Consider the following 284,020-nt stretch of genomic DNA (forward strand, 5'->3'; position numbering starts at 1 on the left):
TGTCAAAACTCGTGTAACAACTACAAGTGTGTTGTTCAACTGGAATATGCTGGTTCATGATTTTTCTATAGGAATTTTCCATAAAAACATTTCTTATATATTTAAAAATAAAGAACGAGTTTATGAATGGACTGATCTGAGACCTGCAACGTTGCACACATTTTCTCTTCAATTTAAGCAACTTGACTTAGAATTTATTAATGTATATCAGATACTGGATTTTGAAATTGAAACAGGTCAGTATTATAATTAATGCATTATTGTCACTTTTCTCAATGAATATCAATATAGTTCTGCATTTAACCATGACCATTGTCTGATTAAGAACATGTAAGCTTTGTTTTTGTTTTTTAAAAAAGTTCCTTTAAAGAAATGTAGGGAGTAAATATAACTAGTGAACATAGTAGCGAAATGTTCCCAATTCATTGTATAATTAAAAGCCTTTGCTAAATGTACATTTCCAGATGTAAATTCGTATTGAAATAGGAGGCAAGTCTTGTGCTATTTAGTGAGAATAACAATATATAACTTTACTGAATTATGAATTATAATGAAAATATACTACTTATTGCAGTTTGCTTCAATTAAAGAAGTTATACATAATTGTATTTAAATTTTCCTGAAATTATTTTTGGAACAATGGTGATAAATATATGCATTACCTTACTGAAATCTGAACCCTAATAGTTTATTTACTGAAAGATTTGATTGTTTCGAAAATGGCAGAATTACACTGAAATATATATTTAAAAATAGATGGAAAAGAAACATACATATACACAATTTTACATTAATTATTTATATCTATAGCATCAACTGTGGACTAAGTATAGGAAATAACATGTGGATACAACATTGATTATTACATAGCAAGCAATGCAGTCATTTTGGACAAACCTGTAGGAAATCATACAAATACCTGGTGCTCATGTTGTTTTTATGAATTTAATGGATGCAAAAAAGTGTACCTCATTCCCATTTTTATCTTATTTGAAATATGATTTTTCTTAAATTTTGAAAGTTTTATTTTATCATTCATGTGCTTATTGGAAAAAGCATGGAATTAAATATTCCTTATTAGGTTTGTGTTCAGATGGTTGGACAGCTTTCAAACAGAGTTGCTATAAAGTTAATACAGACAGCAAACCTTGGAATATGGCACAACATCAGTGTGGATTGTTTTCAACTGGGGCACATCTTGTTGATATTAGAAACAAAGAAGAATATGCCTTTATAACTTCTTATCTTCAGTCATTCAACCAGCTAAACCTGGTATGGACAGGACTTAATGATGTTAAGGTCAGTATATTAATTCTTACTAAACTGTAGATCTGATATTGATTCTTTTGTCTTATTTGAATAATACACACACACAAACACACACACATCTTAATTTTCAGTAATACTATTATAAAAGCATTATTTACACATATATGAACAATTATAACAAAATAATGATTAATTTAAATTACTTATTATTTAAAATGTATGAAATATATTGAAGAAAACAATTTAGTAATTTAAGAAAACAGTAATCTTGTTTCTTTTAGGAAGAAGGACATCTCGCATGGACTGATGACTCCCCATATCTTGGAGAATCTGAATTTTCTTCTCTGTCACTGATACCAGAAAATGAAACTGATTGTTATGCTTTCCAGAGAAATCCATTTGTCCCAGATTATCTCTTTATAGGATTTTTCTGCTATATCTCTTTGCCATATATTTGTGAATATGAATGTAATTATTTTTTCAAGTTTAGATTTTTTAAATTAAAATTTATTCTTTAAAGCAAAAAAAAATTGCTTATTGAGAATTGGCATTTTTAATTTAAAATTTGAGGGTTGTGTTTTTTTTTGTTTTTTTTTTGCAGTATCTTCAGTTCCTGAAAACTTCACATTTAAAATACAAGATGTTGGTACAAATGAAGCAGCCTTTTTGTGGAACAATTTGAATGGTTGGCTGAATTCAAATTTTCAACTTAACATTAAGTACTATTCTGAACACTCAGAACAGTATTCCAAATTTTTTACTCTAAATTCAACGCGCACAAAAATTTTCAATCTGGACCCAGGTCACTCTTACAAATTTTTATTGTCAGCCCAGACCCCTGGAGGAGACCAAATTAATTTGCATCCTGTTATGACGGTAGAGACAAGTAAGTTACAATAAAATACAAATTGTGTTGTGTGTCGTTGTTTAATACACTGCTCAAAAAAATAAAGGGAACACAAGCAGAAGAAATCCGAGATCTGAATGAATGAAATAGCCTTATTAAATACTTTGTTCATTACATACAGTAGTTTTGTGTTCCCTTTAGTTGTTTGAGCAGTGTATAAACTACTGTATGTAACGAACAAAGTATTTAATAAGGCTATTTCATTCATTCAGATCTTGGATGTCTTCTGCTTGTGTTCCCTTTATTTTTTTGAGCAGTATATATATGCTCCTTTAAAACAAAAACTTGCTTTGTGTTTAATGTCTTCTGAGTAAACAATCAGATTCAAATTCTGTATGGCTCAGAATATATGGCAAGTTAATTTTAACCCCTGATGCACTACCACAGTATATAATAAATATTGTTATAAAAATGGCAATATAGGGGAGGGAATTATTTTTTGATTTCGTGAAATAGTGTTTTCAAATCATATATTTAATGAAGCATATACTATGTACAGTAGCATCTGTACTAAAGATATTTAGCTTACTATCTCAAATGATAAGATTTGAAGTTCTAGTAGGGGTTTGCTGCTGTGTGTGGTGTATGCACACAAACACTTTCTTTGATGTATCAAATCTGAATATGCAAAACCCCGCAAATAGCTTTTGAAACATCTTTGAAGGTCTTGGAAAGATGTGGTTGCTTTAATACCTTAAGAATGGTAATGTGTTTGCCTTAAAATTATTTTCTCACTGGGGTTTTATAGTATCTTTTAAGTCTATTTCCTCACGTAATGCCACATTAATGTGCCCATTTGCCTCTCTTTGATGTGGCAGAAAAGTGTGTTAACCCAAATTGTGTTATCCTTACAGCCTAGAAACAATTGTAACTATTTTTACAATTTCAGAGTGGAGCTCCTCTTTTCCTTTTCTATTCTATCTAGTTTCATCTCCTGGCAGACAATAATAATTGAATTTTCTGTATACTATGGGTAGGGCAGGATGAGGAAACTGGAGTTTCATCCATGAATCCTCCAGTTTCATCCATGAATCTTGTTTCACCAACCTGGTTCTTTTACTTTTTTGCTATAAGATTAATGTTAAACTATAGCTTGCTCAATACAAACTGAGTTGTCCATACATGACTCTCCTCCTTACTTAAGTCTCCTACAAAGTCTACTTCATCTTAAGTCTTCTACAAATAAGCTAACTATGCAGAAATGAAAACTCTTATAGCACTATTGCTATTCCGAGATTGATGTTTTTTTGGGGGGAAATGTTGGGAAAGTAAACGAATGAAATGTCTGAAAGCTGTAGAAGTGTTCTTTTGGGATCTTATCACCTAAGAATATGTTTATTGTCCTTTTGTTATTTTTGCTCCATCTATCCACCGGAAAATTGATTTGATGTCATTCCAATAGAGAAGCTAATGCATTAATGTCAACGCTTCATGAGATCAGTACTCCCTAAAATCAATCTTCTTTTAGACTGATGTTTCATTATGTTTATTTGTTTATTAATCACATTTATATAGTCTCCCATCTCCCCAAAAGTGACTCTGGGTAAAACGCAACCAATATATGGCAGATAAAAATATAAAAAATCCACAGTTTTCAAATGACTGAACTGGCAATGAGTGTATGTATCTTTGAGTGTATGTATCTCTGCTGTAATGCACCAATATCCAAGCAGGTTTGGCATTCCCATATAAAAGAAAGAGGCTATGAAAGCCAGTTTGGTTTCCTTCACAGACAATAGCAATCAAAAATGTAAGTCAGGGCCCAGAGACTGGATGGGAAGGGTTCAGCAGTGGGTTGCTACTGGTTCGCTCTGGATCGGATGAACCGGTAGCAATGGAGGCGGAAGGCTCTGCCCACCCTCCTGGACGCTTCTGCGCATGTGCAGAAGTGTCACGAGCACGTGTGAGTGCCCACATGCTCACGAGCAAACCAGTAGCAATGGGTTTTGAAACCCGCCCCTGGAAGGGTTACTCCTGCAGCAGACCTATGCTAAACAGATCAGCACCCTGATCACATCATCCCCAGTCTGTAACTAGGGAACTTAAATTTATTTTAGTTTAAGGCTTGAGTCAGAATACTGCTGCTGTTTCTTCTGCAAAATACTGTTTTCTACTTTCTGAAAAGAATCAGGGGACTTTCAGAAATAGGGGAAGACTTCAAATACAAAACCAGCTCCAAATTAGTTGAAGGCAGTTTATATAAATAAATGTCTGCTTGTATAATTTACTTCTGCTTAATTTTCTGCCTCTGCTTTTTATTATTGCATCTTTTATTATTTGCTTATTTGTCCCATTTTTTTACTCTCACCTTAGAACTGTTTTTTCAATTTCCAATCATTAGGACCATTACATCTGCACAATGTAAAGGTAGCAAGAGTAACATCATCAGAGATATTTTTACAGTGGGATTCTCCAGCAAGTTCATTCAATGCAAGTTTCCATCATTACCTAGTGAACATTTTTGATAGCAAAACAATCAAGTGGAAAACTTTTTCATTTGGAAAAACTAACACTTCTGCTGTAATCAGAAATGTCAAATCATATAATCAATATTGGACATATGTTCAAAGTGTTGCTGAAAAGGGAACTCCCAGCTGCTATGAGGATCCTATAGAAATAATAACAGGTAAAGTTAACTATTGGTACTCCTGATAATAATGCCTTGAATGCTAAATGCTGTCTGGTAGGTATAAAATGTCCATATCTGCTTTCATATAAGATATTATTATAAAATTGTATTCTCATTTTAATTTTCAAATAAGCATAGGAGCTTCCGTGTTGCAGAGCAGTGTTCTTATCAGGAAGCTAAACTTTTGAGTAAATTTAGAAAACATTATTTCTTCTTTTAGAGGAACTAAATATACTTTTTGTCCTGATTAAAATTTAAGTTGCTAAAAACACCCTCAAGTGTTTTATAAAATGTATATTTACACATAATAATTTTCTCTTTAAATCTTAGAAACAAGGAATCCGTTTCAAAATACTTTTTGCATAATTAAACCACTGTGTGTTCTCTTCATGACTGTATCTTTCACAACTGAGAAACCAATTTTTAAAAATAGTGTTATGACAAAGAAAGAAATTTTAATGTCCCAGATACAAAGGGATATATTATTTTTGTTGCTTAGGTGTGACGCCACCTATTGGTCTGTTAATCCATCCAGAGGATGTAGGCGAAGACCATGTGATTATCTCTTGGAAACTCCCAGAAGAAGGCCAGGAATCCTATATTCAAGTAAAACCAACTGCATTCAAGGATAAAAGCATGATGTTTTTAATAAACAACACAGAGACATTTAAAATTGAACCATTAATTCCTGGAATGACTTATGATATAGGAGTGGCTACAGTAATATCTGGAAATAAGAGTGATTTGACTACCATTCAGTGTACTCTTAGTAAGATTTATATACATTTCAAACTTATTATTCAGATTTAAACACAACATTGCTCAGGTTATTATTAAGAACTAAAACTAGAGCATTTGTTGTAAAATAAATGCATGAAACAAAAAACAATCTTATTAGTAATTTTTTAAAAGTGTCAAAGGTGATGAAGATTGTAATATTAGTAGATAATGGAATCAGAATTAAAATTAAGTGGATCCAGATATTTAATAAGCAGTTTAATGTATTGCTTTGTCAATAGAATATTGTGAAATTTTGTAGAGCAGAATATAAATGTAATTTTTTGTCAATCCTATTTTAACTTTCCATGTAATATGTGAGATGAAGGACACTATCCTTTATTAGAAAAACAAAACCCTGTGCAATATTTATTATTATAATTGGCAGTTATTTGTAAATAATACGTTGATCATATTTTTCTGTTTATTGCCATTCTAGAACCCAAACCAGTACAGATGGTTATTCCTTATGAAATCCATAGTACTTTCGTGATTTTATTTGTTAAAATACCTGCTATGGGAATAATTGATGGCATTCACATCATAAGTAAAGAAGGCCCAAATGCAACATTTACTTTATTGAATGATGGAAAAGTAACTATAGAAAAACTAACTCCAGGAACAGAATATGATTTTTTTGTTTTTACATCTAGCAGACATATGTTAAGTTCTGTACATCAGCTGCCAGCTATAAAAACATGTAAGTTATTTGAATTTAGAGATGATTTAATTTTTTTAAAAAAATAGATAACAGTAGATGCATATTTTGTGCATTCTCATATAACCATATAATTTTTGTTAAAAAAATTAAAATAGGCAAATAGGCATCACATTTGCACCTGTTTTTGTGAGTTGCTGAACAACACAAAAATTTACTTCTTCAAGATTAGAAGAATATAGTCCAAATCAAGAAGTAGCATACAGAGATGGGCAAATTTATTTTTCTTTCTTCAAATTTATTTATTTATTGTTTATTGTTTATTCAGTACCTGATTTCTGCATTCTTCTGAGAATTTTTTCTTATTTTCTTATTTTTTCCAAAACATTTGCCCCCGAATCTGTAAATATATGCATTTATATATAATTTTCGCCAACATGCACATTTTTGCAAGCATTTTATTATTTATTTGCATACATTATTTTCACTAGCATGCATTGGTGCACATTTTGTCCAAAACAAAAAAAATATATTCATTTCAATTCTAAAGTTATCACCAAATTAGGAAACTGTATATTTCAAAATTCCTAAATTTAACTTTAGGTATTGAGTTCTCTGCTAAACATAATGTAACAGTGAATTATTGGATTGAGTTGGGGGTGGGAGACACCGTATTATGGTGGTTCTCCTCCTTTCTCTCCGACCGGTCGCAGTCTATGTTGACAGGGGGGCAGAGGTCGACCCCGAGGCCCCTTATATGTGGGGTGCCACAAGGATCGGTCCTCTCGCCCCTTCTGTTCAACATTTATGTGAAGCTGCTGGGCGAGATCATCTGTGGTTTCGGGGTGGAGTACCATCAGTACGCTGACAACACCCAGCTGTACATCTCCATCCCAGACCACCCCAACAATGCCCTTGAAGTGATGTCCCGGTGCCTGGAGGCTGTATGGATCTGGATGGGGAGAAACAGGCTCAGGCTCAACCCATCCAAGACCGAGTGGCTGTGGTTTCCGACGTCCCAATATAGTCAGCTGGTGCCATCGCTGACTATTGGGGGCGAAGCATTGGCCCCCACGGAGAGGGTTCGCAACTTGGGTGTCCTCCTGGATTCATGGCTGTCTTTAGAAGAACACTTGACGGCCGTGACCGGGAGGATTTTTCATCAGGTCCGCCTGATTCGCCAGTTGCGTCCCTTTCTGGATCGGGACTCGTTACGCACGGTCACTCATGCCCTCATCACCTCCCGTCTGGACTATTGTAACGCTCTCTACATGGGGCTCCCCTTGAGGAGCACTCGGAGGCTCCAACTGGCGCAGAGTGCGGCCGCGCGGGTGGTGATGGGAGCGACGTGGCGCTCCCATGTAACGCCTCTCCTGCGCGAGCTGCACTGGCTCCCAGTGGTCTTCTGAGTGCGCTTCAAGGTTTTGGTTATCACCTTCAGAGTGCTCCATGGCTTAGGACCTGGCTATTTACGGGACTGCCTGCTGCCACCAATAGCCTCCCACCGACCAGTACGCTCCCATAGAGAGGGGCTCCTCCGGGTGCCGTCGGCCAAACAATGTCGACTGGCGGCCCCCAGGGGGAGAGCCTTCTCTGTGGGGGCACCTACGATCTGGAACGAGCTCCCCCCGGAGATACGGAGGATTCCGGATCTGCGTACCTTCCGTCGCGCGCTTAAGACGTTCTTATTCCATCAAGCTGGCCTGACCTAAACTTTTCCTCTTTTTAAATGGAATTTTAAATTTGGTTTTAATTTATTGGGGTTTTAAAATGGTTCAGCCAAATTTATTTAATTAGTTTTATCTCTATTTTAAATTTTGTATCTATATGTTTTATTTTATGGCTGTTCACCGCCCTGAGTCCTTCGGGAGTAGGGCGGTATACAAATTTAATAAAATGAAATGAAAAAAATGAAATGGATCCTACCATTCATTCAGGGCACTTTTTGGTGTGTTTGATGAGTATTTTTCATATTGCTTCTTATAGGTCTTTCAGTTCCACTAAATATATATGAAGGCAGAATCACCAATATTTCAATACAGATTATTTGGGATCAGGCAGAAGGAAACTTTCAGCAATGTGAAGTCACATGTACAAACTGTGCAGATACTTATAGGGTATGTTGCCAAATAAATTCTTTCAAAAGCAAATCTGAATATTTACTCTTATATTGCTTTTCTTGTTCATTTTTAGTCCAAGTGACAATATATGGAAGCATCTATATGGTAAAGCAAAGACGAGTCAAGCTACATGAATCCTGTAGTGTATTTTGGAAAGGAATGCACGCAGAATGTCATAGGTAGCTGTTAGCTACCTATCTCATAAAACTACCAAGTGATTACTATATAGAAAAGCCTGAAAAAAGGATGCATGATCCTAGGGACACATAGCCACTAATCACAAATATGGAAATATCTGGAGAGTGAGACAGGCAGCATATACATTTAATAAATAAAATAAAGAATACATTTTTTAAAATCTTGAGCTACAGGTCCAAAAGGTGATACAAGAAGTGGCAGAATTTTCCAACTTGATTCCTGGCTTCTTATATAACTTTATGGTTAAAACAGAAAAAGAAGGATACAAGGACAGCCCTCCTGTAAGCATACAAATAGAAACAGGTATGACAATGTAATTTTTCTGTTAGTTGTAACATTTATGATTGTTTCAAGCATAACAAAGATCTAATACAGAAACAGTTGCTTCTTTACCACACTGTAGAATGCTAACCCTTGAGAAAATAATACCTGCTGGATCAGTTCTAAGCCTAACTATTTAGCGGTCTATCTCATACACCAGATATATCTAGGAAGTTCACTAACAAGAAGTCAAAGCAACCTTCCTCTTCTACCATTATGGCTTTCAGATGGTCAGAAGACCTTTAGTCATAAGCTTCTATTTTAACATACTTGATTGTGCAACTTGTTTTTCTTTTCTCATTATACATCACTTACTTGTATACTAAGGTATAAATCCAACTGCCTTTTTCTGCCTTTTCATCTTGTGAATTTTCATATTTATAATAAATTACTCGTAATTACATTGAGCAACATGCATTATTATAAACTTCAAAGGAAGTACTGTATATTGATTACAAGAATTCCAATGCATATCTACTGTAAGTCCTATTGAATTCAACAGGGAATATTTCTAGATAGGTGTCTTGGATTACTAATCTAAGATTTTCATCCAACCTTACATTATTGGTTTCCAGCATTTCCTATGGTGGGAGAGCATCCTCCATGACATTTAAAACAGTTCCAGGGGGGATGCTTAAGCTTCTAAAGCATATTTGTGAGTTGCCCAGAATCCAGAAGGGACAATTTCTGGACTGCTGTAGTGCTGGTAATTCCTATTTTACCAATGGACAAATAGCTGATAAGCTGAAAGTTCAGTGTGCTGGTAATGCCTATTTTACCGATGGACAAATAGCTGATAAAACCCAATTTAATTTTCTCAGAATAGAAAAAAGTATATTGTCTTTCTTAATTAACTTAATACATAAAAATATGTAGGTATTTTCTTAAACTTAGTACATGAATTAATATGCTGATAGAAGCAATGCCTTTTTATTTCAGGTAGAAAGGAACCCTTACTGGTTACTGTATCAATACAATATAAGCAATTTCTGATTCATCTCCATGCAATACATAAAACTTCTCCCAATGTGGATATCAAAGTTTTACTGACTGATAGTGAGAGGCACTGTAAAGATTGAGTCACTTAGACAGTGAGATGGGCAGTGCCTACATTTGATAAACAAATATTGAAGAATTATGTCTCAAAACCTAGACATAAAACTATGAAAAAGCATATCATAGTTCAGAAGAATTAGTTTGAACTTTAGCAGTTATTCATCTATCAAAGAGTCATTTCAATAACTAATGTAGAAATATCTAAGAAATAGATAACAGTTAAAGTCACAAAAATTGGACAACTGGGTTATACCATAAAAAGAACTATAACAATGTTAGATTGGCTAAGCTAACACAATACTTAACTTCAAAATATAGATGCTACCTAAGGCATTAATAACATTTGTGTTTCTTGAATGGAAATTTGTTTATTTAAAACATTTATATAGCCAAGTCATCTTATATTGAACTCTGTTGTAATCAAATTTTAAAAATTGATCTATAGGTTTATATGAACTGATCATTTTACTCTTCCCTTTCATTAATAGAGCCCAGCTCAGTTAAATATATGAATTTGAGTAAAGATTCTGGATCAATAACTATTACCTGGCCACCAGCATTTGGTATAGTTGATGGATATATTACTACTTTGGTTGGCAAAAACTGTAGCAAGGAAGAAAGATTATCATCAGATAAAAGGTACCTTTTGAAGACGACATGACTGTGGCTGAGTCAATACACATTACTACTGTTCATCCTCTTCTTTTTCTTTCTACCTTTTCCAGCATTTGAAGATGATGTACTATATTGATGTTGTATATGGGTGGAGCCAAGCAGTTCTGCCTTTTCTGATTGACAGAAATCAATCAGAATTTTGTAAATCAATGGGAATTTTGTAAATGTGCATATTTTCTAAGTACCGTCTTAAGATTTTTTTGTATGACACCCAGCGTGCCTGTAAACACTGGGACTATAGCTGGTTTATGCCATAATCATTCAATTTTGATTTTCACAATCTGATACTTTGTGACCTTCTCCAATTCTTTATCTTCTATTCTATTATCACCTGGTATTGCCACCTTAATTATTCCACTCTTTCATCAGTTTAAATCTGAGGTGTTATGGTCCAAGACTTTATCAGTTTGTATTCAGAAATTTCACAATCTTTTAGTCTAGTTTGTCACATGATAATTTTTACAGATATTCCAGTGAATCATTTTTGCAACTGTGTTATGTCATTGTTTATAATCAGCTTGTGCAATCTTTTTGCATGAGTTGAGTATATGATAAACTGTTTTTTCTGTCTCTTTGCATACCCTGCAATTTGAATCATTTGACAATTTTTCAGTTTTGGTTTTGATTGCTTTAGTTTGAGTAGGTTGCTTTGAGAAGTCAAAATCAAACCTTCAGTTACTTTTTTAAATGTTCCATTTGTAAGCCATTGCCAGGTTTTACCTTTATCCACTTCCCCATATATCTTTTGTAGAAATTAACCATGTTATACTTTTCCTTGCCAGAATTCTGTTCAGGCTTTTATTACATTATTTCAATTTTCACGTTTTGTTTCCTTCACATTCAGTAAGTTTCAATTTTTAAGTATATCAATGCTTGTTCTTGGCTGTCTTTTATGTAATATAATACATGCAACTCTTCTTCAATAGTTTGATTTACAGTAAACCTCTGGCTACATTTCTGAAAGGCAGGAATAATCTATCAATATCGCTACAGAGATTTAATGCATAGTGAATAGTCATTAGCTTTCTTGGTTTTTTTCTTACTCAAACTGTGCAGTTAATTATTTCAGCAATGTATCATATTTTTAATTTGTCCCTGTTTGATGTCATCCAACTTTAAAATGCTTCATCCTAATATCAATAATAATGTTATTTTCCTTAATTGTAGAAAGTTCAAATTTGATGGCCTTTCCTCAGGAACAGAATACTTTGTTCAAATTGTGACTACTAACAGGTTGAAGAACAGTTTCCCTACTTTTCTGAGAGTTACAACTGGTAAGTTAATTATATGCCTTATAAATACAAATCTTAAGCTATGTTTTACAGAGTTACCTGAGGGCATAGTCACATTGTAAAATCCATATACAGTACGAATCTCCTTGATTATACAAATAATCTAGTCACAAACTATTTTATTTTGTTCCACTCATTGTTTTATCAAAAGTAATGTAATGATTCTAATCAAAATATCTATTTAACCACAACAAAAGTTACTCTTATTTCAGAGCAGAGGTAATGACTGGAAAGCAATTATTGCATAGATGAAGAGGCATGTAACTTTCCATTCATGCTAATCATTAATTTGCACTGCTTGAACAATTGATTTTGGGCCATCAACATATTTAATAATGTTTTGATCTTATATTGTTCCTTTAAAAAAATTTGAGCCAATCTGGTATTTCTTAGTACACTGTATCCCCAATTAAAATTCCAGTGTTCGTTATGTTTCAGGATTGAAAAGACAACATTTTTGTATTGTTGCCTTTTTGATGTTCTCTGATATTGTTTCTTTTCTGGCAGATGTTTAACTACCAAGCTAGGTAAGATCATCAGTGCATGGAGGAGTGGAGTTTGCTAGCTGTTTATATGTGGTAGCTTTTCTTACTAGCCTTGATTGGGGGATTGTTTTGTTTTATTGTATTGCATTTTGAGTGTATTGTTTCTTCCTTGATTGTTATTTTTTTGTCTGGTACTGGTTCCTTCTTGTCTGGGTATTGATTAACAGATGTGTGATGAAATTGAATTATATCTTGATCTAAGATGTCTCCAGTTTTCCAACTGAACGTGCGACTGAATTTATCAGTGTGTTGTGAAATTAAGGGATTTTCATCATGCCTTCTGCCTGCCAGCTGATGTTCATGGATGTTTTCTCTTAATAGTCTCTCTGGTTGCTTCACATACTGGTTTTTTTTTTTTTTAGTTCTTGTAATACACACTATAAATGACTCCTGTGTCTTCGGTTTGTTTAGGATTCTTTGGATACTTTTGTTATCATGATGCCTAGGGGTTATAATACTCTGTTGCTAATTTCAAAGATATTTTTGAGATATATGGTACCATGTTTTCCCGAAAATAAGACATCCCCTGATAATAAGCCCAATTGGGTTTTTGAGCGCATGCGCTAAAATAAGCCTCCTCCCCCAAAAATAAGCCGTCCCCGAAAATATTTAAACACAGAGCTGGAAATCAGGTAAGATGGCAAGAGGAGCCCCATCTTGCTCCATGTACCCAAAATAATAAGACCTCCCCAAAAATAAGGCCAAGCACTTATTTTGGGGTTCAAAAAAAATATAAGACAGGGTCTTATTTTCGGGGAAACACGGTATAGTTACTGTTTTCATGGATAGAAATCTCATTTGAACTATTTTTACTTCATTGATATCTACATTTGCCTATTTAATTCTATTTCAGACCCAGATCCACCTTTAGCTTTACATGCCTTGGGAATAGAAGAGAATACAGTTTACTTGTTTTGGGAACTGCCTAATGGAGGTTTTGATAATTTTGAGGTAAGAAAAATAGAATGGAAAAAATTATGACTGATTTATCATTAAAGATGTTTGCTTTTTCAGTAGTATATGCTGAAAGCAACCCCATGTGTTACACAGTTCGGCAAAATAGAATATAGACAGTTGTTCTAAGTGGGGACATGGGAAAAATTGTAAATGGAAAATTTTTAAAAAAACCTGTATTAAAAAAACATTTCTTCAAATTATAGCTTTAGTGACTTTATTTATAAAACCATGCAACTATATTTAACAGAATTGTAGGATTTCTAATTGTTTTGTTCATTTGACTTAGCTAAACCTGAAAAATACCCATTACAAATTTATTTTGTTGTTCATCTTAGAACAATTCAGAAACAAGTATTTGTAATGTATCTGCGTATGTATGTATTTTTGCCAATGTTTTTAAATGGTACTCTGAAAGGATGTTTTAATATTTTATTGAAGGAAACCACCGTTTCATATTAATCCCAGCGATGTCATATTATTGCATGACATAATACAGAGCAAGAAACCATGCAAGAGAGTAATTCTTCTGAATAAATTAGATTAAATGTAAAATATTAATGAACAAAGCTTTGAAATAGTGGTTGCTTAGCGAAGTTCAGGTGCACAAATAGGATTGTGTAGCCAATCATTTAAAATTAATCATTTCCACTCATCCAATTTTCATTACAAGCTCAGACATTGATTGTGTAAAGATAATATCGGTGTTTTAATATCCTATTTTTGGCTCATCTAGTTCATTCATTTGTTTTTAATAGTTTTGGATTTAGATAATGCTAACCAAATCTAAATAACATGAATACTAAACTGTATTTATAACAGATTCTTAACAGATTCTTAACATAGATTTAGGTTTTTGTTTTTTTCATTTTGGTCAATCTTTGTTTCTGAGACAATCACTCTGGAGTATACTTTACAGTCCTCTGTCTCATATAACATGTTCTTTGTGAAATTAGTTCTGCCACGTACAGACTTTTCCTCTTTTTACCTGTCTAGTTAAGACCACTGATGGAATGAGGAGTTCATCTCAGTAATCAATGCCTCCTTAAAAGGAAAGGTTCTAAAGTTGGTTTGTCCACTTAAGAGGCCATTCCTGCTATCTTTTTTCTAATTTTGTTTTGAGGAAGGGTATTGAAAAAGTGGTGAATGACAATTACTAAAGCTCCATAAGACATTCAACGAGATCTGTGGAAACTGGATTCAGACCTAGACATAGTACAGAAATTGCATTTGTTGTTCTCATGGATGCCTTGTGAGAAAACCTTAATGGATAAAAAGTTCTTCATTGCTATGCCATCAAGTAGTCCAGTTGATGGTTGCAGGGACAATATTTTAGACCCTTGGATGCATTGGTTATGCATCAGTCACGTGTTCCTAGATTTCTACTATCTTGTTAATACCTTCAGGAAGCAAATGGAAAAGTTATTCCATTGTTTTGGAGTGGAGTGTTGGAAACATACAGATAATAATCCATTATGAAGCTTCACTCAGATCCAGTGGAAGACATGGTTGAAAACATGGATGAAATTATGATCAGGTGTTTCATCAGTGTCAAATTCTGGATGGAAATAAACAAACTCAGACTCCACCCATAATACAGAGTGAAGAGGTGATTCAGGAAATGACTGATTCCAAAGCAATTTCATTTTTTATAATTAATGAGGTTGTGCTAACCCAGATAGAATATACTTGCAAAGTGCATTTAGGGAGCAGATCATTTGCATAAATAAAAGCAATTCTTGTATAGGCCTTAAAATTTCAAATATTCCAAATATAATTCTTGGTACTTTTATAAAAGTGAAACAACAGAAAAAACAACAACAAAAATTGACTAAAAATTGATTGGCAAGAATGTTCCCGGCATGCCATCAACATGTTGGAAATGCAACCACCACAAAGGCACCTATTACCATATGTTGTGGACCTGCCCAATGGCGAAACAATATTGGCAAAGGATCAAAATACAAATAGAGGAAATAACACACCAAAAGATAGAACTAAGACCAGAAAGCTTCTTATTAGGCATAGTGAATGGATACTATGAAAAAGAAACAACCTATTTAATTATACATATGATAACAGCAGCACGAATACTATACGCGCAACACTGGAAGAGTAGTGATATACCAACACCAGATAAAGTAATCAGTAAAATTATGGAATGTGCGGAATTAGATAGACTCACAAAGGAATTACAAAATAGGGAAGAATATGACTTTTACTTAGTATGGGAAAAGTGGTATAGTTGGTTGAAAGATAGGAAAGAGATGAAGCAATAGGAAGTAAATAAAATGACCAAATATAATATGATGGAAACAAAGAACAGACATAGGTAAACAAAGATCAATATTAGATAGATAAAAGGAAATGACCAAATAAGGAAGACTCAAAATACAAAGAGAAATGTATATTATAGTTGCGACAAACTGGACATGTATTGAAATTGATGTTTATATGTTTTTATGTTTTGTACGTTTCATTGTTCTGTTTAGTTTATAGTTATAAATAAAAAAAAATGACTAAAGATGAGAGAATGGACACCAGAACAAAAATTAATTTAAAAAAGAAAAGAAATTTGAAATTTATGTATAAATATGACCCACAGAGGATTCATTATTGCAGACTGTTATTTCCCCACACTATAAGCTGTACATAAACTGAAAGATAGGTATAGTGAATGTTTGTATAGTTTATATGGAAACACTCATGAAACATTGAGATAGAGAGAATAATTCTGGCATTTTGCTGTTTGATACTCTTAGATTTACACAAAGCCTTACATTCAGGTTAATAAACATGCTATTGTATAATCAACCCTACAGTTTTATTGCCTGAATGTACAATGTAGCAAAGGGATGTCAAATTGGATTTTTTTGCCCTTGTAGGGTTGGGGTGGGCGTGGCCTGTGTGGGCCGGATCCGACCTGCAGGTCGCGTGTTTGACATGTCTGATCTAGCAGCATAGTTATAAGCTGCCTAGAGTAGCCCCACAGAGAAATAGGTAGCAAATAAATGTAACAAATAAATAAATAAAATAAAACAGAGCCGACTTGTTTCCATAATACATCTGGCAGGAATGGGCTTTGGAATAGAACTCTAGACTCCTAAAATAGCAATAGCACTTAGACTTATATACCACGTCATAGTGCTTTACAGTCCTCTCTAAGTGGTTTACAGAGTCAGCATATTGTCTCCAACAACCTGGGTCCTCATTTTACCAGCCTTGGAAGGATGGAAGACTGAGTCAACCTTGAGCAGGAGAGAATCAAACTTCTGGCAGTATAGAGTTAGCCTGCAGTTCTGAATTCTAACCACTGTGCCACCACAGCTCTCTATGCTGCCAGAAAAGACAGGAATATCATATGATGGGATAAACTTATGATCAGAAATGTATCATTGATTCCTACTTCACAGATATAAAATAGATTGCTGGCTGTTGCTGTATATATCATCCTTTGATTTTTAAAAAAATAAGCAAGCAAAACGCATATATACGTAGGCTTTGTTTACTTTTAACATCTTGATTAGAAAGCCATAGGAAAGTGGATTTATCTAAATGATTTACCTGTGTAAATTTTTAAAATAAAAAACAAAAAGCAGCGATGCCAGCATATAAAGCAAGGGCAAGATTGCAGAATCATTGTTTCATAGTAATTTCCCACTGCTTAATGAATTTAGTAATGTCAGTATAGACATATTTTCTAATATCTCTTGTTTGACAATAACATTGTTATAGAATTTATTCTTTGTAGTAATTTCTGAACTTTTATATGACTACTAGCTTACATCCATTAAATTTTTTGGTTCTAATCTGCAGTGCATTCTCTTTGCTGTGCTACCTTTAAAATTGTATTTAAATATTACTAGAATATGATGTGAAAGTATTTTCTTTTTCCTAGCTTTCTTATTGCTTGATAATCAGCAACAAAACTCTTCAAACAACAATAATGTCTGATAACAGGGCTGTAGTAAAAAACCTCATGCCTGGAGTTGAATACATTTTTCAAGTAAAGACAATAAGAGGACAAGCTGTCAGCATTCCTGCGAAGATAAAAATTACTACAAGTAATTGTTTGATACATTATTTTAATTTTATGTTAACAAATTATTTCTGTTTTACATTAACTGTTATTAGTTTTATGCTGGTCTACGACTGAAATTACAATTAAAATTTTATAAATATATATGTATGTATTTCATATATAATACTTCAATCATAGACCACATAAAATACATACCACTACCAGTAATCACTCCAAAACAGAAATAGCAATAGCACTTAGACTTATATACCGCTTCATAATGCTTTACAGCCCTCTCTAAGCAGTTTACAGAGTCAGCATATTACCCCCAACAATCTGGGTCCTCATTTTATCCACCTCGGAAGGATGGAAGGCTGAGTCAACCTTGAGCCTGGTGAGATTCGATCTGCCAAACTGCTGGCAGCTGGTGATCAGCAGAAGTACTAACCACTGGGCCACAGAAATAAAATGATTTTACTAGAATTTACTTTCATTTATAATTTTACCAGAATTATAATAGTTTAGCTAAAAAGGGCTGCATTCCTGAGCCATATTATTTTACAGAGTTGAACAATTTATGATTAAGCCCACTATACGTATGTATTACCATGTTAGAAATTGCAATCCCATACCAAAGTTTCTCAAGAAACGTGGATTATGTGCCTCCCTCCCCAAATGGATAAAAAGGCTGAGAGTTGGTGTTGAGAAGCTAGTAGATTTCATGGGAGCCTGAATATTTAAAGCAGATACTTTTGTGTGAAGGACATGTTTTATAACCCTGGAAATTTATTGGTATTTATTTATTGGTTCGATTTATATGCCGCCCTTCTCCAGAGACTCAGGGTGGCTTACAATGTGTTAAGCAATAGCCTTCATACTTTTGTATATACCTGCTTAGTAGGGCTTTCGGCCCCCCCAAGCGGTGTTCTTTTTATACAAAGTCAGCTTATTGCCCCCATAATCTGGGTCCTCATTTTACCTACCTCGGAAGGATGGAAGGCTGAGTCAACCTTGAGCCTGGTGAGATTTGAATTTGCAGTAATTGCAGGCAGCTGGCAGCTAAGTGCTACTTAACAGCACTTTAGTCCGCTGCACCACCAAGGCTCTTGGAAATGGTGTTTAGTCTGCTGAATAGCAATGGCCATTCAGTTGAGTGAGACCATCGAAAGCAAGCAGAAGGGGCGGAATTTTAGGCATTTTGTTATGTTGGACTTGTGGGGACTGCAAAGTATCTTCTTAGGATTGCACATAACATGGTTGACTTGCTGCTTCAAATGCCTTGAGGGATGGCATAATTCCAGAAAATAAGAGCTGGAAAGAGGTCAACATAGTGCGTCTTTGTCTGTACTGGCAAATGTAACTAGACAACATCCAGAAATAATACAAAGATAAAATACATAATTTTGATCACACATACTAAACCAAAAGTAAGCTAAGTTTTTTTTTTCCTGTACGTACACACACACACACACACACACACACCAGGCAATACATGGAGTGCAAAAACTACTTTTTGCTAAATTGCAAAATCTTAATTGCAGAGAAGAAATTAAGATTGACTCCAAATAGTGACCAATTATTTTATCCAATGACATTTTTAAAAAACGGCTGAGAAACAAGAATGATATCAGCCTTCTACGTTCATTGCATTGGAATTGTCATCTGACAATAATTAACTATTATCAGATTGCATTTGAAAGAGTTAATTTCATTCTCATAGCAATGTCAAAGTGTTGTAAGAAAGTTTCTATTTGTTTTACTCAAGAGAAATGTATTTATTCAATATTTGGTTGCTTTTCCACATATATTGCCTCTTTTTTTCAAATTTTGTTCAGAACCAATGAGGATATGTGGTCTAACCTTAACACTGAGAAATACAACCTCTGCTAAATTAACATGGAATCCAAGTGAGACTGACTTCAGCCATTACAAAGCATCTGTATCAAACAAGACATTCACAAAGGAATATGCTATTTTCGATCCTGAGACTCATCACACCATTACAAATCTGACTCCTGGTAGCATTTATAACTTCACTTTGCAGAGAGTAAAAGGCAGTGTTGAAAGTGCAGTTTCCTTTACAGAATTTGTGACAGGTTTGTGAATTTCTATGTTGGGAATTGTTGACAAATATGCTACTAGAATCAGTTTCAAAACATCTTACACTAGGGTTTTGTGGAAAAGTATAAATTGTTTTATCATTTGATGGACTAAGAAAATAGACAACTATCTTGGAAATGGTGCAAATGTTCAAAAGATTGTTTGGCAAATAATTATGTAATGATGTGCCTTCTTGCATGAAATAGCAATAGCATATACCGCTTTACAGTGCTTTTCAGCCCTCTCTAAGCGGTTTACAGAATCGGCATATTGCCCCCAACAATTTTGATCCTCATATTACCCACCTCAGAAGGATAGAAGGCTGTGTCAACCATGAGCCTGATGAGATTTGAACTGCCAAATTGCAGGCAGTCAGCAGAAGTAGCTTGCAGTACTGCAGTCTAGCCAGTGTCACCGCGGCTCATAATACTTCTGTGGAAAGTTGCAAAATTGTAAATAGAGGGACTAAAAGAGAAGCACATTTTAGGAATAAGATTACACAAGTACAAGAAGAGATATCTCAAGTTCAAAATCATTCATGATTTGTTTTCCATTGACCAGGTTCTAATCTTGATTTAAGAATGAGTACTGTGAATATTTTCTACTGTAACAGTTATTCTCATGCAAAATGGTATGTTTTGATAATAAAAATAGGGATTAAATTATTTATAATATTTAATATGTTCCATTTATGAACAGATAATGGGAATTTAAGAGAATTGGTTTGGCATAGTAGTTAAGCATCAGACTACTGGAAGATCATGAGTTCTAATCTGGTTATGGTAAACGTATGATACGTGTGTCACAGGTTGTCCTGCAATGTCATTTTTGATTGCATGCCAGTAGCCCCTTTTTTGCTCAATTTTGAGGCTGCAGAGGTTGCATGCGAATGTGGTGTGCTGTTATACAGCCCCTGGAGCCTCTGGAAATCACATGAGAAGGCCGTGCTCTTACTCTGCCTCTAGAGCAGGGGTGTCAAACTAATGTTGTCACGTTATCACGTGACGTATTGTGACTTTTCCCCCCTTTGCTAAACCAGGGTGGGAATGGCCAGTGCATGACGCATCTGGCCCACAGGCCACAAGTTTGACATCCCTGCTCTAGAGCCTCTGAAAATTACAAAAGAACGGAACCTGTTCTTGCATGATTTTCAGAGGCGCGACAGGCCATGCAAGAGTATTTCTCTCTTATGCAACTTTCAGAAGGTCTATGGGTGAGTCCTACAAGAGCATTCATATTCTTTTTTTTTAATTGAAAAGTTTTAGAGAATTTTACAAATATTTTCCCATCCCACATCCCACCTCCCTCCCCAACCCTGCCCTCCCCCGACTTCCCAGAGCAAAATACAGGGTATAGCATTCAACAAACATATACTAACATAAACTAACCATCTATAGACTCCTATCTTCCTTTTGTGCTTTAACTCCCCTTTTACTTGACTAAATATAAGTACTTTTCTATTTGAAACTTTTTAGTCCGATATTTGTTTTGAATATAATGAATCCATCTTCTCCATTTCAAAATATATCTTTCATTTGAATAGTCCTTCAAATATGCTGAAATTTTGGCCATCTCTGCTAAATTTGCTACTTTTAGTGTTCATTCTTCAATCGTAGGCAAATCTTCCTTCTTCCAATACTGCGCCACCAAAAGTCTTGCTGCAGTTATTAAATTTAAAATCAAATTAGTCTCTATAACCGTACAATCTGTAATTATACCCAGCAAAAACAGCTGTGGGGTAAACTTTATCTTCTTTAAGAGCATTCATATTCTTATGTGCAGGGAGAGATAATATTCCAGGAGAGTCAGGTTAAGCATTTTCTGAATTTTTGATACACTGAATCGAAAAGATTTGCCATCACTGCTCTAGTCCCACCTTGGGCACAATGCCAGCTGGGTGACTTCTTCTTGATGACCACTTCCCTGTAACTTCAGGGATTTGTCCAAACAATTGCCTAGAGTCAAGACTAACTTAAAGGCAAATAGAAAAAAAAAGTTGGGATTTAAACATCTTAATAGTATATAGCAGTGACCGCTAACCTTTTTGGCACCAAGTGCCGGAGCACTGGAACCCAGAAGAGAGCAGCTGGTTAGTGCACATGCGTACACTGAAACCCGGAAGAGAGCAGCTGGCTAGTACGCAGTGGACCAGTGTCCAGAACGCATGCACTCAATGGAACCCAGAATAGCAGCTGGCGATGGTGCACGTGCCCACAGAGAGGGCTTTGTGTGCCACCTCTGGCACACGTACCATAGGTTCACCATCATGGGTATATAGCTTATGACATATTGATGCATGCAAAGATCTATGCATGCAAAGAGCTAATTTATTTAGAACTTAATGTTTTGATAATAATCTTTCTTAATGGAAAGATCAATGTATATATATTTTTTATTTTAAGACCCTGAAAAGCCACAGAAACTGACAGTTTTCAATGTGTCCTCACATTCCTTTTCTTTGCACTGGAGGCTGCCGAATGGATATGTAGAACAGTTTCATGTGCAGCTTGCACCTCCTCATGGCTTTGTTTCTCTCCAAGATATGGGAAGTGGAGAGTATCAGGTATGTGAGGGCTTTTGTTTATAGTATTGTAGTTCAAATTTGTTTATAAGCTGCACAAACAGCACAATTGGCATAGCGTGACATTCTATCTTGTGGCTTTTAAACTGGGTTGGGAATGCGAAAGTACATGTACCAAATTTATGAGAGCAGATTTCAACATCTATTCTTTGTTGCCTTAACAACAGTCATGATACTTTTACAAAGTCTACCTTAGACCTCTAGCTAGTCATTTAAGTGTTCATGAATATTTTAACAAAGGCAGGGCTGAGCTATTGAGTAATACAAGTTCATTAATTGTGTACTTGCCAGGGAGATCTAGACTTAAATCATTAATGCAGGCAACATTTCTCTCATAAGCCATCACAAAGTTTTAAGAGCACTGTTTGATTGCAGTATTTGGATATATATATAAATGCATACATACATACAAACCATGATTTTTCATGTTTTCTTGCTTCTGTTTTTTATTGGACCTACAAAGGCACAGGTATTTCATATGAGTGTTGAGTGTTGATTAATGTAGATTATATTTCAATGACAATGATAGTATATTTCCTTAGGTCACCTCAGGATATCTCAGTTGATATGAACAGTCTAATTAGTTTTGTTACTTAAAACTGCAGAATCCTACAAATAAACAGGGCCATTAAAATGAACTATTAACTACTGCTTTTAAAAATTTTTGAATTGACAGCTTATACCTAAGAGTAATGTATGTTTTTTTAAATGTTATGAATACTAGCGATGTGAATGTATTATTGATTTATTCAATGCTTTATTTGCTTTTGTTAAATTGAGAGATTTAAAGCTCTAAATCTTAATTTCACATTCTAGGCTGAAATTTCGAATACCACTCCTGGGACAATATATAATGTGACTGTTTCTTCGGTTTCCTCTTCAGTGTATAGTTTACCTGTCAGCAGAACAGTGACAACTAATGTAACTAGTGAGTTTATGGCAAAATTGCACTTGAGTGTTTTATCAAAATGTCTCAAAAATATGTATCTAATTTTCTGCTTTGCAAACTGAAATTGTTCACAGTGCTTGCTCTAAAGTAATTGAAAAAAGATTTATTTTAAAGAAGTAATTCCAGAGGTGCATAGTTGAAGAGAAAATTACCCTTTGAAAAATATCATGATTTAAAACACACTTGCCAAAATATGAGTATTCAAAAATGTCTTGGCAAACTCTTCCATACAATTTTAGGCAGAGAACCCAAATGCATACAGATGCTTTAATAATGAGCTTAAAAAAGTGAACTGGCATCAGAAGCTGTTTGTCTGTGAATATTACAGCATTCCATTAAAATTCTTAGAGAAAGAATGTACTTGATGTTCTAAAAGGCAATTTATTATCTTTCATGAAGTTTAAAAAAAGCCAACTTCATATTTGCTGCTCTTTGATGCTTAAAAACTGGCAAACTCTGTCCTTATTCTCCAGTAGCTAAAGAATATCTAGGTTTAATGTAAAAACGTGTAATTTATACAGATCCAGGACCTCCTGTTTTCCTTGCCGGGGAAAAAGTTGGATCTGCAGGAATTCTCCTTTCGTGGAATACACCACATTTCCCAAACGGGAGAATTATATCCTACATAGTTAAATATAAAGAAGTTTGTCCGTGGATGCAAAATATTTACACCCAAGTTACAACAAAACCAGATAGTTTGGAAGTTCTACTAACCAACCTTAATCCTGGAACAACTTATGAAATTCAGGTAAATTTATATTTTACTATTTCTAAAATATAATTTAAAATGAAGTATTTTACTTTTTGAAATTTGTAAGCATCAAAGCATTTATATATATATATATATATATATATATATATATATATATATATATATATATATATATATATGTTTTTCTTCTAGCCAGGTTTTCCCTACGTAGGGAACCTGGCTAGAAGAAAAACACACATAAACCCTACGAAGAAGTAAGAAAATTGATATATATATATATATATATATATATATATATATATATATATATGCCACATATTCAAATTATAATGAATGTAAATCTAACTGCAGGCACGTAATTTCACCTCAGTTTCACTTCAGTTGTGCTCTCTAATGGAAGGCTTTGCATTTAGTCATTTAATACAGTGAGAAAGTATTTTAATTTCCAGAACTGGTGGTGTTCTTATGGATTTTAATAAACTGCTCCTTCCCTTCCCTCCCCTCCCCTCCCCTTCCCTTCCTTTCTCTGTTTTTGTCCCAGTGCATTTTATTTGATAAGAATAATATATTTCTTATTCTACTGTACACATTTCTTATACATCTGTTCATTTTTTATATAATGCAAAAGTTTAAAAAGACAAGAGTAATAGCTTTCCTGAAAGTTCCAGTCTAACACGGTCTAACAAGATGCCAACTTTCAAAAGTCCGATAAGTTGTTCAAGACAAAGATAAAGATTAGTTTGAGAAGAATCTCATAATCAGGACAATTTCAGGATAGTTCGGGTGATATTTCAGTATATTCATATTGCAATTCTGCATCAAACATCTCTATGTATAAAATGTACCGGATAAGTTATATTTAAGTGTAATTTGTTAAATACGTCATAACTGTTGAATATGTCATAACTGTTCAAGCAATATCTCAAATCGAGCAATTCCCATAATGGCAATGTATGGATCCAGTGGTACCTTTATCAAACACATTTTAATTTCATTGAGAAAAAAAGGAATCATTCATACCATGCATATCACTTAGTAAAGAACATGTGGAGAACATTCAAATGATTTCCATCTTCTGTTTTTATTGGGTACTTTTTCCTCACAGAAGCATACATTAATTTGATAGTTTGCATGAAAATTGTTTGTTTGTTTCACTTAAAATGCAATCATAGTTCTCACTGATTTTGTCTTCTTGCAGGTTGCTGCTGAAAATAGTGCTGGCATTGGAATATTTAGTGAGCCATTTCTCTTTCAAACTGCAGAAAGTGGTAACTTGGTTTATGACATCTCTTAATAATTTTGTCAGGCTACATAATATGCTTGGACCTGAAGAGCCAAATTGTGCTGAATCACATGTTATTAGGAGAACATTATTTTTGTTTTCAAATTAAATGTTAAGTTTCTTACATATACAATATGTGGATAGAAACTTGTGTTACATAAATTCAGTCAAATACACTTAAAGGTCAATCTTTTTCATTTATACACTGTTGAAAACTTAATACAATTTAATAATACAATGCTAAATTTATCTTCAGATTTAAGCTTATTCTGTAAACTTAGATTTTGTTATTTGTTGACGTTCAGTATGACAGATTCACTGAAATGACAAATTTTCAACAAATATCCTGAAGAAATTGCATAAAATTTTGACAATTTAACAGCTGATTTAAAAAAACCCACAAATATTTTATTCATATTTAAGCAAATATATCCAAATATATACCATTTTTTACATTCAAATAGTTTTATATAGTCAATGATGTCCTTTGATATCTTTTCAATTCTAATTCTAAAATATATAATAATTATATATTACATAGTTTGCTGTAGATAAAATTTTCGCAGAACCTGAAAATCTTGTTCTGTCCAGGGACTAAGGAAATCTGTCATTTATGTTTGGCATCCTAGAATACAACAGTGTATGAGCTCACTTTGCTCTTCCTGTAATGCAGCAGTAGTAACAGAATACTGTTTTTAATAGAGTCTATTTAAAATAAGTCAAATACATTCTTTCTTTTTTATTTTGCTGCTCCTTTCCAAGCACCTGGTAAAGTGGTAAATCTCACAGTTGAAGCTTTCAACCACTCAGCTGTAAATCTGATTTGGTTCTTGCCACAACAGCCAAATGGAAAAATAACTAGTTTCAAAATTAGTGTAAAGCATGCAAGAAGTGGAATAATAGTGAAGGATGTCTCTGTTAAAGTGGAAGATCTTTTGTCTGGCAGGTTACCAGAATGCAATGTGAGTATGTAAAACATGCTAGTTATAGATAAAAATAAAAGTTGATTCTTCAGGACTGCCCATGTTTCAGTTCAAAATTCACAGTAAAAAAAAATCAGAGTGATGGTTGCAAAGTATAAGAGATCCTAAGAGCAAAACTGATGGGAGATCTCTAAAGCATGAATGGAAGAATAAAATAACTTACTTTATTGTCCTTTTAATTAAAGGCAAACATTTTATTTCTTTGGTATTTTAGATTGAATTTTAATGTTTTTTATTTGAATTGTTTTCTTTTTAAATTCTTCTTTTAGGTTTTTGGTTTGGATTTTCTTTCTTGTTTTGCTTTTAGCTTTTTTATCCTTTTTATGTTTACATTTTGATTGTTTTCTTGTAAACCATTTCAAAGTTATAAATAAATGAAAATATTGTCATCTTAGTCATCAATTAATATTGATTGCATTTGATAGAGTAAATGAAATTATAGTATCCACCTATAAAGTCTGATCCAGATTTCAGATGATCTGGAATGCAGCATTTTTTAACATTCAAATTTTCCTTGTTGCAAAAACATACAATTTCAAAGTGCCTCCTTGAATTTGTATACATCAATGGCAAAATCTTATGCTCATCAAATTTAGATGGTAAAATCCAAAAGGTCAGTTTCTCTATTTCAACAGTTATGAAAACAAAGGCATTTTAATTTATCACATATGAATACTACTCTTGAAGGTGCATATGTCCTGTTTTGTTTAACTTTGAAGCATTCTACAGAAAAGCTTAATCCAATGATGATGATGATGATGATGATGATGATGATGATGATGATGATGATGTATTCAACACTGATGTATTTTGGTTCTCATAAGCATGTGCAATTCCAAATAGTAAATTAATATATAGATAAAGTACTTCACAATGTGAGCTGTATAATTTGACAGACATTTATATAACAACATATTTTTTGAAATAATCAAATAAGAAAATATGTGCATTGACCAATTGTTTGGCATTATCAAGTTAAGTTTATCCTATAGTTTTTGAATTTTTATCCATCTGCATCAGTGTCTAGTGCATTTTTCCCCTCCTTTACAATATGTATATATTGAAAAACTTTTTCAACATTGGCATACTAAAAACATGAAAACAGTTTTTACTCCTATGTTTCATTGGAATAAAATAAATCTGAAAAGCAATTTACAAATGCTTACAATTCTAAAATTTTAAAACAATTAAAATATCAAAACAATAAAAATAGCCACAAAAGTAATTGTTTTTATTTCAATGTTTGTCTTTACAGGATAACAGTGAATCATTTTTATGGAGTACTACCACTCCTTCAACTACGTCTAGTAAAACCACTACGTTTACCTCAAGTACAATTGCTCCCAAGGCAATGAGTTCAGTCTGGAATGAACCTGTCAGTTTTGTCGTGACTAATCTTAGGCCATACACAACTTACCTTTTTGAAGTTTCAGCAGTAACCACTGAAGCAGGTTATATTGACAGTGCAATTGTCAGAACACCAGAATCAGGTACATATTCTTCAGCTAACAAAGTTAAGAAGGGAAATCAATATGGACAGCATTTGCAACTGGCAAATCTTGAATGAATATATTTCAGAATTTATTGTAGGACAATTTATCTTCCAGAAATATATTTTTGGGTTTGTTGCTTTCCGTCCTTATATAAGGAATGGATCAAGTTTTATTCTTCTGTTGTCCCTGGGATTTAAGAGAATAAAGGATCTGTCCTACAGACAAATGCAGGAAAGAGAAGGTATGGCTGTCAGTGAGAAATCTGAATGAAAATTGTAGTTGGTTCAGTGTAGGTATTTGCATTTTATTTAATCATATAAGACACATGTGGTGAATCATTTGAAGCACATTAAAATAAAAAAACCTTTTTTGCAATAAAAATTCAATTATATTGAAGTTTTTAAAACTGCATGATATACATTATTGTATAGACCAATGAGTAGATATCTTATCTCCCTCTGAGTCTTTACATGCAATTTCTCAAGCTCATACATGAAAGGGAAAGGGACATATGAAGTAAAATTAGTATTTGAAATTATTAATGTCCAAAACTAATCAATTAAAGGGAGTTGTAGCAGCATATTTTTCCATGCTGCTTATTATACTTTGATTGAGACAAACAATGGAGAGAAAAGTAATTTGTAATGAGAAAAGTGTAACAGTATTCCATCTTAATTTCAGATCCAATTTCAAATCCAATCCGATTAGGATTTGAATTGTGGTACATTTCCCTAATCTCCACTGTCTTTTCAGTTCATATTGCCCATATTTTCAGAAAGATCCATTTCTTTAAAACAGATGGAAAGATATGCTTTACAATGCTACTAAAACACACATTTTTGTCTAGTTCAGGGGTGACAAACTGGTGGCCACGTGTCAGATACATCATGTGCAGGCCAAGCCCACCCCAGCTCCACAAAGGCAAAACACATCATGATACATCACATGATGTCACCTGACACGATTGAGTTTGACACCTGTGCTCTAGTTTAAGCTTAATATTGGCTTAGTTTCCATAATTGAAAAAAGAAATAATGAAATCCTTCATAAATATGGGACAACTCAGGATACTTTTATAACAAAGTAACCAATTTTACTTTCCATCTATTCAAGTCAAAATGCTTAGTAACCCAATCACAAATAAAAAATACAGCAACTGTATGTTAAATAAGTGAGTGCTCGCCATTTTTATATCCAGTTACTTCACTAAAGATAGCACTGGACTTGCAAATTAGTTGATAATGTTCCTTAGGTAAGTTCAGTGGTGGGTTTCAAAATTTTTTACTTCCGGTGCTGTGGGTGTGGCTTGGTGGGCGTGACATGGCTTGGTGGGCATGGCTTGGTGGGCATGGCAGGGGAAGGATACTGTAAAATCTCTATTCCCTCCCCAATCCAGGGGAAAGATACTGCAAAATCCCCATTTCCTTCTGATCAGCTGGAACTTGGGAAGCAGAGAATAGATGGGGGTAGGGCCAGTCAGAATTTTTACTACCGGTTCTCCGAACTACTCAAAATTTCCACTACCGGTTCTCCAGAACTGGTCAGAACCTCCTGAAACCCACCTCTGGGTAAGATGTATTTCTTGATAGAACTGCTGGACTTAATTCTCCATTCCAAGAGTAACTGTTTTTATAACAATATAGTTGATGCCCTTATATTTGGCAAGATTTATAAAGAATGATAAATAATCTTTAGAAAGCAGAGATCAGACTTTGCATGGACAAGATTTATTACTATCCACTAACAGCTGTTCTCATTTTGGCAGCTAGTAGAATACAAAATATTTGTCCTTTTTATGACCACCAGTGCCTTTGAATAATGTCATGTTTGACCTAATCTTCATTACAGTTCGAGCAGCTGAAGCATTTTGTCAGCTGTGTAGAAATAGCATTAGGTTAGGGATATCACTAACAAAGTTAAATGTTGAAGGAAATATTCAAGGCAGTTTAAATACATAACCAAGATTATTTTTAGAAAGTGATGTCTAAAGTTTGGCTTTCAGATTTTTTTGAGGCTTCTAATAATATATTTTATACTTAAACATATATTGGCCATTAAAAATAGGAAGATAATGTAATTTTGTCTGTCTTATTTCAACAGAGCGCCTAAAATTTGGCTTGAAGGCTTAAAGTTCATGAATTTGAGAAAAAATGTTAATATTAACAATGAAACATGGACATGCATACAAATTATGGACAAATCTACACAAGCTTTTTATTTAGAATGAAATAAAATTGTATGGCACTTGCCTCATTATTAAACATATTTGATTGATTTTTTTAAAAAAATCATGATGTGCTGTCAAGTCATTTTTGACTCTTAGTGACCACGTTGATAAATTTTTCTCCAAGACAAATAATTATTTATTAATTTGTATGCCATCCAACTCCCAGCGTCTCTAGGCAACTCACAACAAACAAATTACAATAAAATAAAAAAGAGTGCAACAGATAGAAGGAAATGAATCCAAGAATGGGCACTCTGGGCAGATGGAAGAAGAATGCTTGATCCAGCCCATTGCCTTTTTCAACTTACTGCCTCAGTAAAGTATTTTGCAAAAAAAAAAAAAAAAAGTGTCTCCTTTTCATACCCATAAAACCTCAGAAATTGCTTTCTTTATATCAATTCCTTAACTAGGTAAACAAAAACCTGCCATTTTATATGTTGGCATATTAGGAATGCTCCTTTTAATCTGAGTTCCACATGTATTATCTCTCTTGATGTGGATTGGCCACTGCATTGATTTGCTAGTAGTTTTACTATCAGGATGATTTTAAAAAATAATTACGGTAGTGTAAAGAAAATTGGAGGGCACAATTCAGATTTTATGAAATAAACACTCCAATATGTGTGGAATTTTGTTTTTTTTTTAAATTTAGTTCCAGAAGATCCTCCTCAGAATCTTGTCATGGGAAATGTTACAGGAAAATCCTTCTCAATTTCATGGGACCCACCAAATATTGTTACTGGAAAGTTTACTTACAGAGTGGAATTATATGGGCAAACTGGTAAATCAGTTAATTTGATTTTGTATTATTGTGTTCACATGTTTCATAATCTACTGTGTTTAGTCATTAATTGATTCATAAAACTAGTAGAGCTATACAGTTGTAACATTTCTTTATATAACATCATACTATTTCCTTTCGAAATAACTAACATTATCCAGAACTCAGACTAAGAAATAATGAGCAAAGGCAGAAAAGCAAACATACCTAAATTTACTTTATACCAACACCATTACCCCTTCATATCTTTCTAACCTTGCTAACCAGTTTTATGTCCACCATATCATTTGTTCTTTAAACTTATGATTTTTTTCAGGATTTCATTAACTCCATCCAACCATTATCTTCTGCATTTTCATCTTCTTCTTGGTGTATTCCTTCCTTCCTTCCTTCCTTCCTTCCTTCCTTCCTTCCTTCCTTCCTTCCTTCCTTCCTTCCTCATTTTTAACTCATAGTTTAAGGCAGGGCTGTCAAACTCCTGGCCCGCAGGCCAGATGCGTCATGCATTGGCCACACCCACACCCAGTTTAGTGAAGGGGAAAAAAGTCCTGATACATCATGTGATGCCGCTGTGACGACGTGAGTTTGACACCTCTGGTTTAAGGCAACAAAAATGGCTCCCTCAAAAATTTAACATCTGTAGATTCCATGTGATCCTCAGGCCTAGTCACATAACCAGGTTTTATGAGCCTTTTGGAATATCAAAAGGTGAGGAAGTGAGGAAAGGTGATCCCTCAAACAGCATGGTCCCATGCCATGAAGGGCTTATTGTTTTAATCTTACAGGCCGTGATAATCACCAGATGAGTCATAAGTATATGCTACTCATTGTTATTTTGATCTATCAATGTGCTCACCTAACATTTTTAATAAGGTAGAGAAACTGTAAATTTACTGTCTTTAATCTATTTGATTTAATATATGGTCAATGTCCTGTTAACTGAAAGGGTAGTACTGATCCATTTTGCCAGTATACCAAAATTTCAGGTAAAACCCAGATTTACCCTAAACTTGCTTACTCTAGTCAGATCTTTAATCTAATAATTAACCTGCAAGCCAACATAGTATTGTCAGTTAAATTATATGCATAATTATATGTATACTGACATAATTAAGTATGTAGTAACATTTAATTGAGTATTAAATACCTGGAAGTATAGGCATTTTCCAAAACCTGGATTAAAACAGGGGTGAAATGTAAAATTTGTTACTACCGGTTCTGTGGGTGTGGTTTGGTGGGTGGATGGGGTAATGTGACTGGGTGGGCGTGGCCAACTTTTTTTTTTTTAATTTTTCAAAGCATTTTTTCTAATGTTTTGAAAAGCATCTGCCGATCAGGCAACTCAGCTGGGATCATCAGAGGCTTTTTAATGCATTTTTTTTATCACCTCTTCGATCAAGAGGTTGCAGAAAAAAATGCTTTGAAAAGCCTCTGACGATCCCAGCTGAGCCGCGCGATCATCAGAGGCTTTTTTTTTTACTTTTAAAAGCATTTTTTCGTCGGAAGAGGTTGTAGAAAAAATGCTTTTAAAAGTAAAAAAAAAACCTCTAATGATCATGCGGCTCAGCTGGGCATGGTGGGAGGGGGGGCGCAGGGATTTTTGCTACCGGTTCTCCAAATCACCCACCGCCATCGCTACCAGATCAGGCGATCCGGTCCAAACCAGGAGCATTTCACCCCTGGATTAAACTAATAGGATATACCTGTACTGTTATTGTCTTTTACCTTTTTACCAAGTGTCATAAAAATATTCATTAACATGAAGTTGACATACCTGATCAGTTTATAATACTTGCTTGTTTCAGTTTTCTTTAACATAATCAAGAACAAAATTCTTTTAAAATAATTTCAAAGAGCTTAACTGTCTGGCATTTTGTTTTAAATGATTATTTCAGTTCGTATTTTGGAGAACAACACAAAAGATCTCAAATTTACATTTAATAATCTGATACCATTTACATTATATGATGTGTTTGTTGCTGCTGAAACAAGTGCTGGAGTGGGCCCAAAGTCTAATATAACAGTTTTCACACCTGCAGGAGGTAAGCTGTATATGTCATAAATATATATATAATTTTAATATATTGTATTCATATTTTAATATGGACAGATAGTGTTGGCAAATGCAGCCCATGGAAGATGTGGGTGTGTATTTGTGTGCAGCTCTAAATATTGAGTAACACTGACTGATTGCTTGCTTCCAAGAACAATGGAATAAATGATAACGGTATAAATAAAAATGAGTCTTCCATTAGTTTCATGGCATTCTTTAGCCATTAAATAGTGTGAAAAATTCAGCAGGTTCTCTGACAATATTGTGAAGAGTATATTATTGTTGTTATTGTTGTTGAAAGATGAATTAAACACTTAGTTTTATTCGCTCCCAATTGTTAGGACAGCACAACTATTTGGCCACTAGATGGCAGTAAGTGATTACAAGAAAAGTTTGTTTAGTAAAGAAGCTGATTATGTTAGATTCCTTTAACTGAAATCAGTTCAATTTTCGCATGATGCATTAATGTGTGCAGTTTTCATTTCAAAAGCAAGATGTGTATTAATTGTTTCTAGGCTGTTCTTTCCATACACTTTCCCCCAACTCCAGTTCTTTTACAATAAATGGAAAGTAATCATGAAGATAGTCTCTGCTACCCAACCTCCAGAGCAGGGGTCTCCAACCTTGGCAACTTTAAGACTTGTGGACTTTAACTCCCAGAGCTCCTCAGCGAGCAAAGCAAAGCTCCAGAGCATATATCTCAATTACAAAATTGTACCTGCAGGTGCACAGCTAGAGTGCTCTCAAGAGCAGTTCTCACTAGGGAGAGGGCTCTAGGGAGATGTGGCATTTCACTCAATATCCCTTGGGCAGAATGGGTTGTTATGAGAGAATGAATGAGGTCAACTGATTGGAAGTTCATCAGTCCTAACTAGATTTTTTTAAAAAAAAGAAAGAATAATGGGAACAGTAATCAGTATATTTGCAACACTAGAAGCTAAGCTTGGAGAATGTCAGCACTGTAGGCTAGAAGACAATAACTAATTCCTATAGTGTTCTTGACAACACTACAGACATTTGCAGTATTCATCAGAATTATGTAACTTCAAATAAATGTTACTTTTTTAGATAGTATTAATTTTAAGATTAATCTTAAAATCCGGCCCTCTCAATTCCTGGCAAATAGATGGGGAAGAAATGGAGGTAGTGACAGTTTTTATTTTCCTGGGCTCCAAAATCACCACAGATGGGGACTGCAGCCAAGAAATTAAAAGACGCTTGTTCCTGAGGAGGAAAGCTACGGCAAATCTAGATAACTTACTAAAAAACAGAGACATCACCCTCCCAACAAAAGTGCATATAGTCAAGACTATGGTTTTCCCAGTTGCAATGTATGCAGTGGTGAAATGCAAAATTTGTTACTACCAGTTCTGTGGGCATGGCTTGATGGGGGAAGGGGGGGTAATGTGATTGAATGGGCGTGACCAACTTTTTTTGAAAAAAACTTTTAAAACCATTTTTTCTACAAGCTCTTCAGCTGAAGAGATTGTTTAAAAATGCTTTTAAAAGCCTCTGACGATCAGGCAACTCAGCTGGGATCGTCAGACCCTTTTAAAAGCATTTTTTCTACAACCTCTTTGAGGTTGTAAAAAAAATGCTTTTAAAAGCCTCTGACGATCCCAGCTGAGTTGCCTGATGATCAGAGCCTTTTTTTTTTTTTACTTTTAAAAGCATTTTTTCAGCCGAAGAGGTTGTAGAAAAAATGCTTTTAAAAATAATTTTAAAAAAGCCTCTGATGATCGTGTGGTTCAGCTGGGCATGGGGGGGGGGCAAGGGATTTTTGCTACTGGTTCTCCGAGCCACCCACTGCCATTGCTACCGGATCAGGTGATCCGGTCCAAACTGGGAGCATTTCACCCCTGAATGTATGGCTGTGAAAGTTGGACCATAAGAAAGGCTGAGCGCCAAAGGATTGAGGCGTTTGAACTATGGTGCCGGAGAAGACTCCTGCGAGTCCCTTGGACTGCAAGGTGATCAAACCGATCAGTCCTAAAGGAGATCACCCCTGACTGCTCTTTAGAAGGCCAGATCCTGAAGATGAAACTCAAATACTTTGGCCACCTAATGAGGAGGAAGAACTCACTGGAGAAGAGCCTAATGCTGAGAAAGATTGAGGGCAAAAGTAGAAGAGGACGACAGAGAACCAGGTGGCTGGATGGAATCACTGAAGCAGTCAGCGTGAGCTTAAATGGACTCCAGAGGATGGTAGAGGACAGGAAGGCCTGGAGGAATGTTGTCCATGGGTCGCAATGGGTCAGACACGATTTCATAACTAACAACAACAATTTTAAGATTAAACATTTTCTAATGCTTGCTGTTCTGCAATTTTACTATATACATTACATTTCAGTTCCAGGACCTGTATTTTATTTGCATGTAGTAGAGGAAGCAGCAAGCTTTATAAGAATTGCTTGGAAAAAACCACAGCAACCAAATGGAGTCATCACTCAGTACCGAGTAAAAGTTTTCCATGACGAAACAGAGGAGATCCTTGAAGATACAATTCTGACAGAAAAAATCAAGGTACTTTAATCCCAATTCATGCTTACCTATATTTAATATTTTCACATTATTCCTTTGTCTACATTCCTATCGCTAAGGTTAAAAAAATGGAAAGTTAATTCTTTCTTCTCTTTCTATGTTAGCATTTTACTGAATCTGGGGATCCAGATATGATAGAAGAATATGCATTATCTTCCTCACTGAATAAAATAAAAACAGTGACCAGTTTATATGAAGGTTCAGCTGAAATGTTCCCAAGAGTACATGAATTTTCTCCAGTAAAATATACTAGTATTCCTGTTGATAATTTCCTAACTTTAAATGATGATGCAGAACTATATTTAAATTCTGGTAAGTAGGAAAAAGCTGTTTTCTATAGCTACTTCATTGTTCAGATCATGGCTATTACACAAAGTATCTTTAGCAAAGAGTTAAACCGTATTGTTAGTGGGCATTTGCTGATGTCACATTCTGCAAATGGGGAAATGCCACACAAGCAGAGCTTAGTAGCCCCTTGTCACCCAGTTGACCTCTCTCCCAGAGAAAGAAGATGCCAGACCCATTGCACAAGCTGCATAGACAATCAGTTATTACAGTTGCCAAAGCAGGTGTGATTGGAAGAGATTAACATATCTCCATGTCCCATGCAGACCTTTAATTTTTTTCCCCAACAGTTTTTGACTAATAGGCTTCTAAATGTCACTGAAGGTAAATAGGTCAAAAAGTTACAGCTCAGCAACATGGGGCAACCAACAGGTGGAGATGACCCTTTGACACAGTGATGCCATTAGTATATTCACTTACACAGCATTATCAAATGAGCATTTTTGTGACTAAACACAGATATTTACGACCCATTAAATAAAGTTTGGCTGACAGATACAGGTTTAAAAATGTTCTGAAAATTTGAAAGGGAGCCATTAAATGTAACAGAAAGATAATGCTGGTGTTATTTTCATTACTTTGAATGTCAGTTGTAAATAAAATAGTAGTGGAAAGTTATTTCCACGATTCTTAGCTATTATTTTTGTCTTTCAGTGACTGTTCAAAAACATATTTTTCATTTCCAATATGCCAAGATTTCTTTTCTTTTTTGCACTGATGCAAACATGCTTCAGAAATCAAAGCAATCTATGTTTGTAAATCTAGTATGCAAGTTTATTTTTGAATAGCATCCATTGAATCCAGTACAATTTCTTCTTCATTAAACATGCATAGAAACAGCATTCCTGTTTCTTATTCTTTGCTGTGCAATGAATATCTTCGTGATGATCAATTTTGCAATTGTTTTGATAGGGACCATTTAATATAAACACACAAAAACTGCAATCTTATACCATTTTTGTAGAAATAATATCCTCCGGACTAGTCCTGAGTTAGAAATGCGTATGACTGATTTTAGTTTTTTAAAAATATAAAACATTTGATACCATCCATCTTTCAGTTGAGCAGCTGTCATATCGTGTAAATGCACTCCAGCCTTTCACTAAATATGCAATTGCTGTGTCTGCTTTTACCATCATTGGAGAAGGACCACCAGCTATTCTCATTTCTAAGACAAGTGAACAAGGTAATTTTTTTTATAACAGAAATATTATCATGTTGGCAGTATTTAATTTCTTTCAATTTTTTCTAAATTTAAATTTCTAAATGAATTATTCTTTTTTGCAGTTCCAAGTTCTGTGGAAAATATAGATTATAAAAATATTAGTTCATCTTCAATTTTGCTCTTTTGGGATAAACCATTAAATCCCAATGGAAAAATCACACATTACACAATTTATGCAATGGAGGTGGATACAAGCAAAGCGTTTCAACTGACTACATCAGAAAAACACATACTGATTACAGGTGGGATGGTTTTTTTATATATAGATAAAGAGAGACAGAGAGAAGGAAGGAAGAAGGGAGAGTGTGTGAGTGAGTGAATATAGAGAAATATAAGTTTAAAATAGAATTCTGTAGAAGTTACTTATGTCAAGTTGTGCCATGATTGTTGTACTTTATTCTTAAAAACAGATTATTTTTCTCTCTATTTGCATCTTTCTCCACATTTATTCTTGTTTTTCAATTAAAATAGATGGCTAAAAAGAATTTAATGAAATAAAATCATAGTGAATACATTCATTATTATCATTATATTATTATTGTTCTCCTTATTTAACAAATTAAATAAAAAAAGCATGAATGCAATTCAAAGTATGAATTTTTTTAAAAAAGCTAATATGAATAGAGAGAAAGAAGAAAAAGAAATGATACAATGCTTTGTACATACTACATTATTACAATGATTACATAATAAAAGAAGTGCCACTTCAAAGTTGACAATTTTTGTTAAGCCACACTTTGCATCTGGTAGTTCAGATATTGACATGGCCAAATTTAGGTAAGGTAAAGGTTCCCCTTGCACATATGTGCTAGTCGTTCCCGACTTTAGGGGGCGGTGCTCATCTCCATTTCAAATCTGAAGAGCCAGCACTGTCCGAATACATCTCCGTGGTCATGTGGCCGGCATGACTAAATGCCATGACTAAAGGCACACAGAGCGCTGTTATCTTCCCACCTATTTTACTACTTGCCTTTTTTACGTGCTTCCGAACTGCTAGGTTGGCAGAAGCTGGGACAAGTAATGGGAACTCACCCCATTACGCGGCACTAGGGATTCGAATGCTGAACTGCCAAACTTTCGATCGACAAGCTCAGCATCTTAGCCACTGAGCCACCGTGTCCCTTCCAAATTTAGATAAATGGAGCCAAATATATAAATTTCAAACATATATAATATCATTTAATAGCACATCACTGAATCTTACTTCAATGAAATAAGAATGTACAACAAAGAAGGAGCTATCAATGGAAATGACCATGGTTCTCGTTCCTCCAAGAGTGGTTCTGGTCAGCATTGATGGCAGGAGAGGAGAACAGCTAAGGGCTCATTACTCTTTCCATTCTTTTAAACATCTACATGAAACTGCTGGGTGTAACAATTCAGTGGCAATGGAGTCGACCATCATGGTGCTGATTGGCCCTAATTTGGCCAATGTATGCTGTCAAGGTTGTGCCTTGATATCTGAAGGCTATGGGGCCTTGGATAGGGAAGAACAGGCTTCAGTTCAACTTGAGCAAGAGAGAGTGGCTCTTGGATGTGGTGATTTTCCACCTTTACCAGAATGCAATTTGTGGATCCTCATGGCTTTTGTTCAAAGAGCAGGTGATAGCCATGGCTAGGAGGGCTTTTGCCCAAATCTTTGTTGGATAACAATTGGGCCCTTTCCTGGACCAGACATTTTTCAGTCACTTATGCTTTTTTATTCTTTTGGGTTTTAAAATATATTTTATTTATTACGTCTTGTTAATATTTGGGTTTTTTTTTATTATGTTAGGGTCACTTATATGAGATGGGTAGCTATATAAATCTAATAAATATATTATACATTCAAAATAAAGACAATAACCAACTTTTAAAAATTTATTGAGAAGTCCAATAAATTAAAAAAAAACATTTGAAGTATAAAATATTTTTTTTCCAATTTTTATTTATAAGTATAAACTAAACAGAACAATGAAACGTACAAAACATAAAAACATATAAACATCCATTTCAATACATGTCTAGTTTGTCGCAACTATAATATACATTTCTCTTTGTATTTTGAGTCTTCCTTATTTGGCCATTCCCTTTTATCTATCTAATATTGATCTTTGTTTACCTATGTCTGTTCTTTGTTTCCATCATATTATATTTGGTCATTTTATTTACTTCCTATTGCTTCATCTCTTTCCTATCTTTCAACCAACTATACCACTTTTCCCATACTAAGTAAAAGTCATGTTCTTCCCTATTTTGTAATTCCTTTGTGAGTCTATCTAATTCCGCACATTCCTAATTTTATTGATTACTTTATCTGCTGTTGGTATATCACTACTCTTCCAGTGTTGCGCGTATAGTATGAAGTATAAAATATTTTTAAAAAACAAATTTTGTACATATTTCAATATAATACAAACTAGAAAATATTTCATGTATTTCAGCTTACCGTATATTTGGACTAGTTAATATAGATATTGTTATACTGACAATATCCTTGATAATTTCACAGCATCGTTATCTTATAACTCCCTGCCACTGAATATCCTGACTATCATTATTTATTGTTTATTTATTTATTGGTTTGATTTATATGCCGCCCTTCTCCGGAGACTCAGGGCGGCTTACAATGTGTTAAGCAATAGCCTTCATACTTTTTTATATACCTGCTTAGTAAGGCTTTCAGTTTCCCCTAAGCGGTGTTCTTTTTTATACAAAGTCAGTTTATTGCCTCCACAATCCGGGTCCTCATTTTACCTATCTCGAAAGGATGGAAGGCTGAGTCAACCTTGAGCCTGGTGAGATTTGAACTTGCAGTAATTTTTTTTTTTTTTTAATTTGATTTATATGCCGCCCTTCTCCGGAGACTCAGGGCGGCTTACAGTGCGTTAAGCAATAGCCTTCATACTTTTGTATATTTATACAAAGTCAGCTTATTGCCCCCACAAACTGGGTCCTCATTTAACCTACCTTAGAAAGGATGGAAGGCTGAGTCAACCTTGAGCCTTGGAGAGATTCGAACCAGCAGTAAATTGCAGGCAGCTGTGTTAATAACAGGGTGCTTTAAACCACTGTAGTACCAAGGCTCTTGGTACTTGCAGTAATTGCAGGCAGCTGGTACTACTTAACAGCACTTTAGTCTGCTGCGCCACCAAGGCTCTTCAATTAGATTGTTATACTAAATAGGACAAAGTTCCTAACATCAAAATAAAGTACAGCTTAATTGCAGGTGAAATAAAGCTGTTATAAATAAATGTATAATAGCATAATTAGAACAGCAATATTTTAATCATAAAATAAGTTTAATCCATTTTAATTAACTCATTACAAAGCTTAATTTGCACATATGAAAGATAAGAAATAAAAAAGGAAAATGTTAAAATACTAAAATAGCCTTTTTAAAAATTTCAGACCATTAAAAATTAAAATTAAATCTAAAATGTAAAATTAAGAAAACATTTTAAAGGAAGTTTTATCAATCAAGATCACATGCTAAATGTTTGTCCATATAGCACTTTTATATAATAGTTAATAATTTTTCTAAAGTCCTTATATTTGCAATGTGCTAGAATTGAAAACAGCTTCTCAGTATCTATGAGAGTAAACAAGATATCTGTAAAAGTGCCCAAATGAATGCACAGTAAATTTCATTTTACAGATTTTGTTCATCTTTGTTTTAGACTTAAAAAAGTACACAGATTATAAAATGAGGGTAACAGCTTCTACAACTGTTGGAGAAAGTGCAGTTTCTGAAGACAATGATATTTTTATAAGAACACTTGAAGATGGTAAGTACATTATTTTCATATTAATTTTATAATTTCAATTTGATCAATTATAATGGATTTATCTACAATGCCCATTAAGCAATAAATTTGCAATAAATAATAAAAACCATGTAAGCCGTGTGTGTGTGTGTGTGTGTGTGTGTGTGTGTGTGTGTGTGTGTGTGTGTGTTAGAGAGAGAGAAAGTGGGGGAGGGGGGGAGAGAGAGAGATTTTTTTTCTGGGCATATTCCCACCTTTCCTGATGTTTAGTATGACTAATTGAGGCTTAATGTGACAATTTTAAAAGGTGTTTTGCAAACCACAGTGTAAGCAATTTCTACTTCTTGAAGTTCTTTGGAAAACTTTAGAAACCCACTAAGATGAGAGACAGCACTAATACTATAAATAAATAAATAAATAAATAAATAAATAAATAAATAAATAAATAAATAAATTTCTATACCGCCCTTCTCCCGAAGAGCTCAGGGCGGTGTACAGCCTATTAAAAACACAAAGACAAATATCAGTTAAAAATAATTAAAATTATTACATAATTTCGGCTCAGATTTAAAACCCCAAAAATTTAAAACACCCAATTTAAAAATCATTACATTGATAGCCCGGCTTGGTGGAACAGCAGGGTCTTGAGGGCACAGCGAAATACACGGAGGTCGGAGATCTTACGCATTTCCGGGGGCAGTTCATTCCACAGGGCAGGGGCTCCCACAGAGAAGGCCCTTCCCCTGGGTGTCACCAGCCGACATAACTTGGCTGATTGCACCCTGAGGAGACCCTCTCTCTGGGAGTGAACTGGCCGGTGGGAGGCTGTTGGTGGCAGAAGTCGGTCTCGAAGGTACCCAGGTCCTATGCCATGGAGCAATTTAAAGGTGGTAACCAACACCTTGAATCGCACCCGGAAGACCACTGGGAGCCAGTGCAGCTCGCGCAGGAGGGGTGTCACGTGGGCACAACGGGTTGTGCCCATAACCATCCGCGCAGCCGCATTCTGGACCAGCTGGAGCCTCCGAGTGCTCTTCAAGGGGAGCCCCATGTAGAGAGCATTACAATAGTCCAGCCGGGAGGTGACAAGGGCGTGAGTGACCATGCGCAAGGCATCCCGGTCCAGAAAGGGCTGCAACTGGTGAATCAGGCCATGGCCATGATATGCTCTTCTAAAGACAGCCATGCGTCCAGGAGGACGCCCAGATTGCGAGCCCTCTCTGTGGGGAGCAGAGATTCACCCCCAATAGTCAGCGATGGCACCAGCTGACTATATCGGGACGCCGGAAGCCACAGCCACTCGGTCTTGGAAGGGTTGAGTCTGAGCCTGTTTCTCCCCATACAGACCCGCACGGCCTCCAGGCAGCGAGACATCACATCAAGGGCATCGTTGGAGTGGTCTGTGGTGGAGATGTACAGCTGAGTGTCATCAGCGTACTGATGGCCTCTCACCCCAAAACCATGGATGATCTCACCCAGCGGCTTCACATAAATGTTGAACAGAAGGGGCAAGAGAACCGACCCTTGCTGCACTCCCCATGCGAAGCGCCTCGAGGTTGACCTCTGCCCCCCTGCCAACACAAACTGCAAACAGTCGGAGAGGAAGGAGGAGAACCACCGCAGTACGATGCCCCCTATTCCTAACCCTCTCAACCGCTGCAGCATGATACCATGGTTGTGGTATCAAAAGCCGCTGAGAGATCTAATAGGACCAGGACAGAGAAGCAACCCCTGTCCCGAGCCCTCCAGAGATCATCCACCAACGCGACCAATGCCGTTTCCATGCTGTACCCCTGCCTGAAGCCCGACTGGTACGGGTCCAGATAGATAGCTTCATCCAGGTGCCGGGGAAGCTGTCGTGCCACCACACTCTCAACAACCTTCGCCACAAAACGAAGGTTGGAGACCGGACGGTAGTTAGCTAATTCAGCTGGGTCCAGGGAAGGTTTCTTGAGGAGGGGACTCACCACCGCCTCTTTCAAGGCGGCGGGAAAGGCACCCTCACTCAAGGAAGCACTTATAATCCCCTGGAGCCAGCCTCGTGTAACCTCCCGGGAGGCCAGTACCAACCAGGAGGGACATGGGTCCAATAAACACGTGGCGGCACTAATCTTACCCAGAACCCTGTCCACATCATACCATATTTAATACTGTTACCATATTAAAATATATTAACTAGCTTCAGGCTGGATGAGTTAGTTGCTGCCATTAACTTGGGAAATTTTAATTCTTAACTTTAATTTATAAATGTAGCTGCAGAGTAACCAACTAAATAGCACAGTTTTATCTGTGCGAGAACAGGTAGAAAGTTACCACTGAAGGCAAGTATGGTATTAGAGGAGGTATCAGCATGAGCAGTGATATGAAGGACTTTGTGATGATTAAGTAAAGGAAATTGATAATGAGGATGAGAATCACTGAGTTTCTGCTACTTTTAACAATTCTGAATTATGGCTTGCAATTTCCACTTATGCAAAATTTTTGCATTTTGCTGCCAGTAATGGTAAAAACTAGAGTGTTTTGCATGAGACAAGTAGGAAAGAATGTGATGTGTTTATAGGACACAGTTATATACTGTGTAGGAGCATATGGGTGTGTATGAATGTATGTATATTAGTTTGTTTGAGAAAAATATGTACATGCATATGCTGAGATTGGATATACTTCCACATGTCTAGAGGAGAGGTTGTTTAAAGACAACCTCTCCTCTAGACATGTGCATTTCCAGACATTTGCATGTCCAAAAATTGTTTTACATTTGCTCAAATATACAGTGGCAAATTTGTTCCAAAAGGTCTCATCTGGCAACTAATATGTCTTTAGCAGTGGTGGGTTTCAAAATTTTTTACTACCGGTTCTGTGGTTGTGGCTTGGTGGGTGTGGCATGGCTTGATGGGCATGGCTTGGTGGGCTTGGCAGGGGAAGGATACTGTAAAATCTCCATTCCCTCCCCAATTCAGGGGAAGGTTACTAGAAAATCCTCATTTCCTCCTGATCAGCTGGGACTTGGGAGGCAGAAAATAGATGGAGACGGGGCTAGTCAGCATTTTTACTACCGGTTCTCTGAACTACTCAAAATTTCTGCTACCGGTTCTCCAGAACTGGTCAGAACCTGCTGAAACCAACCTCTGGTCTTTAGTTCATAAAAGGCTACCTAATCTTGGTCTATATATTATAAAAATACAAAGAACACAATTTTGCTGTAATTGATAAATTCTGTATTCTAAAATAATTATGAACAAATACACCCTAATACTCAATCACTTTTTTCTGTTTTCTGAATGAAAGAACCCAGTTCACCACCTCAGAATGTTGAGGCATTAGAAGTGACTGCCTCAGAAGTCAACTTACGGTGGTTACCACCTGAAATGCCTAATGGGATCATAACTCATTATGAAATCATGTCTGATAATGGCAGTATTTTAATAACTAAAAATGCTACAACAACACATCTTATTTTAAATGAGTTGAAACCATACACTTTGTATAACATTTCTGTAAGAGCATTCACTCGCCTTGGTTATGGGAATCAGTCATCTGACCCATTATCTGTAAGAACAGCTGAAACTGGTAAGTGGAAATACTAGAATATTCTTTTGTCTCTATGGATTCAATTTTAAATATATTGAAAAGGACATTTGAAAGAATGCAAATGCAAAGAGATTAATAGGTACCACTTCAGTGGGAAGGTTTTGTCCACCTTTGGAGTATAGCCATGCTGGTCACATGACCATGGAAAATGTCTTCAGAAAATGCTGGCTCCCTTGGCCAAGAAACGGAGATGAGCATCGTGCCCTAGAGTCGGACATGACTGGCAAGAAACCTTTGCTTTTTAAAACATGATTAGGTTACAAATTACATATATCTATATTTGAATGAGACAAATGATGCCATGAAGCATTTATCAAAATATCTGATGACCATAGCAAAGTATCTTGCTTGATGATCAGAGGTGAGTCTCTTTCAATTAATATTTTGATTGCATCAGTATCAAACATCAGAATATCAAAAAAGTTCAATGCATGCTATTTTTTGTTCTTAGTTGTTTTACCATTTGGTATTATTAACAATTATAACATATATATAATCCCATGTTATCATGTTTAGTTTTATATTTGGAATCATGAAACCAAGGGCCCAAATGAATAACAAGGCAATAATGTTAAACAATAGCGGCCACAATAGAGAAATGAAATTCCTAAATAAAAAATTCCTGATTGTACATTAAATTAATATGTAATTTAATATGTAAATTACCTGGGGGGAGGTGGATAGGTAACTAGGGTAGGGTTGGGATTATTGTACAAGCATTTTGTTCTCCTTTTTTGTATTTTTACCACTTTTTGCTGAAAAGCACTTTATGTGTTTTTTTCTTTCTTTTTGACAAAGTATGTATTTTTCTGATAATTATGTACTTTTTATCTTTTTTGTCACTATTTTAAAAGCAGTAAAATAAAGAAATCAGGATTTTATACAAGCGATAAATGTAGGTTAGCTGAATTTGAAATTAAAGAAAATATCTATCAGAACAAAGGAAAATTGTACCTTTGTTTTTATTTACTAAAGGCAAATCAAATCTTTGATAGTTTACTGCTTGCTAATTCATTGTTGGATCATAGACTTCAGACTATATATTGGTAATATGTATTGGTAATCTGTATTGTTGCTTTGTGTTTAATTAGCTTCTGTATGTAATAGCATTTGATGAAAACTCAAAATAGCATTTGAGTTATCAGTTATAACTCAAATTATTATCAGTTATCATATTTTTAATTTTTTTTGTATGTAGTATATCTGTAGTACACTATTATTTAAAATTTGGATGTAATATTTTTCTCTGAATTTTTTCATTTCAGTACCTGACTTTCCACCCCAAAATATAACTTACAGGAACATGTCTTCTTCAGCAATAGAGTTATCATACTTTCCTCCATCTGTCCCCAATGGCATTATAAAGACATACACCATATATCTCAGAGAGATTAATGGAAGTGAAGTAAGAGTCATCAACACAACACATCTGTCACTAATTATTACAGGTAATAATTATTTTGCCATATTATTTTACATGGCAGTAATCTAGCTGTGTTATGATGGGTTTCTATCAAATGCTATGTATGTATTTTTCATTATCAAATTAACAAATACAATCATATACCTTGCATTAAACATACATAGGTGAATAATGCAAAGTAATTATGTAATTGTATTTTCTTCTGTTTTTAAGTAGAATTAAGAAATTAAGCAAATGTGCACTGATATGATCAGTGCTATATTTTATGTGCCAGATTTAATTACTATATTAAATAGAAGACTCTCAAACTAAATTGTGACATGAAATCTGAATTTCATGTCTATTTCTGATCATTTTGAATACTTAAGAGAGTTAGTTATAGCTGTGGCTTAAAAAAATAACATTGATATATATAAAATAAATACTGTATATCAAATGCTTTAACTGTCTTTTGTTTGAGGGATTTTTATCTTGTTTATTAGTATACCTTAAAAAAGATATCTCTGAAAAGTGAAAGAATAAAAGTCAGGACAATATTACAAATATATGTTTTCATTTTTTTGTAGTCAATTTATACTGTAAAACACTTAATTTAATTTAATTTAAAATTTAAAATATTATAGGACTTTCATATATGTGTATATATTTATATAAATATAAAATTAACTTGGGGGATAAAGATATAAACATTAGTGCCCAATCTAAATATTAATATTATTAATATTTTAAATATTAAATTATTCTAAAACATTACTAACACCTAAATACCATTTAGATAAACTTAGCATTTGTGTCAATAATGTGATTTCCATGTCTGTAAATTAAAGTCTTTATGTTGTGTTTTTATAATTCAAGTCTTTTCTCTACATAGATTAATATGAAATTATCAAAATAGCATAAATAGCACCACACAAAAGGCATATAAGTCTCACTATATACATGTAACATGTATATTCTTTATTTAGGCTTAAAGAAATATACAAAATATCTGGCTGAAGTATCTTCAAGCACTGTAAAAGGTGAAGGACCTCGGAGTGCACCATTGGATATAATAACTGATGAAGATGGTAAGGTCTACCTTGCTGACTATTGTGTTCTTTTCATATCAGTTGGTTAAGCTGGAGTGATAGAAGGATATTAGTTACAAATTCCTATCTGTAAGCTTAAGGAAGCTCAAAATGGTCTTAGTATTACAGGTGGAAAACTTTTTGAACATGGGAGCTTCACTTAATATTTTTTTGGAGCAGGGTGAAACTAATAGGATAAGATTTTTTTCTGCTTCAAAATAATAGAAAATTGAAATACAACTGTTCAATAGATAGGGAATAAGGTGCTTACGCTCATCATTTTATTACAAGCAGACTTTTCATAAGGTATAAGCCCTTCTAAATAACAAGATCTACTTGTAGTAAAAATTTAAGAGGCAATGCAATGCAAGCAAAAAAAAAAAAGGTTTAGAACGTAATTTCTTGGAAGTACATACTGTTCTGACTGTTAGTCAAAATATTTTACAAATTCCTTCATAGCTGAGCACTTGTTTTCATTTCACACATAACTTAAGTGATGATCTGCTTTAGGAATATGATGATAATTCATGTGATTTAAAATAAACTTGAATGGCATGATAAAATGCCTACATTTATCAAGAAAATGCTAAAACATCTGATCATCTGATGCAAATGGCTATATTTGTTATTATTTATAACAATATACATAATGAATATCCAATAATATGAATCCTAATAACATTTTTTACATATTCTAATAATTAAAGTACTAATAAAATTAAAATATTCTATAGTTTATAACTTTGGTCAATTGAATCTAATTGGTTTTTTTAAAAAAAATCTGGAATTAAAGCCCCAGCAGGTATTTTATAGAAATGCACAGTGACTTATTATTAACACTTGTATATGTCATATAATGAATATGTATTGTATCATAACAGGACACATAAAAGTAAAATGGTGCATACAGGATTGCAATAAGTAAATAAACATTTCTGACAATGTGTTAGATTCTCCTTATTTTTTTTAATGCAGCTCATTGATTTTGGACCAATCCAGGTTCTCAGGTTAGACTTGATTGTGGGAATTTATAGTCTTGGGCTTTCTGTGGGCATCAGCCTATATGAATTTCTCTTTCAGGAACTCAAAGGAGGTAAGAAAGGTATAGCAGAAATATTGAATTACAGAATAACAGAGTTGGAAGAGACCTTGGAGGTCTTCTAGTCCAACCCCCTGCTGAAGCAGGAGACCCTATACCATTTTGGACAAATAGTTATCCAATCTCTTTTCAAAAACCTCCAGTGAGGTTTCTGAAGGCAAGCCATTCCACTGATTAATTGTTCTCGCTATCAGGAAATTTCTTTTTAGTTTTAGGTTGATTATCTCTTTGATTAGTTTCCATTCATTGCTTTTTGTTCTACCTTGAACAAAATGAGCCACAGAGGCACAGTGATTAGAGTGCAGTACTGTAGGCTACTTCTGCTGCCTGCCAGCTGCCTGCAATTTGACAGTTCAAATCTCACCAGGCTCAAGATTGACTCAGCCTTCCATCCTTCCGAGGTGGATAAAATGAGGATCCAATTATTGGGGGCAATATGCTGACTTTGTAAATATCTTAGAGAGGGCTGTAAAGCACTATAAAGCAGTATATGTCTAAGTGCTATTGCTATCTTTGGGTGCTTTGGACAACAGGTTAACCTCCCTCTTCTTTGTGGCAGTCCCTTAGGTATTGGAACACGGTTATCATGTCACCCGTAGTCCTTCTTTTCATTAAATTAGATATACTAATTCTCGCACCCATTTTTATTTATTTTAATCTATAGTCTTCTAATCATCTTTGTTGCTCTTCTAGAGTTTGCTCTTCATTTTTGCACTCTTTCTAGAGTTTCAACATCTTTTTATATCGTGGCAACTAAAACTGGATGCAATATTCCAACAGTGGCCTTACCAAGGCATTATAAAGTAGTACTAACACTTCACGTGATCTTGATTCTATCCCTCTGTTAATGCAGCCTAGGACTATGTTGGCTTTTTTGGCAGTTGCAGTACACTGATGGCTTATATTTAAGTGTCCACTAGGACTCCAAGATCCTTCTCACAGTTACTATTATTGAGCAAGGTACCACCTACTGTATACCTCTGCATTTAGTTTTTCTTGCCTAAATATGGAACACTACTTTTCTTATCAAAGAATTTTCATTTTGCTAGATAGGACCATTGTTCAAGTCTGTCAAGAATCTTCTGTATCATCTGCAAATTTGATGAGTTACCCTTCTATCCCCTTATCTAAATCATGTACGAAGATATTGAAGAGTACTAGGCTTAAGACAGAGGTGTGAGATACCCCACTACAGCACCCCATTGAGAAAGAAATATACTTCCTTTGACTGACTTATTTTAATCAATATAAGAAAACGGGGAATATTTGATTGAAATTTATATTTAGACATAATCTTTATGGCATTTTTTTATCAACTTCCATTGTAATGCTAATTGGTTCCCACCCTTATCAGGGGAATTTATTTATTTAATGTATATTGATTTGTATTGATTAAATTCATATTTTATTACTAGGAAACAAATTACAATAACCTTGGACTGAAGGTAAATTACTATGATATTTCTGTTGCTCTATTTTCTCATAAAATATTATTTCTTCTCAGAATCAAAGAAACAGATGGTTTACACCACCATGTAAAATTATTCTTTCTTAAGTGCCATTTTAAAACAAACAGCTTCAAATATAATAACTGTAACTAGTGATACTGTAAACATTCAAATTTAATGTAGCAATAATTAATCAACAATATATTGTATATTTACTTTGCAGCTCCTAGTTCCCCTCCAAGATTGCTCACAGTAAAACAGTTATATGATGCCATTGTGATATTGTCATGGCAACCACCACTTGAGCCAAATGGAATTATCCTTTATTATACAGTTTATATTTGGTAAGATTTTCCTAAATGTTGAAATGTTTTCCTTTAACCTTGTAATTCATGTTTTATTCCACATACAGGAATATTAGTGAATAATTAGAAACAATTTATTCTTAACTGAGCTTAAATATAGACAACTAATGTTTTTAGAAATTAATGCTTGCTGGATTCTTCAAACATTTTGAAACCATCATTTCAAAACCAAAATGTTGCTGCACCAAATAGAATTTTAGTGGTTCTCTAGCAGACTACCATCTACTGTTATTGATTGTCACTGAAAGGAGTGGATCCTGTCTTACACTAGTAGCAAATGGCCAATTCATTTCTACTTAATAATGTGAGGGTGAACAAATTGTAGCATTTGGTATCTGTAATTAGTTTGTGTCCATATTCTGGTCCTTGATTCATATACCATGATGTTCTATATACTAAACAGCTATGCATTGTTGAGATGCTGAACTAGTAATGTAATATAAGAAGCTTTACCAGTCCTTTATGTTGCTTTCTAAGAAGAGTTCCAATCTTATAATTCAAATTAAATGTTATCCTAATTTCATGCATGATCACCACTCCTTCTAACCTTCCAAGTCCTACTGTTCTGCGTCATTGTGATGGTGGTGGGGATGTCCTTGGAATAGATGTTGCAACGAAAAAGCTATTTCTCACGAGAGCAAAAAAACATTTTTTTTACCCAGTATGATACAAATATGTCTGAATGCCTTTAGTAGTGGAAAGACTACTAATTGTTACTGCAGGTGGAGTGAAGAACTAACAAAAACACAATGGTGTTAAATTGAAACACTATAGTTTAGCACACGTAGTAACATATAGAACTATTTAGTTTTTGTTTTGTTAATCAGCTGTTTAATTCTCTTTTATATGTTTGCTTAGGGATATTATGTCAAGAAATATTAATGCATCTGAACTATCACTAGAATTAACAGATTTAGAATATAACAAGAAATATAGTGTTTATGTAACAGCAAGTACCAGATTTGGTGATGGAAATATAAAAAGTGACACAACAAGTTTCAGAACCTCTGAAGGAGGTAAATGATTAATGATTAAATGATTAATAGAATAAATAATATGATATATACTATTGAGAATGTTCTTAGTAGTGATTTAAAAGTATTTATTATATTATAATATTATATATGTATATATGTACCGGTATATATGTATAAATATATTATGTATAAAATAGGATGGGTTACCTTTTAGTATTCAGAGATTAAGTTTTATGTATTTGTAGAAGTCAAAAGCTTTTGTAGTTGGGGATGTTGCCAGCACAAACTTTTTGTGTCCTTTATCCTTGGACTATTATGAGCATTAGTAACAAGTGAGGAACCCTCTGTTTTAGCCCCTCTGAATTTCCGCTCTAAGGCTTTTTCCTCCGGATTGTTTTTTAATAGAAAGAATAGAATGTTATTGTCCCTTGTTTGTTCTCCAGAATAAGGATACGGAGCTCACATGCTGCAAGATACGTTCCTTATCCTTTTTGAATGTTGAGCTGATCTCTTAAATATTCTTAATAGTCCTGATTCTATTCATATACATACATTCTGCTACGTTTGGTACTCGAGTGATAAACTGGATAATTCTGGCATAATTTATAAGTATTTTCCTATATTTGATGTAGAATTGGCAATTTCTTTTCTTAATAATGTCTACTTTACACTAAACAGTACAGTTTTTGTGCTTCCTAATTCAAAATAATAGGAAACTACATGTTGTCACTGATTAGTCATATGATCAGAGGAAGCTCTAGAGCAGGGGTGTCAAATTCAAAGATGTGGCCTGTGGGGTGCTTAAATCTGGCCCACAGGACTGGCCCGGGATACCTCTAGCAGCCAAAGCAGGGTGAGGCAGCGGCCCATGTGTGGGCCCCATGTCCCGTTTTGGCCAGCAGTGTGCTGCAGGAGGCATCCATCCTGTCTTCTGCCCTCCCCCAGGCCAGCACACAGAGAAGTACAATGCTGATCCAGCCCTCGAAGAAATCCAGTTTGACAGCCCTGCTCTAGAGGCTACAAGAAAAGGGATTGGGAGCCACATGGAATCTTGTGGTTGTAAATTTCTATAAAGCATGTTACTTCAAAAAAATGACCTTTGTACACTCAGGTCAAAGGATAGTTATTTTAATATATTACTTTTTTCATATGAATTTTGAAACTTACCCTTTCATAAAAGGTAGATACTCTGCATACTGAATGAACAATATTTTTATATTCTTTAAATCTTGCAATTGACAGGGTGTGTGTGTATGCACCATTTGCTACTCTTATTTCATTCATATTTTGGGTTTATTTTGAAAAGCTGCTACTTAAGAAGCTTAACATGAATGTGGATACACAGGACTGACATACAACATTATTGATGGTAGTCAAGCTGCTTTTGAAACTACAGAAAAGTTAAACACTGCTGACCCAAGACTACTGTAATGAAATGCCAAAACTCAAAATTGACAGCTATAACTTCCTTCCCACTTCCAGATTTTCCTTTTCTGGAGAGCTCATAAGACTCATGGCGGTTTCATTCATTTGCTGTGGGACAATACACTTCATTCTGGTATTTGGCTGAATGCCTTGTAAGCAGCTCATGTCAATTTGGACTTGTGCTTTGTCCAGTGTAATGCAAACAAAGAACTATGCAATTATTTATTGCATATTAATATACGTCTTTGTAAATAAATAATAAATTATTGAACAGTTTCTTTTCATTAATTTTTACCAGAATTATGGTAAAATTATGGTAAAATAATGTTGGCTTGGTTTGTTCTTTAATGATACATTATTGTGCTCCTTTCCATATCATATCAGATTCCATATTAGAATGGAAAGCAAAGAGTGTCAGGACCAGGGGTGAAATGCTCCGGTAGTGATGGAGGCGGGTGGTTCGGAGAACCAGTAGCAAAAATCCCTGCCCCACCCCCATGCCCAGCTGAGCCACGCAATCATCAGAGGCTTTTTAAAAATTATTTTTAAGAGCATTTTTTCTACAACCTCTTCAGCTTAAAAAATGCTTTTAAAAGTTAAAAAAAAGCCTCGCACGGCTCAGCTGGGATTGTCAGACGCTTTTAAAAGCATTTTTTCTACAACCTCTTCGACTGAAGAAGTTGTAGAAAAAAATGCTTTTAAAAGCCTCTGACGAGCCCAACTGAGTTGCCTGATCGTCACAGGTTTTTTTTTTTTTTACTTTTAAAAGCATTTTTTCGGCCGAAGAGGATGTAGAAAAAATGTTTTTAAAAGAAAAAATAGCCTCTGACGATCAGGCAGCTCAGCTAGGTTTGTCAGAGGCTTTTAAAAGCATTTTTTTTACAACCTCTTCGGCCGAAGAGGTTGTAGAAAAAATGGTTTTAAAAGTTAAAAAAAAAAGTTGGCCACACCCACCCAGTCACATTACCACCACCCCACCAAGCCACACCCACAGAACCGGTAGTAACAAATTTTACATTTCACCACTGGTCAGGACATATATTATTATAGCAGCCTTTTGTATTTTCAAGAGCTAAGACTAAGTTCCATTAAGGTTCAGCAGAAAGAAAGGATTTTTGCCATAAAATCCCTTCCTGAAACATTTGTAGAGCAGAAACAAAATAGCCTCTCTTTTTTTGTACTGTTGGTAAATGTTTACATTTTTCAGCTCCAGGTGATCCACCTAAAAACTTGTGGTATAAAAATCTCACTTCATCATCAGTAAGAGTATTCTGGAATCCTCCTCAAAAACCTAATGGTGTCATTCAGTTTTATTCAATTTACTACAAAAATGGTTCTGACACTTATGTACAGGTATATCCGCTTTTTAATGTTTTCTGAAAGTGTTTGACAATGTTAAAATCTCTCTCTCTCTCTCTCTCTCTCTTTACATTAGTAATAAGTGAAAGAAATAATTTTATGTGCTCAAACATAGAAAGTTAGAGTAATGCATGTTCTGAAGATAATTCATAAGATGTGGCTAGAAGTTACACGAATGTAGCCTCTTGTGGCTATTCCTTATTGTGACCTGTTTTTTTCTCATTTCTTGCACAAGCATGGAAAAAATGGTTTTGTTGCATGCTGTTATTTGTCAAGGGTGTCCTTAGCCTTATTAGTTTGGTTATCACTTGTACTTTTATTATATTTAATTGTTAACAATCTTTAGCATATTTTTAATCAAGTAAGAATAAAGAGCCATTTTGATGTGGCGGTTAAGACAGCAGACTAGAAACCAGGAGTCATAAATTCTAGTTACACCACCTCAGGCACAAAGGCAGTGGGTTAAACTTGGGCCAGTCACTATCTCTCAGCCCTAGAAAGGAGCCAGTGGCAAACTACTTCTGAAAATTCTTGTCGAGAAAACAGCAGAGGCTTATCCAGGTAATCTCTATGAATTGGACTTGACTGAAAAAAAGGAAAACAAATATATATATATATATATACAAAAAACAAAAGTAAATAAGGAATAATATGAATTTAATGTTATATTTGAAGCTAAAAGTGTTCACAGCTTGCATGACCAAAGTCAGACTCTCTCCACTTTCAAACAGAACGTATATAAATCAAGCAATTCAAGCTTTGCAAAAAATAAATAAATAAGTGAAATTACTTAAGTCAGATAAAGCGAATATAATTATTTCTTCTTCACCAACATCCACATGACTGGTTGCCTAATAATAATAATAATAATAATACTGTTGCATCTAAAAGTTAATTTTCTCTTTGTGCTATCATGATTTACTTTTTGTTTAGGTATCATAAATGTTTGCAATACATAATGTTCGTTTAGTTATAGGAGAGAGGACATAAGTTATAGAGAAATACTAATTTTAATTCAATAAATTTTCCTAACATCTTCTGTCTAGAATTTTACCACTCCCACAATTGACAGCAGTGCTGATAATTCAACTTTATCGATAGTATTGAACAATTTAGCAAAATGGAGATACTACACACTTTGGTTAACTGCAAACACAGCTCTTGGGAATGGAAACCAAACCAGTGAAATAATGCAACTATATACAGACCAAGACTGTATGTAAAAAAAGTTTATATTGTTTGTAGAAACTCTATATGTAATTCTTTACAGACTCATTTATTTAAGTTATCTTAAGGTTCATTATGATCTAAGCCATCTGATTATCATAATCATATAGTATATATTTTTTTTACTTTTTGCCACTATGCATTTTATGTGAGAGATTAGATATAATTTGTATAAATCATGTTTTTTTTTTACAAACCATGGCTTGAGATTCTAAACATGCTATTAAATGCAGGTGGGTGATTTTGGGCCAGTCACTGTTTCTCTGCCCAGCTTACCTCACAGGATTGTTATTGTGGAGAAAATAGGAGAAAGAACTATTGTGCATGTTTACTATCTTGAATAAAGGATAAAAATCTAAAAAATTAAACAAATAAAAATAAATTATGTGAATGCCCCATGAACATGGATTTATTTTTATTAATGCTTCTCATCAGTTGCATATATTGATATCAGGGATAAAGATATTGGACACACAGATAACATTTTTTAAATTTCCTTCAGTACCGGATGGACCTGTTAATCAGCTGGCCTATCAGAACATTTCTTCCACAGTAATAAACGTAAGCTGGATCCCACCAATGCAGTCCAATGGACTCATCTTCTATAATATTTCACTAACAATGAAGGATACTCAAACAAATCATGGGATTTTGTCGCTTCTTCTATATGAAACAAATATAATTTTTAATAAGTTGGAAAAATATGCAAACTATCTTCTAAACATTACTCCAGCAACAGAAAAAGGATCATCAGAAATGTATACTTTAAGTTTATACATCAGAACTGAAGAAGATGGTATGTTATCTATGTTGCTAAATATAGGTTTTTAAGACATAAGCTTGTATATGACTTATATAACTTAGACTATATTTGTGTAGTTTATGGCATGAGCTAGTTCATTTCTTTTTCTAATACAGTATATCCATGTGTATCAGTATTTTTTAAAAAATTGGATTGAAGTCATAGACAAACATCCTTTTTACTCTTCATCATAATAACTGTACTAGCCAAAAGATCATACCGTGAAATAATACTATATTATTCCAGAAAAATATAGTGTTATACTACAATAATATAGTAGTATTATACTACTATAATATAGTAGTATAATATAGTATTATGTATTATAATATAATAATACTATATTATTCCTGAATAATCCCAGCAGTTGATATGTATTTCAAAAACACAATTACATTTAACTCATATTACTCTTCCGAAAACTATAATAAGAAGCTCATGGGTATTAGATGTGTGTGCCTGTTTGTGTATAGATGGGTAATTTGCTATAAATGTTACACAAAGACACACTTATACTGAGCTTCCTGTATATTTCAGATTAATGTTTGCTTCTCCCCTTTTATGTTTCCTCTCTGATTAATTGGCAGTTCCAGACTCTGCACCTATTTTGAAAACTTACAGAAACCTTTCATCTACCTCAGTGATGTTATCTTGGGATCCTCCATATCGGCCAAATGGCATTATAAGAGGCTATGATTTAAAGCTACAAGGATCAGAAAAAAATATTTCTTTCACTACCTCCAATAATTCAATTATTTTAGAAGACCTTTTGCCATTTACCCTATACAGCTTTTTTGCATCAGCTCGAACTGTAAAAGGGCCTGGTCCATATTCTGTTCTTATGTTCTCTACAGATGAGTCCGGTGAGTAATTTGCAAGATGCAGATTTCTCAATGAATCCAATGTTTACAAGGCTTCAAGATAATACCTTGGTCATGTTTTAGTATCTTATTTGTCATTAGTTGAACTAGAGTTATGTGGAATAATTGGGATCAAACTTGTTTTCATTGTTATTTGCAATTGCTCTCCTTGCCTCTGTTATTTTTATTTTGTGAATTGCATAGGATGGAACCTTTGACCATCTTTGGGGGGAGAACGGTGGAGGGGTTGGGATGGGGGACCCCGGGGCCCTAAGGGAAAGGGTGGAAGGTCATATTCCGGTTGTGATTGGGAATGGAGGCAGGTGGATGAACGGAGGGCCGTATCAAAACTTGGGAGCTCGCCCCTGCTGTCTTCGAGTGGTGGTGTGCTCGGACCCACCTGGTTCTATCTGACTTCCTGGGGGTTTGAGAGATGGGGACATTGGGCTACGGTTGGTCTATTTTAATGCCAGGTCTGTGGTTCACAAAGCTCCCCTCATTCGGGATTTGATTGAGGAGGAAAACGCAGACCTGGCTTGCATTATGGAAACCTGGTTGGGCTCAGAGGGAGGTGTCCCTCTGATTGAACTTTGTCCACCAGGTTTCCGGATGCTGCACCAACCGAGGGCCCAGGGAAAGGGAGGTGGAGTGGCGGTTGTTATAAGGAAAGCCCTTAGTCCGGGGGAGGTCACTATTCCGCAGATAGACGGATGTGAAACCCTCCTCATGAGACGGGGTCCATAGGGTCAGTTGGGCCTGCTGATCACATACCTGTCTCCCAGCTGCGTGGCAGTGGCCCTGCCTGGCCTACTCGACGCCCTGTTGGGGTTGGTGGTGGAGCTCCTCAGACTTATGGTGCTGGGTGACTTCAACCTGCCTTCCCTGGGCAGGGGGGGTGGCTCGGGAGTTCATGGCATCCATGGCGGCCATGGACCTGACTCAGATTCAGGGACCGGCTCATGAGGGGAGGCACACACCCAATCTTGTTTTTATCTAGGAGCAGTGGCGTGTTATGCTCTGTGGGGGGATATCTGTTATTTCCCCCCTGTCATGGACCGACCATAATCTCCTCTGGTTGGACTTTCAGAATGCCATCCCACCTTGCTGGGATGCAGAACCGACTATCTGGTTCTGCCCCAGGCACCTGATGGACCCGGAGAGGTTCCAGACGGAGCTTGGGATGATCCCTCTCTCTCCCATGTCCCGGTCGAGACCCTGATGGAGGCCTGGGATAGGCCTGCTGGGGCACTCGACCGTGTCGTGCCTTTGAGGCCTCTGACCCGGTGCAGACCCCGGCTTGCCCCTTGGTACACTGAGGAGCTGCGGGGGATGAAGCGCAGGAGAAGAGGCCTAGAGAGCTGTTGGAGGACTAGTCGTTCCAAATCTGACCAAGCCCAGCTAAGATCGTTCACACGGTCTTCCCTGGAGGTGATGGCGGCGGCGAAGTGTACATACTTCTCCGCCCTCATCACATCCACAGATAATCGCCTGGCTGCCCTGTTTAGGGTATCCCGCTCCCTCCTATATCAGAGGGTGGGGGAGGACCCTTTGTGGGGGCGAGCCGAGGAATTTAGCCATCATTTGCGAGACAAGATCACTCAGATTCAGGACGGCTTGGACTCTGACTGGGCAGGGTTGGACGGGGAGGAGGAGGCGGGTCTTGTTGTCTGGGAAGAGTTGGATCCTGTTACCCTGGAGGAAGTGGACAGGATCATGAGGAAGCTGAGTGCGACCACTTGCATACTGGACCCATGTCCCTCCTGGCTGGTTTATGCAGCTCGGGAGGTGACACGCAGTTGGATCCAGGCAGTGATAATGGCATCCTTGGATGGAGGGAGTTTTCCTGCCGCCTTGAAGGAAGCGGTGGTTAGGCCCCTCCTTAAGAAACCTGCCTTGGATCCAACCATTTTGGGCAACTTTCGTCCAGTCTCCCACCTTCGTTTTTTGGTGAAGGTTGTTGAGAGCGTGGTGGCATGTCAGTTTCCGGTGGCCCTGGATGAAGCAGATTACCTAGATCCGTGCCAATCAGGTTACAAGCCCGGTTACAGCACGGAGACAGCATTGGTCACACTGGTGGATGCTCTCTGGAGGGCTGGGGACGGGTCATTCCTTGGCCCTGGTGCTATTAGATCTCTCGGCGGCTTTTGATGGTATCTTGCTGCGACGCCTCGAGGGGTTGGGAATGGAGGCACTGTTTTACAGTGATTCGCCTCCTACCTCTTGGGTCGTACGCAAGTGGTGTTGGCAGGGGGCAGAGGTCGGCCATGAGGCCCCTCACTTGTGGAGTGCCCCAGGAGTTGGTCCTCTCACCCCTTCTGTTCAACATTTACATGAAGCCGCTGGGAGAGATCATCTGTGGTTTTGGGGTGGGGTATCATCAGTACGCTGATGATACTCAGCTTTTTATATCCATCCCGAACCAGCCCAGTGATGTCCTCAATGTGATGTCCCGGTGCCTGGAAGCGGTACGGATCTGGATGGGGAGTAACAGGCTTCGACTCAACCTGTCCAAAACCAAGTGGCTGTGCATACCGGCATCTCGGGCTGAGCAAGAAGTTCCAACGCTGTCTATTGGGGGCAAGGTGTTGCCCCCCATAGACAGGGCGCACAACTTGGGTGTCCTCCTGGATTCACGGCTGAGTTTGGAGGGTCATATCAGTTTGCCCAGGTTCACCTGGTGTGCCAGTTGCGCCCATACTTGGACCGAGATGCCCTACACACAGTCACTCATGCGCTAGTCACCTCTCGGATCGACTACTGCAATGCTCCCTACCTGGGGCTGCTCTTGAAGACCACCCAGAGGCTTCAGCTGGTACAGAATGCGGCCGTGCGGATTGTTGCGGGAGGGTCCCGATACTCCCATATTACACCTCTCCTGCACGGCTTGCATTGGTTGCCGGTTGCCCTCCGGGTGAGATTCAAGGTGCTGGTGTTAACCTATAAAGCCCTTCATGGCTTAGGCCCAGGCTTTTTTTCGGACCACCTGCAACCAGCGTCAACTTCCCATCTCCCGGTGCGCTCTCACAGAGAGGGCCTACTCAGGGTGCCGTCAGCTAGACAATGTCAGCTGGTGACCCCTAGGAGTAGAGCTTTCTCTGTGAGCACCCCCACCCTTTGGAATCAACTTCCCTTGGGGCTCCGGTTGGCCCCTGACCTTCGCACCTTCCGCCGTGAATTGAAAACCTGGCTATTTATGTCCCCCACTTGGACTGATGGGGTAGTATATTTTAAATTTTTTTTTTAAAAAAATTAAATCTTTTTATATTTTTTTTTGTGCATATTTGTTGATTTTAACAGTTGTTGGTCAATTGTTGTGTGAGCCACCCTGAGTCCTTGGAGATAGGGCGGCATACAAATTTTATAAATAAAATAAATAAATAAATCTTATGATTTCTTTATAACTGCCCAGTAACTCAGCCATAGCCACAGAACATTGAAAAATGCAGTTACAATGAATGTGATTTTGTAATCTGTCATTCACTTTAGTTTCTCTGTATTTGCTAGCTGCTGCTCATCTAGGGACTTATATTGCTACCAAGGCATGTATAGCTCATCTGGCTTTATACAGACTAGCAGAATAGATGTTTAGATCTCTGAAAAATGTGGCTTCATATGATTTAAAATAAAAAATATATATTTATAAGGAGAATATGTCAAAAATGTTAATGTATAACAAGTACTGGGTTTTTGTTGTGTGTAAAAGTACTGCCATATTGCCTTAATCTGAGTAATGTTTTTTTCACAGTCCCATTGGCACCTCCAGAGAATCTGACAGTTATTAATTACACATACAACTCTGCATGGCTGAAGTGGGATCCAAGTCCTAGGCCAAATGGTGTCATTAGAAGATACGTTTTAAATATTTCTGAAAACAATAGTCAAGCTACTTTTTACCAGGTACAATGAACACAATTAATATTATACGTAAACATTAAACTTATAAATATATATATTTAAAAACCATCAGTTCTGTAGAGGGTAATAATCAGAAGATAATTTGTTTGTCCAGGGAAAAATCAAAGAACGTTTTTCTCGTCCTGAATGAAGCAACTCTGAAATAGGTAGAACAGGAGAGGCACTACATTAGCTGAATCCAATTAGGATTTTTGAGAGACAAACTTAAACTGTTTTTCATGAAGAACATTTTTCTTGGCATAAAGTATGAATAATGGAAATATTATGAATAAAAAAAAATGTACAAAAAATATATACTTGTGGATAAGCTAATATTTTTAGGTGTCAAAATGCACCCCAAAAATTGTGATTTGCTTATCCATGGATGGGCTTATCCAAGCATATGTACAGTAATAGTGTTTTTTTTAAGTACTCATATATCCCATATATACTTATGAATATAGCTATCCATAGAAATGCTGATCCTCATTTTTTAAAACCAAAATACCTTAAAAAATAAGCCACTCACAAATAAGCTAATTTTGAAAATTAAAACACAACATTTCAAAAGTCAGCTTATCCATGGGTAGTACAGTTTTCATGGCATTTTGGTTACATATTTTTGTGGGTTGACTTATCTATGAGTTTATACATGTTTATACCACAAGTACCTATGCCACCCAAACCTCAGGCCATGTCCTTCTAACTCAAAGAACATTCTATTTCTTAACAGCACTCATTTTTGAATCCAAACATCTTTCTTTTTTTTACAAGTCTTTGATCCATTACTTCACTTTAATATCCAATTATTTAATCAATGTAATCAAGTGATTTGGCTAACCTATTGCCCAATTCCTCAGATATTTTTGTGAAGTAAATCTGATGTAATTCCTTTCTGTGCATATTGCTCTAGCAATCCTCTCTTCCCTGCTATTTTTGCCCCTTTTTTCTGATTGCTATTGTATCCAAAACTGGAAGTGTCACAATTGCAAGGGAAAGCGTGAAAGACAAGCTGTTCCTTTTATTTATTTTTTCCTATTTTGTCTTCCTGTGCCCTTAATACTTTTGTCTAAAATGCTCCCTGTACTGTAGTTACAATCAGCAACTGAGTCTGGCTTACATTACCTTTATCTTTGGTTTCATAAAATCCAAAGATAAAAGTACAAATCCTGTACTTTTTAACAGCAAACAAAAAACATTTCCACAAAAGTCCAGTTAGATTATCTGTTTTAATTCCCCCCCTTTATAGTCTAAAAGGAACATTGACTCAACAGGTGGAATTGTCTTATCCTGCTACGCAGAAAATATATCTTTAGCTGTAAACTAATTCCATCCAAAAGTGTTTTAAAAAGTGAGACTTTTCACTTGGAAACACCCCCCCCCACTATTTTACTCATGAGTCAAAACCTCTGTTCTGGACAATTACTCACAAGGAGCAGCTATCCAGAGTACAAGCGGGCGATCTTGTGATCTTTCCTATATCCAGAAAGACAAAGCTAACCAGAGTTTGCTCTGTGGTCACTGATCTCCAACATAATGCTCCAACTCTTTCAAGGACATCTAGTCTGCCATAGATACTCACCTGGAAGCTTTAGTAGTCCTGAATGCATGTAATTTTTCCTCTCTAAAGTCATATAACTATTTTATATGAGTTGTATATAACACTGGAAATGCAGTCTAATATCAGAAAATTATATATTTCACAATAGATTGATTTCCTATTAATTGATTATTGTATGATTCTGAAGAATTTATTACAGCAATAAAATATTATTGTAATTAACTATTTTCTTAACCTAAGAACATTTCAGGCTCACACAATGAAGCTAATATATTTGGACTAGAACCATTCTCCGTGTATTCCATCAGTGTTTCTGCATTTACAAAAGTTGGAAATGGCAATCAATTTAGTAACCTTGTACAATTCACAACAATGGAATCAGGTTAGATTCTTTAAGATCAAGTATTTTAATATGTACTGGTTTTACAGAAGAAGCATTTTAGCTATTCCAAATTTAATCCAAATAACCCTATGGATTTCTCATCTCATTTGGTCATAAAAACCAAAAGTTTATCTTAATTCCAGGATCTGGATAATTATTATAAACCCAATTGGACAGTTATTAAGATTATTAATATTACATCAATGCTGATTTTCTTCTCCCAATTCCATCCATCTTTCTATTGCCAAAATGCTACTTCAGTTAGCTCAAGAAGCATGATATATTATCTCCTGTAAAGAGAAATTATAAAAATCATAATTAATGAAGTAGAGGTACATCAAAATATAGTTCATTCTATTGTATTTTTACTGTTGTGGAAAAAGCCAATAACTTCCTTTGGTAGATCCACTAAAGTGCTTTTATTATGATATAATATGAAATGCTGAAATGCTTTCTTGCATTTGCATATTGAAGTTGCAACTGCCTTTCAGTTTTATCTGAATATAATCTGTACTTTTCTTTGAAGCACCTGGTATTGTCCAGAATACCCAGTGTATTGCAACCAGTTGGCAGTCAATCCTGCTCCAATGGGACCCTCCTTTGAAAACAAATGGAATCATTACAAATTACATCATAACGTTTAGAGAGAATTCAACCATCTCATCATCTCATAATGAAACAGTGTGTATTTTGAGAAACTTACTATCCAATACAACTTACCAATTTAAAATAAAAGCTGCAACAGCTGCAGGAGAAGGGAAAGAACAGTTATGCAATTCTAGCACATTTCCTGAAACAGGTACCAATTCCCTACATGTCAAGCTATAATTAATAATTTCAGAAATTTCTTTCATAATGTCTTTTCAACTAAGTTTTCAGAGCTGGGTGGAACAGCATACTATTGAGATATATTAAAACTTACGTTGTGTTAATTTTGTAAAATATATTAGAAGAGCAACAGTTCCAAGTAATTGTGCTTAGGAATTCATGCAAGCAACTATAACAACAATAAAGTTTTTATTATTGGGTTAACATTCTCTTAGCTGTGTGTTCTCATGCATTTTTTTGTGTTGAGTAGCAGCCACTTGAAATTGGAGACGTGTAATTAGGAATGGAAACAGTTTTAAAGTTATTCTCAGCTTCTTATTTATGGTGGACAGAGTTAGTCACAGACACATAGCCAACTCAGAGTCACTGCCAAGGCATTTATTTCTGACGCTAAGTGAAATCAAATTAGGTTCACCATCTCATCCCAAAATCTCTGAACAAGAGCCTTCAAAGTATAACTTGATTGTTTATTGTTAGGTTTATTAGAACTGGGTGTAACTATACATTATCATAAAAAGAATTACATATGATAACCTATGATACAGTGACATTCTCAAGTGGATGTTACATCTTTTATCATAGTCTATACTGTAGGATAATTTGCTTCAATTTATAGAATCAAAATATACAAAGTTGTGAGAATAAATGCTACCAGTGTGTAGAAACTGAATGGAAGTGTAACTTCTTCTGAGAACTGTAAAAAAAAAAGAATGTGATGGTTGAATTTTTATTTTTAAAAAATGTTTAATATTTAGATTCTGTTGTTTAAAAAAATCTGCAATGGCAGCTTATAAAAATAGTGGTAAAGGTGATCACAATAATAAAACACAAGTAATCTTATCCGATTATCAAATTCTCAACAATGCTCCAATTTTTATATATGTTTTGCATTTCTGGACCATGTATCTCCCTCAAAAAAGCCTCTGGGTAGTGTACAATAGAATACCAAAATATAAAGCATTATATGAGAATTAAAATGTTAAAGTTAAAATTTAAATTTGAAAAGATTATAAAATTATAATAATAAAATTATATTATTCAAAGAGACAAGAAAATATTCGAGGAAGCAATTTAACCCTGTTAAAAATTGGTTGTTGAAGACCAAAGGCCAGCTCTTATGACACCAGCCAGCCCCATGATTGCATATTCCTTTCAAAGAAAAGTATTTTTTAAAATAAATAAATAATTAGGTAATCAGGCTACATAAGGGATTTAAACTGTGAGAATTCAAGAGGTGATTCTGAATTTCAGGGGATCTGTTATTTCCTAGACATCAAGTTCTGATCTTAATATAAGTTGCATAGATGAAACATTTCTAGGGTAGATTGATATGAATATTCCCAATGACCTGAAACCATTTATAAATCTTCAGAGGGAAATGTTCTATATTATGATAGCATCAAGATGGGCTAGATAGTGCCATTTGAAAAAAATCAAGGTATTAAATATGTAGAATTTCCTTTACATTTAAAACTCTTTACCAAAAGTTTTTCAAATGAATCATTCTCAGTTATGAAGTTATTTATTTCTGTGTATTCTCAATGTATATTAGCATACTTCATGTTTGTGTGAAATAATAGTTTAGACGTATAGTGTCTAAATTAGAATTTGTAGCTTGCATAGAATAGTATGTATGTATGTATAAATGTGGCTTTAGTTACATGTGTGACTTACTTGCTATACTAAAATATGATAAAGCACACATGATAATAAATCAACAATGAGAACTAAAACAAAGAGATATAAGATGTGAATATTTGCGGAAGAATATATAAAGGTTGCTTGAAAATGTAATTTATGTATTCTTTTATATGCAGATGATGTCCTGTTGAACAGTTGAAAACCCAAATGATTTGCCATACATATAAAATAGATTTTATGATGCAACAAGGAGTATGAGTCTTAAAATAAATATATCAAGGAGCAAGGTTGTTGTGTTTAACAGGGAAAACTGAGTGAATGAACCTCCATAGATTGTTAGTCAAAGATGGGGAAATGAGTGGAGAAACACTAGTAGAAGGGTCTGTAGTAAGTAGTATACAGTCTGTTGTAATAATGAAAATTTATCAAAAGAAACAAAAAATGGTTGTGCATAAGTGTGTGCTACAGTCTACTTTGTTATATGGAAATAAGAATTTGTAAAGGATAGAAATACATTGAATGCAGTGCTTGTGACTTACTTAAGAAACATGTTTAAAGCGAGAGGTAAAATCAAGAACAAGCTCTGGATTAATGAGAATAATAATGCTAAATTGGTTTTGTCAGGAATGAGAAAAATGAACAAATAAAGGATTTCATTAGTATTACTTTATTTTAGAAAAAATAAATGGCTATCTGTTTCCTTCTGTTAATGTAAATTTTCAACCTTGGAATCTGTAATCTAATAGTAACTTTTTTATATAAAGGAAACATTGAGAGATGCTGGAAGCAGTCATTAGAGATAAAAAAAGCAGAGGACTGCCAAATAGCCAAAAGAATGGAATTTATTTAAGAATTTGACTCATTTAAGAACACATAATTAAGCTAAGAAATACTTTTCAGTTCTTTTCAGCTTTTCACCTTTTATAATGTTATGTATTCTTTGACATTTGTATTTGACAAGCTAAATGTTCAAAACATTTTTAAAATAGTGTAATATCTCAGATGTAAATATAGATCTTTACTTTAGCAGATGCAGGCAAAGAAAAGAATTCTAATACACAGAGGAATATAGGAGTAGATATGCTTTTTCATTGGAACTAATGAGAAAAGTTCTTAAATTACAAATAAATCTTCATGCACATTATAGTCCCTTCATCCATAATAAATCTTGATGTGTGTGTGTGTGTGTGTGTGTATTTGTGCCAAATTTCTCAATTTTAAAGAGGTACCAAAATAATTCTATATAGCAATGGTATCAAAAGATGATGTAGCCAAAGTAACAATAACTGTCCTAGCATTCCTTCTTCAAACTGAAGTCTAAACCAGATTGTAATAACAATGAATATGTGTTTCCAATGGTTTATCCTAAAACTCTAAGGGTATACAACATTTGCATAAAGTATGTAGACTTCATAAAGTATACTTGTATTCTCAGTTGTCTATATTTTCAATGTTATGCCTGTGACGATGGGAAATATCCATCCTTTAATCTAGTGCATGGAATAAAGACTTTCAGACCAAGAAAGAATGTATGTATAAATGTATCTGGATAAACAATATGAAGTGTATCTTAGCTTTAATGCAAAATAATATAGTGATATTATAATTATAATTTTATTATTACTATTTTTAGCTCCAAGCGCTCCAAGAGATATAATATTTTCAAAGATACAATCAACAAATGTGACCTTGAGATGGATAATGCCAGTTACTATTTTGGGCTACTTTCAAAACTACAAGATTACTACACAGTTACAATCCATCCATTGCAATAGTTGGGATTCTTCTGAATGTATTGAATATGAGAAGGATCAATACTCATATCTTGTTGATAATGTTGTAGAAGAAACAGTATATGACCTGAAAAAATTTAGATGGTATCGATTTAGAGTTTCTGCTTGTACAAATGCTGGTTATGGCAATTCCACACCTTGGATTGTTGCACAAACTCTTCCTGGCTGTAAGTAAGACTATAATAATCCTTAATTTTATACAGAACTCAACTTTATAAAACTCATGAAAAATTAACAATAGGCACAATTAATTACAAAGTTATTACTATGTGTTTCTCCAGGCATATTCATTTAGTTTAAATCTCTCTCCCTCCCTCCCTCCCTCCCTCTCTCTCATATATATTAGGAATTGAATGTATAACATATCTGGTCATGAAATTGGAGACTGACAGCAATTAAATAAGTTTGCATTTAACCATTCATTTCCATAATTACTTCTTATATTTTTATATTACATTTTTTGCACAACATAAATATATAATAGAGACTTACACTGAATATATAAATATAACATAGAGTTTGGATTAATATTTTCTTCATTCACCAATAGCTGTATTTTAACTAAGATTTTCAAAGGCTAAACATTTAAAACAACAATTTTTAATAAAATTAAAACAACTTATTTGCTTAGAATAAATTTGGCATTACTGGAAAATTTGTTCTTTTAAAATAAATTTACCATTTCTAATGGTGCAAAGAAAGCATAGCAAAACATATTGATGGTTACACTTTTTAGATAGATTTTTTTACTAGTACAGTTGAGCAGCTGTTAAACACCTGCTAAATTTAATAAATTTTCAAATTATAAAAAATATTTAAAGTAGGGTAAAAATATTTTCTCATTCTCCCTCCAAAGAGCATCAATGCTTAAGTTCAACCTTATCTTTTGTCTTTTTGAGTCAAGCATCAAGTCACCACTTCCCCTAATAACAGTTTTGTTTGAACATTTTGTGTGAAACACAGTGACATGAAATGATTAGGGTACTGAAGTTTCTTCATGTCCCTAGATTATGAAGAGGAAGTAAAGGTTCATGTCCTTCAGTTCAATCAACTCACAGGATTGCTGAAAAGGAAAAATAATTGAATGATAAGTATATCACCAAATCTTCTTGTGAGAGAGTCTAGCATGTAAATTTAACAAACAAGTCAATAAATAAGAGAAAGATATCATTGACATACACAAATACTAGAATATTTTCTCTTTACAAGCTCACACTAAATTTATGGATATAAGATATTTTAAAGAATAATTGATGGCATTTTTTAACTTGCCAAATTATATTTTGAATTCATTGTGTAATAAGGAAACAAACACCAGGAAATCATCTCATGTATTATGTAGCCATGACAGTTTTCATAATCATGCATTTAAATTTATTATATTTTAAGACTTTCATCAACATTTTTCCATATTGATAATTATAAGAATAAAAACCTTAACTTCGTATATTCGTACTATTTCTTGTTCCATAATTTAGATAGAATACTCTGTCTTCTGTTTTACAAATTGTTCTCTTGGGAGCTGTCTTTCTGTCTCATAAAATAGGCCAATGGGACTATTATTGCACTGATGATAAATTATATAATTCTGCTTTACAATATTTTCTAAAGTATCTGAATTAAACCATATGCTTCTGTCATAATAAAAGAATTATTGACAATTGTTTTTATAAAGTAGTGAAAAAGCTATATATCCAAATTTCCTCTTTCTGACACATATGTAGGAGGTAAAAGGCCTGTCCTTCTTCTCATAAAATTTCTATGCTGCTCGGACATTTGGCTAAGATCAAGTATTCGATCCTCTTTTCTAGATGGATATTCAAAGTACTATGACCCAGGATAGAGTAGGAAAAAGAAATTCAATAAGAAAATAATTTCCTGGTCTGCAGTTTCTGTATGTGCAAAATTTTTGTTTTACTGTATTTTGGATCACTGAGGTCCATCCAGTCCTTGAAAAGTTAATAATAACAGAAACAATGGCAACCTTTTGCAATTTCCATTGAGCCTATACTGAACTTAATCTTGGTTTTGTTTCTGCTTGCCCACATGAAAATCAGTAGTTTAATAGAATATAATGAATCCATCTGAAAAGATAAATTTAATTTGCTGTTCCTGTTTTCCTACCAATTTTATGTGGGCTTCTAAATCTGCACATTGTGTTTAGGCATGTTGAAGTTGGTTCCTTTGTTATGGGAATATCAGAGTGCTGTTTCCATCTATTCCCAATGATAATCACTGTGGTATATTTCCTCATTTGGTATAATAAATATACAGTAGTAAGATAAGGATAATGACCAGCAAAACACAACAACAAAGAATCGCAGCAGTGGCATGTCCGGATACCAATCTGATTCCTACTGTACTTGCTCTTTCCTCATCATATGGTTATATATAAGATTATATTCCAGAATATTGAAATACAGAGTAAGAACATTGGTATAATCCATAGAGCTCCTGTGGAAGTTTGCTCTAAGAAAAAAAAGATCTTGTTCAACTTACCCTTTTTTTAACCATCAGATTTCCAAGGAATCTAGAGGGAGCATTATGTGTTTTTTTTTCTATACCCCTAATTCTTTACTGATTGTGCAATAGTGGAAGAGAAATTAGGATTTCCTTGCATTGCAATTGTTTCAAATAAAATTCAGACCAGAAGACATTTATAAAAATAATAAATTTAAATTTATTTGATTAAATATGCTTATCTTATTTAAGGATTCCATATTGGTAAAAAAATCAGGTAGAAGTTGAGAGTTAAAAGAATATTTCCTAAACTACTCTTTTAAAGCTACTTTGCTAGTACAGGCCTTGCTAAAACGAATAGAGCTTGAATCAAAAGATTCTTTTGAGTATCAGAAGATCAGCTTGTAAAATGATAAGCTATCCAAATGTACCATCCAGCTAACAAACTTAACTGCTGCCTTTGCATCAGGACACAGATGGATGGGAAAAAATGACCCTGACCTCCATAAGACCTACATTCCTGTGGAAGCATAGAAGCATGATAATCAGGAAATGATGGGTATTAGTTACAGAAAATGCATTATTGTGAAGACCAGGAGAAAAGTGCTCATGAGAGGAAGTGATTGGATTATATGGGAATGAGTGAATAAGACTGGGTCATTCCTACTGAGTAAATTGCTGTGATTTATAAGAGAAAGGCTATAGTGATATCTTACCCATTTCTGGCTAGACTTGTTTCACAAACAGTCTTAAATCAATATGTGACAGTTGCCATTGGCACAAAGTTTGTTTATGTAAGATGTTTGTTGTAAAGGTTCTAGACAGAAGCTAATAGATTTCCAATTTCCAGTCATATTTTAGTTATACCAATTTATCTGACGTGTAATTCTCCTTTTGGGTGAAAATTCTTCAACTATGACAAAAGCCAATAAAGAGATAAATTGGTGCTTTAGACTAAGAATTTGAAAGGCATTGACATCCTGATCCTAAATACATTTATATGGAAGTGTCTAAATGTTCATCCTTTTGAGTTTTTTGCAGCTGTGGTTTTCAGTCATGATGTGTTGTTTCCCAGACATGTTGCCATTGGGAGAGGTGGCCACATATACAGTTAGTTGACTGCCACTTTCAGAATTATCCAATTCTTTGATACTTGCAATCCCTCAAAACTAAGAGGTTGATTCAGTGCAAAGTATAATTCTGTATAGAGGCCAGCTCAGCCTATGTCAGCATAGCTAACAGCAGAACTAAATAAAAAGGCTGTCAGAGCTTAAATGTTCATGTGAACAATCTCTAATTTCATTGGTATCAGAGGAATTTGCTTTCAAATAAATGCTTGGGGCAGAAGCTGCATTACAGAAAGGGATTTACTTTCTGTAGAGCAAGCATCAAATTCAGACAGGGACAATATTTTTGGTTGGAGAGTTTTACATAATCATGTATATGAATCATCTTTCTGTTTTTGAAAATCTATTAAATTATTAGTAAATGATTAAATTTATCCATTAAATAATTAAGATTTAATTTACCTCAACTAAATCAACTATTATTTCATTTCCCTCTCTTTCTTACCCCAAGGAGTAGTACAATCATCCCAATTTTCATTTTGGTGACATCATTATAAACAAGATACAAGCCTTTCCCAGTATCTGATTAACACAATCAGTGCTTCATTGAGAAGGCTTCAACACCCCTTGTCTGCAGACCTTGTTGTCCACATATCTCAAAAGGAGATTTGGCTCTGTCCTTGTAGTGTTGGTCAAGTGGAGGACATTATCCATTATGTCCCTCACTGCCCCATTTACAATGAGATCAAGGCCAAATTATTAATGGCAGATAAACTCAAAGAGTCTAATCTTGAAAAATTGAATTTCCGTAGCTGAGGATGGCCATCTTGGTGCTAATGCAAAATTAGCAAAATTTAATCATATAGCCCCCCTTCCCATAGTATTGATCTCTGGAAGACAAATAATAGTGTTTTCCCCCGAACAGGTGCTCTTGCAGTCAGAGAACTTGCCTAGTACCCTTTGGTAAAAGCAATGACTGGTAAAGAAAGTTTACCAGTTTACCAAAGTTTACCAAAGAAATTGTATTTTAGCATTATAAATAAGTATTTTCATGTCCACCTATAATCTGCTCTTTTAGGCAGTTGGCACTTAATTGTATTAATTAATATTATTGCATAATAATAAAGACTTCACCGTTCAGAATGACAGTTTCGATATAAATCTTTTTTAATATAATCTTTTGATGTACTTTTCTTCCTGTAGCTCCAGATGCTCCTCCAGCAAATGTAACTGCAGTAGCTACATCTCCTTACAGTATTAATATTAGTTGGAATGAACCTACCATAATTAGTGGACCAACATTCTACCTCATTGGTATTTCCTCAGTAAGTCATTTCAAGTCTTCTATTCTTTGATTCTTATTATTCATATAATAAGTAAAAACAGAGTTTTACTTAGGAATCAGATATTAAATAATATTTTATTGATTGTTAGTATGCAATAGGAACACGGAATCTGCAGCTTCTGCATCTCTTTCTACACCTTTAGTATTCCCCTGGCAACACAGCAGAAAATCAATAGTGGTGTATCTTGATATTTGGGAATAAATAGAAAATATGCAGAATCTCACCAACTAGAGCCATTCGTTTCCCCAAAGCCTTTGACAAGTCTTCTGAATACAAGATACTGTTTGCTGGACCAAAGAAGCTGCATCTGATAAGCCAATAATCTAATCAGCTGTACCAGGATTGGGTGACCTTTTATCTTTTTAAAACTATTTTCTCTCAGGAATATCTGTTTGGAAGATTCCTAGCAGGCAAGATTAAAAGCAAAGAGTGGATTGCACCATAATAAAAAGTTAGTGGTGATACCATTTTGCTTCTAATAGCATTCTTTTTATCTTTTCTAATTCACTTCTCTCCCAAAATACAAGGTAGGCAGTTCTCATTTAGTGACCACAATTGGGTCTGGCAAAAGTGAAATGGTCACTAGGTGACACCAAACTGTCCTTACTTCAGCTTTCCTTTCCTTTACAGACCTGTGAAGGTCAGAAATGTGAGAATTGGTTGCTAAACTACAAGTGGTCACAGTTACTTTTTCATTACTGTCATTTACAATCACTCTATGAGCTAAAAGAGGACTACTTGTCAATTGTATGAACAATCTGAACATCTGAAAACTTGATAAACCAAAAAGAACTAGCACAGAAAATAAAAATGGCCAAACAGAATTACTTTGAGTTTGCAAACAAAACTGGTAGATGGCTGGCCTACAGACTGAAAAAAGATAAAGATAAAAGGATGATACACCAACTTAGAGATGGAAATGGAGAGATCCATTACAGCAGGAAAGCGAAAAAAGAAATTATCCAGACATTTTATGCAAATTTATATAAACAAGAAGAAGTAGAAGATGAAAAGATAAAACAATATATAAAAAGATCAGATATTCCAGTAATTACAGACAAACAAAGAGAAATGTTAAATAGGCCAATAACTAAGATGGAATTGGATGCTGCACTGAAAAAACAAAAAAATAATAAAACTCCGGGACCAGACTGCTTACCGGTGAAATTATATAAAATTGTACAAGAAACAATAGGAGAGATTATGCTGGAGCTATATAATGAGGCTTTAGAGAAGACAAAAATCCCGCTAACCTGGACGGAAGCAATAATTACAATCATACCCAAAGATGATACTGATCACCAATTAATTCAAAATTATAGACCAATATCTCTATTGAATACAGATTATAAAGTATTTGCAATAATTATAGCGGAAAGAATAAAAAAAGTACTGAATAATTATATTCATATGGACCAAAATGGATTTCTGCTGGGCCACCAAATTAAGAACAATATAAGAGTAGTGATAAATGCACTTGAATACTATGAAGCACATCCGGAAAAACAAGCTTCACTGATTTTCCTTGATGCCCAAAAAGCATTCAACAACTTAAATTGGAAATTTTTAAAAGGGCAATTAGAGAGTATGCAATTCGGAACAAACTTCGAAAAAATTATAGGAGAAATATACACTAAACAAACAGCAAAAGTAATTTTGAAGGATGACACGACCGATCAAGTTCATATAACAAAAGGGGTTAGACCACTGTCCACTTTCTCCACTATTGTATATTTTAACATTGGAGATTTTGCTAAAAAAATTAGAGAAGACCAAGAAATCAAAGGGTTAAAAATAAGACGAGAGTAGTACAAGGCTCAGGCTTTTGCTGATGACCTTGTATTTATAGCAGAAGAGCCATTAGAAGTAGTACCAAAACTGTTTAAGAAAATAGAAGAATTTGGAGAGGTGGCTGGCCTAAAAATAAATCGAAATTAATACTAAAAAATCTTACGAAGATCCAAGAGACAGAACTGGAAAACAGGATACAAATCCAAGCAACGAAGAAAATAAAATATTTAGGGATCTGGCTGTCACCAAGAACCTCATCAATAAGAGAAAACAATTATGATAAATTAATGATACTGATAAAAAAAGATTTGGATAATTGGAAAAACCTACAGATTTCATTAATGGGAAGAATTTCCAGTATTAAAATGACCAAAGCTGCTATACCTGTTCCAGGTTGTGCCAATAAAATTAGAGAAAAAATTCTTTGAAATTTTAAATAAGGTGATTTCTAAATTCATATGGCAGGGGAAACGACCACGAATAAAATTGAAGTTACTCCAGGATACCAAGGACAGAGGAGGAACAGCACTCCCGGATTGGGAACTCTACTATCAAGTGGCAGTGTTATCATGGGTTAAAGATTGGATGGAACTGAAAAATAGCAGAACATTAACAATCGAAGGTCATGATTACAAGCGGGCTGGCACTCCTTTCTATGGGACGAAAAATATAAAACACATACTTATTTTAAAAGACACACAATTAGAAACGCATTACTATTAATTTGGCTCAAAATTAAAAAACAACAGTATACAAAAATCCCGATTTGGCTTTCACCATCAGAAGCATTAAGGCATCCAAACTTAACAGAACCTAAAAATATAATTAAACACAAAGACTTAACTGATTATCAAGGGAAATTGAAAACTAAACAACAATTGGAAACAGATTTAAATAGAGAAATCGATTGGTGGACCTTCTCACAGATTCAATTGAAACATAAGGAATATATAAAAACATACGAAATTTACAAAAAAAACCCCAAGAATTAGATAAAATTATACTAGACTCAGAAGAGAAATTAATTACTAAAATTTATAAATTCCTGTTGCGATATAAGATGGAGGAGGAAACAGTTAAGAATATGATGATTAAATGGATGCAAAACTTCAAATATACAAGAGATCTGGAGAAATGGGAAGAACTTTGGCAATTGAATACAAAAGCAACATTAGCGGTGGCATACAAGGAAAACCAGCTGAAGATGTTTTATAGGTGGCATATGTCACCCACAAGATTGGCTAAAATTCATCCGAAAAACAGCTCACTATGTTGGAAATGTAAAAACTCACAAGGTACCTTTTACCATCTATGGTGGACGTGCCCGGTAGCAAAGAAATTTTGGTCCAATATTAAGAAATGGCTGGAACAAATTACTAAACTACAAATAGAGAAGAAACCAGAAACTTTCCTGTTAGGAATCTTCACCAAAACATATCCTAAAGAAATAAAATATTTGTTGATACATATTCTAACGGCAGCGCGGATAACATATGCCAAAAACTGGAAACAGGAAAAAATCCCAACGAAAGAAGAAGTAATGGACAAAATTATACAGTGCGCCGAAATGGATATGTTAACAAAAGAGCTAAAGGAAAAGGAAGAGACAGACTACTACAAAATATGGAATAAGTGGTACCAATGGTATAACGCCACTATCAAAGAAATACAATTAGAAGAAGGATAGAATAAAAATGTAAATATGTATTTAAATAACTTCCTACGGGCAGATAAATCTGTAGAGGGAAATTTAAAAAGAAAGGGATAATCCAAATATATAGTATATAGATTACTAAGGGGGGAATTCTTAGGGGAGGAAAAGAGTGGGGAGGGGGAAATGGAAAAAGGAAATTATTAGGTTAAGATTAAGGAGAATAAGTATAACTGTACTAATTGAAGGACCAATACGAAACAAATGCTTCAAAAGATTAATTTATTTATATGTTGTTTGTTGTGTAAATGTTTTTATATGTTTTTATATGTGTTTTATATGTGTTTTAATAAAGTTTATAAATTTAAAAAAAAAGAAAAGAAGAAAAATCTGAACAAATTCTCCCAGACTGCATGGCCTTGAAATCCTATGAAGGAACACACAGAATGAGTGTGAAGACTCTGGGTTCCTAAGGTCTTAGATAGTATCACCATTCTAAGATATCTCTAAATATAATCACAGATAGTCCTTAACTTATCATCATTCATTTAACAACAATTGAAAGTTGCAATGACCTCAGAAAAAAAAATGACTTGTGACCTGTACTTACACTTACAGGTAAGTATACCGTAGATAAGAATACCGTCATATCGTCACCGCTACCAGCTTGGCAGAACCGGGCGGAACCGGGCAGAACCCACCACTGCATTGCCGCCTCCGCCTATCGCCGCCTCCGCGCCTCCCATTTTCAGCCTCCCCATGCCCCATTTTCGGCCCATTCCAGGCAGCAGGGATAGGCAGCAGCGATCTCCGCCACATGGAACAGCTGATCGGTGGTATTCTGGGAGGCTGATCCAACCACCAATCATCTGCTTATGCTAAATCAGGCTGTGCTGAAGCTGACCAGGCTGTTTGCTGTTTGCTGCAAGGAGGCAAATTGCTGGGAGGCAGAAGCTGAAGGGTGGGGGCTGGTGGGTGGGTGGGGCTTTGGCAACATTTGCTCTATAAGACGCACAGACTTTTCCACCCACTTTTTTGGGGGAGAGTGCATCTTATAGTTCGAATAATACAGTACTTTCTTTGAGGAAGTTTCCAATTACTTTCCATTTAAGCTTCTGAAGATGTGACTCAAATAGGGTCAGTGCTCTAAGCACTATTTGTACAGCTGGTCATGTCATAAGTATTATACAAAAAATTAGATCTAAATTAATTTAATTATCTAATTTAATGTTATTTACTGCATATACTGATTTCTCCTTTTTTTAAAAAAAAAACAATATTAAGAAATATTTCTTTTTAATGGAATTTGCTATGGCATATATCAATTTTGCAAAGCAGAGATATTTGATGGTTTCCTCTATTGTAATATTATTCTGAATTTTTAACTTTGGTCATAATAATTGATTAAACTATAAAATCAATGTTTGTATAATGTTCTACTGAGTGAACTCCAATGTATTATAAATAGTCTTTCATTCCCATAATAAGAATATCTCCTCTTCTCCCTTCAGGCCTTTACATATACTAAAACCTTGAGCAATCCTCTAGCAATTATTTTTGTTTATTGTTAGTTTTAGCTGTTTCAGTTATATATATTGTCTTTTCTTTCTTTCTTTCTTTCTTTCTTTCTTTCTTTCTTTCTTTCTTTCTTTCTTTCTTTCTCTCTCTCTCTCTCTCTCTCCACCTCCCTTCCTTCCTTCCTTTCTTCCTTTCACTTACTTCTTTTCATTTTCTTGTTTGTTTAAGGATCAAGTATTTCTTGCTTTTCAGTGATAGCCAACCCTATATCATTTTTATTGCATTTTTCAGCCCCCTTTAACACATATGATTTACTTCAACTTTTTTGAGGCTAGCCTTTGGCCACCCAGTGTGGTATTTTACTAAGTAAGGATTTAAAACCAAGCTTTTTATTCACTGCATCATATTGTCCCCAGTATTATTCTTAAGCTGAATATATGCGTGTAAACACATACATGCTAAGAAAAAATTAATGATAATGAAATGAGTTTAGCTAATCTTCCATGGGAAATAGTCTGTGGACCAGACAAACAGAACACAAAGCTTAGCATTGTGAAAATGGAAGAAGTCTTATTATGTTCCTATGTTGTTATAATGAGCAATGATATATGAAGAAATACTTTGTCCCTTGATAGTCATCCCAGGAAATCACTATCTGTTTAGTACATCAGAATCTTTATTTAAGGTTAACTCTCAGTGGAGACACTAAAGCACATCTGTCAAATAAAATATATGCTTAAACTATCTTAGTCTCTTAGCAGCTGCATCTTCAGTAGAGATGACCCTATGGCACTGCTACTGTAGACATTTGTTTTCTTTTTTTCCTGTTTCATAATAGAAAAAAAAACTGGAATACGGAAAACGTGAAAATGTTTTGGTGTTCATTTCTATTAAATGTTTTTCTTTGTTCTATTTCTGGGACCTTTTCTAATTCCGTCATTGATTGATCCACTTGAAATGGAGATCCTGTGTGGATTCTTCTGAAACAGGATCCCATCTTATAAAAATAATCATGCCTCTGGTGAACGTTTTGACTTTATGCATGTACAACTGGATTCCAATATTAAGATAAGCAAAGCCTTCTACTTCAGATGTCCAAAAACCAGGCTTGCTCAATATCTCAGATGCCGCATTGAAAATCTATTATGTGTACACAGATCCTTTATCAATTCCACAGGTTTATCTGACTACATTTTATCATTTAGTCTTTAAACTATTATATTTCATCTACTTATACTTTAGGAATCAGTCCTGCAATATTATCAGTTTTTATCTTCAGACATTACATACATCACATATAAATAGAGGAGCCTGAGTGGCGTAGGAGGCTAATGTCTCCTACTAAGGCAGCATTTAACATCCAGCTGCCTGCAATTACTGCGAGTTCAATTCTCACCAGGCTCAAGGTCGACTCAGCCTTCCATCCTTTCTAAGGTGGGTAAAATGAGGACCCGGTTTGTGGGGGCAATAAGCTGACTTTGTATAAAATATACAAAAGTATGAAGGCTATTGCTTAACGCATTGTAAGCCACCCTGAGTCTCCAGAGAAGGGCGGCATATAAAAATAAATTTAAAAAAAATATCTGCAGGTGTATTTAAATATTCAGTTGAGGCCTGATGATTTATAGGGTTGTGGTCCTTTAGAAGCAATCAAGTATAGCAATTGTGTATAGTCTGTACTTATTCTATTTACTGTTTAATGGAACAATGATGAAATAGAGTATTTTCTGATTTTGGGTCCTAAGACTGTTAGATGTAAAAATCAAGAGAGCAAAAAGCATGATCAATCTCCAATTTTATGCATTACCAATGCATAAAATTACAAAGTATTTTCACAAAAAAAATCTGGAAAATTATGCCAGTGATTTCTGGATTAAAGGTACCCCAAAGGTTCCCCACTATATAGTCATACACAAGATCTAAAGAAAATTTATTGCATTAGTACTGGGATAAAAAAGCGTGACAAAGTCATTATGCATGCTGTGTCTGTTTGTGTTATTCCTTAAATTTACCCACCCCCCACATGCTCTGCACTTTTTTTTTCTTGCACAGGTAGATGACAATTCAGTCCTGTTAACTCAGTTTTCTCTTGATGATATATCACCCATAGTTTCTTACGAATAATCTAATAAACATTATGCTTTTGTACCTGCTTGTTAAAGGTGGATACAGATTACTATCAAGCTTCATTTGTCAAAGCAAACTATGAAGATAAAGCCCTTAGTATTTCAGGATTGAGAGCATTTACAAGGTATTCCATAGTAGTCACTGCTTTTGTAGAAGATGTTCAGACTGCACATACAGAAGGCAAGTCTAGCTCTTCCATTATTGTTTCCACTTTTGAAGCAGGTAAGTCGCTAATTCTGTTTGTACATTTTATTAACTACCTGAGTACATAAATATTACAAAGTAAATTACAACCAAAGTCATAAAAAAAATTTAAAAGCATAAATAATTCTTAAATGTTTCTCTAAAACAGCAAAGTATCCCATGCAGTGTCATATCATATATAGAGAAAAAAATCTAAATACAACTCCCTCACTGCCACTAAAACTTTCAGCTTCTCTGTTTTTCTTTTGAAAAGAAAGGTGAACCATGTAATTTTTATCTGATTTACCTGGAACTTAATATCACAGGGGAGCTTAAATTATCAGCTATTATCTTCAACTTTAATCCGTGGTCAATCTGTTGAATATAAAAAACCCAATATATTTATATTTTCCCCCAAATGCAATACAGTACAGGCAAATTCACTATAGATTTTGCTTCTTAAGGTCTTTTTAAAAACCTATGGCATAATTTTTTTTTCACTAAGAAATTAGGATACTATTTAATTGCTTTTTCAAAGAAAGAAAAAAGAAAAAAATCAAAGAAAAAGCAAGATGAAGAAAAAAGCAAAAAAAGAAAAAAGTTAAGAAAAGTAGAAAAAAGTATAAATGGCTTCTGATGCTTCGTAGCATTTATATTTTATATTTTATAATTTATAATATATATTTAACCTCTCTCTCTAAAGTTACATCATGATTCTCTTCTTTCTGTAATCTATCCTGTCGCATTGCCAAAACCATGTCACATTTTTAAAATAATTTTTATGCAAAAAGTCCATAAGACCTAATCTTTTAGACTCTAGATGTGCTTAGTAATTTTTAATTAACTGTTTCATCAGCTATTAATTTTTTTCAGTGCCTAGGGACCCACTTAACAATGTAACTTTTCAGAAGATACCAGATGAAGTAACAAAATTTCAAGTGATGTTTGTACCGCCCTCTGAACTCAATGGGAATATTCAAGTATATCAAGCTATGGTATATAAAGATGATGACATAGACATCTTTCAGGTTTATAATTTAAGCATTATAGACAGAACAAACAAGTCAATCACTGCCGTGCTAGAGGGATTAAAAGGAGGACACACATATAATATCAGTGTAAGTTGAACTCTTTTTCTCCAAAATCAATACGTCTAAATTAAATATAAAAAACTGAATAGGCTTTATTTATTCATTTTAATTTATATATTTAAATTTATTGGATGTTCAGTCAATTAGTATGTCATTAATGACAATAGACCCTTGTTGTTTAGAGATCTATAAAACGAATGAATGCAATTGGATTTCCTGTTTTAATTTTATTTCAATAATCTTGAAGTTGTCAAAATATATAATAAAAAATGATTAGCAAAAAGAAAAATCACTGTTCCATACATAGAAATAAGACCCCTAGCTTCAATAAAGTTATTGATATGTTCAGAATAAAATATTATTTTTCCATGTACTTTTTATGTAATATATGTATCCCTTTAGATATATGTAGTGAAATATAATTAATTGATGAATTAATTAGTGTTAGACTAAACATGTTGAAAACTGTTTTATTTGTTTAGGTATATGCAATCAATAGTGCTGGTGCAGGACCAAAGATTCAGCTTAAAATAACAACAGATATTAAAGGTAAACTATTATAAATAGTAAAGCCAGTAACTGCAGAAATATAACATCAGCTTGCTTTCATTTGGGTTTTTATACACTAGTTACTAGAATTTAATAAGCATACTTTTCATTTTCTATCTGGCCATAATCAAAATAAAGTTAGATCTTTCATAAATGGCATAATACTGAATTGAGTAATTTATTAAAGTGTACAAAGACCGAAATCCTGAACAAATTTATTAAAACACATGTTCCATTAATCCAGTATAAATTGAATTCAAATAATAATGGGGATTAAAATAACTTGAAACCTGTTTTGGCAATAACACTATGGGTAGCCCTATAAATTTTGTACATAAATAGTGTTGTGAATGAGATTCATATTTTCCAGTTACTTGTGAAACATAACTCAGTTTTATTGCACAATCTCTACCATAGTAATATAATTCAATAATAATTTCAGTTATTCAAAGATAAATAAGCACAATTCCCTCTTAAAAAAGAAAGGACTAAAAGTGCTTGGATAGCAAAACAGAGACCTACTGATTTACAATTTGAGAATTATCTCTGTTGGTAGGATCATAAAATGGCTATGATTCAATTCAATAGTACTTATTTGTTTGTTTATTAAATTTATTTGCCACTTATCTCACTGTGGGGCTACCGTAGGCAGCTTACAACAATAAAAATGGAGAAATGAAAAGAACTGTAAACATAACAGTACTAAAGTAATGGAATAGAATAAACAATTAAAAAAAATGAGAATACAGCATTGTGAGAATCTAAGATCGGAGGGTGTGAAGGGGAAGCGAGGTGGGGAGATGAGATTTGCTATAAATCTAAAAGCTTCCTCTAGTGGGATAGTTATCTGAATGGTAAATTTAAAATATTTGTTGTGTGCACATTTAACTGTAAAGCATTGTAGCATTTATTGTCTCAAAACAGAACCACCAAGACCTAGTAAAAAGCCAGCGCCAGTTTATGATACTAGTGGAACATTACTTGTCACAGCCACTACAATTACTATTCACATGCCAGTTTGCTACTATAATGATAATCATGGGCCTATTAAGAAAATACAAATTCTTGTTGCAGAAGCAGGAGGTACGGATTGTTCTCCTCTTAAAAGGCATTTATGAATCTTCTTTCTATTTCTACCTTTTCTTAACCTCTATTTGTCTTACTTACTCATGGAAATTTCTGAATTTTGGAGTTCTTCATGAGCTACATATGAATTATGAATGGCAATTATGAATGAAAATGAATGGTAAAAAGAATGTGATTCACAGAAGATATCCTATTTGAAGGAGGAGAAGAATTGAGTGGAAAAACTAGCAACAGAGAAAACAGAAATCTTCCTGCCATTGGTTTTACTCCATTTTAAAAAGCTCAATATATAAATATATAAATTTTACAGCACTTTGTGATATTAGGTTCTCTGAAACATGGGATCTTATATTTAATCAAATAGTATCCCTGTCCTCATTTACTAATGAATAATCTTCTTTTCAAATTAATTGTCTGAGTAGATACATTTAGTATTGCACTATAAATAAATGAAATGAGGACATCGTGGTATGAGAATCATATCAAGTTATTCAAACTTGTGATAAGCGCTTTCAATATTTGGGTTTTTTAAAATCACAATTCTTGGTGTTATTTGGAGTCATATGCTATCCTTTTTATTTAAGAATGGAGATAAAGTATTTAAAGGTAGTTATACGTACATAAAATTACAATTCTTTTTGATGCTTTAACAGAATATTGTATACCTTAAAGCAGGGCTGTCAAATTCCTGGCCCACGGGCCGGATGCATCATGCGTTGGCCACGGCCATGCCCGTTTTAGCAGAAGGGGGGGGAATCCCAATACATCATGTGACAATGCCATGACAATGTGAGTTTGACACCCCTGCCTTAAAGACTAATATATTTGTAACTCTTTATGCTTTTGAATGCTGCACTTAATTTATCAGAAGCATTACCTTAAAAAAGAAATATAGTAAATGCACAAATAGAGCTGATAAATAATAAAAAAAGAAAATAAACAAGAATTATTATCTATATATCACTATATCACTTCTCTTTTTTGGGAATTCAGTTCAGAATGATGACAATATCACCAAGTGGTATGATGCATATTTTAATAAAGCAAGACCTTACTTGGTAAATGAAGGCTTTCCAAATCCTCCATGTATAAAAGGGAATGGAGGAGTGAGCACCAAAGAAGATATTTATGTAATAGGGGCTGATAGCACATGTATGATACCAGGAAGTGAAGAAAAAATTTGCAATGGACCACTGAAACCCAAAAACCAATATGTGTAAGTATTATTTATTTTATACCATCCATCCCACCTGAGTGACTCTGGGCAATTTACAATAAAATATGATTTGCATTTTTGGAAGAATTTGCAGAGGTAAGAAAATTGACTTGTTTAATTAAGGAAAAGACCATATCTATATTTATTAGGAATTGGAAACTCTTTAGAACTTTTTGCTGAAAATGCAAAAAACTCCAAAACAAATTAAGTAGTGATATGGATATGATTAAAAAGGTAGAATACGGAAAGATGTCAGCCCAAATGTAACCTTTGAGAGAGAATATAAACTATAAATGTATTTAGAACTGCTGTAAATATCGGAAACCACTTCTTTATATCTTTCTCTTTCTCTTTTTTGTATTTTTTCTTCCATTTCATTTCTTTTCTATTTACTTATCACTTTACTTTTTTATTTATTTAAATTTGTGCTGTTTTTACTTTGTAAAATATTATTTAAAGAAAATTAATTTGAAAATATGCAGGATTTTGCAGCAGCTTTGAATGGTTTGGAGCATGTGCGGCAGAGGTGGGTTTCAACAGGTTCTGACCAGGGGTGGGTTCTAATTTTTAATCTGTGGGCGTGGCTTATTTTGTGGGCGTGGCTTGATGGTCATGTGACAGTGGGCATGGCTTGATGGTCATGTGACTGGGTAGGCATGGCCAACTCAATGTCACGTCAAGAAGTGCCTCGCCTGGCCCCTCCCCTCCCAGCCATTCCTTGTCACACCCAGCCTCAACATAGCTATAGTTCTGTAAAAATGTTGTTCACCTTTTTTCAACTTTATTAACTACATACTATAGATGCACTTTCATGGACCACTGAAAGGAGGAAATGGCTCACATGCTTTGCCCAAGAGTGTGATAGGCAACAGGATTTTAAGGGGCTGCCAGAAAGAAGGGGGGGGGCAATGTAGTTTCCAAAGCACCAGAAGGCAAAACAAGAAGCAATGGATGGAAACTGAACAAAGAGAGAAGCGACCTAAAACTAAGGAAAAACTTCCTGACAGTGTGAACCAATATAGGTGCAGAAATATTTCAGTCATAATTTCACATACATATAAAATAGCCATTCATGTAATACAACCTGCATATTGTTCAAAAGAGTCATTAGTATTATGGCTGATGTTTGACAGCAAGCCTAAAAGTCAAAGATTACAAGAGTGCTTCTTTCTCTGTATGCATACAAAACATCACATACCAGGAATAGCATATTAAGATGGATTTATGCAGTGGTGGGTTTCAATTTTTTTTACTACTGGTTCTGTGGGTGTGGCTTGGTGGGCGTGGTGTGGGTGACAGGGGAAGGATACTGCAAAATTCCCATTCCCTCCTCACTCCAGGGGAAGGTTACTTCAAAATCCCCATTACCTCCCCACACCACTAACTTGCTCTGGGAAGGAATCAAACTCCCCCCTCTTCATTTCCCCAAATAAAATATTACTCATAAGAAAAGCAAGGAAAAATCAAGCTATTAACAAGGAACCTGCCTGATACTCATTCCACATTCCTGCCAGCTGCATAAAGGAAACTTTGTAAGAAGAAAACAGCTACCGGTGCTTAGAGTTAATAGAAAGTGGAAGCCGGAAGTTCGGCTCCATTTACAAGCAGGCAGAAAACTCATTCAAGACAGGATATTTTACAATGGAAATCGGCCAAACCTTTTTAGAAACACAAAGCCCATGTTGCACAAACCCCAAAACTTCAAAAACATAGAACCATATAAGAATCCCTCCTCTTATCCAGTTTGTTGTTCAGCTGACCCAGAAATGAACTGCTGAATGTCACTTTGCTTCTGCAAGCAAAAACCTCCTTCGAGCAGCTGCTTCTTGGCTTGTCAATTTAAAGCGATGGCGTCTGGTTTTTTTTTTTCCCCTGGCTGAGAAGGAGTCCTGATTTTTTCCTTCTAGTCGATCAGTTGGGAGGCTTCTTGGTTTCTCAATTTAAAGCAACGGTGTCTTATTTATTTTTTTCCTCTTCTTTGTCAAGTGAGCCCTGATCTTTTCCTTCTAGTCGATCAGCTGGGAGGCAGCGAATAGATTGTGGGCAGGGCCAGGCAGAGGTGGTATTTACCGGTTCTTTGAACTACTCAAAATTTCCACTACCGGTTCTCAAGAGCCGGGGAGAATCGGTAGCAACCCACCACTGGTTTTGACCAGTTCTGGAGAACCGGTAGCAGAAATTTTGAGTAGTTCAGAGAACTGGTAGTAAAAATTCTGGCTGGCCCCGCCCACATCCATTCTCTGCCTCCCGAGTCCCAGCTGATCGGGAGGAAATGGGGATTTTGCAGTAACCTTCCTCTGGATTGGGGTGGGAATGGATATTTTACAGTATCCTTCCCCTGCCACACCCACCAAGCCATGCCCACCAAGCCATGCATGCCACGCCCACTAAGCCACGCCCACAGAACTGGTAGTAAAAAATTTAAAACCCACCATTGATGTGTGGATATTCATACAGGAATGGTTGGTATCTTCTTAAAGCAGACAACATTTTCCTGGAATTTCATACTTGCCCTTTATAGCTGCAATGCAATTTGAGAAAAAGACACACATGAATTGCCAGCAATTGCCAGTATGGATCTACAATGTCCAATCATGCTGCAAAGCACCATTTTCCTTTGAATCCAAAGAGCTGCAAAGCGTGTCACACGCTACAAGGATGGTGTCTTTAATTTATATATACAATTTATATGCTGTATACTTATAAAGTAAGCTTGTGTGTGTATGTGTGTAAAATGTTGTGTGTTTGCTGTTTATAGATTTAAGTTCAGAGCAACAAATATCAGAGGTCAATATACGGATTCAGACTATTCAGATCCCATCAAAACTTTAGGTAATGAATGTTTCATCACAAATGTCTATTTATTAGAAATGTACAAATCATTTTTAAAACTTCCTAGTGAACCTGTATCCCTGTTGTTATAAAGATAACTCCTTTGCATCAAAGGTACAAGGCTGCATTGACCATTGACTTTCACATCTCCTGTTTCTCTTGATCACTGCCTACTGTATATATGTAATCTCATTTAAATTCCTCTAGGGCAGGGGTGTCAAATTCAAGGCCCGGGGGCCAGATCTGGCCTGTGGGGTGCTAAGATCTGGACCGCTGGGCCACCCTAGAAACAGCAAAGGACCAGCCAGCGGTGCCTCTGCCAGTGAAAACAGAGCTCAGGAGGGCTGCTCTGTTTTTGGCTGTGATGGCCTCCTGCTGCCCTCTGCCAGTGAAAACGGGCTCCCGAGCTCTGTTTTCAGCCATGATGGCTTCCTGCTGCCCTCTACCAGTGAAAATGGAGCTTGGGGGAGCCCCCGACATGAGTGAATCAGGCTGGCCATGCCCACCCTGGCCCCCAAGGTCAAACACAACTGTGGTGCAGCCCTCAATGAAATCAAGTTTGACACTCCTGCTCTAGGGTGATGACCCCCAACTTTTTGGGCACAAGGGACCGGTTCCATGGAGAAAGGTTTTTCCATGGACCGGAGGGGACATCTCATGGATGAAGCTTCATTTGTTTGTGTGGCCAATTGCTGCTATGCTATGGACCAGTGCCAGTCAACAGATCAGGGATTGGGGACCCTGCTCTAGGGGTCACTTGCATTTTTTTGGAAATGTTCATGCCATTTAATAAGTTACTCCATTTTTAGGCTGTAAAAATTATTGGTTAGTATTTCTCGGAAAGGCTAGCAAATTTACTGGTGCACTTATTAGTACTGATCATTGCCCTAAGACCATGTGCAGCAATGGTCAGGAAGCAATTGTAATAACCAGTGTATGATTTCTAATAATAGTTCAGAGTTTAAATCCTAATATACCACTGACTTTACATTACAGGTGATGGGCTGTCTGAAAGAGCTGTAGAAATAATACTTGCAGTTACTTTATGTATACTCTCTATTGTTCTCCTTGTGGCTGTAATTTACGCATTTGCAAGGTAAGTACTTATCTAGGTACAATAGATATTTTTTAAGTTTTAGAGGTAGAATTTCTTATTAATTGAAATGAATTATATTTTTAAATTCATTGACAAATAAACATGTATTGTTATAACTTTCTATCCAGCAAGGAATACATTATAACCAGGGATCATAAACTTTATTCAACAATTTATAAGCATTGTATAACTACCTAATCAGCAAACAGAATGAGATCTAGTGTATGAGCTTTCAAAGGCAGAAGACAAGAAGGTTAATGCCACTTCTCCTGCAAAAATGTCTTCCCTTGCAGGTCTTGCTACACTCTGTTATTCTTTCTAACACACATTCTTTAGGGAAAGAAGTGAAGTGACGATCTCTTTGTTCTCTGTTCCTAATTCAACCCAAACCAATTTTTGGTGGTGTCAAGAGTAGATCTTGGGGGTGGGGGAATGAAAGAAAACAAGAGTGAAAGCATATTGATTGCTGGAAGAAACAGTAAAAATCTTGTATGAAAAAAATGCAAAAATTACTTCGAATTGAATAGTTTGCAAAGAATATTAAATAGTGTAGGATGCAACAAGGAGCATGTGTCTGGAACTTAATCAAAATTAAGTTGTCTTTGACAGGAAAACCACAAATACATAAATGACTAAAAATTAGAGCAACAAGGTTAATTTTTGAAATTTGGTAGTTTACTAAAGAGAAAATGGATGGAGAAATTTAAAGATATGAATATGCTGGTAGAAAGGCTGTGGGTTGTACTGTCTGGGGTCTATTGATAGAAATATATATTGCTGAAGGACAGTAAAATGTGATGCATAACAGCACATTTATGTATGTGTTACTGTATAAAAGTAAGAATGGTGTTTGTCAAGAGGAACATAAAACAAATGGAATGCACTGGAAATAGGGTACTTTTAATAAGTGTTTATGGAAAAATAAGAGACAAACTTAAGAATAAATAGATGCTAGTGGATGTGGACTGAACACAAAAGTGAGTAACCAGTAAAAAAACAAGTACGTTGAAGTACTTTGGTCATATAGAAGAAACAAAATACCGTACACATTGAACTGCAAACAACTGAAGAAGAGTGAATTAGTGGAGTGGAAGGATAAAATAAAGTTGTATTAGTTTAGAAAGTTAGGTCCAATTGATGCAATTCTTTAAAAAAGGAGATTTTTAAAGAAGTCAGATAATGAACAAAGCAATATACAGATGTGGTATAATCAAGGATAATTTGCATCATTTGCAAGAACAGCAGTCAGTGGACAACTGCAGTAAATTATATAGGTGAAAAGCAGTTTTATCCTTTCCTTTTTTAAATTCCTTATTCCTTTTCTGTGCTCTGTATAATGATGCCCATGTCAAAAAGTGTATGCAATGCATGTACATATATACACTTGTATACATGTAAATCTACGTGTATACATGTAAATATGTGTATACATGTAAATCTACATGGTCGCTAAGAGTCAGCACCAACTTTATGGTGCATAATCAATTGTGTATCTATATATCATATAGGTTTATTTAAAAATCCTAGTGTAGAGATCACTGTTTTCTTTATGTTACTGGAAAACTGAAAATTCTTTCTAATTAAAGTGCAACCAATTTTGGACAGCTAGAAGGCTGTTTTTATATTTTTATTTTTCCTTTTATTAAATAGCTATAGCATAGATTCCATATTTCAAGGACCTTGTAAATTGAAGTGTGATACTCTGCTAAATCACCTGAAATGAGTTACATTAAAATCCATTCTTTATAGTTATGTATTGGAGAACATGTTTCAGAAATGCTCCAGTGAGGTTGAGGTTTATGAATAATATTAAATATTGTATCTTATTCAATATCCTTTGTCTTTGGTTTAGAATTCGTCAAAAGCAAAAAGAAGGGGGTACATATTCTCCACGGGATGCAGAAATTATTGACACTAAATTTAAACTGGACCAGTTGATCACAGTGGCAGACCTGGATATGAAGGATGAAAGATTTACACGGTAAGCAAACTCTTTAGGCAAAACAGTAGTTCTGGAGGTCTGAAGCCATGACCCTATTGTGACCTTTTACTTGTTTAGAAGTATTTGTGGTATTCTTATTTGCACAGGTCACAAAGATCCTCTTTCAAAGAGTGACCTCCAGACACTTCTCTCAGGAATTTAGATAATCATTTGGTCTTCCCCATGTTGGGATAAGAGAGAAGGGTGCCTTTATGTATCATGCCCTGCTATTACACATTATATTCCTAAAATGAAGTGTTTTTGATATAGAAATGTGAAGGCACTAATAATGCTCTGTTATAGTGTTGGTCTCAAAGTAATGCAATAACATATTGCTCTCTGCTATTGATAGTATCTCTGAAATCGGTCAGCAATCAAGTTCAAGCTATAGCATGATACACATATTCTGGATTTGTTTCAGGAGATCAGAATTCATGAATAATTTTGACCGTATGGATTATTTCAATCTAACCTTCTTTACCAGATTGTTCTGAGATTTAAGTAAAAGAATGAAGGAAGAAAGAAAATTAAAAGGCTAGATTATAACAAAATATTTTATATTACTCTTCAAAAGTGTTTCTGCAGCATCTTCTACTGAAGATTTTTTTGCCACTAATTCTAATGAATCTACTTAGAAGTAAAATATATGTTAATCTATTTTTACTTAACTTAGCAAGATATTGCTGCTATCATTTGCAAGATCTGTGACAGAACACAAAAGACCTCATATGATTAGGTGATCCGCCAAGATTTTGGCAACTTAAACTTTATGAATTTACTCTTATATAATTTGGGGGTTTTATATATATCTGAGAAAGAAGACACAGGAAGTTATGCCAGGATGACTAGTGATGCTACATTGCCATGCTTTATGTGATGGCTCCCAAAACCTTTCCTACTGGTATAGTTCTCCATGTAAAGAGATTGGGAACTACTAATTGCAAATTACATTGTAGGTCAGCAAATATTTTGACTATGTTTTTAATATGACCATGTTATATGTTGCAGTATTAAAGAAGATTAATGTGGAAATTTCATTAAATATATTTATTGATTTATTTCAGAAATTTACATGGGTGCCCATTCTGGGCAAAATGGTGATACCCGTCTTTCCCTGAAAATAAGACCCGGTCTTGTTTTCTTTTGGGCTACAAAATAAGCACTAGGGCTTATTTTCGGGGGATATTTTTTCCCCTTTGTTCTTTAAGAGTACATGGGAGGTCCATTTCTTCTGTTTGGTTGTTGTGGGACAGGAGGCCACATGGCACACCAGTGCCACTGCTGTGAGTCAGGGAGTAGAGCTGCCCCATAAACCCCATACCGGCTTACCTCAGGGCCCCCGCAGCCAGGCCATCCATGCCCCAACATCTGCTTCACCTCACAGCCACGACACCAACACATCGCTCAGCCTCCTACGTTGTGGTCGTGTGAGCCGGTGCCCACATATGGGGCTGATGGATGGGGCTGATGGAGCTCCTGCGAGGCAAGGCAGGTGTCAGGGTGTGGATGGTCTGACTGCGGGGGCCCTGAGGTAAGCCGGTGTGGGACAGGCGGGCAGTTCCACCCACAAGCCTCACCTCATGGCCCTAGCACCACAACCACCCAGGCCGAATGGGAGGCCAGCCAGTTCTGCAGGCGTTTAATTAGGGCTTATTTTGGGGGGTAGGGCTTATATTACGTGCACGGGCAAAAACGTGGTACAGCTTTTTTGAATAGGTCTTATTTTTGGGAAAACACAGTAACTCCTATTAAAATGAAGGAATGTAAATTCACAACTCTAACTTGTAAATTAGCAGTCTTCATGTTACCATTCCTGAAAAAATACATCAATTTAGCAGTTGAATTAGCAGGAAAAACTGATGATTTAGCTATCCTTCCTCAATAAATGTCATTACTTCAAATAATAGAACAGAGACCTCAGTATTGAATTGAACTTAATACTATTGACAGGTTTTGTTTTTTTTTAATTTGATTTATATGCTGCCCTTCTCCGGAGACTCAGGGCGGCTTACAATGTGCTCAGCAATAGCCTTCATACTTTTGTATATTTATACAAAGTCAGCTTATTGCCCCCACAACTGGGTCCTCAATTTACCTACCTTAGAAAGGATGGAAGGCTGAGTCAACCTTGAGCCTGGCGAGATTCGAACCTGCAGTAATTGCAGGCAGCTGGTCTTAATAACCAGCTTAATAACAGGGTGCCTTAGACCACTGTACTACCAAGGCTCTTTTAAGTGAAGGAGCAACATTTTGGAATTTGAAAATGAAGAAATATTTTTTTGGAATACATGAATGTGCCCCATCATGCAAAGGAATCAGTAAAATGCTTGACATTTTAACTAATGCATTAATGACCAGGATCTTCCCCCAGGTCAGGGGTCGGCAACCTTAAACACTCAAAGAGCCACAAAAGTCCTAACCGGAAGTCCGGTTCCCCCATCATATTCTCCTCCTAGCACAGCATCCTTTTTCCTCTGCTGACTGGAAGTCCGGTTTCCCCATCATAGTCTCCTCCTAGCATGGCATCTTTTTCCTCTGCCAACTGGACGTTGATTCCTCACCAAAGAGTCTCCTCCTAGTGCGGTATCCTTTTTCCTCTACCTGTCCTAACCGAAAGCCCTATTAATTGTGGAGCTGACCAGCAACAGGGAGCTGCAGCAGAGGGATGAAAGAGCCACATACGGCTCCAGAGCCACGGGTTGCTGACCCCTACCCCAGGTAATAGGAACAGGAAATTAAATCAGACCTGTTGCTGGATTGTTGTGTAATCTGTATAGATTAATATCATATATTTAGACATGAACATATGTTAAGTTACATATTATCATTTTTGCATCATACTTTGATGGTTTTAATCCTTTGTGCACTGCCCAGTCACCCATTGTAAAATCGATGGATATAAATAAACCAATAGATGGCTTGTTTATAAACAAATAGTCAACAACAGAAAACTTTCATTTTGGTAGGCAGTCAGAAAGCCCTTTTAGCCCTGTCAGTTTTACACTTAATTTCTATCTCAATGGTGCATATTATCATGAACAACTGTTCATTTGAATAAAAAAGCTGATTTCTATCTGAGTACTTAATTACAAGTGGCTTTTGTTTCCAGATATTCCTCTTTTTTCTTCAGACGCAAGGAGATATTTATCATCCAGTAAGTTACTGCATGGCTGAAGATTCAATGTGTGGTTTCCAGTGTGATGTGTTCCCTTGTGTGATCCTGGGTTATGCTGATTTTTATTTGAAATAATACTTTTTTTAGCACTTCAGATGAACTTTGTATCAGTTCACTAGTGATGACATTGGTTTTGGTATCTTGCAGAGACAATGCAGGGTTTTTCCTGATGACATTAAAAAATCAATTTAATCATTATTAGTGCTATAGTAGTACATGCATGATTCAGCATAATATTCTATATCTAGCCTGACCACCCTCCCCTCCCCCAAGATACGGTGTTTGGTACCCTGGCTTGGATAAATCAATTTGCTGTTTTATAAATACAACAACAATTGAAAGCATATAATGCAACAAAAAGAGCCTTCAGGAAATAAATAATATATAAGTCAAAGGCCCACACTATGACCAAAAATAAGTATGAGAGAAAAGGAAGCATTGTTTGTATGTATTTTTGTTATTGTTGTTGTTGTTGTTAAAGCACTATAAACAAAATTACATTGTGGAGACCCAGGCAAATCCTGAAGCAATAATTAATTTGTTGTGATATGTGAAAATATCATCTAAAAAGGCCTTCTAGGTAGAACCCAAATACTTTATTTCTATTGAAGTTATAGAAAAGTTGGATTCAAATTTCATATATAGTATATTTCAAGTTTAGCAAACTTGGATTGACCATTGACCAAAACATCTTTTAGTTTAATTCTCATTTACTCCAATTTTCCTACTAGAAATAAAAGACAAATTCTAGATGATATTGTGAATAATGATAATCAAGATTCAGAATTTCACAGTGCAATTTTCCTAATTTGCAATTTTAGATTTCCCAGAATCTAAAATTCTAATCTTCTTTACAGAAATACTTACAGGAGTATCCAGGAGAATCCTGGCTAACCAGATAACCACAAATCCATAGGGTTGGAAAACAAATATCATACAGACTTATGCTCAAATGTCATTTAGAATATGTTAGAAGAAAGGAGACAGGGACTGCCATTTTCATGTAGACATAATTTAATTCATAATGGAGAAATTTTTAGGAGCTTTTAGGAGACAAATAATTTATTTAATATAATGTATAACATTACAGAATTTCATGACTTGATTTCAAGACAGAGACAGGCAATCCAGAGTGAAAGATTAGGCTAAATGTTTATATTTTTGTTTGCTTTGGTCTTTTCTTGTTTTGAATTTGTCAGCAACTAATGACAGTAATAAATTGAAGTTACAAAATTACAAACGAACAAATTCAGGATTATTCTAATAGCATTACTTTACATTATTAACACACGTGTTTTCAAAATTATTCTTTTGAATTGTAAAAAGCTTGTAAAGTGCTGAGATCATTCACAAATGATCTATGGAACCTATTCATTTAAATATCTTAGATTGCTATGAAATAGTTTAAAGTCTAAACGGTGGGAATGAAAAAAAATTATAAAGACTTTCAGTAAGGAACAATTATTCTATATTGTTCTTAAAGAGACAGACCAATGAAGATCTTAATTAACTTGTTAATAACATTTCCATTGCTATTCCTAGCAAATACTCATGTTGCTTATGAGTTAAGCCTTTAGTCTACATATTCATTTCTGTGGGGTCTTTTGAACAAGATATAATTCCCAACAGTTTTTAAGTGATTGACCCAGAGCGTAGTGCCGGTCACCATTGCCAACATAAATAAATGGCTTCTGTTGATTTTATATCTAGACAAATAACTTGAATCTGGGCAGGGAAGAAAATCATACTAGAAGTGAAACTGAGCCTAGGCTCCAAGGCTCCATCTATCTTTCAAGATGTGATTAATATTGCAAGCTCTGATAAACTGTTGTTGTATATAGAATAGATTTGATGATCCAAATGTTCTCCCAAAATTTGATGGGAGGCTTGTGGGCTAAAGTAGTTTGATTTCCTGCACAAAGCTGAAACATCTTGCAGTTTTGTTGTTTGCAGTTATGTTACAATATCAGCATTGGGTGAATTGGATGGTTGAAAATAAATCATCTACACAATATTTTCCTTGATTCTGTAACTCAAGCTTTTCTAAGATAAAGTATACCAGATAAGTCCTAACCATTAAAGCTAGAAGAATCAGGTTGAACAAAGCTTCTGTAAATCTTATTACTGAGTGCTTAGCAAATTAGCATTTCTTTTAGTCAGTGTGTCTGTAATCATTACATAATATATTTACTCAATATAACTTAATCCCATTCTAACCTCCTATAGAACCTGATAGTCTTAATCATATATCGTTTATTGTTATATATTAAAGTTTTTAGTGTTTGGGTGCCAATCCAGCTCTGTTTAAGCAAGAGCTTCCTCTTTTAGTAGTTGGTAGGCACTGATTGTCTATTGAAAAGCAGAATGAGAAGTCAGTGATTAGTATTTTTAAAGTAAATAGCTTTTATGCAAAGGTTCATGCTCTTATCCTTGATGAAACTTGATCCAGAAATGAGATGGAAGCTTATTCCCATGCAAGTGGTTCATGGTTATATTAAATTTCATTTGTCATAATTTGATATTTTATTATACCATGGTGAAATTGTACATACATTTCCAAGGAATGAAACCCCATCTTAATACAGTAGCACATATTGTCCAGATCAGGTGGCTAGTAAAGCAGGGTGATATAGGAATAAATCCAAGTCTCCTTCATAAGACTGTCTAATAGAAAGAAATGTTCTTTATATATCAAAAATCTTAGTCTACAAATCTTTCAGTAATTCAAACTGTAATCCTATACATACTTGCCTGTGAATAAGCTCTACTTAATACAATTCAAGTGAAACCCCCATATAATGCAATTCTTGAAACATTTAATTTTCATAACCCAGAATACCTATATTTATAATGCCTAAGCATTGTATTGCATCAAACAAGAATAAAAGATCTAGGTTTACATAAGATACAACTGTGTATCTGACTCATCAATAAGTAGTAAATAGGCTCACAGTCATGCCCTCAGCAGTTCCTGGTTGGATTACTGCTCTACTGCTCTATGCAGGGCAGTCCTTGAATACTATCCAGAAACTACATCCAATCCAGAACATAGCAGCATGTATAGTTCTGGCCAGGGATGGGTTCTACTTACCTTTACTACTGGTTTGCAATGGGGCTGCGCACACACTCTCGCTTCGGGTCAGTGGGCAGAGTCTCCCGCCGATTTTACTACCGGTTCTTGCGAACTGGTACGAACCGGGGCAACCCACCACTTGTTCTGGCCCACCACACTAGTACTGGACAAGCTGCACTGGGCTTCCAATTTATTTCTAGGTGCAATTTAAAACGCTCATTATCACCTTCAAATTTCCTAAGTGACATGGAACTTGCAGGAATGACTGTCCCTGAGAGTTATCAGTGGCTCATTATGCTCCATTCTAAGTCCTATGCCATTCATCCTCTGATCACATGATCCAAAGTGAAATATATGCAGCTCACTTTATACTTTAGAGCAGGGGTGTCAAACTCAATTTCATTGAGGGCCGTATCAGGGTTGTGTTTGATTGGGGGGGGGGGCTGGGTGTGTGGCCAGGATTGGCATGGCCACCTCAACATCACTCATCGAGATTCTGTTTTTGACTGCAACGGCTTTCTGCAGCCCTCTGCCAGTGAAAATGGAGCATGCGGCTTCCCCGGGCCTCCATTTTTGCTGGCAGAGGGCTGCAGGAGGCCATCGCAGCTGAAAACACAGCCTGGGTGGGCCTTGCATGGCCTCCCTGAGCTCCATTTTTGCGGGCCGGTCCTTCACTGTTTCCAGGGCGGCCCTGTAGGCCATATCTAAGCACCCAAACCTTGAGTTTGACACCCCTGCTTTAGAGAAACAACCTAAGAGAAAAACAGAAAAAAATAGCATGCATGATACACATTCATGCATAATACTTTAGTCATTCCATGTGCACACTTAGGAAAAAAATACAGGCCGCCTCCTGAAATTCTTAAAATCATCTACTGAAATCAGGTTATGTCATTAGAAAATTCTCAAGCATTACCATTTGTGAATATAATTTTTAGCAAAATGGCCACTATTACATTGCTACTATGTTTTTTATGCTTTCCCTTTTCAATCTACATGCTGTTTACACTGGTACCTTGGTACTCTTCATTAATTGGTTCCCAATTAACGGTTCCCAATTAACGAATGCCAAACATAGTTTTCCCATATGGAATAATGTAGTGAGCTGACACCGACAAGGCAGCTGACACCGACAAGTTCTAGCATGTGCATTGAGCACTAAATTTTATAAGTTTCAAAGCAGTTGAAATACCATTGTATGTGTTTAAAATGTTAACAAACATCAATGTAACTGACACCAAGCTAGTGCTCTCAAGATGTGTTGGAATCTGTGAGTTGCAATCCCACACATCAGGAGATCACCAAATCAGGAAAGGTCTACCAACATACTATCACATACCTAAATAGTACAAGAAAGTACCTTAACCTAGTTTAAATATAGTAAACATTGACCCTTTAAAAACTGAGACATCATACTGAAGCATAGAGATTAAGAAAGTATAAAACTTAGAAACTTTCTCTGAATGACATATAACTTGGTTAGAGAGGAGTAACTAAATTGTGAAAAATTTACCCCACCTGCAATAGGGATAGTGTTAGTTTGGGGCTGATTGAGGCTAAATAACCTCACATACCACACTATATCATTCACAAAAGCCAAGACAGTTAACATTAACTGCCTCTTCCACCTATAGTGGTCTTGCTATATTTCTTAAGGCAGTCTATCCTTTTTGTCTTGCAAAAAGAATTTAAAATAATTTATATTGGCACCGTTCTCATAAAAATGAAATTTAAAGAACTTCTAAAAAGTGAACCATTCAAAAATATTTAATGTTGTTTGACTCCTTACTTCCAACTTTGGTGAGTCCACAATCAATTTAGACTGCAAAAAGTTGCCTAACTCACAATTTGCAGCTTCTTATTTAACACAATCTCTGTTACAGGTTACTTAGTTATAGAAAATCCATCAGGTAAGTTGAGTTTTATACTGTGTCTAGTCTGATGAATTGAAATGTGTGATATATATTGGTATACTTATTAGAAAAAGTTCCAAGCTGTGTATAAATCATAAAAGCATAACCAATTGCATGGTAACTGGAGAAATGCTTTCTCTCTCTCTGGGGTGAAGCCTGCATGTCTGTGTTTTAGCTTGGCAAGTAATATAGGGATATTTAACTCCTAGGGGTTTAAAAACCATGTCATTATGGGAATGAAGTCACTGCTATATTTTATGTATCTAAAGCCCTGCATTGTATAAAATGGTTTCTGTGTGACAAAAGAAGCATTATCTGCTGGATTTGAACTGAAGGGTGATTTTACAAATGTGCATAAATATCAAAAGATTGCCTTTGGGAATAATCACATTTGTAAAACAGTTTGTAGACAACAGTTGCAGGCTGTCAAATAAATAATATAAAATTTAAGATGGAATTCTGTTATTTCAAAAATGTTCCAGATGTAAACTAAGTCTTTTCTTTTTAATTGTTTTATGTGCATAAAAATGATAGGTTAACTTTCCAATAGAAATGTCTTTATTTTAAGCCCCAAATGATCAATTTTCCCCTTTTATTTCAAGGCCAATAGGCAAGAAATGTTTTCTGCAACATGTTGAAGATCTGTGCACAAATAACAACATCAAGTTTCAGGAAGAATTTTTGGTATGTTACCAACAGTTATCATAACATGCAAAGTCTCCACTTGTTTCATGTGTCACATTTGATGTATTTTGATCATTAGTATTCAATAAATAGTTTGGTCACATTTAATATTTTCATATGGAAAGCAGGGTTATATACATATTACTTCTCATTCCATTTGATCAGAAGAGTTCATACACTCATCCTCCTTATTCCTACTAGAGAAAACTTTCCCTCATTGCTACTTGCATTCAAACAAAAAAATTAAAGCTATTCATTCTATATTCGCATAGGAAATACAATCTATTCATTCTATATTCTTTTAATATTTTCCATTTTAGCTGACTTCCTAACTTCTCTGAATATATTCACAGTATGCAGCATAAATGATTCAAGTAAAAACTTTAGTATATTGTACTCCAGTATAAGCATAAATGAAGTCTTGTGGATCAAAGTCTGTTGTCTTTGAAAGCAGTGGGATTCCTTCTAAAAATCTGTTGGGAGACTAAAGCCTTGTAGCAATTGGTTGACCACTGCTGAGCTAGATTGGCAGGACATTGATTATATTGCAAGAAGTGTTGTGCTGAAAATTTCTTCCAAATCCCATTCAGTTTATTAAAAAAAAATCCATCCTTCCTTCCTTCCTTCCTTCCTTCCTTACTTACTTACTTACTTACTTACTTACTTACTTACTTACTTAAGTTTTATGGTTCTTAACACATATTTTATGAGGCTGTTCCATCACCCGCATCTATCCATAATTTTCCCTCGAACAGCCTACAGATTCCTTGACTTTGTGCTTCAATTAAATATCAGAGGAACTGAAATTTGAAAATTGATTTAGATCAAGAAATGTGTGCAGCTTGAAAACTGCAGAGGGAAATATAATAAGAAACTACAACTACCTCCTCCACTATCACTTAATAAAGGAATTGCTAATTCTAAGGCAACCTAAAAATAAGGTGAAAGGTCAGGAGTCTCTTGATACAAATGAAAATCATTGTGAAAAAGGAAAACATATTTTGGTACAGTATTAATTAGAAGTGTTGATGCTACTATACTTCCTGCGGAGTGGTGGGTTTCAACTGGTGTTACCACTGGTTTGCTTCATGCACGCGCTTCACGCACGCATGCTAAACTTGAATTCCACGCAAGTGCAGTGTATTAAGGAACAGCTGAGACGCGGCAATCTGCTCTGCTGCGCCTTTCAGCTGGGCTAAAACGACCGAATATAAGGTATGTATAATGCAGGGGCGGGCAGAGGGCCAAGCTAACCATCAGAACTAGTTCGCTCTCACCTCACCATCTCTGCTACCGGCTCGCCCGAACCGGGGAGAACCGGTAGCAACTCACCACTGTTCCTGTGTGCTTTTTTTTGCTGAAAACATGAGTAACCTAAAAGTCATAGCAACATATATATTATTTTATAGGAACTCCCCAAGTTTCTTCCAGATCTTGCGTTAACTGATGCTGATCTTCCTTGGAACAAATCTAAAAATCGTTTTCCAAACATCAAACCATGTACGTAATTGTTTTACTGATTATATTTTTCTGAAATTAATTTTTAAATACTGCCAGGTCAAAATTGCTTGTATCTTTTTTGATTATACAATCTGATGGATAAAGCCATTTCTTTACTTATTTCCTAAAGAAAAATATTTCATGTGGAAATTCCAGAATTTTAATTTTGTTATGAAGTAGATGAGAGATGTGTAAATATATTGTGTCTTCCATTGTACTATCATCTCTGCAACAGTCTATTATATCTCAAGTAAAGGGAGGATATCATAAAAGAAGTCCTCCCTTGGGACTTTCTCAGATTAGGCAGGCAGAGAGTCGGTGGATTAGTAGAGAGATCTGAAGCAGCAGATTGTACACTGCAGTTGCAGGACAGGAAATAATACAGCCTCATGGTTTCTTGGCTTTGTAATATAATCTATCCTAATTATTCTTCTTGGGCTGTGTACTCTGGAGTAAAATAAAGTTATCTAAAAGTGCTGGATCCATCTCTGGGTATGCTCACTTTTTCTTTGGAACATGATGATGCTTTCTTAAGATGCTTGTAAATGTGGTATGTAGCTGATCGAGGAAAGATCAGAGTAAATATATAGCAATTTAGAAATCGAGGATAGATTTTATCACAGGAGTCAGGAGTCTGTCTCCCTCTGTAGTCAACACTGCTTCATTTTTCACTTATTAAGAAAAGAAATGCTATTATTATTTTAAGCATTAGCTGTGATGTGAGATGGGGACAATGCATTCTTTGGTTAATGTAGCCACATTCTGTGCTATTAAGTGTTGAGAACAGCTGCTCCTACTATCTGCTACTAGTTCAGGAAATATTCTGTGCTCAAGTTGACCTGAGCTAATATGCCTAAAGCAGTATCAGAATGCATACTCAGAATTTATCTCTTTTTGGACATATACTCAAAATTCTGCGCTTCTATTGCATTATTTATTAACATATGCATTCAGCCAAGATTCAGTTTGATTTTGCAATTTAGTTTATTCAAAATCAGTTTGAATTAATTTTGTTCAATGATTACATTAAATAAAAGTATCTGTATCCAAGCAGATCAGCTCAATGAATCATGAGTTAGATACCTGCTTTAATCCAATAATTGAATAGATTCAAATAGGTTATTTGATTGAATCTTCTTCTAATTGAAGCTTTGTATAATTCTGTTTTTTCTGCCATTCTAGGATGCTTCATAGTAATATTCGTTAATATTCAGTTGGAAACAAATAACATACTCAATTTTGAATGTGTTCAGGAGAACCACATAGAAACATAGAGAAATATATAGATTTAACTTTAGATGGGAAAACCAGCACAGAATTCAATTTTCCTTCCCACAGGCCCATGTCTGCGTGCGGGGAGAGAGAGAGAGAGAGAGAGAGGGAGGGAAAGGGTGAGAAAGAGAGATCTTTTTCTTTCTTACAACTTTCTTACAAAAGTTGTAAATTAAAATGTTTATCTAAAAGTCTTCTTTGTTAATGGGTATTTGCTTGATTCTGTTAAACCCAGCAATGGTTTTAATGGTTAAAAATAAAACTGAAAGAAAAAAATAAAATTTAATATATATTATATATGCATGTATGTAAAGAGATGGCAAGTTGTTTCAAGTATGATGTTAGCATATCATTAAATGTCATATTTCCTAAAATTGTTTATCTGTATGTGCGTGTACATATATGTACATAGATACACTGACTATTATCTGCCTATCTACCCATATATTCATCCATTGAAACTTTGGAAAGATGCTTTGATTTAATTTCTTTTGCACAGATAATAATAATCGAGTGAAGTTAATGCCTGATGCTTGTGTACCAGGATCTGATTATATTAATGCCAGCTATGTATCTGTAAGTTTATAACCATTATAAATTTTAACTACATTCTTTTCCATGCCACTTGGTGATTTAGAAAGAAACATATTTTTATGGGGAAAATGCATGAATTTTCTTTTACTCCAATACAGTTACAGACTAACTTCAATCATCATCATCAGATTTTTATTTTATTCATTCGGTTCATATGGAAAACAAAATAGATTATTGAATATCTTGAATTATACTATAATTGTATATTTCAGTTTTCAAGAAAATGTTCCATGATTGCCTGTTCCATCCGTTCATAGAATATTTTACTTTCTTCAGCTTTTAAGCTCTAGTATGATTTTCATATTTCAGCTAATCACCTAGACTAGTTTTGGGCTTTTGAGTACATGGCAGTAAGACCAAGCGCTTATTTCAGGGTTCAAAAAAATATAAGACAGCGTCTTATTTTTGGGAAAATACAGTATATTTCATTTTTTACCCAAAGTTCAGTTACCCCATTGATTTTTCCCCATTGTTATAAAATTTCAAGAAGTGTTACATCTCTAATATTTTATCATGGTGATTTTATATGCAAACTTTGTAGAAATGTAGTTTTGAAAAATCCCATTAAGGAAAGAAGGCAAATCTATAATAGAACATAACATTTGAAAAGAGACAGATGTTTTGCAATATGTTACAGATTTCAGGGGGCGGGGTTGTGTTGGAAGCATCAATGTGCTTCTGTGGAAAAGGATTTACCAGTGTCATCATCGTTGCCTGAGGAATGCCCAGGTAGAGATGTGAAGTTGCCCACTGAAATGGCAGATGGAGATGGAACGTGTGATGAGACCTTACCCCACCCCACGCAGCAACAGGTTTTGAACATAAGCCTGCTGATTGGCAGTGCAGCATTCTAACCTCATGAGCCACTGCGGTCCTTAGATTTTAGATGTTTAATGTCTAATCATCACCATTTTCTAAACTACATATATAGAAATCCAAGGAATGTAGACCAGTTAATTAATAGCTATTAGAAATATGTATTGTATTCAGGGAATATTCAGGAAGGGTAACGTTGAATTACATGCAAGAAGACATGTTAAATATTTTACTAAATATATAGCTGAATATGATCTTTCCTCTTTTTTTTCTTTAGTAATATGTACTAAGTTTCATTTTTACCTTAGGGCTATTTATGTCCAAATGAATTTATTGCTACTCAAGGACCATTACCAGGCACAGTGGGAGATTTCTGGAGAATGGTATGGGAAACAAGAGCAAAAACTGTTGTTATGCTAACTCAGTGTTATGAAAAAGGGCGGGTAAGTTACCAATATATAGATTATGAATGTATTTGAAGACTCACTATTATTATACATTCATTAAAATAATGGTATGATTTTATAAAACATCATATTGCACTTTGACTGCAGATAAGATGCCATCAATATTGGCCTGAAGATAACATTCCAGTTACCGTCTTTGGAGATATAGTGATTACTAAATTAGTGGAAGATACTCAAATAGACTGGACTATCAGGAATCTAAAAATTGAAAAGGTAAGAATAGATTTTATTTAAACTTCCCTATATTCTGTGAAAATTGTAATCTGTCTACAGCTGTAAAGTCTGACAACACATCTTACTCTTGGGATAATTGTTTAAATTTCTTGATTAATATATCATGGCTTTTATGATTCCCAATATTGTGATGTAATCAGATTATTTTCTGTAAAGTTAGAAAAGAATATTTAGGTATTCTTTTGCCTTTCCTACTGTTGTACTATTTTATTTATTTATTTATTTATTTATTTATTTATTTATTTATTTATTTATTTATTTATTTATTTATTATTGTGATTTATATGCCGCCTTTCTCCCTAGGGACTTAAGGCGGCTTACAAAATGACAAATTCCAATACAAATCACAATAAATAAATTAAAATCAACAACCCTATTAAAAACAGTATAGTATAAAAATGATAATTACAGAAAAAATATTATGAGTATTTATTTTCTGGGAAATTGAAATCCAAAGAGCAAGTTATGAAAGTATATTCATCACTATAATATTTTAATTTGTTGGCATGAAAGAGTTATAAATCAAAAACAGATAAAATGTTCACTACCATTACCCAGACACAGAGGGTCATAATGAAGAGAAAAAATGTCCAGTAAATTAAAATATCACTTAGTTAATATGATGCAAATTATGCTGAATTATATTGGCTGTGGCTTTTACAGATGCTTTACAATGCGCAAAATGTCAGTTTGGTTGACAATAACTTATGAAAAATATTCAGAAATTTGATATTTAAGAATCAGTAAACTAGGTGGTTTCATTTCTGTAATATTCCCAGTGATTCTATGATGTCATTGATTCTTGAATTCTGTATCAAGAGTCAACTGTAGTATGTCCTATTAACAAAATCAAAACAATGAGTACAAAATGAGGAACTTTCTGACAGTGAGAACAATCAACCAATGGAACAGCTTGCCTTTGGAAGTTGTGGGAGCTTCATCACTTGAGACTTTCAAAAAGAGATTGGATTGCCATTTGTCAGAAATGGTGTAGGGCAGGGGTGAAATGTAAAATGTGTTACTACCGGTTCTGTGGGCATGGCTTGGGGGTGGTGGTGGTAATGTGACTGGGTGGGTGTGGCCAACTTTTTTTTTTTAACTTTTCAAAGCATTTTTTCTAATGCTTTGAAAAGCCTCTGGCGATCAGGCAACTCAGCTTGGATCATCAGAAAGGCTTTTTAAAAAATGCTTTGAAAAGTCTCTGCCGATTAGGCAACTCAGCTGGGATCGTTAGAGAGGCATTTTAAAAAATGCCTCTCTGCCGATCAGGCAACTTCGGCCAAGAGGTTGCAGAAAAAAATGCTTTGAAAAGCCTCTGAGGATCCCAGCTGAGCTGCGCAATCATCAGAGGCTTTTTTTTTTTTACTTTTAAAAGCATTTTTTCGTCGGAAGAGGTTGTAGAAAAAATGCTTTTAAAAGTAATAAAAAAAAGCCTCTGATGATCGTGTGACTCAGCTGAGTATGGTGGGGGGTGCAGGGATTTTTGCTACCGGTTCTCTGAACCACCCGCCGCCATCGCTACCGGATCGGGTGATCCGGTCCGAACTGGGAGCATTTCACCCCTGGTGTAGGGTTTCCAGTGGTGAAATGTAAAATTTGTTACTACTGGTTCTGTGGGTGTGGCTTGGTGGGAGGTAATGTGACTGGGTGGGTGTGGCCAACTTTTTTTTTACTTTTTTAAAGCATTTTTTTACAACCTATTCAGCCAAATAGATTGTTAAAAATGCTTTTAAAATTAAAAAACAAGGCTCTGAAATCACAGCTGTGCCTCGCGATCGTCAGAACCTTTTTTTACCTTTTAAAAGCATTTTTTTTACAACCTATTCGGCTGAATAGATTGTAAAAAATGCTTTTAAAAGGTAAAAAAAGAGGCTCTAACAATCACAGCTGTGGCTCATGATCGTCAGAGCCTTTTTTTACCTTTAAAAGCAGGAAGTAATGACACCCGGGCAGGTGGGTGGAGCCTCGCGCCATCATTGCTACCGGTTCTCTGAACCACATGCCACAATCGCTACCGGATCGCCCGATCAGGTCCGAACCAGGAGCATTTCATCCCTGAGGGTCTCCTGCTTGAGCCGGGGGGTGGGGGGTGGGATTGGACTAGATGACCTATAAGGTCCCTTCCAACTCTGTTAATCTGTTAAATTCCTGTTAAAATTAATGTTCCATTCCAAGGAATAATTACTGGTTGAACTGCTTATCAGGCTGCTGTAAACAATTTAGGCATTTAAGTGTACAAGACTTAGACGCCTATCTTTTTAGATTAAAAAATATCTTAATTGAGTGCCACTAAAAAAATCCAATTGTAGTTTATCCCAGTATGAATGGCCTCTCAGAGGGTAACTAAATACTCCTCTAACTCTAAAAAAAAGTACGTTTCTTTACGTATCTTAACAGCATGGGGATTGTATGATGGTACGTCAGTGTAATTTTACTGCCTGGCCTGAACATGGAGTACCTGAAACAAGTGCATCATTAGTCCACTTTGCAAAGCTGGTCCGAGGCAGCCGATCACATGACAACACACCCATAATTGTTCACTGCAGGTAAGCAGATTTTTAATAGATCTCATCATGTTAAATCATGGGATTAGTTTATTAGAACAGAAGCCAGAAGTAGTATTCAGCAGGTTCTGACCAGTTCTGGAGAACTAGTAGCAGAAATTTTGAGTAGTTCAGAGAACCGATAAATGCCACCTCTGACTGGCCCCGCCCTCATCTGTTCTCTGCCTCCTGAGTACCAGATGATCAGGAAGAAATAGGGATTTTGCAGTATCTTTCCCCTGGCACACCCACCAAGCCATGCCACGCCCACCAAGACACACTCACAGAACCGGTAGTAAAAAAATTTGAATCCTACCACTGACAGAAGCAATGGATTGGATTCCAGTATGAAGCACAAAATCTATGTATAGATTAAGAACATTGAAATTTGTGGTGAAACCTATTTAATATACAGCAGACATATTCAAGAGTTCAAAGTTTCAAGGTTTATATAAATCACAGATTGGTAATAGGTATATAATGAATTAGGTATAATATTGTAGCTACCATTATAGTAAAAATCTTAATCTAGAATATAACATTTACCATAAATCTAGAATTGTAATTAGGTTTTAAAAAAAAGTCCCTTCTGCTTTGACGATATATTATAGATAATACGAAGAATTTACATGATGAAAAGTGATGTATCTTCAATATTATACTTACCTAAGAATAACCTGTTTCCCCAAAAATAAGACATCCCCCGATAATAAGCCCAATTGGGCTTTTGAGCGCATGCGCTAAAATAAGCCTCCCCCTGAAAATAAGCCCTCCTTGAAAATATTTAAACGCAGAACTGGAAATCAGATAAGATGGCAAGAGGAGCCCCATCTTGCTCCATGCACCCCAAAATAATGAGACCTTTCCAGTGATGAAATCCAATTTTTTTACTACCGGTTCTGTGGGCGTGGCTTGGTGGGTGTGGTGTGGCTTGGTGGGCATGGCAGGGGAAGGATACTACAAAATCCCCATTCCATCCTCACTCCTGGGGGAAGGATATTGCAAAATCTCCATTCCCACCCCACTCTTGGGCCAGCCAGAGGTGATATTTGCCGGTTCTCCGAACTACTCAAAATGTCTGCTACCGGTTCTCCAGAACCTGTCAGAACCTGCTGGATTTCACCCCGGGACCTTCCCAAAAATAAGGTCAAGTGCTTATTTCAGGGTTCAAAAAAATATAAAACAGGATCTTATTTTGGGGAAAACATGGTGATCATTTTGCAGTAATATTTAGTCAAACTGTAATCTGATTGATTGTCATTATAATTTTTCCATTAAAAGTGCCAGATGTTTCCATGTGTGTTTCACCTCTATTTCTTATAGTGCTGGAGTTGGAAGAACAGGAGTTTACATTGCCCTTGACCATTTAATACAGCATATAAATGACCATGATTTTGTGGACGTCTATGGACTTGTAGCTGAACTAAGAAGTGAAAGGATGTGCATGGTACAGAATCTGGTAAGATGTTTAAGATACATGTAGTGGCTCAGTTCTTAGATTGCAGATGATTTCTCAGAGTATAAGTAACTGTTGTTTTTCTCCTCCTTCTCTCTCTCCCTTACTCCTTTAGCATGGGGGAGAAATATTATGAGGTTGTTGTATCAATTTTATTTGGAATCCACAATGTCACTGAGGTATGAAATAGAAATTTGTTTCAATTTGTATCCATCTTTGATACAAAGAAAGTTGTTATGGTAGGGGAAGGAGCACAGTAGCTCATATGGTTAGAACACTGGATTGACAATTAGCAAGTTTGTATTCAAGACCCAAGTGCTGTTGTGGGACGGGGTGAGCTTCCGTCAGTCTCTCCAGCTCCTGCTTACCTGGCAGTTTTAAAGTGTGCAAACATGAATAGATGAAATAGGTGCCATTTTGGTGAGCACATTAACAGGGACATGAAAGGAAACCCCAATTGGGCATCCCCTGGGTAATGGTGATGTAATCAGCTAATCCTTTCAATCTGGAAGCACCTTAGGGGCTTCCGACACAAATGTGTGCAATGGTAGGAGAGCACTGAAAATAAAAGGAACCATTTATTGTTAAAACCAGCACTTAATATACCCTGTTTCCCCTAAAATAAGACATCCCCTGATAATAATCAGGCTTTTGAGCACCTGCGCTAAAATAAGACACACACCCCAAAAATAAGCCCTCCTGAAAATATTTAAATGAATGCACAGCCGGTCCCTGCCATTTCGTCTGGTTAGGGTTAGGGAGACAGAGCTGGAAATCAGGTAAGACAGCAAGAGGTCTTGCTCCACACGCCCCAAATTAATAAGACATCTCTGAAAATAAGGCCAAGCATTTATTTCGGGGTTCAAAAAAATATAAGACAGGGTCTTATTTTCGGGGAAGCATGGTAGATAGAGGCAGGAATGATTGACTGAAATATATATAAACTTTCCTCCCAACTTGCTAATGTCAGAAACAGCACTCAAAATAATCCTTTGTCAAAGTTGTATGTTCTTTGCATTCAGCATATCATAGAAGTAATGAATATGTTGCTTGAGGATTGTTCCTCATGTAAAGTGCATTACCTTTAGAAAATATATCTCTGGAGCAAACATATATTAACTAGAAAGATGAGAAACTTTGCTTCAGCCCTAAAATAATAAACATTGGATCTTCTGAACCTGTAAGCCAATCAGAAGCCACCACTTTGACTTTTTTCCCCTTGTTTTAAGCATACTGGGGGTGGGGGGAAACTGAGGACCTTTCCAGTCTGAGGAATGTTCCAGTCAATAAAGGTGCCTTGATTTAACTAAAGTCTCGTTTTTTGCTTGGTGGTGCTTGTTTGGTGAATCCAGGAAAATCTTCTTCCTGGATTCATAGATCGTATTATGCCAAATCATGCTAAATCCATGTTGCAAGTGGATTGGACCTGATTTGGGATCCAAAAGGATGTGCTATGTTAAAATATATTAAAATGTAGCACTGCTTCTTGGATCTCGAATCAGGTCCAATCATCTTGCAACAGCTCTTCAAAGCAAAATGTCCTTTCTCTTTTAGATTAACCCTACTATTGACAGCATATAGGAATCTTGCCATGAGTACTTCCTTAAGGTTTAATGGGTTTGGCATAGTTTTATTTTTATTCACCTGGAAATTCAAATTGGGAGGACACTGTTCGTATACCTAGAGGAATGGTCCTCAGAATTTCAAAAACCAAAATAAAAATTTATCCAAGATTAATTTCTGTGAGACTCTGAGACATTATTCACATGTGAATTTACCATTGTGATAAAAACATGGTTTCCTCATCCTGTCCCATCCTCATCCTGTATCCATCTTCATTATATATTCCTTTGAAGCAGTTGCAATAAGTGTGATAGAATCTTATCTAACTAGAATGGCTCTAGAAGAGCCCCAAAATATAAATTAGTTGTAAGATTGTTGTTTTTTCTAAAAGTATCCTGAGTATTAAATTCAAAAATTGCCTCAAAACAAGTTCAGGTTAGCGCCAAAATATCTCTGAATAAAGGTTAACCATTTTTAAATTTCACACTTTCTAGGCACAGTACATATTTTTACACCAGTGTGTTCTGGATTTGCTGACAATCAAGAACAACCAGCCTATATGTTTTGTTAACTATTCAGTTTTGCAAAAGATGGATTCTTTGGATGCAATGGAAGGTATGTAAATGTATTTATATCAATCAAAATTATTTTTTTTAAAAAAATGGTAGTTCATTTATTTGTGGCATATTTAAAAATTATGAGAAGCTTTATTTATATTATTTTATTTGATGTTTTTGTTTTTAACTTTTTGGATAAAGTCAAAGGCGCCATCTTTGTACACATGAGTAAACTCATGAAATTCTATCGTTTTCTTCCTAACCTAATTGTTGATGTTAGCCAGAAGTACTTTCTTATTCAGAACTTTCTTAACTTTCAGCCTAGTTGTTAAGGATATTCTTGGCTCATAACCGATGTTATGGGTTATTGAGCAGAGTACCCCTTGAGTATGCACATGAAAGCGGCTGAGAGTGAATAACCACAGTTAATATACTGACACACTGAGTTGTGGTAGCTTTTTACTTTTTAGAAAAAAGTAAAGCAAAGTCCAATAACAATCCAAGTCATACATAGATAAGGCAATAGTTAAAATATCAATTCAGGGATATTCCAAGTACAAAGTCTTCTTACCAGTTGTTGTCATTACACAATAAAATAGTTCTTCTTGAGTTTCAAACAGGAACAAGTTCAGTATTAAAACATTCAATAAATAGTAGAAAGCAACAAGTAGCAATGATCAAACAGTGATCATACAGAGAGAACAGGTAGAGAGTAACAGCAAATAAGCAGATAAAATGGTGTAGTGTCCAGAAGCCATGATTCAGGCTTCCCCTTAAGTACATTGGCTACAGAGCTTAGCCAATCAAGATACAGGATGATGCAATACAGTCTTAAAGCAATATAATACCTTTTGACAAACATGTATTGAAAGTTTATATATTGCCTGACCAACTAGTTAGACAATAGCCATTTCCTAACACTAGTCCTCTTTTTATTCATTAATAATGGTATTCCCTGGCTTTATATTTTTATTCAGTCACATGCTTTTGTTCTTGCTCTCTGTATCTTTTCCACAATATACAGTCTATTACCTTATCGTATCATTTTTTCTTCCTTTACAAAACTGGGAGCAAAAGCCCTTCTAGTAAATTTCTTGAAGTGACAACTTTATGAGTTGATAATTTTGGGCCATGTTATAATTCATCAGTATCCAGATTTCTACTGTTAAGATAATAAATTATTTCATTGCTCTGTTCATGGAATTGTCTCCAGATGTATCCTGTCAATTCCCAGATCCATTAAAAATACTTTGCTATTGGGGTCCATGATTTTGCCCTTTTATCTTATTGGTGATCTATTGGATACAATTCTTGCCTTAGTTCTGCCAACCTCATTTTTCAGATTATCACCCTATTTTCCCTCTTTGCTTTATTTCTTGTATTTTTACTCAAAACACAAAATGTTTCTTACATGCCCTTTGATATCTTTTTATCACTAAGTACTTACACATACTTTTGTTTTAATACAATATAGTGTATATTATGTAGAGAGAGTATAGAATGTGTGTGTGTGTGTGTTTGTGTTAGTATGTAATTTACAAGTTTAAAATAACAATTAACAAAATTATGGTGGTTGTTTAAAACAACAACAAGTAGCTTATTCTTCCATTGATAATGGAAGCATAAGAAATCCATGTAATATATTTTAAATACTTACTAAACCTGTATGCGTAATTTATGATTAATATGTAGAAGGTTCAACCAGTATTCTCTTTCTTTTTCAGGTGATGTAGAACTAGAGTGGGAAGAAACTACTATGTAAATACACAGATGAAAATGCATTCCATTTCAGGAAACATACACTTGTGTTCATGTTGCTGTTGTTTCACAATAGGGGCCAAAATATATCCCCATCATACAAATTATTATAAACAAAAATATTTTTGTAGCAAAATAAAATTATAATAGTTGTTTTATATTCCATGTGCCTTCACAAATAATATAAATTATTAAATTATAATTTTATACTGAGTAAAATCTGATTAGTATAATAAAACTGTACACAATAAGAACAATCCAGCAATATACATTACAATAAAATACACATTGCAAGAGATTCTCAGTGGTTATTCATTTATATTATTTCTCCACTTTTTTCTAACAATAACTAATATAATATTGTAATCCATGATAAACTGCCATCATAATTATATTTTTCAATGCTAATAAGTAATGCAAGCAAAGATATACTATACATTACATACATTTCATAAAAAAGAGGTACCAGTTATACTTTATACCAGTATTACCATATCATATGGATCAACTCTGGTTAGACAAGAAAATCTGTAAATAACTAGGCACCAAGTCATAAAGCATTTAAAAAGATAAAACTAGCCACTTTAAATTGCTTCTGAAAATCTATTGGATAGGCAAGGCAGACTATTAATGTCAGTGGTGGAATTCAAATTTTTTTACTACCTGTTCTGTGGGCGTGACTTGGTGGGTGTGTGGTGTGGCTTGATGGGCGTGGCTTGGTGGGTGTGGCAGGGGAAGGATACTGCAAAATCTCCATTCCCTCCCCACTCTTGGGGGGAGGATATTGCAAAATCTCCATTCCCACCCCACTCTGGTTCAGCCAGAGGTGGTATTTGCCAGTTCTCCAAACTACTCAAAATTTCCACTACCAGTTCTCCAGAACCTGCTAAATAGCACCCCTGATGGGCATTAAGAAGTACAATATGCTTTTGAGAATAACTGCCAACCTATGTTCTGAGCCTGAGTGATCTTGGAAAGCCTTATCTATGTAGACCACATCGCAATAATCCAAACAAATAGTAATAACAGTAATAGAAAACAAAGAAACTAAGATGCTCTGGAACTTTAGAATTCAAACAGACATTCACCTGCCACATAAAATCCCAGACTTAACAATTGTCGATAAAGACCAAAAACCCTGGATAGTGGACATGGCAATACCTGACAGCAAAAGAGAAGAAAAAGGAATGCAGAAAATCACAAAATACAAAGACCTGCAAATAGAAGTAGAATAACTGTGGTAAAAGGAAGCAAAGAGTACCAATACTCTCAATCCCAAAAACATCTGAAACACCATTTGAAGACCATTGGCATTGACAAAATCACTATCGGTCAATTGCAAAAAGCAACTTTACTTGGAACAGCTTACATCCTGCAATGCTCATTTAATATCAAACAACGTCTGCCTAGTCCAGGTCCTAAGGAAGGACTCAATAAGTGGGCAAAAATGCCAAATCCAGTCTAAACATCTGGATGATTGTGTGACCATCCATAGCAATAATAATTCTACATGGTTTCAAAATTATAGCCAGATTCCTCAAATTCCCATGTATTCACAGAGAGAAACTTCAAACAGATGTCATTCAGTTCTAGAAAAGGGATGATAAGTTTAATTCAGGAGTATGCTTTACTCCCCTGCAATAGCGTCCTTGAATGGCAGTTGGCCTCCTTCCTCATGGTCTTCCAGAAACGGGGAACCATGCAGGGGTGGGTTCTAAAATTTTTTACTACCGGTTCTGTGGGCGTGGCTTATTGTGTGGGCATGGCTTGATGGTCATGTGACAATTATTTAGGATTTAGCAGAGGTACTGGTCTACCAGGCTTTTAACTGCTTGCAGAGCTGTACCGATCTACCCATTTATTTTTTGCAGGCACTGGTCTACCCATTTATTTTTGCAGGCACTGATCTATTCATGTATTTTTGCAGGCACTGATCTACTCATGTATTTTTGCAGGCACTGATCTACTCATGTATTTGTGCAGGCACTGGTCTACGCTTTTGTTTTCTTTTAACACTGATCACTGTAGGGCGGCCCTTTGAAGCCCCATGGCAAGAGTTTAAACAGTTTTTTCCCCTCTAGCCATCAGCTGGGACTCAGAGGCAGCAATAGATTGGGGGTGGGGCCAAATAAAAGGTAAGGATAACGCGGGCGTGGGAGGGGCAGGGGGGAGAACCGTTTTGGTGACATCATATCATCACTGCTACCGGCTCAGGAGAACAAGGCCGAACCGGGAGGAACCCACCACTGGATCCATGGCTATTCTGGAAAACTTTGGGGTACAAATTGTTTCCACTTAGCTTTATATTTTATTACTATTTTAATCATTTTATAGATTGTCTTCAAGTTACAATGACTTCTTCAGAAATCATACAAACTTATGATGGAGCAAAACAAGGGGGATTTATGACCAGTCTGCAAAATTTGGTGGTGTTGCACCAAAAACATGTGATTGTGATGTGGACACTTGGTGCCCAGCCTGTAATTATATTACAGCAATTTCCAATGTTCCCTTCCGGCTTCCCATCAGCAAAATCAATGGAAAGTTGGCACAAAGTCAGAAATCACTTCTACTCCTGTCAGTTTTTCACCTGCCTGCACTGTATAGTACCTTCCCATGCATTCCTGGCCCTTATGGCACCTGCATATCCCTATGTTCTGGGCTTCTGCATACCAACCTGCACCATGCCACCCCTCACACTCCCTAATGCCTGCACATAGTACCTGGCCACTTCTCCATAACACCCCTATATGTCTTGATCTGCTTGCCTGTGACCCAGGGGTGAAATCCAGCAGGTTCTGACAGGTTCTGGAGAACCAGTAGCGTAAATTTTGAGCAGTTCAGAGAACCAGTAGTGTAAATTTTGAGTAGTTCGGAGAACCGGCAAATACCACCTCTGGCTGGTGAGTGGGGTGAAAATGGAGATTTCGCAGTATCCTTCCCGTACCTTGCCCACCAAGCCACACCCACCAAGCCACACCACACCCACCAAGCCATGCCCACAGAACTGGTAGCAAAAAAAATTGAATTTCACCACTGCTGTGACCCCCCCCACACTCTTCGTTAGTAACCCATGCTGTCCTGGGGTTACAGCAGTAACAGAGGCTGCAGGATTGCCATTCCTATGGGATATGGTCATGTGACATCATGCTTTACAACCTCATTGCTTATCAATGGAAATCCCAGTCCCAATTGTTGCTGTAACCCCAAGGGTACCTGTATTCTGATTTTATATCCTAATACATACTTTCTATAAACTGCCTAGAACTTGGCAATTTTGAAGCAGTGAGTTAAAATCAATCAGTCAATCATTTAGCTAATTAATTTCAGATATACCTACATATGAAGATAACAACTGTATGCTATGAAATTACATATTGTTCAACTGAAAAGTTCCTATCTTCATTCTCTCATAAGATTACATGGACCCAGTCGCTGCATTTCAACTCAAGTTATCACTTCTGGTGGTTATAAAAGCAAAATTGGAGTGCAACTATTAGGCTCATTCACTTGACCTTCTAAAACAGCGGTCCCCAACCTTGGCAGCTTGGCAGCCCAGCTGAGGGGATGGAGAGGGGAACAGGGTCGTGTGAGTGGCAGCCCAGGGCACGTATGTGTGCACAGCTGAACTTGCATGAGGAATGGGCCGGCACAAATGTGCACAAGCTGGACCTGTGCAGTTCATGTGCATGTGAAGATAGGTAGTATTTTATTCCTCCCCCTCTGTTGAGGGAGAGGTGTTTAATTCTAACATAGATGGATTCTTTTACCCCTCTTTCAAACCAATGGTCCTCTCTGTCCAAAATGTGGACTTTTCTGTCTTCAAATTTTTCTTTGTCTTTCAAACTTTAGCACATAGCACACAGATCCTGTCACAAAGAACTCTGAATCCATTCTCTTGTAACAGCTTTCTCCAACTGATTTCTTCCAAAATCTTCAACTTCCATTACTTCCATTTGTCATACATACTGGAATTTATGAAAATTAAGGTCTATAACATCTGGAAAGTGCCATACTGTGGAAAACTAATTTATTTCCAAATAAACCAAATGCCATATAAAGCATTTATACATCCCAGGAATATACAATTTAAATATAAATTTGTGTCCTTACGGCCCTGAGTTGTGAGTGAAGGCTATTATCTGTAGATGCAACAAATATATTTTGATACAGGAAATGTGAATCACTGGAGTTGATGGTATCTAGGAAACTAGCATTTCTTTAAATATTTGCTCTTTATTATTATTTTTTTTATGGGAATTGAAATATTATCTCATAATCCTGAACAGCTGAAAACTCACCCTGTGATGCTATGAATATTCTTCAGCTTTTATGCAGCACACGATAACTTCTCAGGAACAGTTGGGTTTTTGAAGCAATATATGACGATCTGAGATAGTTGGGTTTGTTTTATGCTTCTAAATTCTTGTCATAACACAGGCTTCATATTACTTTTTTCAAAATCATTATATTATGTTGTTTTTTATATATGCTACTGTTAGGCAGTTTTGTAAACCATTAAGACACATTCACTATGAAATATATGACATTATCCAGCCAAAAATAAATTCATCTTCTCTGTGCTTATTTCTGAATTGCTGGAGTGTACTATTAGTAATGGGGGATGTGATGGCTCAGTGGCTAAGATGCTGAGCTTGTCGATCAAAAAGGGCAGTTCGGGGGTTCGAATCCCTAGTGCCGCGTAATGGGTGAGCTCCCATTACTTGCCACAGCTTCTGCCAACCTAGCAGTTCGAAAGCAGGTAAAAATGCAAGTAGAAAAATAGGGACCACCTTTGGTGGGAAGGTAACAGCGTTCCATGCGCCTTGACAAATATGATGCTTTACAATTTCCCCATATCTCCTGAGCTGTCTGAGGGGAAGGGGAAAACTCCCAAAATCTGTTGAAGGCAGCCTTGGTGGATAGGAGCCTGCTTCTTCTCTGTCTGTGGCAATTGTTGGTTTCCTTCTTCCCCTGACCCACTCCTGTTAACAGGGAAGAAAGTAAGCAGTTTTTCTTTCCCTTTCCCACCTCATAATACACATTATTACAGGTAATCCAAAATGTTGCTCAGTTCTTATTCAACTAATCTTAAGAAAGAAATTATATTGCGGGTGTGGGGGGAAATTATTGCCATTGCTGTTTGCAAGCTATTATTAAATTTTAACATGTCTTATAGGAAAGTGAGAAAATGAAACCTTTCTCAATATGAGAGATAATCACTCAGGTTTACTGTAATGTACATTTTAAATTTATTTATTTTTAAAGGCAGCCTTCTCAAAGTGCTGCTTGGGAAACCACATTTCATATGGCCCTATAAAATGTTTATTGCAGGACAAAGTTATCTACTGTCTAACAAAAACATAACAATATATTTGGCTTTCTGGTTATTTGTAGAAAAAAGAGGACTTATCTAGATATGCTTCAAATTAAAAATGATGTCCATTATCACAGCATGTGGAAAAAAGGAAGATCTCCTGAAGCAATAATGCACGAAGAACTTTTTCATGGAGGCTAACTCAATTTTAAATTCACCTGTCAGTTTAACGGTATAAATTCTTTTTAATACAGAATATGAGGAAGAGGTGATGTCCACAGCTGTTCATATCCTTGGTAAGTCATTTTATGCAGCTCCTGTTTCATTGTGCTCATCGAAAACACGTGTTCTTCATTTATTATGCATCTACATTCAAGTATCTGATAAATTTCTTAGGGAGATTTTTTTTTTACATATGTGATATATCACATTAGTTGCAATTGATACAGATTTTCAGAATCAAATATTACTAACCTTGTGGTTCCAGGAAATGTGTTTTACTTTGATAAGCCTTGTCAAATTTCCTGATACTTGACCAATTTGACTAAGAATGATTGATTTTGTGTTTGCATATGAATGGATAGAAACATATATCATTAAAAAGCTGTTAGCACATGTTTAATCTTCCTCTCGGTCCCTTCAGAATCCAATGTTTAATAATGTGAGGCATTCTTAATGTTCTCTGGGTGGTAATCAAATGTTTGTGAATGTTCATATAGGTACTATTGAAAATTCTGTGGCCTTCCCCTGCCCAATTCAGATTAATGTCTCAAGGAGCAATTGAACTTTCTTAGTTTTTTTTCCTTTAGCTTCTCATCCAAGAAGTGACCTGGATGTTTGAGAATCTCCATGGATATTTACCTCACATTAACCTATTATAGGTAGATATCAGAAGACATATGCCTGATTTATTTTTAAAAACACACACACACAATTTGATGTCCATTAGACAACAGCATTTAATCTTTGTCCTTGATAAAGATTAAATGCTATTATTAAAAATAATTACAATAATTGTTCAAATTCTTGTGAAAATGACTTAGTTTACTTTACATCATATCCAGGCCTTATACACAGTGATAATAACTGACAGTGACAACTGACTAATGGCAAGAACAATTAATCAATGAAATGGCTTACCTCTGGAAGGTAAGTGGGTGCTCCATCACTGAAGATTTTCAAGAAGAGACTGAGCAGCCATTCAGAATAAGATAAGGTCTCCTATCTTAGGAGAGTGCGGCCGCGTGGGTGGTGACGGGAGTGACGTGGCGCTCCCATGTAACACCTCTCCTGTGTGAGCTGCACTGGCTCCCGGTGGTCTTCCGAGTGCGCTTCAAGGTTTTGGTTATCACCTTTAGAGCGCTCCATGGCTTAGGACCTGGTTATTTACGGGACCGCCTGCTACCACCAATAGCCTCCCACCGACCAATACGCTCCCATAGAGCATCGGCCAAACAATGTCGACTGGCAGCCCCCAGGGGGAGAGCCTTCTCTGTGGGGGCACCTACTATCTGGAACGAGCTCCCCCCGGAGATACGGAGGATCCCGGATCTGCGTACCTTCCGTCGCGCGTTCAAGACTTTCCTATTTCATCAAGCCAGCCTGACCTAAGTCTTTCCCCTTTTAAATGGAAATTTTAAATTTGGTTTTAAATTATTGGGGTTTTAAATTTGTTCAGCCAAATTATTTAATTCGTTTTAGTCTATTTTAAATTTTGTATTGATATGTTTTATTCTATGGCTGTTCACCGCCCTGAGTCCTTTGGGAGTAGGGCGGTATACAAATTCAATAAAATAAAATAAATAAAATAAATATTTGAGCAGAGGGTTGGACTAGAAGACCTCCAAGGACCTTTCCAATCCTATTATTCTACTTTCTATGTTCTATACCTTAAAATGCTTGTATTCTTGTTATATGTCCCACTGGCCATAACTTTATATAGAAGATATTCAATTATTTTGTTTTTGTTTTATACATTTATTAAGAGTTTTTCCATACAATAAAAACAGAAAAAAAAGAAAAAAGTACAACAAATAAAAATAGAAAAGAACTAAAGTTAAGAAATATTATAACTTCTGACCTTCTTTTAAATGTATAGTTACAATGTTATAATCACTCCTCGCTCTTAGATATTTTACAATAAGTCAATCAGCCCATCAATTAGTCCAAGTCTCTCTTAATCTTCTAAATGATAAATCATTTCATTTCTTTCTCTTTCAGCAAAAAGTCCATAAAACTTTCATAAAACTTTTGATCTTTCAAAAAAAGTTTTTGTTGTTGTTTTCTGACCAAACAAGTTAATGTTGGAATTTCTGCATATTCTAATATTTTCATAATCCATCCCACTGGATTTCATCGTTCTTCCATCATTGTGCATATAGTAATCTTGCTGCAGTTACCATATATAGTATGGTACCTTAACCCACTGAGTTTGATTTCAAATCCTATATTTGGATTTATTTTATTTTATCTAAAAAAGTTTCCTTGTAAAGTAAATACTGAACTCTGACAACTATTTTATTTAGCATCCTTCTTCCGAACCGAACCGAACATTGATATAACATTGGATTTATTTCTTCTACTGGACTAAAAATACCTTGTAAAAAAGCATTTTCTTGCAAGACATGTCATAAATACAGTAACTCTGAATTAGTCCCTGTTAAATTTTCTAGGAAAAAAATATTTTTTGAGCAAGATTTTATGAACAAAAGAATTTTTTACAAATAGTAAAGTCACAGACAGTAAGTTTCTTCCCTCCCACCATCTCTCATCCCCATATAAGATGGGTTTTGTCCTTCAAGATGATCACCCTATTCACATAGCACACTATTTAAAAAGGTTAACATGAATGTGTTTGTTGCCATGCTACCTCCGAAGTGGCTCTCTAATTACAGTGGTGGTTTTCAAAGGCTGAGTATATTGTCTGAACCTGGAATAATTTCTTTTCCCATTTATCAGTGACCAACATGTGAAACTAAACACTTTTTAATGTTTTAAAGTTTTTGTTTTAATATTTTAATGTTTAAAGTTTTAAACTAAAAACCTGAATTTGAATTTGTCCAATCTGAATTGTGACTGCTACTTATCCACTAGCACAAATGCTTTTAACCTAAAATATTTGCCCCATGTTTTATTAAAAACTGTGTGTTTACTTTGTCATGGTATTGTGAGTTAAGAGTGTACTGGAAAAAAAATGATCGATGCATTTTAAATATTCTTCAGGTGTTTCTGTCCAGTCTTTTTACCTTTCATAATATTTTATAAGTTATTATTATAGATATAACCCTATTAGGTTACAGTACGTGTTGTATGGTCATGCCCAATTATTAGGGAAAGGCTGCAGTCATATTTCACTGGGACAAATTTCATATCAAAGTCACACATAATAGGAAGCTTGTCCTTACTAGTTACATGCTGGCATGCAAAAAGACAGTATAGATTTGGCAGAGATTCAAACATTTCTGAATAATCTGAAGGAAGAAGCACCATCCTACAATTTGCAATAGAAAGTTATTTTTTATATATATAAACATGAAACTTATGGCATGTTTCAGGTATTTTGTGGGTGCAGAGGTACGTATGTGTGTATGAAAATACAGTATACCTACTTAAAGAAAATGGTATCCATGTTAACTAGAAAAATAGGTAGGTTCATTTAATAATAACCAAAATAGTTATTTCTAATAACATTGTTAGGTACATTTAATATAATTCTGTGAGGCAATGAAGCTGGGGTTGCTGTCCCCATTTGGGAAAAGCAGCTGTAGCCAGATGGAAATGCTTCCAACCCATTCACCCACCCATTCCCCAAGGTTCATGCTTTTTCTCAAAAAGCCATAAATGTTTACAGCTCCAGAAACTAGTGAGAAGATGAATTCATGGATTAGTGAATTCATTCGTTTGTTTGTTTGTTTGTTTGTTCATTCGTTCATTCCCCACTCACAGTTTGCTACCAACCATCCACGCTGGTGTCACAGGTGTCTAGCTAATTGAGTCACACCCCAGCATTTTTAGGAATAGGTCAACATCCATAGGTGGCCTCACTTGAGTCAGGCTGTTAGTCTATAAAAGTGTGTGTGAGTTGGAGAGAAAAGCAAGAAGACAACACTTAGCAGCCAAGGAAGCAGGAAGCCACATCTGGATTGTACAACTATTACAAAAATCTAATAGCTATTATCAAGCTATGGTAAGCAGCATATCCTGATGGGATTCCTGCTTAGACCTTAGCAAAGAGCTTGGCCTGGAACAAGGTAGCAACCAAAAAATGGAGCAAACTCACTGAGACAACACCTCATCCCAATCAGAGCAACACATTTTGGAAGAAGACAAAGGCTGCAGCCATTTTATAGACTTTGAGATGTTTATTTGTTATAAAGACTAACCATCAAAGATTTATTTATGTGGTTACATCAGCTTGCAAAGTTTAGGAAGGTTGGGTTAATCCAGAACATCAGGAAAGGTATTTGTTACAACAAAGTACTTTGTGGAGAAAATAGGAAGAGAAAGGAGTATTGATACTTCTCTCTGTATACGTGTATATGTATGTATACTGTATGTATATGTACATGTAGGATCATAATAAACAATTATCAATACAAAAAAAGTCTGGATAGTGGCAGTACCTGGAGACAGCAGAAGAAAAAAAACTTATTTATTTATTATTAATCAAATTTCTATACCGCCCTACTCCCGAAGGACTCAGGAGATAATCCCAAAATACAAAGTTCTGCAAATAGGTGTAGAATGATTACTGCAAAAGAAAGCAGATGTTACCAGTAATAATAGGTGCCTTGGGTATAATCCCAAAACATCTGGATCACCGGTTGAACACTATTGGCTTTTGCAATTGCAGTCAATTGCAAAAGGCAGCTTTACTTGGAACAGCTTACATCCTGTGACAATACTTTTAACACCGTCGAACAACATCTGCCTATCCCAGATCCTTGGAAAGAATATGTGGATAAAAATGCCAGTCTAAATATTTGGTTGACAGTGCAACCAAATATAACAATAATGCAATGCTTTAATTCCATTATCTTTAAATAATGCCAATCTCTAGATACTGGTAAGCATTTTCAGCTTAATATCTGTGGTTCAGTCATCCAAGTTATCCTTGTCTCAAAAGTTCTTTTTTCAAAAGGCAACAGGACTGTTTTTTCCTTGAGAAAGAAGACATTTTTTTGCTTCTCATGCTAGAAGCTTTATCAGTTCTGATAGCGGGTGGATAGAAGGATACGAAAAATAGGAAGGATAAGTAATTCCTTTACATCTCATATGCAAATTTTATCATTTTCAGATATAAAATATTACAGTATTGTCAAAAACAAATTACCAAATTCCTTAAAATCCCAATATGGAGGTCTTCTAATCCAATCTCCTGCCCAAGGCAGGAGTCCTTATACCATCCCAGACAAACGATTATCCAAAGTTTTCTGGAAAATCTCCAGTGATGATGCATGATTGAAGTATGAAAATGTTGAAGAGCACCGAGCCCAACACAGAACCTAAAGTTTCCCACTGCATGCTTCCTCCATGTAGATGGAGATCCATTGAGGACTACACACTAAGACTGACCAACTGCAAATTCATCTGGTGCGGTAACTATCTATTCCACATTGCACTAAGAAATAGGCTGCAGTGTAGTTTATCAAATGCCTTACTAAAATCCAAGCATACAATATCCAGAGCATTTCCCTGATCCACTAATTCTTTATCAAAGAATGCAATAAAGTTTGTCTAGTATGTTCCATTTTAATAAACCCATACTGGCTTCCAGTAATCACCTTGTTCATTTCTAGATGCTCACAAATCCATTTGCTTATCTTTTCCAGGATTTTCCCAGGTATTGATTGGTCTTTAGTTTCCTGGAACCACTTTTTAAAATCCTTTTTGAAGACTGGAACTACATCAGCATTTTTCAATACTGTGGTGGTTCCCCGTACTCCAAGAGCTCTGAAAGATACGGCAGCTTTCTATATCTGCTGTAGTTACATGGTTTTTAATAAGCTTAACAGTCTGGGATAGAGGTTAGGGTGCTGGCCTAGAAATCAAAAGACTATGAGTTCTAGTCTTACCTTAGGCATGAAAGGTGGCTGGGTGTCATACTCTCTCAGCCAATCCACCTCACAGGGTTATTTTGTGAGGGAAAAGAGGGAGAGAAAGAGAAAGAAATATTAAGTATGTTCACTGCCCCATCAGTTATTTATAAAGTAATAAAGTTGGGATAAAAATCTAATAATTGAAGAAATAAACTTATTTTGCACCGACTATATGTCAAAACTCAATTTTATTTGTTTTTTCATTGAATTCACTTTTTAATAACTGACTGAATCAATTAAGAAAATTAAAATAAGCTTCATAGGTCCAAACATATTTATTAGGATTACAAAATTATATTCAAGTTTTAAACTTTTCAAGAATTCATCAGAAAAACTGTACAAAAGTAAGGCAATGGAGAAAATAGCAGGAACAATGCAAACAATGGCTTTTATATGATGGCCATTAAACCAGGGGTGAAATCCAGCAGGTTCTGACAGGTTCTGGAGAACCGGTAGCGGAAATTTTGAGTAGATCGGAGAACCAGTAAATACCACCTCTGGTTGGCCCCAGAGTGGGGTGGGAATGGAGATTTTGCAATATCCTTCCCCCAGGAGTGGGGAGGGAATGGGGATTTTGCAGTATCCTTCCCCCAGGAGTGGGGAGGGAATGGGGATTTTGCAGTAATCTTCCTCTGGAGTGGGGTGGGAATGGAGATTTTGCAGTATCCTTCCCCTGCCATGCCCACCAAGCCACGCCTACCAAGCCACACCACGTCCACCAAGCCACGCCCACAGAACTGGTAGTTAATTAAATTTCACCTCTGCATTAAACCTGTGAGAAAAAAGGAAAAATTTGAATAACTCATTTGATTTGAAAAATTAATCCAATATAATTCAGATGTTCTAATCAAACTGAATGAGATCAATTCAGTTCACTATTTCTGAATTTCTTTGGAAAATTTATTTCACTGTAAATGCAGGAGCATCAATTCAGTTATTTGATTCAATCTAATAGTAGTTTTGACATTCAAGTTCAATCAGTAATCACTTTATTGCATTGCCTTTAGATCAAAATTCCAACTTTTTTGCACAACCTTAGCGATTGTGTGTGTGTGTAAATATTGGCTTTGGGACTAAACATATTAGTCACCAACAGGCACTGTAAATATATTATACCTGGGGTCTTAAGACTGATAACACTACACCACCACTCTAACACCAGTTCAAAAAAAATAAATAAATAAAAATAAATAGGGTTCCTTGTCTGTTTAAAGAAAGTTGTGTGTATAGAATCTGATTAAGTGAGGAACAAAAATGAAGTGAAATGTCTATTTTTTTCCACTGAATTCCAAAACATTTTGGCCTTTCAAATCCCATAGGATTCTTGATTTGTAGTAGGGTTGGCTGTGAAGTTACTGAACTCTTTAACTCAATGTGTTGGATACTTCCTTGTGAAATTTAATTTTTAGAATCTGTGCCAGGATAGGTCAACTTACTGAAAAGTAATCTACTATCCCATACTGGAAATGTCATCACTCAGTAGTGATGAAAATATAACCTGATCTAATAACCCTTCTCAGATTTCTCCTATCAGACAACAGTATAGTATTTTTTTTTCAAAAGAAACATCTCTTAATTAAACGTATTGGATGGCATATGTGTAATACACAAAACAACCTCAGGTATTATTGGTCCTTCCTTGAACAAGTAATGTGTCCTCTTCTGTTTTAAGAGCTGAGATACAGTTAGCAGTTAAATAATTGTATACAAGTAATAAAACAATGTTCCTATTTAGCCCTTCCTAAACTCTTCTCCAGATATGTTGGATATTAACATCAACAATTCCATGCTAGCAGAAATATTTGTCTGGTTGAAGCAATAGTTCAACATGTATTAAATTCATGCTTATAATTATATAAATTACCTAATATGTTCTTAATAAGTAAGTAAGTAAATAAATAAATAAATAAACAAACAAACAACTTGAAGAAGATTGCACTCAAAGGTAGAACTGGATGCCAATGTCTCAAGTATATGTTTACATTAGTTGTTCTTCTAAATAAATACTGGTGTCAATTTGACATTGATTGATGTGCTCCATCTGCTCAATGAGAGCAGTCTTCATGATTATCATTCTGAAGGATAATTTTTTCTTCCACCTCTGAACTTTTGCTTTCCACGCTGAATTAAATGTTATGTTAGTACATAATAATGTGTGGAGGAAATCAGACCTAAAACTTGTGGGGACCCCAGGGGCAGGAACTGGAGCACAATGTATTTTGGGGGGTGGGGTGAGGGAGGCCCTGGGAGGGCCAGGGCAGGTATTTTTCACATTTCTGAACCACCCATTTCCCTCAAAGAGTGACTCTGGGCAATGCACAATAAAATATTATTATTGGGTTTGAAATTTTTCATATGGCTTATGTACTCAGATGGACTTGATTTAAGGGTTTGATGTTGATTGAAAAGATCCACTTGCATGAGAGGAACATTACTCTGTTTATATTCTGAATTGATAAAAAGACTTCAAGATTAGACATTAGAGGGCACCAGATGCCTACTTTAAAAGAAACTTAAGTGACAGAAAGTTTTTGAATTATTTTAACATTTTACTAGCATCTGCTGGTATAACTACAGAAGATTAGGCTCCATTGAATAAAATTGAAATTGATTTATGGGTGAAATTTTAAAAAATTAGCTTACAAGGAGATGGAAATAATGAATTTACAAATGAAGGATGATTCTTATTAATTCCAAAATCTTATTCCAACATGCTATAGCACGTTGGGGGAAAAAAATTATTTTTTTCCTTACTATTGATTTTTTGTATTGATTTTTTTTCCTTTTTGTTATTCTTTAACAATAAAAATATAATAAAAAATTTTAAAAAAAACAAAATCTTATTCCAAATCCATCTAGTCCCTTAGTTTACTTGTAATTTTTCAAAATCAACATTCTAATTGCTCTTTTGCTGTTTATTAAAAAGATTTTTTAAAGTTAAAGTTAAACTTGCATTTAAAACATCTTAGTGAAAGAAAGGAAACCTACTCAGTGCTATAAAACATATTGTTCCAAAATTTCCTAATAACTAAAAAGGAAGTAAAAACCAGTTTCTGAAAGTGACTAACAAATGAGATTCAGGGACTCCTCCCTAAGATGGCTGCTGGACAGTAAGAGTTTTTTTTCTCTTTCTCTTACCAATGATCTGCTAATATTGCTGCCAAAGCTGATTCTCTGGCAGTGCTGCTCCCTGAATTTGAGTACTTAGGAGACAGCTTTTGGATAGTCATGGATCCATCTGGGAAGGAGAGTCTTGAAGATTCCAGTTCCATTTGGGAGTGATCAGAAAGTCATTGGTCATCCATCTTCCTTTCAGCAGTTTATCTTCTTAAGCATACCTGAGTTTTAACTTCAGTTTTTGAATTTTCTGTTTTAATCTACTTTTTATCTTTTAAAGTTGACCATGTGGCTGAATACTGATTTATTTTAACCCCTTGCTGGACTCTACCTGTTCTCTTTTTTCCTTTGATTTATGCTGTTTTGAATAACTTTCATTTTCTGTAAGAAAACACGGCATATACTTGGATGGTGAAAGTGCTTTCATTTGATTTACATTAATCTTGGACTCTCACCACAGGGCTTTTTCATTTTTTAAACTTGCCAAATACTTACGAGTTGTTTTTCTTTTCATTTAACCTTGGATCAAAATATCCAGAAAACATCTTTCCTGTTTTTTTCCTGCATCAGTGTCCTTTGTTTCCTGGCTAAATTACACAGAAAAACAGTGTATCAGATTACAGACAAGCAAGGGCAGCTGATATCCAGAAAAAGTCCTTTAGGTAACATGCAATTTTTAGTTGAAAGCTTTTTTAAAAAAAAGTTTGATGAAATGATAATGGCTGTAGAAAATCTTCAGATGCATGTAGTTCTGGATAAATTAGATTCACAAAAGGAATGTGATTAAAAAGCTGCAAACCATTGGAAGGGTGTCAGCAACCCGCGCTCCTGAGCTGGATGCGGCTCTTTGGGCCCTCTTCTGCGACTCCCTGTCCCATCACTGGCTTGTCCTGCCCTTTGCCCTCCCCTCCCAGTCACTCCTCACCTGGCCCAAACACTTCACCAGGTTTTGTGGCTCCTGGTGGTTTTTTTTCTGTGGGAAATGGGTCCAAATGGCTCTTTGAGTGTTGAAGATTGCAGACCCCTGCATTGGAAAGTCTGGAAAAAGATATGGACTATTCAGACATAGAACCTACTGAGCAAGTTGCATACCCCTCTCTAAAGTTCAAGCCTGCATTCTTTTACAATAGCAGAAGCCTGTGTGAATGGAGATGTGATAAATTGGATTTTTGGAGAAGGACTGAAGAATTTTGGGGAATGGATGTGTTATATTTAATCAGAAACCACTTTCATCTGGATTTTGTTGGGAAGATAAACCAATTGTGGAGACTGCATTTGATATTTAATTGGTCAACAATTGATAAGAGATGTTATTAAAAAGCAAACATGGATGTGTATATGTGTATGTATGTATGTATATATATATATGTATGTGTGTATAGTTAATATTTCGGGTTTCTTCCCGTGTAATTGTGGATATATCCCTAAAAGGGTAGACGTGACGTTTCGACAGAATCCCATCTGCCATCATCAGGCTTATGTCAGCAGTCTTTTGCAGTAACTGCCATTGCTATTTCAAATCTGGTGCTGGTATTCTGGGATGGCTCCACCTTTTCATTCTGATTGGTTGGGAGTCCCAGTATGTGTTTATTGGCTTGGCTTCGGGTGTATGGTCAGTTTTTCTCCACTAGGTGGCAGGGCTTCATCTTTGTGGCTGGTTTGAATATGATTTGGTTGGGATTTGTTTTTTGATTAATGTTTGGTCTATGTTTTATATTTGGTGTTAAAATTCGTCTATCTATGAGAGCAGGTTTCCAAATAGTAGGCAGACGTGAAGTGTCATCCCGTTTATTCATGCAATATGGTCTTTTTTCTATTTCAATTGCTTCTCTGATTATCCTGCCATTGAGATGTTCTATGTTTGCAACTGTTTTTGTTTTATTAAAATTAATATTGTGTCCTGTTGTATTTATGTGTTGAACTAATGATGATGTGTGTTCTTGCTTTTGTATTGAGTTTTTGTGTTCCTCGATGCACACACTCATTCTTCTGTTGGTCTGTCCAATGTATGTTGATGGGCAGGAAGCACACGGGATTTCGTATATGCCTTGATCTTCTAATTCTATTTTGTCTTTGGGGTTTCTCAGAATGGACGATATCTTTCTATCTGGGCAAAATATGGTTTTGATGTTTTTGACAACATAGACCAAACATTAATCAAAAAACAAATCCCAACCAAATCATATTCAAACCAGCCACAAAGATGAAGCCCTGCCACCTAGTGGAGAAAAACTGACCATACACCCGAAGCCAAGCCAATAAACACATACTGGGACTCCCAACCAATCAGAATGAAAAGGTGGAGCCATCCCAGAATACCAGCACCAGATTTGAAATAGCAACGGCAGTTACTGCAAAAGACTGCTGACATAAGCCTGATGATGGCAGATGGGATTCTGTCGAAACATCGCTTCTACCCTTTTAGGGATATATCCACAATTACACGGGAAGAAACCCGAAATATTAACTATACACACATACATACCCGTGAAAACTTACATAAACATATATATGTATACATATATGTATATATATGTGTATATATATATATATATATATATGTATGTATGTATGTATGTATGTATGTATGTATGTATTGGGGGGGTGTTAGTGCACCTTTTTTCAATGTCGTGTTTATGTTTTTTCTTTTTTATATGCTTATTGAAGTTTTGTATTTTAATTTCTCTCAAAATGAGTTAAGAAAACAAATGAGGCTCAGCAAACCTTACCCCCTTATAGGTTGCATTAGGGCTGGGATCCTGATTGAAATCCTTCCACTGTCAATGTTTAACTCATGAGCTGACAACAAAAACCTCAGTTTTTATAATCCAGTGATGGTGAACCTATGGCACATGTGCTGGAAGTGGAACGCAGAACCATCTCTCTGGGCACGCTAGCTGTCGCCCGTTGTTCTTCTGGGTTCCGGCACTAACATGCACACAGGCTAGCTGATCTTTGCACACATGGGAGTGCAGGAAACCAGCAGAGCAGCTCCCTGTGCACATGTGTGCACCGGGAAGCTGAGGTTCACCAACACTGCTATAATCTGTCCATGGGGGAGGGGGAAGCTGTCTGGAGTTCAAATGGACAATCTCATGATCTTTCCTTATTCTGAAGAGTCTTTGCCATCCAGTATTAGCTATCTAGTCATCAATATCCATTGCAATGCTGTCCTCATTCCTTCAGGGACATTTAGTTCATCATGAAATCTCACTAAAAAGTCTTCAGTGTAATGTTTTTCAAGCATTTGTTGCTGAAAAAGGCTATATCATTTTAAATAGCTTTGAATTTTTAATCATTCAGGTAGGAAAAAATATATTTGTATCATATTGAATTAATTTCCATATATGTACACATTTGAAGATAAATATGTATTAATTATAAGATTAATGTGTGTATTACAATCAGTTGATCATAATACCAGACTTCAGGTATATTTCAGCAAGGCTTCTAATTTAGATCTAAGAACCATAAGCAACATTTTGAAAACCAAATTGAGTCCCCAACTTTTTGGGTGTGATTAGTATTTCTATGTGGCAGAACAAATTTTCTCTATAACACATACTGCTTTTATGTTTGTTCTTTGCTAGCTTAACATGACTTTTCAACTAGTAGTCTGAATCAGATTTCAAAATACATTTAACAATAAATTTATCTTATCTGTGACCATTCATAATCCAGGAAACTTTAACCTTCTTTTCTAAGAAAAAAACCCATTACTTTTGACTTAATACAATCAATATTGTTATAATTCAGAAGCTGAAAATCCAGGGCCACCTGCATCTCCTAAAACTTTTTGGATTACTGGAGTTGTCCTTGACTGTACCGCCATTATTCAGCATTCAGATGGGCTTAAAAGAAGAAAAGCTAGAGCCCTGTGCATAATAAATAATACGAGGAGGAAAATACTTCTACCGTTTTGTTGTCTTCCGCAACAAGATAATAGAAAAAGTTCAGCCCCCAGTTGCCAACTACAAATTATTAGTTTTCTGGTTGCAAGGGCACTGCTGTAAAAGCTAGTTACTTCTGCAGGGACATTTTCTGAAGTGTCTTGATCACTTGATCCCTCCCTGATCAAAGAAACCAGACAGACTGTTTGGATTCCAAGCTCTTTCACTGGAATTAATGTTTCTATCTCTATGCAGTAGAGTTATTTGTAACATGTACTTGCAACTCCTTGAAACCAAGTTTATACATTTATCTAAGGAGACCTTTTTTTCATGAAGGTGAACAACAAGGTTATCTTTTACAATGTTTGGTATGTTATAGGCGCTTAATAGGCAAAGTACAGAAATTGGTCATGCAGATTTTGGCTTTAAACCATTGCTTTCACCATTCCATCTTCCTATTCCTAAATTGTTAGGGAAAAAAACGTGGCCATCAGAAACCAATCCAACTAGATGTGTCACTAAGCATATGCATTATGTATATCAAAAACAGGAAGCAGTAATTTTTATTTGGTCTGAATCGGAGTCCAACTGTATTGTTAAAAACTACACGTGCAAACAAGTAATTGCTACTGGCTTCAAACCCGGGGTCTGATTGAAAATCGGGCAATCTGGCATATATGGCACACATATATCTACTGAATGCACATTCATTGTATGCTAACAGAGTCTTATGAATTAGCCCATGGATGGATGGATGGATGGATGGATGGATGGATGGACTGATGGATTGATGGATGGATAGTAGATACTCTTGGACCACACCTAATTGATGTGGGTCATAGGAATGCTATGCTGAAAGAAAAAGCCAACAATAATGCTCAGCCCAACAAAGATACTAATTTGCTCCTTTGCTGATATAATCTTCAGGCCTACTTTGGGAATCTATACTTAGCCCTGGGCCCATAAGGATTCATCCGTGTTTGGGATTGAAATTGATTACAGGTAGTCCTTGATTTACAATAGTTTGTTTGAAGTTATAAGGGCACTGAAAAAAGTGAGATGGCCATTTTTCACCCTTACGATCATTGCAACATGATCAAAATTCAGAAGCTCAGCAGCTGACTGATACTTATGACGATTGCAGTGTCCTGAGGTCATGTTATCACCTTTTGCAACTTTCTGACAGTCAATAGGGAAGCCCGACTCACTTAACCACCATGTCACCAACTTCTCAACTTCCGTGAATCACTTAACAAATGGGGCACAAAGGTTGCAAAATGGTGCAACCAATGTCTCACTTAGCGACAGAAATTTGGGGCTCAACTGTGGTCGTAAGGCAAGGATTACCTGTACTCCTTTTTTCCTTCACACCCCACCCCACACTCTTACACCCAGAAACAAGCAACTCAGCTTTGTCATTCATTCTGTCCCCACCACCTGGTTTTTGTTTTAATGGCTCTTGAGTTTATAATTTTGGGGAGTGGGGGGTGGGGGAGGGGAGATGTGTCCTTTCTGCTCCTCCTTTCCTCCTGGCCCATCACAGTCTCCGGCTGGCACCTCGAGCTGGCTTTCTGCTCGGCTCCTAGGAGGGTGATGTGTGGCGACAGCTAAAAGTTGGATAGAGTTTCACGGGCTACTATATATAAAGCAGCCCAGGGCTCTTATGTCACCGCGCTAATTAAATTCCGTCGGGCCGCTTCGCCGGCGCGCCTTCGGCCAGCCCCGCCCCCACCCCCGGGAGGCCCAGAGGCGACCCGCGAGCCCATCATGATGGACCTTTTCGAATCCGGCTCCTACTTCTTCTACCTGGACGGCGAGAATGGAGCCCTGCAGAGCCTGGACATGGCCGAGGGGTCGCCGCTCTACCCGGGCAGCGACAGCACCCTGTCGCCCTCGTCGTGCCAGGACCAGCTGGCCCCGGAGCCCTGCGGCGGAGGCGGCGGCGGCGGCGGCGACAGCAGCGGCGAGGAGCAGCACGTGTTGGCGCCGCCGGGCTTCCAGCCGCTGCACTGCCCGGGCCAGTGCCTGATCTGGGCCTGCAAGACGTGCAAGAAGAAAGCGGCGCCCACCGACCGGCGCAAGGCGGCCACGCTGCGCGAGAGGAGGCGCCTCAAGAAGATCAACGAGGCCTTCGAGGCCCTCAAGAGGCGGACGGTGGCCAACCCCAACCAGCGGCTGCCCAAGGTGGAGATCCTGCGCAGCGCCATCAGCTACATCGAGAGGCTGCAGGAGCTGCTCCAGCGCCTCGACCAGCAGGACAAAGGCCACGACCTGCTCCTGCCCGTTGGCGATGGAAGCGCCGGGGACAACGGCGCTTTCGGCTTCGGCGGCCCCAAGCGCGGAAACGTAAGCGCGGCTCGGCCACAGAGACTGCCCGGACACCCTTCTCTCCACTTGGCCTTGGCCAGCCGGGGAAGAGGGCTGGGCGCGGCAGTGGGGCGGGGCGGGGTGCTTGGAAGTGGCTGGTGATCGCCTTCCCCTCTCCCCCACCTTCCTTCCTTCCTTCCTTCCTTCCTTCTTTCTTTCTTTCTTTCTTTCGTTTCTTTTCCTTCCTTCCTTCCTTCCTTCCTTCCTTCCTTCCTTCCTTCTTCCTTTCTTTCTTTCGTTTCTTTTCCTTCCTTCCTTCCTTCCTTCCTTCCTTCCTTCCTTCCTTCTCCTTCTCCTTCTCCTTCTCCTTCTCCTTCTCCTTTTCAGATGGCCACCCTCGACTACTTGAGCACCTGCAGCTCCGCCTGGCCGAGCGGCTCTAACCATTCCCGGACGCTGCCGATCAGCACCAAGGAAGGTAAAGCGCGCTTCAATGCTGGGCTGGCGGGTTGTTCGGAGCGCACTTCTCAGCCTCTGAGTTAGCTGGGGAATCAGGGCCCCGGCCAGACATCTGTCCTTCGCAGCTTTGGCCCGAATTGGCTCCCAGGGCAGCCCAAATCCTTACAAATCCTTCGATGGCCACAATTAATAAAATGGAGTGGCTGTCAGATGACGGAAAGAGACTCAGCCAAACGGGATTTTCTGTCGCGTCTGAGAGTTGCAATGAGCCATCAGGGAGTAAGTGCTGATTTCATCAGGATAACTAAGTAGCCTAAAATTGTGACCGGGGTTTTATATCTAGAATACCGAAAGCCGCATCTGTTTTCCGTGTAGTTCAGGTCCAGAATCAAAACAAGCGTTTTGTACAGCCGGGTCTTCCTTTTTTTAAAGACTCAAGGCAACCGGCATGTTAAAAGCTGATTTCGAAGTTTAGAACTCTTAGGTAAAATGCCTGTGGGAACATTTTCCTTCCGAAACAGCTGAGCTTTAGGATCCAGTTTTATCGGTGGAGGTTTACAGACGATTCGGAGATAATAAATTCCACTGAATGAACTGGAAAAACTTGGTTTCAAAGCATAAATTTAAGCCGCCTAACTGGCCCTAAATTTGATTGAATTAAAATAATCGAAACGTCTCGGACCACTTGCTGCGGCACAAGTTTTCCTAGACTCCCGGGGTTTTGTAATTCAACGCAGCGAGTTGCTGGGCCAGCTGCATGTGAGTCACATCGTCACATTGTGCACGTAGACTCACATTGTGCGCTTGCCTTCTTCCTTGAAAGAAAGCAAAAACGTTCAGAATTATTAAGGTCAAACTACCTTGGAATCGAACTTGAGCCCCCCGAGGATTTCATAAGGACCTTGAGAACTGCATGAAGGTCATAGAAGCAGCAACCGTTTCTTCTTCTTCTTCTTCTTCTTCTTCTTCTTCTTCTTTTTGACAACGGCCATTCAGTTCTTGTATCACACCCGACTGGAGGTGCAAATGATGGTGAGATTTTTAGATCCCGAAAGCCGGTGCCGTCATAAAAGTCTGGAAGGTGCTAACCAGCAGAATGAGGGTGATTAAAATATAGGGGGGGGGATAGCTCTTGGGTGACGCGTTACGGTGGAAAGTTGGCTTCCTTGCTGTTGAGTCTCACTGGGTCCTGGATCTTAAACGTTTTTCCCTTCTTTCCAAAACAGGAGGAACTCCCGTGGATTCTTCAGCCTCCAGCAGCCTCCGCTGCCTTTCCTCGATCGTGAACAGTATCTCTTCCGAAGATCGCAAAGTACCCAACGGGGAAGAAGTGGTGGAAAAATAGTGGCCCGGTAGTGTTTTTGAAAACGGGGCAGTGGAAGGAACTGCTTGAGTTCGCACTTTGAAGCGAAACCTCGAATTAATTTAATCTTCTGGAAATTCTAGAGGGGAGAAAGGGGGCAGCGCAGCTGAATAAATTAATGTGCACCTTCTTCAGAGGAAGCTTTTCCCATCCGATAAAGGGAACCGCCCCTCTCTGATTTAAATTCTATTTTTTATTTATCTCTTAACTGTTTTATAATTAATATATTACTTTGTGTTTGGAGAACAACCTCCTTGAAACGCTCGTTCCTGTTGGAAGGACGCTTATGATCTCGAGATCTTGGTTTGTGTGTATGTGGGTGTGACTGTGTACGTGTGTCTCTGTGTGTGTTATAAAATGACAAGTATATAATTTTAGTACTCTCCCCCCTTTTTTAAAACAGAATATCTATTTAAAATGTGGGATGTGATCTTGTATATAAGAAAATGTAGGTAACATTCCCAAGGCTGTAAAATAAATCTCTTTGTGTACAAAACTCTTGACGGGAATATTTTCATCTTCCTGTGGGATTCAGTTAAAAACTGGAAGGAAAAGAATAAATGAAGGAAAATCCGGAAATCCCTCCTCCTCTCCCTTCCATCAAGATCGACATCTATTTTTTCCTTCAAGTGTTTTCTGTTACTAGTAAATGAATAAAAGGAGCCGGAATTCGTAACTCTTGTTGTTCCTCAGCTCAAAGGAATTCCGTCTTTGGAAGTTTCTGAGGCGGCCCTCTCTTCTCTTGGTAGGTACCCGGCTAGTGTTGGATCAGTTGAAATAAATCAGTGTTTCTCAATGGACCCTGGGCGTTAAACTGGCTGGTTTGATTGCCTTTGGGACCCCTCTTGACAGTCGACCTCTCGCTTTCCCGCCCCTCCCCCCCCCAACGCGACCTTTGTTCGAGACTTCATCTCGTGCGTGTGCCGGAACCGTTTCCAGCAAAACTAAAATATGAACGGCTGGATGAGAGTAACGCCCTATCTATCGCGCGTTGCTGCAGAGTTCCCAAAGACCCCTTAGGGTTATTTGACTGGGATCGGGTATCAGCGCATATGTGCCAAGGTTGAATCACAGCTTTCATTGTCCCACCAGCGCTCAACCTTGTCAAAATGTTTACAGGCGTGCCGCGCCCCACCCCTTTCTTTTTAAGGTGGGGGGAGGCTTTGGAACGGACTTCCCGTCAGCAAACTTTCTAGCCGGGGATTCCGGAGTGCGACAAAAGTTGGCCAAGTTCCTGGTGATGGGCCCCCGCGGCAGAGGTTAAGGGGCAGCGGTGGGGGGGAGGAGGAGGAGGAGAGAGAGACCGGGACAAACAAGACTCCCCAATTAAAGCTCGTAGAAAAGGCAGCGACTTCTGAGGCTGTGCAAGACGGCGCTCCAAGTTGTCCCAGTTTGTTTATCAAAGGGGGGGGGGCAGGGAGGGACGACCACCAAGGAACAATGGCATGGCCGGCGCCTTCCGTCCCCTGGCGCCCCCACCTCCAAGACGGGATTTCCATGTTGCAGTTACTGGCGACGCTGCTTCGCTCCGGACCCTCAGAGGAACCCCTGGCCCACTTTTCTCCCTCGGGAGTAGCCCCCTTGGAAGGATTCCTTACTTCGGAGATTTTTTTTTTCAAAAAGGAAAAAGTTATTTTCTTCTCACGACTTATTCAGAGTTAACCAGGGAGAGGGAGGGAAATCCACAGTTGGCAATTTCCTCTACAATAATTCAGATCTGGTTTATTGGTAATGCAGAATAAATCATAATTGTAAAAGGAATGATGACTTATATCAAAGGATTGCACTTGTAGGCTTCTTAGGTGGGGAGAAAGTTCAGGGAATACTTCCTAGGAAACGCGTCCTTAACTTCAATGTTCGAGTACCCGCACAAGAGTCCCAAAAGGTTTGCAAAAGTGTCCTGGTCTTTATCTAATATTGTCTCTCTTGGGCGTCCACTTGAGTTGGCCACTTCTCCTCGGAAGAGTTACAAAGAGTTGCGATTTTTTTTTTTTTTAGCCCGCCATTCACACAGACTTCTTGGCGATGGTTATTTTGAGGGCGATGCAAAAGCCTTCAATTTATGCACACCCCAAACATCAAAGACGTTTTGGGTGAAGCCACGGTGCCACCGATTTTGTGGCCTCTCCGTGGCTTGCTCTGCAGTCTCCTACATACATCCGCTTTGCTCCTAAGCCTTTTGAGTTGTATACGCTGTTTTGCCCCGTTAGTAAGCGTGCTTAGCATTCAACTGTAAACGTGTATATACAGAAACGTCTGGTTCTTATCCATTAGCGTTGCTCCTTACAATCCCAAATGTAAAAAATTGAACAACTTTGCAATTTGTGCGTTAGAATAAACATACTTGAGGAGGATCGAATATTTGTATCCTTATGGTGTACTATTTGCTTAAGACTAGTTTTAGGTGATCAAGATTTTTTTCCCCAATAATAAAATACGCATTCAGCAGAAGGCAGAAGCATTCTTTATAAATATTTTTCCTAGGTGAAGGGCCGTAGCGGCAGGTCTAGGTGTGAACTAAGAACGCTTAGAAGAAAGAGCTGCCATATTGAACGGCTCCTCCTAAGGCAGCTTTCTCTCCCCCGCCCCTCCTCCCAGTCTCCCTCTGTGTGATACGGTCTCCCTCCCCCGCCCTCGTTAGCAAAGCAGGGTAACGTGAGAAAATGTTTGGAATAAGGGGGATTTCAAGGTTTCTCATTAAGGAGGAAAAATAATTTTTGTTCATTTCTCTCTCCCCCTTATACACCATTGCCCTGAGAAAGGGCTGTAAAGCACTATAAAGCAGTGTATAAGACTAAGTGCTATTGCTGCACCATCATCACCCAAGCCCCCCCCAACCAGTGGTAAAATTCAATTTTGTTTTTACTACCGGTTCTGTGGGTGTGGCTTGGTGGGCGTGGCAGGGGAAGAATACTGCAAAATCTCCATTTCCACCTCACTCCAGGGAAAGGATATTGCAAAACCTACATTCCCTCCCCACTCCTGGGAGAAGGATATTGCAAAATCTCCATTTCCACCTCACTCCAGGGGAAGGATATTGCAAAATCCGCATTCCCTCCCCACTCCTGGGGGAAGGATATTGCAAAATCTCCATTCCCTCCCCACTCCTGGGGGAAGGATATTGCAAAATCCCCATTCCCTCCCCACTCTGGGACCAGTCAGAGGTGATATTTACTGGTTCTCCGAACTACTGTAGGAAGTTAGCACCCACCCCTTTCCTGGAAGAGTGAAATATTTTAGGAAATATGAAAAAGGCAGAATATTATATTTCCCTGGGATAAGCATGTTTTGAAGCAGCTCCCATCTTCCTGCCCCCCACCCTTTGTCAATGGGCCATTAAGGCCTGGGCCAGTCTATTCTACATAACAAAGATCTGCCTCCTTCAGGCAGAGCCATAGTAGGAATTGCCAAAGATGGGATTAGCCCTCTACACAATAGCAGCAGAAACTCACCACATGTGACCTGGGAAGCACATGTGACCATCAGCCAGCAAGGCCCCCACCCCCTGGGAGTCTGACAACCAATCAGGATACTCTTTCGGGGCCCCAAGAAATGCAGAGCCAGAGAGAGCATAAAAACCCAAGGATTTACTGTATCTGCCCTTTTTCTGTTCAGGAACTCAAGCTATGTGATCCTGTCCACCATTAAACCATCTTTCCAAGCAGTCTCCATGTTTCCAGTGTCTGTTTCCCCACTTGGAGCAGAACCCAGAAGGATGTTTCTTCCAACAATTGGCGAGCCAGTGGGACTCCAAGCTAACCTAACCAATGGACCAGGCCCAGGTAAGCCTCCCTTGCTAGCAGCAGACCCATTGAGTCTGTGGGTATGTTTTCCTGGACCTTGGCCATTTGGAACTAGGTTTTAAAGGGGTTTTGAGTTTGAGCTCAAAGGCTGCTTGGAAAGAAGGTGAGTACCTCTAAATTTTAATTTTAAAGTATGGAAAAGCATGGGAAATTTGTGTATGCCTGCATGTGTGTGAGTGAAGGCCCTTCTCCCAAGTACAGCTGGATCTTGCTTTCTCTGTGCATTTCCTAGCCGCAGAAAGACTAACAGTCTGGAGAGCATGGGGGTTTTGCCAGAGCACAGGACCTTCTGTAAGGGAAGGAGGAAGTGTGTGTGTGGGATTCCACCTGGAAAACAGTCTGATTTCACCTCTTTGAGTGACCTCTAGCCGCACCTCTGCCTACTGCTAGCTCCACCGAGCCATGACCGGTAGGATAGAGAAAGCAAGGGGGGGTTGCCAAATGTGGAACTTTGTGTTTAAAAGGAATGGAAGCCGAGTGAAAGCCAAGCGTGTGAAGGGGGGAAATAAATTGTGAAAGGGAAACCCGGTTTTGTCCAGCCCAGACACGGGGCGAGCGTGTGTGTGTGTAAGAGGAGGTGCCCACACCTGGCTGCAGGGGTCAGCAGGTCCTCACGGATCCCCTTTTTGGATCCGAAAAGTTGTGGTGATTCCCTAGAGGAAGGGGCCCATACTTCGCAAGGGAATCGAAGTCCTTCCCAGAGCTTTTTCCTCTGAAAACTGAGAGCGTGCCACCCGGCTAAGTCGAAGTGATCCTTCCGGAGAAAAGGAAAGGGTCATGGGTAGCGATAGTTCGCGGGTGGCGGGGACCCCAGTAGATGAAGTGCTCGCGGCCTGGGACGCCAGGCGGGTGCCCATATTGAGAGGCATGGATAAAAGGAAATTAGGAAAATTGTGTCAAAAATGGGCTTTGCTAAGAGATAACACCGGGAAGACAAATTTGGCTAAATAAAGGTACTTAAAAGAAAAGGGAAATATATAAATAGGAATGTTGGGTTTTTGTTTGTTTGTTTTGTTTGTTTGTCTCTCTGTCTTCTATGCAACCACGTGGTATGTTTAAGATTTGTGCCTTCCCTAATTTAACTGAGATTTATGGCGGGAATGATCAGTGTGTGTGAAATCTCAGAGTTCTGTTTTCTTCTCTTCATCTTCTTTGTTTTATGTGTGTGTGTCTTTGGGTGCCCTTGAGGTAATTGTAACTGTAAAATGTATCTGATCTCTAGAGACAAGAATTTTAAATTGTTAGAAAAGAAAAAAAAAAGGTTGAAGCAATGAAAATGGGGGAGAGAGAGAAAAAAGAAAGAAAGAGCCTTTGCCCTGTGTTTGTCTGGCCAACAAACACAGATTAAAGAGAGCATTTCATTTCATTTCTGTTTTTTTTCTCCTTCCCTCTCTGTATCTTAAAGTAACAACTCAAGTGTATGAGGAAACGTTTTAAGTTTGTTTACAAGAAAAAAAATCAGTCTTGCATTTACTGTATGTGTTTAAATGGGTTTTACCTGTTCATCTCTTTCCTGAAGCATGTGAATCCAGTTTTTTTCCTTATCTGTTGTGTCTTCATTTTGTTGAAACTGTATCATCTGTTTAGTAACTGCAATACTGTTGTGTTCTTTCTTTTCAAACTCTGCAAGCTATCTACACCCCCCCATCTGTAATCCTGTTACAATGCCTTTCCTGGGAAGATTACCCACAAAAAGGGGGAGGGGACCCTGTTCTAATGTCTTTCAGCCCTGCACAAAGGACTCTGCAACCTGTGGAAGCAGAGCACATGGATCCAGATGCTGCCTCCAAAGGAGACCTTCCATCAGTTTGAACCAGAAATTGGGTTTGAATCCATCCTCCACTGAAAGTCATCACAGCAACCAGAGTGGAGCAGATCTTCCCAAACCTGACTGACCAGCCCTACCACCAAGCATGCTATCCAGCAGACATGAAAGAAAAGACCCTGAGATGTACAAGTAAAGACCAAAAGACTCTTTTCAATTCCCAGAAGACAGCTGGAAAGACTATGGGGGGAGGGTGGAAATTCATTGTAAGGTTTTCTTTCTTGTCTCATTTATATTGTAATCAGTTTATTGTAAGAATTGTATTTGGGAGTGATTGCCACAGCAAGTTATGTACACTCTAGATTTCTGTCTGGTGGAGAGGAGAAATATGTCCAAAATGTTTGTATTGTCTGTATTGTAAAAGTAGCTGCATACACATGCACACACAGAGAGACACACTATTCAGAATTAGATTGAAACTATCCCTTCCCTTACCTCCACACAAAGCTTCTCCTAGGTTGGTTTTTGCTCTGTAGCACTAAAAGCCCAAGTAGTCATATCTCCCTGCTAATTCCATGGGGAAGGAAGCAATCCCCCTCAGGCAATTCCCTCACTTGAAGTGATAGCAGAAAAGTGATCTCCAAAACCCAAGCCCTGACTGTGACTCACAAATGATGCTGCCCAGTTGCCCAGTAAAGGAAGATATATTGCACTGGTGGTTTCATGAGTAGAAATCCCAGGGCTCATTATGTGTAACACCCAAAAAAAAAAAAAAAAGGAATGGATGTTGTACACTGGCTAACCTCAATTTGGACTCACAAATCCTGGATGCACCACAGTAAGAGCTAGGGCAGGTTTAGTAACCAACCCATGAAATGGGCAGCCTGTAATTTAAAGGAAAATCATGGCTGTGAAAAATTTTGGGACATGTGTTTGCTTGAAACCTGACTGGAAGCTCACGGAAAGTAATATCTGAAGTCTGAAATTAATTGGCATGGAAAATTGGATACTGTAAAATTCTTACCAGAAATTTTTTCCTGGCTGCTAGACCTTCATGGTTGAAAGCTTTTGGAAGCCACTGAAGGAATCCTTTTCTGTTGCCTCTATCAATGCCTTCCCCTTTGCATTAGAAAATTAAAAGCACCCATTAAGCCTCCCTGATGTGATCAATTTTAATCTTTTGCCAAGAACTTGTTTCAAAACTCACGTTTTGAAAAAAAAAAGAGTAGGGATTGTAGGAAGTTAGCACCCACCCCTTTCCTGGAAGAGTGAAATATTTTAGGAAATATGAAAAAGGCAGAATATTATATTTCCCTGGGATAAGCATGTTTTGAAGCAGCTCCCATCTTCCTGCCCCCCACCCTTTGTCAATGGGCCATTAAGGCCTGGGCCAGTCTATTCTACATAACAAAGATCTGCCTCCTTCAGGCAGAGCCATAGTAGGAATTGCCAAAGATGGGATTAGCCCTCTACACAATAGCAGCAGAAACTCACCACATGTGACCTGGGAAGCACATGTGACCATCAGCCAGCAAGGCCCCCACCCCCTGGGAGTCTGACAACCAATCAGGATACTCTTTCGGGGCCCCAAGAAATGCAGAGCCAGAGAGAGCATAAAAACCCAAGGATTTACTGTATCTGCCCTTTTTCTGTTCAGGAACTCAAGCTATGTGATCCTGTCCACCATTAAACCATCTTTCCAAGCAGTCTCCATGTTTCCAGTGTCTGTTTCCCCACTTGGAGCAGAACCCAGAAGGATGTTTCTTCCAACACTACTTAAAATTTCCGCTACTGGTTCTCAGAACTTGCTGGATTTCACCCTTGCCCGCAACCATCAGCTCCCCCTCCCCTCCCCCGCTTGCAGCCGAAGGGTTTGGAATGAAAGTGTTTGCGTTCAATGTCAATTTTTATTCGAGTCTAAAGCCAAAGACCTCACAATGGTGGTGGAAGCACAAAATCCTAGAGGCTGGGGCTGGAGACAGTTAAGTCTGACTTTCACTCGGGTTTTTTTTCCCTGCACTTCCTTCAGGAAGAGGGCGGGTGCGGAGGTCTTGCAAAGGGATCCGGGACTTTCTCTGTTGCACTTTCCTCGAAGTGCTCCTGAATCTTCTTTTGGGCAACGGGGGACGGAGAGAACAACTGAAGCATAACAGCATCAGGACAGAGGAATCCTGGGCCTTGTAGTTCCGCTGGGGTGGGGGACCGAGGAAGGCAGGTTCCTCATCCCTGGAAGGCTTCTATTAAATTAAAAGTATTCCGTTAAATTTTTCGGGACCTATACCATTCACTCTGTGTAATGGTTAATTTAATGAATTTATTAAACTATGAAGTGTGCCTCAGTATCAGTACATACCATTAATTAATGATTTAATTAATTAATTAGTCCCCTCAGAGTCGCCCTATTAATGAGATGGGTGGCATAAAAATTCAATAAAATTAATTGCTTTTGTTTAATCTCTTTAAAATTTCATTGATTGGCATTTGCCCTAGTCCCACCCCTGCCTTCTTTGCCTCAAAGGAAGCGCTGTTGTGAGGTACCATGAAGAAACCTTTGATTTGGCAGGTGAGCTCACCGGTGGCCCAGTCTTTGGATCCAGAGGTATCGGACAACCTTTCTCCCCAGAAACGCACGGCAGGAGAGAAAGTTGAACACCTTTCATATGCGCTGTCTGACGAATTCTTGGCATCACCTGGCAGGACAAAGTTCCAAATAGCGCAGTCTTGGAACCTGCTGAAATTTCTAGCATGTATACGCTATTGAAACAGTGAAGTCTAAGCTGGCTGGGGCATGTCGTGAGAATGGCTGATGTTCGGATTCCAAAAGATCTCCTGTAACTAGTGCAAGGAAAGCACCTCAGAGGGAGACTACAGCTGCATATAAGGATAGCTGCAAGAGGGACCTGAAGGCCCTGGGAATGGACATTAACAACTGGGAAACCTTGACCTTCAATCATTCAGCTTGGAGGCTAAGGACGCAGCATGGCCTTCTCCAATTGTTCGGCAGGCTGAGGCAAAGAGGCAGTCCCGGAACCAGCGAAATCTGGGGGCTGGGCAGGGGACAGAATGTATCTGCCCTCAGTGTGGAAGGGATTGCCACTCTTGAATTGGCCTTTTTAGACACACTAGATGCTGTTTTAGGACCTCTTTCCAGAACACGATACCATATAGTCTCTTGAGACTGAAGGATGCCAACGCTTCTTTCCCCCAGATGAGTATGGCTGAGAGGGGTGGGAAACCCAGTTGATTGGGATACCAGAGAAAAAGAGTCAGAGCAGAGCAAAGGTCTCTGTTCCTATTAGGAAACTCACAAGCACCCACCTTTGTGGATCCGCCCAGCAGGTTCCCATAATTTTCGGCTACCTTCCAAATCTTTTATACTGCAGGTCCGTCGTGAGAGGCGTTCCAGCCCTTAAAACAGCAAGAGAACGCGGAGAAGGAACTCAAGGTCATCAGCTCCGTCCGGCTTTTCCACAAACTGGGGGCCTTTTTTTGGCTGCAAAGTGGCGTTCCTCGCCGGAGGACTAAGCCCCGGGCCGCTTGACCTCTTCCAGCCGACCGCTTTTGATCTCGCCAGCCGGAGCCTAAGGCGATGGCTTCTGCAGCTGGTGGCCCAGCCTGAGCCCGAGCCCTGGAGCAGGTAGGGCTGTGTTGACTTAGGTGCGCGAGTTTGGGGAAGGGAGGACCTGGGCACGCGGGGGGGGGGATGCCAAGAAGCTGCGGCCCCTCCCCCGCTTCGCTCATTTGGGTGGCTGAAAACTGAGCTCTGGTGGCAAATGTCCCAGAGGAGAAGGAAACGCAGCTGGAGGTTTCCTTGGCTGCTGGGGAATAGCTTTAGAACCAACCCGCCTCTCATTTTTCTAAACCTCGCTTTCTCCACTCTTGTCATACTACAATGCCCATCAGGACTGAGTGACGGAAGCTGAGGGCTCCGATCATAGCTTCACACGGGTACACAAGTCGAGACGTACGCATTTGGTCTACCACACTTGAATTTCACTTCTCAATTTGACTTTTTTAAAAAACAAACAAACACCACCTCCCCTTCTAATTGCACCCAACAACTGACAGTCTTCAAAGAGCCACCTGAAACTCACGCTCGCTTCGATTCTGCAAGCTGCGCCACCGAGACAGCCGCGGAATCCTCAAGACATGGACTTTTCTTTTCATCTGACCCATGTTTAGAAACAGGGCGAGTTCGTACCACTCACTTAACTTTATAGGAAATCAACCCGTTCTCCGGTTCCGTGCATTTGTTTGTAACCCTACACTGACTTAAGGCATACAATAGATTCGCACAACGAACTTAAAACCACCACCGATCTATCCAAACTTAGGACGTCGTGCGAATACGACCACTAGGCATCCTTTGACCGAGTTAAGTGTGGTTCCGGGGGAACTGCACGTGAAATATTTATGGGAAGGGAGTTTCAATTAACACGTAGTTTAGGAACTACGATGTGCTCAGTGAAATTGCAAAATCCCCATTCCCTCCCCACTCTAGGGGGAAGGAAATTGCAAAATCTCCAGTGAAACAAGGCGAAGAACTCGCCGCCGGGCGGGAAAGCTCGCTAAGCCCTTCAGTCTTCCAGCCGCCGCCGCGATCAAAAGCTTTCCCTTCCCTGCCCCTCCGCTTGCCCGAAGATCACTTGCCCTCCTTGGCTGGCCCAAGACATTTCTGGCAGCTGGGTCGAAAACCCCCGGCAAGAGAAGCGGCCTTCCTGTCCCGCAGATGCATCCGCCAAAACAGGATCTGGCGAGGATCCTCTATTAGCATGGGAACACGAAGTGGAGGCCCCGCTGGTTGGGGACGATGGGAAATGTACTCAAAGGACTTGTCTATGGAGATTCTCAATCATCCAGTTCATGGTTGTCCCAAAGGGGCTTTTTCCAAAAGGCAAGTGGACTTTCTTGGTTCTTTTCTTTTTCTTTGAAAACGTTTCTTCTCATCCAGGAAGCTTCTTCAGTTCTGACTCAGAATATTCTATATTTAGTTATAACTGAAGACGTTTTATTGGATGAGAAGCGACCCGTTTTCAAAGGGAAAGAAAAAAGAAAATCCTATTGCCTCTTGGAAGAAGCACCTTTACGACTTATTCGAAGGACAAGTGGACGCCACCGGGGCAGGGAAAGCTGCGATAAGCAAGCAAAGGTTAAGGCATTGAAGGGGCTTTCTGTTGCATCCAGGGTGTCCCTAGGGTGTGGGCAAAAAAAGTTAAGGTGGCGGCCATTTGTGTGTGTGTGTGTGCCGTGCCACCTTGACTTTTTTGACCACCCCATGCTGAAACGCCTGGATGCAACCGATTCCCATCCCTATGGTTTAAGTGGCGGAAGATGCCAAGTGCCAGAGCAATGCCGGAGTCTCCACTGCCTGGGACGACTTCGGGATTTCCGGCCTCTCTTGGTTGAAATCTAGCAGGTTCTGACAGATTCTGGAGAACCAGTAGCAGAAATTTTGAGTAGTTCGGAGAACCGGCAAATACCACCTCTGGCTGGCCCCAGAGTGGGGTGGGAATGGAGATTTTGCAATATCCTTCCCCCAAGAGTGGGGAGGGAATGGAGATTTTGCAATATCCTTCCCCCAAGAGTGGGGAGGGAATGGGGATTTTGCAATATCCTTCCCCCAAGAGTGGGGAGGGAATGGAGATTTTGCAATATCCTTCCCCCAAGAGTGGGGAGGGAATGGGGATTTTGCAATATCCTTCCCCCAAGAGTGGGGAGGGAATGGGGATTTTACAATATCCTTCCCCCAGCAGTGGGGAGGGAATGGGGATTTTGCAGTATCCTTTCCCTGCCACGCCCACTAAGCCACGCCTACCACGCAACACCATGCCCACAGAACCGGTAGTAAAAAAAATTAAATTCCACCACTGGTAAGGACCCCAAAACGTTTTCACCCATACACTTTCAGCCTATTCGTGGGGCAAAACACAGCACAAATCTTTACAATGAGCCGGGCTAAAAGTAAAGATACAATGAAAGCATAAACTTTTGGGCGGAATGTGCACAGATAGAGGAAGGCGCAGGTCGGCCATTCAACTCACTCCCTTGTTCAACGCTCTCCCCATCTTGAAAATGCTCCCCGGCTTCTTCAGTTTGGAGATCCCGACAAAAGCAGGAGAGCGAGCACCTTCGAAGTCCCATCCAGTCCCGGTCAGCGTTGCTTTGGAGTTTGCGTCCGGCAGGACCTGAGAACCAGAGGCTCTTCTTGGCCTGTCATCAGGCCATCCAGTGAGGTCACCTAGAACCAAAACGGAATGAAATCGTTTGAGCTCGAAGACGAATTAATTAGCCGGAGAATGAACTGTCAGATCGGAATGCTTGCGAGGCAGAGGATTGGCTTGGCTTAACTTTATTTTATTTTATTTTATTTTATTTTATTTTATTATTTTATTTTATTTTATTTTATTTTATTTTATTTTATTTTATTTTATTTTATTTTATTTTTATTTTATTTATTTTTATATGCCGCCCTTCTCCGGAGACTCAGGCTGGCTTACAATGCGTTAAGCAATAGCCTTCATACTTTTGTATATTTTATACAAAGTCAGCTTATTGCCCCCACAAACCTGGCCTTCATTTTACCCACCTTAGAAAGGATGGAAGGCTGAGTCGACCTTGAGCCTGGTGAGAATTGAACTCGCAGTAATTGCAGGCAGCTGGATGTTAAATGCTGCCTTAGTAGGAGGCATTAGCCTCCTACGCCACTCAGGCTCCTCTGGTTTAACCCTGGTTTAAGGGGAAAATGGCAACTGCAAAGGCAGAGGCAACTATCTGAACGTGGGGACTCGCGAATAGCCCTAGCCAACAGGGGTGATGCACCTGATGGGCGGTTGACTTTCAAAAGCAAAGGCGGTTCCTTGGAAGCAAGTTCAGAATAGCGCGATGGTAGATTGACTCAGTGGGTCCCTTTGAATTTAAGGCCGCTTGTTCTTGAGTGGACTTCCCTAGCCAGAGTTACGTTTCAATAACCTGCATAAGAAGCAGACGGTGAGCAAGGAAGCGAGCTTTTATGCCAACTTAGGACAGGGGTCCCCAAACTTGGCAGCTTTAAGACTTGTGGACTTCAACTCCCAGAATTCTCCAGCCAGCATAGCTGGGAGTTGAAGTCCACAAGTCTTAAAGCTGCCAAGTTTGAAGATTTCTGCCTTAGGAAAAAGCCCCACTATACGACGAGGAACTTGGGGGTGGTGGTGGTCGTGCGAACTAGGATTGTTTGGGAATTGGGTATTGTGGGAAGAGAGCTGTGATAAGTGTCTGGTAGCCCCAAATTAGAAGGAGCCTGAAAGACGCATTTCAGTTTCATTACAGAGGATAAACTGGGAAGTGGGAGAGGCCAGAAGAAAAGGCAATGCCGGAAAATGTTTTATGAAAGGCCCTCATGTGTAACTGAACTGCCACTGAGGAAGCCCCTCCCCAGGGCCGGATTTTCCTATAGGCTAACTAGGCTTCAGCCTAGGGCCTCAAGATCAAGAGGGGCCTACATTCAAATTGTTAGCAAAATTAAAATTACACTTTCACTATAGGTGAAAGGGCCTCATAAGTGGAATAGCCTAGGGCCTCTTTTCATCTAAATCCGGCCCTGCCCCTCCCCCTGCATTTTCTTTCGCTTTCTCTCTTTTCAGTGCCCCCCCCTCCGCCTCTGTCGCCCAGGCACCCACTCCCCGGATTAAGCGACGCAGACCCACCGTTCAGCACACCAATTTTCCTATTGGGCGCAGTGGACGCTTGCCCCCTCTCCCCAACCCAAGGCTGTGTGCCATTGGTCAGTCTCGAAGGTGCCCCAAGGCTCCTGGCGGTTGGCAACTGTAGAGAAACAAAAGCAGGTTGACTTGCGGGGCGACGCGATGTGCAATAAATTCACATGGTGTGGTAGGGTTGTGTTTGTTAGTAGGATTCATTGGGTTAGGGATTTTTCCCCTGTCTTTCACTGTGAGTTGTATTGAGTTGGGGGCAGGGGTGAAATGCTCCCGATTCGAGGCAGGTGGTTCGGAGAACCAGTAGCAAAAATCCCTGCCCTTCCACCCATGCCCCCCCCACCCCGCTGAGCCGTAGGATCATCAGAGGCTTTTTTTTTCTTTTAAAATCCTCTGCCAATGAGGCAGCTCAGCTTGGATTGTCAGAGGCATTTAAAAGAAAAAAAAGCCTCTGCCTATCAGACAACTCAGCTGGGATGGTCAGAGCCTTTTGAAAGCATTTTTTACAACCTCTTCACTAAAGAGGTAGAAAAAATGGTTTTAAAAGTTTAAAAAAAATTGGCCACGCCTACCCAGTCATATTACCACCAAACCTCCCCCCCCACACACACACACAGAATGGATAGTAACAAATTTTAGATTTCACCACTGGTTGGGGGTGGGGTGGGGTGGGGCGTGAACGAAAGAGGCTCAGCCAATCTCATTGTCCACATGTTGTACTCTGACTTTGCACTGAATTTTTTTTTTTAATTTTGATTTATATGCCACCCTTCTCTGGAGACTCAGGGCGGCTTACAAAGTGTTAAGCAATAGCCTTCATACTTTTGTATATTTTATACAAAGTCAGCTTATTGCCCCCACAAACCGGTCCTCATTTTACCTACTTTAGAAAGGATGGAAGGCTGAGTGGATCTTGAGTCTGGTGAGAATTGAACTCGCAGTAATTGCAGGCAGCTGGAAGCTAAATAGTAGCATTAGTCTGCTGCGCCACTCAGGCTCTTTGAATTTGAGGGGGAGCCGCTTGTTTTCTTAGGAGGATCCCACGTGACCTTAAGGGCTAAAGGGTCCCGGGATTTTGGCAAGCGCTGCCTGCTAAATGTCTTATCATTACCCACTAATGGCCCCCCAACGCCCCCTCCCTCTTCCCTTAATTGCCTGGGCCTCCGGGAAGCTTCTGTAATGTTCCTTAGAGGTTGCGGGACTAGAAATTGCACACCGGGGGCGGAGGCCGCGCCAGCAGCTGGAACACATCGGTAACGGTGCAAATTCAGAGTTTGCGCCTTTTCACAGAATTGCCTCTTGGCAAACTGCGACGGCACAAGAAACGGAGAGCGGACTGTGGGCCGGGGGTGGGAGCGCAGGAGAAGCTTTGGGGTTCCAACGCCTTGTCTCGGAACTAAAGGACCGGGCAGCCCTGTCACTTCCCAGGACTCCGGGGCAGCATGAACTCCATCCTAGCCTGCTCAGGCTCTGAAAGTCACTTTAGGGCTGAGCAAGTCAGAATGGAAGTTCTCGGAAGTCCTTTTGGGCTGCGCCACCCACGAACTCTGGTTTATTAAGCCAGCTTTGAATTTGCACCCCAGCCTCTGTTCGACTGCGAGAGGAGCTTCCAGGGATTCGTTTCACTCGCCCGCTATCCTTAACCTTTCGTTTCGCTCCGCCTCCAGAAAGAAGAAAACGTAATTTCCCTCCCCCCCTGCTTGGAAAATTGCTAAATGGATCCAGCAATAGAAAGTTAAACGCCACGTCAACTTCTATAATAACCTCTATATTAGTCGGGATAATAGTTCTGTCTTTTTTATGGAAGGACCCTGTTCAATTACTAATCAATAGTAATAGAAGGAAAAGAGGAGGGGGGGGGAATCATTTGCTATGGATTAGCCTTTTTTGTTTTTTTTAATTTTTTTAAATAAATTTTATTTCTTTAAAGAAGTACAAACAGATGATTTGTCGACAAACAGATCACGGTGAGAACATTACACAATAAATAACATTCAATCTAAATAAACAGATAAAAAATAAAAGTCTAATCTAGCATTGTCCTCTTTTTATTCTGTTATCTAAGCAAACATACCATAGGTCCCAGCATTGGAAATATGCAATATTTTGATATTGCAAATCAAAAATATTTTTGATCTCTTAAAATTTTAGTTAGCCTATCGGCTTCTGCACATTCCATGATTTTCCCTATAATCATATTTTCAGAGGGTAGATCTTTACCCTTCCAGTTTTGGGTGAGGCATATTCTAGCCGCAGTTGTGATATAGACAATTAGATACCATTTGTTAGTGCCTATATTATCTGGCCTGATGTTTAATAAGTAAAAATTCAGGTTTCAGTTGTAGTTTGTAACCAGTAATTTCTAACAACCACCTCTGAATGAGTTTCCAAAATTCAGTTGCTGTGGGACAGGTCCACCATACATGGAAATAAGTACCTAGCTCCCCACACTTCCAACAATTTGGGGAGAGTCCAGGAAACATTTTGGACAGTCGGGCGGGAGGAAGGTGCCACCTGTATACCATCTTGGATTAGTCTTTTTTGGATAAAATTCCTTTATTTTTAACGGACCGAGGCGATCGCTTGGCTTTGCTCACGGCCGCCAACCAGTTTCTTACTTTTACCGCAGAGTAGTATAGCCGGACGCCAGGGAGGAGTTTTCGGCTACTCTTCGGATCGCCTGGCTTTTTTTTTTTTTTGAAGGGGGGGCGGTGGAGTCGCTTCAGCACGTCGAGCTGCCAGAGTGCGGCCTCGCCTCTCGGTTGCGCTTTTGTGTTTTTCTTGCTGCTGCTGTTGCTTGTGATCTTTAAAGTGTTACTAATTGCACCTCCTGGATCCGCGCCTTGGCAAAAGGCAGCGGCCAATCCGCGCCAGAGGAGCGCAGGGCCCCTTGAGAGAGAAGCGGGGGGGGGGAGAGAGAGAGAGAGGAGGGTCGGGGGACTCCCCTCGAGCAGAGGTCGTGACGGTGCTGCTAGCGAGGCTGCCCACCCGGGATATAAAGAGTGGCGAGCCGCTCGGCCGGTTCCAGAGCGCCGATGCCCCAGCCCAGCGTCGAGGATGGAAGAGAGGATGGACGGCTGTCAGTTTTCGCCCCCCTCGGGCGGCTTCTTCTACGGCAGTTCGCCCTTCGCCCCTTCCCCCGACGAGGAGGAGGAGGAAGAAGAAGAGGAGGATTTCGCCCAGAGGATGCTCCGAGAGCCCTCGGCGGAGCCTCCCGGGAGCTCGGACGGCGAGGAGCACGTCCGCGCCCCGACAGGCCACTCGCAGGCCGGCCCCTGCCTGCTCTGGGCTTGCAAAGCCTGCAAGAAGAAAGCGAGCCCGGGCGACCGGCGCAAGGCGGCCACGCTGCGGGAAAGGCGGCGGCTGAAAAAGGTCAACCAGGCTTTCGAGGCGCTCAAGCGCTGCACCTCCTCGGCCAACGCCGCCCAGCGCCTGCCCAAAGTGGAGATCCTGCGCAATGCCATCAGCTACATCGAGAGCCTGCAGGAGCTGCTGCGGGAGCAGGTCCAGCAGTTTTACGGGCTGCCCGCGCCCGGCTCCTCCGAGCCCCCCAGTCCCAACTCCAGCTGCTCCGACGGCCTGGTAAGTAAGGTCGGAATCCCGGCCCTCCGGAATGAGAGCAGGAGCGACCAGGAGCAGGTGAGGCTGCAGCGAACGGCCCGGGGTTCTCTCGGAGCCCCCTCCGCCCCGTTCGCTGCAGCCTCACCTGTTCCTGGTCGCTCTTTTTTTTCAATAGTAGTGATTGTTTTCCGTCCGATCCCGGGGCCCATTCCCAATCGCGGGGTATTTAGCGAAGCTTTCCCGGGATTGAGGCAGGATTTGACATTCCCATAATGCAACGCAGGGCTGCCTGGTAGGTTGAGGCCGGAGCCCAGAGGCAGATTTGTTTCTGATTCTGGAAGCAGTTCCGAATGTTTGGAGGTTGCAAGCAGGAGTAACCGTGGAGGATGGGGATGGCCCCTACAGGAGCTCCCATGGGAAGCCGAGCCCTTAGAATTCTGAGTCCAGTGGAAATCGGTGGTTCTGAGTTGCTTTTCTCTGGCTCTGCATCCACCTTGGCTCATTCCACGAGGTATGAAAAGCTTTAGTGAGTAGCCTATATGGTAACTTTGATTCTAGTAAGTGGGAATAAAATTGTGCTATTTGTGTAGTAGATGGGCAAGACCAGCGTGGTGGATCACAATCTTTTTATTTCGATGACTCTCTGAAGGGGGATTTTTTGGGGAAAAAAACATTCTGATATTTCCTTTTGACAATTCTCTGAAATGAATTGTTAGCTGCTGGTCCATGTTCTGCAAATGGAAAATGGAGACAAATTTCCAGAGGAGTCTCTTTGTTCTGTGGCTTAGCATGTTAATTGTCCCATTAAATGTCCCATGACATAATATCTCCATATGCTGCATGTTACTACTGCAGTGTAAGATTATTCATTCGAAATTTATGGTACAGCAACATTTTGTTTTCCTATTCTGTTTGCTGGATATATGATCAAAACGTAATTTAGGCATCCTTCCACAATTTAAGACAGCCTTCCTGGATACAAAAAGAAGGAAGAGAACAATTATGAGGTTAACCCGTTACTTTTTTTTTTTTGAATAGATTGAGTTGTGCACTTGAGTTACAAGTGTACCTTCTGAACATTTATCTAATGCAGGACTTCTCAAGCTCATCGATTGTAGGATGTGTAGACTCCAACCCCAAAGCTGGCAGGGGAATTCTTGGAGTTGGAGGCCACAAATCTTAAAGTTCCTGAAGTTAAGAAACACTATATACGGTAGTCTAGTCTAGCTCATACACCTGAGGAAGAGCTGTAAGGCTGCAGTGTAAAAAATAATGGTTGGGAGGGCAAGCTGTTATCCTTCAAATTTCCTTGTGAGCAATCTTATCAAATGGCAAAGTCTTCAAGTGACTCTGGGAAATTCTTGTACTAATTTCTCTGGGAGTGAACTGCACTGCACCTCACTGCATACATCAGTTTCCTGTAATTCTGCACTAGATTTCCCTGTTTTCCCAGGGGAGTTAACTGGATGGGGGTAGCTTAGTGATCCAGCCAGATCCATCAAGGATTAGAGTCAGATCTCTTGATTTAATATTCAGGGCCATTGACCATAAACTTGTTTATTTAAATCTCAGAGGTGTTCTGATTCAAAGATGTGTAGGTAGTGATTATTCTAGGCATATTGAGGTTGCAACTGACAGGCTGTGGTGGGATTTTCCTTGGTGGGATTTATTCAGATTGTCCATTGGTAGGATTGTGTTGTTTGCTAAAGTTATAGATCCCTGACGGCAAGAGCTTGACCCTGAGTCTGTTAAAGTGTTTGCTTTGAAGTTCATGACATCACCAGGTTTTCCTGTTTGAGCTTGAGTGAAACAACAGTTGTGTTTCAGTGTAAGTGCTAAGAAGCCGTCTGCTTCAGTTCTAAAGTGCCTCTGATGGGTCTTGCTCTTAACTGTTTCAAAACTCTTCTTCAGAAAACTCATTAGGCCAGGATGAAGCATGTGAAAAATGCAGAGAGCACAAACAAGCCATAGTAAAGTTTACTTGGTGTTCAACCATGAACACCTAATCTGAAGGCAGTTCCCTCACTCCTTTGTAACACCACTTTGGGAAAGTGTCACTTTCTGATCTTAAATGTTTACCCATGTGTATGACCTTTGAGTAGTCCTAGTAACAATATTTTCTTCACATGCATTATTTTCGTGGATGTTTTAGTTATACAGTTGTACGTACGTGTTGATACATCTGTACATTATTATTTTTCAGAAAATGCAGAAATTACCTTAATAGGAATTCAACATCAGATTATTATAGTCCCAATTTTAGATTTAGACCCTGCCCAAAATTAAGATGATTCTGGTTAGATAATTTAATTTAAAACAAAACAGCAATGCTATATAGAAAATACATGATACAAAATAATGCATATAAGATCAGATAGTCTGAACTCTCATATACCGTGTTTTCCCGAAAATAAGACCCTGTTTTATATTTTTTTGAACCCTGAAATAAGTGCTTAGCCTTATTTGGGGGGGGGGTCTTATTATTTTGGGGTGCTTGGAGCAAGACGGAGCTCCTCTTGCCATCTTAACCTGATTTCCAGCTCTGTCTGCCTACCCCTAACCAGAGGAAATGGCAAGGACTGGCTGCGCATGCGGTTAAATCCTTTTCAGGGAGGACTTATTTTCAGGGAAACGCGGTATCTGTATCTAACTATTATCATCTATTTGTCATCTTATCAACTATCATTTTCGCACTCCCTAGCGAAATGCAATGCATGCAACAGTTTAAAGAGTGAAAGACTAGGCTTGTCCCAACTTTGATGGACAAAATGTGCATGTAAAAAACAAGATATGGTCTCTATGCCATGTTGTTTTCAATTTTCTCTGGAGATGCCAAGCATTGACATGCTTGCATTTAGCAAAAACCCATTTTTTCTTGCTATGCTCCTTTTCTTGCCCCAACTCTTGCCAGCCCAGCAGTTTGAAAGCATGCAAATGTGAATAGATAAATAGGTACCACAGTATAGATAAGCTTGGTTAGTTATCTTATTACACAAAGGAGTTTTCTTGGCATGGCTAGGGTAGCTAAATCTTGGGAAGTGGGCACATAAATATATGGGCTCAGATTCCACTCAGTACAGTTCCTAGCATGTTATTATATCTGAAATGTAATCATGCAATAGTAATAAGGCTACTACTATTAGTAGTAATTCTTAAGAGGTCTGAGTTCCAGACCTAATCCAGCATTAACAACTCCACTCGTGTGGTTGATAACTGGGTTTATTAAGCTGGACTCAGGCACACAAATGAGTTCCAAAAAGCAATAAGCATGAAACAGATGCAATCCGGAAATAAAGTCAGCGCTGGGAGCATCCACCTCCCAGCGCAGTTATGTCGGTGCAGGCCTTTTCCAGAAGACAGCTGTGTCTCAGATCAGCCATTTGGATCCTCACCTGTCTGATCCATGAGGCTTCACAGCTGATTGTTGGGCCGACACCTTTGCCTCCTCTCACAGCTGATCATCAGGCATTCCAGTTGCCTCGTGCTGCACCGCCACCCAACTACGCAGCTGATTGGCGCTCCAGTGGAGGTTCTCTATAACGCCGCTGCAGCCACTGGCTTCATAAACCCCCCATACATCAGGAGCTTCCCTCCCCCCTCCGATAAGGCAAACCCCGAGGGAAAACTGGGGTTTGACAAGTGGCTCCCCTCTTACCAGGGCCGCACCTGGAAGATAATAAGCAAACTTAGTGAGGATACATAGCAAAAGAGTACTACACCCGACCTCCCGTATTCCCCCCCCCACGGTTTGTGGAGCTGTTCCCCATGGAACTTCCTGAGCAGATGGGCTGCCCGTATGTCTCCGCTTGCTACCCAGGAGGCTTCTGTATCGGGATATCCCTTCCATCAAACCAGGAACTGCAGTGGACCCCAGTTCGGGAGTCAGGAGTCCAATATCAGTCAATCTCGTAATGGGTCCCCCCTCCCACCTCCATGGGACCAGGTAATGGGAATGGGTGTGGTTGAATGGAGGCCTCACCTACTGGTTTTAGCAGATTACTGTGAAATACAGGGTGCACCTTTCCTAACAGTTGGGTAGTGTCAGTTGTTTGATGGGTATTATTAAAAAAAACATACAATTGGTAGAAATTCAATGCAACTGTGAAATGCAATGAACGTATTTTACACAGCGAATCATATCTGATCTGTGATATGAAGCTGTACTCATATAATGATAGCAAAAATAAGAAGCAAAGCATAAGGTATTGAAACTGAACCCTATTATAAGATTTTAGTTGTTCGAATAACACGGCATAGTAGTTAGAATGCAGTACTGCAGGCTCCTTTTGCTGACTGACGGCTGCCTGCAATTTGGCAGTTCAACTCTCACCAGGCTCAAGGTGGACTCAGCCTTCCATCCTTTTGAGGTCAGTAAAATGAGGACCCAGATTGTTGGGGGCAATATGCTGACTCTGTAAACTGCTTAGAGAGAGCTGTGAAGCACTTATATAAGTGATATATAAGTCTAGATGCTATTGCTTTGAGCCACAGTACATAAAACAACTGCACAACCAGAAAGCATCCTCTGTGAGACTACATTGGACTACATTCAGCCCTGTACTTAGATCCATCCAGATATTCCTGATATCTGTCCAAGTTCTTTCCAGATATTCTGGCAAGTGAAATCCAATTGACAGTGCCTTTAATGTATAGAAAGCCCCAACCTCATGACTTCTTGTTTATTTCAGACTGAATGCAGCAGTCCCTTGTGGTCCAGAAGGAACAGCACTTATAGCAGGAGTTACTGCTCTGATCTCCAAAATGGTAAGGCTCACAGATCTTCACTCTCCAAGGATGGCATTAAGAGTGTAAAAACGGAGGTACTCAACTAGATAGAATAATCCAGTAGCTGCTCTGGTAATATCTGGTAGCACATGGTAGACTTTGAAAAGAGAAATTCAGTTACCTTAGATTCGAATATCTGTTAGCTATCTTTCTCTTTAAAAGTATACCGAGTGGAATGCATAAATAATATACAATATTTTATGCAGCTATTTTATGTAATTTCTTGATTACATGCAGCTTGATTTATGCAGCTACAGTATTTTATGTAATTTCTTGATCCAAGTCCCATAAACAAAAATGGAAAGAACTGTGTATGCTTAGGTGGGAGAAGAAATAATTAAAAGACAGAATGATGGCAGGTTTCAAATATATGAAATGTTGACACATTCGGGTTAGGTTTTTCTTTCTAAAGGGTATCTTACAGAATCCCTAATCAGTTGCTGACTCTTCTGACTAATTGTTCCTAGAACTGTAATACAAAACTTTGGAGGATGTTGGAAGAACTGCTCCAGAGGATAGGCCTAACCAATGGCTTCACATAACAAACAGAACATTGTTTCCTAAACATTAGTCAAATTTGCTCCAATAATCATTGGGTGTTGTAATGTCACCTCAATCATCAGCGTAAATCTAGGCAGTTGAATTGAAATGATCGGAAAGGACATGTTTCCATGCATTAGCAAAAGCTGACAAATAGCTTGAAGGAGAGAAATAATGGATTCTCCCAGTGGTGATATTCAAATTATTTTACTACCGGTTCTGTGGGTGTGGCTTGGTAGGCATGGTGTGGCCTGGTGGGTGTGGCGTGGTGGGCATGGCAGGGGAAGGATACTGCAAAATCTCCATTCCCACCTCACTCCAGGGGAAGGATATTGCAAAATCTCCATTCCTTCCCCACTCTGGGGCCAGCCAGAGGTGGTATTTGCCAGTTCTCCAAACTACTCAAAATTTCCGCTACCGGTTCTCCAGAACCTCTCAGAACCTGCTGGATTTCACCCCTGGATTCTCCTTTATTAATGGAGATGGCAGGCTTGAAGGAACACATGTGACATCTGCAGTGGCTGGTTTAGACCAACTCAGGAAGTAGCATCAAACTTTGACACTGTATCTCTTTCCACTAAGTGCTGTTTTGTCTTTCCCTCTCAGCCTACCCCTCAGAAGCAGCAAGCACTACCCTCTCCAGCCTGGACTGCTTATCCAGCATAGTGGATAGAATCTCTTCTTCAGATCAGGAAGGATTCTCTCCCCAGGACGCTGTTCCCCTTTCTCCTATTGCCAGCCCTGAATCCCAGCCAGCCTCTCCTGAGGTGCCTCATTCCAACCTCATCTATCATGTACTTTGAACTGCCTGAGATTTGACACCAGCTGGGCCAACGATTGGGTGCTTCTGAGAATTCCCAACATCAACAAGGAGATGCTCTCTTGAAATATGAAGCTCTTGGAATTCTGGTGGACCAAAAGTATGCATACAAAGAAAAAAAAAGTCACTTTATATTGTCCTAGCTTCCCTTTTTAGAAAGCAAATGACATATTTAATCAAACTGCTTTTTAATACTATGTACTATAATTATATGCTGACCTTTAAATTGTATGACATCACTATCTTAATTATTATAAAGAATAGAAGTCAAATGTGTGGATGTAGATCCATGTTTTGAATTGCTATACAAAAACACAGGATTAGTTAAATTATATTTCACAAAAGTACTTTTAATTAAAAAAAATACATTAGCTACATGATCTCTTGTTTTTATCTATAATATTATAATATGATAGTATCTAAAAATAATAACCTAGGATCTACAACTAGCTAGGACAAAGCTCAAAAGGCAGGTGTTTGGCTTAGGCCACTGTGTATTGCTCTCTGTTTATTTTAATGTTTATTTTACCACTAGGGGGAGACATTTATATTTTCTTAAATAAACCTTGATTCAGGTTTCCAATTGCTACTACCGCTTTAGACCTACAGTATTGACAAAGACCTGTGGAATGCAATAACATCTTATCATGTTTCTGTTACTCTCTTTTTCTCCTGCAGCCAGGGTCTCTCAGCCAGTATTAAGCATTGAGGTGCTTTGGTGAGCCTCTTGTCATTTTAAATTTAGGAAATCAAAGGGGAAGGCAATAAAGTTCTGGTTTTATTTTTTTATAGTTATGCTTTTGATAATAACAATAAAAAGCTTTACTGATTATTTTTATGTGAATTTCTATTCAAAGTATGTAAACCGATCCTTGGCGTAGGATTTGAATGATAAGTAGTTCTTTAATGTGATATTTCCATTCTTTAAATTCAAAAGACTTGTAGCCTAATGTTTGAAAACACTTTTGATCTCTATGCAGCTCAATGTCTGGAGTTTGCTTTCATGTTTTGTGATGGACAGCTGTTCCTCAGAGGCCAACTGAGCTAGCCTGTGCCAAAAACTGGATGTTATACATACAAACACACATAAACTATGTAGTGCTTAGTTGTTCTAAGTCAGGGGTCCCCAAACTTGGCAGCTTTAAGACTTGTGGACTTCAACTCCCAGAATTCTCCAGCCAGCATAGCTGGGAGTTGAAGTCCACAAGTCTTAAAGCTGCCAAGTTTGAAGACCTGTTCTAAGTTATATTGAGCTATTGATCCTATGTAACACAATAATAATGTTACCTAGGTAACATTTTAATTAAATCTAGTGTTTGATAGAAGAAAAAATAGTTCACATTTCAGCCTGATATATCTGTAGCTCTAGGATTTCCACACTCAAATCCCCTTATTTTGCAGCTGGCTCACTCAGTAGTGAATTTAAGGCATTACTTGACGGTGCGGATTCTTTACTGCAGACAAAAATGAAGTCAACCAAAACTGAACACCTGCCTACTACAAATATGTGTGAGTGTGTGTGAGAGAGGGAGAAAGAGAGAGAAAGAGGGAGGGAGGGAGGGAGGGAGAGGGAGAGAATTCCAGATACCAAATTTTGATCTTTTCCATCCTACCTTTGTGGAATAACAAATATTTGACTCTCTCTTCAAGATCATGGAAGGCAGCTGGGATTTGTTAATATAATAGTTTTCATCAGGTTAAAACAGCAACACATTAGAAAAAAAATAGGTATTTTCTCAAAACATTCATTATGTAGACCCTTGACAACTTGTTATTTGTAAGCAGTGATAGGAAATCCAGATAGTCAACAAATTTTTTGCAGGATTTAACCAGAAGAACTTATTCTAACTAGAATTTCTCAAACTTGGCATCTTTAAGAAGTGTGAACCAACTTTCAGGATGGCTGGCTGGGGAATTCTGGGGATTGAAGTTCACATATCCAAAAGTTGCCAAGTTTGAGAAACACCACCCTAGCCTCTAATGTATCCACTGTGATTTTATTTTACCTACTATGCTGTGATTGCAGATATATTAATGGATTTATGACCTAGTTCCCCAACATCATTTATTATCCCTTTCTTAATTTTTCTTCCTACCACTCAAACAATATATATTTTCCTTCAATCCCCTCACCATATAGCATTCAACTATTTAAAAGGACATTCCCAATTTGTACAGATTTCTTGAGTTTATCCTTATCAATTGTTTGAAATACAGTACATGAAATAATGTCACATAGATATTATGTGTCTCTGTGACACATAATGTGTCACATTATGTATCACATAGACACATTCCAGAATGCAGAATATGGAATTTGAGATTTAACTTACAGGAAGACAGGCATGAAACTGAAATGAGACAAAAAACTTGCTAATATTAAGAGCAGTTTGACGTACAAAGGATTAGAGCTGTCAAACTTGCGGTCCGCGGGCCAGATGCGTCATGCACTGGCCACGCCCACACCCAATTTAGTGAAGGGAAAGTCTCGATACATCACGATGCCGCTGTGACAACGCGAGTTTGACACCCCTGGATTAGAGAGAAGACAGGCTGTCTCTATTTCAGACTGCACAGCTATTTATTGTATTGTTTTAATTTGGATTGTTACTCTGAGTAGGACATAATGATCCAAATAATCTCTTCTGGTATTACAATTCTAAGGTAGTGGCATGTTGAAATTGCCACTAAGTCTGTGGAAGGGCCTGTTTAATGAAAGATGGATGCAAATGATTAAGCATTGCAAGAAAGGCATATAAAAGCTTGGGATTTATCTATGCTAACCCTGAACAATCAGAAAAATTGTGAGTAGAACTCCAGCTGGATTCTTTCAAAGCCTGATATGTGCACTTTTGGCAATGCAGGAATTTTTTGCATATATTTTTTTAGAACAATTATAAAAGCGTTTAACATTTGAAATTTGAAACTATGATAACAGTATTTTAATGAGTAGTTTTAGCTGTGTGACCAAAGCCTACGCACCTGGAGATTCTAAAGCAAAGCAAAACACAAGCGTGAAGAAATATTGGACAACTCACAATGGTGGTGAATTAACTGATTAATAACAACTTAGTATGACAGTCATTAAAATTAATGTTTTCAATTTGTTCTTTTCTGTTTTTTTCAAGTTTTAGGAGCAGTTGTATTTCATAAGACTGGATGCAACACTGAAAACATTTTTAATAGCCTCCTATTACCTTGTTTAGGTATCATAATGCATGTTTGATGTAATCATGACTCTAAAATATCACTGAAATGAACATAGTAGCATTTCAAAAATAAATTCAAAAAAGCTCTAATTTATTTTTAAATGTTGCAATGATTTATAAATATCATTAACTTAATATATAGACTCTCAAGAGCACGGGTGTCAAGCTCACTGCCTGTGGGCCAGATCTGTCATGCGCTGGCCACGGCCACACCCAGTTTAGCGAAGGGGAAAAAAGTCATGATAGTCACATGATGTTGCCGTGACATTTGACACTCCTCAAACACACCCTTCCAGGAAGAGACAAAACTAATTTGGTGTTAAAGGCTTGATAACGAAGCTCTAGTCGAGAAAACGACTACAGACTCTATGAAGTATGATCTTCTGTAGCCAAAGCACATATTTAATAATTTTACTAGGGTTGCCAGGTGTCCACTATTTGAGCGGACAGTCCACTTTTTTCACATTATGTTCACTATTTTTTTTTCACAAAATAGTGGACATTTTTTTTTTATTCAAAAGCTTTATGATGAAATGGTACGTAATCTAAAGCTGTAAAGTCTAAGAGAATAAGGATAGGAGAATCGCGTTTTGTCTTTTTTTTCATAAGTTAGAATGAGACAAAGATCGAATGCTCATTGCAATAATCACATTTTACACAACAGCGCAAAAATGCATTAAAGCAGTTATCTTTTGATATCGAAAATGTAGTGCTGAAGGTTTTTGCCGAATTTTCGAATTCTGTGAAGAAACGAGAAGAGTTGAAATCATTTTTTGAGTTTTGCGAGTCAGAATTCCATGAAGTTTTGCGCCATGTTCCAACACGTTGGTTAAGTTTGTTTAAAGCGGTCGAAAGACTTCTTTTAAACTGGATACCTCTAAAATCGTATTTTATTTCTCTTGGATCTGATGAGTGCCATAAGGTTATCTGGAACCTTATTTCGGATCAGGAAAATGAACTCGCAAAGGACGATGAACCAACAATTTCAGAATTGTATTTATATTTCACGCACTTCTTCATGTCAATAATGCAAGACACTCTACTGAAGCTGGAAAGCAAGAAAATTCCTGCATGTGATCTTCACATTATCATGTGTAAGATGCGTGATTCTTTGCAAAAAAAAATACGATGAGCAGTTTTTTGGAATGAAAATTTTATTTGCCTTATGTAAAAAACATTTGCCTGAGAATCCCGTGCAAAAGTTCAAGAAAGAAGCCATCAACGTGTATCAAAGAGCCATTGCGTACCTAGAAAAGTGGTATAATTTCATCAATTCAGTATATGAGACTCTAAATTGTTTCAATCTAATTGATCGCAATAATCCTCCAACTTTAGAAGAAATGAGGAACATCTGGTTATTATCACCATGGCGAGAAGAACTTCCACCCAACACTCTCTTCGATGAAATTTCTGCCTTAGAAGAAGTTTATGTTCATCTGCAGGGCAATTCATCCCTTGATAAGTGGACGTACTTTTTCAAGAAAGAGCCGGCTCCGAGTTTACTGAAACTGTTCCAGTATTGTGCATCAATTCCGGTATCAAATGCAAACGTTGAACGAATTTTTACCGTCATGGGAAATTTGTGGACTGACGAACGTAACCGACTGCTTGTATCAGTTCGAAGTGAACTTTGTATATTTTTTAATATTTCTCAACGTTGTACTGAAATTAAAGAATTATTCCTTAAACACAAAGAATTGATCAAAGCTGCGCAGTCAAATAAAAAATACACACGACAGCAAAGTAAAATGTAATTTAATATTTTACATATTATTATATTTGATGTTTTGAATTTTAAGTAAAGTTTTGAAGTGATTATTTTAATACGTGTTAAAATGTTTGTAAGAAAATATATAATTGTAATTTTTTTTTATTTTTTTACAACTTAACCCCCCCCCCACTTGTCCACTATTTTTTGGAAGCAGACCTGGCAACCCTAAATTTTACAAATATTTATATACCCCTCTGCTGCATCCCAAGGGGCTTGTATGACTTACAAAAAATTCTGATCAGCAACAATAAAATTCAGTCTATCAATGGCATCTTAAACACTAGCAATATAGACAATATCACACAAAGGCTTGGATAGCAAGATAACAAATTCATGTTTATTGTTTTGTTTTCTCTTACTTTGCTTTTGATTAAGTGTTCTGCATAATCCAGAAGCTTGTTCAATATTTATGTCATTTTGGTTTGTGCTAATAATATATTTCTCCTAACAGGATTTTACTGGTTCAATTGTTTGGAAGTTACATGATACATTAGGTTAAAAGTTCACTAAAAGTCTTAATGTAAACCCAGCCATTTTCTGGGTGATAGTAAGTAGTTACCAGCAATGTTTAAGACTGCGGATCCCTGTCTTGAAACACCTGGAGAATATTACATTGAAGACTAACATATTTATAGAATGAAAGAAATACAGAAAAGAAGTTAGCAATTTTCAGGCAACGCTGGAATTACTTGGCAGATATTTGTCTCTGCCTTTAAAAAAAAAAGATTTCAATCATTAAATTTATACAGGAGGACATCTGCTGGAAAAATCTGGTACTACATTTTATTGCCAAAGAAAAGGCAAAAGATAAATGTAGAATCTATTAACTCTTTGGGTTAATAAGCATTAACCCAGCCTGGAACACATTCTAAATTTTCATTTCTGTAATTTCAAATAGAAACAGAAATGTTTAAACGGAGTTCTGAAGACCACAATTTAAGTTTTATTAATCAAATACTGTCTTCCAATTTCCCCCAACTTTTTCTCCTTTTGTAAAAAAAAAAGGCTTTTGTTTTCTATATTATTTTCAGGGCATTTTCTAATGTCTTTCATCTATTAACAATTTTGGGGTTTTACACTCATTTGAATTTTATGAGAGGATAGAGGAACTATTGTTTTCTCTCAAGCACTCTGAAGCCCTCCCCCAATGCCTGTCAGAGGCGTCCACAAAGAGAGGGTCAAAAAAGTCAAGATGGCCTATGCAACACATTTTAAAAGAAGAGAGCTTGTGTCATGTCGTTGTGGCTACCATACTGACTTTTTTGAATTCTGCCCTCTGGTGGCTGTTCTTGCTACTCATCTGCCCTGATTTAAACAAAAACCAACCAACAAATTTATATGCCGCCCATGTCACTGTCAAAGTGACTCTCAGCAGGTTACCAAATGATAAAAAGGCAATATAAAAACTGTTAAAATTAATAAGGATTAAATAGAAATTAAAAACAAAAAAAATACTGTGTGCTTTTACAGGGAACCAGGAAGGCTCTAGATCAGCAGAGAGTTGGCTGAGACAAAATGAAGAACACAATATCCACGTACCCCTTGTAAATATATTTTGTTTAGGAATTTTATTTTACTTTTTTTTTTAAATGAAGCATGGAACCAAGTAAGAACTCTAAAATGAATAAGGACTTGTTATAATTTATATTATAAATATAAATTATATAGACATTATTAAATTATAATGTCTATAATTTAAAAAGCAACAAGTGCCATGTAAAAAATACAATGTCATTTTAATGTATTAATTGTATGCAAAAATGCAGATGAGCATGGTTATCTTGAAGAGGTAAGAGAATTTCCAGTGACCAAATAAGGCTTGTTTTTAAATTAATAACAGCTGAATTGATGGAAGAACTAACCTCTCTTTTACTTTTAAGGAATAAGTTCGTCTTTATCTCTTCTGGCACACATCATGATAAATTAACATGCTTTAATTATGCATTTCCCTACAAGCTCTATGTTCTTAAAAGATTGATAGAGCTCAAATCTCTCCACAGGTGTGTGTGCTGTGGGCTTTCAACATTTGGAAGCCTTTGTCTCTTAATTTGGGCAATTCCACTGAGCATCCCTCCCAAGTCATGCAGCAATAGGAAGGAAAGCAAAAGTCAGAAGATTTGTGACTTCCAGATAAGAGTTAATTTTTTTTGAGAGAGAGAGGGAGGGAAGGGGTGGGAGCATTCCTTCAAGTTACGATTAGCAGTATTTTTAAGAAATAAACTTCAGTTCTCAGTTGAAAAATAGATCTGCACATGATAGAAAAGCAAAAATGCTTTATAATTTATAATTCAATAATCTTTCAAGAGCCATCCAGCAACTCATCAATAAACAAAATACCTCAATTATCAATATTGAGGTGACAGACATACAGTATAAGCAGGGTTGATTGCACAAATTTTAGAGTGCTATTTTCTTTTGGAACACTAGATGGCTTTCCTAGTTTTAAATCAGGTGATAACATTTTACAGGGTGCTTGTTATTCTGCCTGCTAAATAGTTCTCATTAAAAGATAAACATGTCTTTTTTTGTGATGGCAGCAGCAGCTCTACAGCACAGCAGCAGCCAGTAGCATTGAAACAGCACAACGTCCCCAAATTTTATTGCCTGGGAGTCATGGGTCCTGCATTTTGGACACATTCTGTAAATTAGAGATACTTTGGTTAAAAAATATTGTCCTATGATGCACCATTTTGCCCAGTTAAAGGATATCATGATAATGAGAATTTTGGAAGTATGCATAGATTCAGTATTCCATTTTCTTGAAGAACAATAATTATTCATTCCAGCTCCAATGAGATCAGTCAACATTTAGCAATTGTTTGGTGAGTTGAAACTAAAAAAATTGCACTAAAGACTGGTATTTTTTAAAAAAATTTAAACTCGAATACAAATATACAAATATAAAAGTGTGATCGATGAGTCCTGTTTATTTGTGATTGGATAGCTCTGAATCTTTAAATGTCCATTGCTTCCAAATGAAATTATGAAATTGTTGAAAGGTGATTTGCTAATGTAGGCAATCCAGACTTTTTGCTGTCAGCAAATGTTCACATTCTGTTAGAAATATATGTTTCCTCCATATGCCCCATCCCCAATGATTCTCATGACTTGGAAAAAATGAAATATGTAACTGCATAGCCTTTGATCTTCTATTTCTAACTGGTTGTCTGTCTGTTGAATATTATATTGTTTTATAGGGATAATTTATATCAAGCATGTTATTGTCTTATTTTTTTAAAATGTATTTTTGAGTTTATTTGAATTCCAAATGCCAAAGGAATGGTCAGAATGTAGAATAGTGAGGAAGGTTGATAAATATCACATTTATCTGATTTTTATCACATTTAGCTCACATTTACCTGATCTTGGGGTAATACCACATTTTCAGATCTAGCTCCATTATTCTATATGCGCTCTGCTATGTCAATTAATTGTTATTCCAGATGTTATTTTAATGTCTATAGATTCAGTTTCTTTGCTCCAAGACTGGGTATTTTTTGTTAGATTCTTCTTTAGATCCAGTGCAAGATTTATTCCTTGAATACACTAAATTTTCTTGCTTTCAACATCATTTTTAACAGGTTGTATTTCTTTTATTACTCTTTCTAAGGGCCATTGTTACTGCAGATCAAGAGTGGCCATATTTTCCATTAGTTTAAAGGATTCTGCAAGTAGATTCTTTTATACGCTTTTAAAGCTTCTGATACATCCTTACTTGACAATTAAATTTGAGGGTAATTTATAGCCATGATCAGCTAAAATTATAAATAAATCCAAGAGAAATCATAGTTTTTAAATAGTCCTCTATTCAGCTTTATAGCGGTGATAATGAGGGTATTTTATAATTGTAATTCACATCCTGCTGAAACCAGATTTCAATGAGTTTATACCATAATGTGTGTATGTTAAAATACAACCTCATCATGTATTCTGCAAAATATGCATTTGGCTATTGAAGGGGCTTCCCTGTTGATTCCCTTTCATTGTCAGATTATTGACCTTCCCCATAACCTCTGTGCAAGATACCCTACTCCCCACCTTTCCAGTTTTTATCTTTTTCACCTAGCAAGGTAAGCACATTTCCAGACAAATCGCTGGACTGCGGTCAACCGATCAATTCCCTTTGAAAAATACATCTTGGCATAAAAAGTGATGCTAAAGGATGTCAAATGCCCATCTGTTAATTAAAAGAGTTGAAATGTATTATTGAAAAGTGTAGAGGAGCAGGTTGGGAAAAGGGAAGAAGTATATTAGAGACAATGGGTACTATGATACAGACAGGGAGTTAGATTAATCCGTTAATATATTAGTTAAAGATGTCAAGCGAATATGTCATTGTTTTCAAAAGAAGAAAAGTGAGGATTAGTTTCAATAGGTTCATGAGCATTATTAAAATTTCTAGATCAGTACAGGTAGTCCTTGATTTACAACCACTTGTGACTTATGACCATTTTTTGCACTTATGATCATTGCAGCATCCCCATGATCAAATCATCAAAATCCAGATGCTTGGCAACTGGTTTGTGTTTATGACGGCTGCAGTGTCCCAGGATCATGTGATCACATTTTGTGACCTTCTGACAAGCAAAGTCAATGGGGAAAACCCAGTGGTGGGTTGCTACCGTTTCGCACTGGATCAGGTGAACCGGTGGCAGCGGCAGGATGCAGAAGCGGGAGGCGGCGGGGGGAGGCATGCGCAGAAGTGCTGTGCGCATGCACGAGCAAACCAGTAGCTTAACAATGCATTACTAACTTAACAACCACAGTGATTCACCTAACAACAGTGGCAAGGAAAGTTATAAAATGGGGCAAAACTGAATAATTGTCTTACTTAGCAACAGAAATTTTGGGTTCAATTGTGGTCATAAATCAAAGAGTACCTGTATTCACTTAGACCAGGCCTGCACAATATACAGCCAATGAGTTTCCTGTGGCCTTCAAAGCTGCCTTGTGCAGCCTGCCAGCATTTTTTTAAAAAAGGTCAATAAATTCACTGCCAATTCTCTGCTAGCCACCAAATAATTAATTGTTGTTCCAAATATTTCTTTGCAGCTTGCAATTATTTTTAATTTATTCATTTGGCCCGTTCATCTCTGCAGTTGTGCAGAACTACAGTAGCCCATCAATTGTTACTTATTTTAAACATCCTGGAGAGGGGGTTGGTATTTGATTATTTAAATATTTGCCACATGTTGAATTGTCTTCATAGATGGAAGATGGAACTAAAGAGAATCCTTCTTAATTTTATTCAGCAAATATATACATATACATAGACATTTACATACACACACACACACACACACACCATATATATATATATATATATATATAGTATATAACTACTTGCAAAAATATGCTTCCAAGATTTTTGGCAGACATGAGATAAATATTGAAGTTTATGAATACAGATAGTCTTCTCTTGATTATTAGAGAGGTTAGTTAAGCAGAAAACAATGTTTAGATCAAACAGCTACTCTAATTGCTTAAAAAAGGAAGTTGTTCTGGAAGGTTTGGAAACTGAACCATCCTAGATTCCTAAATTGCCAACTGAATCAGAGTTGGCAAGCTCAATGTAATCCCTTTATGTGTCAAACCATGCTTGTATTCAAACAGCTCTTCTTAATTTTGTACTGAGCTATTTGTGGATCAAATACATTACACAAGTGTACCATAAGTGCAGAAATATGCAAAACTGAAGCTGTGTAATCAGAACTGTCCTGGCAACAAAGTGATGTACCAACATTTCAAGGAATTCTGCATCAGCTATTTAATACCTTGGAGACATTTGTTGTCTAGTCTGTGTGGAAACGAAGCAGTGAAGTAGCTAGCACATTGTTCTGGGACAATCTAGACCCGTGGTTCTCAACCTTCCTAATGCAGCGACCCTTTAATACAGTTCCTCATGTTGTGGTGACCCCCAAGCAGGGGTGGGTTCTAAATTTTTTTACTACCGGTTCTGTGGGCGTGGCTTATTTTGTGGGCATGGCTTGGAGGTCATGTGACTGGGTGGGCGTGGCTAGCTGGTCATGTGACCGGGTGGCCATGGCTATGTGTATAGGGACTACTCAGAGGGCTGAAAAAAGTCATTTCTGACAGGTCCTTGCACTTTTGACTGGTCCTCACACTTATGACCATCCTCACATTTATGCCCATGCAGCATTCTTAACAACCATGTCACTCATTTCACAACTGCTTCTTTTCACCATGGAAATAAGATAGGGCAAAAAACGTAAAATGTGAGGATAGTCGTAAATTCGAGATCTGGTCAAAAGGACCAGATCCATGCGCACAAAAGGACTACCCAGAGGGCTGAAAAAAGTGATTTCTGACAGGTCCTCACACTTTTGACCGGTCTTCGCACTTATGACTGGTCATCATTTATGTCCATTGTAGCATTCTTAACAACCATGTCACTCATTTCGTAACTGCTTCTCTTCACCATGGTGACAAGATTGGGCAAAAACGTAAAATGTGAGGACAGTCGTAAGTTCGAGGACTGGTCAAAAGTGCGAGGACCAGTCAGAAATAACTTTTTCAGCCCTCTGAGTAGTCCATGTGCATAAAAGGATACAGCAATAGAGAGGGATGAAGGAAGGGAAGGGAAATTAGAGTAGGAGTGAGGGTAAGAGAGGGAGGAAGAGAGGAAGAGAAGGAGAAAGGAAGAGGAAGTAGGGAGGAGAAGAAGAGGGGGAGGAAGAGAAAGTAAGAAGGAAAGTAAAGAGAGAGGTGGTAGGTTTGAGGAGAAAGATTGCTGTACAATAAAAAAGATGAAAGGGAAGAAAGCCAACCCCAAACAAATATAAAGATATTAAGATAAAGAATGAATTGTTAAACTTTAAAGAATAAAAGAGAACAAATATGAATAAATAACAATAATTAGAAACACACATACAAACATACAATGTATTTTCTTTGAACAGAGTATTTGGCCGGTTCACAAATTTAAACAGTGTTTAGTCATTTCAATTAAATTTACAATTTCTATATTTCTTTTTTACCATATTTATTCCTCATCTATTTTTGTAAAAAACCAATATTACCCTTCATCCTCATCTCTAATCTTAATCAAATTCAATTTTTCCCTTCTATTCTATATTATACCCCTTCCCATTGTCATCTATTTTTATATCCATCCTCACATTGGTTAATTATGTAATATTACAGTTGTTTAATATAAATTCAACATTTTAATATAAATCAATTAGTTATATAACTACCTTTTTTGTATATTAATTAATATGAACATGAATATTCCAATTATTTCCATGCAATCCAATTTCTTACAAATCAATTAATTATATTTACCAATAATAATAAACCAAATAATTTTCTCCATATATTCCGCCAAATCACAACTTAACCATTTATGCTTTCAACACAATATACAATTAATAGTATCTCAATTATTACAATTCCCTAGTTAAATAGAGCTTTTTTTCTTTTGTGTTTTAAAATCTTGAACTCTCCTCTTTTTCCCTAAATTTCCCATTGTTTGCACCTACCTTTTTTGGTGAGGAAAAAGAAAAGAAATCTGCCTGCCTAATTTTCCAACTTGCAGCAACAGCAAAGCAGTTTCAGTTTCGTTTTTCAGCATAGCTAGGGGAAAAAAAATCTGCTCCAGCAAGCAGCAAGCCCTGAGCAAAACAGCTGAGAGCAAATCAGCTGAGGGTCGGGAGCCGATCTAATCAAGGGCTAATTTGCCTATGCTGAAGCTCCGCGGGCCAATAAAATTACAAAAAAACACCGAACCATTTGTTAAATTGCTGGCTCGCCCGCCCCTCACCCACCACTATTTATTGGCAATAAATAGTGGTGCGGAGAGGCGGAGCGAGCCAGAAATTTAACAAAGCCCTGCAGTAAGAATTTAAACAGTTTTTTTTCCTCTAGCCATCAGCTGGGACTCAGGAGGCAGCAATAGATTGGGAGTGGGCGGAGTAAGCGAACGGCCGGCGATCCAACAGAGCAGAGAGTGAAGGTGAGCGAAGGCATGGGGGGGGCAAGAGAGGGCTTTGGAGACTCCTGTGAAATGGCCGTTCGACCTCCAAAGGGGTCGTGACCCCCAGGTTGAGAACCGCTGATCTAGACGTTTCTGACCCCCCTCTGCCTCCTGGCAAACAGATCTCTTTGTAAAGGTAAAGGTTCCCCTCGCACATATGTGCTAGTTGTTCCCGACTCTAGGGAGCAGTGCTCATCTCCATTTCAAAGCCGAAGAGCCAGCGCTGTCCGAAGATGTCTCCGTGGTCATGTGGCTGGCATGACTAAACACCAAAGGCGCAGAGCGCTGTTACCGTCCCACCAAAGTGGTCCCTATTTTTCTATTTGCATTTTTTACATGCTTTTGAATTGCTAAGTTGGCAGAAGCTGGGACAAGTAATGGGAGCTCACCCCGTTACGCGGCACTAGGGATTCGAACCGCCGACCTTTCAATCGACAAGCTCAGCATCTTAGTCACTGAGCCAACATGTTCCCTTTGTAAAGATAAACATGTAAATATGTGAGATACAACATAAAATAAAACAGAAAAATGATATTTCATAAATCATTAGGAAATTTAACGTATTACTTGTTTCTCATTGTAAAGTAAGATAGAAATACAAGGACAAGAACATGGTCCTTGAATTGGCTCTGCCTGTTTTTGGAACATATTAGAGAATTTATTTGTTAACATTTTGTTAGGTTTTAGGGTTAATATATATATGTGAAATTTGGTAGTACCTGTGCACTGAGATTTAAAAGAGGTATCTGAATTTTGAGCAATTCAGGGTAATGAGGCCCTACACTGATTAGCCTCAGCAAGCAAAGTGTGGCTTTTCACATACTTTCTACAAGAATACATCACATAAATACTAATATTCCAGTTTCAATTTCTTTCTCACATTTTCTTCTAATTGTTATTTTCTAAGTCTGATGTTAGGTTTAAATATGGGTGACATCCAAATGAATGAAGACATTTTTAGTATTTAAGGGCAATATGTCACTCCAGAGTTGAGGTCCAGGTCCAATGATATGGAAAGAGGAGGCATAATAAGAATAAATACATTTTTATTTCCTATTCCAAATGTTGATATATCTGAAAGTCAGAATATACAACCAATAAATATGATGTAATATTCTCATTCTATGCAAGTGACTTTAGTTACCTAATTTCTTCCAGTGCTTCATACAAAATCTATTTTCCCTTCTCTTCAGTGCCGTCATAATTTAACGTTCTTTAGATTTCATACCCAAATTTAATCTGAAAAAGAGGAAGCTTTGAATTTCTACATTTGATCTGAAAGAGAGGTACTCTAAAGATTTCCAAGCACAATGCACAAATTCTTTAAAATACTCTCAGAAGGAAAATGTGCCATGCTTGGATATTTCTGTGTGGTATAAGCGTACTGATCAAAAGCAATTGAAACAGGAGAAGAGTATTCTCTGTAAATAATTTATTAAATCTTATGGTTCAAAAATGTTGATATTCACTATTTAGACAAGAGTGGCAATATTTACATACTTTATTTTTTACAACAGCATTTATCTAACTTGTTCTTCTGGTGGAGTTTGAAACTGCATTACAGTATTTTCATAATATAAGAGATTTTTTTTTTTATACAGAGCAGAAGTTGTATAGTTGTTACGTAATTCATCTGGAAAAGGAAACTAGTTTATATGTTTTCTCTCTCTCTGAATATATCTATGGATGTATATATGATGTATATGTGTACGTGTGTGTGTATAACACACTTGCAGTGGGTTGATGGAACTAAGCATTAATGTTCTTCCTGAACAAAAAGCTACCCCTAGAAGCCAATTTGGCATTTTTTTCCCTATAGTTGGTTTTAAGTATGATATGCTATAGTGATTTGATTCAGACAACACAAAATAATATCATAGGCTTCAAAAATCATGTTGCTATGCTTTAATCAGAGAAGCCACAGTGTATGAATTCAATCCCAAAACTGAATTGGCTAGGCTAAAATGAAGAGAGAGAAAAAATGAACCAGGATAGGAACCTCTTCTGAGAATGAAAATCTATTCAAGTTAGCAAGATTCCTCAACTCACTATGTACCATTTAAAGGAGGAAGTTGGTAATACAAAGGCAGTGCTAAAGACGAAGGTGGGAAAATATGCTTTCAACAATCGCATTGTATACATCTACAATTTGACTAATCCAATATAGTTCAAATGTTAAATATTTCATGAGGTACAACACAGTTAATAAGTAAATCCAAAATATAACATTACATATTTAAGGCTGGAAAATATAGCTTACTTGTTCAAATACCATTGTAATAATATATAATTTGACACAATCATGAATTTTGTGTTAGATTTTCATAAAGCGAAAACATCTTATTAGTAATAGGATTGTGTATTTGGGTTTTAATAAACATTTCACAGTTTATGTATAAAAATGGGTGAATGAACTTTTTCTTCATATAAAGGAACAGGAAATTCCAATCTTAAAACCTCAATATTAGCTTACCATAACTTCAATTAATTATGGCATTTTATACTTATTAAAATCCCAGCATCAACTTTTAGAAATTATTTTAGGAAAATGATATTTTTAGTAGTCTTTCCACAGGACATTTAATAGTTTTGAATTTATAGGTACAGTAGTGGCCAAAATTGTGGAAACCTTTTGGGAAAAATGTATTTTCTAAAACTAGCTAGTAACACTTTTTTTTTGGAATAGTACCATAATGGAAATGGAAAGATAATTTTATCAAGAATGTAATGCAATTACATCTTTTGGACCCCCATGATAGTCTGAAATCAAGAAATGAGTTGGAGTTGCAGGGAAGACAACTGGATTGGTGGGCTTATGCCCAAATTTGCTCGAAATTTAAAAAAGATAGGGAACAAGATGGTATTAATTTGAATCAGCATGATCTGGACAATATCATTCTAGGAAAAGAGGACAAAATGTTATCAAGGATATATAAACTTTTAATAGACTATTGGATAGGGGATGAAATAGTTAAAGACTCTATGATTGCCTGGGGGAGAAATATTGGCTATCCAATTGATATGACAAAATGGGAAGAAATCTGGCTTAAACATATGAAATTCCTGTGGGCAACATCATACAAAGAAAATGTGTACAAGATGCTGTATAGATGGCACCTTCCACCTGCTCGTCTTTCTAAAATGTATTCAAATCTCTCACCAAACTGTTGGAAGTATGGGGAGATTGGCACCTATTTCCACATGTGGTGGACCTGCTCCAGAATGACTGAATTCTGGAAAATTATACAGGCATGGATCATGGAAATCACAGGTTATAACCTAATTCTGAAACCAGAGTACTATCCACTGAACATCAGGCCAGACAACATAGGCACAAATATATGGTGTCTGTGTGTATTTATCACCACGTCAGCAAGAATATGTTTCACCCAACATTGGAAGGGGAAAGACCTGCCGGCTGAAGATTTGATTTTGGAGAAAATTTTGGATTATGCGGAAGCCGACAGACTGACTAAAGCATTGAGAGATCAAAAGGACTCCATATATTTCCAATGTTGGGACAAATGGTACGTTTGGTTGAACAACAGATGCCCAAAAAGTCAAGTATAACCAGGATTATGTTTAATATATGTTAAATCTGACTGAAGCCTACATACTGTAGAAAGTGTAAATATCATGTAAAGTTCCTGTCGCGATCATTTGTTTGACTATTTCTTTTTTTTGATGTATTGTTTTAAATAAATAAAAATAAATAAATAAAAATAATAATAATAAAAAAGAATGTAATGCAATAACTTTTATGAAGTATTTGCTTTTAGAATAGCAGTTACAGTATAAAGAAGAAAAGTGAAACGTAGAAAAAACGAGATATATAAAAATTACCACGTCAGTTAATTTATTTTTTTATTTATTTTATTTTGTCGCATTTCTATGCCGCCCAACTCCCAAGGGACTCTGGGCGGCTTACAACAAAGAATAAAACAATGTGAACAATCCCTTAAAAAATGTTAAAAAGAAAAAAAATTAAAACATTAAAAACTTTAAAAACATTAAAACACATGCATTCCAATTCGTGGCGGGGTCTCGCAAGATCATTATAATGAGATCAACGGCCCCAGGCCTGCCAGAAGAGCCAGGTCTTCACCACTTTGCGGAAGGCCAATAGAGTGGGGGCGGTCCGGACCTCAGGAGGTAATTGGTTCCAGAGAGCCGGGGCAGCCACAGAGAAGGCCCTCCCCCATGGCCCCGCTAATTAATACTTAGTTGGGTAACCTTTAGCATGAATTACGGCCTTACAACATCTTCCCATGGAGTGAACCAAGTCTTTTAGTTCTGTAGCTGTTATAATATGAAACCAAGATTGAATGATTGCTTCTATTAACTGGGTTTTATTGCTGGGTCGCTTCTGACTAATAGGTTTCTTTAGTTAACTCCATAGATTTTCAATTGGGTTAAGTCTGGGCTATTCCCAGGCCATTCCAGCAGTGGAATATGATTATCTTGAAACTCCCCCAAGAAGTGGTGTTATTAGTCATCAAACCTCAAAAATACACTTTTCCCAAAAGGTTTCCACAATTTTGGCCGCTATTCAGTGGTGGGTTCCTCCCAGTTTGGCCCAATTCTCCCGAGCTGGTAGCGGTGATGATATGATGTCATTGAACCAATTCTGCCCCCCCGTACCTCCCACCCCCCCATCCCAGTTATTCTTACCTTTTATTTGCCCCACCCCCAATCTATTGCTGCCTCCTGAGTCCCAGCTGATGGCTAGAGGGGAAAAAAACTGTTTAAACTCTTGCCAGGGGGTTTCAAAGGGCCGCCCTACAGCTGATCAATGTTAAAACAAATGAGTAGACCAGTGCCTGCAAAAATAAATGGGTAGACCAGTGCCTGCAAAAATACATAAGTAGATCAGTGCCTGCAAAAATAAATGGGTAGACCAGTGCCTGCAAAAAATAAATGGGTAGATCAGTACAGCTCTGCAAGCAGTTAAAAGCCTGGTAGACCAGTATCTCTGCTAAATCCTAAATAATTGTCACATGACCATTAAGCCACGCCCACAGAACCGGTAGTAAAAAAATTTAGAACCCACCCCTGCCACTATTGTATATATTTTGATTTAAAAAAAAAACTATTACAATTCTATACATAAACACCACAATAAACATACAAAATCATGAACCTATAAATATAAAACTAAATTTCTAACTTAAAAAACATATAGTCCATTTACGCCCTACACTTTCTTCATGGACCCAGTAACCATTTCTTATTCTTTTATACCATTGTAATTATTTTTTTTGTTATCTCCACTTATTTAATCTATAAAACCCTTTATCATCAAGCTGTTTTTCTCTACTTTTATACTATAATCAATAAACGGACTCATTAAGACACTGTGCTTTTTACTCAATTCTTCTTCTATAAACCCTAATAAATACATCTTCCCTAAAATCCTAAATTAAACTGGAATAGCATGTGAACAGAGGTCAAGCATTCTTTATATACATAGGCACTACATTCCAAACATCAGGTGGTTGGATGAACAGATAAGCATTTGTCTGAAGCATTTCTTCAGCTTTTCTGCAACCTTACAGAGACGAGCACTTACTAGTTGTTTTATAGTTTTTAAAGCTCTAACCAATGGTGGGTTGCCCCCGGTTCGCATTGGTTCTATAGAACTGGTAGTAAAACTGGCGGGAGACTCCGCCCACCGACCCTGACGTCTTCTTCTTGCGCAGAAGACTGCGCGCATGCGCGAAGCGAGTATGCATGGCCTGTTTGCAAACCGGTAGTAAAGGTAAGTAAAACCCACCCCTGGCTCTAACCATTATCTAGATGCTGTATAGCTCAACAGTTCAGTTGAAATTCCCTTGAATAGCCCCCACATTCCTTATTGTGTAGCAAATGGGATAGATTCTAGAATCTACTTGCGGCATACAGTATATTTGAGATAGGTAGGATTTTGTTGTTGTTGAATTTTTTATTTAAAATGGTCTCACTGAGTAATTTCTATCCACTCTTGTTCTCAGTACAGAATGGCCTAATCTTGAGAAAGAGAAATTGAGCCTGGTGTTCTGAGTTTCCATCTCAACCATTGATTGGCTTAGATCTAAGAGAAAAGTTTCAAATCAAACATGAGGTACTGATTTTCAATCAACAAAGGGATGTGAAGGACTTTTTATTCTCACAAACTGACAAATATGATAGTGTTATTAGTTCCTGGGCAACAATAAACACATTGCCCTCCGTGTTATTGGTATTAGAATTAGTTCTCACACAGTCAGTAAAGAATATGGCACCAATTCTGTCCCTACAAAACCCTACAAAAATAAGAGCACATAGAAATTGGCCACCCCAGACAAAACAGGAGTCTATTACATAAGGCAAGAATTAAAAAAAGGTGCAAAAGTATTTGAATGTCACTTCTATGTTCTGTGTAGCCCTCTCTAGAATTGTTGGCCCATGGTTTCCTAACTTTCTTCACTATTTATTAGGCATCTTGAATTTCTGTGAGTTCATTTGTTTAGCTCTGCTGGGTAAACGGGGAAGGGAGATTCTTGTAACATTGCAACAGAGTTAATGTATCCTTTGAAAAAAAAAATAGCAATAGTTGACCACATCCTATTTCAATGTTCATTTTATACAGAGTATTGAAATGATTTAATTCAATTGACTTCATGCAAATGATTTAATACCATTGCTGAAAATGTATTGCTACATATCCAAGTAAGTCAGAGACTGTATGCATAAAGTAAATGATCAAATTTTATATGTAGGAATGGAGTCAGATACTGAACTAATCTACTTAAACTAAAGTAAAGTAACTAAATCAAAAACATTTGTGCCTCTTTGGTGCACATAACTTCTCACTTTGACAATAAAATTAGTTAATAATAATGTTTAAATCAATTATCCAGCTATAATCTGCACAATCTGTATGCTAAATCACACAAGGTGGTGCCTTCCAGAAAAGGAAATATAGCCATATTAGCCAGAAATTTTGGGACTTGTAATGCAAACACATCTAAAGAATACCACATTGGGAAAGCTGCATTGTTACACAAAAAGAAGTTTCTGCTATATGTTTTAATACTAAATCTAACAACATCAGAAATAAATATATTGGAAAAATAGATAAAATTGTGAAATACCATTAGTTATTTTAACATCATCTCAAAAATGTTTGCAATATACAGTAAGTACAGAACCTACATCTGAAACAAATATATTATGACAACATATGCATATATATTAGATAATAATATCTCTCTATATATATCTTATCAATATACTGTATACTTAGTTTAGATTCAGGGATATAACTATAATAGATATAATAGGAATGCCTATGTTCAAAAATACAGTTTTCTAATTTTACTGCTCACAAAAGATAGAATTAAACTTGTGCCTGGTATTCTCCAGGAATAAGAATTTTATCTACAAATGGAATGGCATACAAATAAGAACTCCATCAAATCAAAGACATTTTACTTGATGACTTGATTAATTAATTGATTACATCTGCATAACTTTTGCATATGACTTGCACTCTAATACTATAGGGTGAGGTTGTCCAAGTGTGAAAAGACTGATTAACTTTGTTAGTGTCGTAAGCTTGAAGCAGCCCTTTGAAGCTACTTCACAAAGGAACACGACCCACTTATAAAGAGTGGATTTAGGCCATCACATAGCTTCACTTTGAGTTGCATCTCAAATCCACCATGGTCCATTTATTAGCTGGAAAGATTATTATTCAAGCCTCTTTCTGGTACTGGGCATATAGGAAATCTGTGACAAAAAATCTTACCTCAAGGCAAAGTGTGATTACCTGGCCTGGCCTGGCCTATTATGTGTATTTATTCAAAAATAAGTCTTCTTGAGTTCAGTAGGATTGTCTCAAAGGTATAGCAGCTATCCCCAATCAAACGCTCACCAAGTGTATTATAACTGAAATTTCCAGAATTTCCAGTCAGAAGGCTAAAGACAATCCTAACTCATCTGATGTGTATGATTCTGACCTCAGACCTACATATTTTTATGTAGTACTACGTTTCATGAAAAAAGTCCAAAGCTTAAAGCTAAACAGCTTTTAAAAGAAATCTCATCTGTTTCAGACAGTTTAAACTTGTGACATAGTTTGCACTGAAGCAGAAGCGTCATCATTCCTTCTTACTACCAGCATTTCTCCTTTACATATTCTTATGTAAGGGGGAAGATGGATTACTACTTTAGGATAGTGCCTACCACTCATGAGTTGATAAGTAATCACTTTACAAGTAATTAATAATCTCCTTTTCATCCCACACCTCATCAGCTCAATTGACTAATCAACAAAACATTGTAACTTTAGGAAAAAGAGAATTATGCAGAAGGAAAAATGGAAAATTATGTTAATTTGGATGCAACAATGCTATATGATTGTGAAACTATTATGCAAGATAATAACATGCAGATGTGGAATATATTTGTCCATAATGCCTTGCTTTTCATGGGAATGTACAATCTGATGGGCTTTGCTATATATATAGTCTATCACTTATATTTTAAAAGGAAGATTACAACTGCAAAAGGGCTACAAGCCCAGGATAGTCTTCATTCTTGATGGGGCCCATCTTACACTGTTCTGGCAAATTCTCATTTGAGTTTCATTGTAAAGAATACAGAATTGGGCCACACACACACATACATAATGATTGTGATTTCTCAGAATATTCTTGAATTTTGTTAACAAGTTGTCATCATGAGTACCTTACCATACAAAAGAAGACTCAAATAAACCTTTCATCCTAGGTACAATTCTGAGAAAAATCACACAAAGAGTTGATTATGCTGCTGACTTCCCAAACTGTTCTTATTGTAATTTTGCACAGTTTGCTGGTGAACACAGTTGCTCTTGCTCTTTATTGTAAAGTTGGAATACAAAGCACAGCTTTGCTATTAAGTTGTTACATTCTTGGTTTAGAAAGTATTTCTTGATAGCCATCTATAATTAAACAACAAAAGTATATAAACCATCAAAAGCATAAATGGACTGACATTCTCAATTGCTTTAATTTATCATTATTATTTTTTAAATGCATGTATGGGCTTACCTTACAAAACTTCAGGCAGCACTGCAGTAATAATTAAAGCAATTCTTTCTTTGTATTAATTTTAATATATCATATAGTTTGGCATAGTGATTAAGGCATCAGCCTAGAAACTAGCAGTTCTAGTTCCAGGTTAGGCATAAAAGCCAGTTGGCTGATTTTGAGCCAATCACTCTCTTTCAGACCAATTTACCTAGTAGGGTTGTGGTGAAAATAGGAGAAGGAAGAAATATTAGGTTTATTTGCTGCCTTGAGTTGTTTACAAAAATAATAAAGATGGAATAAAAATGGGCATTACACATAATTGAAAATTGTGGTTTAATTTCTAAAAGCCCTTATAATTATAGTTGAGATTGGGAATCTAAAAACAAAATCGATATGCATAAAAATTAGCAATATCAGCTTAATTAATATTAGAAATGATTTGAAAGTTTTTTTAAAGCAATATAATGCCTGGTTTTATGTAATCATATGCATTTATGTTTTGTTTCAATCAAGATTTCTTGAATTAAACTATACTGTCCTTATCTATATACTAGGTGAGAAATAATGCCTTATTAATTACAATAATTGATTATAAAATCATGCTAAAACATTAGGGTTAACACAGTGCATGGAATCAGCTACTGCCTATTTTCAGATGATGCTTATTTTTTTAGACCGCACAGGCAGCTAATACAAGCCTTCTTATCAAGATGGACATTATGAAATCATTGAATAAATAACATGAATTATTAGGCCAATTATTATGCCAATTATAATCATGCCAATTATAAGTGGCATGAGCTGCATCACTGTATGGACACAAATAACATGATTTGTACCATTTTCACAATAATGTCATAATACATATGGTATTATTTGCCCCACTTCCCCTTACAACAAGGAGGGAATGGTTTTTGCGTGCACGTGTCACTTGTGCAAATGGAGCTTCCTATGCTCACCCGCCATTTGTCCAGACTGGTTCCCAATGGGCTGTGGGCCAGGGTTTGGACACCCCTGTTATACACAGCAGAATAAACAATTAAATCAGAAACAGATATTTTAGTCCCTGAATTATTTATTTATTTAGGATGTTGTAAAATGGGGGAATATATAAATCTGTGAGGCAGATCAACATCTGGTAATTCAATTAAAGAAAGATTTAGTTGAAAATAAGACAGACAAACACTCACCTATGACATATGATTCTGCTGTGCATTTTGCTGCTGCTGCTGTTGCTGCTGAATTAACAACTGTTGCTGTTGCCTACGCCGTGCTGTCCTCAGTTTTTCAAAGCGAGCTTCCATCTCATCTAAAACTTTGGGAGTGTAACGCACCACCAGCTTCACACTGTCCTTAGCAGCCTTCAGAAGTTCCACTGCTTTCTCATGATGTTCTCCTTCCACACTCTGGTTGTGGAATGTTTAAAAATAGCAAAAAGCAAGAGGCTTTCAGCTTTAGAACTATGAGTAAGAAAGAAAAAACTATACGATGGCTGAACTTGGTCCCACTAGGTCTCCCCAATTATAGCTTTGGAGTCTGTAGTTAGGCCTGTCCCCGTCTAACATTTTAGATCCTAAGGAAGTAGCTACTCTAAAGTGTATCCTTGTTACTCTCCTTCTAACCACTGGTGGTGCAGTGGTTAGAATGCAGTACTGCAGGTTAATTCTGCTAACTGCTGGCCGGCAGCAGTTTGGCAGTTCGAGTCTTACTGGTTCAAGGTTAACTCAGCCTTCCATCCTTCCGAGGTGGGTAAAATGAGGACCCAGATTGTTGGGGGCAATATGCTGACACTGAAAATTGTTTAGAGAGGGCTATAAAGCACTGTAATGTGGTATATAAATCTAAGTGTTACTGTTATTGCTAGTGCTTTTCCAGTGGGAAAGGAAAAAGAAAGGCAAAATCAACTGAGCTGAAACTGCATCATCAAAATCCTCCAAGTAGAAAAAATGTGTGATATATTTACAGTGGGGCAAAAAAGTATTTAGTCAGCCACCAATTGTGCAAGTTCACCCACTTAAAAAAAAGAGAGAGGCCTGTAATTGTCATCATAACTATGATTATAACTATGAGAGACAAAATGAGAAAACAAATCCAGACAATCACATTGTCTGATTTGGAAAGAATTTATTTGCAAATTATGGTGGAAAGTAAGTATTTGGTCAATATCAAAAGGCCATCTCAATACTTTGTTATATATCCTTTGTTGGCAATGACAGAGGTCAAACATTTTCTGTAAGTCTTCACAAGGTTGGCACACACTATTGTTGGTATGCTGGCCCATTCCTCCATGCAGATCTCCTCTAGAGCAGTGATGTTTTGGGGCTGTTGCTGGACAACACGGACTTTCAACTCCCTCCAAAGGTTTTCTATGGGGTTGAGATCTGGAGACTGGCTAGGCCACTCCAGGACCTTGAAATGCTTCTTACAAAGCCATTCCTTCGTTGCCCAGGTGATATGTTTGGGATCATTGTCATGCTGAAAGACCCAGCCACGTTTCATCTTCAATGCCCTTGCTGATGGAAGGAGGTTCGCACTCAAAATCTCACGATACATGGCCCCATTCATTCTTTCCTGTACACGGATCAGTCGTACTGGTCCCTTTGCAGAGAAACAGCCCCAAAGCATGATGTTGCCACCCCCATGCTTCACAGTAGGTATGGTGTTCTTTGGATGCAACTCAGCATTCTCTCTCCTCCAAACACGATGAGTTGTGTTTCTACCAAACAGTTCTACTTTGGTTTCATCTGACCATATGACATTCTCCCAATCTTCTTCTGGATCATCCAAATACTCTCTAGCAAACTTCAGAAGGGCCCAGACATGTACTAGCTTAAGCAGGGAGACACGTCTGGCACTGCAGGATCTGAGTCCCTGGCGGAGTAGTGTGTTACTGATGGTAGCCTTTGTTACGTTGGTCCCAGCTCTCTGCAGGTCATTCACTAGGTCCTCCCGTGTGGTTCTGGGATTTTTGCTCACCATTCTTGTGATCATTTTGACCCCACGGGGTGAGATCTTGCGTGGAGCCCCAGATCAAGGGAGATTATCAGTGGTCTTGTATGTCTTCCATTTCTAATTATTGCTCCCACAGTTGGTTTCTTCACACCAAGCTGCTTGCCTATTGCAGATTCAGTCTTCCCAGCTTGGTGCAGGTCTACAATTTTGTTTCTGGTGTCCTTCGACAGCTCTTTGGTCTTCACCATAGTGGAGTTTGGAGTGTGACTGTTTGAGGTTGTGGACAGGTGTCTTTTATACTGATAACAAGTTCAAACAGGTGCCATTAATACAGGTAATGAGTGGAGGACAGAGGAGCCTCTTAAAGAAGTTACAGGTCTGTGAGAGCCAGAAATCTTGCTTGTTTGTAGGTGACCAAATACTTATTTTCCACCATAATTTGCAAATAAATTCTTTCCAAATCAGACAATGTGATTGTCTAGATTTGTTTTCTCATTTTGTCTCTCATAGTTGAGGTCTACCTATGATGACAATTACAGGCCTCTCTCATCTTTTTAAGTGGGAGAACTTGCACAATTGGTGGCTGACTAAATACTTTTTTACCCCACTGTATATGCAGGATCCAATCTGAACTGGTCACCAGGACCAGAGATTTTGTCTTCTGAGCTTTTGGACTTGTCCTGGAGCCCATCTTCAGGAAACATCTCCCTAGCAGAGTGTATGCTAGGTTGTTCTGTGTGTGGTATTTATATGGTACTTGTTGTGTGTGGCTTTTTAGATATTACTTGGGGTATTGACAGCTGGCTATTACGTTGTTGGCTTTTGTTTGCTTGTGCTGTCAATCCCTGACCTCCCAAGTACTGACTGGATCCTGCAACATTATCCTAGGACATGTATATTCACCGTCATTCATAATATATTTATTTACCCTACTTATATGGCCACCTCTCTAGCCAATAAAATCTAAGTAACAAACAAAATAATAACAAAGAATTTCATTACAGCAAAAAGTCAGCTAAAACTGCATTGAAGTTCAGTAAAACCCCAACCATTAAACATTATTACTACTACCGTATTTTCTGGCATATAAGATGACTTTTTAACACATGAAAATCTTCTCAAAAGTCAGGGGTCGTCTTATACGCCGGGTGTCGTTCTCCTGTAACCAGGCAGACCAGCCCGAAAGGCTCTGACGAGCCTTAAATGGCTCTGGCGATCCCAGCTCTGACGATCCCAGCTGAGTTCCCTGCAACTCAGCTGGGATCACCAGAACCATGGCTCTGACGGTCCCAGCTCTGACGGTCGATCCCATCCCAGCTGAGTTCCCTGCAACTCAGCTGGGATGGCCAGAGCCATGTAAAAGGAAAAAAGTTTTCCCCCTCCAGCTTGCTTACCTCAGCTGCTAGTCGCAACGCTTGCCTTGCTTCGCTTGCCTGAATCTATTCCATCAGCAAGCAACTCCCTGCCTGCAATCAAGCAAGCAGGGAGTTGTGGACTTCAACTCCCAGAATTCCTCAGCCAGCAAAGCAAAGCTGGATGAGGAATTCTGGGAGTTGAAGTCTACAAGTCTTAAAGTTGCCAAGGTTGGAGACCCCTGTTCTATTGGGTAAGTTTTTTTCCCCTTTGGGAGCTTTAAAAAAAATAGTCAATTGGGTTTTTTTTAGTTGTTCTTTTTTAGACCTAGCCATTTAAAGTTTAGGAAGTTTTAAATTTAGCTTTCATATAAAAATAAAAATAAAAATAAAATAAAATAATATTTGTGCAGCTTTCTGAGATTTAGTGTGTTTCTGTAGTGTTTCACTCTAACTACACAAACACACAAAATCTCACAAAGCTGAATGTGGAATTTTGAGTGTGTAAAGTGTGAAAGTTGGTTTTTTGGACTTTTTGTGGCTGTGTGAGGTTCCTGCTTGTTGCAGGGGCCATTTTGGGTCTAGCACAACTGCTTTTACATTGTGGGTGAGCCAGTTGTGTTGTGTTGTGTGTGTTTAGAGTGTGAAAGTTTTTTTGGGGGGCTTTTTGTGGCTGTGTGAGGTTCCTGCTTGTTGCAGGGGCCATTTTGGGTCTAGCACAGCTGCTTTTACATTGTGGGTGAGCCAGTTGTGTTGTGTGTGTGTAGAGTGTGAAAGTTTTTTGGAGGGCTTTTTGTGGCTGTGTGAGGTTCCTGCTTGTTGCAGGGGCCATTTTGGGACTAGCACAGCTGCTTTTACATTGTAGGTGAGCCAGTTGATGTTTTTTAATTTTTATTTGGTGTGCATTGGAAGAGGGGTAGTCTTATATGGCAAGTATAGCCCAAACCCTATATTTTAACAGGAAAAGTTGGGGGTCGTCTTATACGCCCAGTCGTCTTATACGCCAGAAAATACGGTACTTCTACATTTCTGTTGGAAGCACCTACTAAGGAACTTCCAGGTTGAAATGATTAGCCGGTGACATCACTGTTGCCACGGGGATGCCCGAGGAGGCTCCTTTCATGTCCCTGTTATTTTCCCTCCAACATGGAATCAACTCCCCCTGGGGTTCCGGTTGGCCCCTGACCTTTGCACCTTCTGCCGCGAATTAAAAACATGGCTGTTCAAATTGCCCAGCCTGGACTGATGGGGTTTGGATTATTTTAATATGTTTAACATGTGTTTAATATGTATTTTAACATGTTTTATCTGGTTTGATTTTAATTGTTGTGAGCCGCCCTGAGTCCTATGGAGATAGGGCGGCATACAAATCAAATCAAATAAATAAATAAATAAATAAATAAATAAATAAATAAATAAATAAATAAATAAATTAATAATAATAATAATAATAATAATAATAATAATAATAATAATAATAATAATGGTACTGATTTATCTACTTGCATTTGCATGCTTTCGAACTGCTAGGTGGATAGGGGCTAAGGCAAACTGAGGGGGATTCATTCCGTTATGTGGCTTATTCCTGGGTTTCAAACTGCAGAACTGTCAACCTCTTAGTGGTCTTTTGAGCACTAAGCCCCCGTAACCCCAATTAAACAACACACACTCCTGCCAAAGCTCCCCCATTAACAACCTAACTCCAATGCTTGGGGAGGAGCCAGGCTTTCATAACTTTCCAAAAGGCTGGCAGAGTCGGGGTTGTCCATATTTCAGAGGGGACAGTATTCCATAGGACAAGTCATAGAAAAGAAGGTGCAAAATAACAGTGCTTTGCAGTGGCACTGAGAACATGCTCACTCTGGGATAGCATAAATCACTAGGAAGAGATGGTCCTAGAAGTAGCGGAGTGCAATGTTATGTAAAGCTTTAAAGGTGGCAACCAGCATCTAGCACTGCATCTTTGAGCATCATCTCGGTTTATCTTTTGGAATGAAAATGGTGTGAAGGCAGTTCAGTTGTCAATTTGTGATATGTAACTTCAAAATGTTTGAAGCATTGGTAAAGGAATATAGATACAAAAGCTGCATGTATGTAAATAAATCAAAATGTGCAGCTGAAGTTTTGAGCTTGAAGCTGAAGCATCAAGCATTTATATCGTCAGAGACTTGTCATGACTTAAAGTCTTTAAGTTTGATGCTTCCTATCTCTCAACATCAATGAACCGAGCCTGGATGAGACTCAAACCATTTGAATTCCAGTATTTGCAAAATCTTTGTGCACAGACTTTGCTTGTTCAGGATCAATGCATTATTGTGAAAAAGGGTAAGGGATGGAGGCATTTAATATTAGTAACAGGGCCAATAGCCATGCTTCATTTTCTGTATGCAAAACATTCTTCTTATATACAATGGATAAAGAAGATGACAGTCTCTGAATTTTGCTATGATACCTTCTGTATTGGAAATAAAAACTCATTTCAACTAAACCATAAATAAAACCATATATTAATATATGCTAGTTGGGCAATTGCAGGGTGGAACCGCCCATGGATTTCTTGTTGAATAATAGCCACTTGCAAACTAAGATGTCACGAGGAGACTAAAAAATTCTCCAAAGGTTTCTGAATGTGGTTACTTTGAAACAACACATTTATGTCCATGTATTCTTTTGTATGCACACTAGAACTACCAGATCTCGGTTGCAAAATTCTGGATATTACTTAGAAGACAGCAAAAATACTGCAGTAGTCATCCAGATTTTTTTTTCAGTCTGAAGCAGTTTAAATAAGCAGAATTAATAAAATCGGAATGTGTTCACATACCACTCCATTAACAGAAAGCAGCTGGTCTCCCCGTTTGAGTCCTCCATGCTTCTCAGCTACTCCTCCAGGAATTATGCGAGAAATATAAATAGGAGAATTTTGTTCTTTTCCTCCCATTACGTTAAAGCCAAGGCCTTCATCCGTCTTTGGCAGTTCTACCACTCGGGGATGAGAATGCCCTTCACTAGCTGCAAATGCAGCAACTGTTGCCTGGGGGTGGAAAATGCAATTTTTATACATATTATGAACACGGTTAGGAGCACTTCTGCTCATTTGTTTCAAATATGTATTCATAAGAACGATGCTTTAAAATTTGTTTCTTTAATTGCTTCATTTAAAAAAAAACTAATAAAATGTAATACTGCTGTACCCAAGAGAGCTGCGTAAGTTATATCCCAGTGGTGTTATTCTGAGGATCGGAATGCTTAAATCTCAAGGTCTCCATTCCATGTACAGTATGCTCAGGTGGAACTCCTACATATGTGGTTATTTGCAATTATGTCAATGCAATTCATATCACACAATGGCTCTATGTTCTATATGTACAAGAATTTTTTGAAAGGGAAACTCAGGGGTAACAGTTCTTATGGAAACGTATGACTAGTTTTTTTTCCCTAACTACTTGATTAAGGATTATTTTTTATATTATTCATGTTGTCTTGTATTCTTGACAATTCTGTATTCTGTACTCTACTGGTGTTGAACTGCACCAGTAGAGGCTAAACCAATTTCGTTGTATACATGATGTACAATGACAATAAAGGCTTTGAACTTGAACTTAAATATTAGATTATTTTTACCTGTAAGTAGCTTTTACAGAGAAATGGAAATAATTCTATGTTCTCTAGGAGGTGATCCCCAATTCAATCTAGACACTAATACTTGCAACATAAATTTCCTTTTCTGAAAAGGGAATGGTATGATTAGTATGTATATATGTACTCAAATCCTTATTGGCTATTTTGAACACATTTCCTTCCAATGTAAGCAGATTTCAAAAGATGCTTTTCTTCTTTCTGATTTTTTTTTTTTACTTTTTATTGAACACTTGGTTAAGCAGAATGATGAGAAGCAAATCAAAGCAATTATTAAGGCTGAAGAGGCATATGCATACTAGAGTCCTTTATATTGCAGTGGAACATGCAGCGATATTATAAAGTTTAATTATCTTTTAAAATATGAAAGCTTTGAACATATAGCCAATATAATGTTAAAGGTTTCTTAAATTCTAATAGTAGCTAAAAGGATCAGTAGAAGCTTAACCTAAATACGGGTTTTAATTTAATTTAACTTTAGGGAGAGGAGTACAATTTTTAAAAACAAATTTAAATTGTGAAAATAGCAACTTTTTATCAGAGTGATCTAAATATCTGAGCACTTATTTGACTTATTGAAACATAAAGCAGAATATACTCAATTAACTCTTCCATTGATTTAAACAGGAGAGAGCATGTATACTGAACTATATGAGACTAAGCAGTATGGGTGTAAAGATAGGCTCTGATCCAATTTGACTAATTAATTGAATTTGATTTGATGATTTGAAAGTCAAATTGGTTCAGTTCAAATTTCTGTATTGAGCTGAATATGTTTTCAGAAAAAAATTGATAAGATGACATCAAATTTTATGATTTAGTTCAAATCATGAACTCAGTTCAGAAAGTTCATTTGATTCTGAGAATTGATAAAGTTGCCTTCAAATCAAATGTGCATATAATCCCACTTAATAGTGGTTAATTTCAGCTGCATCATTTCCATCTTAAATCTCCTAGAGTAAAAGGATAGCTAAATTTCATTAGGATCCCATTTAATGAATGTACACTCTTAGTTACATATACAGTATATATTATCATGCAAAATTTGTCATCATGCATGCCAGACATAAATGCATAAGGAAAATGCAATGCAGACAGCCCAGAAATAACCAGGAAATACTGTAATATTGAAACATTGCTGTACAATCCTCCTGTTCCATATGAATAAGAAATGAGAATGGCAGACCTCCTTGAGAGTTTTAAGTACACCATATGATGACAATTTTTAACTTCACTATATTATATGAAGTTAAGCAATCTAAAAACATCTTTCTAGACTCAAGTAAATTAAAACTTACATATCTGTAGCATTTATATTAAGTCAAACTCAATTCCCTCTAGAATAAAAGTAATCTACCCAATAAGCAAATGAAAGAACATTACTTAAATTATCTTAATTACCTTCAATATATTTAATGTTAAATATACTATATGGCTTCTGTAACGTTCCTCCATAGCTTATCTCAATTTAAAATTAATATAATTCTGTTGCTGGCTGTAGTGTGAAAAGAAGAGTAACATTTATTATTCTGGCTTGCAAATAATGGTTGTTCTCTAGTAGTATGTATTTTATACTCCCCCGGTCCCTCACACAGAGAGCCTATTTGAAATTCATTCAAGTTTTATCAATAGTAAACAAGGGAATTGTTTCCTTGAAGAAATAACTATTTTGTTACTAATTTTTATTTCTGTACAATGCAAACTAAATTTCAGATTTATTTCATAGAATAGTATTTCTTTTGATGCAGAGAGCTTACATTCATTTATAAGGACCTTTACAGCATTTTAACCTAAGATCAGATTTTTCAGGAGTTTCTGCTGCTATTCTGTTGAGGAAATACATGTTAAGCACTTCTGAAACTGGCAGCCCTATATTTTTGGCCATACTATATAAGTAGAATCTATTAGAGAAATTAGTCATAAGTGCTAATGGTCAGTATTTAATTGCACGTAAGTGGAAGCTTTGATTGGAAAGTGACTCCAATCCACTCCATTCCCTCACCCATCCCCAATAAGCCTCTTGGCCACATACAGCATTCTCTTTTCTTAAAACTACAGGAGTAGCACAAATGTTGAACTTGCCGGTATGATTGTTACCTGGGAAGTAGCACACTGGTTCTAGACTCTGGGCTGCCACTGATGTCTAAATGTTCTTATAGTGTACACACGAAAACCTGAAACATACACGCGCACAGTCAATTACTGGGCCATGTGGAGAATAGACCTCCTTAAACTACAAGTGTCTTACCTTGGCGGTAGCCCTGGCACGGAATTCGGGGCAGCCACTAACATTTATGGTTTCATGCATGTATTGATATACCTGAAGGTACACAAAGAGAATGATGAAAAGAAAATTAATAATCTGTGCAATCTCCACAAGTCAAAACATTTTAATGCTTCTTTTACCAATCTTTAATGCCCTTGAAGTTTCTCACTGCACTGTACTGTACAACACACCTATCTCCAAGGACCTTTCTGTATCTTTTGCTAATAATGTATTTATTTACCAGATTTCTACATTGCCTATGTCACCTAAGCCTGGGCGGTATTTCTCCTGTACTAGATGTCTACCCTTAAGATATGGAAGAATTTCAATTTTCTAAATATTCAAACATTATTTAACTTAGGGAGGAAATACCTTCAACATCCAATTCCACTGCAATTTTTAATTGCTGTGTGAAATGTACCCAATGAAACCCATTTGGTTCTGTCTTTCATTTTCCTTCATTTCTTATGCCATTCTGGAAACAATTATTTTAGCAACTGGTAAATGTTTGGCTTAGAGTCTCTTATTTTGCAAGGTTCATTAAATTGAAAGGTTAATTAGAGAGCAATTTATGTGGCATCATCCTTTGCTTCCAGGGTTGTCCAGTCCAAATCCATATATGAAAGGGAGAACAAAGCCCATGGACAGTATAAGATAATAAAATATAATCATCTTTATTAAATTTACATATCATCTGACTCCCAGTCAGTAGATCAACAGGCCTGATTTTTCTCATATTTTGATAATAAATATTATTTCCAGTATTTATCTGTATTGTATAAAACTATGGTTGCAAATTTTATGCCAAAAGTTGTCTTCTTTTTTGAGGCTATATTTTTCTGTTTTGGAGATATACAATTACTCACTCATTTTGGAGGCTCATATTTTGATTTATCTGCCAATCTCAGTAAGGGAATAGCTTTTTTTTTTTTCCAAGACATTTATTTTCTGAATACAGCAGTGGCATTGGATAGAAAGCAAGTCAAGTAAAACACAGACATTTGAAAATACTTCAAATATATCAAAGGCATATAAGTTGTCATTATCAGTGATAATGCCACAGGGAATACACAGAATAAACTGTCACAGATTATTTTTAATGCATGCACTATCTGGATGAAAATTTCCCCCATACAGAAAAATTACAAATTCCTATGGCCCAACAGTAACAATAAATCTGTGACTCCATAATGGAACAGTATTGTTTCAGTGCAGGATAATAAAACAGTGCACAAATTATAACCTTATGGAACATAATTGGCTTTTGATAGAGCCCTAAAATTCACCAGCCAGAGAAATGTGTAAAAAGGTGGCCCCAAAATGTTGAATCCAAACTGAAGATTCAGTATCAAGTTTTCAATAAGAAGATATCATACAAATCTTTTTGCAAATGAATCCCTAAATATTTCTTCCTTAAAATGTCCTTCATTTCCAAATATAATTTAGAGGGGAAAAACAAGAGGTGTTTTTGTTACTGCTAAGGTGTGAGATTTACAACTAGATTTATTCAAATCTAGTGTCTGCATATTTTTTGCTGTTATGTGACAAAACAAAAGATCATGATGTTTCTGTTTCTATAAGCTGAATTAATGCATACTGCAAACTATCATTTTGTAGCTGTAATCAAATGTTAAATAATTAATTCAGTCTTAGTAATTTCTGGTTTAATTTAATGTACCATAACTTAGTCATATGATGCATTATGATTGTATATCTTCATTAACTTGAATGTGTGCTTCAGGTAAAACAACATGCTGGTGTTCGGATAATTAGGAAGCCATCAACTAATTTTCAAAACATTTCAAAGTCTGCTTTATTATTCCTCAGTGAAATAGACAAGTAGGTTTGTTTTAGTCTTATAAGAGAAAATGAGCCAGAGATTTCATACAGCAAACAGTGAGGACTGATATGGCAGAAACTTTTCTTGTCTCACCTCCCTATGCTATATTCTATATGCTATAAAGGTAATCCTCAATTTACAAGAGTCCATTTAGTGCAGGGGGATTCAAAAATTTTAGCAACCGGTTCTCTGCCTGGTTGCTGGGTGGGCGTGGCCATGGTGGGCATGGCCTACTTGGCCACCTGCACCATGGCAGGGGGCATTTTTGCCCTCCCCAGGCTCCAGAGGCTTTTCTCGGGTTTCCGGGATGGCGAAAATGGCCTCCTGCAGGCTCCAGAGCCACTCTGGAGGCTGGAAATGGCCTTGTTCTGGACTTCTGGGAGGCCCATTTTTCACCCTCCCCAGGCTCCGGAAGCTTTTCTTGAGCCTCGGGGAGGGCAAAAACGACCTTCCCCGGGTTCCAGAGGCTCTCCGGAGGCCAGAAATGGAGATGTTTCCGGACTTCAAGAACAATCATTTTTCACCCTCCCAGAGCCTCCATGTGGATCCTGTACTTACCTGGCATCCAAAATGGGCCACGTGGAGATTCCTGGGAGGAGTGGGGCAGGGTGAGCAGGGTCAGTCAGTCCTTGCAACTATCAGTTCAGTGAACCAGAGGTAAAATTAGCATCCGGTTTTCCCAAACCAGTCTGAACTGGCTGAATCCCACCCCTGATTTAGTGACTGTTTGAAGATACAATGGCATTGAAAAAAGTGACTTTTGACCATTTTTCATACTTATGACCATTGCAGCATCCCCATGGACGTGTGATTTACATCCGGATGCTTGACAACTGGTTCATATTTATGACGGTTGCAGTTCCAAGGGTCATGTGATCCTCTTTTGCAATCTACTGACAAGCAAAGTCAATGGGGAAGCCAGATTCATTTAACAACCATGTTACTAACTTAACAACTGCAATGGTTCACTTAACATATGCGACCCCAAAAAATCGTAAAATGAGGCAAATCTCACTTAAAATGAAAAGCCACCATTTTATGCTTTGCTTCAAACAGCAAAATGTATTGAACCATCCTTAAATGTAGGCAAAGTGTCTATGGAGATTCTCGGTCATTCAAGTCTTGGTTGTCCCAAAGGTGTTTTTTCAAAAGGCAATTGGACTTTCTTTTCTTTGAAGATATTTTGTTGGAACTGTGTCTTTCAGTGTGAAATAACTACTGGGTTATCGAATTTGGGCTAAGAAAATATTCAATGTTGTGAGTGTCATGAAGTTCACTAATTAAACTATGCAATTAACCAAATTATCACATTTTAAGTCCAATGATTTACATCATGCTATTAGTGTGTTTTAAAGCATGCTGACTTTGGCCTATTGTTTTAATAAGCATATTAGGTATGCTGTCTTTAAATCTTGGAAGTTTCATGTTGCTCTTTATTAATTAATAGGATAAATAAATAGCCTTCGTCTGCATACCAATTCTTTTGTTAGTGAATTATATTAGAATGTTCAAAAGGTGAAGCAGATACCATAATGCATCAAGTTTTGTTTTTTTTTTACTTCAGAACCACTACTGTCCCGAGTATGAAAAAAATAGATATTTCTGAGTTGGATTCTCTGTGTTTTTTCTAACAGTTGTTATAATGAAGAGGGCAGGAAATAGAACTTGTTTTGAGACATACAGGCAAGGATGCATTAAAGTAAGGAAGTGCATAATTATTAAAGCTGTGAACCCCAGGAAAATTAAAGTGATTAATCATAGGCACTTTAATAAACTAATGAAACATTACATAATATCTACAAAATAATGACATAATTTCAAAGACCATAAACTCCTTAGTTAATTTCTTAAAGGCTAATCTGCAGACTTCTGTGATATATATGGGTAAGATATGCTCAAAAAGGAATCTGGCACACCAATTATCATTTATTATTGATAATGATATAAAGTAATGATTTTAACAATGATTTTAAAGTATTGAGTATGAGACTTAAATGAAACATGTCCTATAAGAGCAACATAATAAATCAACATAATGAAGAAAAAGAAAAGAATAAAGAACAAGAAAAAATCTACAATAATATCTGTATCATTTTTTCCCCACTACTGGTTAGAAAAATGATAGTCCAATGAAGAACTTACACCTGGCTTGCTGAAGTTCTCCAATTCACTTCCTGATAACTCCAGCTAAAAAGACCACCCGTTTGAAACTCCCAAATAGCAGATATCTTCCAAAGATCTTAATAATAGATTTTATAATAGAAATGGTGCTCTATCTATTTGTGCAACGGTTAATGTTTCATGCATTTAAATATATTTGACCTCCAACCAAAGAAGGACTTATGAATAATAGAACCATCCATAGGCTCTTGATAGTCCACAGTTCAGCCAGAACATTGACAGTATTAACGTAGATGAAAAAATTTTAAGGGCATTGAACCATACAAACATATCTAATCCCTGGATCAAACCATTTTACCAAGTCCTTTGGTCCCTCAGATATTTTTTACCAGCCATCAGCTTTCACGGATAAATCATTCTCTGTTATATATCCATGAAAAATAAAGTATATAATTTCAAATCATCAACTTCCTTGAAACATATCAAATCCATATTAGCTGGGATAGGATCATCACATATAATTTAATATCCTGTGCTGCTCCTTCTGTGGTATTAGGGTTCAACATATACTAACAGCATTTCTACAATGTCCCAATTACCCAAATGCAGCAGCAAATACGAATGTTAACATCTGATGGGACATCTGATTGGTAAGATGAAATTCCTATTTTAGGAACTCAACCTCCTTGCCATCCAGTCCTAGCCTCCTGATGCATGGACTAGCTCAATGAAGTCAGCTGCAGCAGATAAACCACCCTATTGTCTACCATCCAGACTACATAATACAAATCGAGATTAAGACTCTCCTCTAGGATTAAGATGGGACGTGGTGGCTTAGTGCCTGAGATGCTGATCTTGTCGATCAAAGGTTGGCAGTTCAAATCCCTAGTGCCGTGTATTGGGGTGAGCTCCCGTTGTCCCAGCTTCTGCCAACCTAGCAGTTCGAAAGCACGTAAAAAATACAAGTAGAAAAATAGGGACCACCTTTGATGGGAAGGTAACAGTGTTCCGTGCGCCTTTGGTGTTTAGTCATGCCAGCCACATGACCACCGAGATGTCTTCGGACAACACTGGCTCTTTGGGTTTGAAATGGAGATGAGCACCGCCCCCTAGAGTCGGGAACGACTAGCACATATGTGTGAGGGGAACCTTTACCTTTACTAGGATTAAATCCTAAATAATGGGTGTATTATTAATACTGACCTAGCATTAAGAGGAGGACTGCTAGATTCAAGGAATTCCTTAGTTAAGCTGTAATGTGAAAAGGGCAGGTGGCTAGGTTTGTTTGTTTTTTTAAACACTTTCCAACTTTGCTGCCCTTTTAGTTTCTGTGTTTTAGGATTTTTCTGGCTTATTTTATCTACATTGCAATTGCTTTTCAATTTTATTTTAGGTACATTGTTCTGGAAATTCTTACCAAAATAAAAGCAAATAATTTTTGCTCAGTGGTAGACTAAGTTTCTTTATCCAAAAATCACATGTGTCTTCTTTGAAAAGCTTTTACATTATGGCTGATGATTGGGAAGCAGCTCAGCTTGGACAGGGTTGCCAGAAAAAGTAACTAATAAAAAGTAAGACCAACCAAAAGATTGATTACACAGATTCAGGGGGTCTCAAGTTCCTAAAAGCTGTGCTGGAATTGTGGCATTTTTTTTTTCATCTGAAAAAAGTAACATGTTTTATTCAGGATATTGATAGCAGTCACCCCTGGGATGCAAACATCTACATTGTTACAACAGATGTTGGAACAATTGGAAGCTATGCAGTTAACCTACGTGTCATCTTGCTTCATGCAGTGGTTATAATGACTCATTAACAATCCCAGACTTGCTCATGAACTCATGTAGCTCTTAGGAAGATTGACATTTTTAATTACAGACCATATGATAGGAACGTATGAAAAATGAGTAAGTTAATACTTTTTTTTTCTGAAGGAATTTATCACTGTGTGTCTATGGGTATAGGTGTGGGCGTGAGTGTTTATGAATATTAGCTTCATTCTGAATTTAATTTCAATCCTTATATTTGGAGTTAAATATCCTGAAGCACTATTGTATCTTAAGAAAGATTACAGTACATTCTAAAACAGGTATAGATACTTTGTTTAAAATATCTCTTTTGACAAGTCGGAGTGTAACATCAGTAAAAGAAACGTGTTTCCCCCTACCACATTTTATACTTCGCCATTTAGCTTCATGAGAGAGAATTAAGTAAAAGTGACATAAAAGATGAACTATAATGGAGTGTTTCACTTAAGAATTATGGTACAGTAGAACCTCTGGTCACGAATGCTTCTGACCACAACCAAATCGCGTTCTGACCAAAAAATTCACATTTTCCCCCCTGCGGCCGATTTCCCCTTCCATGCCATTTTTTTTGTAAGCACCAAATTTCCAAAATTAGGGTTGGGTCATGACCAAATCGGGTTGCGACCAAAGTTATGGAACGAATTATGGTTGTGTCCAGAGGTTCTACTGTATATAAGTACTGAATAGATACAAGGAAGGATGCCCCTGAACTGATTTTAAACTCTTTAGCCAATTCCTGTTCTCTCACAGAGCATATCTAGTATTCTATTCATCACAAAGTACTTGAACAAAATATTAACAAGGTTAATACAGTCCATTATGTACAATACAGACTAATTCTTAACTCACATTATGGAACATGTTACCCTAATGCAAAATGTACCAAATGAGAACACAACAGTGAATGAGCTAGACTACTTTTTAAACAGGACAAGGATGGGCAAAGAAGACTTGGTTATATAAAAAACAATTAAATATATGAAGCTATGAGAATGACACCAATCTATTTAAAAGATAACAATTGTGTCATTAATGATTACCGTAATAATTGTCAGCTGTGAAGCTGGCAAAGCAGAACATAAAAATAATTTCAATTTCTGGTATTTATCACTAGTAGGGTAATGTACACAATCTTGAAGACCCAGATCAATTCTCCAGATCAGCTTATACCTAGTACAATTAAGGAATTACATGGAGTCAATTTCTTACAGTTTCCTCCCTCCCCTGAACGCATGAATCTCTTCTTTAAGAGACCGGTTTCCTCTTTTAATGGTCTTGCTGTCCCCTCTGTGTTCCCAAGGACTGTTTGGCATTCCATCACAATAAACATTACTATGTATTTGCATTTCTGAATGAGCATATCCACATTCTCATGATAAGAACTTTTTTTTTTTTTTTGCAATTGTCCTATGGAGAACAGCATCATTTATATGATGTAACAACACTACATTCTGGGGCATTACATTTATGCCATGAGTGCCAACAACATGCAAAATGTAATTATAATAGCTGTTTTAGACTTTCTGGACCAGAATATCAGAATATAATATAACCACAAATATTATGAAAAATAAGAAAATAAGAAAAAATAAGATTCCATGCTGTTCTGGTAGTTGCTCTGGAGACTAAAGACAACCCAAAACAGTATGGAGTTTAGAAGAAGAAGAATTTTACTTAGAAATCTCATCAAAAAAGAAACTCATTTTTGGACAGTCTCCAATGTTACTCATAACATGTATTTCACTTGTGGATATCCATCTGTTGCCTGATGTTATGATACCATATGTCTGGAATAAAGACGGGAGAATCAATTATAATTTTGGGGTTCAGAAATCTATCAAGCATGTTATGTACACTTTGTGATGATACTTTCTAAACATTTGTCTATCATGGCTGATGATAAAATGTTGATTAAAATGGATTCGGGTTTTTAAAAGAAAAATTATTTGTTTTCTAAGGAGAGTGCAAACTCTCACCATTTACTTGCACTAAAGTGAGCTTCCAAGTAATGATCTAAAAATTAATCAGTTACAACCATAACCTGATAATACAGTCATATTTAGGCACATTCTAGGTTTTTAAGTGTTTTTTTTTAAACCGTCAGCTAGTTATCATTATTCTATGAATACCAGAAAGTTAAGAGCAAAGAAAAATAATCGTGCATGCTGGTATGTTATTTCTATACATAAACTTCTCAGAATGCAATCATATAATATGTCACGCTGGTCCTTGGCAAAGTCTACAATGTTCTAAATAGTTCATAGGCTATATACACTTCCCCACAACATTCATCATTATCCTGGGAATTCCCAGGAGTTGACTGCCTTTTTGTAGGCAGCCATCAACTGAAAAACTATATGTAAGTACAAACTACAAACTGTGGAGTACAAAGCTAGTCCAAACTAACTTACATTTCCTTCCTCCAAACTAATAATCCCCACTGGAAAACCCAGACTGTCCCTTTCAGCAATATCACAGCACCTCCAGCCATCTATTGGAGTAGGGATCTCCAACCTTGGCCTGGAGGACTTCAACTCCCAGAATTCCCCAGCCAGCAAAGTTGGGAGTTGAAATCCTCCAGGCTTAAAGTGGCCAAGGTTGGAGACCCCTATATTGGAGCCTTCAGCTGCTAGTCATCAAAAGCTTACCTCTTACTGCCATAGAATAGAATAGTAATGCTATTCCATCAGCAGAAGTGGATTCTGCTGGTGGAGTAGACTGGGTGCTACTAAAGAATTCCTTAAATCTGTAGAATTCCAAACCCTCTTGTTGCCTAAACAAGGGAAAATTAGAAATTGATCAATTTCTGTAGTGGGCATTGTGATTTCCTTTCCCACCAACTTTAGAGAAATGGATTAAGAAAGTTAATAAACAGACTGAAGGAAAGGGGGAAAAGAGAATATGCATTTCCATTATTATTATTATTATTATTATTATTATTATTATTATTATTATTATTATTATTTTGCAGTATTTCTAGTTTTGCAGAGTGTTCTGCAAAGATGCTTTTAGGTTGTTTTATTCCTTACCAGGAACAAAAAAATCAGCAGCCTGTAAAGAGCAGTCAATTGTCCAGCTCTAGCTAAATAGCTTTTAGTTCATTCAACCAATAGCGAATATCAATTTAAGTAATTTCTGAGTTTTGCTATATGTTAGCTGCTACTTTTTCACATATAAAAATGAAAAAGTATCTAAGCAATGTCATTGAGATATTAATGCTTTCTGATATAGAGACCAACCTATATACATTCTGTCATCAATTTGAAGTCTTTGGTTGATTCAATTAAGGGCTTTATTATGGAATCTGCTCTAAAATATTGAATAGTATTATTTATATTAGAGTTCAATAACTCTTCTATGCATGATGGATCAAAGAAGAATATAAAAAAAAATTACTATAAAAAGCAATATCAAAATCTCATAAATCCACAAAATTACTTAAGAGTTTTGAAATTTCGCCACGTGATATTATAGGTTTTCAAACAAGAACAATGACATTTCATAAGAAATGTGGAATATAAATTATTTTAAAATGTTTGTTTGAATTTCCATGGATGCTGCTTATGATAGTAAAAAAGTTGTGATGCCCAGGACTACCAATTTTACATTTTCCAAGCTTTGAAGGGTTTTTTAAAGTTGGGAATACAATTTCAATCCATATATTGTATTTGCCTTGATTCCCCAACTTTATTTAAGTGAAAGGGGGGAAATGATTCTGTAATGAGCATGTGAATCATTGAAACCTTAATGCTTTGCCACTGACTACAAGTTGGTAAATTAGTAAAACCATAATTATTTAGTTAAAGCAATCAGTTTTAATTATTTGGGAAAAAAAATAAAAGAAAGTGCCTATATGTAGTAAAATATATCAGCATTGTTTAAAAATAAGGAAGGTTACAATCAAAATTATATTTTTCATAGAAAACATTACAAATTTACGTATCAAATTCCTATGGGTTGTAATAGAAGAAACACCCTTGGTCTTAATAAATTCTATTTCCTAGTAAATGTATTTAAGCTTACATTGATAATCAGATTTTTCTGGGTCTATCAATCCAGTGACGTAGCCATCATTGATCTGCAAGCACTAACATACTCAGTGTGTGCCTACCTTGATATTGAGGCAATGGTTAGGGGATTATTTAATTGGACTGGACTTTCCTGTTTCCCATCTTTAGAGAGCTATCTCCAATAAACACTGTAGGCTCTGCAAATCTCCCAGCATGCTAGAACAAAAGAATGTAGCAAGAAACTAATAATTACTACATCTTCATTGGATTGTTCTCATAATTCCTCTGCCTGCACTCCATGTGTGATGTAATGCTATCCCCTTAATCCCCAGTATAAAATATTTTGGAGGGTGGGTTCTGTTTATGTCAGACCAGACTTTATGTATTTTTATGCAAAAATTTATTTTTATTATTGCAGCATTGATTGTGGACACATGCCAACGATTTCCAGAAACTCCCTAGAGCAGTATTTATTTATTGACATGATACAGAGGCCTTTTCAATGGTATGTTCGCTCTATCTGCATTAACAATAGTGGGCTTTCCACTCACCAACTCCCAGAGAATGTTTTGCCAAAGATTTATTACCATACCTCTTTGATAGCTGTACAAAACTCACTCTGCAGTACTTTTTTAAGTGACTGTAGCTTGTGTCCTGGTAATTCTCCCGATTCTTGAAGTTTCTCTAGTAGTTCAATTGCTCTGGCAATATCTGAACAGATACAAATGAGAGGGAGGGGAGAGAGAGAGAAAGAGAGAGAGAGAAGAAGAGGGGGGAGAAAGAGAAGGAGAGAGAGAGAGAAGAAGGAGATGGAGAAGGAGAAGGAGAAGGAGAAGGAGAAGAAGAAGAAGAAGAAGAAGAAGAAGAGGGGAGGGAGAGAAGGGAGAGAGAGATATTGTTTCAGCTAAAATAGTATAAAGTGTAACATATAGTGAATTTTTACCATGCAGAATTAGTTTAACTTTTTTACTTTATTATGATACAGTTCAGTTCTGCAATTTTGTTTTTCCTACAGTCGCTTACCTAGATAATTAGTTAATTCTGTGCTGGCAACCTTCAAAATACTAAGCTTCTCAAAATCTAACTCAAGGCTATATATAAAACTATAATCTTCACCTGCATAGGACAAAACCAGGAAATTTATTCAGTGTGAAAAGAGAGTTGAAATACTTGGATGATGGGATATATTTCATTCAATGGGATGCATTACAGTCTTTCAAATATGTCAAGATTATTTTGAATTGTGATTTTTAAATATTTTTAAAAATATTAGCTAATCAGCTACAAATTTAATGAACATCCCTTTTATTTCATCCTTTGATTAATTCAAAGATGCCAAAAGGCACTGGGATGAAGAGGGAACCCAGAGTGATTACTTGACATTTCCTTCCCTAATGACCATTATTTGGATGCCATTACTTGTAGCTAGTTCACATATACCTGTCAATAGTAGTTGTAGTCTATATTTAGAAATTATCAAATATTTTACTGTGATCAAATACACTACATCTATAATACAGTATTCCTGTGATCTACTAATCCTGTCATTGTATAAAAATAAATAAGGGTAGACTGTCATGGCTTCTTACTGAGAATCCCACATTAGTTCCTTGTGATGATGGCATTCTTTTTACTCTTTTCTGTTTTGAAGATGTACTGCTTAAAAATCTGCTCTAGAAGCTTGTCCAGAACTAACTGGTCTGTAGTTCTGGATAATTCTGGTCTGCATTTCTAAATATTTGGTTAAAATTTGTTTTCCACAAGCACTCCAGTCACAATTCTAATCCCCTTTATTTCCATGATACCTATCAAGTTCTATTTGTATTACTATGTAGGATTTAAGTTCTTCCTGTTTGCCACTATGTTCATTGCTATATACAGTCAGGTCCAGAAATATTGGGACATCGACACAATTCTAACATCTTTGGCTCTATACACCACCACAATGGAGTTGGAATGAAACAAATACAATGTGCGTTAACTGCAGACTGTCAGCTTTAATTTGAGGGTATGTACATCCAACTCAGGTGAACGGTGTAGGATTTACAGCAGTTTGCATATGTGCCTCCCACTTGTTAAGGGACCAAAAGTAATGGGACAGAATAATAATCATAAATCAAACTTTCCCTTCTTAATACTTGGTTGCAAATCCTTTGCAGTCAATCACAGCCTGAAGTCTGGAATGCATAGACATCACCAGACAGTGGGTTTCATCCCTGGTGATGCTCTGCCAGGCCTCTACTGCAACTGTCTTCAGTTCCTGCTTGTTCTTGGGGCATTTTCCCTTCAGTTTTGTCTTCAGCAAGTGAAATGCATGCTCAATGGGATTCAGGTCAGGTGATTGACTTGGCCATTGCATAACATTCCACTTCTGTCCCTTCAAAAACTCTTTGGTTGCTTTTGCAGTATGCTTTGGGTCATTGTCCATCTGCACTGTGAAGCACTGTCCAATGAGTTCTGCAGCATTTAGCTGAATGTGAGCAGATAATATTGCCCGAAACACTTCAGAATTCATCCTGCTGCTTTTGTCAGCAGTCACATCATCAATAAATACAAGAGAACCAGTTCCATTGGCAGCCATACATGCCCACGCCATGACACTACCACCACCATGCTTCACTGATGAGGTGGTATGCTTAGGATCATGAGCAGTTCCTTTCCATCTCCATACTCTTCTCTTCCCATCACTCTGGTACAAGTTGATCTTGGTCTCATCTGTCCATAGGATCTTGTTCCAGAACTGTGAAGGCTTTGTTAGATGTTGTTTGACAAACTCTAATCTGGCCTTCCTGTTTTTGAAGCTCACCAATGGTTTACATCTTGTGGTGAACCCTCTGTATTCATTCTGGTGAAGTCTTCTCTTGATTGTTGACTTTGACACACATACATCTACCTCCTGGAGAGTGTTCTTGATCTGGCCAACTGTTGTGAAGGGTGTTTTCTTCACCAGGGAAAGAATTTTTCGGTCATCCACCACACTTGTTTTCCATGGTCTCCCAGGTCTTTTGGTGTTGCTGAGCTCACCGGTGCATTCCTTCTTTTTGAGAATGTTTCAGATAGTTGTTTTGGCCATGCCTAATGTTCTTGCTATCTCTCTGATGGGTTTGTTTTGTTTCTTCAGCCTAATGATGGCTTGCTTCACTGATAGTGACAGCTCTTTGGATCTCATCTTGAGAGTTGACAGCAACAGATTCCAAATTCAAATAGCACACTTGAAATGAACTCTGGGCCTTTTATCTGCACATTGTAATTGGGGTAATGAGGGAATATCACACACCTGGCCATGGAACAGCTGAGAAGCCAATTGTCCCATTACTTTTGGTCCCTTAACAAGTGGGGGGCACATATACAAACTGCTGTAAGTCCTACACCATTCACCTGAGTTGGATGTACATACCCTCAAATTAAAGCTGACAGTCTGCAGTTAACGCACATTGTGTTTGTTTCATTCCAACTCCATTGTGGTGGTGTATAGAGTCAAAGATGTTAGAATTGTGTCGATGTCCCAATATTTCTGGACCTGACTGTAGATAATGAAGATGTGGACCGTTACCCTCTACTGGTCTCCCTAATGTCCTATATTGAGGATTTCTAAGTAATGTTTTCTGCCTTGTACCTTCACTATTATGTGCAATCTTTATGTACCTGAATCAGTGCCTCTTTCTTTCATCCTATTTAATTGAAAGCTGTACTGTTAAGGGCGGTTTACAAGGTCCTTCCCTACTCTTGCATTTTCTCTACTTAATACCAGATATTCAGATATAAAACACCAGTCAGTTCAGATATAAAACACATATTCAGATTTAAACACTAAATTGAACAATAAACCAAATACTGTAACCCTCCCTAGAACTTAACAGATCAACCTCGTCATTCATTCCTTTTGCAAAAGAAAAAAAAAAACCCTGTCCTTGTTTGATCCCCTGTTCATTCATGCCGGTTGTAAGCTCTCAGCTGTCTGTTTATTTCTAAAAGATATTGGATAAATGTAATCAGTAATGATGTTGTGCAATATCACTCAAAATGTTCATCTGCTTCATTAAAGCAATGGAGGAAAATAACCATTACTGTCTCAAGCACTCCATGCTCCCTATTTGGATTTGCTCTGAGAAACCATAGGAGAAAAACAAGATTTTTTTTACAAATTCCACTGTCCTACTCTGATGTATTAATGCCTATATGGTTTACAATTCAATTCAATTCAATTCAGTTTATCATTTGTCTTTTGTACAAGTTATACATTTGATTAAAAATTAATAGACAACTTGATAAGTAAATAAGTTTAAAAGAAGATACAACTAATACCTGTAATTTGCTGGCATTGCTTTTCTAAGCAGCAATGTGGATGCGTGAAATTTTCACTGTTTTCATTATGTAACTTAAAGTTGATAGATATATATATTAATGAACAAATGTATTTTTTCAAAGTAACTATCATTATATTAATTTCTCTGCTTTGTCTAATTTCCAGTTAGCCACGTTCTTTTCCTCCTCTCTTTTCCTGTTCACACTACATCTTAATAGCTAATTTGAAAGTTCAGTTTTAAATTGCATTTATGAAGCCATAACCTTATTCTGTACATAGCTGCACTTAATTATCAATGAAAAGTAGTTATTTTTATAAGGCTTTCTTCATAGTATAGTTTATAGTATGTCTAGAATTTCCCAATAAATCAGTGGTACTGTCAAATTAATGGTTCCTATACATATATTTTAGGACATTATGTTACACTACATTTGGAATGGTTCCAGAATTAGTCATGCTTAGAACAAACCCATTTAAATCAATGAGGCTAAATTATTACTTATTTCACTGACTCTCAACTAACGTAAATAATTTGGACTTAATACATTGATACTTAGTCAATGACTTTGCTGGCTGGATTGTGGCTACTTACATGTTTGCTATTCTCCATACACAAAGCTCCTCTCTATTCTCAGTTAATGCTTTTTATATTCTATCATTCAGTCTTCTCCACTGTATGTCAGATTATTTTATGTATTCCAAATCCCTTAAACCCTGGAACATCCACAATTCAGTCTTCTAGTTAATTGTGTTCTGCACGTTCCCAGTTCTGCCAGAATAGGGCTGTACAGGCTAAATGATAAAGCTTGTCAGATTAAACTGTAAAGTGATTAAATCTTCCATTATTTTGAAAATATATTCTACATAATAAAGAAATAAGTTACTTTGTGCTGCTTTAAGAAGCTCTGTGCTGACAAGAATTGAGGAAAGAAGTTCATGTGCTTGAGATTTGACTTAACCTACCAGTGAAAATTTCTCTAGTTTGAAATAATTTAATGCAAATTTTGGATAACATATATAAAGGTCTCTATTAATGGGAAAAAGGCAGTATAGATTGACAGTATCTTATCACAGGTGAGGAAAAATAGAATTCAAAAGCTTTACAATGCAATCTTATGAAGCTGCAGCTGTAAATAAGGACAAGGGTCTTACTACATTTCTTACACCAGAAAAGTTTCCAGTGACAAAGTGACTGTGTTACATCATCACAATCTTAAACCAGTGTTACTATTTTAGTGAGATTCATTATGATATAGGATGTGAAGTAGATAGGTTTTGGAGGTTATGTGGGTTTTTCTCAGAGGCATGGTAACTGGGTTCTAGTCCAGATTTTTAAATATAGATCTTCTCTACATTTATGGTAAAGTCTTGCATCCTGTTCTAATAAAACTATGACAGCAAATTATCATTAAAAATGCAAGAGATGATACAAGGCAAGAACATTATTTCCACAAATGAGATCTAAATAATGGTTGATTGCTGTAAAATATTTTGTGGCAAAGAGAAAAATATTCCATTTACTACATACTTGAGCATTCCATATTACAGTATTATATTAATATTATAATATAATATAATATATTATAATATATTATAATATAATATAATATAATATAATATAATATAATATAATATAATATAATATAACATAACATAACATAACATAACATAGCATAATAGAACATAATATAATATAATTAATATAATATAATATAATATAATATAATATAATATAATATAATATAATATAATATAATATAATATAATATATGTGTGGATATATATGTATGTATGTATATGTATGTATATGTATGTAGTTCTACACACACACACACACACACACACACACACACACACATTGTATAATGTATAATATACATAATGCAATAACAATATTAGTATCAGCTATTGGGAAGATAGCGTTTTGCTAAGTTTTAATCAAAAGCTAAAGTCTCTTAGCTCTTAGACTAAATCATGTGCATTGTAAGCTGACTGCAACCTAAAAGTTATCATTTTATATGGTTTCCAGTAATTTCTACATCCCCTTGATTAATGTTTGTATGAAAAATCTTGCAAATGATCTATATAAATAGATGATAAAAGAGTGGAAATATTGACATGTCTATAGGGAAAACTGTCAGAAGTTATTGATAACCAACCAAGGAAAGTGGACCAAGTTCAAAAGGAAAGAAAATCATTGCAATCATTTATCTATCACTGGTCCCAGTATCTGCAATTCTGATTAGCCTGGTTCAGTATTGTAGGTTGTCAGTGCAATTTTCCCTGTTCTTTTTTCATAAGAGGTTGTGGGATATAGTGAAACCCATGGACTCTTTCCCACTGGGCTTATGTTATTCTACTTATACCATATTTCCATGTAGCTATCTGGTTTGAGTCAAACTCAACTCAACTCTTGGTAACCTCATACGGTAGATACATCCACGTTAGATTTTTTTTTTTTGGCTGTAGTATGTAAAATGGTTTTCCACTGTCTTCTTCTGGGATGCTTGTTTGACTTAAAGGTACACCCCAGCATTCCTTGTTTGTCTCCTATCCAAGAACAAACAGGATGCTATTTTGTTTAACATCTGAAGCAAGACAAAATTTGTCAGGTGCTACCACTACTGAAATGTAGTTAAGACAGGCAAAACATTGCTTGAGTAGGATACTGCCATGTATATCTATGAGCAGAAGGAACAGGAAGAGAGAAAGAGTGAGGACAAACAATATAGAGCCAGGTCTCTTAGAAATTGTCTAAGAAATTGTTTAACTGTGCAAACAAAATGCTACCTCTAAATAAGTTCTTCAAATTCTTTTCCTCTGCCACTCTTCTTGATATTATTTACTTTGAGGAGCAGCATTTTCTCTTTTCTATTTCTTTTATGTTACATAGTTCCCTGTTAGTTTTGTTTTCTAAATACAAGCATCACCGTAACTGCATTGGAGGAATAGTTTGTACTGTACTGGATGTAAATCAGAACTTAACTTTTCCCTGTATATGCACATGATTTACTGGGTACCAAGGATACTGACAGCATTAACATTAATAACATTTCTAAACACACAAGGAAAAGATCCAGTTGAATCATATGGACATTCTTCAGAAATGTTCTGACCTCTACCTATTAGGACTGTGAAGAGCATTCAGAGAGGGACTTTTCAATGTGTGCTAGTGAGAAGAATAATCTCTTTTTAAATTATTAGGCTACATATTTTGCAAGGTTTGCATGCCTATCTAAAAATTGCTCATAGCTATTTTCATATATGAATGATTTTGTTTCATTTCACTTATGTGATAATTATTTCATTATGCAAATGCATTTATTAATGAACAATTATCTTCAGCTTCATGTGAAATGTTAAGTAGCTTCTAATTAAGTAATTAATTTTGCTTAATATAACATCGGTATTAAATTCTGACCTAAATAATATGTGAAAAGTTTATGTAATTTAAGGATAGGTTTTCACCCCTAGTATTTTATTTATTAATATTTGTACTCTACTTTTGTGTAGCTGATTATTTACCACTTTTGGTACATTCTCATTAAAGTTGTAGTTGCGAAATAAAAAGTTAAGAGTAATTTCAATTCTATTTAGTTTGTAAATAATAAAAAATATAAGTGCAGAGTGTAATGACTATAGTATGTGGTAGTCATACTTTCCTTGGGAAAAAAGATCCATGGTTCCTAATAAACTGCCATCTGTTCAACCTTTTGCTAAGAAATAATTTGTCTTCCTTTAAAGTAGTTCACTGGAATGAAACTGCAGATTACACACTGAGTTTCTAACTATTTGGAAGCAACAGACATCCTTTTTTGTCAACAAACTGCTACTACTAACACTCTATACTCTTTTCTCTTTGCATTAGCTATCATGATTTGCCCATTTCAGAAGTGAATTTTAAGTAAGGTTTGGCAACATATAAATTCCAGGGTTCTTCATTACACTCCAACGAGCTATTCAAATTTATACCGATAATCTGAATTTTACACAGAGAATCTGAATTTTACACTGAGGGTAAAGCAGGAATTTGGGGATTTATTGTAATTCTTTAATGATTTAAAATTAAGGACAGTTTTAAGAGTTCCTAAGAAGCTTCAGTTATACTGTTTTTAGATTTTTAAATAAATATTTTGAGGCTCTTGAATATTGATTTATTAAAGTGGCAATATTACAAAGGAGTTCCAGTAAAATCAATAGAATTTACATCCTGGGTCACACAGGTAACAAGTAGTATCAAAAAGCAAATAAAAACGTAAACTGTTTTTTCCCTTTATATTCTAATTAACAAAATGTGATGTTTCATTTGGGCAAACAGAGAATTAGTTTGAATTAGGGGATTTCCGCCCCCCCTTCAAATCCAGTTCTATACTTGAACTGAAATTTCTTTTTCACACCTCTGTCTCTTCCACCTGCTCTTCTTTTCATTCCACTCCACTTGTTAATCTGGTGTTTAGTCTATCTGTCCCTCAATTTCATTATCTTTTGGAATTGTCAATCAACATTTTCTTCTAAAAAAAAGTATGTGAGGATTTAATTACAGCCAAATTGCTGTCTTCTGCTTTCATTCAGAAATAAGGACTGCAAACATTCTGATAGCTTTAGAATGTGTACATCTACATCAAGGCATCTGCATTCTGCAATAAACTAGTTATCAGTGGCATGCAATAAAGACTGCACCTCAAATTTTAGTTTTGCAAATCTATGAAATTTTTCTCATCTCAGATTAACATACTGAATGAAAAAGGAAAAGGGGGTTGACTCATGATCTCTCCCAGTCATGGACAAAACATAATCCATAGCATTTCTGCCACAGGGGATAACATATTGATAGAAAGCAGTTATAAATAGCAGTATAGGTGGGGATGCTAGCCCTTAGTGATCGTGTCAAAGTTATGGAAATCAGATTAACAAATATCTTTTTGCTCTACTGGGTGAAACAGTGATAGAAGTCCAAATGCTGTCCTTTCCCAATGTTCTCTTTTCTTTATGCATGGAACAAGCATCTCACCCACATTACTAACTGCCAGTTGGGAGGGTGGTTGTAACTATAGTCCTCTGCCTTTGAAACCTGCCATGTTGGCATAGGCAATTCCAAGGTCTCCAGGAAATCTGATCTTGCTGCTGACCCCCACCCCACCCCGATGCCAAACCTCCTCAAAACTGGCACCCGAACACCCAAAGCCTCGGAAATAAAGTTTCCCCGTCCTTCCCTTCTTGTTCACCACCGCGACCCTGAAGGTGGCCCCGTTCCGTTTGCCTCAAGTCCTCCGGGCTGATCCGGAGGCGCAAGAGCGAGTCCCAATCGGCTGGTGGCTTTGCCGCTGCGCTTCCTATAAGGGGCACGGGGCGAGGAAGAGACTACGGGCAAGCGGCCGGGCGGTTCAACCTCAACATGTTGCCGCCGGCTGGGCAATATATTGCTCCCCGAGAAAATCGTCTCCGGGGAGTCAACCGTAGCGAAGGCTCTTGAGGTTGGATCTGGGGAGACTAAAACCACATCCAGCCCCTGACTCTCTGCCACCGAAAAGGTGGGGGAAAAGCAAGAGAAGGCGGACGTCAGATCGCGGCGCCGAGCACCGCAGTGCTTACCTCGGTCCAGAGTGAGCGGCTGGACCGCTGTCAGCGTCGCCGCCATGTCTGCTGATCGGCTGAAGCTGAAATGACGCCGGGCTCCAGTATCGGGCGGGAGTGTGATTGGGAGCAGGAGTGGGGGGGGGAGGGCAAGGAGGGGCTAAGGGGAGGACGGGGAGGGAGAGGGAGGAGGACGGGATGTGGGGACAAGACCGGGAGAGGCGTAAACGGTGTGTATGTGAGTGTGAAAGAGAGAAATGGGGGGGGGGGAGAGAGGTGGAAAAAGGGCGCGATCGAGGCTGTGCGCGCCGCCGCGGCACCACAAGGCAGCGGTCTGGCAGTGGGGGAACGGCCTGTTGGTAAAGAGCGGCGGAGGCGAGGCAGGGTCATCGCGAGGTCCTTGGCATCCCTGAGCAACGGCCGAGAGTGCAAAGACTCAAGGGAACTCCGGGAAACCGAGAAGCTTGGAAAGGTTCTGCGGGTCTCCGTAGACGGAGGCATCCTTATTATGTAGGGCATCACAGCAGGTGCTTACAAGGCAGAAGAGAAGAAGATCACCCGAGATGAACCAAGGAATTGGGCCAGCAAGCCTGATGAAGTAGCAGGGCAGCTCAGCTGATTGCAACCTGTTGCAACCCATTTCCTTCTATGTGGAGTCCTTGGCGCTCTCTGAGCTTGGTTGGTTCGTATCTTGCAGATGTTTTCCCCTATATTAGCCAAGGCAGGAGATGATGGGAGTCACCTATCATGCCTGAAGGTATCAAGATGATAGAAACTGGGGGAGCAAAAAAGAAGCTACTCACCCACCTCTTCCTGAAGTATTTACTATCCAGTGTGCAAACTAGAAACCTTGGAGACAAGTTATATATTAGAGGGCCTCAAGAGGTTGCTCTTGCCAGCAAGTTCACCTGTAACACTTCAGCACTGAGTGATCAAGTAATTCATTTCATCCAAGCCTGCCAAGAATTACCACAAGCTGAGAGCAGTAATGAACATCACAACTCACTCAATTGGAGGCATAGTCAGAGCAACTAATTCCAGATAACTCAAATTTATCAAGACAAGTGTACGCGCATACGTGCACATGTGTGTGTGTGTGTGTGTGCGCGCACACACAGAGGAGGTGGGATAACTCTCCCCATCTTTAAATCATGTAGGGTTTTTTTTTAATTATCTTTTTGGATTTGATATTAACATATATGCCTATCAGTATGGATGGAATCTATCAGAAAGAAAAAGGATCAGAAGTGATTGGAAGAAGGGGCCAATAAGATATATAACCATACATATCTGAAAACATTAACACTTGACATATGTACCAGAAGAGCTGTAGATAATGAGCTACAACTTGTATTAACATAAAATGAAATGGAGCAGGGGTAAAATTCAGCAGGTTCTGACAGGTTCTGGAGAACTGGTAGTGGAAATTTTGAGTAGTTCGGGGAACTGGCAAATACCACCTCTGGCTAGCCCCAGAGTGGGGTGGGAATGGAGATTTTGCAGTATCCTTCCCCTGGAGTGGGGTGGGAATGGAGATTTTGCAGTATCCTTCCCCTGCCACGCCCACCAAGCCATGCCCACCAAGCCACACCACACCCACCAAATCACGCCCACAGAACTGGTAGTAAAACAATTTGAATTCCACCACTGATCAAATGTTTGTGTACAAGTACTCATAGATATCTAGACAAAAGTGGTGAGTCATTTTTATAGCTTTGTATTTAGTGTGGTTTGATCATGCAATTTAATCCATAGGTTGCAATGGATGAAGATATAATGCAGCTCATAAGCTATAGTTTATAAATCAAATTTGTTGGGTTCAAAGGTTATGTTGCCATAAAAACAAAGAAATCATATTGTTTCTCATAGTGTGTGAATCCAGCAACTGATGGAATAGTGAAGAGATTGGTGAAAATGCTTCCAAATGAGTGTATTATGCTGTTGCCAGCTTTGTTCATCATACTGTAATGGCATCTCCAGTTTTTAACCTTTCCACTTGCTCTCCTCCTGTTTCCCCCTTAGTAGAAAATAAAACCTGGTAAGAAGGAAAACGGAATAATTGCAACATGCCCTCCAGCTAGAAGCATGACTGACTGATACCTATAATTAGGATTCTCTGAGTGAAAGAACTCAGCTTTAATGAAGGCAGCAAGCTCTCAGAGATTTCATTGAGACTTAGATCCATTTGTTTGCTTAATTTTTATTAAAGCAGCATAAAAAGACCTGAAAAAGAGCAAGCTTCCCTTTTCAGAGGTTGACTCCCCTAGCGCTACCTAATACTGAAATCTTATACTTATTGCCCAGAATTAGGCTAAGGGAGTTGCAAAGTAAGATTTTTTGAACTTACCAAAAATCAATGGCGTAGTTTCTCACTATTCTGAGGCATGAAATACATGAAAAATATAATACGAGTCCTAAAGTAGACAACATACGGTAAGTTTTAATTTTTTTAAAAAAAAGAGTAGCACGTCAAAATTTCCTCCAAAAACTAGGAAAAAATAGAAAATTCTGGCCCTGCCCATATTTGTGATAGAGTCTTGCCATATTTGTATCACTGCTGTACTTACAAAGGATCTTTGTGTCCCCTAAAATTTTAAATGAGGCATCTAGTTAATCAAAATTTATCAATCTACAATATTATACAATTTCAATTGTATTATATAATTGATCTTCTATCAATACTTTTAAGGAGAAAGAATTATGAGGAGGAATTTCTTATTTATTCTAAAAGGGCTAAAGTCCATTTTATGCAAGGCACCAGTTTTGCAGGTCAGGGAAAGATAAAATACAAATTCTGTTTTCTTTAAACTATAATCCTGACTAGGAAAAGCACATTATCACAGAAATCCCCCCTTCTTTCCACCCAGACATTTATATAAGACATGCTGAAAGTACTATTCCTCAGATTGTTGTTCACCTGTTTTGCATTTTTCCCCAATTTAAAAATAATAAGTGCTTAGAACAAGAGGTAGAGTTCTTTGAGAAGATAGTCTTTTCAAACCTTCTATATCTGCTGTTAGTTGTATTTGAATATTATAAAACAAAAACAACCCCCACCCACCCACAGCTGATGCCATTTCACCCTGGATGTATTTTTCTACACAACAGTCATATTAATAGAAACCATAGTGACAATATTAAATGTATTGTATTAAGTTACTTTAAAACCAATGGATCTCATTGGGACAGAAGTTTGCTTAACCCTCATTACTCTGCCATCTGTGTATAAATGTACCAAATAAACATTTGCTTTTGGTCTTTTTATATATCAGTTCTACACTTCTACTTTGGAAGCTGCAACTTTATAATATACAGTACTACAGAAACTGAAGTAGAATTATATGCTTGCCAAGTGAATCAGTCTGTCAAATATGTATCCCTTGCCAACAAAACAATCTTTTACATGAAAGCATCAACCACATTGGTTTATAGCAATCCAGGTTAAGATGAATAAAACCATCAATCCTCCAGAGCTGTCTCAGAACACATCTTTGTTTATTAAAGAAAAGAAATATATTTGTAGTCAGTAAAATGGGTTGCTGTTATACAATTTCAGGTGTCTTTGTGCCCTTGCAGATTTACATCACATTTTTGTGGTACATTTTAAAGGGGTCCAGGGTTGCAAAAGGGCACAGCAGAGATTGTATAATCTGTGTATAATTTGTAGGCTATAGGTTGCTCCCCTGCAATCTGCTAAAAAGACAATAGAATTCCAACAGATTGTTCCAGGTTTCAATGAAAACTGAAGAATGGTATCTATTGCCACTTATGCGACATCACTCTTTAAAAACCATCTGCTTAAGGCTCCTTAAATGCCACCGTTTTGATTAGCTCAAAGTTCACAGTAGAAGTTGTCATTTTTGCTTTTAAGTAGGGCCACATTCTGTTCTGTGTTGGAAAATAAAAATTCTAATGATTGCCAGTTCTGATTTATAATCAGAGGTTTCTCCTGATAAAATGTAGACAGATGAGTTCAAAGACTGCTCTTTATAGCAAATAGCTAGACCAATTTCACTGAGGAAAATGACATTCAGCATGGCAGTTTTAACCGCAACACCTAGTTTAGATATTAAACCTATTTTTAATGCTGCTTTTAAAGAATTAAAACATCAGTCCATTGGGAAACTAAATGCATATCTGTGCAGTTCTGCATTGTGTTGTGATATATGGAGATCTAATCAAGGTCATATTTTGTTTGGAGCAGTTCATATATAGTTCATTGGCTAACAAAAAGTATGTTTTACTAATGGGAGATAATAGGAGACATACACCATACAAGTCCTGAACCTCCCCTCTGCATTTTGCATCCTTCAGTCAGTCTTGTCTCATGGTGACTAAAGGACAAGTCCTTGCAGTTTCCTTGGCAAGAGTTTTGGAAGTGGCTTGTTACTGTGTTCTTCTTAGAGGTGAGAGAGAATTGTTGACCCCAAATCACCCAGTTGACTTTCTGCCTAATGTAGGATTAGAATTCAGATTTTCCCATTCCGTGTCCACAAGACCAAACTGACTCTCTTACTGAAACAAAAAAGCAGAAAAACGTTTAAGACAATAGCTGGTAAAAGAACAAATTAGGAAACCTCCCATGTCACTGTTGTCTTTACTTATACCCTGTCTAATCTGGCTATTTAGTTAAATTTATTTAGCTCGTTATCAGTTCTATACATCAGTTCTATACATTCTAATTATGGACCTGCTTTCTGTAAATTATAGGGATCTATTATAGCTGAATTTTATGGAGGAATGGGCAGCTTCTTTATTTCATTACTTTCACTTGTGGCTTCATTTGTTAAATTTATAGCCTACCTTTCTTTAAGAAGGCATATATAATATTCTGTTCTCCCATCCCTAAAACAACAACCTTGTGAAATAGATTGAGGTGAAAGAAATAACAAGTCCAAAGTGAGGTTTCACGGTGAAGTGAGAATATATGTATGTATCTATCAGTGGTGGGTTGCCTCCGGTTCAGACCAGTTCGCAAGAACTGGTAGTAAAACCGGGGGGAGGTTCCACCCACTGATCTGGACGTCATCATAGGTGATCTGTGCATGTGCGCGTGGGCATGATGCGAACCGTTAGTAAAGGTAAGTAGAACCCACCCCTGGTATCTATCTATGTTTGTTTGTTTGTTTGTTCGTTCGTTCGTTCATTCATTCATTCATTCAGTGATTTGCCACCTACTTGTAGGACTTATCTACAAGTAAGTCCTATGGATAATACTGAGTTAATTAGACAATAATCTTCTTTATGCAAGATTGCTTTGTAGTTTACCATATCACATTGTTTACCAGATCACATTGTCTTATAGCTTTGCTCTTCACTAAGACTTTGTATCTAGATGCAGAGATTTGTAACTTATTCGAGTAGCGTAGCCTATTATTATGAGCCTTTGCACAGACTAGTATTTTGGTATAGGGGTAAAGGTATTAATTTAATACCTTTACCCCTATACCTTTACCCCTATACCTAATTTAGAAACTGGGAGACAATTAATTCTAATCCTGTTCCAGCTGGTTGGCTTTGGACTAGTTACTCTCTCAGCCATAGAATAGAATAGAATAGAATAAAATAGAATAGAATAGAATAGAATAGAATAGAATAGAATAGAATAGAATAGAATAGAATAGAATAGAATAGAATTCTTTATTGGCCAAGTGTGATTGGACACACAAGGAATTTGTCTTGGTGCATATGCTCTCGGAGTAATAAAAGAAAAGATACATTTGTCAAGAATCATAAGGTACAACACTTAATGATAGTCATAGGGAAACAGTCAATATAAATCTTAAGGATACCAGCAACAAGGTTGCAGTCATACAGTGGTAAGTGGGAGGAGGTGGATGATAGGAACAATGAGAAGATTAATAGTAATGCAGACTTAGTAACTAGTTTGACAGTGTTGAGGGAATCATTTGTTTAGCAGAGTGATGGCATTCGGAAAGAAGAAAGAAAGCTGTAGAAAGAAGGCTGTGGCAAACCATTCTGAAATTTTGTGAAGAAAACTCCAGGGCTTTGCCAACATTGACTCGAATGCACAACAAAATCCTAACAAGAATAAAAAACACAGAAGATTGCTGGCTTCATAACTGTTGGCTCCAGATAAACTGATCTCATTAAGCAGGCCTGGGAAGAACCTCAGCCTAATATTCCAGAGAAATCTGACTAATCAGTGGCAGCATATGGGTTAATGGTTTGACTTGGTATCCTTCATTATTTGTTGAATTTATATCCCAGGTTTCTTCTACGAGCATACTTCTTCTTATAGTCTTGAGAATAAAAACTAAATAAAATTCAGTCATAATCTTCATAAGGTCCCATAACTGTGGATTTAACTATAAGTGTTCTCAATCATATTTCAGTATCCTTTCTATGAATACCACATGTAACTTCATAATTTAAACTATGCTCATCTCACATTACACAACCTGAATTTATTCAAAAAAAAATACTGTGAAGTTTCAAAGGCACAAGAAAGCTCCCCCCCCATCCACTGAGTGTTTCAAAGCCATCTAAAAATAAACTGTAAAAACAACAACATTTGAAACACTATTATGGTAACATCTGGAGCTCCTATGAAATGTTCAATTGATCTGAGAATATGAATATAAATGGTTCTCATCAATACAGAGGCTAATTTTATTTTAATATACAAATGAGATTTGGACCAAGTGCAGATTACAGATATATAACTTCAAAGAGCAGATGGCTTGAGACTTTATTTGTAGCAAATAGGATTTTTTATTCTACTGACTCAAAGTAGATTAAGGAAAGCAACATTATTCTTGTCATTATAGTATCTGAATCTGTAAGAAATTGACGCATTTGTATAAAACAAGGGTGGCAAGATGCAGCCAACTGATTGCACCAACCTCTATTATTTGTGGTCTTCAGAAAGCTGCCAAAATGCAGTATCAAATTGCTAAATAAATAATGACAGTATAATTTCTAATTTCCTTTTCCCAAAACTAAGTTAAATTAGTAATCTTAACATACTCAGGAGCATTTTTTAAAAAAACCCAAAATTAAAAAAAACTCCTTAGTTTCATTTCTCCAGTCCTCCCAGTTATATTCTAGGTAAGTAGATAGGTAGACAGGTAGGCAATAGAGAATAACCTATTCATTAAAAAGATTATCTTTATTCCATCATTATCTTTTCTCATCAAGAATGTTCTGAATTACTTAGCTTTTGTTGTACCAATATGGTTTCTTGTGGGGTAATTACATTCTATTCTCATTGTTCTTCTCACTGGCTAACTAAATGTATTGGCCTCATGAGTGGTAATAGAAAGAATATTTTACTATGATGCTTGGTTGATGAACAGCCAATGCCATAAATTTTCAAGGCTGAGTTGATTACATGAACAGACTTCCCAGAAACAGGGGAGGAGATGTACAATACAGTTTATGTATCATGGTTCTGTTGTAGCTTAAGTTAAAAAAAAAAAGAGATTTCATGGTACACAAAGGCTGATATAAGACCATTTAAATCATGAGCTGGAGACAAGATAAGGCCAGTCTCATGTGCTTAAGGGAGACCATCAATGTAGCTTAGGCTTTCAACTAAGATGAAAATGGCAAGATCTATGTAGCTAAAGAATTAGTATAAACAGTGTTTGTCAAACTAAGTTTTAATATGAGTCCCACTGAATTGATTGAGACATTTTTCTGAATTTATATCCTAATTGATGGGTTAACAGCCAGAGTAATTCCACATTGAAGGTGATAGCATAGCAATTGTGTACAACTGGGTGTGGGCACAGGGAAGAACTGACAGGTTACATATGTGAAACCAGACAAAGTTTCACATATTAAAAACTAGTTTTGTATGTTATTTAACATTATTGTCTATGGAGACAAGATGAAGAATACAGAAAAAGTTGTTCAAGAAACAAGCACAAAAAGAATGGAGACTGGTCAGTGTCTGCTTAGAAAAAATATCTGTTTGTTTAAGCACAGATCACTTGATACATTCAGCTAACAATGGAATGAGTAATGATCTAAAAGCATGATTAATTGTATTGTTCGTAATGAAAGATTGAGGTAATTATTAAAAATACAAGATTGAGGAGAATGTGGGATAAGCCATTTATTGATAGTGTCTCAAGACTGATCTTGAGTAAAAAATATAGACACAGAATAAAAAAAGAAATAAAGGAAATGAGAGTGAAAATAAAACTGCAAAGAGAGGAAGCATGTGTTCTGTATGAAAAATTATTAGCAGGATAATTTCCCCAATCTAATGAAGAAAGAGGGTTGGTATCTTAGTGAATGGTTCCACACTGAGCAGGTAGTAAGATAAGGCTATCCCTAAGATTACACACACACACATACACACACACACACACACACACACACACACGCACATATATATATATATATTACAAATAATATATGTAAACTAGGTGTTTCTGGTGATAGTAGGTATGTCTTGGTTGAGGACAGGGATATAGATATAATTTTATATGCAGATGAATTTGTATTGGCCAAGGACCCAATTATTTGCATCAAATATTAAATAGAATGTGTGATGTAAAAATGAATCTAAAATATTGAACATCAAGGTAATTTTTGCCAGAGAAAATTGAATTAGAAATTATAATTGCTCTCTCTCCCACCTCCCTCCCTCCCTCTCTCTCTCTCTATAAAGCCGGCATACAGCAGGTATGTAAATTTGTGTATCTTGCTAGAATGTTTAATAAAGCTGGGAAAAATAGAGACTTTTTAAGTTATACAAATGCGTGCAGAAAGATGTTTACTGTTTTGATGACTGAAAGGAGTGAAAATCACTACCTAAAAGAGCATGCTTCTTTCCACTTTGTTATATAGAAGTGATGGTTGTGTCTATGAGAAGAAACATAAAAGTAAGTTGAGTACAGTGGGACTGAATTACTAAAAGTGTATGTGATGCTACAAGAAGAGTTAGGGTGAAGAGTGAATGTGTGTAGCATGTGACTATATTAAAATAGAAAAGTGATTATGCTACATTACATAAGCACCTTCCATTAAAAATCCATTTAACTCTTGGACCTAGAGGCAAATATCCATATTAGTAACTATTCCTGTTTTAATATCTCATCTCACCATGGGCGCTTCATAATATTGTAATGCATAGGAAAGGTGGAAGAGAGATGATCAGTTTGTAACCCAAGCATAAAGTACGAGAGAGATTCAATTAAAAGGACTTGTAAATCAATCTTGAAATAAACTCAAGAGCTGAGATAAATATTCCCAGTAAGGGCAAAACAGAATGTTAGGCTGGAGCAAATGTGTAATTTCCATCAGCTCTAAAACCAACATCAAGCTTTAAGACCGAAAGCATGCTCCAAAGGGGCTTTTTTGGAGGCTTTTCAGAGATCAAATAGTTGCCCTGAACTTTATCACTTCTCCAAATTTAAAATAAAATAAATGAGAGTCACAAAACAGATGCTGATGGGCTGCACTTTTGCTCCCTGAGATAGAATGTATGTGCCTTCTTAGATGACTCCATGCAAACCTACTCTAATTCTAATTCTGGGATTGTTACATTAGTTTTCTCTCCTTTGTTCTGAGAACTCTACTTAGAGTTTACAGTCTTTTCATGCAACCATTTATTTTTTGCTTTCATAAAATGTCTTCATTTTGTTGCTGCTATTGCTACAAGTCAGAAATCCTACTCAAAACTACCCAGAGGTCTCTTTTGTCCACCCTATCTGACATCACCATGGTTTCTAGGTTATAATTTGTAACTCTCTGGTTATAACCAATTAATAATAATTTACATCAAACTGAAGTGTTTACTTTTCACTGGAGGCAATGATTATAAAACTATGCTAGAGTTTCTGAAATTAACTTTTAGAGGAGTTTAGACTCATTACTTTTAATTGACTATTTTCATAATTTTGCTTTTCCATCCTCTAAAACATATGAGTATTAATTCAGACTTTTTATATTTTTCATTTCACTCCCAGGCTGAGACTCTCTTCTATAGGTATCATTATATTTCATATTTCTATTTAGGCACATGGATGGGAATCTCCACTCTCTTCCAATGTATACATCTTATCTCTTGCATGCTAGCTGCCTAATCTCTCATTACAATTGCATTGTTAATATTCTGAAAGATAAATCTTTAAATTTCACTCATATTTGAAAACACGTAAAGCAGAATCTGGCAAGAAATAAGATTTGTTAGAATGCACTGTCATTTTGTATTATACATGGAAAAATATGTTGGAATAATGAGATACATTTTCAAAACTCTTTTTATTAGTGTTGTTTAGCTTACCGTATGATTTGCTAGACTACAAAGAAGCCTTTGTCTTAATGTTATATGTGCCATAAAAAGTTCATAAAATAGCAAAGCTGAAAAGTACAAAATATGCTTACCTTTTTTTCTTTCTTTCTTTCTTTCTTTTTTTTTTGAAATAAGTAATGTACTAGTTTCCTTGAAAATAAGACCCTGTCTTATATTTTTTTGAACCCTGAAATAAGGCTTGGCCTTATTGCCATGTGCTCAAAAGCCCAATTGGGCTTATTATCAGGGGATGTCTTATTTTGGGGGAAACAGGGTAATAAGATTAATATTTGACTTTAAAAGATAAATGTAGATTGGGGGCACTAAACAGAGCAATGGTTTTCAAACTGTCCGTCTATAGAAAACCATGCAGTATTTAATCTACCATGAACTCCTTGACATCTTTTCAAACAAAGGTTCATTTGATTTCAGTGGAAACCATCTCTCCTCATGCCATTTCCACCAAATAACTCACTCAGAATATAGGCCTCCTCTGTAACACCTTTTTCTGAATATCCTTTAGGCTCTAGCATTCTGATTTAGTACGCACTCTGGAAGACACCATTATCCCAATTTGATGACTTTGTAAGTGAGCAATCAGGCCAGCATGACTCTTTAGAATGATTGTTCTTTTAAGGAATTTATGTTGAAGGTTCCTCAGAGTAAAATATTAGTGGTGGTGAGGCAATTAGAGCAACCAGCTTGCCTTGATGTCTCACTAAGTGCTGGCCCTGCTCAACTGCCCTACGCAGTTTGTTACCTCAGACAAATGATTTATACTACATCAGGTGTATGGCAGCTTTGTTTCTGGCCATGAATACTGAACTTTACACCCATAGTAAAGTGTACTTTTCAATAAAGTATGAACATTGTTGGAAAAGATTTCTAGCTAAGGGGACTTTTTTTTTCTACCAGGGAAGTTTATTCTGATTCTGCATGCGGGACAACAATCCAATCAACAGCATTTGTTAATGAATAAGATTATTAGGTAAGTGTTTCAGATAATTACATAAGCCAATTAACTTCACCTCATTCTCTTTGAAGATTCAAAGCGGATTCTTTTAAATACTCTTTAACACCTGATATAAAGAAGGATTTGCGAGCTTGGATTTTGAAAAAGTCACAGCCAGTGTTATATTATTCTGCATATTATTCAAAATTAATCAGTTGCATTTCTTAAACGAATTTTACATTTCACTTTCTAACCTTTTTTCCTCCTTCCCATAGAAGGGAATATGTTTAGCTCAGAGTTGAACTGAGGAATCCTGATGCCGTCTGGGTGTGGGAGAGGCATTTGGGAGTCCCAGTCAAGGCGGGCCTGGGTTTGCACTACAATTTCCAAGGCTTTGCCACCGGAGCAGTAGTGAAATCCTACCAGTGCGCACCGGTTTGGGCAAACTGGTACTGATATAATCTACCAGTTCGGTGAACCAGTAGTGAAAAAAGCTTCTGGTTGGTCCGAAACAGGATTTCCGATGATCAGCTGTGCCGCATGATTTATAGGATTTCCTGCTTTCTAGCGAATCTAAATCACGCGGCACAGCTGTTCCCCCATCACTGTTCTACTTACCTTCAAACGGCTCCTTTTTCCGTGTGAAGCACGTGTTTGGTGTGCACTGCGCATGTGCGTGCAGCATGCATTTGGTGTGCACTGCGCATGTGCATGCAGCATGCATTTGGTGCACAGTATGTGCATGTGCACATAGCGTGCATCTGCCGTGCACCGTGCGTGCGTGGGCAGTGAACAGGTGGCGACTGGCGGAGGATTTCACCATTGCGCCCAAGGAATCCTGTGCTTCCCTTAATGACCCATGAGGTCACTTAACAAACACATGAGGGAAAGCATTAGGCAGGGCGTGTCATTTAATGGAGTGAAAATTAATTTTTGCAATTATTTTCAGTGAGGGGTTCTAAAAATGTGTTTTTACACCAAGAATTCAAATCTGCTGTTATTTTTGCAATTGTGCAATGTTTAGCTTGGTATGGTAAATACACGTCTGATCATATACCTCAGAAATGCTGTTAACCTTATCTTCTCAAAATTACACCTTGTGCTACAAAAATTAAAGTTTTTTTCCTGCATGAATCTCATCTAGCTAAGCAAAAAATAATCCATGCAATCATATACTAACATCAGAAAGCAATTATCTGAGTTAAGTGAGTTTCATCAAGTCTTGTTTTGATTCGTTCTTTGACATCAGCTGCCAAATTGCTTCTTGGCCTCTGATATAAAACCTCACATTTTTCATGTGTATACACTCTTCTTGCTGCCTCTGTGACCTGCTTCACACCTCTCTCTATTGACTAGGCAGGACAGGGCCACTGTGGTACTTGGTTCATCAATGAACTTCTTTATTTCTGTTGTAGTCAATTTGCACATCAAAGATGGTTCATATACACCTTCAGACCAATCAATCAGCACAATGGATGCTCTGGCTTGCCCTCCACCTAGTGCATGGCACCACCTTCAGAGCCAGTATTAACATTTGTAGAATCTGCTCCAATGGCCTTTAAGTTTTTGTCAATGCCCTTCTTCTTCATGAAATATACGAAATTATTTTCATTCACTTGAGCAGGTTTTCTTGTTTTTGAGCCTTTCTCTAGAGTGAAATTATATAGATATCTTCCACTCGGCTCACTGCACACAGAATAACATTCTTCTTCGAATTGCTGGTCTGAATTGTTTGCTGGGGAATTGCTAATCTGAAAAGTTATTGTATTTATGTAGTTATTTACTAAGCACCTCTAAATTATATTAAAGTAACCAAAATATCTTTACATTTTACATTGTAGAATAGAAAGTGGATAATATTTAGATAAAGATATAAATGAGGACAAGGGATATGGTTATAAGATCAAAATAGCAATGTATGATAAGTAGTAATTATATTTGTTGTTATGTTAAAAATATGTATGGAAATGACAAAACCGGGAAGGTCACACCGTGTCCAATGTTTTTAATGTTTATTTAATAAAAAACTTTTTATAAAAAAAAACACCAAAAAAACCCAAAAAATATCTTTACATTCCCCAAGGCATGTCACAACTTTCAAGCATCCCTAATGTTTGGAAATTGAAAACTGAAAAATTTGACACGCCCTATTAGACAGGTGATTACATGGATTGCTTAATGACCATCAGAACTTGTAACCATAACCGATAGGCTTGATTATGGTCCTAATTCGAGGACTACTGTACTTAATTTAGATATACATTTTCATGCATTTTTTGTTGTTCACTGCTGTATACTAAAATGAACATTTAAAAATATACATTAAAAAGACACCATCATTCTATCACAACACTCAAATCCAATGTAAATTTGATAATAATATAGTTTTTAACTGTGTGCTTCTCAAAATCTTAAAAAACTAACCAATCAGTAAAAACAGGGATGTCAATATGTCAATATTTTTGAACAGGGTTTTTAAAAAACATTTAGAAGTTAGGTTTCTTAAAAACTTAGGAGGTTAGTTTGATTTTTAAATTTGCTTTTATGACTGATATTGGAGGCCTAACACTATATTGAGTTTTATTTTAAAAAAGAAAACTCATTAAAAACCATATTGCTAAATTCTGATGATACAGTCTGAGAGACCTCTATGGGATTGCTGGAGAATATATGTCATTCAATGGCTGTAGCTTATTCATCTCTGATTTAAATGGATATCAAAACATTTAAAAATCCATTTTTATTAAATAATTTAGCACCCAAACAGAGCAAAGCTCCATGAAAATCCTTTCATTACAGAAAATTGATCTACAGGTAGCCCTTGACGTATGACCACAACTGAACCCAAAATTTATGTTGTTAAGTGAGACATTTGTTAAGTGAATTTTGCCCCATTTTAAGACCTTTCTTGTCACAGTTGTTATATGAATCACTTCAGTTGATAAGTTATTAACATGGGTGTTAAGTGAATCTGGCTTCCCTATTGACTTTGCTTATCAGAAGGTCACAAACGGTGATCACATGACCCTGGGACACAGCAACAGCCATAAATATGAGTCAGTTGCCAAGCACCTGAATTTTGATCACATGATCATGGGGATGCTACCAATGTTATAACTGTGAAAAACGGACACAAATCACTTTTTTGCAGTACTGTTGTAACTTTGAAGGGTCACTAAATGAACTGTTGTAAGTTGAGGACTCTATCTATCTATCTATCTATCTATCTATCTATCATTCATCTATCTGTCTGTCTGTCTGTCTGTCTGTCTGTCTATCTCTATCATTTATTTCCTATTTATACCTGCTACTTGTTTTTTGATTATGTAGTGAATTTAATTTTATAATTTAATTTTGTTTCTTTAACAGTAATCTTTAGGGTTGTACTTTGGATTCATTCCCCATGCTATATGTTTTATAGCACATTAGCACATAGCACCTATGGCAGTGATGGTGAACCTTTTAGAGACCGAGTGGCCAAACTATAACCCAAAATCCACTTATTTATCGCAAAGTGCCAATATGGCAATTTAACCTGAATAATGAGGTTTTACTACCTAAAATGATAAACAATGCAGAGTTCAGCTAATTGTTCTAAGAATAACGTGATAAATGCATTTTTATGCCCCTTCATTTTTTTCCTGCTTTTGAAATATTACGTTTAGTAACAATAAAAAAGAAAAACTCTTGTAATATCATTTCTCTTTTCCCTCTCGCTTTCTCCCTTTCCCTCCCCTCTCTCTTTCCCCTGTCTTTCTCTGTCTTTCTCTTTCCCTCTCTCTTTCCCTCCCCCCTCTTTCTCTCTCTTTTCCTCCCTCCCTCTCTCTTTCTGTCCCTCTCTCTCTCTTTCCCTCCCTCTCTTTCTACCCATCTCTCTTTCTCTCTTTCCTCCCTCTCTCTTTCTCTCTCTGTCTTTCTCTTTCCCTTGCCTCCCTCTTTATCTCTCTCTGTCTCATCTATTTATCCCTCCCTCCCTCCCTCCCTCCATCCATCCAATCATCCATCCATCCATCCATCCATCTATCTATCTATCTATCTATCTATCTATCTATCTATCTATCTATCTATCTATGCTCTCCTGTCCAGCTTCACGTATCCTTTGAATCCAACCACTTGGGCTGTGGAGGGGGAGTGGAGGCCAGCAGGCAAAGCAAAACGTTAAGAGATCCACACAAAACCAGGCAACTCCAACCTGGATCCTGTCGGGGAGATCCCCCTCCTTCTCCCTCTCTCCCCCAGCAGAGGGGGCCCAGGCAGGGTGCTGGGTGGTGGGAATGACATCCAAAGGCTGACGAGCTCAGGAGCAGCGCGGCCACATTCAGCTGGCTGGTGGGGAGGCGGGGCACCTCAACACAGGCAGCTCTGCAGGAAAAGCAACTGCTTTTTTTTGCTGAGCTGAGACAATGCAGGGTCTCATTGTGGTTCTGCGTCATAGTGGGCTTCATGAGGAGGGGACGCTGTCTCCCCCATTGTGAAGTGTGCGAGTGAAAAAGTTCACACAATCAATTCCAACTTCGCGAGATCTTTTTGAAACGTGATGGAGAAACGCAATTGGAGCTGGGCTGGGATGACTGCGTGCATGCCCACAGAGAAGGATCTGCATGCCACATCTGGCATGTGTGCCATAGGTTCGCCATCATGGACCTAAAGCATCTCTTTAAAGCATCAGTGTCATTTCCTGGGTTCACATATGACTTCAGGACATATATAAGTGTTTTAATGAATTACAAGTAGATTCCATATTCATATCCTTCCATTCTCCAAAGGGCCTATTTGCAATTTATTTATTTTATTTATTTATTTCGAATTTATATACCGCACCTTCTCCCGAGGGACTCAGGGCGGTGTACAGCCAGCTAAAAACATACAATACAAACATAAAAACAATTAAAAGGATATATATTAATTTGGCCCCAATTTAAAATGACAAACCAGTTAAAAATGTTTGTAAAAAATGTTGCTGGAAAAAGAAAGTTTTAAGGGCACGGCGGAAGGCACCGAGGTCTTGAATTCTCCTTATCTCTGGGGGCAGCTGATTCCAGAGGGTAGGTGCCCCCACAGAGAAGTCCCTCCTCCTGGGGGTCACCAGCCTACATTGTTTGGCTGATGGCATCCTGAGGAGGCCCTCTCTGTGGGAGCGCACAGGTCGGTGGGAGATCATCGGTAGCAGCAGGCGGTCTCGAAGATAACTAGGTCCTATGCCATGGAGCGCTTTAAAGGTGGTGACCAACACCTTGAAGCGCATTGATCTGAAGAATTGAAGAATTGATCTGAATTGATCTTGAAGAATTGATCTGAAATGCTGCATAGCCCTAACAATTTTATAAAACTCAAGGATTTCTTTGAGAATGGAGTGGTTCAGAGAGATGGATGGATCAATTGATAGATAGATAGATAGATAGATAGATAGATAGATAGATAGATAGATAGATAGAGCAAGCTTTATTTTTGGCCCAAGCCTAAGATAAGATTTGTTTATACTTTCATATAAGTCCAGAATAAAACCACCAGACATTAATGGTGGGTTTGAATGCCCACTCCTCCTATATCTCCACATTGTTTTCTATATAACAGAAGCCTAATCAATAACATGCTACTCTTCATTTCTTTCCAAAAGATAAACTACACCTTCAAAATTATAGAGTATTCTTCCTGTAAAGTGTAACGTTCCATCTGCAGTTTACTTTTGGTATTTATGCCATTCACTGTAGAATGAATAAGCAATTTGATTCTGATTATTCACTGAAAATAATGACCCTACAGTAACAAAACAGCAGGCCCATATTTCTAACAGAAAGCATACCATGAATCTTCAACTACAAATACAGCATAATATTTCTTAAACTAATTGTTTTAAAATGCAAATGAGCTGGAGAATAATCAATGATTGCACAAAATAAATGGAACTTAATTAAATAGTCATAGTCAACAAAGGTACTTTGTTGGTCTCTTTTTGCTGGCATGGTAGGTTTATCTTCTAACTTTCTTTTAAGAAAATAATTTATATCTTTGATTATAGCTCAGAAAAAGGCCCTGGCAACAATAAATGTACGGTAAGATGTATATGTAAAACAAATGGCAACAACAAATGTATTTATGGCATCAATAAAAAAGAATCTACAAATGTTTGATTACTTGTGGACATTTTGTCCCATTGAACAGAAGCACACAATTCAAAGACACGGCATCTGTTGCCAAGCCGAGTTCCAGTTCTACTCTGGAAAGCAGCATCACAGCTAGGAAAACAGCATCATTATACATTGTCGCACATAGCATTACTTGGAAGTCATTTTACCAATCTGCAGTGTTATTTGTTGCTATTGTTAGTTAGCAAAAATAGCAACACAATGGCTGTTTTGTATTTAGGTAACCTGTGCTATTCATTTGTATTTCAGATTATTGTATTTTGCACATTGAAGAAGAGAACGCTATTATTGAGTTATAGTAATTGTGTTCTTGGCACTAGTACTCACTTATTTTGGGGAATGTAAAATATAGGTAAGGCTGCTACTTCTCTGATCACGAATCTATGGAAAACAGCACAATCCTTTATAAACCAACCTGCCTCACAATGAGATATGTAATGAAGATGCATTTGGTTGTTGTTGAAGAGACAGTGTGATAAGTTGTTAATGTTGAATATACTTTCTGGGATGAAGGGGGAAATTTCTTTTTATTACTATTTCCTTTTCCGGAGAGGGGATGACTGTTTTTACACTTTTTAATATTTCTCTTTCCTTTTTTAAAATGCATTTTGTATTAGGTTCTTGTGTATTTTATCTGTTTAATATATTTCTTAATAAAATGTATTGAAAAAATAAATACCGTAAACCAGCCTGCCTCTCAAGCAATTTCAGAAAGTATACACAGTCTTGTAGTTCATTATAAGATAAAGGTAAAGGTTCCCCTCGCACATATGTGCTAATTGTTCCCAACTCTATGGAGCGGTGCTCATCTCCATTTCAAAGCCAAAGAGCCAGTGCTGTTCAAAGACGTCTCCGTGGTCATGTGGCTGGCATGACTAAACGCCAAAGGCGCACAGAACGCTGTTACCTTTCCACCAAAGGTGGTCCCTATTTTTCTACTTTCATTTTTTATGTGCTTTCAAACTGCTAGGTTGGCAGAAGCTGGGACAAGTAACGGGAGCTCACCCCATTACGCAGCACTAGGGATTCGAACCGCTGAACTGCTGACCTTTCGATTGACAAGCTCAGTGTCTTAGCCACTGAGCCACCAGGTCCTTCCGTAGTTCATTATAGCTGGTAATAAAGTCTTTTGTTAAACCAAGCATGCTCAGCAGGACATTTTTCAAGCTCAAACCAATACACATTTTCTTGAGCCAATCTTGGAACTTGTTTCTCAATAAATGGACAATAGGATTGTGTTGTCAGATTTTTTTAAAGATTGCATTTTTCATACCATGTCCTCTTGAAACTCATTAAACTTCCTCTGTGTTTCAAACTATTTTCTCAGGCAATAATTATCTACAGTATAAGCAGGAATGCTAGTATAAATATGCCAGTAACACTAAAGAGAAACATTATGTTCATAGCTAATTAAAAAGGAAATAAAGAGAACAAGTGCTCTTTTAACTTCTGGCACTATTATATAAAGTGATTTGCTCATATTGTTGAGCATTAATTAGATTTTTAAAAAAGAAGAAACTGTGTTATTAGGACAGGCTGATGGCTGAATAGATTCTCAGCCATTATTTATATAGTTCAAAGTAGGCAACCTATTTGGACCCAATGTCCTACTTTTCTTCTCTAGATGGAGACAATAGAAGTCCTGGCCGTGATTTTGTATCACTGGGATGGGGAGAAAAATGTGGACCTTTTTTTCCTTTGGGTGAAGAGGGGGCCTTAAACCATGCAGGTATTTATTTTATTTCTTGATTTACCCAATGGAAAAAATGGGATGTCTTGTGTGTTAAGCCTATGCAAAACTTTAAACAGACATTTGCTCCTAAATATAAATTCTTATTTTTCAGTTTAGAGTTCTTTTTGTATAGACTTTGAAAAATAACTTGATGAACAAAATGTTTGCTGCACTGTAGTAGATCATATTTTAGTTATTTTTTTATTTGAAAAGTAGCTAAGACCATTCTTTGTAATAATCTAGTCCTCAGTGGAATTTAAATTCATGCTTTCTTGCTTAAACAATATTTGGTTAGAGAATTTGATATTTGGAATCGATGTGAATGTTATTTATACAATAAACAGACGCTACTCTTTGTAAAGTATTTTTGTTTTCAATACTTGTAATTAGTGTTTTTATTATTTTCCATTTCTCAGTGCAATTTACTTTATTTCTGTGTGGATTTGCTAAAGCTTTTGAACATATTATTTCCATGGAAGAAACCTTGAGTTGCTGAAATGTTAGGAACTGATTTCTCCTTCTTAAAGAACAGATACTGTAATCCTCCTTAGGGAACATTGTTCTATTTCTGTTTGGAGTCTTGTCTGTTGTATCTAGTGCAATGGGAGTAAGTGTTCTGCAAGAACCAGTGTTCTGCAGGGGTGGTATTCATTTACCTTCACTACTGTTTCACAAATGCGAGAGTGCTCTCTCTCTCTCGCTTCGATTGCACGCCCCACCTCCGTGCATGCGCAGAGCCTTCTGCAGAGTGTCAAAAACAGGACGTGATGACGTCTGGGCAGGTGGGCGAAGCCTTCCATAGCCATCACTACCGGTTCACCCAAACCGGATAGAACTGGCTGAATACCACTACTTGGTGTAATGGTTATGATGTTGTCCCAAGACCTGGAGACCCAGGTTTGAGTCTTCTTTTAGCTATGAAAACTCACTGGATGGCTTTGAGCCAATCACTCTATCAACTTAACCTATTCATACAACTCTGTTTTGGAGATAAATATGAAGGGAGATGCCAATGCCTTCAGATTCTGGAGAAGGATGGGAAATGTGTCACATAGAAAGGTAAGCCAAATGTCTAGGAATCCACCTGTTCCTTGACCTGCTATGCTATGTGAACTAAGAATGTGGCATAATCATTAGGTATAGTTCTTGGTTTTAAAAAAAACCAATCCTGGAAAAAAAAAAGAGGGTATCTGCAGATGTTCCATTGAATTATATAAGGTTTGCAAATCCTGGCATCTGTCAATCCTGGAGTTACAGTAGTACTTCAAAAGTAGTAAGGTTCTACATTTAGGCAAGGAAAACAAAATGCACAAGTACAGTATACTGTATGTGGTACCTTGCTCAATAGTAGTAACTGTGAGAGGGATTTTGGAGTCCTAGTGGACAACCATTTAAATATGAGCCAGCAGTGTGCAGCAGCTGCCAAAAAAGCCAACACAGTTCTAGGCTGCATAAACAGAGGGATAGAATCAAGATCACGTGAAGTGTTAATACAATTTTATAATGCCTTGGTAAGGTTAAGGTGACCAGACGTCCCGCTTTTGGTGGGACAGTCCCGCTTTTGAACAATTTGTCCCACATCCCGCAGCGTTTTAAAAAAGTCCCGATTTTTGGAAAGAATGCACAGCGCAGTGGTGGGTTGCTCCTGGCTGCCTCCTGAGTCCCTACAGCTGATCAGTGTTAAAAGAAAACAAATGAGTAGATCGATGCCTGCAAAAATAGAAAAAACAGCCCCTTAAAGCTTCAGCATAGGTTAATTAGCACAAGTTGATTACATCGGCTTCCCAACTCTCAGCTGATTTGCTCTCAGCTGTTTTGCTCAGGGCTCTGTAGTTGCTAGCTGCAGAGTGCTGGAGATTTTTTTCCCCTATGCTTTAAAAGCAAAACTGAAAGTAAAGCAGGGTCTTTGCTCCAACGTGGCAAAATGAGGCAGAGAGTTTCTTTTTCTTTTTCCTTTTCCTCACCAAAAAAGGTAGGTGCAAAACTGCAAACAATGGGAAATTTAGGGCAAAAGAGGAGAGTTCAAGATTTTAAAACACAAAAGAAAAAAAGCTCTATTTAACTAGGGAATTGTAATAATTGAGATACTATTAATTGTATTTTGTGTTGAAAGCAGAAATGGTTAAGTTGTGGCTTGGAGGAATATATGGGGGAAATTATTTGGTTTATTATTATTGGTAAATATAATTAATTGATTTGTAAGACATTGGATTTCATGGAAATAATTGGAATATTCATGTTCATATTGATTAATATACAAAAAAGATAGTTATATAACTAATTGATTTATATTAAAATGTTGAATTTGTATTAAACAACTGTATTACATAATTACATAATTAACCAATGTGAGGATGGATATAAAAATAGATGACAATGGGAAGGGGTATAATATAGAATAGAAGGGAAAAATTGAATTTGATTAAGATTAGAGATGAGGATGAAGGGTAATATTGGTTTTTTAAAAAAATAGATGAGGAATAAATATGGCAAAAAGGAAATATAGAAATTGTAAATTTAATTGAAATGACTAAACACTGTTTACATTTGTGAACTAGCCAAATATTCTGTTCAAAGAAATTACATTGTATGTTTGTATGTGTGTTTCTAATTATTGCTATTTATTCATATTTGTTCTCTTTTATTCTTTAAAGTTTAACAATTCATTCTTTATCTTAATATCTTTATATTTGTTTGGGGTTGGCTTTCTTCCCTTTCATCTTTTTTTTTGTACAGCAATCTTTCTCCTCAAACCTACCACCTCTCTCTTTTCTTTCCTTCTTACTTTCTCTTCCCCCCCTCTTTTTCTCCTCCCTACTTACTCTTCCTTTCTCCTTCTCCTCCTCTCTTCCTCCCTCTCTTACCCTCACTCCTACTCTAATTTCCCTTCCCTTCCTTCATCCCTCTCTATTGCTGTATCCTTTTATGCATATGGACTACTCAGAGGACTGAAAAAGTTATTTTTGACTGGTCTGGTCCTCACACTTTTGACCAGTCCTCGAACTTACGACTGTCCTCACATTTTACGTTTTTGCCCTATCTTGTCATCATGGTGAAGAAAAGCAGTTGTGAAATGAGTGACATGGTTGTTAAGAATGCTGCACGGGCATAAATATGAGGATGGTCATAAATGTGAGGACCAGTCAAAAGTGCGAGGACCTGTCAGAAATTACTTTTTTTCAGCCCTCTGGTTAGTCCTTTTGTGCATATGGATTACTCAGAGGGCTGAAAAAGTTATTTTTGACTGGTCCTCGCACTTTTGACCAGTCCTCAAACTTACGACTGTCCTCACATTTTACGTTTTTTGCCCTATCTTATCACCATGGTGAAGAGAAGCAGTTGTGAAATGAGTGACATGGTTGTTAAGAATGCTGCACGGGCATAAATGTGAGGATGGTCATAAGTGTGAGGACCAGTCAAAAGTGCGAGGACCTGTGAGAAATGACTTTTTTCTATACACATAGCCATGGCCACCCGGACACATGACCAGCTAGCCACGTCCACCCAGTCACATGACCTCCAAGCCACGCCCACAAAATGGTGGGTGTCCCATTTTACCAATGTTAAAATCTGGTCACCTTAGGTAAGGTCACACTTGGAATACTGCATTCAGTTTTGGTCATCATAATGTAAAAAAGATGTTGAGACTCTAGAAAGAGTGCAGAGAAGAGCAACAAAGATGATTAGGGGACTGGAGGCTAAAACATATGAAGAACGGTTGCAGGAACTGGGTATGTCTAGTTTAATGAAGAGAAGGACTAGGGGAGACATGATAGCAATGTTCCAATATGTCAGGGGTTGCCACAAAGAAGAGGGAGTCAAACTATTCTATTCCTTGTTTAGTTACCATTATTGGGACCAGCAGGTCTCTCATTAAGCAAAATGGTCATTAAGTGAGAAGTCATGCGATGATAACTATACTTTTCTTTTTCTTGCTTCCTAATCTTTGAAAAGTTCATCCTGATGGTGTTGGGAAAGCTAGTTTGAAATTGGCAAAACCAATCAGTTTCACAACTTTGTTTTTGTTTGCCTCCTAACCGGTTCTCTGCCCTTTGGAATATTCACCTCTGAGCTGGGATAAATATCAGGAATGGAATTAACATTTGTATTTACATTCACCAGAGGGAAAGGGATTGCAAGACAGCAAACAGGCATAAAATAGTAGATATACATCAAAAGTAATATGCTGGTGCCAGCAGCTGTAAACATGCTACCCAAATACCCTGGTGAATTTCCCATTGTGTGCCTGCTTACTTTCCTGTAATGCCTTCCTCTCCAATCTTTCTGTATTATAAGACTTGACTATTATAAAGTAAGTTAATTTATCTAATTTGTCCTTGCAATGGAACAATAAACTTGTTGAAGGATTGTAAGATAGGAGTTGAATACATTCTCATGAAACAGATGATCAATGTGAGATAAATTACTTTAGTGTTTAGCATGACATCTAAATCTACTCCCTGGGTGAATATCTGAAAAACAGTTTTTACATGATAGTTATGATATGTAATGCCACTATGATGCAAAAATCTTTCAGACAATTTCTGATTTGGTGGTTGCAAGTAAGAAACTCAAGCAATTGCAAAAGAAAAGTCAACTGTGACCAATATATCTGCAATGCAGGGCAGGGGGAAAAAAAAAGCATCAACAGCAGATCTAGATTTTAGTATGAGTTAACTATTTTGCCAGGAAATGAATCTATGCTCCTTAGCTAATTAGCCTTATAACATTTAATAAATATGATAACATCTTTACCTACCTATGCATCTCACAGATTATTTATGCACACTTGCATACAGGAAATTCCATTAAATAAATGATAATAATTGGAGGAAATTTGAAAGCCACTCTAAATGTTAAAGAGGAGATTAATCTGTTTCAAAGATTAATGGTGTGGTTTAGTTTTCAATTTAAAATAGCAGTGAACTGATCCTCTAGTCAGTGAACTGTAGGTCACCCACAGCATTACCCTGAGTACAAAAAGAATGGCCATAATGTCTACAGATACCAATGGAGGACTCTTGACCTCTGAAGAAGAGACATCTTACCCTGTGATATCTTTAAATTATGAGGTTAATTTAATAAAAATGTAACTGCATCAAAATGCAGATCATTAACAAGAATCTTTCCAGGTCTCAAAGCAGATCCAGAGATCCATTGGGGATGTCAACCTCGGGCCACTGCAAGATCAGCCCTTCTTTAACTGAAAGTTATTTTTCAGGGGAATACACAAGTAACAGTTTCCTTTGGTTTTGTTTTTTCTTTTCTGGCTATGTTATATCACAAAGATGTAGCGAAGATGTGTATTGTTTTTTATTATTATTATTGATATTTCGTCTGGTGTCTAAAGACATTAGATCAGTGTTTCTCAACCTTGGAAGCTTGAAGAGGGTGGACTTCAACTCCCAGAATCCCCCAGCCAGCGCTGCTGGCTGGGGGATTCTGAGAGTTGAAGTCCACCCATCTTCAAGCTACCAAGGTTGAGAAACACTGCATTAGATCAATCAATGGTTCCATTGCTACATGTTATCAACAGTGTTTGTATTCATCTGATCTTCTCACTATTTCTTTCTTGTGGCAAAGGAGTTAATTAACCCAGCTTCCAGGGCCACTTCTGTAATCTTACACTGTGTAGCTATTTCTATGGTTATGTAAACTACACCTTGTCAGAAACGATGTCACCATTGAATGCTTGCAGTTATGATCAATTGGCACATTGTCCTCGAAAGGAACAGTCTGGTTTTTTGAGGATAAATAAATTTTAAAAAGTGTTTCTCCCCCCGCCCCAAACTGTGAAATAGACAAAGTGGAAATATTTGAAAAATATTCCAAAATGGTTTCATTTTAAATAGCATAGCATGAATTGTATATTAGCATATTCAAAGGTGATTCAGTAATTAATAAATCAATCAATTTATATCAGAAATGACTAAAGAATAGAATACTTTATCAACATGCTCTCTCTCTCTCTCTCTCTCTGTGTATATGTATATAATATTCTAATAATATGTAAAATAAATTTGAATTATAAGATTATTATTCTTAGGTATCCTATCATTTTAGTTTGAAATATACTGTATGATTATCCATACAGTAGGGATATGCTTACAATGTGTAATGCTGGGGACTCTCTGTACTCAAATATTCCTTTTATGAAGACTGGAATTAGAATATTTGTCCAGCTTTGCACTGCATTCTTGCGGATATTTAGAATTTCAGCAAATTCTGCTAATTTATCTATGCATTTGAGCAAATGAAAGTCACAGGTCCTTTTATTCATTGAAGTTAAATGCTTGAATATTGAAAATTGAGCTTACAGTCTGTGCAGTCAATAAATGTTTCCTGAATAGATAATCTGTTATATTTTCATTTATGATTTCACATCCTGTCCTCCTTTATAAGAAGTATGTTTGCTAAGGGAACAGCAGCAACTTCATACAGAGAAGCTAGTGAAATTAGAGGTTCATTCTGTTGCTCTAATTCATCCCAATGGGAAGAGGATAACCAGAATATAAATGATATTGCTGCACAGCTGCAGTAAGCTTTGGTCATGTTAAATAGTTATCCAAAATGTAGCTATAATATCATAATATAGAGATTGTATATTTGTTATCCACTCTTGCAACAACTTTACTATCTTGAGTCTGCCTAATGATTTAAGAACAATGTTCAAAATTAGAGAAGACAAGAATCTCAGATAGGTATCACAATATCACTTGATAGATTCAGAACTAAATTCTTTTGTAATACTTCTCCTACAAGTAAAATACTAAAATTTAATGCCATGTACAAAAATGGCAGAAAATCATCCTCTTCAAACACATTTTATAAACTCAACCTGGATCTTATCAAATGATTTTATACAATTTAAATTAAAAGATCTAAGTTTAATGTTATATTATACTCATAGAAAAAATCCCCGATAACTTTCCAGTTAAGTACAATACTATGGAACTTTTATAGACCTATTGGCATCTATATTATTGCAGGTTTATAATGAATCATTTAATTTTACTACACTCCTCTGTTCTGTGCCATTTACATTAAAATAATATCAAAGCAGAGAGAGACCTATCAGACGTATAATATGTTGTAACATAATATGCATGCCAAAATATTTATTGTAACATTCACCATCCATATTTTTCCCCAACTCATTTATGAAATATAACCAAGTATCTGGTATTTGTTTGGTGACTGATGTTAGAACTGGATTTTTAATTTAAATCATTAAATATCCTTTGATGTAGTCCATATTGAGTTTATAAAGTGTATTTGAAGAGGATGCGTTTCTGCCATTTTTGTGCATACAATGACAATGGTTGTGCTGGTTTATTTTTATATTCTTTAGTGATCTCTTCTATTAGAGGACGTGGTGGCACAATGGCTTAATGACACTGGATTTGTTGGTCAGAAATGATCCATGGGATGGAGTGAGCTCCCGTCACTTGTTCCTAGCTCCTGCCCCCCTAGGAGTTTGAAAACATACCCTCTGCAAGTAAATAGGCGCCACCATTTTGATGGTGGGAAATGCATTCTGTGCAGGGTGCAGGAACCAGCACTGGATTCGTCTGGATGCGATTGATGGAAGACTGGTGGAAGAAAGCCCCAGGCGATCAACTCCCTCAAGAGTGTTGCTGGCCAACTGGCGCAGAGCTAATTGTCTAACCTCTGGTAGAACACCAGTGCAATAAAGGCACCAGAGACTGTCGGCTGCCAGAACTTCTGCCTTGTGTAAACATTGTAGACTCTCTGACCTTGTACACCATATGCCAGTGATGGCTAACCTTTTTGCCATCGCGTGCCAGGAGGGGGTGGGGTGGGGGAGGTTCACGCGCGTGCGTGCCCACACCCATAATTCTATGCACCCTGCCCTGCGTGAGCAACCCCCCTTCCCCCCGCTCCTGGCACACGATGGCCCGGTAGGCCCGTTTTTCTTTCCCACCTGGCTCCAGATCCTCTCTATGCATCTGGGGAGGGCGAAAACAGCCTTCCCCACCCCCTCGGAGGCCCTCCGGAGGCCTGAAATGGCCCATTTCCCAACTCCTGATTGGACAGGAAGTGACGTTTTCTGCTGTCCCCAGCCTCCAGAACTTCTCTTTTCGCCCTCCCCAGATGCATAGAGAGGCTCTGGAGCCAGGTGAGAAAGAAAAATGGGCCTTCCCCACCCCCACCCAGACCCTCCGGAGGCAGGAAACATCCTGTTTCTGGTGGGCCCAGAAGGCCCGAAAATCAGGTGACCAGTGGGCACATGCACGCCAGAGTTGAGCTGGTGTGCCCACTGATATGGCTATGCATGCCACCTGTGGCACACGTGCCATAGGTTCGCCATCACGGCCATATGCTAAATAAATAATAAATAATCTCTTCCATTTGCAGATTTCCAGATGGAAATCCACATTCAAGATTATAGCAAGTGGGAGGAGAGGTTCTATGTGATAGGGAGAGGAGGAATGGACTGGTATGGTTTTTTGGCGTTGCCAGTCACAGGGCTTTTCTTATTCCTTGTTTAGACCTTTAAGCAATTGTAAGATCATTTTTTGAGAACTCCCTGCCCCGACAACACCAACATCCACCTAAATAATAAAATCCTTTTTTTGTGTGGGTAAAGTCACACATTGTTCTCCACAGAATACTTCAAGCAATTTCAAAGTATTCAGTGTTGGTAATTTGGCCCTGAAAGACCAGTACATATTTCACTTCTCAGCTGCCTACCAATAGGCAAAACTCAGTCTTAAGACTTTGTTTATTCTGAGCAAAGGTTGCTTTGATCTGTGTCCAATGTAAATTGAATCCTAATTATCATTTAATATAGCATAATACTTTGCCCCTGCTTTTCAAATCAGGAAGTATACAGCTTCTTTAAAACGTAATCTGTAGGCATATTCCAGGAATGCTAATGTACTGCTAATACTAATGTATTTTAAAAAGAATGCAGTAGAAGCTCTTAGTCACTGAAAAACAGAATGACTACAGGTAGTCCTCAATTTACGACCACAACTGAGCCCAAAATTTATGTTGCTAAGTGAGAAATTTTATCCCATTTTATGACTTTTCTTGCCACATTTGTTAAGCGAATCACTGCAGTTGTTAAATTAGTAACCCAGTTGTTAAGTGAATCTGGTTTCCCCATTGACTTTGCTTGTCAGAAGATCTCAAAGGATGATCACATGACCCCGGGACACTGCAACCGTCATAAACGTGAGTCAGTTGTCAAGCATCTGAATGTAAATCATGTGACCATGGGGATGCTGCAACAGTCATCAATCTGAAAATTGGTCATGTCACCTTTTTCAGTGCCGTTGTAACTTCGAATGATCACTAAGTGAACTTTTGTAAGTCGAGGACTACCTGTATTCTGAGATTCTTATCCAAATCAGGATTAAAACAGTGGATTTTTCTAAATTAATGGAAGTACAATCTAGATAAACCTGAAGGACAAATAAAAAGTAGCAGAATCTGCAACAAGAAAAATCTTGAAGGCTGAAGGGTTACAAGCCACATTGGGACCGGCTGAAAGAGGAACGAAGGTGCGGGATTATGCAATGCAACCATTGCCTTTTTTTCAACAAACAAGGGGGAGGATTTGGGAAGTAAGAACAAAGCTCGGACTGGATTTTTGCAAATCACTGTAAATTTGTGATTTGCAAAACTAAGATCAACGAGCAGTTTTCCACGTTCAGCAATCCAGCTCCACTTTTTGTGTTGACTCGGAGAAAAAACTTGTATACTTTTAGTTTTACTGAAGGGGGCGGTCTTCCTTTAGTTGTACACATAGACACCCGCCTGCTGACAGGACGGGACAGGCGTCTCCAGGGAACATGGTAGTTCAGGGCAAAAGGACTTTGCTGCAGAAAATTGTGCGCTGTAGCCGCCGCGTCTATCGGGGATCGACCGGCGGGCTCGGGTGTGTCACACAGCCAGGCAAAGCGCTTCCTCCGGGGCGTTTTCCGAGCTCCTGGGTAGGGGGGATTCCTCAAACTCGCCCCCTTCACGTAGCCAGCACTTTCGTCTCCCAGGCAGCCGCGCCTGCCGCAGGTGATTATGGCAGAGTTTTCAAGAAGTCGGTGGAGGAGCCGGATCAACTTTGGGCCGAAGCCGCTCAAAGCATCACGTGGCACAAGCCGTGGACTAAAACCATGGAAAGGAAAGATCCCTTTAGCACTTCTTGGTGAGTGGCTGGCGAGGCTGGCTTAACTTTTCCTCTGCCGACGTCATAAAAGTACCCGGGTTTCTTCAGCTCGTTGACCCGGTGAGAAGTTTTGTAACAACTGGGGAACTTTGCTGCGCGCCATTTAGTCCCCGGGTCTTTGGAAAAACGACACTTGCGGAGTTTCTACCGACCATACAGTGGCTAAGGCACGACATTCATGTCAGGAAAAGATGGCCCCATTAAAAAAAAAAAAAGGCAGAATAAGTATCATCCACAGGATTTGTCAGAGTTCAGTTCCGTTTTAAATATTGCTGGGTTCACCAATTGTGAATACATGTCCTATTGAAAAAGCTCTCATGACTGCATTTCCAGTACATATTGCGTTGAAACTTTTCTCCCTTCCCATTATATTATACTGAGGGCAGTATATGAATTAAGTACACCGAATTCTTATGCGCTTGAATAGATAGTTTAATGTGCGTCATATGCATAAGATTAGACATATGTATTTGTGTTGTGATTAGGGGTGAAATGCAAAATTATCTAACCCAGTGATTTCCACTATACAGTAATGTTCTCTGGATATGTTTATAACACTTATTATCTACTAGCCAGAAGGTCATCCAAGAAAAGGTTGGTCTGATGTTCCTCTCATGAGGTAGATTCATCATTGGCATCCTTCAGTCTCAAGAGACTATGGTATCGTGCTCTGGAAAGAGGTCCTAAAACAGCATCTAGTGTAGATTGGGGTAGATTGTCCTTACAATATTAGCACAGTGAACATTTGTAATTGTAGGAAACTTGGAAATTAAAAATGGTTACACTGTGGACCAGGAGTCTCCAATTTTGGCAACTTTAAGACTTGTGGACTTCAGCTTTGCTGGCTGAGGAACTCTGGGAGTTGAAGTCCACAAATCTTAAAGTTGCCAAGGTTGGAGAACCCTGCTATGCATGATATCAGTATTTAATTGCCTCTTTTCTTTATTTTTCTTTGTATAGTTGGGCTCTAAAAACAGGTTTGTCCTGCTTTCAGTAACACTGCAATGATCATGCTGATTGGCGAAGATGGAAAAACCTTAGGCTAGGGAAAGTTATCCTAAAGTTTTGACCTTTCTGATTAGGGACAAGAACAGAGCTTCAGTAACCTGAACAGGTAGTTCCCCTATATTGATACTGAGTAAAATGAGCAAAGCATATTAGCTTGCTGGCATTTTATATTGAATTAATGTGTATTCAGAAATTATTTTTAATATGAGATGATTCACGGAGTATTACTGCTATTAGTTTGCTGTTTCTTGGAAATGCACTTTTCTGTTGATAAATATAACAACCTAATTGTGTCAATAATTTCTGTGTTGACAGAGATCAAAAGAAAAAAAATGGCACTGCTGACCTGAGACTTTCTGAAAGCCTTATCATATACTCTGTTTTGCCATTTAAATGTGAAGTGAGGAATAATGTACAAAAGTTGTTGTTGCGCTAGTTGTTGTTGCACTAGCCCTAAGAGGTTACACTTTCTTTTTTTTCTGAATCTCTTTAACTCTTTTAGTGCCTTTGAGTCAGTGCTGACTCCTGGTGATTGCCAGGATTAGTCCCCACAGTTTTCTTAGGAAGATTTCCAAAGTGATTTACCATTGCTTCTTCCTAAGGTTGAGAAATAGTGACTGGCTTTGGTGTGGTGATATCAGATTAAAAACTTGTAGACTATGAGTTCTAGTCCCATCTCAGGCACAAAGCCAGCTAAGTCGCCTTGGGCCAGTTGCTCAGTCAGTAATTGGGCAGGAAGAGTTGCTGTAGCCTGTAGAAACTCTCTCTCTACTCTTTCAATGGTGTTTAATCTTTGGGTGGGGCATATGGACTGGTGATTCTACCAACCCAGCCTGCCTGCCACCAACAGTCTCCCTTTATGAACTGGTGGGGGGAGGGGGTCATCTTCTAAAATGTTAATTCTAGGTAATTTTAGCATCCAGTCTAGGACTGGATGCAGGAATGTTCAAGCTGGTATGTCAGTTGTGGGTCACCTGTAGCAGGTCATGTTCTGGACTATTTTTTTCCCCTTACTGGGAATGTCTGAAGGTATTGTCTGTTGCATCTGTTGTTTTGTCAATCGTTACATCACTTGTGGTTGAGATTTAAATGATTTGCTGCAACTGTTTCTTTCTGCAATTAAGTGTGTGTATATATTAGAGTCATCTGCCTATGGAGGATGATTGATTTCAATGGATTCAAGAAGTTCTGGAGCATTTTCCAAGGAGTTTGGTTGAGAACCAGTAGGTATTTATGTTAAACTACATGGCATTTATGTTGTGGAGTTATGCAGAGTTCTGTGTTATCCAATGGTGGGTTTCCAATTTTTTTTACTACCGGTTCTGTGGGTGTGGCTTAGTGGGTGTGGCATGGCTTGGAGGGCATGGCTTGGTGGGCATGGCAGGGGAAGGTTACTACAAAATCCCCATTTCCTTCCCATCAGCTGGACTTGGGAGGCAGAGAATAGATGGGGCAGGGCCAGTCAGAATTTTTACTACCGGTTCTCCAAACTACTCAAAATTTCCGCTACCGGTTCTCCAGAACTGGTCAGAACCTGCTGAAACCCACCCCTGTTTTATCCCTCATTCTGTCCAACAGCTACATGAAACCACTGAGTGAGATGATTTCAAGATTTAGAGTAAAGTGTTAGTATGATGATGACATCCAGATTGACCTGTTTTTTTAAACCTTGGATTTAGATGAGGCAATAAAATTGCTGCACAAGAACCTGGTTTGAGTAATAAGCTAAGTAACTGGCCTCTTTGGCAAGAAACATCTTTATCTAACATAAGCTGGTACATCAGCTATGACCTAATTTGAATAAACCCTGCCCCGGTAATTTATTTCAGAATGTTGATCAATGATAGTTCAGAAATTAGTTTGTACAAAAACTGCAAGAATGCAATATGAACTTATATCACTTACTATTTTTACTGACACCCAGTTTTTTTCCAGTCTCAATTCAGAGTGCTGGTATTAATTGTAAAGACCTTGCACTGTGAGGGAGTGGAATTTCTGAAGGTCTGCTATTTTCATATGATCCTACTTATATCTTAAAGTTATCTTTGGAGGGCATTTTCTGAGTATCCTATTATGGAGTATGCCATGAGTGATTCTTCAGTTAATCAGTTAATTAACTGAATGGGTACTCAGGAGCAGACTTTTCAGTGTTGGCTTCCTGACATTGGAATGCTGTCACCAGTGAGGTACATCTCACATCATCTTTTTTAGGCCAGGTAAAGCATTTTTATTTTTGGAGATCTTTAAATAATGTATAATGCTGTTCTTATATTTTCAAGCTCTTATTGCTGCTATTATTTTTTAAGTCAGCACTTCTCAAGACTCTCTCTCTCCCTCTCTCTCTCTCCCTCCCTTCCCCCCTCTCTATATATGAATAGAATAGAATAGAATAGAATAGAATAGAATAGAATAGAATAGAATAGAATAGAATAGAATAGAATAGAATTCTTTATTGGCCAAGTGTGATTGGACGAACAAGGAATTTGTCTTTGGTGCATATGCTCTCAGTGTACATAAAGACAAGATACATTCGTAAAAAATCATAAGGTACAACACTTAATGATAGTCATGGGGTACAAATAAGCAATCAAATCATACTAGGAAAAAAATATCAATATAAATCGTAAGGAGACAAGCAACAAAGTTACAGTCATGCAGTCATAAGTGGGAGGGTGTCTGTGTGTGTATACACATATGCCAGAGTTGTATTTGTATCCCTTCCCATCTCATCAGTTTTAAAAGCCACTTTAAACTAACCTCAAAATCAAAAGCAATTCCAGATTAAGTATTTATCACTTCAGGTGGGGGCTGAGTCAGCAAATAGGCTCAAGTCAGCCTCTTCTGACCAGACTATTAGATATGCACTAGCACAGGAGTGGACATCCAAGCTGTCTCAGGAATTCTGGGAGTTGAAGTCCACAGGTTGTAAAAGAGCCATAATTGCCTACTCCTGCAGTAGCAATTCATTGGCCAGAGACCCACTTGCCTTCAGCCCTGCTTTACCATTTCTAGCAACACTCATCTGGAGATGTGCTGAGACAATCTGCTGAGGCTGTTGAATGTGTGAAGTTGTAGCAAATTACCTCTGGAGCATCATGCATCTCCAACAGTCTGCAGACCAAACTTGGAGAATTACTTTGCTATAATATTTTATTATTTGTGTGTATTTTATATAATATTTTAATTAATGCATGTTTTATTGATTGCTTTCACCTACTGTTGTTTTTCTTTTGTAAATTGCAATGAGACTTGTAAAATTGGAAAGGGTATGCTAATGTACTACACTATAAATAAACATATAAATAGCAATTGGCTAAGTATTTACTGCACACTTAACCATAAACCACTCCATAGGAGCACACTTTATAGTCATTATGCATGAATCACTTGTTGAACCTATAAATCTATTGACAAAGGGGCTAATGTAGAGAGAGTTTGAGGGATTCTTTATTTCTCTAGAAAATTGGTTTTCCTAGTCTAAAACATCATGACTCTTATTAATGACACTGAGATTCTGTTGCCTGTCATTTCTTTTTTCTCCTCTAGTTATCTTTTTCTTCTGAGTTTGACTGGCGCTGTTCAGGTTCTTAATTTTTTTCTCTCTCTAATAGAAGAGAACATGCTACAGATGCTTAGCTATAGGTAAGTAATTTAGGCTTTCCCCTCATGATGTTGTTTCTTAAATAAAGCTTACCTTTGTTTTCTTTTATGCAAATGCAGTTTCAAAAATACTTTCTTACAAGTACAAAAGTTGTACTCCTAACTTCAGTTTCTCCATATACCATAAATCTTTTATGCTAAGCAAAACCCTTCCTGACCAATATTCCATTATGTATGTATGTGCAGAAATAAAGAGGGTGGGGTGGGGTGGAGCTGTTTTTCCTTTGTAAGAATGGAAAGTAAATTGTGGGTTGTCCTTGTGCCTTGATATACGTAATTTAGATAATTCTCGAAAGAAGCTTGTGAAGTTTATGTATGTATTGAAGTATTAAAATTGACTGAGAAGGAGTGGGTACACAATAGCCCCTTGTTCAGTAAGCATGTCTGTACAGTCCTGTGAGGGAAGGGATAATTAGCTTTTCATGGTGAAATTGAAAATAGATGCAAGGATGAGTGGAAGCTAGGGAGAGAGATAACAAAAGCTCAGAATGGTTCATGGTAAATAATAAAAAATTGTTATTGATTTCTTTCATCAATTTAAAAGGCCAACCATCTTGCAAACATGAGTTTAGTCAGCTAACATTTTTAAATCCCCCTCCCCCCACACCAAAGCATACTATACTATATAGAAGTATACTATAACAATTAAGGAAATCAGCAATCAATTCAACTAACTTCCTATCCCATGCTTGGGGAAATAGCAAAGTCTCAATGGCTTTTCAAAAGGCCAACAGGGTCATGGATACCTAATGTCAGGTGTTATGATGTTCCAGAGGGTAGCTGTTGTATAGCTTTGCTATACACAGTGGAAGCAAAGACCTCAAACACATAGTATAGCTGTCCCACCATCTATGTCATAACATCATTGCACAGATAACATGTAGTTTATGTAGTCAAGAAGATGGCACTGATGTAAATTACATAACTGATATCAGTTGCATTATGATCTCATAATGAAAGTGACATTATTTGTGCCTCTTGTTGTCCTTATTAAAGACTTTCAGTATGTCAAAGAGCTGTTAAAGCAGTGGGAAGCATTGGGATTTCCTGAGATTTGGTCCATCTTGTCCTATCTTGCACAATCTAAGGTAAATTAGTTAACCTCCTCCTGTATAGGAAATTATTTGAAGTGTGAATGATAGTTTTATTCAATTAATTTTAGGTGAATTTATTTTTAATTTTTTTAAATTGTTCTTTCATTTTGTGGTAACTTGGTGCCATTTCAGTTTTAACTTAAAAATCGATATTTTATGTTGTTAATTCTTGTTTTGCAGCGTTCACCTCTTTTGAAGGAAGATAAGGATATAAATATTGTAAGGAAATATTTAGGCGACCTTCCCACTCCAAAGACCTATGAAACAGTCTGTGAAGTTGTTGCTGTTGTTGTGTTTAATTTACCATTGATTCAAGCTGACAAGGCACTGCTTTGCTTTGCAGATTTTCTTATATAAATACTTTGATTCAGCTTTTGGTCCATGAATTACATAATTTGGCCACAAAAATACAGTTAGAGGTTTTCAATTTTTGTAGCTCCAAACAAAGGAATGTCTCAGTTGGTGAAAGCATTTTATTCATTGTATTTTGATCCACACAACCTTTTTGCATGATGTTTTATCATTAGTATGTCTTTTAAAGGACACTGCAGTCTTCTATCACCAATTTTTTGTAACATGAATACAAATTGCACTTGGATATTAAAGTAAAGATATTTCAGGGATCTGCTATTCTTTTTTCCTTCAGATTTTACTTTCTTTGCAACTTAAGTTATTTAGGCTAAAAGATCCTGATTGTTGGAAAAAACCCCCCAAATCTTCTTCAGCCAATAAAAATGAAGACTGTGAACCCTAGAGTTAATTATGGATCTTGAAATCTTTTACTTCAAGAGCAGTGCTGTTTATGCCATGTTTATGCCGTCACTTATAAATAGATCTCCTACTTGATAACTAGGTTATATCCTGAAGTTTTATGTCACAAAGTATACATTTCTCTGTCACCTGTTACTGTGTCTCAGTGTATCTAATCAGGATTCCACGTTAACATCTCCAAAATCAGCTGTGAATCTCAAAATCAAATAATTATTCAAATCTACACCAACATTTTCTGCTTGTGCTTTAGCATAATATATACCTATTTCTGCACAGTAACCTAATTCTAATATAAAATGGGGTTTGTTTTGATATTTACACATTCTTTGGATATTATAAAGGAATTATAATTAGATTTGTTAATACTATATACTTGTAAGTGATATTACACAAATCAGAAAAAATCAGGAAAGAAAAATCGATTAAAAATGTAATCAGGTACCCACCATATTGGTATTTAATCTAATTTTCCAGTCCATTTTTCTTTTTTAGGTTTGTTGGAGGAGAGCTGAATATTTGCTATAATGCTCTGGATCGCCATGTTGAGAATGGACACGGGGATCAAATTGCTATTATCTATGACAGTCCTGTAACAAATACGAAAGAGTTTATAACTTACAATGAAGTTCTTGAACAGGTATGTTTTATATGAATATTCAAACTAAATGACAATAATGATAAAACATTTCCTATCATAGTTATAACATTTCAAATAGAGAAAGTAGATAATTGCAAATACATACATTCTGTTAGAGTTTATTTGAAACAGATATGGTTGCTCTGTGTTGTTATTGAGTTTGTTCTACCACTGAGCCCCTTCTCTTGTTTGTTTTCTCATAAAATTTCCCTTGAGTTGAGTTTGACTCCTAATGACTGTACAGATACATCCATGTTTTCTTGACTATAGTAAATGTGGTTTCTCAATTTAATTTGCACCTCTTCTATACAAGTGCCCTTCATGTCTGACTTTACTTAGCTTTTTGAGATTAGCTGAGGTCAGAGAGATGCTGCCCCCTGCTGTGGCTATTTACTATTTTTAATCTTTTCAGTTTAATTACATGTAATGTGATAGTGCAGTAGGTTAACAATTGAAAGTCATTAGAAGATTGTCTTTAATTATAGATTTTTACCATAGAATAAGAGGATGTATAATTAATTTGTACTGAATATTGAGCTAAATGTCAATGTATGTTTGTATAACCGAAGAGCTGTATGAGTGGAGATGATCAAACCACAAAGTGGTGTATTGGTTTCTTTGTATAGTTTTGTATTATATAGATGAAAGCTTTTGTCTTCTATGAGCAGCTTTAAATGTGTTTTCACATCTGTCTTAGTCCTATTTATAAAGATTATTGTTTCAATGAAGATTGACAATTGATACAGTGCAAAGGGTCTACATATTTATGCCAATATGATATTTCAGTTTTTTCTTTTTAATAAATTTACAGACATTTCTAAAATTCTTTTTTTCATTTTGTCATCATGGAGTACCGAATGTAGATTAATGAGGGAAAAAAATGAATTTCAACAACTGTAGAATCAGCTGCAGCACAGCACAAAATTGACAAAAGTGAAGGGGGTCTGAATACTTTTTGAATACATTGTAGACTGTAGGTAAGATTTGGAAAACTATAGGAATAGTTCTGTATAATAATCAGGTTTAGATCTAAATCCGGCGGATTGTTGATGTCTTCCAGATCTTCCAGTTCAGGTAGCTCAATTTTGAAATTATTTGTGGTGTAGCAAATGCCATGTTAGTAAAATAAGAAAGCAACAACCATCCATGATCTGATTCTGAATGAGTACTGATTTGGTACTGATATCACAGAGGACTTATTTAAAGAAGATTGAGAAAGTGCATTTATGTAGTAGAAGAATGTGGGGAAATTTCTAAGAAAAAAGCAGTTACCAAGTATAACTAATATTTGCTCTTCAGGCTCTTTTGAATGGAACTTGGCTAAGAATAGTAACAAAAGTACCTTCTCAATAAATTGTGATTTTGTCATTCTTAAAAGAGTATTGTTCTCTCATTCCTAAAAGTGAGTTGTAAGAACTTTGTTTTAAAAGCCTTTTTGCTCTGCCGGGTTACATAATTTTGAAAGTCTCCAATTTTCCATTTTTGAATTAAATACATGATCATGTGCAGCATACCACTATATATGCAAGATAGAATCTCTAAACTCTTCCAAGTCAACATTTTGCCCATATGACACCAAGCAAAAGGTACCTGTAATGAATATTTTGATGCTTGATATTTCCTTAATTTATAATTATCACTATTTAAAGTGGTTTACTTTGTTATGCTGGTTTAGATGCCATTAGTTTACTGATATACAGATACAAAGATTAAAAACCCATTAACATGAGACAATTTATTATTATTGGCTAACATATGTTATAAAATACTTTTTTTGAATGATATATTTTTTAGACAAGGTACAGGGTCAATTTAATCTGATTTTGAACAGGTAAGCAGGGATAAACCTGTTTAATATCTGGATATGAGATCGAAAATTCCAGTGCATTAGACTGGTGAATATATTCTAGAAGATGACAATTAGAACACTTCTATATTATTTCCCAGAAAACAATCTGAATGTATTTATGAAATGAACAGGTCAAGGTTGAAATCAGTTTTACAGGCAAGCTCCACAATAAATAAAATGGCATCCTTCTGTTTTTAATGTAGTGTAAGTAGACCAACAGTTCCTTTAATTCCTCTCTATTCCACAAATGCAGTGGAATTTGATTATTTTGGTGATTTCTTCAATTTGGATTTTCACTCTTTATCCCCTAAATTGCCTTTTCCACTTTAATATTCTAGCATAGATAAACCATTTATTCAAATTTATCTCTCAGGGCACCTACGAGGCACAGTGATATGCCTATTAATTGGGTTTATGTCTTTTCCTCAAGTCAATAGTTAGGATAAATTTTTGCTGTATTTTCTTAATAGAAGAATGCTATCCACATCCCCCAGACAAGTAATTAAGTGAGCATTCTGTATGGCTTCACTTCTCAAAAGGATTTATTTTTCTTCTTCCTTCCTTCCCTTGTTTATATAATATACATCTAGAATGTACTTTCAGAGGAGGATAGAAATAAGCCTCTCTATTGCTTATGTCATGCCGAGCCAGTGGCTTGATTTCATGGAGTAATGCCAGCTATCTGAACTACTTGAAGAAGAATGGGGTGTTAACTCCTATGAGCAAGCAATCCAAATTAGGACTAGGGAAATAAACTCCATTCTCCTTCTTCAATCTACCTTCGAAACTTCACTGGCTACAGGCCAACTCTGTGAAAGAAGTTATTTTAGCTGGGATTTATTTATTTATTTATTATTTAAATTTGTATACCGCCCTTCTCCCGAAGGACTCAGGGCGGTGCACAGCCAAAATTAAAATACATACAATACAAAATTTAAAATAATTTAAAAGCAGAATTAAATCAAATTGGCTTCCCAAAATATTAAAACCCATTACCCTTAAAATAACCCTTTTAAAATTTTAAGCCAGCCCAGCTTGCTGGAATAGGAAGGTCTTCAAAGCTCGACGGAAGGTCCGGAGGTCCGGGATTAGTCATATTCCTGGGGATAGCTCGTTCCAGAGGGCGGGTGCCCCCACAGAGAAGGCTCTCTCCCTGGGGGTCGTCAGTCGGCATTGCTTGACTGACGGCACCCTAAGGAGGCCCTCTCTGTGGGACCGAATTGGCCGGTGGGAGGTTATCAGTGGCAGAAGGTGGTCTCGCAAATAGCCGGGCCCTAAGCCATGGAGCGCTTTAAAGGTGAGAACCAATTCATAGGATTCATAGGAGGAGAAACGAAAGTAACTACTTCACGGGCATTGCTTACCTGAAAGCTACAAGAAGAAAATGTTCCCATGGAAGAATCAGACTTAATAGAAAATAGGATGTTCCTCTAAGTTATAATGATTGAATCCAAAGGTTAAAAGTTCCATCATTTTTTTTAAAAAGAGAGCAAATTTTTTTAAACAATGTCTTGTACCTACAAGGCAAGATATTGGATAGCTTGAGGATTTTGTTTGAAATGGTGATGTTTGTACTCCAGAAGTAGGCAGGCTAGGGCCGGGGCCAAGACCCATTCTGGAAGAAGTTTCAGTAATTATACAGGGTGAAATAAATGTATTAAGTGTCTGCAAAGCCTTAGGTACCCATTTTGCCCGTTATTATCTCAACTTCTGATACTGGAAAAAAGTCAAAATGTTTGCTGAAATCCACCAGCATTCTGGGGGTCTTTGGGCCACAGAAGAAAAATTAGTGGATATATTTCTTATGCCCTTGCTATAAAACTTGGATAGGTTAAGAGAATTCTGGGGATTTAAGTCTAAATGAAAACATCCTGTGAAATATATAATAATAAAAAAAAATCAAACATACAGGCATGTTGCTGACCTCTGAATATTGTACTGCTTTTACTCATTATCTAAGTATTTATGTGGTTCTCAGCTTTTTTCATTTTACAGGTAAGTCTTTGAGTCTTAGTTTAGTGACTGTTCACAGTTACAATGGCACTGAAAAAAAACTTATGACCCCATCCCCATAGTCATGTGATCAGAATTCGGATGCTTGGCAACTGGTTCATATTGACAGTTACAGTGTCCCAGAGTCATGTAATCACATTTTATGACCTTCTGACAAGCGAAGTCAATGGGGAAACCAGATTCCCTTAACAACCGGCTTACCAATTTAACAACTGCAATGATTCACTTAACGACTGTGACAAGAAAAGTGGTAAAATGGGGCAAAATTCACATAACAAATGTCTCATCAACATAAATTTTGGGTTCAATTGTGGTCATAAGTCGAGGACTACCTGTACAGGCCATTATACAGATATAATATTATATAGATAAAAGCTACTGATCTATCTTCTTGGTCAAATGTGTGAAAAATGTTGGTTCACCCTGATGCCATACTGAAATCCTTCTGTTCAGAAAACGGTGTATAAAAGTTTATGTGAAGTTGAATTAAATTGCAAACAAAAATGCAACATTGAATATGATATACGGGTGGTATTGTTACTACATTCTCCTAGCTACCGGCATTAAGGTCTACAAATAGTTGGACCATTATTTGAGATACATTGAGTGATAGATATTAGAATGCCTTCTGGGCAAGTTACACAACTCCCTCCTTCTTTCCCCATTAGGTAGGATTTGAAAAGAACAATCTATTTCTTCAACCCATGCTTTGTGATTTTGAAAGGAATAAGCTCTATTGCACTCACTGCACATTTAGGGTGCTAAGGACTTCTTTCTTTCTGAAAGTATGTTGTAACTAATATTTTAAAACAGGAATAGCACATTTACTGTTGATTGGTTACTTTTTTTTCTGATATTGGATAGGGATATTTCATTTTTCCGACAAGTGTTTAGAGACTCAGGGAGATAAAAAGTCAATTGCCTACATAAAATGCAAGTTGATTGCCTACAGTAGAAATACAAAGGACTATATCAAAGGACAGATGAATTGAAATGCCTTTGGCCCTTGAAATATTTTTGTGTATTTGTTTGATCTTTTTTTTCTACAGGAGCTCCGCATGAAAACCCTTGCATATTTAATATGTAATATCATGAAATGCAAATTCTGTATTCTATATTGATGCTCATTCAGTTTTATTTGTAAGTAATGCAAATTGAAAATATAGCCAAATATTGTCTTTTCTATGTATTTATAATGTGAACCATGTTTATGTGAATTCTTTTCAAGTAATAATATTTTGTAGTATAAATAACAATCTTAGTGTTGTAAGAGTAGAGATATCAGAAATATATTTTAAGAGATAAATTGGTCTGCATCAAGGAAATAAGCACATACATTATTGCAACTGGATTCATTTTTATTTTGGTCTAGTTGTAGCATAAAAATTTATGGGATTACTCATAAATTACAAATTGTTAGTAGCATTTGAAAGCAATCTAATCTAAATATCATATAATAATATTAATAAAACATACCTGTAATAATACCTTAAACCAGGGGTGGGCAACTGTGGCCCTTTTACAACCTGTGGACTTCAACTCCCAGAATTCCTGAGACAGCCAAGCTGTCTCAGAAATTCTGGGAGTTGAAGTCCACAGGTTGTAAAAGGGCCACAGTTGCCCACCCTGCCTTAAACTAATACTTCAACTACACACACACACACACACACGAATATGAGATTGAATGTGTAAAGATACAAGCTTATTACAATTTCTAAAGTTACAAAGAATGAATACTAAATACAGAAGCAAATTAAAATGAACCTCTAAGTATTAAACAACGTAAACCACGGGTGTCAAACTTGCAGCATCATATTGCTGTCACGTAACGTTTCGTGATGTTTTTCCCCTTGGCGGAGCTGGGTTGGGCATGTCCTGTGCGTGACATATCTGGTCCACGGGCCGCCATTTTGACACCTCTGAGTCCTAAACTCTCCTGTTTCATTTTTCAAAATACATATTTTGCATCAAATTTTAGTATAGTATGTACCTCTATATTCACTCCACCTTTTATACAAAAGGATGTGAAATGGCGGCAAATCAGGGGTGATTTGCTTCTGACAGGTTCTAGAAAACTGGTAACAGAAATTTTGAGAAGTTCGGAGAACTGGCAAATGCCACCTCTGGCTGGCCCCCGAGGGATGGGAATGGACATTTTGCAGTATCCTTACCCTGCCATGCCCACCAAGCCACACCCACCAAGCCACACCACACCACGCCCACCAAGCCACACCCACAGAACTGGTAGTAAAAAAAATTGGATTTCACCACTGCGGCAAATGGCATATACTGCATATTCTGGAAAGCTTGTGAAAAGTTTAGGTGGCCTTTTCTATATGATTTTGTATCAAAGTGAAACTTACTCTGTACTAATATATACTGTAAACCCAACCTTATGGAATTACCTCTTTATCACATGGGTTCTTTTAATAAAGTCTAAACAATAGTTAATACCAGATACTTTTAAGTTCATATCAATAATTGTAAATTGCTACTTTTACAGGTTTCCAAGTTGGCTGGTGTTATGCTGAGTCATGGTGTGAAGAAAGGAGATTGTGTTGTCATCTACATGCCGATGATACCGCAGACAATGTACACTATGTTGGCTTGTGCAAGAATAGGAGCTATACATAGTCTTATTTTTGGTGGATTTGCTTCGAAAGAGCTTTCTAGTCGCATTGATCATGCCAAGGTAATAAACATGTCTTGTATTCTGAGAGGAATACTTTAAAAATGAACTTTTCTTTCACAGATCTCTGCCAGCTTAATTGTGTGAGAAGATCAGAACTGATGCCATTTACATTGTTTATATATCACAAATAGCCATTACTGATAGGTATTTTATTACTCAGCCATGAAAAAAATGCTTACACTTGCTTTGAAGTAATTTCATATCTTAAATTTGCGCCTAAAAGAGCAACTTTCTTATAAGTAAGCTGACCTAGGCTTGAAGCAGAAGGATAATACGTGCATTCTTAATTCAGGCTATGTCGATTGTTAATAAAGCCCCCCTCATTTGTGATCTTATTTTAGAGGGGGGTGCGGACCTGGCAGGTATTACGGAGACCTGGTTGGGCCACGAGGGGGGGGTCCCCCTCGTTGAAATGTGCCCACCAGGTTTCTGTGCATTTCATCAGCCAAGGGCCCAGGGGAGGGGTGGGGGAGTGGCGGTGGTTATTAGGGAGAGTCTTTGTCCGAGGGAGACCACTGTTCCTCAGATAGCCGGATGTGAGTCCCTCTTTGTGAAGTGGGGCCGTGGGGTGCAGATGGGTTTGCTGACTGCGTACCTGGCTCCCTGCCACGTGGCAGCGACCCTGCCCGAGCTACTCGACGTCATTGCCGGGGTGGCGGTTGACACCCCCAGACTTATTGTCATGGGGGATTTCAACCTTCCGTCTGCGGGTGAGGCGTCAGAGGCGGCTCGGGAGTTCATGGCTTCCATGACGGCCATGGACCTGACCCAGTTAGTTCAAGGCCCGACTCACATAGGGGGACACACTCTGGACCTGATTTTTGTCTCTGGTCAGTGGTTGAATGATCTTGGTAGAGGGGACCTAGACATCAAACCCTTGTCATGGACAGATCATTCGCTCCTTCACTTGGACTTTCCTACCGCTTTCCCCCGCCGCAGGGAGACGGAACCGACCAAATGGTTCCGTCCCAGGCGCCTGATGGACCCCGAAAGGTTCCTGACGGAGCTTGGGCCGTTTCCTGAGACTCTGGCACACGACTCGACTGAAGAGCTGGTGGCCGCCTGGGAGAGTGCGGCCACCGGAGCTTTGGACCGCGTCGTGCCTTTGCGGCCTCTGACCCGATGCCGATCTCAATTGGCTCCTTGGTTCTCTGAGGAGCTGAGAGAGATGAAGCGTCGGAAAAGACGCCTAGAGAGCATTTGGAGGACTAGTCAATCTGATTCCGACTGGACACAGGTGAGGTCTTATATCAAGACCTACCTAGTGGCGATAAAAGCGGCGAAATCTAATCATTTTTCCGCTCTTATCACATCTGCAGAGAACCGCCCAGCTGCCCTGTTTAGGGTGACCCACTCCCTTCTTCGGGGGGGAGTGCGGGAAGATCCCTTACAAGGCCGCGCTGAGGATTTTGTGCAATTCCTGCATGATAAAGTCGCTCGGATTCGGGATGGCTTGGACTCCGATTGGATGAGTCCAGGGGAGGAGACAGGGGCAGGCCTTGAGAATATTATCTGGGAGGAGTTTGATCCTGTGGCTCCCGAGGATGTGGACAGGGTTCTGGGTAGGATTAGTGCCGCCACATGTTTATTGGACCCGTGTCCCTCCTGGTTGGTACTGGCCTCCCGGGAGGTTACACGAGGCTGGCTCCAGGGGATTATAACTGCTTCTCTGAGTGAGGGTGCCTTTCCCGCCGCCTTGAAAGAGGCGGTGGTGAGGCCCCTCCTCAAGAAGCCTTCCCTGGACCCGGCTGAATTAGCTAACTACCGTCCGGTCTCCAACCTTCGTTTTGTGGCGAAGGTTGTTGAGAGTGTGGTGGCACGACAACTGCCCGGGCACCTGGATGAAGCTATCTATCTAGACCCGTGCCAGTCGGGCTTCAGGCAGGGGCACAGCACAGAAACGGCATTGGTCGCGTTGGTGGATGATCTCTGGAGGGCTCGGGACAGGGGTTGCTCCTCTGTCCTAGTCCTATTAGATCTCTCAGCGGCTTTTGATACCATCGACCATGGTATCATGCTGCGGCGGTTAAGAGGGTTAGGAATAGGGGGCACCGTTCTGCGGTGGTTCTCCTCCTTCCTCTCCGACCGCTCGCAGTTCGTGTTGGCAGGGGGGCAGAGGTCGACCTCGAGGCATCTCGCATGGGGAGTGCCACAAGGGTCGGTCCTCTCGCCCCTTCTGTTCAACATTTATGTGAAGCCACTGGGTGAGATCATCCGTGGTTTTGGGGTGAAGTGTCATCTGTACGCTGATGATACTCAGCTGTACATCTCCACCCCAGACCACCCCAACGATGCCCTTGATGTGATGTCTCGCTGCCTGGAGGCCGTGCGGGTCTGGATGGGGAGGAACAGGCTCAGACTCAACCCGTCCAAGACCGAGTGGCTGTGGCTGCCGGCGTCCCGATATAGTCAGCAGGTGCCATCGCTGACTATTGGGGGTGAATCTTTGCCCCCCACAGAGAGGGCTCACAATCTGGGTGTCCTCCTGGATGCACGGCTGTCTTTAGAAGAGCATATGACGGCCGTGGCCAGGGGGGCCTTTTATCAGGTTCGCCTGATCCGCCAGTTGCGGCCCTTTCTGAACCGGGACGCCTTGCGCACGGTCACTCTTGCCCTTGTCACCTCCCGGCTGGACTATTGTAATGCTCTCTACATGGGGCTCCCCTTGAAGAGCATTCGGAGGCTCCAACTGGTCCAGAATGCGGCCGCGCGGGTGGTTATGGGCGCAACTCGTTGTGCCCGCGTGACACCCCTCCTGCGCGAGCTGCACTGGCTCCCAGTGGTCTTCCGGGTGCGATTCAAGGTGTTGGTTACCACCTTTAAAGCGCTCCATGGCATAGGACCCGGGTACCTTCGAGACCGTCTTCTGCCACCAATAGCCTCCCACCGACCAGTCCGCTCCCACAGAGAAGGTCTCCTCAGGGTGCCATCAGCCAAGTTATGTCGGCTGGCGACGCCCAGGGGGAGGGCCTTTTCTGTGGGAGCCCCAGCCCTGTGGAATGAACTGCCCCCGGAAATACGCAAGATCTCCGACCTCCGAGTGTTTCGTTGCGCACTGAAGACCCTGTTATTCCGCCAGGCAGGGCTATCAACTTAATAATTTTAATTGGGGTATTTTAAATGTTTGGGGTTTTAAATCGGCCAAATCTATGTAATTATTTTAATTTTTAATTATTGTTGTGTGTTGTGTTTTTAAATTGGCTGTACACCACCCTGAGTCCTTCGGGAGAAGGGCGGTATAGAAATAAAATTATTTATTTATTTATTTATTTTATTTTTCTGAATTCATGAGAACTTAGCACATAGCATGAATTTAGACAGAATTTAAATTTAGGACAGCATGCTCCTTTAGCAGAAGCTTAACTGATCAATATAACCTTTCAATCAAGAGTTCATTTTTTTTAGCATTGGACACGTTTGAACTATAGAGTGCATACTGTGACAATGCATAAAACATATATTTATTGAAAGGATACTCTCTATCGTTCCTTACCATCTCCAACTTTCATGTCTTCTTCACTCAAAACTATTCTGAAGAAGTCACGTGAGACAAGAAGCCTATTAGATGCTAGATACTCTGACACATATGCACACCATGTTGAATAATCTTGCTTTGGATGATGCTAGCTGGTTATTTTGTATGCTTTTGTCATCACATTGGTTCATTTTTAAAAAAGTTATAATAGCAATGAATGGGGGGTTTTATCAGTAATGTTGTTAATAAGATTTCCTTTGATCTTCTAGCAATAAGTTTATTAAAGATAATTCCTCCATGCGTTCACTACAATGAACTTGTCATGTTCACAGGCCATAGATAATTTGTTTCTTATCTTTTTTACAGGTAATATTCATCAATTACAGTGTTGAAAAGAAAGAATTCCAACTGCTTCTGCGCTAGTGCTTGCCTGCTTTGCAGATGATTATGTTGTGGCTAATTCTTGTTTTTCTCTAGACTAAGAGTATTCCGAAAGTATAGTTTAAAGGTAGGAGTAAAAATGAGTGAAATTTCTTTCAGATTCCAGAGAGGATTATTTGTTTGGGTATTTGCTGCAGAACAAAATTAAACTTGGTTTCTTCATATTGTCGGTTTTTGTTTTTTCTCAACCAGTGAAATGTTGGAAAGAAAGGATGTAAAAAGGCTCAGGGCTTTTTCTGTTTACCAATCAACAAGATAACTTTCCCAAATCAGAACAAGATTGAATGTTATATAGGGAAGAAGCCAGAAAATTGATAGACCAGATTTGACTAGGAGTTGTTGAAGAAAGTAATATTCTCCCATCTTGTTAATGCACCTGCATAGAAAGGGCAGCTGTTGCTGACTGTTCCATTCTAAGCCTTCCTTCCTTATTACATAACCCAAAGTACAATACAGTAGTGGCCAAAATTGTGGAAACCTTTTGGGAAAAGTGTATTTTTGAGGTTTGATGGCTAATAACACCACTTTTTTTTGGAGTAGTACCATAAAATTATATATCAATAGAAAGATAATTTAATCTAGAATGTAATGCTTTTCAACCTTTGTTTGAAAGATAAAAGTGACTTTTTTTGTGGAATTCTAGATTTTAGGCCAAATTCTTGCTGTCTGTGCCAAACTGTCCCATAGGCATAGTCTGTTAATTCTTCTATCATCACTTGCTGTTGTGCACCTTTTCCTGCCTTTACCAGTGTGGTTTTGTAGTGACTGAGTCTCCTTATACATCTTCACAAACTTAGAAATGTCACCTTTGGTTAAATTTCCACCAATTTTTCTTCTAATTTCTTTATAACAGTAGCCTTGTTCACTTAATAATACTATTTTACATCATTTTGTGGGCTACCAGTCAACTCTTTTTTGCATCATTACTTTAATTTTATTACGTTTTACAAGCTCACTAAATGAAAGAAAACAAACCCCCCCACCAACTTGATAGCGATCACGTAACACACTGACAAATGTCCTCCTCTCAGCTTTAGTACATGACATCAATAACTGAATCCTACTGTGATCTGATTGGCTCATTGCCAAAACAAGATGACACCTGATTGGTTCTCTAAACACTCATGCTCATTGGCTACAATCAGATGAAGGAAAGCTACCTGATATCAACCTAAGCAAGTTGTGCTTCCTTTTTCTGGTTATTTGGCTATAATTCTTCATAGAATACAGATAATAGAACAAACTTTCTTGCATTACATTCTTGATTAAATTATCTTTCCATTGATATATAATTTTATGGTACTATTCCAAAAAACAATGGTGTTATTAGCCATGAAACCTCAAAAATACACTTTTCCCAAAAGGTTTCCACAATTTTGGCCACTACTGTATATGTAGCCCATGCTGTATTTCTCTGTGCAGACTTGCAAAGGCAGTTTGAAGGGAAATACAGAGATACAACCAATATGCAATTACCCAGACTTTACATATACAGACAACATGTATATATGCAACATTTTCACTGTAATAATATTTTTTGGAGGGGAACCATTTGTACAGGGTAAGTTAGTCTTTAATCTTTCAGACCTTTTGGACTAACCTAAAGAAAGACTCAATGGTTGGTGAACTTCTGCATTAGAGGGTATGCCTAATAAGGAAGTTTCAAATTGTGATTAATATGGCATTACTGATTGAACAATCTAAATCTGTATTTGATGTATTGAGCAAAACTCCTAGGTTAGGCAAAAGATACATTGAGTTCAGACTTTGCATCAGGCTAAGAATCACTTAGTTTTTTTAGTGTGTGGGGTTGCACTAAATATTGGGGGGAAATAAAAGTTTGTAATTTAAATTTAAAAACATATTTATGCCACAGGATGATGAATCCAAGACTTGAAACAACTTGTAATTCTAAACATGAAAACAAGTCATTCTTTTGTCTTGCTGCAAATGCATACACATCATTTTTCTATTTAAACAAGCATTTGTGCATGTAATTATGGGGGAAAGATCCTGGGATTCTTCAATGCTGAGTGGATTCTTTGCTTGTGGAGAAGGAGGTATGATCTTGGTGTTTAATATGATTTGAGTTTGTATGTATATGCATGTATATGTATATGTATGTATGTATACGTATATTCATATGTATGTATGTATATATAATATACTCTCTTTTTTTTAGCCAAAACTGGTTGTAACATCCACATTTGGAATAGAACCTGGAAGAAAAGTGGAATATGTACCACTTCTAGAGAAAGCATTGGAGATGATCAGTCATCAACCAGAAAGAGTTTTGATTTATAGCCGCCCTAATATGGTAATTATAGCAACCATTTATGTTCCTCATTTCTCTAGTCTTTTAAATCATATTTCTGTAGTTTAATTGCAATATCTCATTTCATTGGATTCTGGCATTTCATCATTTTAGTCTGAATTTCCTGTTCTTTACAGCCTTGATATGCACTGCTCAAAAAAATAAAGGGAACACAAGCAGAAGACATCCGAGATCTGAATGAATAAAATAGCCTTATTAAATACTTTGTTCATTACATACAGTAATTTTGTGTTCCCTTTAGTTGTTTGAGCTGTGTATAAACTACTATATGTAAAGAACAAAGTATTTAATAAGGCTATTTCATTCATTCAGATCTCGGATGTCTTCTGCTTGTGTTCCCTTTATTTTTTTGAGCAGTGTACATTTATATGTGCTATTATATCTACTAAAATTCTTGCATAAAGAAGATTTTATTATTATTTTATTGTTTTCTCTGTGCGTGTACATAAATATGGTTTTACAAGACATAATGTTAGTACCTTTTATACAGGGAGCTGTTCCTCTTAAGCCAGGACGTGATTTGGACTGGAATAAAGAAGTAGCCAAAGCAAAGCCATGTGAGGCTATTCCAGTACATTCAGAACATCCACTTTATATTCTTTATACATCAGGAACTACTGGTACACCCAAGGTAGGTGTGTATTTCAATGGAAATACTTGTGATCAAGTTAAGTTCTACTCCAGATCAGGCAATATTTAATTAATTTCATTTTTTTAAAAAATTCCTCTTTAGTTTTCCCCTAGTTTTTTACAGGGGGTGGGTAGGTGTTGATGTTCAAATTCTGTTCATCCTCCTAACTTATTTGGCACAACTTTGCTTCTGTATGAAGTGCGGGACAGAGGTGGGTTCTGACCAGTTCTGGAGAACCGGTAGCAGAAATTTTGAGTAGTTCGGAGAACTCAAAATTTTTTCAGTAGTAAAAATTCTGACTGGCCCCGCCCCCATCTATTCTCTGCCTTCCAAGTCCCAGCTGATTGGGAGGAAATGGGGATTTTGCAGTAACCTTCTCCTGGATTGGGGAGGGAATGGAGATTATACAGCATCTTTCCCCTGCCATGCCCACCAAGCCACACCCACCAAGCCATGTCACGCCCACCAAGCCACACCCACAGAACCGGTAGTAAAAAATTTGGAAACCCATCACTGGTGCGGGATAAAATTAAAGGCCTGAGCTTGTGTATATTAGTGACATATGGTCAAAATCAGTGGAATATTACTCTGTGTGTAAAGAAGTAGCAACAAAAGTTTAAAAATTCCCATAAGAACAAGAGGAGAGATCATAGCAACGCAGCCACCTTCTGTAACAGAGATGAGAATGAAGAAAGGAAAGGTACATTGAGCTGTAAATCTAAGAGATAGAAAATGCTTATGCATCATAAAAAGCACAGGCATTTTTACATATTTCCTAGTTGCCTAAAAAGATGTAGGCAGGTCCAGATGACCTCTAAAATTCATTTGTTATTTTATGATATATTCAGTCTTGATGTAAATGGGTTGTTTGCGGAAAGATAGGAGGCAAGTAGGAATAGGCTGAGTTTTTCAAACTTAACAGGTTAGGGATTTTTCAACATTTGGGAATGGGGAAGGAAGAATGCACTCCTGACTCAATTATTTCAGCTCTTATTCCAGTTATTGTTGAAATACACCTTGATAGACATTGTTGCTGTTCAACCTGTTCCAGAACCTTCTCTCCCTTTGTGAACATAGCTGCCTTTTTTGGGGGGGGGGAGGAAGATGTCTTCTGCCCTTTTATACTTCCCCTTCAACTAGCCTATCCCTTTCTGTTAAGGAGCAAGGTAGGGCTCCCAGAGCAGTTATAGACACACATCCCTTAAGAAACAGTATGTTGTGAAACTAGCCAGCTGCAGACTCAGATCTGTGATTGAGCTGGGCCAGTCAGTCACTGAGTTGACTCTGAAGATTTGTAAGGGTGATTGGCTAATGCCAGGCAAGATTATCCATGCTGTTCTAAATATCTGGGGGAGAAAAGAAACTAACTGCTGGGATGTGCTGCTCCAGCATGCATTTTGGAAAGTGCAGGGAAGGCCAGTTTTTTAAAGCTAGAGTTCAACCTGTGCCTAAGCAACACTGACCTGGTCTTCTCCAGGGTTGTTCTGTGTTAAGTCTATTAAGCCATTGTAGCAGTTTCTCTGGCCGTGGGAGGAGCTGGTAAGCCAACAGTGCTAAGCTATGGGTGGCCTCTTTGAAATTGGAAGGGTATATGTGGGTTGGAAGCAACAGCTGTCTCATTGCATTGAATTGCATTCCTTTTCTGCCTCACATGCACACACTAAATTGAACAATGATTTGAACCATAAAATGTCCCTCCAAAAGATGCTTTCATCAATAAAATACCAGAAATGATGACTATGCCCATTCAAATGTGTGGATTTTCCAGCCTGTACCATTTCCATATTAAAATGGTATGGATTAGAAAATGGAAGCTATAAACCTCCAAAATACTAACTATATTTTGTAGTGATTCAACTGAGAACAGCTTATTTTCTTTCAATTACCTGAAGTTCTTCCTACATCTATTCATGGTCCTAAACAGGGATGTGACTTTCCACATGTTATTGAATTATATATCCATCTATTATGACCTTGTTAAAGTTCAGAAGTATCTGGAAGACTGCAGAATATTCACCATTCTTTAAAAAATGCATTTGGATTAACTGAACTGCAGAATCTCAATTTTTCTCCTGCCATTGTAGAATTGCACGTTCCCCATATTGCATGTAAGAACTAGATTCTGAATAAAGAACAAATTCATGTAACTTGTAACCTATGCTTGGAAATCTGAAAGCTCTTAGAATTAAGTAGACAATATTAATTTCCTGCAAGTGTTCATTTAATTCTAATTAATTATTTAAACATCTAATTTCTTTCATTCAGGGTGTTGTCAGACCAACAGGTGGCTATGCAGTTATGCTAAACTGGACTATGTCAGCTGTATATGGACTTAAATCTAAAGAGGTAATTTCAGTTTATATAATATGTTTCAATTAAGAAAATATGTACCTATATTTTAATTACATTTTATATCTCATTTTTAGGTCTGGTGGGCTGCATCTGATTTAGGCTGGGTGGTTGGTCATTCTTACATTTGCTATGGACCTCTTCTGCATGGGAATACAACAATTTTATATGAGGTGATTATTTTTAAATTTTTAATTATTTAACTTATTTGAGTTGCTCTTCAGCAAACAGCAAATAGACACATACATTTCTGTTAAGTAATGTGTTATCACTATTACTACTTTTATTAATAGTGCTTTTCACCAGTCTCATATAGAATGTCTGGTTATGATGTGATTAGGAAGGCTCTGTCTTCCTTGGAGAAACATAATTTGTAGAGCCCTCTCATCTCTTTAGCAGCTAATGTTAGTCTAAGATAATAAAAGTTTCCTGCTATGTAAGCAAGCTACAGCAAGCCTGAAGTATGCATGTTCCACATCTCTATATACTAGAGGTGAAGACTGGAAGCTTTTTCCTCTGATTTTAAATACAGTACTTTTTCCACATTATATGCCATCTGGAGAACTATATTTTATTCAATTTCTAAGTAGTGAGTTTTAAAAACACCTTTTTTTAAAGTACATGATGTGTGTTTTTTCTTTGATAATGTATATAGAAATATTACCAAAGATGCCTGCAAGGCCCAGGCAGGTTAATAAGATAGTGATTTTCTTGAAAATAGTAGCACCAAGTTATTAAGGAATTTAAAAACTTAGTTTTGAAACAGAAAGCATACCCAAAGTCAGCCTCTGAGCCACTGAGATAGCTTTATATTTGTAAAAGGAACAAAAAAAAAAACAAAAAAAAAAAAAAAAACCCATTCATGGAAAGAGGAGAAGCTCCTTCCTCCCCAACTCAGGTGTTCATCATCACCCCATCCACCATGGTCTTCATTTGCAAAAAAAAAAAAGGTCTAGTCTCCATTGACTAAAAGCCTGCTCATACCTGGGTTTAAAAACTGTACAGGATTATGAACATAAATCAACCAAAACATATGAGAGAATGAATATGTCAATGTTCCAGAAAACCCCATCTCCAATTAAAAACTCCAAAGCAGGGGTGAAATCCAGCAGGTTCTGACAGGTTCTGGAGAACCGGTAATGGAAATTTTGAGCAGTTCAGAGAACCGGAAAATACCACCTCTGGCTGGCCCCAGAGTGGGGTGGGAATGGAGAGTTTGCAGTATCCTTCCCCTGCCATGCCCGCCAAGCCACGCCTACTAAGTCACACCCACAGAACTGGTAGTAAAAAAAATTGGATTTCACCACTGTTCTGAAGCAAACATTTTCTCAAAGTTCCATTTATTAGAATAGGTATACTGGCACATCTGGGAAACCCCAAATCTGATAGTTCCAGGTTTTCCCTCAGTAAATCAAAATCCCCCAAACCATCCCCTCATTCATCAGTCGATCACATGCTCCAATCACCATCCGTCCCATCTTCAGACAGCACTCCAACCACTCCTTCTCCAGATGCAGGATCGTGTTGACCTTGACCAAAAGGAAGAATGCTATTTTGTCTAAATACATTCCCTCTACTAAATCCACCCTCCTACTTTCCTACACATGAGAAGATGGCAGCATGGAAGCTTCCGGCCTAATATGGCTTCCAAAACTGACAGAATAAGTGAGGCTCTGAGTTGAATTCAATTTCAATAATTTTCATGGATACTTGCATGGAGTTTTCTTGATAACAATTTGGAAGGAGTTTAGTTTAGTGTATAGGTCTGGGATTTCCAAATAGTGCAGTGGTGGGTTGCCCCTGGTTCTCACCGGATCTATAGAACTGGTAGTAAAACTGGCGGGAGACTCTGCCCACTGACCCCGATGTCATCAAAATGCGCTTCTGTGTATGTGCAGAAGAGCGTGTGTGGCCTCATTGCGAACGGGTAGTAAAGGTAAGTAGAACCCACCCCTGAAATAGTGGTATCTAGGCATGAGTCTGCTTGAAATCCAAAGAAGGTCAACTTGGTTTTGTACCTACTGAGATGTGTATGCAATGTGTTAATAATTACCTGGTAACAATTTGATGCAGTACTTGCAAGACATGTTTTTTTTGTACCTCAGTAATTTATTCAGTGCATCACCAGACAGCCTTGACACACTAATGTGGCTGCATATGAATAATTTCCTCATGTTCGTACAAATGCATTTTAATAATTGTTTCAGTATTCTGCTGACAAGTTGATGCCATGTTGCAGTGAGCCTTTAAACTGAAAGAATTATGGAATACCTTTTACCCAATTACATTTTTAAAACTAATCTCTTTATAGGGAAAACCTGTAGGAACTCCAGATGCAGGTGCTTTTTTCCGTGTGCTGTCAGAATATGGAGTAGTGGCTCTTTTTACTGCACCAACTGCAATTAGAGCAATCCGTCAACAGGACCCTGAGGCTGTCCTGGGGAAACAGTACAATTTGACAAGGTGAATTTTGGTCTTTTTGCTTATCATATTTGCAGATGATGCAAAATTGGGTATGATAGCAAAGCCCTAGAAAACAGAAATAACATTAAAATGGGCCTTGATTGGACAAATGGCTTTAATAAGCTCCACAAACTAGGACAGCAAGAACAACACTCTCTGAATGTGGCTTTGATCTCATTAAACTTGTTTTGTATTTATTTCTTCCAAATACTTCATCTGTGGCAGATGCACTTCTAATCTCATTTCTTTTATTCAGGAATCTATTTGAAAGATATTGTCAGATAACTTCAGTTACCTGATACCTTTAATTCTCTTTGTCTTTAGAAAACATCATCTTCTAAAACTATGCCACTTCTCATTATTGTTAGGCCTATTCATATTATTTCATTCCTGAACTCTACCATATTAGAATTTGTTGGTGAAAAAAATATTATTTTCTATACTTCTACCTTTACACCAGATAGAACTGGACAATGAACTGGAGTGAATGCATTTTTAATTGAACAGGATAATTATCTTCTGCGATAATCCACTTTATTATTGTATTGTTTTGGCACAGTGGCTTGTTCTGAGTTTAAGAAGCTGATTCCACATGGAATCTCTCAGCAGGATCACCTACCTAATTCACATTAAAGAAATCTGCTGCCTAGTCTTCTAGTCAGCAGGAGGGCTCTAAAGGATGATTTTCTCCTTCCCTCCTGGGACACCCAATAAGAAAAAATATATATAAACCTTTCGTTATGTAAAAAAGAAAAAGTGTACTACTTGCTTTAACCAAACAGATACACAGGCAATATTACACAGAGACAAGAATCACTTGAGGAAACAGTTATGAAGTTCACTTGGAATGTGAAGCTTGCCTAGAGATAGCAGTTCATCCTCTCAATAGTCTGAGCACTCTCCTAAACAGTACATTTCAAAAGCACAATGCCTACTGAAAGTGCTCCCATAATAAAAATACAGCCACAAGCTGCTTTTGCAAAAATCTTTCAGAGTTGTGTCATTCTTCTCTTGGTTACTTGATCACTCCTGGATCTTCCTCTTTGGCCAGTTTAAATCCTGTTTGCCTTGAACTGAAACTTGGCAGCTTCTATATTTCCCTCACTGGTTGATTGTGCTAATTAATCTGAATCTCATGCACTTAACCACAGCATTATGTGGCTGCAGGGAGTTGTGAGCCCTTTGAGATTGGTCAAGACACAGTACAAAGACCACAGGAATGCCACATTATTGTTTGATGATATAATAATAAAAACTAGAAAGCCTGTCGAGTTTCCTTTTGCCTCCTAGTATGCCAGACAGAATTAAGGTGGAATTATTTTGTGTTTGTTTCTTATGCTTTATTTAATTTCCCAGGACTGTCTCTTACTTTTGATGAACTGTTACTGCATACTTTCTTCAAAATTATCTCAGCACATCTCTAAAGGAATGGAGTCCCAGCAGGGCACAGTACTGCAAGAAGAGAAACATTGTCCCTTGTTCCCTTTATCTCCCCAGGCTGCCTCTTACAATCTATTGTTCTTCAAGATGAATTCCTTCTGCTCCTCTCTTTTGTCTTTATAGGTCTGTGTATGTGTGTCTATCTTTCATAGGCACAACAGCATTTTTTTTTTCTTAATGAACAAATCTAACCTTTGGTTCTTCTCTTTCTATTTCTTTTAAGCTCTCCATTCTGGAAAGTCACCTGTTCTGTTTTTTATCTGGATCAGTGGTGGGTTGCTCCCGGTTCGCCTCAGTTCGCAAGAAACAGTAGTAAAAATTTGTAGTAGTTCAGAGAACCAGTAATAACATTGGCTGGCCACGCCTCCGAACTGGTCCCGGCCCGGTCACCGCTCACTTACCCCACCCACCTCATCAGAGGGTTTTTTTTTTAACTTTTAAAACCATTTTTTCTACAACCTCTTTGGCTGAAAAAATGCTTTTAAAAGTAAAAAAAAAAAAGCCTCTGATGATCGCGCGGCTCAGCTGGGATTGTCAAAGGCTTCTAAAAGCATTTTTTTCTGCAACCTCTTTGGCCGAAGAGGTTGTAGGAAAAAAATGCCTTTAAAAGCCTCTGGTGATCCCAGCTGAGTTGCCTGATAGTCAGAGGCTTCTAAAAGCATTTTTTTTTCTGCAACCTCTTAAGGTTGAAGAAAAAATGCTTTTAAAAGTAAAAAAAAAAAAGTTGGCCATGCCCACCCAGTCACATTACCCCCCATCAAGCCACACCCACAAAATAAACCACGCCCACAGAACTGGTAGTAAAATTTTTTAGAACCCACCCCTGATCTGGATGTCATGCTGTCAAGCAAGAAGTCTTTTATCACTTCTGCATACTTTATTATCTGATGGTTCTATTGCCTTTGATTCCAACTTCCATCCACTACAGACTACAGATCCCTAGCACTCAAGTTAATTTCCTTACTCTTCCTTGCAAACCTCTACACATTTGCATAAATTTACTAATTTGTTCAGTATGTAAGTCTATTTTAAGTCAGTACCACTGTAATTGTAACAGCTGTAATAACACAATCCTGCAAGTCTGAATCCTTTCTTTATCTTTGTGCTATCTAGGGAGGCACCTGTCTGAGCCATTTACTCATTTTACTATATTGGCTGAGACTTGCGCCCCTCTTACCTGACTACTGTGTTTCCCTGAAAATAAGACTCTGTCTTATATTTTTTTGAACCCCGAATTAGCGCTTGGCCTTATTTTTAGAGAGGTCTTATTATTTTGGGGCGCGTGGAGCAAGATGGGGCTCCCTTGCTGTCTTACCTGATTTCCAGCTCTGTCTCCCTAACCCTAAGGTATTTTTGGGGAGGGCTTATTTTCGGGGGGGGGGCTTATTTTAGTGCATGCACTCAAAAGCCCGATTGGGCTTATTATCCGGGGAGGTCTTATTTTCGAGGAAACAGGGTACTGCCTTGGTAGCAGCTCTTCTTCAGAGCCATTCTTTTTGCTCTCTACATCTACACAAGAAATTTCCTTCATCTAACAATGTGCTGTGTGTGTGTAATGATAGAAGAATCTTGTATCAGTAACATGTCATCAGCTACTTGAAAATTATGTACGTTTACTGTGCAAAAAGAAATGTAATAATCCTTGAATGAACAATAAACAATCAGTCCAATTTACAGACATTATGCTAAAATAAACGTGTTTGTCTCAGGTTCTTTTGTTGCAGTAAACTAACATGATTACTTATTTGGAAATCCTTGTAAGATAGAGAATCTGAGGCTCTATGGCAGGGGTGAAATGCTCCCGGTTTGGACCGGCTCGGGCAAGTAGGTAGCGATGGTGGCAGGCAGTTCGGAGAACCAGTAGCAAAAATCCCTGCCCCCGCCCCCCATGCCCAGCTGAGCCCCACGATCATCAGAGCCTTTTTTTCCTTTTAAATGGCTCTGACCAGCCAAGCTCTGACATCCCAGCTGAGTTGCCTGCTAATCAGGCAACTCAGCTTGGATCCCCAGAGCCATGTAAAAGAAAAAAAGTTTCTTTTTTTCTCCCCCCACCCCTCCCAGCCTCCAGCTTGCTTACATTAGCTGCTGATCTCATGATAATCGCAATCCATGCATTAGCAAGCAACTGGATCTGCCTGCCTGTAATCAAGCTCATTGGTGAGCAGCTCTTTCTGCCTGCCTGCCTAGACTTGTGGACTTCAACTCCCAGCAAAGCTGGCTGAGGAATTCTGGGAGTTGAAATCCACAAGTCTTAAAGTTGCCAAGGTTGGAGACCCCTGTTCTATTGGGTAAGTTTTTTTCCCCTTTGGGAGCTTTAAAAAAAATAGTTAATTGGGGTTTTTTTTAGTTGTTCTTTTTTTAGACCTAGCCATTTAAAGTTTAGGAAGTTTTAAATTTAGCTGCTTTTATATAAAAATAAAAATAAATTAAAATAAAATAATATTTGTGCAGCTTTCTGGGATTTAGTGTGTTTCTGTAGTGTTTCACTCTAACTACACAAAGATACAAAATCTCACAAAGCTATATGTGAAATTTTATGTGTGTAAAGTGTGAAAGTTGTTTTTTTGGGCTTTTTGTGGCTGTGTGAGGTTCCTGCTTGTTGCGGGGCCATTTTGAGTCTAGCACAGCTGCTTTTACATTGTGGGTGAGCCAGTTGTGTTGTGTTGTGTTTTGTAGGTTAAAGAAGGGCAAAGAAGTGACATTGACTTGGCCACGCCCACCCAGTCACCTTACCACCAAGCCATGCCCACTAATTAAGCCACGTCCACAGAACCGGTAGCAAAAAAATTTAGATTTCACCCCTGCTCTACGGGTTATCAGTGATCCTTAAAAATCATATTTATGAATTTGGAAACCTCCAAAAGTTGTTACAAATCATACTTCTTAAAGTGACAGGAGGATAATTGATAGTAATTGATAGTAAATAAATTCACTATAATTATTTTTCATTACCTTAAAATGTGAATATAATAAAGTCAGCTTGAGTTTTTATCCTGCACTCACTGCTGGTGTAGCATTCAAATATAAAATGTAAAAAAAGTAAGTATCCCTGCTTTATAACTTTTCTGTAAGTAGGAAACAATACCATACATAAATGCATCTGTTGTTATATTTTTATATTTCTTGGTAGGAAAATAATGTTGAAATTAATCCTATTTAATGTAGGTTTCGAACATTATTTGTAGCTGGTGAACGCTGTGATGTGGATACATTAGAATGGTGCAAAAAATTTTTCAAGGTACCAGTTTTGGATCATTGGTGGCAAACTGGTGAGTTGATTATACCTGTCTGAAAACAAATTCACATAAACAGTTTTACCTCTTTTCTGATTGAAGTTTGTATTTCAGATTAGTTCACATGTGGGTCAGTTTAAATAAGTTTATATTTTTTCATTAATTTGGATTCCTTTTTATAGCTACTGTACTGTCTTCCCACTTTATTTTGGTTTCTTTTACTATATCTGTACCTTTTATTGTTTTGAGCTATTGTGTTTATCTAAGACTCATGAATTAACTGAATACTATTGTCTTGGGAAAACAAAAGATTGATATGTAGTTATCTATTAGAAAAAATATTTTTCTTATCTGTATGTAAAATGGGAAGGAATAGAGTTGAAATGCACCAGTAAGAAAACTCCAGCTATGTAAAAAATACATACAGTAGAAAAAAAAATTTTTTTTTACTCTCAGGTCAGTTGTAAGCAAGCAAGAGTTGCACATGAACCACACCCTCAAAACTGGTAGCAAATGTTGGGAGAAAATAGCCACCATTTGCAGTCTGATAGGTATTTGAAAAAAAAGTAGGATTTTAAATGGGGAGAGCACTGACCTTGGAGAAAGTGTGTCTGCTGGTTACATCTCATTTATTTAACCCCACTCATCAATAGCCATTTGGATTGTTTGAGGGGTTGCAGAGAGCAAATTCACCATTCTTTGCCTTTGGTCCCAATATTGCCATGAGGATAAAGAAATACTTAATAAAGAAATAACGATGACAGAATTAAGGATGGCAATATCAAAATTTAAAAAGAACAAATCTGCAGCTGACATTGAGACATGAACAAGAATGTATAACAAATGGCAGAACTGGGGATTTTTTCCCATAGAGCCTAGGACATGAGAGGCAGATATGTGTGTAGTCTCACTAAGTGGAGGATTAAGTGAGATTACACTTAATTAAGTAGAGATGTTTAAGAATTTGAACTAATTAAGTAGAGATTAATTAGTATAAATTCTTAAATGTAGCAGATAGTGGGGAATAGCCAAGTCAAAGTGATGTTCAGGTTGGGAGTCAATCAATGTACAAATTGAATAAAACTGAATTAATAAAATAAAGACACATACATGCTACATTGCTATCATGTGTCATGCAGAAGAAATAAAAGGCATTTAGTTAACATATCTGGTAATAGTACTCAGATTAGTATACCAATTTGAATCCCACTTTAAAAATAAAAGTGATGAAAAGGTTTGGCTAAATATAGAGTTAAAGGAGAAATTATGGAAATCATAGGGTTGGGTGGTTTTCATTTCTCAATTGCCCAAAGAAGATGGCATTTAATCAGCGAGAGAGGACAGACTATTTTGAAAACAGTACGACTAATGTCTTCATTTTCCTTCCTTTCTTCTGAAATTTTTAATAGTGATGATACAAATCTTATCTGTGAATCATCATTTACTTGAACCAGCTTTTCAAAATGCTGTCAAAATTAGAAAGATACATGTTCCTACCCCACCCCAAATTCAATACGTCTGTTGGTAGCCCAGCTTTATCCCTCTGAAAGTATCCCCACATGCATTTTCTCTCATTTCTTCTAATTTTGGAACTGCATATGTATGGCATCTCACTTTCTTCTGAAATTGTATGTGTTAAGCATGAATCCAGTGTTTCTTTTCAGGCTCCTTCCTTGCCTTGCGCAGTCCCTTACTGATTGCAGTAAAAGAAAGACTAATCGAAGTCTTTGAGATTAGACATGGATCTAATCTCAAAGTAATTTTAAGGTGTGCTAAAGGGGAGAGAGAGAGATGATGGGGAAGTTTTTCCAATCTCATTTGCATAAATGAGAGAAGCTCTGACTGCCATTAGTTTTGTATGTTTCTCTGAAAATGTTACAGGTTGCTGATGTCATTTCTGTTGCCTAGCAACGGCTTTTTCCCTTGTTCTGTGACTAGGGTCTTCATTAGGTAACATAGATATTTTTACTGATGGTTTGTGAATAGGGAACCGAGAGTTAAACTCCATGATTTTCTCTTATAGAAAGAATAATCCTTTGGTAGATTTAAGACAGCCCTGATGGATCTTTTCCTGGAGAAAGAGTACAAAAGGTTATGAAACACTAATCCCTGCTGTAGATGGTTTTTCTCATATTTAAAAATAGCAGCTGTCTGATATGTTCTCTTTTGTCTGTGGTGGGCTACTGATATTAAAGCAGACACCATGCTTTTTTGGAAGCAGTTACATTATAAATGTTTAACACTGATATATGAAATTCTTTTGTGTTAATCATCTGCATCTTGTCTGTTGAACACCAGTTGTTAAGTACCTTAAAGGTGGAGATGAGTAAGATGTTTTGATTCTATTCAATATTGGAAAAAATAAAGATTTTCATTAAAATGCTGTGATGTCCTGGTACACAAGAGAGTAAAAAATACTGACAATAGTCTTCAAGTTTTTTCTGCCACTTTGCCTTAACAAGTTACATCTGTTTATCTTCTCCTTTCCAAAATACAATTGCCATTGTGATTCTTATTGCTTTCTTCTTCCTTCTGTAGGATGTGCTATGAAAGAAAAGTTTCTTTTTGAAAGTGGGAAATTAAATAAGTAAAATAACCATTTCAGCTATCTGAATTTTAAGACGTAAATAATTCAATGACGCCACTCATTGTATGAAAAGCAAGACAAAATATCTTGATTGCCATTATTCCTATGAGTGCAGATTGTCCATCTTACTTAATAGAAATATGGTTCCAGATCCTTAAAAATTATATTCTTCAATGTTTTTCTAGATTAGCTACCATTAATAATAGAGTCTGTAATTTAGTCAACAGATATTCCTTTGGCTTGACCTTACTTTTCTACTTTTTCATATATTTCATTTAGTCCGTGGACCTGCTTGATATTAACTTCCAAGAATACAGCTGGATTTTTTGAGGGGGGAAAGAGCATATGGCCCACTGCTGGCCCTAACTCATGAAATTGCACAAATGCTCAAGTATTATGATATGTGGAGATGGGCATGTGCTTTCCTGCTAGGAATTATTTTAACACAGGGGATGAAGTTTGGATGTTTTTAATCATTGAATCTCTCTCTCTCTCTCTCTCTCTCTTTGCATGAGGGAGAGAGAGAGAGACTGAAATTTGTGTCCATGTGGCAAATTAAACGTGTTGCTTTTTATATATATATTATCTTTAAAAAGCATTTTCTCTGTTCAGAACATCATGTCCTTTTTACAAGAAATCTTCACGTATGCATTAGCTACAAGATGCTTAAAGAAATGTGTTAATACTTTGGCTGGTGGGTCAGTCAGGAGCCAATAGGTTCTTTAAGATTCAGTTGGTTCAAACCAGGCTAAAGAGGATTTGATTGAATAAATCGAAGAAAGTGAATATAGAAAGATGTAACAATCTACATTCCTTCAATATGCCAGGAACTCCAGGAATGGCAATGACAGATCCTTTGGAACTGACTGTCATGCAGGACCTTCCTGGGACTTTGGGTCCTTGTCAGGGTTCAAATCTTTATGGGCTTTTGCCACCTTTCAGTAACTTTCTTAAGAGATGGGAAGTATAAACAATAAAATCTGGAGATGTCTTGGCAGCCCTTCTTGATCATAACTAGAGGAATCATTGCCAAGAATATTTTCAACAAAAAGCAGATTCTTAGCCGATAGCACTTTTGGGCTGCCTGATTATGGGTTTCCTAATTACATATCTTGTCAATACCCTGAAAACCTTGCTGATTGACCTTATGAAAGCATTGTTTTAGTTATTGTTCCCTTTTTTATTGGCAGATGTCTTCATTTAGGGATTAGATTAGGGAGCTGGTGTTGTCTTCTTTATCATAATAGTTACAAGTAATGGTACAGATATGAGGTAAACAAGATTGATTAACAAGAATGGAATTGGCAAACATGCTAAATAACTTCTGAATTCATGTATGGGGGAATTTGTAACTCAAAGCTTGCCAAGTTTTATATAAAGTCATTGGCTGGCCAAAAAACCCTTTCTGAACATATATGTTCAAAGGGAAAAACTTGTCTACAACACTAACTGTTCACCAATCTTGTATGGAGCCTATGGAAGAAGCTGTCTACTTAGAAGAATGAATCATTGTACTTTTAAAAAATGATTCCGTCTGCTTATTTTTTTAGCAACTGTCTTCTGTTGTGCTTTGTTAAAGCGTGATAATGTATGAGAAATATGCAAATGAGCCAAAGTTCAAGGTTGTAAAGTGCAGATGTAATTTAATTCACTGAAAAATTAAATATATGCTTGGTTTAGCTATGGCAGCAGAGTCATAATAATAGATACTGTGTTTCCCTGAAAATAAGACCCTGTTATATTTTTTTAAACCCTGCAATAAGCACTTAGCCTTATTGCCATGCGCTCAAAAGCCCAATTGGTCTTATTATCAGGGGATGTATTATTTTGGAGAAAACAGGGTTTGATTGTTTTTGAATATTTGAACTTTTTTACTTTGACTACAACTGTTTTATACTATAATGCATTCAACTGCTTATCTTAGTCATTCGTATTTTCATTACTGTGGCATGGCAGCTTAACTCCAGAATGTTCCATTTGTAGACTCTCAGATTATCTTCAGTGTTCATGTTTCAAAATTGCCCCCCAAATTCTGGGAAGATGTTGAGCATCCCTGCTTTGTAGCTCATGTGCTGAAGGATGTTCTAAATCTGGATTTATCTCCTCAGATGTAATCCGATAGAATGATTTTCATTATGTTTTATTTTCCTCTTTTTTTCTGAAGCTGAGGACTAACCTGGATCTGTTTGCTTCTGATTAGATTTTATCTATTTATAAACTTAACTTATGGCTTGTTTTGTGTTTGTTTGCCCTACTCCTAGACAGCTGGCTTAAAAAGATTTGCTGCATAAAGAAATATCAACTTAAATGTGCTCTTTTCTATACTTCTGGTGTTTGCTTTGGTAACAAGGCCAGTGAATAATTGTGAAAAAAAACCCCCCAATCAGTCACTGCCACTAACATGGGCTGATGGTAAAAGACAGGCAAATTTTGACAGCTGGAGTTGTGAGTTTAACTATGCAGTAACATTTTAAAGTTTGCTTTAGAGAAGTCCAGGTCTACTTTATTTGGTGGTCTTAATGATGCTGTTATTAGTGTAGGTAGAACAGAGCTCTTGAAGTATTTAGAGAGTCCTTGTCCTACTTTTCTAGCAATAGCAATACCAGGATTGCTAGAGGAAGCACTAAGAATACTCGAGTGATAATTTTCTCTTGTTATGTTGGTGCTTCTTTTCCTTTGGGTATTATGTCAGTCCAGTAGGAGAAAGCAGAAAGGCCATGAAGAAAAGTTAGCTATGGTGTTAATAGGTTTGCCTGCTGCAATCAAAAGCAACTGGTAGAGCAGGTTACATTCCATGCAGTGACATCACACATCATTGCAATAGCAAGGTTTGTTTTAGGAGGAGATGAAAAACATTACTTCTCTACCAGATTAGAAAAACTTGCCAGATGGCCTTGGCAATATGCATGGGTCATGCTGACATATCTTTTAAGAATAGTAAAAGTTATGAAATAGTGTTAGTGTGCCTCTGTTCCTGTCTTCTGTAGGTTAAAGAAAAAAAGGTAAAGGAGTCCCTGTGGATTTTACTCTGTTAGTTGTTGCCAAATATAGGGGGCAGTGCTCATTCTGTTTAAAGACCAGCAATGTCTGAAGACATTTCCGCAGTCATGAGGCCAGCATGACATCACGGAGTACTGTTAACTTCCCACCAAGTGGTACCTGTTTATCTACTCGCATTTGCATGCTTTTGAACAGCTAGGTATGCAGGAGCTGGGGTGACAATGGGAGTCTACTTGGTCACGTTGTGCTCAGGTGTAGAACCTGGTCTGCCTGCTTTCCAGCCGACAAGCCCAAGGTCTTAACCCCTGAGCCATCGCACCACCCCTGTCTTCTGGAGGTACAAGTTTCATTTTTATTGAAGTAGAATCAGCCTTATTTGAAGCAGTATCTTAAAAACTGCTTTCACCTGCATTATTTCTGCCGGGATGTAACTGGTAGCACATATGAACTGAGTTTATTTATGTGATTTTTATCCTGCCTTTATTATTTTTATAGATAACTCAAGGGGTGAATATACATGATATTCTTTCCTTCTCCTATTTTCTCCAAAACAACCCAGTGAAGTGAGTTGTGTTAAGAAAGAGAGAGACTGGCCCAAAGTCACCCAGCTGGATTTTCATGATCATTTTTGTTATTGGATCCATCATTCAAAGCATTTAGATAGCATTTTCTGAAAGCATTTTCTAAAAAAACGGGCTGAAAAAAGCCTCGCAAGAGCCAAAATAGCCTCGAAAATGGGCTGAAAAAACCCTTGAAAATGGACCAAAAAACCCCCCTCGAAAATGGCCTGAAAAAAGGCCTGAAAACGGGGCATGGAGAGGACAAAAAACAGCTGGTGGATGGGCATGCTTTCTGTACCAATTCTAACATTAGCAGAAGTGCCATATAAGGGGCTGGACAGAATGTTCTTCAGTTCATTTTATTCTCAGATACACTCAGTTAAGTAGGTTATGTTGAGCTATAATAACTGGCTCCACATCACCTAATGAGCTCAATGCTCTATTAAGGACTTCTACCGAAGTTTTTTTAGTGCCAGTTCAAGAGTGCTTATTAAGTTTTCTTAGGTCAGTGCTTCCCAAACCTAATGGGAAGCACTTAAAACCTAAAGAAAATTACCCAAGATTGGGAAAAGTGGTTTTTCTTTGGGTAAATGACAGATGAATCCATTACCCAATCATAAAAGGGACATTTAAAGAAGGATTTTCAGATAAGCAGTAAAAAGTAAAAAGGACTTATTGGTATAAGCAGTTTTGGGGAAATGAAGGGAAATGTTTATGAAGCACTGTCTTAGGCTATTTAAATTCTAAAAAAAGAAAGTTGTTTTTAATGTGAACCTCAAAGTCAATTAATTTACACATGAAAATAACTTTTAATTATAACATTACAAAAAATCTTTAAAAACATTTTTTCTTAATTACAGAAACAGGCTCTCCAATAACAGCATCTTGCATTGGCTTAGGAAACTCTCTAACTCCTCCTCCAGGACAGACAGGAAAGTTGGTACCAGGATATAATGGTAAACTTGCAAAGTAGATGTTGTTAAAATTGTGTGTGTGTGTGTGTGTGTGTGTGTGTGTGTGTGTGTGTGAGAGAGAGAGAGAGAGAGAGACAGAGAGAGGGGGGGGATTTTAACAATTACATTCCTGACAAAAAGTAACAGGTAAACGATCTTTAAAGCTTAAAAATTGCTCTTTTGACAATTTAGAACCAACTCAATTTTGATCTTTTTTTAAACTACTTCAAAATTCCTGTTATCTCCAGGATGAAAGAAACCCTGTGAAATATATCTTTATGCGATATATTTATGAAATTGTACCATGGATCAATTGCTTTTTAAAGCTACAATAACTGTTTTCACTCATCAAGGCACAACATAGTATAATGTGGCCTGTTATTGCTTCATCTTTTGCTTGGATTCTTTAGAGCAGAGTGTCTAATCCTGGCAACTTTTAAGACTTGTGGACTTCAACTCCCAGAGTTCTCCTGCCAGCCATCTTGAAGTCCACGAGTCTTAAAGTTTTGCCAAATTTGGACACCTCTGCTTTAGAGTATCCCAACCCATATAGGTTTTCACATGGGGCTTTCTGTTCTGTAGCACAAATGCCCAGGAGAATCGCTTACATATTGAATTGTATGGGGCAGAATAAATAATAGTCAAAAATTAACTTATATGAAAACTGCCTCACAGAGATTAAATTGCTTGTGGGCTAGGAAACATATCTATCTCTGTCATAGCAATTTAGGCGAGAGCTGCTGATATTTCTTGAAGATCTATTTGGGAGAATGAATTTTGTAGGTTATAATGAAATCATGGCAATTGCCCTGCATTCCATGGGTCTTCCTGACATGTTCTGAACAAGATACTTTATATTGTTGCATTTTTTATATGTATATTACAGTATCTGCACTAACATGAAAGAAATCTTAAATCGAGGAGCTTTTGAGTTTGGTATTTGCATATTCACAATGTATCAATTTGGTAACCTCCATAAATATGTTTCACAATTCAGAAAATCTCTATTGAACTCTAGATAGAGTTCAACTTACTTTATCAGGAAGACTTTTATGAACTAGACATAAAAAGGCAATAGCTGTTTCTAATTTGAATGACAATTGAAGAAAGAATAGAACAGGCGCAATCAAAATTAAAGGAGTAACAGTTTTCATAATGTGATTTAACTTTGAACAGCAAGGGATATTTTCTCTTAAAATATAATTAAAGCTAAAATTGTAAAATGAAATTATGAAATGTAGTGCAAGCTATTTTAATTATTTTAATTATTTTATTAAAAATAATAATTTTTATATAAAGGATGCATGGAAGGAAATGCTTTAAAATTTTTATATTCTCTTTTCTAATTTTGATAAGATGCATGGTGATGATGAAGCAAAGGAAAATTCAGATAATTATGACAAATGACTCATGTTTATTAACCTAGGAATAGATATTGGCTTGTCCATTTCTACTTCCTCATCTTTCATTATTCTCAAGACTGTAAAATTTGAAAACAACAAGAATTTTCATTCCAGTTAACTTTCTGAAGTTGGTTAATGTTGAAATACTTGTATTTTAATTAAAATTGAAACTATTGTCTTTGTTTTTATGACTTGTGATGCTTTTTTGTTTTAGTTGTGATTCTGGATGACAACAAGCAACCTGTAAAAGTGAAGACTCTAGGAAACATAGTGGTGAAGTAAGCAATTCATGACTTCCTAAACATTTACAACTGAGCAAAGTAAATATAGATGGAGGGAAAGAGAATATATTCAAAATGGACAATTGAAGAATAATTTATATTGTTGTTATGGGAGATCCAGGTCTGTTGATAGGATATTGTAATTTTAATCTGCTACAATGTCTGTTTGCCAAGAAAATATTTGAAAGACAATCTCCATTTATGGAAAAAACCTTAATTGAAATAGAAAAATTAGGTTCATATACTGAAAGATAGAACTGTAGTCTGAAAAATATTAATTGCTACAGGTAAAAGTAGCTTCTGATCATAACATCTAGGTTATTGTGTTGATTTAAAGATGGACACATGTAGCTAGCACAAAGAATGTTTTGTTGAATTACTTCTAAATATTGTAGGCCAGAATACCTTCCTGTTTATTTATGACAATGCATTAAGTACAGTCTATAGGACTTACTGCTTTCTCTGTGCATTATACATGATGTTGTCCAATAATTAAACCAGCTCATTTATTAAATGCCTTAGAAAAGTTAACAATGAAGAGCCATAAATATTTGGTGGATAATCTCAAAATAGAATAAGAGACATCATTATGATGGAAACTTCACTGAGAAATCTGGATTTTTATATGACTTTTAGCAGATGTTGTATGCCAATCTATATATATAAAAGTGAAAACCACTCATGCCGTAATCACGAAATCTCCAGAACCGTAAAGCCTACAAACTTGAAATTTGCCACATATGTTCCTCTTGGCTTCTAGGTGCTCACTAAGAAAGGATTTTTCAAAATGACCATCAGAGCATTAGTATTTCCTATATTATTATTAACACGCTCTGATGCTAAGGACTTCTACTTCCCCTCCCCACCTGAAAAAAAATCTGTTCCAAATGCAAAACACAAGCAGAGGAGAGGAGTTTCACTTTCAGTTTTACTTTCACAGCAGGAAGCAGCTTTAATACAGAACACTTGAGCTAAGCCACGGCCAGGCTCCTTCCTGTCTCCTTTTAGCTCACACAGCAAATACTGTTTCACTTTCCAAACAGCCCTCTGATGCTAAGGAATTCTACTCCTCTTCCCCACCTGAAAATAAATCTGTTCCATGCTCTGATGCTAAGGAGTTCTATTCCCCCTCCCCACCTGAAAAGAAATATGTTCCAAATGCAAAACACAAACAAAGGAGAGGAGTTTCATTTTCAGTTTTACTTTCACAGCAGCAACCAGGGGATAGGATAGGGGAGGCTTCTGTGGAGCAAGCCTGAGGGAGAGAAGGGGATAGGATACAGGAGCCTTCTGTGGGGCAAGCCTGAGAAGGGGGTAGGATAGGAGATGTTTCTGTTGGGCAAGCTGAGGGAAAGAAGGGGATAGGATAGGATAGGATAGGGTTCTGTGCGGCAAAGCTGAGGGAGAGAAGGGGAGAGGAGAGGCCAATCGTAACTACTCATTTTCAAGCTGTAAGTGTCGATTTATCAAGCCTGATCACATAGTTTTGTAGTGAAGCACAGGTATTCAGATAGTTCCAGATACTATAAAATCCCATCACAAATTCTTACATTTTCCATTTATTATTGCCTAAGCATATCTGTCACCATTATGGTGACTTGCAACACCTGTTATGCTGTTCTATATATATTGTCTAGACACCTGTTGTTCTATATATATTGTCTAGACAAGCATAGAGATAGAAGCAAAGAAGAAAATAATACCTAGAATAAGAATCCATGGCCCAAGATATAGAGGTTGATTTACTTTCATAACACTTCACAATGTGCAGCATTACTCTCAGATGTTTACATTATGAATCATTTTCTGTTGCTATTTTGTGTTATCTCTTAGTCACTCTATAAGAGATAATTTTTTGTGTGAAATGACTAAAGATAAATTATCTTAAGGATAAGAGTGTTATGATTAGAGGACCAGAGCTGGAAGTTCCTGTGCTCAAAGTTGAGGAAAAAGTAACTATTCTAGCCCTGTATTTAGAAGCATTTTGAGTTTAGAAGAACATACTGTATTCAACTATTTTTGAGTTTTCTGTATTAATGTATTATGCAGTTATATAACCGCCCCACTCCCTTTTAAAATATACAACAGGTTGCCTTTGCCACCAGGAGCCTTTTTAGGTCTTTGGAAAAATGAAGAGCTTTATAAAGAATTATATTTCCAAAAATTTCCGGTAAGAAGTGATTAAATATATAAAAGTATACATTATTTAAAATGATATGAAATTCTCTATATTTTTCCTTTAATTTTGAACAGTGGCTATCCTCACATCCCTTATACTTCTTGTAAGAACATTTTTCATTTGTCTTTTGAATCCTAAAAGTTTTTCTTAGCATATGGAAATGTTTAATTTTCAATCTTTAAACTTGCTGACTGGTTTAATTTTAGTTAAAATATATCATCTTATATTAAAATATTTTACATGCTAAAAAAATCCTCTGAACTGACACACGCATGCACACACATACACACATATTTGGCATATTTAGTACAGCAAAAGGTTCAGTTATCCCAAATGTGCATTTTTCTTCCTCTTCCAAAAGTTTTTATTCAATAGGATCACATATAAGGTGAACAGCACCCATGGTAAATGCTTTTTCTATGTGTTCCATATTGAGTTTATGTGGAAACTACTTTAATGATGTGTCAACCTGTCAACCTCCATGAACAGAATCATAAATTCTAGATTGGAATTTAGAACAAATACCACGGATCAAATGAGATACTTCTTTGGTAATGCATTGATTTAGGAGCAAAAATGTAATATTGTTGTATTTAATATTCTGAAGCATTTTTCATTTATCTACTTTCCTTCCTAGGGATATTATGATACTATGGATGCAGGTTATATGGATGAAGAAGGCTATCTATATGTCATGTCTCGTGTGGATGATGTGATAAATGTTGCAGGCCATAGAATTTCAGCAGGTGCAATTGAAGAGGTAAAGATAAAACAACCAGGAAAAATGGTACCTCAGTTTCAAATGCAGAGAAAGAGTGGAGGGGCTCTGTCTCAAAATTAAGGGGCAAAGATTTTCCTGGTGAGCCTCTTCTTTAGCAAAGTTTTCTCCATGAAGACTTAATGAATGAGTGGAGCAACAGGAGCAGTGCTCTTATCATTACTAGGCTGCTCCTCTTACATACTCACTGAAAGCAATTATACTGTATTAATGTCTGACAATATTCTAAGTAGACTACTGCTTTATTCGAGACACTGAAGAAAAAATAAATGATGGCTTCCTGACAGCATTGATTGTAATGCAGGAAAAAGAAATAATTGTTTTTAAGACAGGGTAGAGAGGATGCATTGTTTAGCCTGGTGAGGGTGTAGTGAAGCATATCACTAAATTGTCATTCAGTATTCTAAGAAGGCATGATTTGATTTGAATTCAAGACAAATCAAGAAAAGAAAGCATGATTTGATGCAAACTGCTTCACAATTTGATACAGAAAAAAAAATCATCCATGGAACGAGGAATCATTAAAATTCCTGCAGCACTCCACTTAGAGGCAGGCAGTAATGGATGAGAATAGCAAATCTAACCTCTGTGAAGGATATGAATCTGCCAAGGTTTATTGGATCTCATTGTAAATATTTGTTTGAAGTATTTCTCCACATCTTTTTAAAAATGAAGCAGTAAACATGAGGAAAGGCCTATATCATTGACTAGAGCCTATAGAGACTCAGTGAATTAATTTAGAAATCGTTCAAATTCAAATTAAAAATATTTTTAAAAACATTTAAGGTTTAAAACTATTTTAAAATGAACTCATGCCAGATGTGATAGCCCCAAAAAACTCAGTGACTTGACCTTTTGGATCAGGTAGTTTTGTCACCTCTGATCACTTGGCTTTCTAAGGTGCCAGAAAGAATGCCAAAACTGGTTGGCAAGTTTGCTTGTCCTGGAAAATATCTCCTCAGCATTGTGGGTAAGTTGGACAGGGCACATAAGCAAGGTTTGGCATTTCCTGAGCAGGACCTGGTTGCACCTTTCATTGCAAGTTGTATGGGCAGGACAAGGCATAGAAGTCTTATCGTTCCATTAACACAAGAAAGAACTAAATGAAAGTTTAGCACATTAAAAAAGCTGAGAATTGGGCAGATCAAAGCAACTCAAACTAAGGTTTTGCCACCCAAAGGAGCTCTATCAGATAATTTAACCAAATGAGAAAACAGATTGGTTATATAACTTAGTCTCTTGCATTCTCTTTCTGTAGAACTGATAATGCATCATATATTTTCTATAGCAACTCCAGAGGCAGTAGATCATATATAGAGTTTATGAAATGTTTTACAGATAGTCCTCAACTTACAACCATTCATTCAGCATACCATTTGAACTTTAACAATACTGAAAAAAATGATTTATGATCAGTTTTCATACAACTGTTGCAACATTCCCATGGCCACATGATTTAAAATTTGGGCACTTGGAAACTGGGACGCATTTATGACAGTTACCTGTCCTAGGGTCATGTGAGCACCATTTGTAACCTTAATTCACTTAACGACCACATGATTCACTTAAAAACTATGCAAAATATTTCCTAAAATGGGGCAAAACTCACAACAGCTGCCTTGCTTAGCAGCTGAAATTTTGGGCACAATTGTGGTCGTAAGTCAAGGACTACATGTACAAGGCTAAACAGTGCTTTCATCCATGCATTTTGATTGAATGGATTACAGCAGGTCTCAGATTTAATTTGTGAATATGATTTGTTAGAGTGATTTGATCAAAGCTTCAAACTGAAATATGCTTGTGAGGTTTGGAGTATGATCTAACTCAAAGCCATGCACCTATTTCACTGAAATTAGACAAGCTTCTTCCCCACACAAATGCTTGGAAATTTATTCCTTGCTGTTTAACGAAAAGTTATATTTTATAACTATTATTTATTTTTTCCATGCTAATCTCAAATTTAGGAGTTTTAATCATCTATTTTAGTGTTGAGGTCCAAGTGGAAATGAGCAGTCTACTCATATGTTGTGACTCCTGCACACTCCTTTTTCTACACATCGGAGCCAACCACCACATAAATTACCTTACCACAAATTCATTTATAATCACATATGATTTAGCACATATTAACTCCTAATCTTGTATGCAAAGGAGATGACAAAGATGGTCAGTTGCATCTGGCCAAAGGGAATGCTTGCTGGTTACAAACCGCCTATTAATGGAGAGCGCCATCTTATTCTCCATAGGCTGCTGTTGCCGGACATACTTTGTCAGATAAGTAATGGACATGCAATCTTATATTTGTCTAATATAGTATTTTTATTCTGTCCCCTCTTCAGGCTGTTCTCTCCCATATGGCTGTGGCAGATTGTGCAGTTGTTGGCCAAGAGGATCGACTAAAGGGCCATGTTCCCTTAGCATTATGTGTCCTGAGAAATGGTGAGAACTTACAAAGTTCATTTACAAAGCTAAATCTATCTTTGGAGTTTTGAAGTGAATGATTGGTTTGAGATTGTTGTCTTGATTTGGCTGTGATAGCCGGTGATAAACAAAATTGTACCCATACAAAGCAATAAAGCCACTTATGACACTTGTGCTATTATGTGCTGTTAGGGATTGATACTGAAGAGGAACAACTTTTAGAAGAAATTGTTGCACGAGTTAGAGAAGATATTGGTCCTGTAGCAGCATTTCGGAAAGTAGTATTTGTGAAACAAATACCAAAAACCCGTTCTGGCAAGATACCACGATCAGCTCTTGCTTCTCTTGTGAATGGGAAACCATACAAGGTAAGTGCCAGTAATAGAGTATATAATAAGACACTAGACAACCTGTGACTCGACATGTCATTGTTTCAGAGATATTTCCTAACTCAAATAGAGAAACAGAATGACCATGAAGGGGCAAAAATTCAGTGAGAGAAGGAGCAACTTATTTATTTGTCATGTCCCTCACAGAGACTCTGGGCAGTGTACAATTAAATATTAAAAGCATAAAAAATAGCATGTAAAAATTTTATAGAGGCAAGGAATATTAAAAATTGATTTAAAAAGAGGAGAAGGGCTTTCAGGACACCAACCAGCCCCATGGCTGCATGTTCAACTGTGCATCCCAAGCCATGTTTTCATGCCTTTACAGAAAGGCAAGAGAGTAGGGGCCCACTTCCTCCCCAGGCAGAGTCATACATAGGACGGGGACAGTGACAAAGAAGGCTCTCTTCCTGGACCCCACCAGTTGGAATTCTTAACTGATGGAATCTGCAACATACCTTCCCTATGGGACTGACTGATGGGATAAAGTTCCATAGTTAACCTGACCCCTTGCCATGTAGGGCTTTAAAGTTTATAATCAACACCTTGAATTGGGCCTGGAAGCAGATAGGCACCCAGTGCAGCTTGCTCAGCAGAAATGTTACTGCACCGTTCTTTGGATGCCCAGAATTGCCTGCATGCCTGAATTTTATACCAGCTGAAGCTTCTGGATACTTTTCAAGGGTAGTCCTACATAGAGCACATTGCAATACTCCAGATGATTGACTGAGCAGAGTTCCCTATCCAGGAAAAGGCATAACTGGCGCACAACACAAATTTGCGCAAAGGCTGTCCTAGCCACATAATTGTCACTGCTCTTTGAGCAGGAGCAGTGAATCTTGGAAGACCTCCAGACTACACATCAGGTCTATCTGGGGTAGTGCAACCCCATCCAAGTCCAAAGATGCAAAACTGGATGCAGAGGAGCTCCCTTCCCACGGTCACTGTATCTTACTAGGGGTTCAGTTGAAGACTGTTGTCCCGTTATCTAGGTCCCTGCAGCCACCAGGCACTGTGAAAGGACATCCACAGCATCACCCACTTTACCCAGGATGGAGCTGTATAAATGGAAATCATCAGCATACTGGTGATATTTCATCTCATAGTGATAGACGATCCTGCCCAGCAATTTCATGTGGCATGCTGCAAAGCAGGTTGCTAGAGTTGGACCTGTCACTCTCTATCAACATATAAGAAAGAGGGAGGGAGCCAAGGGTTCAAGTCAGAAATGGTATGTGGGGATGCATGAGAGATGCCTTATGGGTTGAGAAGGCTGTGTGGGCATGTGCAAAAAATGCCATCTGGGTCAGGGAAGGCATTGCAGGTCAGTGGTATAAGATGGAAAAGGTGCCTGGGAGTCATGTGAGAGGTGCTGTGTGGGTTGGTTTGGGCATGTGGTGGGGCAGCACGGGGCAAGAATAATGCATGGGAGTTGCAGGGATGCGTGAGAAATACTGTGCCAGTGGGACACAGCATTGTGAGGTTGGGAAGGGTGCCTGGAGGTACACAAGAGCTGCCACACAGGTCAGGAAAGGTGTGTGAGGTGGCAGTGTCTATTGGGAAGGGGACATGGGAGTGCACAGGGGGCACTGCATGTTATCAAGGAAGGTGCCCGGGAAGGTTCGGAAAAGTCTATGCAGGTGTGCAAAAGGAGCTGCATGGACTAGGAAGATTGCATGGGGATTCCTTCCTCCCTGTTCCTTTCCCCTAGCAACAGCCAGGTAAGTGGCTCCTGCTGGATGTGGGAAGGAACAAGGGGTTGAAAGACTGTCTGGGAAACTGTTACAGAACATTGTAAACGAAGATCATGTGACTGTAGCAGCAGTCTGGTATTGCAACAGCAGCCAGTAAAACAGAAGCTGCACAACTTCCCCAAATTTCATTCCCTTAGAAGTCATGGGTCCTTATTTTGGACACATTCTGTAACTTGGCTCATCTGAAGTATCTTTAATTGTTGCCCTATGATGCATTGTATTTTCATGGGCAAATACTGACTAATATATGATTTACACAAAATGAAAACATTAATTTTAATTTGCCATATTAAGAGTCTTGAGGTTTTTTTTTTTCAGATAACCCCAACTATTGAGGATCCTGCTGCATTTAAACTTGTAGAAGAAGTGTTAAAAGAATTAAAATAAGATTTAACAGCCACTAAAATGTAAGGAAGACCTGCATTTGTTGAGTTTTGCCCCATTTACGATCTTTCTTGCCACAGTTGTTAAGTGAACCATTGCAGTTATTAAGATTGTTGTTATGTGAATCTGGCTTCCCCATTGACTTTGCTTGTCAGGTTGCAAAAGCTGATCACATGACCCCTGGACACTGCAAATGTCACAAATATGAACCAGCTAATAAGCATCCGGATTTTGATCATGTGACCATGAGGATGCTGCAATGATCGTAACTGAAACATGGTCATAAGTCACTTTTTTCAGTGCCATTGCAACTTTGAATGGTCACTAAATGAACTGTTGTTAAGTCGAGGACTACCTATATTCCTATCTCCCACTGTCCTTTTCCATGGTAACTTTCTCATTCGGTTCTAATTTCATCGGCAACTCGGTAACTTGGCAGAGAAATTGGGGAACATAAAATGCCAGGAAGAATTAGGCTGCTCAAGTATGTTCTTTGTGAGTGCTGAACCAGCCCAATTGATATTTAAAAAAGTTTCTGTAATCTGATTTATGACGTTACATGGTAGAACCCTTTAAGAAATCCTTTAGAGAAGGATTTGAGTGTCAGTCTGTGAAGTTAGTCCAGACATAAAACAAGAACCTTGCAAGTCTGAATATGTCCCCACAATTGGCTTACTTTTATGTTTCAGAGAATTAGGGAGGGTCAATTTTGAGATGCTTTCTCTGCCCTCCATTCCTGCTTTGGACTCAGATTTCTTATCAGACCATT

General features: G+C 37.3%; 5 protein-coding genes across 5 annotated transcripts; 4 read left to right on the plus strand and 1 right to left on the minus strand.

Moving 5' to 3' along the window:
* The first annotated feature begins 22,518 nt into the window (after positions 1 to 22,518).
* Positions 22,519 to 109,785, plus strand: PTPRQ (protein tyrosine phosphatase receptor type Q). The gene is made up of 45 exons (XM_070947883.1): positions 22,519 to 22,572; positions 22,920 to 23,031; positions 23,574 to 23,800; positions 24,963 to 25,032; positions 25,809 to 26,008; positions 27,285 to 27,519; positions 30,402 to 30,530; positions 32,426 to 32,572; positions 34,934 to 35,106; positions 35,229 to 35,436; positions 36,524 to 36,655; positions 36,757 to 36,936; positions 40,354 to 40,461; positions 43,729 to 44,010; positions 45,297 to 45,479; positions 46,420 to 46,521; positions 49,292 to 49,412; positions 50,292 to 50,449; positions 53,043 to 53,188; positions 54,241 to 54,409; positions 54,924 to 55,217; positions 55,811 to 56,086; positions 59,829 to 59,980; positions 61,779 to 61,920; positions 62,447 to 62,719; positions 66,023 to 66,349; positions 70,913 to 71,034; positions 78,178 to 78,364; positions 79,199 to 79,443; positions 79,899 to 79,965; positions 80,890 to 81,048; positions 82,045 to 82,267; positions 85,026 to 85,099; positions 86,096 to 86,195; positions 88,048 to 88,176; positions 96,308 to 96,334; positions 96,940 to 97,021; positions 98,431 to 98,521; positions 100,293 to 100,369; positions 101,512 to 101,646; positions 101,758 to 101,883; positions 104,302 to 104,450; positions 105,771 to 105,906; positions 107,961 to 108,081; positions 109,748 to 109,785. Exons 1-45 carry the CDS (start codon positions 22,519 to 22,521, stop codon positions 109,783 to 109,785), a joined length of 6,888 nt encoding a protein of 2,295 aa, XP_070803984.1.
* Positions 109,786 to 129,891: 20,106 nt separating this feature from the next.
* Positions 129,892 to 132,817, plus strand: MYF6 (myogenic factor 6). Its single transcript, XM_070947147.1, has 3 exons — positions 129,892 to 130,549; positions 130,898 to 130,988; positions 132,196 to 132,817. Exons 1-3 carry the CDS (start codon positions 129,971 to 129,973, stop codon positions 132,312 to 132,314), a joined length of 789 nt encoding a protein of 262 aa, XP_070803248.1. The 5' UTR covers positions 129,892 to 129,970; the 3' UTR covers positions 132,315 to 132,817.
* A 15,834-nt stretch (positions 132,818 to 148,651) lies between these two features.
* MYF5 (myogenic factor 5) lies at positions 148,652 to 155,400 on the plus strand. The gene is made up of 3 exons (XM_070947363.1): positions 148,652 to 149,176; positions 153,844 to 153,919; positions 155,087 to 155,400. The coding sequence occupies exons 1-3, from the start codon at positions 148,652 to 148,654 to the stop codon at positions 155,281 to 155,283; spliced, it is 798 nt and encodes a 265-aa protein (XP_070803464.1). The 3' UTR covers positions 155,284 to 155,400.
* A 21,793-nt stretch (positions 155,401 to 177,193) lies between these two features.
* On the minus strand, positions 177,194 to 207,272 carry LIN7A (lin-7 homolog A, crumbs cell polarity complex component). Its single transcript, XM_070947409.1, has 6 exons — positions 207,198 to 207,272; positions 197,892 to 198,010; positions 187,503 to 187,574; positions 184,440 to 184,649; positions 178,502 to 178,717; positions 177,194 to 177,220 (listed from the first exon to the last, which is right to left on the minus strand). Exons 1-5 carry the CDS (start codon positions 207,241 to 207,243, stop codon positions 178,502 to 178,504), a joined length of 663 nt encoding a protein of 220 aa, XP_070803510.1. The 5' UTR covers positions 207,244 to 207,272; the 3' UTR covers positions 177,194 to 177,220.
* Positions 207,273 to 236,100: 28,828 nt separating this feature from the next.
* ACSS3 (acyl-CoA synthetase short chain family member 3) lies at positions 236,101 to 283,268 on the plus strand. The gene is made up of 16 exons (XM_070947497.1): positions 236,101 to 236,450; positions 243,497 to 243,641; positions 250,007 to 250,195; positions 256,294 to 256,428; positions 256,937 to 257,077; positions 259,343 to 259,423; positions 259,504 to 259,599; positions 261,738 to 261,889; positions 266,495 to 266,598; positions 273,570 to 273,665; positions 275,280 to 275,343; positions 277,435 to 277,516; positions 278,163 to 278,285; positions 280,643 to 280,742; positions 280,917 to 281,092; positions 283,186 to 283,268. The coding sequence occupies exons 1-16, from the start codon at positions 236,101 to 236,103 to the stop codon at positions 283,252 to 283,254; spliced, it is 2,103 nt and encodes a 700-aa protein (XP_070803598.1). The 3' UTR covers positions 283,255 to 283,268.
* The last annotated feature ends 752 nt before the right edge of the window (positions 283,269 to 284,020 follow it).

This window comes from Pituophis catenifer, unplaced genomic scaffold (genome assembly GCF_029215685.1).
Source record: "Pituophis catenifer annectens isolate HBS135680 unplaced genomic scaffold, rPitCat1.0.hap2 SCAF_7, whole genome shotgun sequence".
Classification (NCBI taxonomy): Eukaryota; Metazoa; Chordata; class Lepidosauria; order Squamata; family Colubridae; genus Pituophis; species Pituophis catenifer.

Bases quoted from the DNA above. Each gene is read 5' to 3' on its own strand.
- LIN7A (XM_070947409.1), bottom strand. From the start codon at position 207,243: ATGGCGGCGACGCTGACAGCGGTCCAGCCGCTCACTCTGGACCGAG. The intron at 187,575-197,891 runs GTATGGTAATAA...GTGTACCTTCAG, and splicing joins TTTGTACAGCTATCAAAGAG to GTATATCAATACATGCATGA. The intron at 184,650-187,502 runs GTAAGACACTTG...TTCCACCCCCAG, and splicing joins GTGCCAGGGCTACCGCCAAG to GCAACAGTTGCTGCATTTGC.
- MYF5 (XM_070947363.1), top strand. From the start codon at position 148,652: ATGGAAGAGAGGATGGACGGCTGTCAGTTTTCGCCCCCCTCGGGCGGC. The intron at 149,177-153,843 runs GTAAGTAAGGTC...TGTTTATTTCAG, and splicing joins CCAGCTGCTCCGACGGCCTG to ACTGAATGCAGCAGTCCCTT. The intron at 153,920-155,086 runs GTAAGGCTCACA...TTTCCCTCTCAG, and splicing joins CTGCTCTGATCTCCAAAATG to CCTACCCCTCAGAAGCAGCA.
- MYF6 (XM_070947147.1), top strand. From the start codon at position 129,971: ATGATGGACCTTTTCGAATCCGGCTCCTACTTCTTCTACCTGGACGGC. The intron at 130,550-130,897 runs GTAAGCGCGGCT...TCTCCTTTTCAG, and splicing joins GCGGCCCCAAGCGCGGAAAC to ATGGCCACCCTCGACTACTT. The intron at 130,989-132,195 runs GTAAAGCGCGCT...TTTCCAAAACAG, and splicing joins GCCGATCAGCACCAAGGAAG to GAGGAACTCCCGTGGATTCT.
- PTPRQ (XM_070947883.1), top strand. From the start codon at position 22,519: ATGATTTTTCATGTTTTCTTGCTTCTGTTTTTTATTGGACCTACAAAG. The intron at 23,801-24,962 runs GTAAATTTATAT...GTCTTCTTGCAG, and splicing joins GAACAACTTATGAAATTCAG to GTTGCTGCTGAAAATAGTGC. The intron at 101,647-101,757 runs GTAAGTTACCAA...CTTTGACTGCAG, and splicing joins AGTGTTATGAAAAAGGGCGG to ATAAGATGCCATCAATATTG.
- ACSS3 (XM_070947497.1), top strand. From the start codon at position 236,101: ATGGTAGTTCAGGGCAAAAGGACTTTGCTGCAGAAAATTGTGCGCTGT. The intron at 257,078-259,342 runs GTAGGTGTGTAT...TCTTTCATTCAG, and splicing joins GAACTACTGGTACACCCAAG to GGTGTTGTCAGACCAACAGG. The intron at 277,517-278,162 runs GTAAGAAGTGAT...TTTCCTTCCTAG, and splicing joins TATATTTCCAAAAATTTCCG to GGATATTATGATACTATGGA.